Below are 239675 nucleotides of genomic sequence, written 5' to 3'. Positions count from 1 at the left end.
GTGTCACCGCTTCAATGACACCTGGTAACGTATTAACAAAGCATACGTTGTGTACTTCTAACAGATCTGTCAAATTTAGACGAAATATTAAATTAATAATAAAATAAAATTAAGTATCATTTGATAGTAAATTTAATTATTGGATAAACTAAATAAGATATTTAAAAATAATAATTGTATTTATATGAAATTATTTTAAAACCAGAAATGTCATAAAAATTTAAACAAATGATTCAATATTGTTAGTAATTGGATGACATTTCTGACGTTTAAATTTTGACAATCGTTATGAATCGAATATTTTATTAGCAGATTTTCTTTTAATTTTTTACTTTTTATTTAATATCTGTATTTTGTTATTTTTTATGCAGTTTTTAATTTTAATAATTTTTAATAAACCTACTTAGAATAAATATATGATGACTAGAAACGAATTGATCGAGAGTAGTGAATCGATGTGTAGAACTATTATTTTGTGACGCTACCCGTGACGACGTCATCTTGTGACGCTAGTTCTGTAACGCTCACCTAAGCATTTTACTATAGAAAAAAAAGTAATACAACACCAGTATAGAAGTTTCACTTCAATAATCAAAATTCTGAGAACAACTGTAATTGACGAATAAGACTTGCGAATTATCTCATAATTATATTGGCACCAAACGGCAAAAATTGAAATATAGCATTAAAAATTCTAATACATACAAATCCGACGAGCAGTACGACAGGGTTGCGTCTTATCACCGCTATTATTTAATCTGTATTCGGAGTCTATGTTCAGAAAAGCATTAGGCGAGATCCAAGGTGGAATCAAGATTAACGGAATCATCATAGACAACATCAGGTACGCTGATGATACCGTCCTAATAGCAAGCAATGCACAAGAATTATAAAATATAATAAATGCGGCAGTTCGTCATAGCGAAATGTTCGATTTAATCTCAACGTTTCCAAAACTAAAATTTTAATATTTTCAAAAACACCAATAAATATACATTTGTATGCCAAAGGACAAATAATAGAACAGGTAATTTCCATAAAATATTTGGGAGCAAATATCAATAGCTAGTGTAACCTAAAAAAGAAATCCTATCAAGAATAGAACAGTCGAGGAAAAGATCAGGCCTTAGTCTGGAGCTCAGAATCCGAATGATCAGATTTTATGTTTTTTCTGTCTTGCTGTATGACTGTGAAAGTTGGACAATGGACTCTGAAACAGAAATAAGAATAGATGCCTTTGAGATGTATATATACAGACGGATGCTAAGAATTCCTAAAAAGCTACCAACGATGAGATACCTCGGCGAATGAGTAAACAAAAAGAATTACTAAGAATAATCAATGAGAACAAAATACAGAACTTGGGCCATGTGTTAAGAAGTGAAAGATATTCTTCTTCTTTGAGTGCCTCTCCTATCGGAGATTGGATATCATTAGGGCGATTCTAATTTTATTTACTGCTGGTTTGAATAATTCGTTAGTGGTACAGCCAAACCACTCTCTTAAATTTCTCATCCAAGACATTCTTCTACGGCCTGGATTTCTGCCTCCTTGGATTTTTCCTTGCATTATATTTTGTAGGAATGTGTCCTCTCATCAGGTGGTTTAAGTATTCAAGTTTTCTCTTTTTTATATTCAGTATAACTTCTGGATCGTTATTTATTCTGCGTATTACCTCTTCATTTGTAATTTTATCCACCCAACTTATTTTCAACCTAGTTCGTAGCTGAATACTAATATCACGATTACAAAATAATTTTTTCATTTTTATAAAGGTAGACCTGGCAATTTCAATACGTCTTTTTATCTCGTGATTTTGGTCACCTGTTTCATTGATAAGGGTTCCCAAGTATTTGTATTCGCTTACTTTTTCGAGTTGGGTACCGTTTATTGCGATACTAGTGTCATGTATTGGATTGTTACCGAAGGTCGTATATTTGGTTTTTTTGACGTTCATCCTTATGCCGTAGTTATTACATATATCATTCATACTTTCAACTAGATGTTGTAGATCTTCCGCTGTTCTTGCCATTATCACAGTATCGTCAGCATATCGAATGTTATTGATAACTTCTCCATTGACTTTTATCCCTTCGTTTGCATGTGGCAGAGCTTCTTGGCATATTTGTTCGCTGTAGACATTAAACAAGAGCGGTGACAACATACAACCCTGTCGTACTCCTCTGCGTATTTCTACTTGGTCCGATGTTTGGTCTTCTATTTTTATATTAGCTCGCTGATTCCAGTACAGATTTAATATTATTTGTATGTCTCTGGTGTCGATGTTCTTACCCTCCAGGATTTCTTTTAGTTTATTGTGGCGTACTTTGTCAAAGGCCTTTTCAAAGTCTATAAAGCAGGCGTGTACCTCTTGGTTAACATCGAGACATCTCTGTGTTAGGACGTTTAAGGCAAAGAGAGCTTCTCTTGTACCCAATCCTTTTCTGAATCCCTTCTGTGTAACGTTAATACCGATATCTAACTTTTGATAGATTCGGTTGTGGATGACTCTAAGAAATATTTTAAGCAGATGACCCATCAAGAAGATTGTTTGATGAACTGAACATTGCATTGCCTTAGTTTTCTTCGGTATGGTGACAAACGTAGACAGCAACCATTCTTGAGGTATTATACCAGTACTGTATATTGTATTGAATAGATGTAATATTATGGTTACGGATTTATCATTCAAAAGCTTCAACAGTTCTGTAGGAATTTCATCAGGTCCATTTGCTTTTCCATTTTTAGCGTTTCTTATTGCGTATTCTACTTCTTCTTTCAATATGTCTGGCCCAGTTGCATTGATTATCTGAGTTAAGTTGTTTCTATCGTCTTCAAATAATTCATTCAGGTTTTCTGTCCATCTTTTTATTTTATTCTCTAGATCTATAATAAGATTTCCATCTTTGTCTTTAAGTTTACCTATTTGGCATTTCTTTATGCTTTCTGTTATCTCTTTTACTTTTTTGTGCATATTGAACGCATCGTACTTTTTCTCATAGGTTTCTTTAATCCACTCCACTTTGGCTTCTTTTATTCTCTTTTTTATGTGTTTGTTTATTTCTTTGTATTTGTCTAGGTAATTCTTCATCTTTCTTCTTTGTTCCATCAAGTCTAGTATATCTTGTGTCATCCACCCCTTATTCTTTTTTGTTGTTTTTGTAAGTTGTTTTTTTCCTGCTGTTTGTATAGCTGTATTTATGTACTTTAATTTTTGGTTAACGTTATTTGTATCGTTAATTTGTTGCTGCACTGAACGGAGGTTTTCATTTATTTCTTCTCCTGTTTCTCGTCCAATGTGAAAGACATGCATTACTCCAAATCATATTGGAAGGTAAAGTACAGGGCAAAAGATCGGTAGAAAGACGCCAGAACTGTTTGCTAAAAGATCTGAGGAGATGATTTGACTAGAAATTGACAGAAATTATTCGTGCAGCAGTTTCCAAAGCTACAGTTGCCATTTGGATCGCCAACCTTCGAAAGGAGACAGCGCAATAAGAAGAAGAATGCACATTACTCCTGTTCTAATTTTCCATATCTAAACCATTTAACCTTCTAGAGAAGGTCTACCATCTTTCTCATCTGGAGGCCAAACTATAATAAATATTAAAAAATTGACATGAAATTAATTTTTATATCACCCAAAATGCCCTAATTAAAAATTTTCAGATATTTCAAACCATCTAAAAAAATGGTTAGAGGGATAAAATAGTTGTTGTCAGTGCATAATGTTAATAGCTCCATTATAGCTGAAACAACCAGAGTTTTGTTTTAGTTGTCAATGTATCCTCCTTCTCTAGTTTGCTTCTTTTTATTTTTAAGGTTGTCTCCAAAGGACATTGCTGAATAGGCTGGTAATGTCGAAACTGACTAGATTTATTTCTGCTAGTTTCAGCAGAAAATGAAAAAAAAATGAAATGGTAGGTTTTTTTGTATGAGAATCGTCTAAATGTGCTTATGTGACTTTCGTTTTTGATTACACCCACTCTGTTAATTCAAGGTCTAGTCTTTTATTTTTAAAAGACATCTCCAAACACATTTGTCCCGAATCATTTGCTAATTAAAATATTTCTTCTAAGGAGCCAAAAGTGTGTCAATGATAATTAAAACCAAATTTTTAGGGGCACGGGTTCTGGGTATTGTTGAAAGAAATTTGATATTTTAGTTATTTCTTAATTTGGTGGTCATAATTAGGGATGCAGGCAGAAGCCGCTATGATAGGTATTAGATTTCGTCATATAACATGAAGTTGATATTGTTTAGGCTTGGTGAAAAAATTTCAGAGCTGTGATTAAGAGAGAAAGAAAAAGTTAAGGATTAAATATCTAAACATATATCGAGACATTTTTTGACATACAGGGTGAGTTTTTAGTACGACATTGGTCGATAATTTCTATATGGTACAGAATATCAAAAAAAGATATTTAGAAAAAAATGTAGGCAATAATATTTTCCAGTCTTGGATAATATACCGAATTCTACAGAGTGATTTTTTATTTTAAAATCGCAATGAAATTATTACACTGTATATAAAGAAAAAAAAAAATAAATAAGTATTCATTTTACATTATAATGTAAACAATATAGGTATATCTGGTTTAGGAAACTACGTTTAAAATATGACAAACAAAAAATTCTTTCGGAAGAAACCAATTTGCATAAAAATTTGGGGTTAAGTTGAATTTACCCTCTACTTCATAATCTATATTGTGCCGACGGGCACTTTTTATTTTTTAAGTGTGAAAACTACCCCTTATTGCCAAAAAAGTAAAAAAGCTTAAAAAGAGTGAAATTTGGTTCAAATTAATTAAATAATGATTGTCTGATACTCTAACTATAATCGTTGACTACGTCAATCCTTTAAAAATTCATTTTTAAGGGTGAGAGCTACCCCTAATTTCTCAAATTTATAAAAAAAGCTTAAAAAGAATAAAATTTGGATCGGATGATTTAGGTAATAAGACTTTGATTTTCTTCCCTTCCAAATTTACGTTTTAAGGGTGAAAACTACTCATTATTCCGACCTCTACAAAAAAGTTTATAAACAGTGAAATTTTGTTAAGACGAATTAAATAATGATTTTTTTTGGTGCTCGAAATATATTTTTAAATATTTCAACCCTTTTAAAATTCATTTTTAAGGGTTAAAAGTAGCTGCTCATTGCCAAAATGTATAAAAAATCTTAAGATATCAAAATTTGTTGTGAGTTAAGTAACAATAATCGAAACATAAAATTTATACAATCCTTATATATTTACAATTATAATAATAAAATTACACGTACAAATATTTGTAATTCATATAATATTTTTTAATGAGAGATAAGTGGTCTTGCTGGATACTGTATTTAGTTTTCAGAATGTTTAGAGTTTCTTTTGTAGAGATTGAAATGATATTGAAACTTACTAGATTGTCTGACGGTGAGATAGGGTATTGTTTAAGAAGTTCGATGAAATGAAAAGAGTTTTTGACGAAGGATAAAGCATTTTCGGCGAGAAGTTGTAGAGTTTTTTGCCAAGTACTTGACCACAGTGGCGGCTTTTGGGGGTAGGCAGGATAGGCCGGGCCAATAATTTTAAGAGCTTTAAAATTGAAAAACATATATTTAAAAATTATGTTAATACATGTAAATAACTTTTAAATGTACTAAATCACTCAATACATTAGCGTCCGTTAAAACAACTAAGTTATTATATTACCACAGAAAGCATCGAATCGTATTCAGGCATTTTAAATATAATTAATAGGCCTGATCGGAACTGGCCGACCCAGCTCACATAAGATCCCCGTACAAAAAGCGTTTGAAGTCGGAGCAGCTTGCCGGACAACGATTTATATTGTCGTGTTTATGCTTGCTGTTTAGGTACCAGACGATCGGGCCTACGATGACCATCGTTGTCACTTGTAACGTAATTATCGAATTGTAATATAAATTTTCTTTTAAATTATGATAAAAAAATATGTAACATAATCTATAATTGTAACATATTTGCAATTGTAACAAACAACACAATTGCAAGCAAGTGCACGGTTGCTCAAATAAATTTGAAAAAATTCGTAAAATTCGAAGAAAAAAAATCACATTTGCGTGATTTCTATATCGCCTGATTGTATGCAACTTATATATGTGAGATTGTTTTATAACTGATACACAAAAATGAGTTTTTATGACGCTTTACCAGGTTGCAGTAATAGTAATGTTGATAGTGAGTGTTTGGACATTGTTGTTTCACTATTGGAATCGCCATTATCTAGAAGAACTGAAATTGATAGAAAAAAAAAAAATATGAATAAAAGGCCTACTCCAACATTGCGAATTGACCAAAAAAGATGGGAAAAACGTGCGTACTTTCAATTGCTCTTGGTATGATATCTACAAATGGTTGTCTGGAAGTATTACGAAAAACAGACTATATTGATGGCCGTGTTTGTTATTTTCTAATAAGAAATATGTATAGAATTGTGAAGGATACTTTGATTTAAAAAATATGTCTGCCTCCTTAAAAAAACATTCCAGTTGCAAGGAACATTTAGGTAATTTGCTGTCCGTTAAGGATGTACAGAAGAGGGCGTTTTCTGTTCGCGGTTTGCTAGATGAAAAATCAAAAATCGCAAAAATTAGATACAACGCAGAAGTTTGAACAGAGAAATCATTAAAAAATTAGTTGGGGGGGGGGGGGAGGGAGAGTCATGACCCCGTGACCATAGCTATGTAATTTGCTGGCTTGGCCTACCCAAAATTTTACCACAACAGCCGCCACTGCTTGACCAATGATTGTGTAGGGCAGCTATATGGGTTTGTGAATTTTGGGTGGGCGATATATTCGAGGTCTTCTGAAAGACTTTTCACGAGGAATTAGAGATTGTTTTATGTCAACAGACAGATAGGTTTTATTGATAACGGCTTTTGTTATTTTCTCCAGATAGGTTGTTGGATTATTAGGAATTGGTCTGTAGTCTGCAGTATTAATGAGAGTTGAGAGTTTATAAACAAAAGAAGAAGTGTTTAGGATGAGGGTGGCATTGCCTTTATTGGCGGGAAGAATGACTAGATTTGGATTTGACTGAAGTGCTTTCAGAGTTTTTTTCTCGGATTGGTTAATGTTCGGAGTAGGAGGCTTTGATTTTTTAAGAACTCTAGTGATGTCTTGTCTAATTATTTCAGCTGCTTCGAAAGGTAAAAAGATGGCTTCTTCAGTTTGACAGATGATTGTCTCAATGGGAATGTGACTTGGGGTAACAGAGTAATTGAAACCATTTGCTAAAGCTTAAGTGGTAATGGTCGAAATACTGGTATCAGAAAAGTTAAGAAACACTGTAGTGGGTTTCAACGTTGTGATTTTAGAAATTTGTTTGGCAATTAGATGCGCTAATTTGCACTTCTGAGTTTCAGTCATAGATTCGAACGTGTTTAGGGCTGTCTGTGTGTTTATACTGTCGAAACTGTCCCATAAGATAGGATGTACATTGAAAGAATGAATAAATGACCAGAAAATTATTGATATTTGTGACATCTTGTTTTCGTCTACTGGAATGAATGGCTTTGCGGAGAAGGGCAAAACTGGTCTTTCTAAGAATTTGGAAAATAGAAAAAGAAGAAGTATAGTGTTTGAGTTTTAGAAATTTGGTAAAAACTTTATGGTCTCGGCAGGCTTTAAGGAATGTTAAATCACAACGAAGAAGATTCTTACGTAGCAGCAGGTTGCTATGTAATTTAGTGAACTGGTAAAATTCCTTCCCGTAGAGGCGAATAAAATGTTCCGAAAGATTTTCGCGGTTAGTACAATTAAACCTAGAGTTACGATTAATACTATTTCTAGAATTAATATTAAACTCAACAGTCTTCCGGGTTAAACCGCGTCGATTATCATTGCGCAAAGCTTTCGACATTCTCTTCGATGTCTTCTTCAGGGCTTTCGACGTCTCAGTCTTCCGACACCCCAGACGCTACTGCACTGATCACTAACCAATGCATCACTGGTACTGAGAACAGAGAATGGTTCATTTATACTGTCGATGATGACGTAGTTTGGGTGGAGGTTGGCGTGGGGGTTAGCGTGGGGATTGGCGCGGGTAATGGCGCGAGGGTTGCGCGAACGTTTCTGACCTTAGATTTTTGATTGGTGGATGGACCGGACGATATTTTCTATGTGAGAGGTCTCCATGTCGAAGATAACCGTATGCCGTCATCTCTTTTATTTAGACAATTTGGTCTTTTTTAATTTCTATGACTTCTCGGATAATTCTTGGTTTATAGAAGCGGACGGGAGCTACGATTCTGGAGTTTTCAAAATCAATTTTGTGACCTGTATGAACATGGTGTTGACCTAGAGCTGAAATTCATTTGGTATTGCGAACAGAAAGGAAATGTTCATAAATCCTAATTTGGATTTTACGATTTGTTTGGCCTATATAGGATCGAGGATAGTTTGCATAAGGAATTTCATAAACTCTGTGTTGTTCATTTGGAATCTTGTCTTTGATTGATCGGACAAGAGATGAAAGTTTTTGTTGGGGAGTAAATATTGCCTTAATTATCTTGTCCGATCAATCAAAGACAACATTCCAAACACGGAGTTTATGAAATTCCTTGTGCAGACTGCCCTCGATCCTATACAGACCCTTCGAAAATCCATTTCAAAATACAAAATATTAATAAATTAAACAAATTTTGTTTTTTGTTACTTGGTGCAAAATTTTAATTTAATGTGACTGATTCATATTGACAATTCAGACATTTATTATATATTTTAAAGTAGATGACTTTAAAATGATAATGCCAATATTGCTGAATCGCGTTTATGGGACGTCTTTATTGTAAGATAGTTCATTAGAATACATGAAATTAACTTTAACTTAAGAATATCCGTCACAAAAATCATAAATTTTTCTTTAAAAAGAAAAGTGATCTCCTGTTAGTGATCCCATAGTAAATATTAAATATTAAAAAGCGTTCGAGACATACTACAGCCTTTATGACATTATATTGGACACTACCAGCTGTGTCATAAAAATTGTATACAGGGTGCGCTAAACTTGATGTTTTCTTTTGTCATGGCTAAACTACGTACAACAAATATAATTGTCTATAACAAAAAAAAAAATTAAATAAATAATTAAAAAAAAGAAGGGCTATAATATTTTCTACAAAATACAATACTAATATACAGGGAGTTATTATAAAATACAATACTAATATTTAGGGAAAAAAAAATTAAAAAATTTGTATTTGAAAAAAGTGATTGTATATTTTACAATGCACATTGTATATTGTATGGATAAATGTCAAAGATATTTCATTATTTAAAAGTGACACTACACTAGAAAAACATGCAATGTCATTTACATTTTTAATACCTTGGAAACCTAATCCACAGCCCTTTAAATATTTCCATTCTCTCAATAAAAGTGTAAATATTTCGAATATTAATAACTGTAGACCTATAAAACCTATTAAAAACACTTCATACCTCTAAAAAATATGTTCAAAAATTGTTTAATAAACAGGGTGTTACTTTTAAGAAATCAAAACTTTGGTTCATTCCGCTGTTCTGACTGGCCCTGTATAATCGAAAATAATTTTAAATTATAAAAGACTTTTATATACATAAGTTTTGTTATAAATATTTTGTTATAGTTCATAGTTTAGCTGTAACAAAAAAAATCTGAGATTTGGCGCACACTGTATAAATACTTGTCAAACGAAATATAAAGTATTTTCCACCTAAGAAGACCGCTTTGCAATTAAATGCTGGTAACTTTGCGATATGTTTTGCACTACCTTTATGAATAACATTTTACTGCTCTATTGTTTCAATCAGCACTGCTCAACAAGTTATCTTTTATTGGTTTTAATATTTTATTTGCAATAGTACGAGTACGGAATATTTATTTAAACAGTGAATTTATTACATGTTAATTTTTTTCTAATTAACGTATTTATTAAATCCACACAATCATTGAAAAATTATTCATGCTATTTAAAAATATCTTTCTGTTAACGACACTGTTATCGACAAAGTAGATCAAATTGAAACTTGTCATCATATTACACTTCTGTTTATCGTTAAAAATTAATTGATGGTCGTGGGTTGTATTGGTGTTATTTAATAATTTAGCAACATGCGAACGGTTTTTGCAATCACAATCAATGCAGTGTTTATGCTTGTTTAGCATTGGCTGTTAAATAATTTGTGTTCGATTGTTTCGTCTATTGTACAACCCTCGTCCTTTTTAGGGTGTGTAGTAGTTGTATATAAGTAGCTATTTTTTTATAGTAGTGTAGTGAAGCGGTACTTTAAAGTAAAATGAGTAATTTGGAAGAAAATAAAATACAGTCGAAACGTAGAGTGTTATCTCCAGAAGAACGACGTGTAGTTCTGAAAGTCGAAAGCTATTTTTATTTGGAAAAAAATAATATGGGTTCATTGACATCTGTTATGGCAGTTCAGAAACGCACATGCGATGCTTGCGGTATCTCATAGAGGACATTCCGAAGAATTAATAACATGAGTAAGGATGAAATAAATAAAGTAAGCAAGAAAAATCGTCGACTTCCAAAAACTTTAGATTTGCAGCAGTCGATTAAACTTGCAATTAAAAATATGTATTATATATAATATGTATAAAGCCAAAGATCATGTAACAATTAGTGCTGTGTTACAAAAAATAATAGATAAGTATTGTGTGAACTCTCTAATGTTGTTTCAAAACGGTGGCATTTTTTAAGAAAATACATGAACAATAAAACGTCTGATAGTTCGAGGCAAGTTATATTTTTAGATGAAACTTGAATTTTCGCAAAAGGAAATATGTCAAAATCATTCTGGCAAGATGGCACCACGAAATGTTATTCTTCTAGTCGTTCCGGTAATGTTAAACGCTACATTATACTTCATGCTGGAAATGCTGAGGGTTTTATTCCTGACGATAGATTAATTTTTTCGTCCACAAAGAATATAGATGATTACCATGGAAATATGGATGCAAATATTTTTGAAGAATGGTTTGAAGAAAATTTGTTAAAAAAATTGGAGCGACCATTCATAATATGTGTTGGATAATGCATCCTACCACTCAAGAGTAGAAGAGAGATTTCCTTCAAGCAGCTGGACAAAAGAAGAAATAAAGTTGTGGTCGACAGAAAAGAAAATTTATCACAGTGACATATTTTCAAAAGTCGATTTACTTCAAAGGTGTGGAGAGCACAAAATTCAAAAGAAATTTGTTACTGAACAAATGGCTCTTAAATATGGCCATAAAGTTCTTCGACTTCCACCGTACCATTGCCACTATATTGCAATTGAGTTAGTTTGGGGTATAGCCAAAAATTTTTATGATAAACATGCATCCAAAACAACAGATGACGCTAGCATTCTTAGTTTATGGAAAGAATCGCTAGAACAAATAAAGGCAGAACAATGGCAAAATTGTATTAGACATACGGAAGACATAATCGTTCAGTCTTTTCAAACCGAGTAAGTTATAGATGAGGTCCAGCCTCTAATTATTCGGATAGACAATTCAGATAGGTACGACTCTGATAGTGACATATCAGACAGTGAATAGGACAAATCGTTTTCTAAAAAGAAGTAACAAAAAAGTGTTTCGGGAATTCAATTCGGACTTTGTGGTGTGTTTTAGGTAAACGATAAAGTACCTTCGGTCTAATTACTGGACTGCATACTATCAATAACTTTGGTATTAGTTACTGGACTACACGTGTTTAAACCTTTTGTTTTGCTGAAAACTCGGAAGTGAATTAGTGCCAATTTGTTTCAAGGTTGTATCTATTACAGTGTCTGCAGAAAATAAAGTCTTGGATGTATTTTATTCAAATTTGAACATACCAGCAACTTGGCAAGTACCTATTTTCCAATTTTACTGCATGCAAAACCATTGGTATAATTTTCACTCTACGCAAAATAGAGACTTATAGAGACCTTGATGAACATTTGATGTCGACAAATAATTTCGAGTATTCGAAACATTCCGTCCCACTTCTTTTAACACGCCCTGTATATACATATTATATTCATTTTATTTGCCTTTGATACAGTAAAATCCAATATTATTACTGAACATAAAATACAGGAAATGAAATATTTTTAATTTTCAAGCGATCGGAATTAAATATTAACGCCCCACTGTTTGAGGCCCACTGATCATATCTTAATTGCATATCGATAGGGTAAAAGGACTTTAGCAAAGTTACCATAGTTATGATATATCCAACCCTTTAAAAATAAGAATTTTACGTTTACAATAATTTTAAAGTCAGTAAAATTTTATTTGTTAATTATTTCTTAAACTATTTCATGTGGATATACATTTCCAAACCAAGTAACATCGCTCGTAGATAAATTACGAATGTTATAACATACTAAGTAATTTTATGACATAAGTGAAACGTTCCAAACCTTGTGCTCGAATGGGCATAAAATTCTCTTCATGGGAGGTATAAAAAACGTACAAGTGCGCTATTAAAAAAACACTCGACTACCGTTTAGATCATTTTAATGTGGCTTATCGAACATTATATAAACACAGTTAAGGTAATCAGTCATCAAATTTTATTGATAATTAAAGTAGAACTTTAATTACTAAATAAAAAATTCTTTTAAATGTACTACTAAAATTGAGTAGTTTGAGTTCTATATAAGATTTTGGAGGCTACAAAAAATGGAATGAACGTTAAAAACACATGTTGGATTTTATTTTCGGCTACGGAGATTTTTAAAAAAGGTGGTACGGACTTTTTTATTCGAATAAACAATAGGCTAGAGTATATTACGAGTAGTACATTTCAAGCGGTAGTAAATACGGGTCTACCAATAGTCGCAACAGATGAAACACTTAAAAAATAACGTAAAAGATACAAAAGCACCTAAAGGAGGATGTCGAAATAGAATCTGCAACGAAGCTAAAAAACAACATATGTCAGGTACAAATGAAGGATTATGGCGAAAAAAATGAGGTAATGAAAGAAAAAAGCAAACTCAGATTTCTTACTGGAGAACATATCTTCATCAACGATGAGCTGACCGAAAATGAAAGACACATAAGACAGGAAATTGTAAATAAAGGCAAGGAATTAAGACCTGAAGGTAAAAACGTGAAGATAGAGTACAAAAATATAACTGTGGATGGCACAAAATGGGAATGGGCTGGAAATGGTACTTTCAAACGAGAAAATTCTAGAAATATGGCATATAGTAGTGGAAAAAGGAAAAGACGACCCATTATGCCGACGGACCATAGCGATGAACAGGAAAATGAGTTTGAACATAAATAGCAAAACAAAAAATAATAATTAACCTAATAGAAGAACTTAAAAAGTCTAAAATACACATCATAGCAATACAAGAAACACATTTGACCAAAAACAACACTGAAAAGATTAGTCCATACCCGTTTTATACAAGTGGAGGCGATAATAGGAACTTTGGAGTGGGTTTTCTGATACATGAAGACTAGGAGCAGCTAAATCGATTCGTAGCAAAATCTGACAGAATGTGTGCAATTAGAATTAAAGAAAAAGAGAACCTGATATCGTTGATAAATATACATGCTCTAACAGAAGAAAAAGAAGAAGAAGTGAAAGATGAATTTTATGAAGAATTAGAGTCATTGTCTGAAGAAATGCCCAGACAAGATATTAAAATTATTATAGGCGACGCCAATGCCAAGGACGGAAGAGAAGATATATACATACCAGGGGCCAAAGTAACCACATGAACACAGATGATAATGGGCAAAGATCTATTACATTCGCAATTGAAAACAGGCTGAAAATAATGAATACGTATTTCAGGAGAAAAAAAATATATAAAGGAACGTGAAAAATTCTGGGATCAGATAAAACTAATCAAATAGACCAAATCTTAATACAAGAGAAATTCGCCAATTTAATAACAAATGTGAAAACGTGCAGAGGGGCTGACGTGGACTCTGATCATTTTTTGGTTAGAAATATGAGAGAAGCAATAATTAAAAAGCATAAACGGAAAAAGAAAATGCAACGTAAATTTAATTTAAAAAAACTGCGAAAATTTGAGGTAGTGCAGGATTATCAAAATAATATAAACACAACCTACGCCAAACAAGATAGTGCTACTGTGAGTAAAATACAACAAAAGTTCTTGAAAATTACAAACACTATAAAGGAAGCAACGTCGAAGAACATACCAAGTACAAAAAGATTTAGAAAAAAACCCTGGTTTGATGACGAATATAGAACAGAGTTAAAAAAAGATCAGATTTGAGATTAAAAAGTTTCATCATCATAAGTGGCTCGACAATCCGTTGTGGATCTTGGCCTGCTCACAAAGAAGTCGCCACTCCTGTCGATTCCTGGCAACTTCCCTCCATCTTCTAACCCCTAGAATCTGTAGGTCTTCTTCCACATCATCAATCCATCTCATTCGTGGTCGTCCTCTGCTTCTTGTGCCCTCTGGTTGTGAAAATGTTAATCTCTTCGTGTATTCGTGATCTGACATCCTAGCAATGTGTCCAGCCCATCTAAGTCTCTGCACTTTAACGAATTTCACAATATCTGGATCGGTGTATAACTGATACAGTTCAAAGTTGTATCTTCGACGCCATAGCCCATTTTCATTTACGGCCCCAAAAATCTTTCTAAGAATTTTTCTCTCAAAAATACCAAGAAGTCTTTTACCATTTTGAGATAAGATCCACGTTTCAGCCCCATATATCAAAACTGGTCTTATTAAGGTCCTGTATATATTAAGCTTTAGTGCACGTTTTATATTTTTATTTTTTAAATGTCTCTGGAGGCCGTGAACAGTTCTGTTTGCTATTGCTATGCGTCTTTTTATTTCGTCGCTTGTCGTGTTTGTTGCGTTTACTAGCGATCCAAGATATGTAAATTCTTTGACTTGCTCAAAGGTATGGTTGTTAATTTGAATTCTTTGTTGGATATTTCGAGGGTTTTTAGAAACCAACATATATTTGGTTTTTTCCTCGTTTACCACAAGTCCTAATTCACTTGCTGCGTCCGCAAGCCTTGTAAAACACTGCACCATGTCTCTCATACTTCTGCCCACTATAACTATATCGTCAGCGAATGCGAGAATTTGCGTCGATCTATTAAAAATAGTTCCATTCATTCTAATATTTAATTGTCTGATTGCCTTTTCCAAGGCAATATTAAAGAGCAGACACGCCAACGCGTCTCCCTGTCTTAGACCATTATTAATGTCAAAGAACGTAGAGTTTTCTCCTTCAATTCTAACGCATGAGCTTACGTTTTGCATTGTTAGGTGGGTCAACTTAACTAACTTAGGTGGGATCCCAAAGTCTATCATTGCATTATATAATGCAGTTCTTTTCACACTGTCATAGGCTGCTTTGAAGTCAATGAAGAGATGGTGTGTTTCTATGTTATATTCTAGGGACTTTTCTAGAATCTGCCTATGTGCTTGAATTTGATGTGTAGTTGACTTTCCAGCAGTAAATCCGCATTGATATTGACCAACAATATCCTTTGTAAAATGTTTAAGTCTTTCAGATAATACATTGCCGAAGATCTTATACGCAGATGCTAAGAGAGTAATGCCTCTATAGTTCTTACACTCCAGTTGATCCCCCTTTTTATGCAATGGACATATTATTCCCTTCAGCCACTCTTCTGGTACCCATTCATTCTGCCATATAAGTACTATTAGTTTATGGATTGCTGCAAAAAGTTGATCACCACCTTTTTTATACATTTCCGAACAGATGTCATCGATTCCTGGGGCTTTATTGTCTTTGAGTTTTAGGATTGCATCTGACACTTCTCTTCTTGTTGGGTCTTCACTGTGTAGTTTATTAATCATATCATTAAAAAGTTTGCCATCGCAAAAAAAAGACGACCTAGAAGGATATGTCGAACAACGAAAAGAAGTTAAGAAAATCCTAAAGGCGCGGAAAAGAAAGTATATGGACGATAAAGTAAAGCGTATTAAAGAAAATTACAAGAAAAATGAAATAAAAAATTTTTACAAAAGAAGTAAAATACATTAAAACTGGTGAAATGTTATAAACGTCGCATCTTTAGTAATTTATATTTAAATAATTATTTTATTTTAATTTTTTTATTAACTGATTAATTCCTTAACCTTCAGTTTATTTTTTACTATTTTTTTTTCAAAAAATAGTTTGCGCCCTCTCTATTTCTGACCGGTAGACTAAATATTCGTATTACGTAGGATACTGGAACCAATAAGTGAAAACAACAACTGGCGAATTAGGTATAATAGAGAAATATACGAGCAATATAGCGAACCAACTCTAGCACAATACACTAAACTGCAGAGATTACGGTGGGCAGGGCACGTGGTCCGCATGCATGAGAATAGAATCCCCAGAAATTACTAAATGCAGGAATGCAGGAAAAAAGACCTGTTGGAAGACCTGGAAGAGATGGGAAGACGAAGTCGATGAGGATGCCAGGAACTGCCTGGGAACGCGTTCATGGAAAAGAACAGCGGTAAATCGAAATGATTGGAGAAGCCTGTTGAAGGAGGCCAAGACCCGATTTGGGCTGTAGTGCCATATATTCGCCCTTTCTCTTTCTGTTCGGTAGACTAAATATTCGGTTCTATGTTGACAAAAGAGCTAATTCCATCATAGGCATACGTTCTATGTCTTCTGTGCTATACTTCATTGTAGTCACTCCCCACTAATTTCAGTCAGTCAGCTTTCAAACGTGGTGGGATATATTTTTTTGTCTGTATTTGAAGTTTATAAAAGAAGGAAATATGGAATAAGGTTCATTTTATGGTCTGCAGAAATCTCTTAGGGTGAGTACTTTCATTGTACCCTATATTTTATAATGATTTTGTAAAATAATTGGCAAGGAAGTTAACCCTCTTTAATGTCTTTTTAATACAGTCTGTGCTATATTCTAGTTTCTGGAATATTTTATGGAATAATTTATAAAATAATTGATGGAATAATTTATGGGATAATTTATTAAATTAAATGATGGATTAACCACATATCCAATCAACTAAGACTGCAGCTGTCTTTAAGACCATCCAACCACCATCAGGAGCCATCGACGACTTAGCCTGTCAACCACATGAAGCCATAAATTTGTTAATTGTATAGCTTTAGGCAGGGTTTGTTTGTGCAAACTAAATATAATTTTGTTTTATGCTGAATAAATACGATTAGTTAATTCATTGTTTTATTTATTACCAACTGAATTTTCATTGTTTAATTCATAGTTTAAGATCAGACGGATTCACACTTGAGAGACTGAGCTAGGTGAAGCATAGACGATAAGCTCCCATAGTTGATTGAGGTATTATTTTATAATAGTATTTCAATTATCTTTGGTAGTCTTATCGTTACACTGGGTATCAGGGAAGAACGATGAATGTAAAAGATAAGCAAGGAAACCTGATAGTGGTCGAAGACCAAATATGTGAAAGGTGGAAAGAATATTTCGAAGAGATGCTAAATGACGGAGTGACTACTGAAGAAAATTATAATGTTCCTAAACCTCAAGTAGTAATAGAAGAAATACCAAAGCCCACAAGAGAAGAAATTCAATAAATAATAGAAGTTATGAAAAATCAAAAAGGGTGCGGGGAGAGCGGCGTTGTGACAGATAACTTAAGATATGGACGAGAGGCTTTAATAAATTAACTTAGCGAGCTAATACTACAAGTGTGGGATGGCGAAGAAATGCCTCAAGAATGAAACAAGTCCATTATAATTCCAATACACAAAAAGGGAGATGGAACTGAATGCGCAAACTATAGAGGAATATCCTTGTTCGAGATAATATAAAGTTCTCACCATACTAACTAAAAAACGATTAGAAATATATGTAGAGAAGAATCTAGGAGAATACCAGAGAGGATTTCGCAAGGGAAGATTAACAACCGATCAAATTTTTATGCTAAAACAAATCCTGATCAATTGCTATGAATACAACATTTCAGCTCAGGTACTTTTCATTGATTATAAAGCCGCCTACGATACAATAAACAGAAACAAATTAATAGAAACGCTAAAAGAATTCCAAGTGCCAGAAAAAATAGAAGTATTGGTAAAAATGACAATTAGATAAACCATTTGTGTTGTGAAATGCAACGGTACAGTCTCAGAAAAATTCCAAGTAAAAAAAGGTGTTCGCCAAGGAGACCCGTTGTCTACATTGCTATTTATTATAGTATAAAAAGTATATTGCTATTTATTATAGTAATATTATAGTTATAAAAAAATTGAAAGGGTTAGTGGGATAAATAGGTTCGGCACTATTTTATACAAAGAGCACAAATGCTTAACAAACGCTGATGATGTTGTTCTCATTGCAATAAATGGAAAATAACTGGCAAGTATCGAAAAATACTGATTGAAAGCTCTAAAATGGGACTGAAAGTTAATATTAATGAATCTAAGTACATGTAAATCTCGAGCAAAAAAGGAATACACACCAGGGGCTCCTTTAAATTGTAGGTGGAGGATGGATCAGTTGTAGAATTCGGGAAGGTGGATGGATATATGTACTTAGGTACTCTTATTGATCAGACATGTAAGGAAGAAACTGAAATTAAGCTGAGACTGACCAAAAGCAACAGGTGTGCTAGAGCCATGAGCAAAATTGGTAAGGCCAAAGATATATCTTGTAATATATAAATAAGAGTATCATTATCATCATCATCCAGCCTTCATTTATCACGTCCACTGCTAGACATAGAAGTTTAAGGGAGGAGGAGTTTAAAAATAAGATTATACAAAACTATAATTAGACCCACAATGCTATACGCTGCCGAGACATGGACTATGATCAAAATCATACAGAACATATTGGAAGCATGGGAAAGGAAGATACTTCGCAGAATGTTTGGTGGAAAAGTAGTAGAGGGAGAATGGAGAAGACGAACTAATGCTGAAGTGTACCAATTGTATGCTAACTATACAATAACAAAAGTGGTTAAAAAACGTAGACTAGAATGGCTCGAAATCATTTCAAACGTATTCAAAAGTCCATCAACTTCATGGAAATGGTAAAAATGTTCATAAAACTTTGAAAGAACATTTATTTCAATTGTGTGTTACCCTCGTATACACTGTATTTTTTGGAATTCTACGTATCTATTTCAAAAACCTATTTCAGAATAAAGAAGGTGCAAGATGCAACGCAGACCCGTCCCGATATCGATACATTTGCGGGATCACTTTTGCATTAAGCTTAAAATTTTAGGAGTATGACAGTTTGATGCCAGTGATTGACACTTTCGAACTACCCTCTTCTGTTATTGAAGCGAGCCAGGATCGTTGGAAGTTGATGCTAACAAGACGAGAGTTGGCATTAAACATGTGGTGAGAGTTAAAAATATGTTATGCGGTCTTTTTAAGGGTAGTTTAACTTGTAGTGGGATGATTTAATCCAACTAGTGGATGATAACCAAAAATAGATATAACAAATTCTTAGCGTAACAGAACTTCCATACAGAAAAACGAGCACGACTTTGTTAAAGATTAATACGATTAAAAATTATCAATATAAATAAAATTTATTACTACTACTATTCAGAATTTAGACAGTATTCGCTGTATGTATTTATTTTCTAAACAGTTCTCTGCAGCCTCTTTTCGATATATCATAATTCGCTCCCATTTTCCCGAACTGGGGATTTCGAAATAAAAATTTAATATCTAATATGTAAAGAGGAATTCGACAAGATTGTGTTTTGTTACCCTTATTGTTCAATATTTACTCTGAATGTCTGAACTAGATATTTGGAGAGGCGATGGCAAACACCGAAGACGGACTTTTGGTAAATGGGATACCTACTTATTATAGATTGATTCTCCAATGCAACTTTTTTTTTGTTGTCCAATCCAAGTTGCGATTTATATATATATATATATATATATATATATATATATATATAAACACTGTGTGTTTTCTGTAGTATTATAATATTAAATGTCAAAATATTGCCTAATTATTTCGAATTACTAAGAGGAAATTGACTCATAAATCATTCAAATAAAAAGTGTCATGGACTAGATAAATCACTGGGAATAGTTCGCTTACTATATAGTACAGTCATATAAAGTGAAAAAGGCGCCAACTTTAAAACGAAGGATAATAATAAGGGTATATATATATATATATATATATATATATATATATATATATATATATATATATATATATTGTCATACTTCTTCTTTCCCAACCAAAGAAAAAAATAAATAAAAAGATCCATCGGAATAAAATTTTAAGATATTATTATAAACAAAATGTATACAGTAATTTAAGATAAGATTTAGTGTAGATAAGAATAGAAATTTATTTGGCAAACGACCTTTCCGTTTCCAACAAAATTATCAAGAAACCCCTTTGTGTAGAATTAGAAGACATTTTACCTGTAAGTTAATCTTGTCATTGTTTGTGTATTAAATGACCATATTCTAATCTTTGGAAACAGGTATAGATTGTGTATTAACAGACTGAGGATAGAAAAATCAATTTTTATTTATTCTTTCTCTGAAACAGTAATTTGGTCTTCCCAAATGATACACAGAATTTTTAGAACAAACATTAACAGTAGTAAACAAGATTTGAGCTTTTGATTGGATAGTCGTTTTTGAATGGTAATGGGGTTAGCCTGATTAGGAGACGGGGAGAGGCAGTTGTAATTTGGCCATCGAAGGAAACAGTCGTTTGTGAGAAGATAATGTGTGGTTCGTGAGTTTGGATACCGGCATTGTGAAAAGAAGTGAATAGTTTTGCAGAAGGAGATAACAAGTAGGTTAAAAGAGGTCCTTGTATCTACCGTGGGCATTTTGTGAAGTATATGTGAAAGTAGTTTTACGGCATCAAGTTGACAAAAGGAGGTCCTTGTGTCATAAATAAGTAGCTGAGTTTTTGGAGAAGTGAATCAGGTGTTTTTGTGTAGTCTGCAGGAGGTTTGCAGAGACGTTAGGAAGGAGCCGAGGTGCCAAAGAGGAGAGATCACATCGTTGAGGAAACTAGACTTTTCTGGGTATGTGCCAACATACAATTCAATAAGAAAAAAAAAAGCTGTAAGTGTTTTGTACAATTGAAATTGGTATCTGTGAAGGATCTGTGTTGACATCATGGTCATTATCATTCAAATTTAAAGAATTGAGTTTTGTTTGACTAATCAAAAGTTACAGTTTTGTTGTTTTTTGTTTCAAGTAAAGGAAAGTTTAAGTAAAATTGGTTTTCACTTATTATAAATTTATGTAGATTTAAAATCTTATTATTATAAAAATTTCATTTATTTTCTTGTATGCTGATTGATAAGATAACGGCAGAAGTTGAAAAATTGTTTTATTCTTTTTTTTATATAAAATAAAGAATACTTAATTTTTGTAATATACTATTTTCTCTTATTATTATCCTTCTTCTCTATCTCGATAAAGGACAACTATAATAGAAAATCTTTGAATCCATCGAACACAGGTAATATAAGGAGTCTTATTTTACATTTGATAACAATTAAATTATAATTTTTTTATTGGCTCAATAAATTAAAATCAAAGTCAAAATAAACAATCATAACAATATATATATATATATATATATATATATATATATATATATATATATATATATATATATATATATGTATATATATATAATATGAATATGAAAGTAAAGTTTTCTCTACGTAAAGAGTGAAAAGATAATGTTTATCAAGGATGAACTGTAATTGGTACACAATATTTTTCGTTAATTTGTTTTTTGCTAATATAAATAAATTTGATGGTTTACCAACAAGTGAGCGTGCAACATATTTTATAATTGACCATGTTTGAAACATGGATTTTCTAATTCCATGCCGTAAACGGACATTGTCTACCCTTGAGACTGGTTAATGGTAATCGGGAATGCTAGTCGAACAGGGAAATTTGAAGCCTTTTGAATGATATTGAGGTATATGAGGGTATCAATGGATACGTGGCAACAGGACGATTTCTCCTTCAAATCGTCCAGTCAAATCGGTTGTTTCAGTAATATTTCCGGTGATACTTTTAATGACCAAACGTGTGCCGTTGCATATTGTGGGTGGTTTCAAATTGCGTAGCAGAATAATTGGTGAACCAATTTTCAACTGAAGATTGTATGATGGCAAGTACCCATAGTTTGCCGTTACCGTTTTGCCTCCATTTGCTACCGTTTATGGGTAATTTGTAATTAATCTATTTCTTTGTTTTGTTTTAATTAAGTTAACTTTACTAATGATGCTTGTGATCTGTGAGATTTTATCATTTGTTTATGTTTGAATTATTTTCATGAAGTTTTAATACCTGAATCTCCCCGATTTTAGTGAACTAGAACAAACTTTACACTCCAATTAAATATGTATACTCCATTTTATTTTCACTTAATCTGTATATTATATATATATATATATATATATATATATATATATATATATATATATATATATATATATATATATATATATATATATATATATATATATATATATATATATATATATATAGATATGAAAGCGTACGATTTGGAGTTCCTTTAAATTCGAATTCCGCCATTATTCTACACATATTTTAAGTTATTCAACTCTCATTAGGAACACTTGTGGTAGTTGAAAATTGAAATGCAATCTGCAATCTGCTTGGCCGTTATAATAACCTAACATGTCTGAGTACGCTAGCAGCGACCTCTATACGAAGCAAACAAGAAGTTCGGAGACTTCTCTTTGATAGCGAATTAGGTGAACCGCAAATCCAAGCTTACTGAACGCTATTGGACGATGTTAGGAATATCCTTTTATTCCATCAATGTATCTACAGTTAGCCCTATCTTTTGCACTTTTTATGTAGAGAAAAGGCGTTAAAATAAAAGGAGACATTTGTATTTGCAGACAACAGAGTAGTAATAATAACCTGGGATGTTGTCAATTGGAAGAAGAAGCACAGGTCGTCCACGGAAAAGATGGTCCACTAGGGTAGGAGGTGAAGTCGAAGAAAACATGCAATTTGCCTATATGTAAGTAGAAGAAGAAGAAGAAGACTTTCTTATGATTCAATTTTTTTTTAGTTTTGTTTAGCTTGTCTGCATTTTAATCGTTATATTTGTATTTATGTACATATTATTGATATCTCTAAAAAGATGATTTGGATTATCCCCTTTTTTCCATAATTTTAAACAGTTTGTTTCTGTCAAGCACGCTGAAGGCTCTTTCAAAATTTATAAATGTACGTTTGTACATTAAATACTTTGTTTTTTAATAATTTGTTTTATAATGACATTTTTGCTAATAGATCTGCCTTTTTTGACTGTACTATGGTATTACTGCGCATAACTTACGCAGTGGTGGCAAAAGCAGTTTACAAATCAACGCAAGGCAATTAGCTTTTAGTGAGTTATCTTCAAAGAAGTGCAATTTGTACAGAACATTGGTCGAAAACAAGTGGCTTTTGTAGGAAAGCGGACGGACGCTGATACAGACGCTTGCCAATGGTTTATGCCCGTTTTCACGTTTTTTACTTGTTTTTCCCTTCTTTTTGTTTTATTCACTATTCGGCTTGGTTCGAGGAATGCGTTTGTAATATCCTGAATGTATGTCAATTATAATTTGAAAAAGCAACAATCTGATTTCGATATCTACAGGGTAGAACAATATGTATTTTTGAGTGTTTTATTTGTGATTATATATATAACAAAACAACATAACAATGTCGGTTCTTGTCGAGTGTAGCTGCATTGCAATAACTTAAAATTAATTACAATAAAATTAATTCGGGTAAACTGTAAAAATGGAAAGGAACCTTGACAGATATTACACCAAAAATGTGTCTCTTCTTTAGTTTATGCTAGTACGGTAACTAATTTTTGATGTGACCACTTGTCAAGAGCTTTGTCAATTTTGTCAAAATTTGACTCACATGCTTAAATTTTAAACTTAATGCTTTGGATTAGAACTTGTATATATATAGAACCATGACATTTTGGCATAAAAAATATCTAAAACAAACGAATAGTCAGGGCCGCCGTTAAGGTATCGGCCGCCCACGTGCAGCTTAATATTTGCCGCCCTCCTTCCAACACTTTAGACATACATACTATTATTTAAAGAAATGTGCAGAAAATGCATAATATAACAAAAATAATTTGTAAATAGATAAATACTTACTTGAACATTTAGACTAATCTCCATGATCCAACGTCCATACATTATCCTAATATATATTCTAATATCCTAATATCCCATCCTAATATCCTTATTTAAACGTCCATTATCTTAATTTAATAACCATGATCCAACGTCCAGAATATGTATATCCTAATATCCTAATTTAAACGTCCATTTAATTAAAATAAACCGTGAATAGAAACATAAACACATAAAAAAACTAAAATCGCACTTTTCGGGCTTTCGTCTCGGAAAACTTTTTGACAATATCTTTAATGTCCAATGTCGCACACACCTAATGTTCTATAGATAACATTGCAGAAAGCAGAAACACATCTTACTACAATTGTTATTTGTTCTACGTGCGCCTCAATGTTTTTTTCTACATTTCATATAATTTTTTATGAGCAGAGTCAACTGTTAATCCTTTTTTTAATGTTATAGATAGTTAAAACAGTTTTTGAGAATATTTTATATGAGCTGCACCAGATTCATGTCTTTTTAAAATAATAGCTAAATGTTGCCAGTCACTTACCCCATTAATTCCACTAAGTAATTGTCGGCTGCTTTCATCACAACAAAACAGTTTACAAGGTGCACAAAAAACACTATTTAGTGATAATGAGTAAAGTAACCACGGGCGATGAATTTGATCTTGATTAGGTAATGTGCGATAATAATAAGTTTCTGAAAATTTCCTATTATTTGTATCTTTGTGGAAGTTAATTTTTGTAATTTGCTGAGGAAAATTTTCAACAAGAAATTGAACTTCACTTGGATTCATATTTGCAGGCCATTTTCCAGGATCATCTGAAACCAGGTATATGCTGGAGCTTCCTACACTGCAATCCAGATAAACTGGAACATTAATTGTTCTGTCTTGGTTGGTGGTTTCAGGTTCAGGTGTTTCAGCATCAGCACTCGCATTATTGCTATTATTGTCATCAAATCATCCGTCTCTATCCGCAGAAATATTCAATTGTTTCGTACTTTTTTGTATGGTTTGGATTTTGCTTGAATTTGAAGGTCCTAAATTTATATCCGAGTCTTCTATATTTTCATGTATGTTTTTCATCAAAAATGATTCCAGTGCACCGCTAAGTTTTTTTTCTCCTCAGTTTTTGCCTCTTTTATTTTTCTATATTAAAAACCTGAAAGTCGTTTTCTTTTTGTTTCGGACATTTTGAAATTATCACTTAAGAACGAAGCCGGGCGAATTTAACAAAATAAATCCAAAAACACTGCAAATAAGTTTGCAAATAAAAATTGCTCTGATCTCGACTTTACTTCGAAATACAGTACCTACTGTGCAAAAGAAATGAGTACACTACTATATTTTACAAACAAAATCGTTTATCAAAAGCGTGTCTAAATTCATAGAATTCTCAACTCAGACTGAACATAAGACATAATAACCCATCTATAAAAATAACCATAGGAACAATATTATACCAGAAACTTTACAACCACTTGCCTAAATTCTTGTAAAGTATCTACGTGTGAAATCCCACATAACTGAAGTCCAAAAGCCGAATTAAAAAGTATTCCCGAAACTGCTTTATGACTGTACCTACAAAAGGGCGGCAGTTCATACAATAAATAATATTTTCTGAATTTTTTTTAGATTAGGATGAAAAAATTGGTGATCCTTTCCCAAGTTAATATGCTCCTTTTCTAACTTGGCTGCACCGTACTGAAGACGACCAATAGTCAGAAATACGTATATACGGTTGCCTTCCATCGATATACCATTTTTGGTTTTCTGTTTTGCGAACATGCCATTACTTTTTACTACAAAAGTGGATTGTTTATATATATATATATATATATATATATATATATATATATATATATATATATATATATAAACTAAGGTACACTCGAAGAGTGGTGGATTTTTCGGTCAAAGTGGAGAAATATTTATTTTATTTATTTTATATTTATTTATTTCTCCACTTTGACCGAAAAACCCACCACTCTTCGAGTGTACCTTAGTTTATTTTGGATTGACGGTCGTACTCCTATTCTCGATATATATATATATATATATATATATATATATATATATATATATATATATATTATATATATAATCTATTATACATAACATATTCACACCTCTTAAATATGGCCCAAATGCAACTTACAAAAGCTTGGTACTAATATTGATATATTTTTAAAAACTCTGATACATACAATGTATTATTAAAATTTTTTTGTTTATGGGTCACGGATAAAAACCGCAACTGCAGACAAATGTTTTGCATTTGCATTACTCGATGCAGCGTTAATGGGTGGGTTGGTCAGCAACAATTTTCTGTTTGTGGCCGGAAGTGCATCAGATAAGAGATTCTCTGAACTCGAGCCGCACTCACTTTATTTAGATACGCAAATCGTACTTTGCCAGTGGTCGATTTAACTTTCAATTATCACGTAATTGAAGACGAGCCCTATGGATTTTATAATTTTTGATGAAATGCAACTGGGAAAAGAGAAAAGAGAAAAAATATTAAGCAAATTTTAAATGGTTCTTATCCATGATCTGTTTACAGGATGTACATACTTTATCAATTAAAATATTATTTTTGTTAATTGATGGTAAATGAATCTGAATCTAAAATGAAATTTTAGACCTACTGTACTTCGATATTAAAGGCATCAGCCATGACATTGACATTCTGATATTTTTATCCCCATTGTTATTTGTGATATATTCTTAATCATAACTGATGGGACACTGATTATCATTTGATATTATTAACCCGAAAGACAAAGAAAGTAATATATCAACAAACAAATATGGAATATTAGACATAACAAAAATTTTCTATGAAGACCTAGGTATATAAAAACCAGTTAACAGAAGATGATAAATCACGTATTAGAGAACGAAAAGTAATAAACCTATGATTCTAACTTCCGCCTAAGATAACGATAGTGGAAGTAAAATGAAACCTAAATGAAATGAACAACACGGCTCCGTGAAACGGCCAAATAGTAATAGAAGCTGTTAAAATATGAACGAGAAATTACTAAAACTAGTAATTATACTATTTTTTAAAGTTTTTCACATTTTTTAAGTGGTACTTTACCGTATGGATAACAAATTATTGTGAGAAATTCAATTGATTGATTGTTGACTTAAAAGTTTATAGGTTTGTTCCATGAACCAATAAAAAAAAAGACCTACAAACAATCACACCTTTAGCTGTTCCATAAGTAATGTGCATGAAGGAACTTATTCCAAAAGATATCTTATTCTTATCAGGAACACTTTTTCCTCTTGTTTCCTCAGAAATGCAGGTAATTTTATAGTAGGTTGGCCACCAATGTTGGAAATCTAATATATCTCCTGTGCTAACTTCTTCGACTGTAAACTTGTCTATCATATTACTAGAAGTAATAATAATTTTGGTTATCTCGTTTAAGGTGTACACACTATCATGTCTTTTTAGTTTTCTCTTAATGATTGAAAAATCGCTGTCACAAGGTAGGTAGGAGTGTACTCTAATGTGGAATACTGCTCAATTCGATTAAACCGATCACTGTCAGTAAGGACTAAAAATACTCTGTTTAATGTATGGTTCTTATTTTGACCTCCGCAGTTATCCGAATAAACGTGGACTTCCTTAAACTGAGGAAGACCAGAGTTTAAATAATTATATATAAAGGAACAAACCTCATCAGGACTTTTCCTGGCGGTCCCTTCGTGGTATAGATAAATATTGGACTTATTGCTTATAACATCATGACAAAATTCACCGTTAGTTGCCTCAAATAAAAGGTTTCCTGTACTGGAATCATGGGCGGTGGAATATGTTGCACGTGGAGCTCTTTTGCTTTTGATTCTTGGTAATTCTCTCTTTTTAATTTATTTTAGAATTGTTTTGATCTACGCTTCTGAATCATTAATTCAACAGCAACATTTCTTTGTGCTGCATCACTAAGATGAGGACTTCTTAATTTTAAATTTAGTTCTCCACAAGTGCAGCATGAATCAATCTGGGGGCGACCAAATCGTAAATTGAAGTTGAAAAACTTAAAAAACTTTAAGAAAAACTCATAGCTACATTTTGACTCTGGGTATAAAATTGTAACATATTTACTTTCTTTTAATGGATAACATGTCATATTAATAATCTGGCATGACCACTGATTGAGTAATGAGCGAAGCCTTCTAATACGCCTTATTTTAATGCCATAGAGAGATTTAAATGCTTTTAAACATACCTTTCCTCTAATTTCACCCACAATTACCTCATATGTAAAATGAACATTATGAATAGCCCTCGCTTTTGCACCTCCCTTTCTGGGTCTATGGGTTTTTACATTGTTGCAGGTAATCAATTATTAAAAAAATATATCCTGCTCGTTCTTAGTGTGCATTCATAACGAGGCGCCGACCCTCGATCGGACCATAGGATGGTATTATATTATCATCGCCACGTAATATAAATGCATTATTTTAAATGCGAGCGTTCAATGAAGGTAGTGCTTCGGAAGGGGACACTGGTCTTACATCGACCATTCCGCTTCCGGATAGCTGGATGACAGAGGAGGGTCTGATTTAGCCGGTAGGCGTTCGGCGTAGACTCAGCGACAAGAGGGCAGTTTAAACTACCATGGGAACTATCGCCGGGAGTACGAAGAATGAATCCTGCACTAAGGTCAGTCAGGCGGCGTCCTGGACTGAGATGTATTTTGAAGATTCCAGACCCCCCTCTATAAAGAAGAAAAAAAAGGTAGTAAAAAAACTTAGTAACTTCTATACTATACTTCTATACTGGCGTTGTATTACTTTTTCTCTATAGTAAAATGCCGAGGCGAGCTTCATGGAACTTGCGCCACAAAAGGCATCTCGGGTAGCGTCACGAAATAGCTGTTCTTCAAACCCTGTATAATGTCAACGGAAACATAATAACAGAACTAGAAGAACAGTTGAAGACATGGAAAAACTGTATTGAAGAACTCTTTGCAGATGATAGACAACAATCTGAGCTAAGTAACATACAAGGAGACGAAGGTCCAGAAATAACGGAAGAAGAAGTAATGTACGCACTAAAAAGAATGAAAAATGGTAAAGCCCCAGGTCCAGATGAAATACCAATGGAAATCCTTAAACTAATAGAAAAACACTCGATTCACATTTTAGTTGAACTTTTCAATAGCTTTTATACATCAGGAAAAATACCACAAGAATGGCTTTCATCCACCTTTGTTTTGTTATTATACCAAAAAAGATAAATGCCAAACAATGTAGTGATTACCGTACAATCAGTCTGATGAGCCATGTACTGAAAATATTCCTGAAAATTATACACTCTAGAGTACACAGAAAACTGGAAATAGACATCAATAATACCCAGTTTGGATTCCGAAATGGACTTGGAACAAGAGAGGCGTTGTTTGCACTGAACGTTATGTCTCAAAGATGTCTTGACATAAATCAAGATGTATTCATGTGTTTCATAGATTACAACAAGGCCTTTGATAAAGTGCGGCATGATCACCTAATCAGACTCCTGACAGAAAAGAATTAAGATAAACGAGACATCCGACTAATAGCAAATATGTACTACAATCAGAAAGCAGTAGTGAGAGTAGAGAATAATACCACTGAAGAAATTGAAATAAAGCGAGGTGTGAGACAAGGGTGTATACTGTCACCAACCCTGTTTAATCTCTATTCCGAAGACGTAATGAATAGAACACTATCTGAGCAATCCGTAGGTATTAAAATAAATGGTGTTAGATTAAACAATCTGAGATTTGCCGACGACACCGTTCTGATCGCAGAAACACTTGAAGAGCTACAGACATTGGTGAATAAGATAGCAGACTGCAGCGAAGAATATGGACTATCTTTGAACATAAAGAAAACTAAATTTATGGTAATATCGAAATCAACACAAAATGTCCAAAATTTATATTTACACAATGAAATTATCGATCAAGTTAGCAAATACGAATATTTAGGCACTTTTACAAATGAAGACAACGATAGCTAAGCAGAAATCAAAATAAGAATAGAAAAAGCCAGATCCATATTCACTAAAATGAAAAGAGTGTTCTGCGGAAGAGATTTGAGCCTTGAAATGAAACTTCGCCTGATGAGATGTTACGTACTTTCTGTGTTGTTCTACGGAATGGAGTCATGGACGTTGAAAAATATTGATACCAAAAAATTAGAGGCATTTGAACTGTGGATGTATCGCAGAATCCTGAGAATATCATGGACCGAGAGAGTCACAAATGTCGAGGTCTTAAAAAAAATGAATAAAGAAAAGGAAATCATATTTACGATCAAAAAACAAAAACTGCAATACTTGGGACACATTACAAGAGGCGAAAGATATGAACTGCTTCGAATAATTATGCAAGGGAAAATAGCAGGAAAAAGGTCCATAGGAAGAAGACGAAACTCCCGGCCAAAGAATCTACGGGAATGGTATAATAGCTGTAACAGCAACGAATTGTTTCGGTCAGGAGTTTCGAAAATACGTATAGCCCTGATGATCGCCAACCTTCGGAACGAAGATGGCACTTGAAGAAGAAGAAGAAATCGATTCATTACTCTAGATCAATTCGTTTCTAGTCATCATATATATATATATATATATATATATATATATATATATATATATATATATATATATACTAAGAGGTTTAAATTAAATTAAAAACTGCATGAAAAAGAACTGCATTAAAAGAATAGTTGTCAATAAAAGATTCGATTGGTAATGATTGTAAAATGTTAAAGTTATAAATGCCATCCAATTAATAACAATATTGAATCATCTGTTTCAATTTTTATGACACTTCTCGTTTTAAAATCATTTTACATAAATATAATTATTATTTTTAACAATCTTATTTAGTTTATATGATAATTAAATTGACTGAGTAATTGATCATTTATTTATATTTTATTACCTATTAATTTATTATTTCGTTTGAATTTGACAGGTGTGTCAGAAGTAAACAACGTATGCTTTGTTAATACGTTAGCAGGTGGCGTTAGGAGCAAACACAATAATTTATTAAATTATTTTAATATAATACAATTTGTTTAAAATATAAATAATAAAATTACTTTGTTCAATTTTAACATGATTATTTAAATTCTATAAATAGAGAAAACAGTATGAAGCTTCTCGCTAGTCTACTGTACCGCCTACTGTATTTTTTTAAATTTCTCTCTGTATTTTCTTTCATGTTAGCCTTTTGTTCATTTGTGTTCTCTCGTTTTCCTTGTTCTTGCCAGGCCTTTATCTTCGCTTCGTTCAATTTGTTATTTAGTTTTTTCGGTATATCCGTCGCGTATATTGTCCGACTCGCCGAGGAATTAATACGTCCCTCTCCTTGCTCATCTGCATTCCGTATGGTTATTATGGGTTTCTGGAACGTTACTTTTATACGATTTCCATTGTCTCTTTCTACTTGAGCTTTTTATTTAATTTTTCCCTGTAAGTATGTCTCTTTTTTTTATGTTGATTTATAATTTTTCCCTTTTATTACTGTTTAATTTGCTTTTCATTTTCATAATTTCATTACATTGTATGTTTCCGCTTCATTACTTAATTTTGAGCAAAATAAGGAAACAAATACTTGTTTATAAAGCTATGTTATAAAGCTTGTAATAAATCTAAATTGAGAAAATTTTTTTGAATAGTTCAAGAGCCTAAGGGGGTTATCGAGCCAATGATTACTATATACGTACAATAAAATTTAGCCAAAACATCTTGAGTAAAAGAGGTGTGGTCTTCAATTAGTTCCTCTAAACATCCGAAGAATTCGGCGTTGGCACCCCAATCAGTGCAATCGATGATTAAGTATTCAACACTTTTTAAGCCAAAGAATGATTCGAGATTTGATGAAGTGACATGAATATGGAGGGTCAAGTGTGTGGGTTAAATTTCTATACCTTCGACTTTTCTGGATTGTTTACACGGCGGTATTTTGACTGAAGCGATGCCGTAAGTTCGTCGCGATGACTTTCATATTTTAAGTTTTATTTCTACTTGAGATTTAATACCATCTCGCAGCTTTGACAGATACTATATAGCCTCTAATCAGTGGCGTAGGCGATAGTGTATTGAATGTAATTCTTTAAACAGAATTGACATATGCAAATGAGTAATTATTATTACAGCCATAAGTACATATTATAAATAATATAAATATTGTAATACTGATTATAATAAATATTGTAATACCCTGTACACTTCTCAAAACATATGTGCTGGCAACACTGTATAGTCGACATTATTAAGGTTCATACGAAAGTGCACGATTTTGGGCGTTACAGTTTAGTTTAACTAGTTTTTACTGCACTATGAGTATTACCTACATATGTTTTTTATATGATGGTATTTGCATGCCTACAAAACACCTAATTTTAAAAATTTCCTCCAGCTTCACATTGTTGCCGCTGTGTTAATTATGTAATTCACTAAAACCGATCGTTCGATGAGTTTGTTCAGTGTCTTAACTATCCAAATTTAATTAATGTTTTCTACAATTAGTAGACCTTTACGGGGAAGATATTTTTATCACCAAAAGTATGCGCCTGTTCTGATAACTAAGAAACTAGAAAAACGAAATTTAGCCTTTTAAGCAAGAATTTACTCCACAAGCAGGTCGTCCGAAATAAATAAACATATGAAAATGCAAAAAATCTGCGAAATTAAAGGTATGGGTAAGGAACAGCAAAAGGTATGGGTTACTGCAATTAATTCTTCGAGAAAAAGTAGAAGGAAAACGCGGACCAGGAAGGCGAAGAATTTCCTGGCTGAAAAATCTGCGTACGGGGTTTAACACAACAACCACAAATCTTTTCAGAGCCGCAGTTTGCAAAATACAGATTGCCATGAAGGTCGCCAAACATCCGAAACGGATAGGCACTACAAGAAAAAGAAGGGAGCCAACAAAGAATGTGAATTATATCTCAGAGCACATACACATCAGAGAATAACTTTTTAACAAAGCCTATCTAAAAGTTGATACAATGAAGAAAAGAATTGCTGGCTTTAGATCTACTCATATCTATCCTTTACCCAAATAAATTTGATGAATTTTTTGCCTGCTCAACAGTTTCTACCAGTCGTAGAAAATGAAGTAGAACATGAAGCATCTGATACCAAGCAACTGGAAGATCAGGTTATTAATGAAAATGGCAACATTACTTCAGAGGTAGTCCCACAAGTAAATTCTGAAATAGATCCAGTTCCTGGAACATCAAAAGCAGTTTTTTTTTCGAATTTATTATCACTACCAAAAGTCCACACATTCTCAAAAAGAACTAGGACGTGTACAAAGAAATGATCTGAAATTCTGACATCCACACCGATGAAGAATATTCTCGAAGAAGCTGACTTCTTCGAGCGAGAAAGCGAGAAACGAGATGAAGGTAACTGCTACAAAAAGAAAAAAATGTTTGGTAAAAAGGCCAATAATCAACCCATGTTTAGAAGATTAAATTTCAAGAGAGTGAGACAGAGGAATCTAAATGTGACGAGAAAGACATTGTCGCCAAGGTAACCGATCACGACAAAGATTGTTACTTTGGCCGGCCAACCACAGTGCCCGTTATTAACTGCGCTGTCATTGGCCTCTCGGCGGAAGTGTGCTGAAATTTCTCAAACACGATGTGTATAAAAGAACAGCACATCTTCCGATCGGGAGCCAGTGGTCATACACTACTAGCCCCGTAAGACCTTGTTGGTTCGGTGCGCTACCAAGCTACCTTTGAGTTTTATTAATCACCGCTATCCTATTATCATCGAAGACGTCCTGAGTTGAAGAATACTTAATAATGGTTATCCAATTTAGAAGTTAAATCATCAAGTGTACGAGAACCGGCGTGTCGACTGCAAAACGCTTCCTGACAGTAGAACACGACTTACTGAGATAGAAAAGACATTGGTCTTAGAACTACCTTACATCGTGTCGAACTGACCACAGCGTTATTTGGGCCTGTCACGGTAAAGAGCGAATAAAAGCCCCGACGGGGACTTGTAATTGCTTTTCCGATCAGGTTGAGCTGCAATAACACTTCGTCTCCGAAACCTTACGTAAATAGTAACTATATCAAATACTGTTAGCGAAAAGGTAGCTATACGAAGCGACTGGCAGCAGGAAGAGTCGACACGGCCGGCATTCTTGTACCTCTCTCGAGGAGAGGGAACGCGGCTACACGACGTGAGAAGGCCGACATCTCTGTGGAACTTGAGGTATACACCACGCATCAGAATTCTAACATATATAAAGTCAGTGTAAGAATATTTTGTCTGTAAGAAAGCTCGAACTGTTAGAGAATTCTGATTGCCGGTGTCCCCTCACCTACCACAAAGGCTCGGCGGATCTTCTTACCCGTAACGGCCGGTATCTCAATAAACTCCTTAAATACGAAGATGGACTCTCGAAACTTGAGATCCTCTTCAAGAGCGGCGGTCGTAGATCGTCCAGAAACTCCTGAAAACCAGGAGGACGCTACGGCCGTACGACAACATATGTGACGATGATAAACTAGACGATGTGGATTCGACCAACCCAGAGAACATCTGCCTGATTTGTGGAGAATTCGGCAAGGACAGAGAATTGTGGTATCAATGTGCATCTTGTTTGGGTTGGACCCGTGCCCCTTGCACTGCGAGATATATTTGTTGACTTATGTGTTGAATAAATACTTAACTTAAATTATAAAATGTTTTGTAATAATTTGCGTACAATTTTCCGATACACTGCATAAAATTACCACGTAGATGGGTAATTTTGCGAACCAACCAAAACAGTTGAATTGATAATTTCAGAATGTATATTTACCATTTTATTCTATGTGTCTTATACATGTCTAGGATTAACTTTCGTGAGTTAGCTATATTAATTTGAATAGTTGTATTAACTTAATAAAGAACAATATAGTCGGTTTTATATAAAGTACGTAGAATTCCCCCAGATTCCCTGACGGAGATTCAAGAAAAAAGGAACATAAAATCAACAATCGATTACATTGTAACAAAATAAAAAACCGGATTAAGAGTACAAGAGTTCAGAGAAGCGCGACATGCGGTAGCGATTACTATTTCTTTCGTTTAGAAATACACTTCTTAATCCGAATGCAAGAGAGCAACACGTATAGACATAAACAAGAAAGAAAAGCTAACTGAACGAAAATACAATATCAAAAGCCTAGATAAAGAAATTACCCAAGAATTATTCAAAAAGAAGCTACAAATTCCCGTCCCCCCTTGATCAATTGTATACGAACATCTAAAAAACTGTTTACACAAATCATCATTTGAAGCACTGGGATATTAGTAGACCCCAAAATAAACAAACTGCAGTGGTGGAATAGCTATAAATGGAGGCAGACATCAAATGTAAAAGGCAATTACACCAACAATATGTTAGTTCCAAATTAATACAAGACAAAGTAGAATATACGAAAAACAGACGTATGAAGAAAAAATTGTAAGAAGAAGAAGGAGTCTTGGGAAAGAAACTGCCAACAAATAAATATTTATCTAGGAGGAGCCAGAAACACAGAAAGCTGGAGATTGACAAAAATAAATAGAAGAGACAAGAATTAAAGCCTTAAAGACTGGGAAGAGTATTTCAAAGAACTTTTAGTAGAGAATAAAGTAGAATTTCAAGAAAGTGGAAACCAAAACCAAGATGGAATTGTAATATTAGGTTCACCAATAAGACTAACAACAAAAGAAATTAAAAATCTTCTATTCTTCTTCTTCCTCTTTATAAGCAATTCTGCTTGTCCATTGGAGGATTAATACCTCTATGTTTGTCACTCCATCTTTTGCGCGGTCGTCCGATACTTCTTTTGCCGATTAGTGACTTATCTCTTGCTATTTTGATGACACGGGTCTCCTCCATTCTGCTTATGTGGTTATTCCATTCTTTTTTTCTATTTTATGTCCATTCATTTATACACTGTATGTTACATTTTCTTCTAATGATTTCACTTCTCTTTCGATCTCTCAGCGTATTTCCTGTCATTCTTCTCAGTACTCTCATCTCTGCAGTTTCCAGTAGCCTTTGCGCTGTGACTGTGTGAGGTCTTGTTTCTGAGGCATATGTCATTATTGGTCTTAAAGTGGCTTTATAAATTCTTGACTTCATCTCAGTGTCAATGTGTCTGTTTCGTCATATAGTGTTATTAAGGGATCCTGCCAGTCTATTTGCTTTTTGTACTTGATCTCTCATTTCTTTGTCCAGGTCTCCATAGCTAGACAGTGTAATTCCCAGGTATTTTATTTCCATTATTTGTTCAATACTGATGCCATCAAATTTCTATTTTACATCTGGTTGGTTCTTTGTTGACTACTATTATTTTAGTTTTCTAAGATAAGATTGTCATATTAAATTCTTTTGCTCTTATGTTAAATCTGTGAACCAGTCTTTGCAGACTATCTTCATCTTGGGCTATCAATATTGCGTCGTCTGCGTAACAGAGTATTTTAATTTCTTTGTTTCCCATTCTGTATCCTCTTCCTTTGTTAACGGTTTTGATGATTTCATCCATGATTAAATTGAAGAGCATGGGGCTCAATAAATCCCATTATTCCGCTGCCTATTTCTATAGGTCATGTAAGTTGTCCATCTATTCTAACTTTTATTTTGTTGTTTTGGTATAAATAAATATGATTCAAGTAATTATTCAGTATAACCGGAAAGACACTTATAATTAATTCATGTTTGGTGTCAATAAAATTGCAAAAATTATCTAGAAGTTTGATGCATTGTGTATTTGAATGCAGTTTTATTTTACCCTTTCCAATATTTAGCATATTTCGAGATGTGGTGTTACAGACTTATTTTAAGAATTTCATGGGTGGATCGTGTGACTAATGTTGAGGTCCTACGTAGAATAGGCAAGGAATGCGAGATTATTAACACCATCAAAGAGCGCAAACTAGAATATCTTGGCAATGTTATGAGGAATGAACAGAGATACGGCTTGTTGCAACTCATTCTTCAAGGCAAGGTATTTGGAAAGAGAGGACCAGGGAGAAGAAGAATATCTTGGCTTCAAAACCTGAGAAAGTGGTTTAATACATCGACAACCGGACTATTCAGAATAGCAGCAAGCAAAGTTAGGATAGCCATGTTGATCGCCAACATCCGGAACGGATAGGCATCGTAAGAAGAAGAAGAATATTTAGCAAATTTCGGCATTTCGCCACAAAAACGATTGTGTTAAACATGCATTAATCTCATCCGCATATGTAACGGGAAAAATAACCGCTAATGTCTGTCTACCTGTAAACTAATAATTATTTACTACTAACACATACAAAATAAAACTGTGCGAAACAATAAATCAAAGGTTTAATGTTTATATTTTTGAAATTGTATAATAATTAATGGAATGGAATAAATGGAATCGAATCGAATGGAACGGAACTGAACAGAATTTAATATAATTGAATCTAATTAAATAGAATTGAATTCATATTGTTCTGAAGCTGTTCCCTTGTGGCATTTTAAAGTAATTACTATTTTAATGGGAATAAGCCACAATTGAAGGTTAAAATAGGTATATTGACGTTTCAATTTCTACTTCGGAAATCGTTTTCAAAATACAAACATTAATAGGTACATATAAAATTTGTTTAATTAAAACAAATTTTGTTTTTTGTTACTGGGTGAAAAATTCTTCTAAGAATTGAATTTTATCTGACTTATTTATATTAACAATTCAAACATATATTATACATTTTAAAGTAGACGACTTTAAAATAATATTGCCAATATTGCTGAGTTGCGTTCCTGGGACGACTTTATTGTAAGATAGTTCATTCGATTACATGAAATCAACTTAAACTTGAGAATATATGTCAGAAAAAAATCATACCATGTAATTAGTCTTTAAAATGACAACCACATGCCATGATAACAGTAAAATTCTCCCGTTAGTAATTCCATACTAAATCATGAGGAAAAAACCTCATAATACTATCCCGACAGTGTAAGTATTTGGTTTTAGTTTACTCTCAATAAACACCAAATTTTGATTTTATATGTTTGTTATTTAAAAAACATAAATAATGTATCCTTGATTTGTTACTGACTTACTAATAGTGGTATTTTCTTTTTATTAACTTCCTTTTTTAATATGGTTAACCAGATCCTACTGCATTCTGCCGAGGAATTTGCGACACAAATAATCTCATTTAGCATAACTAGAGCAGCTTCTTTGCTTTTTCTCTTTTTACCACCTGTTTCTTTTAGGACTATGCTTAAATCATTCCATTGAACCCTATGTTCATTTTCCCATGCGGGTTTACATATTTGAGATCTATCAAATTCTCTACTTTAATATAAGATATATATTATATACTTCACTTACTCTAACATTTACTGGCCTTGATGTTTCACCTAAATAAAAGTGATCGCATTCACAAGATATTTTATAAATACAATTCTTTGTTCTTTCTTGTTCATTCCCTCTAGGTTTAGTTTTAGATAAAATAGATCTCAATGTTTTTGTTGTTTTGAATGTTGTTAAAATATTGCATTTATTTCTAATCTTTTTTTCTGATGGTTTTTCTTTTTGGTATGGTATTGTTATTTTCCTCGTATTATTCCTTGTGTACGCTGCAGGATCTCGTTCTAAGTTGTTCTGTTCTATTCGGTCGTCTGTTGAAAATTTCTTATTTATAAACTATAAAGGCTAACCATTTTTTAATAAAAGATATGCTAACCAATGTTTTTCCTCTAAGAACAAATTTTGGTTAACAAGTAATTTTGGCTCCATCGTATAAGGATTTAATGATTTCTTTTTTAATATTGATATTGTGATTTGATTTGTAATTTAAATATCTGTTGGGGTGTGTCGGTTTTCTTAAAAAAATTAAAATGTAATTAAATTAAAAACCATCGCTCCGTGCGTAGAATAAGAAAGTATGTTTCCCCTACACGGTCATTCCAGGAGTACCATACCAAGTTTTTTATGATATCCAATGATATTTGTCGTATAGCAGGTGTATCGCATCCGATATCCTCACTGTGTTAAAGACCTTTTTTAAGTATACTAAAACATAAGTAGGCTAGTTTATTGCATTCTATAGATTTCTCTGCTATTTACTTGACGAGAGAAGACAGCATCGTTACATAATCTTCCGCTACAGAAATACTAAACATTTTCGTTAGCGTATTTGTTAATACGAATAATAATAAAGACAAAAGCAATATGTTGACTGCCTTTTAATGATAAAAATCATAAAAAAATATGCGTCTGTTTCAGAGGTGGTGTATGGTGGTGTCAATTGAAGACTTGCCCGGAAAATCGTTGTAAGCCACAAATTTTGATGTTACAGTGAAAAAACGTTCTTTATGCGATAACCAAACTACTGACACCATCTATTAGAATTAATTTCAATTCAATGCCCTCCTTACAGAACTACAAAATACGGAGCGAGAGGAAAAACGTTACTTGTGCAATAAACATGGCGGAGAGTGGAGAATTATCGTCTACAACACGTGTCTTAAATCATCCAAATGATGGTAAAAAACGACAAATACGTTTTGAAAATTGGGTGAAAGAAAACCGTAAGCGCTTAAAAAACAGTGGACAACCTTACAACATATAAAAATGTTTCTGTTCCAGAAAATTGCCTCCTAATGTGGTAAGTGGAAAAACAGTACATGTGTTAAAAATCTGTAAACTCATATTTTCGTTTTAGGCTAGATCTTGTGCTTGTTCGTACAACGCATGAAACTTAATTACCCTTGAAATGAGACACAACTTATTTAATGATTTCTATAAGAAACCATACAATGAATAATCACAATATTTCGGGTTATGTATGGAACGATGTAGAGTAGCCAAAGAGAAGGAGGGTAGATGAAGCCTCATCAAAACGTCAGTATACTGTAGAATAATTTTTGTTGATTACTGGATAAAGACAACAGGTATGCCAAAAAATGTGTTGTGAAACTTATTCTATAACTAAACTCAGAGTTCAAATTTTATTTAAAAAAATTAAGTCAAATCAAAAGTTGCTTGACTGTCGTGGAAAATACGTAAATCGTCCAACAAAAACCAAAGAGTCTGTAAAAGACCTATCAGACAACATATTTCGTCTTTTTCATCTCAACAAAGCCAGTATTCTCGAAACTCCAACAAAAAATAGTGCCTTTACCCTGACCTAAACATTAACAAAATGTTTGAGCTGTTTAAAATATTGTATCCAGAAGTTGAAGTAAAATAATTCCATACTTACGAGAAATATTCAAAGAAGATATTAATTTGTGTCTTGGTGTTCCTCGCTCCCATACTTTCAAAGTATATGATAAAAATTTTATAAAACTGAGTGCTGCAGAAAACGAGGAAGAATGAAAAAAGATTTAAACTGAATCCGAGCTACATCACCAAAAAACAGAAAGTGCATATTCATCTTTGAAAGCTGATATAGAAGCAGCTAAGTTGAATTCTAACGTGATAGTTTTATGTGTGGATTTGCAAAAAGTCATTTTTATACCTAACTTATCACATTCCGATATTTATTACCAACGTCAGTACGCAAATTACAATTTTGCTATCCACAATATGATAACCTCTGATGAGAGGTACATAATGGATGAAGTTCTGGTCCATAACCCACTTCACCCAAATCAACATGCATATACCGATTACGGAAGATCTACCGATTCTGCACTGCATCATGTAGTGGGAAGAATTGAAAGAATTGAAAGATCGCTGGATAATAAAGAATCCACCCTAGGTATATTCATAGACATTGAGGGAGCGTTTGATAAACCACATTCCCAACTATGACCCAATAGATCAACGTCAGGAATGTTCCCCTGGCCATAAGCGAATGGATATTCAGTATGCTCTCTAATAGAGTAATAAGCATAAATGTAGAAGACGCTTCTGTTAGAGGCACGGTTACGAGGGGATGTCCACAGGGAGGAGTGCTATCACCACTACTCTGGAACATAGTTCTAGATACCCTGGTTGACCAACTCAGCAGCAACGGTTTCTACACAATAGCCTATGCAGACGATATTGCTGTCCTACAAAGCGGTAAGTTTGAGAACACACTATGTGAGAGATCACAAGTTGCTCTCCGACTAATAGAAACATGGTGCAAGGAACACTCACTATCTATAAATCCTAAGAAAACATGATGGTCCTCTTTACCAGGAAAAGAAGAATGATGGGCTTAATACCCCCAAGGGTTATAAACTACAGTCTAAATTTTTCTGACGAGGTGAAGTACCTTGGTATTATCCTTGACGGGAAGTTAACATGGAACTCACACTTAGATGGTAGAGCTAAAAGAGCATATATTGCCTATGAGCAGTATCGACGAAGGGTCGGACGCACCTGGGGCTTCACGCCCAGGGTGATCGCCTGGGTCTACATCGCTGTCATTAGGCCAATGCTAACTTACGGAGCTATTGCTTGGGTACCAAAAGTGCTACAGGCAACAGCGATTAACAAACTAAACCATATTCAGTGGATGGCTTGCATAAATATAACAGGTGCCATGAAAACACAACACCAACTGCTGCAATGGAGTTGATTATTGCTGGTGCAAACCTTGATGTAGGAATGGGACAATTGCGAACTCGTTTCTGGCGGGGAGAGCTGGATGCGTTACCACTGCTACAGGCAGGCTGCGACTCAATTGAACCAAAGTTTGTCTTTAACAAACAATACAAAATTGAAACAAGACAGTATATGGAGACAAACGTGGCAAATGCCTATTGCATATACACCGATGGCTCCCAAATGAAAGAAGGCTCAGAATGCGGGATACTCCAGATCACTGAACCTAAAAATAAAGTGGGGTATGGGCAAAAATACCAGCGTAGTTCAGACAGAACTAACTGGTATCTCCATAGCCGCAAAAGAGATAACCCAAAAAGGTATAGCAGGGAACACTATAATGACCTGCACAGATAGCAGACAAGCGCTACTAACCTTGAATAGACCACGTGTCACATCAGGTTTAGTAATGGAGTGTCACGAGTCACTAACTCAAGCTTCGGATGGTAATACCATCATCCTGAGGTGGGTTAAAGGACACAATAGGAATAAAGGCAACCGCATTGCTGACCAATTATCTAGGAATGCGGCAGGCCTAAGACTCTTAGGACCGGGGGATATTTTTGGTTGATCAACTACAACAATCGCGGAAATTGTCAAATGTCACTCCCATACGCAAGCCGTAAAAAGATGGGAAGAAAGGAAAGGATGTAAACTTGCCAGGGTAACACTAAGTAACCTTAAAGAGTTAACATCAAAAAAGTACTTGGGAATGACCAGGAAAAACCTACGTTTGGCAGTTGGTTTTTTAACTGGTCATTGTTAACTAAGCAAACACCTCCACACACTGGGGCTAACAGGCACACCTCTATGTAGGAAGTGTGAACGAGAAGACGAAACTGTAGAGCATGTCCTATGTGAATGCCCAGAGTTATCGTTAATACGAGAGTACGCGTTCGGCGAGTCCTGGCCCACGCCTGCCCATATAAGAGAGATGTCTCCTGGTGACTTGTCCACCTTCCTAGAAATAAAAGGATGGACAATGAGCTAAGGGTGACAGCTCCCTGGGAGGATGCACAATGGGTCAATTGTGGCCTAAGTGCTGTGAAACCTAACTCGCCCTCCCTACTCTTCAGATACAGATACAGATGATAACCTCTGAAGCTACCATATGTTAGCATGAAACTGTAGTCAAGAGGGGCAGTCCTGAAATATCTTCTTGCATTTTAAGGTATATTTTTGAGAATTTTAAGAAACTAGAGGTTGAAGCACAACGAAAACTTATACTATGGTCTGATCGATGTGTCGGAGATGATATCATTGTGTCACTGTCTAATGTCAGCAAAGTTCTTTACTGAAGTAAATCAAAAATTTTTAGTATCCGGAAATCCAGAGCTTTTTACCTTGTGATAGAGATTTTGCGCTCATCGAAAAGAGCAGTCAGCTATAAGACAACCTATTCAAGTAGTTGAAATGAAACAGGAAAATTTTGTTGACTTGACCTTAGTTGACAGTCAAATAAAGAACGAGAATATTAAAATAACAGAAGCACGTTGGGTACAGGTCACAGCCAACGAACCGACTGTTCTGCTGATAAGACAAACGCATAATATCCTGCAACCATGGCAAACATTACCTTTACTAAAGAGACCAAGAGGACGAGCTGCAGTATGAAATATAGTTTACAATCTTACTGAACCAGAAGCCTTGCCTCCAATGTACAGGGAACCTTTAACTATTTCTGTTTTATTTTATTTTATTGTGAATTACTTGAACATCCAACTTAATCTGATTTTGTTTATCTACTATGTAAGTTTTAATGACAATAATCTATTTTACTTTTCAGTTTTTCGTATTTTCAATTAACTGTAATTTTGGGACATTTTAATAATGCTCATATTTTTCTAGGTTAAAAACGTTGGAAGGAATATCGTTTATAAGTACAACCTGTTAGCGAAAAACGTTGTATGTGCGTTAACACTAGGTACACATGCAACTTTTTTCTTCTGCTAAAAATTACTTTTTGGTTTTCGGCGCCCATTAGTCTTTTGTTCTATGTTATTTATATTCAATGTTATTACTTTATTAGTAATACACATAAGCAACACTTAAATTCATAAAATTTGGTAAATAATATTATAAAAATATGTTATTATCTGACAAATTTCATTTTGTCGTTTGCAACGTTTTTCCGGGCCGGTCTTCAATTATAGCATGTATAAAGACAGTTGTAATATTCCGCAATCAAAATTGTGCTCTCATACATTTCCAAATCGAGTCAATTAATCAATTTAGTAAGATCGACTTTTGTTGAAAAAAAAAACAAAAAAGTTAGCTTAAATAGTATTTATTTAGTTCATTTTATAAAAATACTTTCTAAAAATATAACGTTTATTGAATATAAAGCAGATTAGGCGTTTTAATGTCGAAAAAAATACATTTTAAACAATGCCTAACAGACTGCTTAAATCTAATCTTAAACACTAATTAATAACAGTTTTTCGAACGAAAAAATATTTTTAAATACATACAAAATCTTTTTAATAATCACCTCTGTATTATATCAGAGTGGATCAAATAGAAAGAGGCCTTTTAACTTGAATATCATCAACATCGCGAATCAAACGCTTTGGATAGTAGAATAACAGTAAAAAGCAATAAAATTGTCGGTATAGCTCCAGTTAGGAAGAAGCTTTGCAGATTTTTATTTTCGTACTCCTCCAACCTGATGGTCCTAACACAGTGCTTTGTTAGGAATATTACCGTAAACAGTTTTATAGTACCATTCGGAAATGCAAAATGTACGTGTTCATGGATGTTTCTTCCTATTTTTACGATTACTAAGCTTGTGACTTTAAGCCATATATCAACAAAGACCGCTGAATGAAATGATCTCTGAATATGCCTGTAAAAATCAGGATGAATATTTTAGATATCTTTAGAAATTATTCTCTCCGTTGAAACCGCTTTAGACATTATTAGAAGTGTTTTGCATGTAAGTCAGTGTAATTCCTTTACTACAGAAGCCTAGACGAAAATCTTATAAAAGCTCCATATTAATCATTTCAGGAAATGTATAATATAGTCAAAATTATCGATGAGGAATCTGAAGAAATTTTGGGTACAAAAGATAAACAAAAAGGTAAAAACAAATGGTAAACAGACAAATAACAACGAATAGTCGAAGAAAAGGAATGTGTACCTAACATGGCTCAGCTCAAAACACAAGAAGAAATATATGGAAAAGAAGAACTGTGCCAAAAGGACAGCTCCAATAAAGAAAACTAACGTCTGAGATGAGAAATGTCGGGAAATCAATTTGTACACTTATTTTTACTATTTGTACAATAATAGCACGAAGAAACACAAAAATTTGGAATTTTATGACAACAACGATAAAATGGAAAGAGAAAATACTGATTCAATTAATAACAGGCAAAGAATGTATGCAGTATTATATAACAATTGACTATCAGAATATCTAAGGAACACATGGACGTTTAAGAAGAAGCAGAATATATGCAGACCCTCGCAAATGCAGCACCAAAAAATAATATCTATTGATCACCAAAATCAAAAGTTATAGCTTACTTAGTGTACACCCACGGAAGAAAAGGAAAACGATGAAAAAGATAAATTCTACGACACCTTAGACAAAGAATATGTTCGGAAATATAGGGGAAAACCAAACCAGTTGGACAAAACGAATGGTTTATTGAGGAGTGCCAAGACGACAAATCAAGCTAAATGCATAAAAAGAGCAAATGAAAAATACTGGACCCTAAGAAGGGAAGAAAAAAGATTATCTAGTAGAAAAAAGGCAATTTGAAGAAAAAATTTGAGAAGGAAATATCCTAAGAAAATATCCTCAACCTTGAACCGATGCCTTCAAAAGAATGGTGGCCATCCTCTGCTACAAGCACTACATAAACTTTTACTTCTTGTCTGGCAAAATGAGACCATGCCCTGTTAATGGTCTCAAGGCGTGATATGCCCGTTACACAAAAAAGGCGATCAGCTCCAGTGTGACAACTACACAGGTATAACCCTGTTAACAACTGCTTCCAAAATACTAGCAAATATTCTCTACGAAACGCTACAAGTTTACACAGTTACCATAGTTGGGAAATACCAGGCCGGATTTACTCCAGAAAAATCAACAATTGACCAAATTTATTCAGTAAGACAGATCCTCGAGAAAACATTAGAATTTAAGATTGAAACCCATCACCTGTTCGTCGACTTCAAGGCCGCGTACGACAGTGCCAAGATAACAGTACCAGATCAATCAATACGTGAGTTTGGTATACCAGAAAAACTTATCCGATTAACTAGAATAACAATGTCTAACTTAAAAGCCAGCGTTAGTATACAGGGAGAAAATTCTCGATCTTTTGAGATAAAGGATAGACTCAGACAAGGGGCTTGCCTTCTATTTAATATTGCCTTGGAAAAGTCAGTACGAGACACACGAATTAGAGACGGCGGTACTATTTACAATAGATCGATACAATACTTAGCATACGCTTATGACATTGACATAATAGGGCGTAGCAATGGAGATGTTGAGCAATATTTTCTAGAATTGGAAACGGCGGCGAAACAGGTCGGAAGACAAAACCCAGTACATGTTGGTTACTAATGATCCTCTAGTAAATGAGGAACGAGAAACAGCATTTGGAAGTCATATCTTTGAACGTGTTGACTGCTTCACATACCTTGGCTCGCTAGTGACTACTGCCAATAAAACAAGCGAAGAAATTAAAAGACGAATAAACCTTACAAATAGTTCATACTATAGACTCCAAACACAATTCCACTTAAGAAATATCCAAAGAAAAACTAAAATTATTATATACAAAACACTGATGAGGGCGGTCCTCACATACGGGGAGGAAACATGGACAGAGAACAGACGAACACAGAGTTCGTCTGTTCTCCGACATGGACTCTAACGCAGAAGGATGAAAGATACTTCGCAAAATATTTGGACCTATAAACCCTATAAACGATCAAGGGCAGTGGCGCAAAAGATTTAATTTAAAATTATACTAATTCTTTAAATCAAACACGTGTCCTAACGTTCATTAAAAGATAACGACTTAAATGGGCCAGGCACATAATACGAATGGCTGACAACATGATTGCTAAAAAGCTAACGACAGGAACACTTATAGGAAGAAGAAGCAGTGACCTACCGTAAATTAGGTGGTTAGATAGAATTAAGACCGACCGACTTAGAGATACTAGAGATCAGAAGATAGCAACACGTTGCCAAAAATCGAACAGAATGATTGAACAGATTGTCGAACCAAGAATGATGATGAGGATGATCATTAAAATTGGGAATAAGCTATGGATTCTCTTTAAATATTTTAAAACTCTGATCAAAAGCATGCTATTATATGGCTGTAGAACATAGACAAACAGACAGAAACAGAAGAAAAATAAAAGCAATAGAAATAGCTGTAATAACGAGAATACCGAGTAGGGAGAAAATCAGAAATAAAAAACTCAGGGAGAGCATTGAAATAAAGACACAATAATCCACGAATTACTACTAAAGCAGGTTATATGCTAGAGATACGTTCAATGAATGAAAAACCATAGACTTCTAAACAAATACTCGAATGGACACTTACAGTAGGTCTAAGAGAGAAAAAACAAAAGAAGAGGACAATAGAAATAACGGGCAAGAATAAAGGACTTTAAGACCGATTTTTGTCCACTTTTTTAAGCCAGTTTGCAATCAAATAAAATATCAGACCATACTCCAATTTCATTTTAGCAAGATGTACCACAAACTATCATTATTTTTGACAGTATTTTTTTAGATGAATAATGACTTACTCTTCTTGAGTGCTTTCCTTATCTTTCAATATCTGTGCTGTATTACCTCTAAGGGATATATTAACCAATTTTTGACTTAGGACAAATAAATGCATTTATTATTTTTTCTGACATTTTCAAAATAAAACTGGCTTTTAGGCACTTTGATTTAATAAATTAAACAGCCTATAGGCCAGACCACTATACAATTGAGCATTACAAAGCAATCACTGCTTGACAGACATTCACTGCTAAACAGATGTCTTATGGTTTTACGATTAAAAAATGCAGTGTTTTATACAGGTTTTTCTAAAAAACTTCTTTATATTTGATTCACCTTGTTACACCATTAGTACGAAGACTTATCTTAAAGTATTTGGATTTCCCTCGTACACTTTAATGTGGATTTTAAAATATTGTAGGTTGTTAACTAAAAGATGATTTTAAGATTTTAAAACTAATTTTTAGCAAGGCACTTTGCAAATAAAATGAAGCCTTTGAGTAGAAAGATATGATCGTAGATAAATTAAAAATATTATAGTCAATGCTATAGACAAGCCAAATAAAATGTTACAAATAATATGTTACATTGTAAAATGCATCAAAAACGTATCATTTATTTTATTTGATTTAAATTAGTATACAGGAACGAAAACAACAATAAAATAACATGATCTAACTTTAATACACCCACAAGAAGATCATATTAAGCAAAGCAGTCCCGAAAAATATATTATTGGGCAGGTTAACCAAAAGAATTAACTTGTGGTCAAATTACATGTCATAATTAATCATAATTAAGCGACTTAAAAAGGGAAGGTCTAGTTATAACTCAAAAATTTGTACAGCTCTTTGCACCGGTCGAAGTTTTATGTTAAAAATGACAATGCACAATGCCAATATCGTGTAAAAATAAGACTGGAACAAAAAATTTATTGAAAGCCAAAAAATACTAGGGACAAAAACAAAGCCCCATAGGCAATGACAAATCCTATCGAATATAAAATTTGTTTGTTTTTACTGATAAATGTCAAACGTATTCAGTAATTAAGTTCAAGATATACAAATTATGAAAATATGAAATTGTAACTAAAGATCACAATTTTAGCCAGCCGACGATTTCCTGGAAACGAGAAATACAAAGAGGATAACTGTTGAAGTAATTTTACCAAAAAATAGAAGACCTCATATTTTAACACATATCAGGATTAACAACAGACTTACATAAAGGGCTCAAGGCAGAATTCCATTTCTAGTCGAAAACTACTAAGTCGGTATTATTGGAGTGTCTGTTAAGACTATGACTATCCAAAAATATTTTGTTTATAATGTAAAAAAAAGAAGGAAGTGTTCGAAATACAGCTAGACAAAGCTCGAAAGGATTCCCGCATGTTGCTGATCTTTGAGACGAAGCCTCTTTATGCAAATCCATGTCGTTGTATAAATAGTAGAGAAGTATTTTCGCCCCCCATGTTCTGAAATGAACAGATTTTACATATATAAGATTGAAAACTGTCCAAATGAATTAACTTTAGTCCAAAGGAAGATGAAGCAAATCTATAAAAGTATTAAACAATTTGCAGTAGCACACAATAAGACAAAGAAGAGTTCGAGTTTGCTATTGTGATATTCTGGTGTGTGACAAAGCTTTTTGCTCCATTCATGGGATTACAAAAAATAAAATAAATTTTATAAAGGAAAAAGACTCAAACGAAGTGGTGCAGCCCCTAAGGACAGACGTGGAAAGCATAGTGCAACATATAGTAAGCTGGACGACGTAACAAAAGGTTTGGTATGTGATCACATCAAAAGTTTTAAGGGTCGTCAGAGCCACTATAGTCTTAAAGATACAAAAAAGACTTATTTACCCGAAGAGCTTATAATAAAAAAAAATGGTTAACTTCTTTAAGAAAAATGCTAAATGCTAAAGCCTCATATGAAATGCACAGAACAATTTTTAATAAGGAATTTAATATTGCTTTTGGATACCCCATGCGCAACGTGTGATGAATTTCAAATTAGGCTTAAAAGTTTGACTGATACTAATGAACTTAGACAATTAACTGTTATGAACGATTTGCATAAAAGAAAGGCTGAAGCGTTCTATTCAAGGAAAAGGCAAGCAAAAAAATCTGCAAATAGCAACTTTTTCAGATTTTTCAAAAAATCTTTAAATGCCGAAAATTGCCACTAATAATGTGTACTATAAACTCCAATTGTCTATGTATTCCTTTAATGTATATATCTTCTCTTCTGGTCAGTCTATTTTTTATAACTATCATGAAGGAATGGCTAAAAAAAGGATCAAACGAAGTTGCATCTTTTCTTCTCCATTTTATCAATAAATACTTACAATACCATATTGAAGAACTACAAATCTTCTGTGACTCTGCCGGAGGACAAAATAAAAACTTTACTATTTTTCGATTGATTAATTTTGTAATGAACAACAAAATTCATAATCTAAACGAAATAAATATCACATTTCCTGTAAGAGGACATTCATATTTGAAGTGTGATAAAAATGTAGGAATGTGGGATTTAGAGCCCCTTTAAGGTCCCGGAAGAGTTTGAAACCAACCAGTTCCAAACCATCGCCGTTTGTTATAGTAAGTGTGTTACAAAATATGGTACTGGATTGGAAATCATTTTTAGACACAATATATTTGCAAAATGCCCATTTAAAACTCAGGGTGTGAAGGAAATAGCCGCCCTATCTATTACCGTTCAACATACAATGGATCAGTACTATCTGGATTAAATACGAAAACGCTTTGACCAAAACTCAGCTTTAAGATGTGGAGAATTTTTGCTGCCTGTTCCGGTATACGATGGTAAGTTATAAGAGACTATTAAATAAAAATGAGACGTATTCATTTTTTTAAATTTTTGCTACCGGTACTTTACCAATTCCAAAGACTAAGTTTACCGAATCTTATGCGATTTTGCAGTCCAAAAGCAGTGATATTTTTCCAGAACCTGGCTCGTTTCTAACAGTAAGTTTAAATTATTTATATGTTGATAAATAAATAAACATTTCAAACTTTTTTATTTTTTTAGTTCAAAAATAAAAACGGCTGATTTTTGTCTGTAGGTGACATTGCATTGTTCCTGCAAAACCGTGAGTGATGCAAATTTTTTTGCAATAAAGCCGACTTTAGTTTTTGTAAACCAAAAAACTGTAGTTTTTAATACTTTCTAATAATGTTAATTTCTGTTAATGTATTGTATTCTGTAATAATGTAAACTACTGTTTATAATCCCTGTTTGAAATAAAAATAATTGGTTTTAAACAATAAAATTCAATTTACTCAGTTGTGAAAAGAAATGACTGGTTTTTCCCTGTACCCTTCAAATGTGGTACACATCACTTGTCTTCTACATAGCATAAACAGAGGAGCGGAAGTTCCTAGAAGTGAATTTAATTTAGCCAATAAATTAATTTCAAATGTTAAAAAAGTATTAATATTAGGCTTATGACAAAAGTAGACAGAACGAGTCTGTTGCCAGTAGCATGCGCCTACAGGACTGTATCTGCGGCGGCCTTGTGGACTATTACGGGTTGTGTTCCTCTGCATGTGTTAGCAGTAGAAAAGAGACATCTCTATGAGAGAAGGGAGCATTTGACAACAGCTATAAAAAAAGAAGAAAGGGAAAGATCAATGGAAAGATGGCAAGAAGAGTAGAACAACCAGGAAAATGTTGCCCAGTAGACCACGATGCTGATCCCGAGCCTAAGGGACTGGGTAGATTGTCTGTTTTAGGGCTTATCTTCATAGGTTCAGAAAGCCAGATACAGATAAATGCCTATACTGTTGTTAAACAATGCTGGAGTGTAATATATGTACAGTGGAGAGAAACAGAATGTATAAAGAAATATGTATGAATCCTGTGACTGTAAGAGAGATGATCGTGAAGATGACGGGAAGTACGGAGGGATGGAATAGTGTTCACAATTACATCCAAGCAGTCATTAAAAAGAAAGAAGAAGAGAAACACCAACTGGGCCAATGAAAGAGATAAGATCTAATTACTATTTTAATGGGTATAAGCCGCAATTGAAGGTTAAAATAAGTTTAATGACGTTTGAATCTTTGATCTTTGATCTTACACTGATAACTTGTTTATACTCCAACAGTTAATAGAAAAAAGAATAGCGGTTGGTACCGAAGTATATCTAGCCTTCATCGACCTAGAAAAGGCGTATGATATAGTTCCAAGACTTAAATTGTGGCAAGCTTTAATGTCAACAATATGGCAACAGCTCGACATTAGTCCATACCTTTTAGGAATAATCACAGAAGTATACAAGGATAACACTACTTACCTAAAAATCGAAAATAGACTATCAGAGCCACTAAAAGTAACTAAAATACTAAAACAAGGATACAGTATGGCACCCTTAGAGCTCTTGTTAACGACAACGGTCAACGGGTCGGTTTTGACACCGTCCCGTCGGCCGTTGCTCAGTGTCTTTCAGGTTCTTATGAGTGTCTGTTCACGCAACGGCAACCAACCCGTTGGTTAACTTTTCACCGTCTACGTATCCAGTCCCCCTCGGCAAGACGTTCGACGGGACGGTACCGTGAACCCTCAGTCAACCTTTTTAGTTTATGGAAGTGTGTTAACGGCGTTGGGCGAGCATCCGTTGTTTCAATAAATTTCTTTCTTTTTTGCCGCTAAAATATGGATTTTGATATGAAAATTTTAATAAGTGCGGTAGAAAATCGACCTGTGTTGTGGGATAAAACCACGGAAAGCTATAAAAATAAACAGCTCATGTATTAATTTAATTTAATCAGCGTTTTAATTTATCATGTACTATTCCTAACAATTTGCGGAAAGTTTCTTGACCCATTCGGAAGTAATTGAAGAATTTTGTTTCGTCTTTTTTCAATTCTTCGTAAAGTGTATGGAAAGCACCATACTTTTCTCTTTCTAACAAAATAGGATGTATCCATATTTTTCTTTTACGCTTCTCCCGTTTCTTCTGCATTTTTTATACAAATAATACGCTAGTATAACTTTTTGCTTTGACGACAACATGATATAACATATATTGCGTGCACTTGTTACTTTAAAACTGACGATATTTCGGAGATTTCATACTGTCAACGGACGCATATCCCTTGAAATTTATGAACCGTCGACACGGGTACCCGTTTAGCATCGGCCCGTTACCCGTTGAAAAAAACGTTCGTTAACAAGAGCCCACTGTTTAATTTATATATTGAGGCAGTCCTCCTAGCTCAAGATTCTTATGATCTAGAATTTATGATAAAGCGTCTTTACAGAGAATATGTAAAATGTGGGTTACAAGTCAGCATGAAGAAAACAAAAGATTTAGTTATCAATTCAGATGCAAGGTTTGAAGTGTTGATAGACGAGGACGTGGAAATCAAACAAGTGGAAAAATTTAAATATTTATGTGCATTCATTGCTAAGAACGGCTTGGGAGAAACCGAAATGAAACACCGAATTAATCAGGGACGTAAAATTGTAGGATGTCTGAACTCCTTAATGTGGGATGGCAACATTTCCAAAAGGAACAAAAAAGAATAGGGCAAACCACGGTTGAATCAGTTCTTTGTTATGGCTCTGAAGTATGGACAAGTAATGCAGACCTAGAGAGAAGATTGTTGGCAGTTGAAATGGATTATTTGAGAAGAAGTGCTAGAACATCACGGCAGCAAAGGAAGTTCAACGAATCTATAAGAAATAACATGAATGCTACAGAAACAGTCATTGACAGAATAGAAAAAAGAGGTTCAAAATGGTTTGGGCACCTATTGAGAATGCCTGACGAACTCTGGCCCCAAAAGCTTGACAAATGGAAGTTCTCTGGAAGAAGAAAAAGAGGTAGACCTCAACGCTCATGGAATAAAGGAATTAGAAGAGCGATGGAATCGAGAGGTTTGGAGGAGGAGCATGCCTTGGACTGGGAGGACTGGCAGAGGAGAACGGGAATACGGCGATAGCCGTCTCCAAAATGTATTGTATTTACAAGTAAGAGAGGGTGGTTTTAGTTGGTAGGCAGGATAATAAATACCTGAATCTTTGGCACTGCTATCTTTAGTACTTTAAATTAAACTAAAACCCAAATATTAGGGACTCAAAATAGGAGTAGCATAAAAAAAATTCAAAACCACCCTTCAGACAAATTCTGGGTGTGCCACTGAATCTATAAAATAAAATTACCAGGTGTAAGCTTGCCTCTGGAGTCCGTAAGCACAAGACGAGGAACATGGATTAAAGCAGCAATTTTCTACGCAAATCATTTTGATGCTATAAAACATTGTGTTAGTTATTCAAAACTTTTCAAAATTCAAAAGTTAAGTACAAATTGCGAAAGAACTTATCTTCACAACTCAGTTAATTTTAGTTTTTTACCAGATCTAATAAATTCATCACAACAAAGGAATTTACAATTGAGTGATTCGGTTAATATTGTTAACATTTTTCTGCTCATTGTCAAAAAATTCCCGGAAATACAGGAAATAAAATTAGAAAATTTATTAAAAAATAAGTTATACGTATTTTTGAAGGCAACCTTTCTGAAGATCTTACGACTTGGCAAATTAGTTTACTGCCTAAATTAAAATATTGTATAAAACATTTTTTTAGCAATAGAAGGCAAAAGTTTTCAGTTAAAATTTTTGAAAAATGTTAATTATAAATTCATAGTTTATTTTAGATTCTTAATTATAACATCAGTTTTTGTGTCATTTCATTTGTATTGTGTGGAAAATAAATATTTATGTATTAAACATAAATGTTTATGATTTATATTTTCTTTTATTTTTGAGTATTTTTAATATACATTTGTATAATTGGACAAATTTAGAAAAAAAAAGTAGCTGCATATATTTAGTAAAAGTAATTTATGCACATATTTTGGTAATGTTGTGTTGCATAATATTCCGCGCTCTAGTGATGAAAAACTTGAATCGTTTTTTTAAGTATATACTCTCAGAAACTTCACTTCATTTACCAAATTTATCTTGCTATAACTTTCTATTATCCAATAGTAAGAAATTGTAAACTGGAAAATGCTTCAAATAAAATAAAACGATGATCGATAATAATGGCAAATTTATATTCGGAGTTTCATTTCGCAGACAAAGTCCAATTATTGCAGAAACACAATTAAAAATAAATGCATTTTTTAAACAAAAAACATTTTTGTATTTAGCCGAGAATTTTTCATTTGGCCCTTGTATTTTGATCCACACTGTGTATTTACACTCTCGGTGGGAAAATGTTGAAAAAAGAGATTTACAAAAAGAGATTCTGTGTTTATAAATCTAGGTATCACTTTATATACACAAACACGTCACACACTGTAAGGTCCCCAAGCTTCGCTGGGCCCCTCGTTGGAAAAACCTGCAACCGTAGACGAACCGCCAAACATAGGCCTTTGTGGCAAATATTGATAAGAAGGTAAATACTGAGCGTTATTTGTATAGTAACCGGCAGAGGGTGATGGATAAGGATACATGGCGGAGGTACTTGACTCCAAGTATTTTTCTGTTTTCACTACTGTAGTCGGCTGCAATTCATGGTACCTGTTAAAGGCGTCGTTGGGGTTATTTAAGCTCTCTGTGCACAATCTTTTGTTTTTGTAATTATTGTTCGAGTCATCTTTGTGAAACTGCTGGTAAGTCTCGCTGGGGAGATACTGATCAAAGTCGCTACTGTCAAAGCCTTCATCAGGCCCATAACTGTTGTCTATTTCTGGAATTCTTGGGTAGCTATCTAGATCAAAACTGTGCGGCTCACACGACTTAAGTAACTGGGAAGATATCAGCGGACTATTGGGTTGAGACGAACAAGTAGACGGAGAAGTGGAACTGCGGCTTCTTGGACTACAAGGCGAGTCTTCTTGTTTCATCGGACGATGATGGTAGGAAATGCTTTGTTGGTGGGATATATGAATTGATTCCGGAGAAGCTTTGTTCTGTTTTCGTCTGCGTGGTTGGTATTTGTAATCGGGATGTTCGCGTTTGTGTATTACTCGAAGTCGGTCTGCTTCTTCAATGAACGGTTTCTTATCGCTATCACTAAGTAATCTGAAACAAAAAAAAATATATTACATATATGTTAAGACTTTATTTCATGTACATTCACATTAATACAATATAAGAATACAGTGTTACCAATTTAAATGGGATACCATGTATATTTTTGCAGATTTTAAAAGAACGTCACTTACAACTAACTTAAATTGTAATATAATATACAATATACAGTAATACAATAACTTGTAACTAACTTCATATGTTCGAAACGTTTGCCGTCTAAAGTATAATTTCACTATTTGAGAGAGTGAGTCATCGTTTAAAGGCCCAGAAATGCGGAAAGCCGTTTGGAAATCCAGTGACGTACACTTACTTTTATTTTAACGTTAATTATATTTTATTTTTCAAATATTAATGTTCGAAATAGGCCACAATATATTTATTCACAAGTTTTTACTGACGTTTCGATCTCTATATCCAAAGACCGCTTTCAAAGATATAAATGATAGTTATATTTATTTTATTTTTTTATTATTATATATTTTTATAATCTTATATTGTTTATTTTCTTTTTTTTTTCTATCTTTAAAAACAAAATAGAGATCGAAACGTCGAAATAAATATATCTGTCATTTGTATGTTTGAAAACGGTCTCTTTATAGAGATCGAAACGTCCGTAAATTAAACATTTGAATAAACATATTGTGGCTTATTCCCAACATTATTTCTAAAAATACAGAACGACAAGCGAAAAGCCATAGAAAATAAATAGTACTATCATTTGTATAATTGAAAACGGTCTCTGGATATAGAGATCGAAACGTCAATAAATATATATATGAATAAATATTTTGTGGCTCATTCCCTACATTCCCCTAAAAATACAGAATGCCACAAACAAAAAGCTATAAAAAAGAAGTAATTTTGCAGAAAGTTTACTGATACCAACCGGCTGTCGCGGAAGTTACGCTAAAACGTCTTTTGACGTGACCCGTCCTTAAAGAGTTACACAATGAAATTTTTTTAAAACAAATTTTAAGACAGTTTCCACACCACTCCAGAGGTATGTCTTGGGGCGCGATACTTTTTTTAAATGGGTGTTCGCCAAGAGCCATATTGTCTTATTAAATAAAATGAACAAAACACTTAAACAGTATAAAACAAAACAAAATAAAATCCTATAAAACAAAATAAAATTCTATAAAAACAAAATAAAAGTAATGTTTGATGTGTTTAAACACAAACACTATACACACTTACTATGTTCTTCTCGTTTTTTTTTTGTTTTTGGTTTTTTTTAGGCTGATGTTCTTATTAAACTATTAGAAAATATTATTCGCTGTCTAAACCTGAAGATGCAGTGCTGCTATCGCTGTCATTATCTTCACCACCTGGTGTAATTATAATTGGCTCTAGTAAAACTTTGATATGAGTGTCAAGTTCCCACATACGATGTTCTTCTTTAATTATGTGGCATATACATTTAGCCCATTTCTCTGGAGTTACATGGAAGATTGCTTGAATCAAAAGTTTCTTAATTTCGTTTAATTTGAACGTTTTGTTATTGCGTGCTACTTCTCCTTTCACTTGCTCCCAGATAAGTTCAATGGGATTAAGTTCGCAATGATAAGGTGGTAGATGCAGAACTTTGACACCATAATCTTTTGCAGTTTCATCTACAGCATATTTAAGATATTCAATTTTCCTTAACCGTGCAATGTCAAGTAGCTAAATTTTGAGCATTGATTCTTCGTATGCAATCCCCTTTTCTGTAAGCCATTGTTGAATCCTCCCTTTCAATTTCTTTAATAATCACCTGTTTTTTTCGACTCAAATTGAAGAAAACCATCATCAAGAAACCCTGTATCACTTCCTATATGGGTGACGATTAAACGCCGTCCCTTTCCTGATGGAGCTTTTAATCCTGTATATCAGCCTTCTATAAATGCTTCGCGTTTACTTTTGACATTTAAATCTTGCCAAACTTTTCCAACTGTATGACCTTTTCCAACCTTGGCTAATCCAGGTTTCATCCAAATAACATATTTTGCGTCCAGTGCTGCGAATTTTGCGTATTTCTTCTAAATATTTTCTTCTCTGCACAATAATTTTATTTTTTTTTCTAATAGCATACTTTTTCTGTTGAGTTTTACTTATCGAAAGTTCATTTCACGCATGGTCCTGGTTAAGACTCTACGAGATATCTTGGGTAAGGAGTCATCGTTTTCGAGCTCTTGAGAAATATTTTTCAGTGTTGGAATTTCACTCCGAAAATAAAGTGAATGAATTTTTCGACGTATAATATTCCTTGTCTCGTCATCCAAAACAATGCTTTTCCTACCTCTAGTTTTACCTTTTTCTTGCTTTTTATTTTCCGATGTATTTTTAAGTACACGATAAATATAGTTAACGGATACTTTTGTTAAACTGCTACAAATGTAGACCGCTTGGCTAACATTTAATTCCATTTTTCTGCCGACAATTCCTTCATAAACGTTTCGTATTATTACCTTCTCTTCGGACGTTAACATTTTCCGTCTCTTTTGCGGCATTTCATTTTTGGACTCAACATCAGAATTTTGCAGTCTTCTCTTGGAACAACTCGGTTTTTCGTCCAACTCCAATAAAACTCAAACCAAATAATCACAGAATATAACTAAAAATTTACTATAAAACGACAAACTATAACACTCGTATTATCAATAACACGTTTTAGCAATAACACAAACTTATTGCCTAAAATACCCTACCCTCAGAAACGCCAATGTAATGAACTATTGTTGATGGGCACTCGCTCGACAAAAACTAGTTTTACGGGTTTCTGTGGATCTGAATTGAAACGGGGTTCCGTCGCTAATTCCAAAGTTGCCAAACGATTGAAAAATATTGTTTTAAAATATCGATTTTTATTTTATAAATTTAAATATGTAACAAAACGGAACATATAAATAAAATTTATTTCATTACAATTTTGTGCTTAATTTTTACTATTGAAAAAATCAGGTTTTTTTGTATTTTTATGACAGTAATAATCGCTGCGTGGAAGAATACAGGTTTTGTATGACCATAATTACTACTTGTGAACAAGAATTGGCTACACTGTTCGACAACTTCTGGTCAAGTCTACTTGAGAAGCACAAATAAATATACTACTTTATATATTCTGTAATTTCTTATGAGGAAACGCAAATTGCAATCGAGAAAACAGGCAGTTTTCGAGGGCCGCTGTGTACATTTAAATTTGAGGATATTCGGCGTTGACTATGATATCACTCTTCTAAATTGAGGGTTTCTACTATACCTTCTGACAATGTGCAAACCTAATATTAAATTTATGAGTCCACTCTTTCCAAGACTTTTTTTTAATTGATTGCAAGATATTTTTAGTTACAAAATTTGATTAAGTAATCTATATTAATACAGAATGGTTTTTTTTCCATTGATTCAAAATACATAATAAGTAGTTATCAAAAAGTAACTGTTTTAGTTCAAATTTAAATCTTCCTATGTAGTTGACTTTCCGTCATAAAACTGGACAGATTATTATACAAGATTAGGCCATTTGAGTATACGTTGCATTCGTCCTGTACGAAAAGTACCGCATTGCCTAGTATGATAGTCGTGTACGGCTGGTTCCTAAAAAAACTGATATGACTCTTAGTGAGATTTGATCATTTTGAGCACTATATTTGATTGGTCTGACATTATATTATATTTATTATGTCAAAGTATAAAATAAACAAAAAACAAAAAACAATTGATTACATATGTTAATTCATAAATTGTAATAATTCTCTCTCTCCAATGGCGCTACAGCCCAAATCGAGCCTTGGCCTCCTCCAAACTATGCCTCCAACCTTGTCGGTCCCGCGCCGATCTTCTCCAGCTTCTCAAGTCTAGCAAATTTTGCGCGTCCGCTGCCACTTCATCCTTACATCTTTTCCGTGGTCTTTCTTTTGGTCTTGCGCCCTGCATTTTACTATCTAGTGCTCTTTTTGGCAATCTTTCTGTCTCCATTCTTACTACATGACCAGCCCAGTGAAGTCTCTGAAGTTTAACGAATTCTGAGATCGGTGTCTCTTTGAACAGTTGGTAGAGTTCATGGTTATACCTGGATCTCCATATTCCGTTTTCGTTAATAGGTCAAAATATCTTTCTTAGGACTTTTCTTTTGAAGACTTCCAGTTTTCTTTTTGTCTCTTCTGTCATCATTCATGTCTCGCATGAATAACATACTATTGGTCTGATAATAGTTTTGTAGACCCTGATTTTCGATGTCCAGTGTGTGTTTTGGGAGCGAAACACATGATCGAGTGAAAAATAAGCTTTGTTTCCCTTTACTATTCTTCTTTGGATTTCTGGTTCTTCTGTTCCATCCGTGTTTAATGTAACTCCTAAATATGTGAAACTTTCTACCGTTTCAATATCGTCCTCTAATTCAACTGTGCGTCTGTTTCCCCTAGCTCTTGCCTGTGTTAACTTTTTTGTCTTTTGAATATTTATTTCTAGTCCGGTCTCTTTTGCCTTTGATTTTAATTGTGAATATATTTCTGCTGCCTCTTCTGTTCTGCGAGACATGATGCTAATATCATCGGAATAGGCGGCAATCTGTATTGAATTATTTGTTAGGAGATTACCTCTTCCTATATTCAGCTGTCTTATCATATATTCCAAGGCCAGGTTGAATAGTGTCGGTGCCAGCCCGTCTCCCTGCTTTAATCCTTGAGCTATCGTAAAGTTTTCAGTGAGCTCATTTTGGACTCTGACAGTTGCTATTGACGAATCCATTGCTGTTTTTACCAGTCGGATGTATTTTTGGGGGATATTAAAGCTCTGCAATATTTGACACTTGTTCCTATTAATTGAGTCGTAGGCTTGTTTGAAATCTATGAATATGTTGTGGACGTCAATGTCGTATTCCCACGATTTGTTTAAGATTTGTTTCACTGTGAATAGTTGGTCAGTTGTAGATCTTCCTTGTCGGAAACCGATTTGATATTCCCCGACAATATTTTCAGTTAGTTGTTGGAGTCGTTTGTTTAGTATGTAAGTAAAAATTTTGTACGCCGTGCACAAGAGGGTTATGCCGCGATAATTTTCGCATTTCAGTTTATCCCTTTTTTTATAGATTGGGCATATAATCCCGGTTTTCCAATCATTAGGGATCTTTTCATCATTCCAAAACTTGTTCATGAGCACATGCATTTGTCCTACTAGGTGATCGCCACCTAATTTATATAGCTCAGGGGGGACGTTGTCAATACCTGGAGCCTTATTGTTCTTTTGTGCTCGTATTGCCTGTTTTACCTCTTCAATCGTTGGGGGTTCTATATTTTCTGTGTCTCCCTCATTGTGATGCATGTCCATATGCTCTTCATTTTCTTGTGTCCCTAGAAGAGTTTGGAAATAGGTTTTCCAGACTGATTTTATTTCTTTTGGATCACTGGTTATTTGCCCTTCTTGATTTCTGCATAGATTTGTTCGGGGTTTGTATCCTTCTCTTAAATTGCGTAGATATCTGTACGCCTGTCTTATATTGTTGCTTTGAAGATTTTATTTCATTTTCTGTATATTGCCGTTTTCGTATTTTCTTTTCTCTCTTCGGCATATTTTATCTGCCCTCCGTCTTGCATCTTGGTAACTTGCCCTTCTTTCTCTGGTTCTTCTTTCCATATACTTCTTGTGTTCTTCATTTCTTTTCTGTATGGCTTTATTACACTCGTCATTGAACCATTCCCTTTTTGTATTTTTCTTTTTCTTGCCTATGATTTTTCTTGCTGCGTCAATAACTTTTGTTTTGATTTCTTCCCAATGTTCTTCGGTGCCTAGACTGCCTGTGTCTGTCAGTGTTTGTGTTATTTCTCTTTCATAGTTCTGTTTGACATCTTGTTGTTTCAATTTTTGTATATCTAGCTGTTCTGCTCTTTGTTCCTGTCTTTCCCTCCTGTTTCTCTGAATTCTGCATCTGTATTTTATCTAAATTGTAATAATTATTTATACAATATTAATGTAAGGTCGAAATTTTAATATTATTTTGAATTCCTGCATTTTATAAAGAGTATATAAATGATAGTTTTTACATAAAATAGGAAAAGATAACTGGGCACTGTGGACACTATCAGAGGCAGCAAAACATTTTAACATAAGCAGAACCACAATTTTTTTATTAATAAAAAATGGTGGAAACAAATGGTGGTGGTATAAAATTAACTAGCGTCTAGAGTCTGATCCACTACTCGGTGCAAACTTGCGCAGTTCATTGCTTTACATTTCTGAATGTGTCAATGGGGTTTATGTGTATTGTTGGTTGCGAACATTTTTTTTTATAAACTAATAATAATATATTTAGTTCAATCTATCTATTTAACCCGTTTGATAAATTTAATATTGTTTAAATTAAAAGAATAACTCTAAAATTAATAGTAAATAATAGCAGATCAAAATTAAAGGTCGTCATTATCATGCACTGAACTAAATACTTTTTGCGCATTTTTCCAATAAAAATTTGTTATTTTATGTACAGGATGTTGACTGATGTTATATTAGTAACTATGATACCAACTTTCTTATTTTAAATGAAACATTGGTTATATTATAAAATTTTTGGATTCTGCACATAATTCCCAGAACTTTTATATATTGCATGTTATAGTTTTAATTAACTTATTTTAGGATACAGGGTGGTTAATAAATAGATCACTCTCCTGTGTGTCTCCTTATGACTTTAAAAGGTTCTAAAAATAAATTCAATAATGAAGAGTGAGTTCAATTTCGTATCTTAACTTGTTTTTAATAATGTATATATGTACTCTAAGATATGTACCTATATTCTTTTAAAATACATATGTCAAATAAATGAAACCTGCAAATATTTTCATCAGGTGTCATATGGAATGTACATATGTAAGTATCTTAAAGGTTAAATAGTTAAAAGTTAATATATATATATATATATATATATATATATATATATATATATATATATATATATATATATATATATATAGGAGGGATTGTGCTTTTAATACATTGTACGAGTATATTAATTTATCAATAATTAAATAATATACCTGGTGTTCCATCTAAAATAATAAAGTTTGCATAAGTATTTACATGACATCACACTCTGTATAATACATTTTTATTGGAAACATATGCGCAATAAAAAATATTAATTGACGAGCAAGAGCTTTTTGAGGAACGATCCATCATTTAATAAATAAACTTTATATACAAATGTATTTCGAAACAGGCAAATTATTAATTTATAGATATTACAAAGAAAAGGTCTCTAAAATGTTTTTGAGCAAGCCAAAAAAATTCACTTTATAAGGCATGAATAAATCAAATAAATAAATGTTAAAAAAGAAAACACAGAACTGAAAAGACTAATTTGTCACGTCACTAAGGACTGTAAGTAATTTCCCCGATTCAAATTCATAATAGGCAACTTACATTACGCGGCTCAGAGTAGGGGGTCAGGCTCTAGACATTAGTATAAAATTACGCCGATACAACCGTTTTATAATCACCCCCCACAGATTCTCGATTGGGTTTAAATCTGGACTGTAACTGGGCCATGGTATGGTTTTGATGTTGCTATTCTGGAGCCACTGGTTTATTATATTTGTAGTGTGAACAGGATAATTATCGTGTTGAAGGATAAAATTATTTTCTGGATACAACTTTTCTATACTGGGAAATATCAGTGTCAGACTCTAGAATGAAATCCATCCCCATATATTAGCGCTAAAATGACCAGCTGCTCGATATCTATCAACATATAGAGGATCAAATCTATTATTATCTGGTCTATGCACCACAATTTTGCCCTTTTTAGAAGATTGAAAAATTTTCTCATCTGTAAATATTACCCTGTCATTTGTGAGTGACCCAAAAGTGGGTTCATCTCACTTTTGGGTCACTCACAAATGACACGGTCCAAACCCGGAAGACGAATAAACTATAATTCTGACTCTGGCCGTGGAAGCCTACGATTTTAAATATTACCCTGTCCCAAAAATCTTGATTTTGTAACTGATGGTTTAAAGCAAATATAAGTCTTGATTGCTTCTGTTGTGATGTAAGAGCTTATTTTTTTGATGCAGTTCGGTACCTAAAATGCGATGCTTTAATTCTGCGCCAAGTTGTTGTCTTTCTTGTTGTTCTGCTTACGTTAGAATGGTTCGCTACGTCAGATAGTGACCAACCATCTTCTAATTTCGTTACAATTCTTGCTTTTAGTTATTTTCTAGTATGAGTAGCCATTTTTTGAGGTTGAACAGAATAAGTTATCTGACAAATTTTAAGATTTGGCAGTGACAGTGAGAGTATGTAAATAATAAGTATTTATCCTTCAAAGTACACTGCTCAATTTTCTACAAAATAAGCTTTAATATTCGTATCAGTTTTTTAGGAACGAGCTGTACATCTTCGTTCAGTGTTAGAGCAATATTTGTAAGTAATCGAGAAAGCGTACATTTATGAATTAATATACAAACTTGCATAGTCTACATTGATTCAATATTGAGTATTCTTCTTAAACAGTACAGATCTTCTGTTGGATGAAGACGTGGCAGTTGAAAAATATATGTACTAGCCCTGTTATGTAATACCGTAAGAGAATGAAGCTGTTTGTGATTGGTATCCTCGTATGATGGTCAGATAAGAGAGATATGAGTTTAGTAGAGAATAGTACACCATTTTATGATGAAGGAGAATTATAAACTTAGCAATTCTTCCTGGCATGCCCACTGATGGGGCTATTTTATGACGTAACTAATATAAGTTGTTCCCAAGGAAGTCGTTTATCTATATATAATCAAAGATACTTGATCATCTACTTTTTGTTAAATTTGAATTTTCCAAAATTCAACTGCATCATATGAAGTAAGAGTTTGTGATACTTAAGGCACTCATATATTTCTATTAAGTCCTTTTCTACATCAGTTTTTAATTTCCTGGGATCTTTTTTGGCATAAATAAGACCAGTGTTATTAGCATATAGATATAAAACGCAGTCGTAAATTGGATAATGAATTTATATAAATTAGAAAAGTGTTGGTACCAATATAGGTCCTTTAGGAACTCTATGTGGAATATCTTCTGAAGCTATTAGATCCGTCAAAATAATTAGGCTGCTATGACTAGGCTACATAAAGAGAATGAACGAGTTAAAGTCTCTAAAATGCATTTACCATAGACTTTTTGGAGGACGAAAGACCTTAAATCTTTAAGAGTATTGAGAGTACGGAACTGGAAAACCAAGATGAAGAATAGACAGAAATGGAGACTGATCCTGGAACAGGCCAATGCCAGCAATAGATTGTAGAGTCGAGGGTTATTGATTGATTAAATAAGAAAAACACCGTACCTTATTGGAAAATAGATATAGCACAGTTCGAAAATACTTGATTCCCATGAAGATTGAACATCTTACACTAACCACAGATAAAAAATTTCACGCACTAGTTTATATTGATTGTCTCGATTGAGAGGTTTAACAATTTCTCGGTAACCTGCACACATTTGTTATTATCAATGTCATAACAAGCAGTTACTGTACATCATCTAAAGATAAGTACATCGACAGATTAATAAATAAATGGGATGAAAAAACTCATTAATACTTCATGATTCTTGACCCGAAACCATTTTTGATGCTTAATAGAAACACTAATTTGCAATCGATAATATATACGATTCTATATCTAATTGACAATTAAAAGTGTATTTCTTTAATACAAAATTCAATAAAACACAAAATATATTACTACTTGGAATTTCCAAGTTCTTAAAGTGACCTGACTTAAATTTTTACTATACGGCGTGTGTCACGATGCGCTTACACTATGTATATATCGGAAACTACTTAAACGATATTTATGAAAATTAGTTTCAAGAGATTTTAAGTTATGACCAACTTAAAGAAAATATTTTGACAGACATGCCACTTCCGTTTATACCGAAAGTAAATAGCAAGTTTGTTATTTTAAATGGAATACCCTGTATATTATTGCATTTTTAGATTTTGCATAAAATTCTAGATAAAAAGGCATTATGTTTGTAAATGCATGAGCTATTAACTTTGGAAAGTTTGTTTCTATCTGTCAAATTAAAAAAAAAAGATAAATAACTCGAGAAACATGAAATTTTGACCTATGGTACCTTAAACAAATTTTATCAAGAATATTATGCAAAATCTAAAAATGCAATAATATACAGTGTGTTCTATTTCAAATAACAAAGTTGCTGTTCACTTCCGGTATAACCAGAAGTGGCATGTCTGTCAAAATACTTTCTTTCGTCATAACTTGTAATCTTCATAAACCAGTTTATTTTCGGGGAACATAGCACAGCCCGTTCCATTTGGTCTAAAGATGCAAATGGAACGGGCTGTGCTATGTTCCACGAAAATAAAAATTACCATCACCAGTATAGCTTACCCAGTGAACGCTCAATATACACAGCAGAAATGATGGCAATATTGTTTGCTCTTCAGTATGTAGTACTGAATCCGACTAGCAACTATGTTATATTTACTGACAGTAAAAGCGTGGTCGACAGATTTAACAACATTCAAAAAGTCAAACACATAAACCACATTGAACTGAAAATTCTTCAAATTATTTATGAAACTATACAATTAGGATTAAATATAATAATTACATGGATCAAGGGCCATTCGGGAATAAAAGGCAATAAGGTCGTTGACAATTTGGCTAAATCAGCATATATGCTTGGAGAAAAAGTAAACAGAAATTTAATTCCAGCGACAGATATTGACACCGTTAGTAGACAAAAACTTAAAAATAATTGGCATTTACATTACAGAGAATGTAAGACTGGCTTAAACTTTTATCATTGTAACACTAGGATACCCTCAATAAGATGGTTCTACACAGAATCTAATCGACATTTTATAAAGACCATTAATCGGCTGAGAGCAAATCATGCTCTTACGCCATCCTATATGCATGGAATCGGCTTATCAAATACTCCCAATTGTACCTGTGGCAAAATAGGCGATCTAACACATATTATATTAGAATGTGATTTACAAATTATTAATATAAACGAATTTTATAAGGAATTAATAAATTCTAAGTGTTGTTTTCCAACAAACCTTAATCTTTTAATATTTTCAAATAATATGGAAATTCTTCATTGCATTTACAAACATGTTAAAATAATGTAAATATAAGTTGTAAATAGTATATAGGCATAATCTGTTAATATGATTTGAAAAAAAACAAAAAAAGTATACCACAAATTAAAAAAAAAACAAAAGAGTTAAGAAAATAGAAATAGAACAAAAAACAAAAAAATAAATCCAAAAAAGAACAAAAAAAAAGCAAAAAACAAAAAAAAAACAAAAAAGCACCAAAACAAAAAAAAAAAAACAAAAAAAAAGAAAACAAAAAAAAAACAAGAAAATAATAAAAGAATAAAAAAACAAAATAAAAATATATCCATAAAAATATTAGGTATATAACTAGTAGTACTAACATTGATAACTGATAACAAGAAAATTTTGACTATGAATCTGCAATCAATAATAATTAAAATTCAGTCGATTTTAACAATAAACACAAACAAGTCTGGCTAATTGGCTCTGCCAAAAAAACCAATTTTCATAAATATCGTGTAAGTAGTTTCCGATAGCTCTATTTGATGATAGCAGCAGCCCTGGGTCTTCAAGAAACCAAATAGATTATATACTTGTAAGTGAGCGCTTCTGAAATGCCGTCAAAAATGTCACTATATTTCCAGAAGCAGATATGGGATCGGATCACCAACCCTTTGTGGCAGATATTAAACTAAGGTTAAAACGAATCCAACGACAAAAATTAAAAACCAATATCATTAATTTTGAACTAGAGAAACTATGGAATGAATTTAAAAACCAAGTTAACAAAATCTCCGCAAACAATGATTATAGAAGTAACTTGGCCAAGAAAAATCAATGGATGACAGAAGACATTTTGAAATTGATCGAACAACGTCGACTTATAACGTCGAATGAAACAGAATATAGACATCTACAGATGAAAGAAAGGTGCGAGGAAATTGAGGATGTGATATCTAGACACGGCTTTTTTAATGTGCACAAAAAAGTAAAAGAAATAAGCAATTTATTTAAAAAACGAGTTCCCTCTGTTGACAATAACAACAAAATGATTGTAAATAGGAACGAAATAAGAAGAGAATGGCAACTGTATATATTAGAGTTGTTTGAAGATGACGATACAGTAATTCTGTCAAAAAATATTGAAAGTCTGCAAATTCTGCTTGATCGTATGAAGTAGGAGGGGAAATGATCATTCAAATAAACTCAAATAAAACCAAAATTTTAGTCTTTAGTCATATCCAGATACAGAGCTTAATTAAATGGAGTCCAAGTTAAAAAAGTTCACAAAATTGCATATTTGAGAACTGCCATAACGGACCAACTAGATCCAGACATAGAAATAAAACTAATAATAGCAATTACTAAAACTACGTTTATGAAAATAAAGACATTTCTTTGCAATAATCATCTCAGTTTAGAACTAAGACAAAGAATGGTTAAGTGCTATATTTGGTCTGTAATTTTGTATGGAGCAGAAATGTGGACACTAAAAGATTGGAAGCATTGGAAATGTAGATTCATAGACGAATGCTGAAGATACCTTGGAAAGCGAGAAAAACTAATGAGGAAGTGGACAGCGAGAAAAACTAATGAGGAAGTACTAGCGAGGGTCAACAAAGATAGAGAATTGCTAAAGACTGTTTTGCGAAATACCGAAAAAGTCTTATCTGGGACATACAGTGAGGGAAAATATATAGAATATTACAACTGATCACTAAAAGTAATGTTACGTAAAAATATGAGTCATATTAAAAACCTGAAAACATCTTGTTTATTCACTTATATGTTTTAGATTTTACGAGACCCTTCGATTAGCTGGCAGAAATTTACCTGAACGGAAGCTTCCAGAAACCGGTCGAAACGATGACCCGGATTTACCTTCTAGTATAATCAGAGGAATTCTCGACCGGCTGTATTTTTATATAATAACGGAGCTTTCATTGAAGGGAACAGTTAATTTTGAAGATCGCGCGCCGCGTTTTAATTGTTACGCTCGTCAAATAAATTGTACAGTAGTTTAATAAACTGATATAAATTACCGTGTGTTTTAATAAATTAAAATAAGAACAATATAATAAATTGGTAAAGAATTAATAAATAAAATGGAACAAATTATAAGTTAATTAATAAATTCATAACAGTAAAATAGAACGCTGTAGAGGTGTAGAAAGAAAACAAGTTTCTTGGTGAAAAAACCATTGTTGAATGGACTCAGATATCAAATGCAGGACAATTACTACACGTGGCAGAAGATCAAGAAGCCTTCGCAATGGTGATCGCCAACGACGGATAACTCAGATATGGTACGTGAAGAAGAAGATTGGAGAAGCTTCCGATATATAGATAGAGTAAGCTCGTCGTGAAACATCCTGTATACATTTTTTCAAATCATGGAATCTATATTACTTTATCGTCATCTTTTCATCCACAATGACCTAAACGATGTTTTATCTTAATATATTTAAGGCATCTTAATATTAATCTTGCAACTAGAATGAGAATACTTATGAATTGAATGCTTTTGAATACTAAGTTAGATGTTTATATTTATATATTATAAAAATGCATTCAGAAGGAAACATGAACGTATTACTTATTATTCTTTCGTTGCTAAAGGTGAATAGAAAAATGAAAAAACCACAGCAGAAAAAGTGATACACCAAAAACTACTTGTATCAGAAAACTGAAGAATAAAAAATCACCTGGAGACTACGGGTAAATATAGCAACAAGGCTTTAGACCTGGAAGAGCATGTCATCATTATAGTTTTCTCGACAGTAATTTGTGGATCTTGGACTACTCGCAAAAAAGTCACCACTCCCGTCTATTCCTAGCAACTAGGGCGGCTAGACAAAACAGTGGAGATGGTCGTGCGGTCCACAAAACAAAAAAAATCCGAAGTTATATCAGGGGTAGGGGTAGAGGTAAATTGGCCCACAGCCTTCCCTACATTACTATTCAATAAACCACCAACTTACCAATAGGTTTACTACTAAAATATTAAGTACAGTATATATATAATATAATATAAACCTGAATAATACAACCTGAATAAATAAAAAAATAAATGAAATTGTCTGAGATTAGGATTTAGTCAATTTTAATAAATAGATTCCCAAGATAGTTGAAAACAAATACATATTACAATATTATTTAACTTTACCATAGGCTCAATAAAAAGAATATAAAAATGCGGCTTCTACTTGACTAACAAAAATTCATAAGTTATTTCTATTTAACAGTACAAAATAAAAGGTAAGATGTATTAAAAGTACCGGACGCTAAGAGGTGTGCGGTTCAATACCAACCAAAAAAAAAATAATTAACCTAAATAGGACACCACGAGAGCTCAAGTGCGTGCGCAGAAAATAATATAAAAAAAAATAAATCTCAAATATTTAACCCCCCCTTAGACGCAGTTTACAAAATTATAATAGGTATGTGTAAATATTTAATTAATAAAATAAACCGCAAATAATCTTTAAAAACTGTAAAGTATTTGTAAATATTAAAATAAAAACAAACCACAAATAATCTATAAAATAATAATAATAATAATAATAATAATCTTAAAAAAACTACTGTATTCCGTAAACAAATTAGACGGCGCTTAAATCTTCCGTCGAAAATTAATTATCGATCCATACCTCGAATTTTCAATCACATTCATATACTTCACCACGTGGAATCCTAGTTAAAGTTCAGCGTGTCTTCAATCCAAAAATCCCATACGATTGCCGATGTACATAGAATTGTGTGACAGTGTTGAGAAGTTGAAAATTACAGCCAGACAGAAAAAGACGAAGAAGAAGAAGGAAAAAACCCCTTCTTAGCCAGATTAGGGGTTTGAAATATCCCAAATTGGACCGAAACGTAGTCGGCTATTTGGACTGGTGTTGAGAAGTTGAAAATTACAGCCAGACAGAAAAAGACGAAGAAGAAGAAGGAAAAAACCCCTTCTTAGCCAGATTAGGGGTTTGAAATATCCCAAATTGGACCGAAACGTAGTCGGCTATTTGGACTCGTGATTAAGGGTAATGTCTTGATCTAACTGCGACTCCGGTATTCACGTGTACTGTAGATCCGCTTTTTTAGCGAAATTGTGGATATTCCCAAAAAAAAACCCTTCCACGAAGGCAGCAAATCCCTTCGAATATCCACTCGGTTCGTACTAGTATAGATCCCACATGGAACAGCAGCAAAAAAAAACAAAATGCCGTTTTTAATCTAGCCCGACCTTCTCAGTACCACAGTCAAACCTAGAATCACCTAGAATCACTCCCTTTCCGTCGTCTTTCCGAACACTTGACAACTTGACACACGGAGGTCACCGAATAATACCGAGATTCAAACATTTAAATTTTATGATCCCAATTCTTCCAAGATGACTCTAGAAAGAACGATCTAAATTAGTTTCTTCACAAAAAGAGGACGTTTTCCCTTAACTTCAGCACAATTTGCCAGACATAACCCCTATTTGAAAACTATTAATTTTATTTTCGCTACCTTGCCTACAATATATAATAGGCAACCGCTCTTACACGTCTAGAATTATTTAAATGTTAATAAAATAGAGGTGGGACTTTCTACTTTAAATTTGGAACGTAACATTCGCTTCATCTTTTGACCCTTAGAGTTGTAAGGTCTTCTTTATATAAAGTCGAACCCCATAAAGAAACTAAACTAAAACTATGACTAAGAAGACTATTAAACACTAAACTAGAAATATAATAAACTAAATAAATATTAAATGAAAAATACGACACAATAGTACAGATAAGTTAATAGGCTAAATATCAAAGCAACAAACAATAAATAAATGAATGATAGATTAAGGAAATTGTCTCTGGGGAAGGGAATTTTACTGAATTGACACAAGAATAAGGCGCGATATTTAAATATGTTGGTGTTACCGGTACTACAGGAAGAGATATTACCGAGAATCATATGGTTTTATCATGCGGAATAGGTACCGTCCTATTCTCCTGTGACGAGCTATGATGAGCCGCATGACAATCATATGACAAATCACAATGATAAATCATGTAGTGTAAAGTCGACTTTATTCTATTGATAGCTTATTAAACAACTTCCATTAAATATTATATGTCTTCGGGACTTCGGCGGATCTGCTATATTGTTAATTGGAGCCATTAATAACTAACTATTTGGAACAAAATCAGAGCTGCTATGGGTGCTCGTTCCCTTTATAATTATATTTGTAGGTTTCGAAAAGTCAATCTTCTATGTCCATTTTATTGTCACAAGTTGGGAAGCAATTGTGTTAGAACAACAGTGTCTTCATAGCGTACTAAGCTTTTCTTTTGGTACCATGCAAAGCCTGTACACGATAATGTTACATCCCTGATTGAGGAATCATAGCAGTAATCATAGCATAAGCTCACCGTATGATAATTCAGTTATAGTGTTGCTGACTGATGATTTGTCGATTAAATATGGCATTTGTGAGCATGTGCTTATGTGTATTTTGTGTTTACACGAATGTGTTTTTTTGTCTGACAAGTTCGATCAACAAATCGACAATTAATGATAAAACTGCAGCATCTCATGTTCCCAGTTGTTTCGCGGGTATTTATTTAGTTATACCGTTGATTGAATATGCGACTTCAGATATTCACTCAACCGTTATACTCCGCCTTGCTGACTTAATTAAACTTATTAGTCTACACTGATATAAAAACAAGTATAGTCCTAACAACTGCTTTTGATAAATTTGGTGATAACAATATGTAATAAACAAAATATGTATTAAACGTCATTCTTCACTAATAAACAATATATAAACAATGTAAGATCGCTATTTGATTTCAAATAATAATTTTTTAAAGGAAATCATCTAGGGCAAATAAGTAAAATTAGCGTCGCTGCATTCAAGAAGTCTAAACCAACTAAGATGTATGCAAAGTTTTCGATGACTTCAGATGCTCAATAGGAGATCATACAAACCAGCGGTAAAGTAAAGAATCCACCAAATTGCAACTTCTATCCAACTAGTGTTGCCCAAATGCAAAAACAAGACCAGACTTAGACAGTCTCGGTCTTGGTCTTGCGCCAATACACCTGGTCTTGGTCTTGGTATTGCGCTACCGGTCTTGGTTTTGTTCTTGCAACAAGAGTCTTGCAAGTCTCGCAGTTACCCGTTAGCTTATTGCTATTTATTAAACGTTACTTTAGATTTTAGAACAACGTAACAGAGTAGGTACATTTTAAGCTTGAATTAACATAGCCATAATAAAGATCAACCAAATTAATAAATGTCTAAACAACTGACACCTGGAGGGGTTTATACCCACGATCTAAGCGATCCGTGCCTATGCTCTAACTAACTAAGCTATCTACCATGTCCCACGGGAGTCAGTCTGTTTCTTAATAAACGTTTGCATTTATTAAGGTTACATGTGCCAAAACGTGGTTAAAACACAAAAACACCAAATTAATTACATGAACTTTACTGTATTTTAAAGTACATTATCTGTATAGAAAGGGATTGATGGATCCTTGCCTTATATGAAATGGAATTTGCCATTTATTCAAATAAAAAATAAAATGCAATACAAATTAAATTACAGAACAGTATGCAATAGCTTTGACATTACTGTTACTTTATATTATTTTTTTTTTTGACCAAGAATTAATACAAATAACAGTTTACTGAACATACCATTTATATAAATAAAAATACAACACAAATTAAATTACATAACAGTACACAATACCCATTGACATTACTATTACTTTATATTAATTCCTTTGACCAAGAATTAATAGAAAGTAACCATCTGACTAACTCACCACTTATTCTATTTCTATGTTTTCTAATTACGAATGATGCTTTAGAAAATAATCTCTTAGCAGGTACTGAAGTTGCAGGTATTGAAAGAAAATCACGGGGCATCTTCGATAAAGTTGGATATTCTCATACTCATATTCATACATATTCTAAAATGTTTTTCGAGCTGGAGGCTTTGGGTTTACTTAGGTATTCCTCCACAACTCGTCAATAACTAAGCCTGGATCAAAAGATCCAGATGAAGTCGAGGGGCATGCATACAGTTTCTCAAAGTCTATTAAGTCTTCATATTCATCATTCTTGGTGATTTTGGAGATTTATTCACTGAGTGTATATATTTGAGTGAGTTTTATATTTTTTACAGTTTTTTTAAAGTAAATTTGCGCAGGCTTTCTGTTTTAATTTGCTTCCCCCATAATGTCATGTCAAAAGTCAGAGCCTCAGGTCTTGGGTCTAAAATTAAAGAGATACAATAAATCCAGTTGCTCTTCTTATAATGTTTAAGCATTTTGTCTCGAGCTGCTTGAAAATCCAGAATGAGCATTTTATTTACTTCAGATTGATTAGGTTTCTCATCTAATTGTTTTACGATGGATTCAATTTGATCGAGCAAGAGATTAAATGATACAATGACTAGTGGTAATGTAACATATTTTTCTCTACCAAGTTCTGTTGACAAAAGTTTAAAGTTTATTAGAAACATGTATTTTCTCTAGTACCTATTTGCGATTTGCTATCTGTAATTTGACAATCACTCAATTCAGTGACAGATGTGCACAATTATGTTAATGCCAGTTCTCACTTTTAAACCAAATCCAATCATATCATGTGTGGAATTCCATCTCGTTGGGCAGTCGAGTATGGGTTTCAGATTTGACGGCAAGTCATCTGCTCCACAAGAAGACCTGCTTCATAAGAAGACTGAAACTTCCTCTTCAATATCTCACTTCTTTTTATTTTACTGGAAATACTACGTAATTTTGTTATAGCTGTACATGAGTCAGCAATTTGGCGCATATTCTTCATCCCATTCACTTTCGTCTTCATAGGCTTCATATTGCTGTTCTTGTCCGTTATTGTCAGTTTCACTGTATAATGTTAAGGTCTTTAATAGATCTTGTACACCAAAGTTCAAAATGGGATTTTTATTTCAACCTTTCTATGTTGGCACAATTTACACAAAGCAATCTGGGATGCATGATTTATTTCGAAAAACTCGTTCGTAATGCGCGTAAGTCCAATTTTCCAAATTTTTGTTACATATTTTTATATTTTTTTGCATCTCGTATGAGTCTCGTGTGATTTGTAAAAACGTTTATTTATTCCATATTGCTATACAGAGTGGAAACATGGACTCTCGGAATTACAAGTACGAGGCGTATAGAAGCCTTCGAGATGTGGGTTTTTCGAAGGATGCTAAAGATCTCTTGGACAGAGCACGTGACCAACAACGAGGTGCTAAGAAGAATAGCTACTGAGAGAGAACTCCTAAATATTGTAAAAAACAGAAAAACGAGTTATCTAGGACATATTTACAGAGGAGAAAAATACAACTTCCTACGACTTATAATGGAAGGGAAAGTGGAAGGAAGAAGAGGTCCAGAAAGAAGAAAATGCTTCTGGTTGAAAAATGTAAGAGACTGGACAGACATAGACACACATTCGATACTAAGAACAGCTCAAGATAGAGAGCAATTTGCTGTAATTATAGCCAACCTTCAGTAATGGAGAAGGCACCTTAAGAAGATGAGTCTCTAAGCATATACCTGAACTACTACACTCTCTAAAACAACACTTAGTCCTAACTGCAAGACGCAAGAGTCTCGCAGGCTTAGTCTTGTTCTTGCTCAAATCTTGTATGGTCAGTCTTGGGCTTGGTCTTGCGAAAACGCAAGAACTAGACCAAGACTGCAAGACCAAGACCGATTTTGGACAACACAATATCCAACCCCTTTGTCAATTTCTAAACAAAAATATAACGATCTAAATAAAATATGCAATTCGAATGTAATACCCTTGCAATATCATAATGAATATTCAAATCTACTAGAGGTAATAGTATAATAAGTGATGTCCTTTCAGAAACTAAGAAAGAAGATAGAGCTCAACTTTAATATCGCTGTTTTTTTTATTGATTTTGTCATAAAGCTCACTTTTTTCCTAGAAATAAAGTATTTTCCAGTACCCTGAACTGTTTCTCATTGTCTTTTGATGTAAAATGTCTTGAATATCTAATAATGATGCAATAAATATAATAAAATAATATTAGAATTTAAACCAAGAATGACTTATATTTTTATAATTTTCACAAAAGACACTTTTAATAGCATGAAGCTCATAAGACAAATACATTATAAAACATTTCACCTTCTTATAAAATTACTCATATTTGGTAAATTAGCTGTTTTCAGTTACCTGGTTATATAATGCATTATGCTTATAATACATTTCTCCTGTTTGCATTCAAGAATCACTTTGTATAATGCGCCATTAATTTTAAAACTAGATAGTATTTCTTTTAGACAAGTATAGCAGAGAATAACCGAACACATTATAGCATGAAAGGATTTTACTTTATAACATTTATATTCCTAAGATTTGTCAAGATGGTGCTTACAACACAAATTATGATTTTTTGTTAATTTCAAACTTTAAACGGTTCCCCTGTAAAATTCACAATTGGCGTATTAGCTGTTTTACCTTTCAAGCGTCGATATATTGTTGTTAGATACCTGTATCTAAGAGTGTCGCGAAAAAGGGTTTTTATTTTTTAATTTTTCTGGTGTATATAAAAACCATCAAAGATAAGAAATCATTACCAACCAAGAAATGGTCCGATTTTTAAGAATTCGTGTAGACAAAATACGGTGGTCCTAAAGCTTAAAGTATGAAAACATTGTTATCAACAAATTACTTATATTTTTCAGCTGATTATGCTGATTCATTAATTCTTCCCTGCCCTTTAAAACGCAACTGCCGATAAGTGAGTTTTTCTCTTTCGGTTAGATCAATAACAAAACATCATTATCGTCCATAAATAATCAATATTATTTTTAGTTATTATTAAGAAACATGTATCACATATTACGGGGTCAAGAAAGGGTTATTTCCAACAGATGCGCGGCGCACCATTCACGGTCAATGATCGGTTTGTAATAGTGACTTTTCGTCAGAGTTGCCAACACACATCGACATACTATTTATGAATGAAATTTATGAGTAACAGAGTCTATTACAACTTTTACGATTGAAAATATTCGACAAAATGATCGTTTCTGTTTAATATGCCGAAGAAATATGAAATTTTGTGAAGGGATACAGTAAACAAACGATGATGGCAGACACGGAGAGAAGTGCATTGAACTTAAAGATAACAACAAAATTTATTCTAAACAAAAGTATCATCCTTATTATCTGGTTATTTATTTTTTCTATAATTGCTTCTAGTAATTTTATTGAATTAATTTTCGAGAGCTTTTTCAATATTATCTTTTTAATCCCCGTTTAATGGAACTTTTGTCGAAATTTAACAAATAAACAATTTTAAAAACATTTGATAAAACATGTCTAGAAAGTGAGAGAAACGGGAGAAACTTTTGAAGAATTTATACAGTAAAGTAAAAAATATATTCGCTGGAATACAACAAACCAGCATATATGTGTCTGATAGATTTGAAGAAAGCGTTTGATAGAGTGAGAATTCGGGACGCGATACATTTATTATATATGAAAAGGGCATATCACTGGATTTAGTAAAAACCATTGAGAATATATATAAAGATAACATAGCTATGGTAAGATGTAAAGGAAAACTATCGCAACCTATCAAATATGAAACTGGCATTAGGCAAGGAGATTCGCTGAGCCCATTAATATTTAATCTGATAATGGATGAAATCATAAAGAAAGTTAAAAAAAGAAGGGGATATAGAATGAAAGAAAAGGAAATAAGGATAATATGCTACGCTGACGACGCCATATTAACAGCCGAAAATGAAGATGACCTACAAAGATTAATTAAAGAATTCGAAGATACGGCGCTCATATACAACATGGAGATCTCAACAGAGAAAACTAAAGCGATAGTGATATTAGCGGAACGGAGACGATGTAAACTAGTCGTAAATAACAAAATAATATAACAAGTGATGGAAACTGAATACTTGGGAATAAAACTGTCAAGCTACGGGAAAGTAGTAGAAGAAGTACAAAAACAAGTGAACATGGCAAACAGAGCAGCAGGATGTCTCAACAACACAATCTGGAGAAACAAATACCTCACAACGGAAACGAAAACCAGGATATATAAATCAACAATAAGACCGATAATGACGTACACAGCGGAAACAAGAGCAGATACTGCGAAAACACAAAGACTACTGGAAACAACAGAAATGAAAGTCTTACGAAAAATAACAAACCAAACTCTAAGAGACAGAGTAAGAAGTGAGGAAATACGAGCGAGATGTGGTATAGAGGAAATAAACGTGTGGACCAAAAGAAGAAAAGTGGAATGGAATCAACACATCGAAAGAATGATAGAAAATAGAATAGTACGAATAGCAAGAGACAAATCGCCAAATGGAAGAAGATCATTGGGACGACCGAGGAAAAGATGGTCAGACAACGTCAATTGAGGCTAAAAACCGAAGTAAAACAGGCATTAAGCCTATTTATAAAGTAGGAAGAAGAAGAAGAAGAAGTAAAAAAATCGAAAAAAGCTATATAAAACTATATAAACTATATATACATATGAGTCTGTGTCTCCAAAGATAAAATAAAATCTGAATCACCAAACTAAGAAAAGGTAAAGAATTACAAAGTACGGAACATCCTACTGCATCTCATTAGTTTAGATGTTACGTTTTTTCAAATTAAAATTTAAATTTTTCATTAAGTTAAAAGTTGAAGTGGTTCTTTAACTTTTGTTACAAAGTCCAAAGGTTATTGTAAACTAGGTATAATACGTGGTTCAACACAACAAATCTTTTCAGAGCAGCAGTTTGCAAAATACAGATTGACATGATGGTCGCCAACATCCGAAACGGATAGGCACTACAAGAAAAAGAAGATCTCGAAGACTACAGAAACCCTCCTTGCTTTTGGGAAGCTGACTTTTACCAAAAAGACGTCCGTGTTGAAACTTCTCGAATATCTCGGAACTGTTCTTCTTCTTCAGGTACCATCTCCACTACGGAGGTTGGCAATCATCATAGCTATTTTAATTTTTGAGGCAGTAGCTCTAAATAGTTGTTTTGAGCTGCATCCAAATCATTCTCTCAAGTTCTTAAGCCATGAAATTCGTCTTCTTCCGATGCTTTTTCTGCCATCTATCTTTCCTTGCATTATGAGTCGCAGGATGCCATACTTCTCGCCCCGCATCACATGTCCGATATACTGTAGCTTTCTTTCTTTAATTGTATGTTCAACTTCCTTCTCTTTAATCATACTTCTCAGTACTTTATTGTTTGTAACTCTATCTAGTCAGGAAACCCTCATAATTCTTCTATAGGTCCACATTTCAAAGGCGTTAAGTCGTCTCATTGTGTCTAGATTTAACGTCCATGATTCCACTCCATAGTATAGTACACTGTATACGTAACATTTTGTTAGGCGTACTTTAAGAGCTAATGTTAAATCTTTGTCACATATGACCTTTTTCATTTTCATAAAATTAGAACGTGTTTTTTCTATTCTGACTTTGATTTCTGCAATGTAGTCAATATTTTCTGTTATAAGTGTTCCTAGGTAAGTGTACTTTTTACTCTTTCGATCTGCTCGCCCTCTCGTTAGAGAGGCTAGGTCATTTCGTTAGTATGATGGTTGTTTTTACAAATTTTCATAAACTTTTGAATTGAGTGTCTTTTGGATATTGAGGGAGAGTCCGTACTCCCTGCTACACATTACTATTTTACTTATGAGTCTTTCCAGGTCTTGTAAACTATCTGCTATTATTACCGTATCATCTGCATATCTGATGTTGTTAACTAAGATTCCATTTACTCTTATGCCGACTGTTTCATCTTTCAGAGTTTCTCGAATTACCTCTTCAGATAAGCGTTAAATAATAGAGGTGATAGTATGCAGCCTTGCCTGACTCCTCTCTTTATTTCCATTTCTTTAGATGTCTCTTTTTCAATTCGTACTACTGCCCGCTGATTGTAATAGAGGTTTGTTATTAGCCTTAAATCTCTTTCATCTAGGTTTTTATTTTTTAGAATTTCCATGAGTCGGTCATATTTTACTTTATCAAACGCTTTATTATAGTCTATAAAACAGACGTAAAGAGGACGGTTAACATCCAAACATCTCTGCGTCAGCACGTCGAAGAAGAATACTGCCTCTCTGGTACCCATACCATTGCGGAACTGGAAAAATCTCGTTGTTGCTTCTGCACCTTTTGTTGTGATGAGCTCTGATGAGTTATTTAAGTAAATTAGAAAAGGAGAATACAGAATGGGACACAAAGAAATAAAAATACTGTGTTACGCAGACGCAATATTGATAGCCCTAGATAAAGATAATCTGCAAGGACTGGTCCACAGATTTAACATAAGAGCAAAAGAATTTAATATGACCATCTCATCTCAGAAAACTAAAATAATAGTAGTCAGCAAAGACTCAACCAGATATAAAGTAGCAATTAATGGAATAATTATTGAACAAGTAATGGAAATAAAATACCTGGGAATTACACTGTTTAGCTATGGAGACCTGGACAAAGAAGTGAGAAATCAAGTACAAAAAGCATAAGCCAGACAGACCAATAATTACATATGCCTCAGAAACAAGACCCGACACAGCCACAACGCAAAGACTACTGGTAACGGCAGCAAAATAGAAAGAAAAATGGAATAACCACATAAGCAGAATGAAGGAGACCCGTGTCATCAAAATAGCAAGAGATAAGTCACCAATCGGCAAAAGAAGTATCGCGCGACCGCGCAAAAGATGGAGTGACAACCTTCCATAGAGGTATCAATCCGCCAATGAACAAGCAGAATTGCTTATAAAGAGGAAGAAGAAGAAGAAAAAATAGAAGAAGATGGTGGATGGTATCATTAAATAAAAGTCGAGAAGTATCTGTATTTAAAATTAACTAAAACAGCATTGTAGATCCAGAAACTGAAAAAAATATATAAATAACTTTTTTTTGTAGATACAACGCCATCCATATGTTGCAGGATCTTAAACGAAAACCTTCAGGCCATGTGGCTATTAGCGAATCTTTTTTGTTTCCATTTTTACCGGCAATATATGAAAAACCAACGAGTGGTAACGAGTGACAAATTGTACGAGTAACTTACTCACACAACATGGCAAGTATACACAAGTGACGATTATTTGCCAAGTACTCGAGTCGTTTGAGTCCGGCTTAACAATCTCGACTTGGATTAAAAATTTAATTTGTTATAGATTTTTGGTAAGTTTTGTTAGACTAATGCCGGGTATACATGGGTAACATAGTTATCGGACGTCCTCGTATGGCAAATTGCTTGTTAAATTTCTTGCGTTATAGATTATCAAATAAATTCTAATTTAATGACATAATCAAACGACTAGTAAACGTTATTACAATAAAAGAATAACCCATTAAGTTACGCCTTATCGTCGTGTATAAAATTGACAATTCAAACTTTCCTGCAGCATCAACTCGCTCGACTCTCTCAAAGGTTATCGGAAAAATTTCGGATCTTCAGATAAACCCATATATCGAGTTGAACTCTTCAACTATCCATAATCCCTCTTCAAAGAATTAATTGGTAATCAAATCGATTTAATGACTGTATCACTAATTTATTAAATTGAGATTAATTATTTCAGATTGAAATATTATGTTCGGAGATAAACCATATTTTATTTTATTTATTATTGAACAATTTCCTGTTAGTTTAAATATTTACACATCCGGTTAATTTTTTTTTTCACAAAATGATAAGGGTTAAGTTCGTTGCTGCAAATCCGTATGGGACTTATTTACAATCTTTTAAGGACAGAGCAGGCTTCAGGTAGTGCCCATATTTAGTATCTTCGTATTTTTGACAAGGTTCAAGAGAAAATTTTTCACCTGTTCTATTTTCGCAAATTATTTCTTGGTCTGACTTTTCTTTTTTGCCCATTATTTTAGCTTTTATCACTTCCAGATATTCCAAAAAGAAGTTTTACATTGTTTTCCATCTAATCTGTCTTAAAAATTCAATTTCTGTTGTTGTTAAATGACTTTCATCTTTTTTGTTTGCTGCAGCCATTTTGTATTTTTTTGACGTTTATTTCCATTTTAATTTTAGTTAATTTCACTATCCAGACTATAAGCAACTTATAAAAATTGTCATATTTACAAAAGTAATTTATAAAGGCAGTTCTTTGATCATTGTTTAATTTTGAATATAATATTGAGTTTATTAATAAACACTAACAACAAGAAGTACATGAAAATAAGCACACGATCACAAATCCTAAGACCAATTGTTACAGACAATGGCGTTATCTAAGCAGTTAACCAATTTGTAGCTAGAAGTGCTCATAAATATGCTTTTTTGTACTTAATCTCCTTCTTAAAATCTCAATTATATCGAGAAATATAAGGGTAAAACACTACAAAACACTAATATGCCCAGTCAGTCCTAAAGGTGCGTATAGCTGCGCGCCACACTTCGCGCATTGAGTGTACCGCGCGTTCGTGGCGCGTTAAAGGTTCATTGAAATTTTTTATTTTGACGAAACTTCCGCGATCCAAAGAAAACTTTTGAACATTTAGTAATTGTAGATAATCATGTCTCTATCGCGCGATAAAACTTGCGCCATTTCTACGATGAGTGGTGCTTTCTTGGTAATGACAAGTTTGTACAAAAAGCAACGAAGTTGGTGGCACACTATCTATCCTGTTTTAAACAGGAAATGGTTCCTAGCTTATGACGGAGTTCATGGTCTTTATGTTGAGGATCCCACAACAGGGTTTTCCCACGGTAAGCATCAATAACTTTTATATTATTTTCTTCCAACCACTCTATTACTACCAAATATTTATATACTCAAACGTGCTAGAACCAACAAACCTTTCGCGATCCTGTCCAAATATCTAATGCGAACCATCAAAGCGTTCGTTGAAAAACCGAAAGAAGGCCGTTTTTTGCGCGACTTATCACACGTACTAATCGACTAACACGTACTAAACACGTACGAACATGATACAAACGCGCGGCGCGCTCGCCGAGCGGCGTGACTATGTATATGCACCTTAACGTATGGTTTAGAGACCTAGACTCTAACAAAAAGTAATAAAAATATGTTAAAATGTTTCAAAAGAAAAGTGCTAAGGCAAATCTATGGACTGGTGAATGACAATAGAGTCTAGAGAAAACGATATAACTTCGAACTTTATAGAATGTACCTGGAACCAGATATCGCAAAATACATTAAGATAGCACATATGACCCAGTTCGACAAATGCTCCTTGATGGACCTATTAGTAAGAGAAGAAGAGAAAGACCCACAACAAGGTTCCTTAATAACATCAGTGAAGACATGAGAAATTGAGATTTATTTTCTTCTTTAACATGTATAATAACATATAAAAAAAAAATATTTATGTACACAACATGATTTAATCTTAAATAGCACTTTTAAGCTTATAAACATTTACAATAACTCCGTAGCGTTTAGTTTAAAATAAAATGGCTAAAAAATATTTGGAAAGCTGGTTAAAAAACACAACCTAAAAAAAGGCTTACAACTATTAGGAGCCAAGATAGCTCTTTTTTTTAATCACTGCTACTTTAATTAAGTACGAATAAATAAATATCACAGTTTAGTTATTATATAATATAGTGTTTATCACCATCATCTGAATCTGAAATTGTGTTGTTTGGTTCAATGATAATTGGTTTAATAAACATTCGTCATCTAAGAGATCTAAGTTCCTTAGATTTCATTCAAATCATTTTTATTTTTTTTTATTGCATGCTATACACATCGTTTCCAATTTTCTGTGACTTTCGATAAAGCTTGCTGTAAAAATCTTTTCACATCTCCTTATTTAAATGTACTGTTGTTTCTCGCTACGTCACCCTTTATCTGTGCCCAAACGAAGTATAGTTATTCCGCGATCTTTAGCTTTTACATCGATTACATATTTTTTATATTTTTGTTTGTGTTATGAACGATATTCATGAGTTATTTTTTAACCAACCGTATTATCAAATGTGATCTTCTTTTTATTTAACCAATTAAATATCTTATACTTCTTCCACGATAAAGTTGTAGTTTTTCAATTAAACGAGAATGGTAACTGCATCCATTAATATGACAGAGTTTTGTGGTATGTTATTGAAACCATCTAAAAGAAATATTCTTCAAATACGTGTGCAGTCATTTCCTCATGATAATCTTTAGTGGTTCTTGAAGTAAATTCTAATAAACTACCATTTACAAAGCCAGTTTAATTATTAGTTTACAAAATTTTCCAATAGTTGAGTTCAAACTAGAGGCATAACATAATAAAAGCCTGTCGCAAATTGGTAATATTTTTATCAACGCAACATTTTGAAACAGTGTGCCCTTCATCTAAGCAGGTTTCATCTAATTAATAAATTGTTTTTGCTTCTGTTCGAAAACTTTTAATTGTTCTTAGATATTCCCTTAACCAACAGACAATATAATCTTTGTCAAGAATTAAAGCTATTTTGTTACATTTTTCCCACGAAAAAGCTATTTCCTTAAGACACTTCCACAATTTCGTTCGCCCAAAAACTGGTAGTTCGTTGTCTTCTGTAATACTATTCCAAATCTTGTGGATGGTAGGTATTTCTTGTCTTTATGTAAATAAAAAGAATGAACCAGCTTTGCTTTCTTTTATAAATCAATAAATTGGTGCTTCTTCTATTTGGTTTTTTTTTCTAATAAGACTTTTATGTAGGGCATTATTGTTCTCTTCGAATGCCTTCTCGTAAATATTTCAGCATCTTGTCTAATGTTATTTAATATCTTATATCTTATAAAATTCCTAACTTAAGGTGATAATGTATAATCATTATATATTATAACAGATTTAAAAAAATCTGTTATATCTGATTTGTGTCTATCAAAAAGGCATCTTGGCTGGAGCAGATATTATGGGCTCTGTTATACTCGTATAATGGTTCTAGTTATGAACACATATGGACAGCCTCACCATCTACACATCTCCACCATATTGTAGTTTTTAAATCTTGTCTGTACACATTATTTGTTTCAAATTCTTCCCTTATATCTGCTAATAATAAAAATCCCCATGGAGAAGGTAGAAAAAATGTTCAAATTAAAAGCAAATATTTCCATATTTAGTGCGGAAGCAATTGCCATATATCAAGCCCTACTTTTTGTTTCTAACAGGGAATCCTCCGTTATTATTGTTTCAGATTCCATGTCAGTTCTCACAGCCATTAACCAACCTTTTTTTCCAACCACATACTCCAATCCCTCATCAATCAGCCCTGAGTTGTCCATTGTTGAACATAGGCCTCCTCTAGACTTTTCCATCTGCTTCTGTTCTGCGCCTCTGCTATCCAATTGGTCACGATTCTTTTGAGGTCGTCGGTCCATCGCGTTGGGGGTCTTCTTCGGCTTCGCTTGTCAGCCCGTGGTCTCCACTCAAGCAATTTTTTTGTCCAACTGTCGTCTTTCATTCTTGCAACATGTCCTGCCCATCTCCATTTTTGCCTTGTAATATGTTCGATAATGTCTTCCACTCCGGTTCGTCTACGAACTTCCTCGTTTCTTATTCTATTTCTTAAGCTTATTCCAAGCATTGATCTCTCCATCTTTCGTTGTGTCCTTACATAATAATCCATAATCCATAATCCTCCAATCCCTACATAATATTAATTAAAAAATTAGTGAAACACTTTAAAGAAAATAAAAATGTGATATTTATATGGACCAAAGCACACAGTGGAATTAAACATAATGAACATGTGGACCAACTAGCCAAATTAAGTATTTATTCAGTGGATACCACAGAATATCTACCCAGTATTTGCTATTTGGTTGCTTCACGCAAGGCAGTCTTGAAATATAATCTATCGATCTATGGTCTGAGTTTTGTTTTACCAACCCAAATAGATACACTTCTTTACACACAACTGTCCCTGTTTCACATTGGCATAGAACTTATAATGTCCCTAGGCGTTATATAACAACCATATCTAGGCTAAAATTTGGACATGCTTGTTTTCCTGCTCATCTTGCGAGAATTCATATGATTGAGAGTAAAAACTGTGTGGAGTGTGGAGTAGAAGGCGACCTGGATCATGTAATTTTTGGTTGTACCAAATATAATTTGGAATCCACCTTATTATATAATAATATAGTTCATATTAGCGGTACATCTCCGTTTAACGTTTTGTCTGCCCTAGCGACTCAAAATAGATTAATTTACGATTGCATAATCGATTTTTTGACCAAATGTAATATTTTTCTTTAGTTAAAAAAAAAAAATTTGTTTTTACTTTTTACCTTTGTTTTCTCTCCTTTATATGTTTAATCCTATTTACCGTGGCTTAGTTTTCCTGTTTATGTTATATATTATAATGTCCTGATGGGCCCCTGGACGTGAAGCGAGTGACCCATGTTAATTGTAGGTGTTTATGAATATATATGTGTATGTATATATATATATATATATATATATATATATATATATATATATATATATATATATATATATATATATATATATATATATATATATATATATATATATATATATTTCTACTTTTCATTAATTGTTGCACCGATTTCCCAACTTTTATCTATTTTATTCTATTCGATTGCAAATAATTCAAAAACTTTTTACTGCGCCTAATGAGATTAAAAGATCATGTAACTGGCTGTATGGCAAATTGCCGAAGCCATATTAAAAAAAAATAATGAAAATAAAAATAAACCCCTAGCTAGCTCGAAATTTCGGCTGTAGATATAATTGTTTAAATGAAAATAAGTATTTTAGTGTTAATGTAGTACATAGTGTTAATAGATCCATTAGTTGTTCTCCATTAGTGTGTTTCTTTAACTAAAATGGTGTGATAGAAATCCATTTCTGATGTTTCCCAGTTTTGCAGATTGTTGTGGTTTTTACAAAGGTATTAGTAATACCATCTTGTGCAGGTAATATGTCTTGGACATTTTCTGGAACACGGACTATTTTTTTTTGCATATTTCTTGTATTTATTGTGCATCTGAATTATTTAACAAGCAACTAATCTTCTTTAAGTTTCCGTTCATATTCAGTTTCACTTAAGTCAAAACATTTTTTAAAGTTATATTCCACCTTGGCTTTCCTTCCAACTTCCTCTTAGTCATCTTCTTCATCTTCATCAAAATGCTTTGCGACTTTTCTTTCTCTCCTCGATAATTTTACCACTTCAAAATCTCCACGTTGTTGTGCTCCTTTCTCAGAGCGTAATTTTTAAATAGCATCACTATCTGCTGTAGGTCTTGGTGCGTTAACATCTTCCGTTAATATTGATCTTCAAGTTAGAGGTTTCCTTTCTTCTTTTGGTGGAATTTTAGTGACCAACGGCTCAACCAGCAAATAAGTGTCCCCCAATTTCTTATTAATTCTTCGTTTTATTCTTTTTATCATAAGTGGCTTCTAAGGATTTACGAGGCTCTCCTTTAGGATCAGTACAACTGACACAAACACATGTTGATTTGCCGTAAGTGTCTATAGAAAGTCAACACTGGTTCAGTAAACAATTACCTACAACTCCTATGTCGACGAAACTCAAGATCTAGTGAAAACATTGCTGCTGTCCGTGAAAGTGTGCAGCAGAATCTTGGAGAATGTTGTGCCGTGACTTGAGCCTGTATCCCTATTAAATTTAATTGTCCCAGAAGCTGAAGGTAAACGACCAGAGATAACGACTTGTGTTTTGAATGGGCTCTGGAACAGTTAAAAACTGATCTTAATTTTCAGCAGAATACCATTTTCAGCGATGAGGTCCATTTTTTAACAGAATTGTCGAATTTGGGACGATACGATCCAGATCAGATCCAAAAGCTTTCGATGTATCCCGAAAAAGTCACTGTTTGGTGCGGATTTTGGTTTCAACCGGACTGCGCTATGTGCCACACAGCGATTTAAGCGAATGGTTGTCTTACGTGGAGTTAATGTGAGCTGGCCACCAAGATCGTGCGATTTGACACTGTTAGACTCTTTCTTGTGGACTTGAAATTGGACATTTCGTATGCGCACCACCCGACGAAGCTGTGGGGACATAATAACCTGCATATTTTGTATTTTAAACCTAATAGTAATTGCTTTATTTTTAATTAGTTAACTCGTTTCACTCTGATTTGGCCATGTTTTTCATATATTTTATTTATTTTTCGTTTGTTCTACACAGTATTACCTTTCTGGGATTTAACATTATATTAACATTATTGTAAAAAATACTCTGCTTATCTTAGGTATGTCTAAATTTTATTAAAATATTTTCTAATCGACTTTTGTCAACTCAACTAACTATAGAAAACAACAAATTGTCAAGGACAAGGAGTGTATGGAATTGCAACATTGAATAAAAATCTATTAAAAAATGCAAATAAGCTGTGTACATTACGACTGACTTCATGAACTTCCAAGAATTGAAACCCACGACGAGGAGATGAAATGATGAAACGCATCAGATACTAATTAAACTCATTTCGATCGAATGTTGATAACGTAATAAATCTCGTAGACAGTCTGGGCTAATGTCTGTTTAAATTAAAGCAGGATTTGCAGGGAGTAATTACAGGACGTTTTTAATTTTTTAATACGTCTGGATGTATGATGAAATACTGTTACTTTAAATTTAAATAAACTTGCCAAGATAGGGGCAGAATTTGATCACATTAGGACCCTTTTTAAATCAAATATTGTTTTGTAATATTGGAGAGTTCATATAGAAATGGTAAATCTACTATCGGTATTGCAAAAGTTTAAATTTTTTTATGATAAACGTGTTCATAAAAATTTTTCATACGATTTACGAAAAATTATATTGTTTACAGTGGGTTGAAAATTCATGTCCCGTTCTTTCAATTGAGCAAACAGAGTTGATAGAACTTTGCACAAATTATTGAAAATATAAAACATGTTTAGGGGAAAATTTACTTTGCGAAATACTAAACTTGATGAACAAAAGAAGAGTATATAAGGACAAAAATAAATCATTGTACCAGCAAATACAAACGAAATACGGCGACAAATTAGAATAGCAAAAGAAAATTGGTTATAAGAAACATGTGACAAAATAGAAATGCTAAAAATTAAACATGACAGGTTTAATTTACACAGGAAAATAAAAGAATTAACTAGAAGACCAGAATACAAACAAAATATACTAGTTGATGAAAAGGGAGACACATTAAAGGATACAGAAAACAAATTGATGGTATGGGCAAACAATATAGAACAGCTGTTTAACGACAAACGAGACAAAATAGATAACGAATATTTCGTTGAAGAACAGAAAGTGAAATAAAACACACAATTAAAGAAATGAAAACTGGGAAAGCAGTAGGACCAGACGAAATACCGACAGAAATATTGTAACTTATCGCCGACCGCAATATATATGTTATTGTCGAATTATTTAATATCATATACAGAACAAGTATATTAGGTACCTAAAGAATGGCTTCTGACACCAAAAAATCCATTGCCAGACAATGTTGCGATCACCGTACTATCAGTCTAATGTGCCACATACTAAAAGTATTCCTAAAGACTATTTATCGTAGAATATATAAAAAGTTAAAACATTGGACAAACTCAGTTCGGATTTAGAAATGCTCAAGGACACAGAAGAGCATTATATGCAGTAAATGTGCTAATACAGAGATGTTTAGATGTAAACCAGGACATCTATGTCTGCTTCCTAGATTATAACAAGGCATTCGATACAGTGAAACATAATCCGTTAATAAAACTACTGAGAACAAAGAACATTGGCACACGGGATATAAGAATAATAAATAATCTGTATTATGAACAAGAAGCTGTCATAAGAATAAAAAATATAAAAACTATTAAAATAAAAATCAAAAGAGGTGTTAGACTGGGCTGTGTCTTGTCGCCATCTCTGTTTAATGCATACTCGGAGGAATATTCAAAAAAGCATTAGAAGATGAAGTAGCAGGCATAAAAATAAATGGCCTACCCATACGTGAAATTAGATATGCTGATGATGCAAAACTAATAGCAGAAAATATTACAGATTTACAAAGAATTTTAGATAAGGTTGTTGCAGCGAGTAAAAAATTTGGTATGTAACATAACATAAAGAAAACAAAATTCATGGTTATATTAAAGAAAAATATTAGATACACCAATCTACACGTAAATAATAAGACGATAAAACGAGTTCAGAATTATCACTATTTAGGGACAAACAATAATAAAACAAACGATTATACCAAAGAAATTAGAGTTAGAACAGAAAAGGCTAGAAGTACATTCAATAATATGAAACAAATATTATGTTGTACAGACCTCATCCTAAATCTTAGAAAACGAGTACCTACTAAAGTGTATTTTCTGTTCTTTTGTATGGCGTGAAGTCATGGACTTTAAATAAACAATATCTCAATAAATTGGAAACATTTGAAATGTGGACATATCGAAGAATGCTGAGAATCTTCTTAACAGACAGAATAACCAATAAAGAAGTACTAAGAAGAATAGAGAACAGCAGGGAGATACTGGATTCCATCAAAATAAGGAAACTATAATATCTGGGTCATATAACACGTAGTGACAGATATGAATTCCTTAAACTAATAATGCAGGGAAAGATTAAAGGAAACCGCAGTATAGGTAGAAGAAGAATGTCCTGGCTGAGAAACCTCAGAGAATGGTTTGGATGCAGTTCAACTGAACTCTTTCGGGCTGTAGTGTCAAAAGTTAGAATAGTCCACGGACCTTCATGACAGTAATAGTTGGTGTAGTACAATAAGAGACAATGAGTAAAGAAAGCTAAGAAAGTAAAATATAATAGTACTACCACGAAAAAATACTTCTTCGATAGGGAAATGACCTAGCTTAGGACTGTGGTACATATCAAAAGCATGGAGGCTAATAACGGTGGCTATATACTTATATATACTAAAGAAGCTTTAGATGAAGATGCTGGCATTAAAATCAACGGGATTAATATCAACAATCTCAGATACTCAAACGACACGGTACTGATTGCAGCCAATGAAAAAGAATTGCAAATACTCATAAACAATGTGACGGACAATACTTATGGTTGTTAGCAAAACAGAATTACAACCAATGAACATCAGAGCGTATGGAATAAAGTTAGAAATAATCCACAATATCATCTATTTGGGGGCCAATGTTAACGATAACTGGGACAGGTACAGATAAGAATACGAATAAAAAGCCAGAGCAGCCTTCAATAAACTAAAGAAAATTCTCATTAATAGAGATATTACATTAAACCTTAAAATCAGATTATTACGCTGATACATTTGCTCCACATTGCTGTATAGCATGGAGAGCTGGACTCTTAACACCAATAAAAAAAACTTAAGGACGAATATTGCGAATAAGTTGGGTTAATCGAATAACAAAGGAAATCGTTTTACACCGAATGAAAAAGAGCACAGAAATAACAAAAACAAAAAAAATTCGAAAGTCATGCCAATATTTCGGCAATGTAATGAGACATCCAGAGAGGTATAACCTTCTACACCTCATAATACAAGGCAAGATTGCCGGAAGAAGAGGCAAAGGCTGAAGAAAAACATCTTGGCTCCGAAATTTCCGAGAGTGGTATCAAGAGACATCCACTAATCTGTTTCAAGTAGCCGCAAACAAAGATATTATTGCCAATATGATTGCCAACATTCGATAATCGGACAGGGTACTAAAAGAAGAAGAAGATATACTTATATATAGAAAAGATTTTTAAGATTTTCATTTTTTAATGTTTAAGAAAGAATTTCAAACCCCTAAAAGATTACCTGCAGTTTCTTAACAGCTTTCCTTTACAGATAAAACAAAAATTATCTTATCTTTCCTCTAATTAAATAAAAGAAGATTGCCGATTAACATCTGGTTCCGGTTAAGTCACATTTAGGGAAAATGATATATTTATGTCACACTAATTTCCGATTATTAAGGTATAAAGCGTATTCTCACGTGAGTAAATAGTGTACAGGGACGTCTAGAGTATACTACGATTAACTATACGTCAAGGTTTCGCGATTTTGATACTAGTAGAACGATCGGAAAAAAATGGTAATTAGGATAGGTCTTCCTTCTTTTGAATGATTAGTCATACAGACATATTAGTTAAAATAAACAAGGAAAAATGTAATAAAATTCATAAATACAATCGTTCAAAAGCAAACCTTATTTGACTGTATGTGCAATTATAAATGATAAGGAAGAAGAGACAGCAGAAACTTTGTTTTTTTAAAATGTTAATGAACCACATATGTGGAAGAGAAAATACCATATAGGGATGCAGGAATAACTTAAATAGAAAAAGAGTAGAATTATGACAAAGTAAGTAACATGACAAACGCAAAGATGAAAAAATAATAGTCAATGTACACAGAGGGGATACGATAGAAACAAAGACAGACACAGTATTAACATATTTCGTGGGACACATACTACAAGCAAACAGAGTAATAGAATTAAAAATTTTTTGTGGCTCAACGAATAATAGTAAATAATTTTGTAAAAAGCAGCTTGAAATATATTAACGACGATTATAAAGAAAACAAAGAAAATTATTAGTAGATTCAGCAGCATCAATTAGTGCAATATTCAGAAATTAGTTAGGTAAGAGCGTAAAAATAAATAGATACAACAGAATAAAACTTGATAAAATTTCAGGAAGTACACAAGACGAACTCGATTCTGGGGTTTACCGAAAGTTCAAGCTGATTATAGCCGCAAATGTCAAACGTCGAACAAAAAATTTCGGTTTAGCAGTGTTGGCAGGATTTTCTAATGTATATGCTGTATGTTTCAAATATAAAGAGATAGAGCTTTAGAAAAGTACATTTTGATTATATTATGTTATGAATTCTGCAATTTTTTATTTATATAAAACAAGAATGAGTAAATATTTGTTTCTTTGGAGATTAATTGCAGTTACTTATTAGAAATATTTTTGGCAATTGCCCTTTGATAGATTAGGGGATAGATTTGGCAATCGTCAAATCACCAGTTGCCAGATTGCAACAGATGTTTGCAATTAATCTCGAAAGAGACAAATATTTACTAGTTATTGTTTCTAAAAAATTGCAGAATTCATAAAATAGTATAATCAAAATGTACTTTTTAAAATCTTTCTGTCTTTATATTTGAAGCATACAACATATGCATTATAAAACATCCCAACACCGCCAAACCGAAATATTTTATTTCATGGTTGACATTTGCGGCTATATTCAGCTTGTACTTTTGGTAAACTCAACCCGATTCTGGTAAAGTACATTAAAGCTAAGCGTCCATAGGTCCGCAAAGTTGTTAGGATAGAAAAATTACTAAGGTGGACGTTAAAATTGGTTGTTTATTTAATTTAATAATTGATTTATACATATTAACTACATTTATTAGTACATAGTAAAATATTTTTGTAACATAATTTAAAGTTATTAAATTCAATTAAGTTGTACTATTCGCTCCGTGCGTGACCATGGTAGGGGTACTTTGAAACGATGCCAGCGTGCGTAGCGGCGAAATATGACACAATTGGACCTACCTTTTTACGCATAAATTTTATCAAAAATGTAGGCAAATACATATTGCGTATTTAATTGTGCTAATAATATCAAAAATAGTAAGTGTAGTTTTAATAGGTTCCCAAAGATTACATATAAATTAGAGAAAAGAAAAAGATGGATCCGTGCTATTAATATGAAAAAGTAAATATCACATAACTTCATTTTTATGCAATTGAAATAATTTACCTTAAATGATATTTTATAAGGCTTCAAGGCTGCAGAGTGCCTGATGACTTTAGCTTTTATATCGTAACTTTTACTATAACTGTTTTTAAATATATGCTCTTTCACGTGAAAAACTTGATTTGCCAGTACTAGATTTTTTCCTTTCTTTTCCGTTTGTGGTTGAAAAGATATATTATGATGAATTTTGGGAAACCCAGTCTTTAATACTACATTTATTTTGTACATAAACTGAAAAAATATAATTAAAAAGTTAATTATTAATAATTGTCAATTTCGCATGAATGTCATATGTTTAACCTGAAAATTGGTAGGTCCAAAACTGTCAGATGAAGGCGGTAGGTGTCGCGTCAGTCACGCACGGAGCGAATAAAAATTTTTATTGTCATCTTTGATATCGTAATGTATCTGTTTAGTAATAAAAAAAACCGCAAAAACGTAAAATATATTGTTCTTTTTTAAATATCCACAAAACGAAACATGCTAGGTACAAACAACCTGATATCAAAAGAAAGCTTGTAATATTTACTACAAAACGCAATACTCATATACAGGGTGTACCAGTTAAAAAAATGAAAAAAAAATATTTGCAAATAGTGATCACATTGTATATTTAATATACTTATGTCAAAGATATTTAATTATTTAAAAACGATACTATGCTAGTAAAACCTTGTAGTAGACCTTGCGACCATGCGAAACGGCGAACAGAGCACGAGGAGTGCGTCCACTGATCGGCACTGATCGGAATTCCGTATGACGTCATCGGCTCGCATCGCAAAAGTTGCCCCTGGAAGCAACGCTTCGGCATTGCCGATGATGCGATCCGTACGATGCTGAACAGTGGACGCAGTTACATAAGTTTTTATACAAGGCAAACTAAAATCCGATGCGTACGATGCGTCCGATGCGGACACTTACCTTTAAAGAATGTTTTATATGACGTGATATTATTTATTTAAGACATCCTCGAACAACGTCTGCACTAGGAGCGTCGTTGAGAGACTCGACATATCAAGACCTTTGATTGTTATCGTCTGCAATACGAGTATTGTTGAGAGACTTAATGTTTATGTGTACAAAAAAGAATATTAATAAAGTAAAAATAAAGTATGGAAAATAATAAAATTTGCCAATTCTTAATGAATTAATTGTTATTTTTTATTAATTCATATTTTATAACGAATCAGCCTTTAAGCATTACGTCAATTTACCAACAATGCATTGGATACAATATTTATAGACTTGAAAAGTCTACTAGAGACTGGAGAGGAAAGGAAATAAATATGAATTGACGCCGCAATGCAAATTGAGCAAATATTGAAGGATATGTAATATGAAATAAAGAAGCTGAAACAGTAGCCAAACCATTGGTAGAATATTGGTAAAAGTTCATTTTTATTAATGTATCATAAAAAGTATTAAAAAAAATTAATTTGTTTAAAAAAACAGATACCTACTGTTTACAATGTGATCCAACGAAAATTTGACTCCTGCAGAAACTCAGAAACCAAGAGTTTTTTCAAAATTTATAAAAACACGTCAATTTGTATTTGTATTGGGAGGGGGACGAATTTTCATGCAAATTTCATGCAATCAAATGTAATTCCCTACTACCCCGCATCGACCACCAGTTTTTTTTTAAATAGCAAGTGTGATCAAGTCGCACATCATTTGAAAGGTTTTTTTTCTCTAGACGACACTCTATTATTTTTTTAATTTACGGAATAACGTAGAAGATAATTTTGGATTTAACTAATTTATTGGTTGAACATTTGTAATGACAAAAATCATAAAATTTCATCAAATTACCCAATTAAATATTCGAAATGAACTCCTGTGACCTCCATACAATATAATAGTCTATTTTCAAAGTATATTTGTAAATATCTCCGGTGTCAATAATCAGCATTCTATCTCAACTCTTTGTAGCAACTCTGCAAGATCTGCAGGCGAAGTGGGGTATATTTTTGATTTTAGGTATCCCCACAAAAAAATTCAAAAGGAGAAAGATCCGGTGATCTGGCAGGCCACTCTGGACCCTCTCTGCTAATCCAACGCCCTGGAAAACGTTGATTCAAAAATTGTCTTACGCGTATATCATAATGTGAGAGCTCCGTCCTGTCAGAAAGTCAGTTCATCCTCTAAAAAATTATTATCATATTCCAATGTGTCAGTAATCAGTGGATCAATAAAGTCTTCTAACAAATTTAAATACCTAGATTGTTCCGTTGAAATTTTCTTTAAGAAATAATGGTCCAATATATATTGTAGACATATTGTCCAATAATGACAATTATGTCTATTACCTTCGCCATTTAACATAAAAGTACACTCGTCGGAAAAACATGTGTTGTACAATCGATGTTGGTTGTTATGTATGATTTTACTAAATTCTTCACAAAATTGAAGCCGACGATTAGGATCATCTTCGTTTAATTGATGAAGTAATCGTATTTTATAAGGGTGAAATTTATGGGATTTTATAATTCGATAAACACTAGATGCTGATACACCAGATGCTCGAGATAGTTGTCTGATAGACTGTCGATTATCCATGTGTAATAACCCAATACCGCCACTTAAACTGCTTCTTTTCGCACTCGACGGTCTACTACGTGCTTTGTGTTGTTGTGGCTTACGTTTTGTTTCTGGATGGTTTGTATTAAAGATGCCCTTTCTTCCCATATCCCATTTTTGTAAACCAATCAGTCAGTGCCAAATCTCAAATCAAAGGTAATGTGGTAAGCACTAAAGAAGATAATTAGGATTCATCATCTTAAAAAAAAATTCATATAAAAAAATAATATTTTTACAAAAAGAACAAAATTATCTTCAATACAGTGGCGTGTTGATATCGATTTGCAGGTTGATTGAATTATTGTATTGGAGGTCACTAAGAACATTTTATTGGTTAATTTGGTGAAATTTTATATTTTTGTTATTATTACTTGTATTCAACCAATAACTTAGTTAAATTCAAAATTATCTTCGAAGTTATAATATAATTAAAAATAAATAAAGTGTCGTGTAGAGAAAAAAATTACCTTTCAAATGATGTGCCACTCGACACTCGACTACACCTGAAATTAAAAAAAAAACTGGGAGTTACTGCGGGGCAGTAGAGGGTTTAATTTGAAGGCATGAATTTTGCATAAAAATTCGTTCCCCTTCTAATACAGATTGACGTGTTTTCTTAAATTTTGAAGAAACTCTAGGTTTCTAAGTTTTGAGGGGTGGGTCAAATTTTCGTTGGAGCACACTGTATATGAAATAAATAATAGAATTATATTGTGAAGTTTATTTTTATTAATTTATCATAAAAAAATTATTAAAAAAGTTATTTGTTTAAACAAAAATTGTTTAAATACTTAATTATGTAGCTTTCAAATGAGAATATTTATATTTAGAGCAATAAGAGATAAACGTTTGGTAAGTTTTTCTAAAAAAAAAAAAGTCTACAACATAGGAAAAAATATTTAGTTTTATTTTTTATAAATAAATAAATTTATTTATAACAAAACTAAAACATTTTTGGGATTTGGTAATGCCTTATTTAGGTATCTCTATACGAGTTACATCAGATTAAAAAAAATGAAGAAAATTGCTCCATTGGAAGCCGAGAGAAACCTCAATTTTCTTTTCCGATTTTGCACTTTGAAATTCAATGTTCTTGAACCTGGTTTGTCGGTATTTTTCACGCGCAATGCCGATTAATTTTTGTCGATAAAGAGTTCCGAAAGAAAAAGGTAATGTTTCAAAGACTATCATCCTATTGTTTATAACTTCATCGCAAATGCCGGTCAACTTTCACCAGTTGTATCTCAAGAACCACTGCCCGTGATTAAACTTTTTTCATTTAAAAGAAGCGTCTTGCTAAGTCTTTTCCAACGCCGTTTCCTGAATTTAATTTAGTCTAATAGTTACCGAGATATTATATTTGTTTATAAGCCTAAAAATTGTTTATAATTTTAAATCATTCCGGAGGCCGCTCAAATAATCCTGAAGTTACAACACAACTTTTTCTGCAAAAATCAGAATGCCACCTCTCACATCCACTTCAAAACTGATCCGTCCTGGTCTATACGTCTTGGGTTCCTTTCTCCTTCTATTTGAAGTCATGAAGTGAAGTCCTCACATTAAGTGGCCCAAATATTTGAATTTTCTTCGCTTTAGAGTTAATATAACCTTCGGCTCTTTTCCTATACGACGTAACATTTCCACGTTTGTGACTTTATCAATCCAAGTTATCTTATCTCGGTGTTTTTAACTTTTTGTAAACGTTGTAATTCTTATGACCAATATAAATACATACTCCCCATAATTTTATTTCGTGGAGTTCGCGGTACGTCAAAAGAATATCCATTTAATATCAAATATCATCATATATACAGTTCGTTTTCCCATAGTAATTTGGGAATCTTATACAAGTAAAAGACAGAGCGTTATTATATTAAATTCATTCATCGTTAAAAGTGCAAGATACTGAAATGAGTATCATCGCATAGACGGCATATTTGCACATACTTATCAATTAACATCTTCCTCTGTTTATGATTATAACATTGTTGCAAGAGTTGTTGATAAATCAGCAGATCCAACTGACACTTCAGCGATTTTATTTGATCGTCTGACCGGTACCTTCTGGATAATTTGCTAATAAAATTTGCTTTTGTAAACAGAACTGGTTGTGCAATAATCATAAATATATTTAAATATTTGAATTTGATTCATTTATTATTGGGACTGTTTATATTGTAGATTTCAAATGTGTCGTTTGCGAAAGATCTCAAGTTCTACGAAGAGATTAAGGCAATTACGGCAACATGGTTTTAAACTTATAGAAAAAAAAGTATTTTTTCCTCTAGGAGGAACGTCTTCATCTAGAAGGAAGTGAAAAGATGATGACAAGTTCAAAAAAATAGAATGACATCTTATTTAACCTATGACAAGCACACTATACGACATCTACGCAGCGAATATTTTTTCAACAAGTTAATTTGTTCTAAAAGACTTTCTTTCTTATATTCATTATTTCCGTTATTTCTATTTTAGATGTCTACAGTATCTACCATTTTCATTTTGGATATCCACTTTTGAATATCTACAGTATGGTAGTGTATATCCCACAGTACCTTAGACTGTCTAGAAAGAGATAACTGTTTCACTCATCAATGCCTTAAGCTACCAAATTTTGCCTTATGTAGGACGCCCAAAAACATACTAACCAAATTTAAAGCAGACTTAAAAAGAAAGCTCTTTAGGAAAGAAATGTGTCTCCATTATGCCAAGATCAACAACATTAGCACTGAACTAAAATATTGTATAATCAGATTGCAGGGGACAACTCTTCTTTTTTAGCCTTGCAGCAAGAATATCCAAATGATCTAGAATTGCGTAAATCCTTAAATACGAAAAACTTTACATACAAAATATTAAATAAACTAAAATCAGAATTTTATTTTTCACGTTAAGAACGGCTATGAATAACTATTCTGATGAGCTTTATTAAAGCGAAATACGTATCAATAGATACATAGACGCTTTTAACGTGAAATATGAATTTGTTTCGAAACTATCTTACCGATTTTTCTATCAGATGTCGCTATTGCGTCCATAACGAAGTCATGTTATTGTTACTTCTAATAAGACAGAGAATTTTATTTTTCACGTTAAGAACGGCTATGAATAACTATTCTGATGAGCTTTATTAAAGCGAAATACGTATCAATAGATACATAGACGCTTTTAACGTGAAATAAAATCTTTTCTGTCTTTTTCATTTTCTTCGGATCTACTCTGTATGAGTACGAGAAACAAATTCGTTAGGATTTCTGCCTAGATGAATAGACATGTCGTGGAATGCAAATTTTAGATTCCCCATGTCTTCTTTAACATCTTTTATCATCGTCTGGTCATGTCTTGCAATTTTTAGAAGGCTCCAGATTAAAGCAGAAATCTGAATTTGTTTCGAAACTATCTTACCGATTTTTCTATCAGATGTCGCTATTGCGTCCATAACGAAGTCATGTTATTGTTACTTCTAATAAGACAGAGAATTTTATTTTTCACGTTAAGAACGGCTATGAATAACTATTCTGATGAGCTTTATTAAAGCGAAATACGTATCAATAGATACATAGACGCTTTTAACGTGAAATAAAATCTTTTCTGTCTTTTTCATTTTCTTCGGATCTACTCTGTATGAGTACGAGAAACAAATTCGTTAGGATTTCTGCCTAGATGAATAGACATGTCGTGGAATGCAAATTTTAGATTCCCCATGTCTTCTTTAACATCTTTTATCATCGTCTGGTCATGTCTTGCAATTTTTAGAAGGCTCCAGATTAAAGCAGAAATCTGAATTTGTTTCGAAACTATCTTACCGATTTTTCTATCAGATGTCGCTATTGCGTCCATAACGAAGTCATGTTATTGTTACTTCTAATAAGACAGAGAATTTTATTTTTCACGTTAAGAACGGCTATGAATAACTATTCTGATGAGCTTTATTAAAGCGAAATACGTATCAATAGATACATAGACGCTTTTAACGTGAAATAAAATCTTTTCTGTCTTTTTCATTTTCTTCGGATCTACTCTGTATGAGTACGAGAAACAAATTCGTTAGGATTTCTGCCTAGATGAATAGACATGTCGTGGAATGCAAATTTTAGATTCCCCATGTCTTCTTTAACATCTTTTATCATCGTCTGGTCATGTCTTGCAATTTTTAGAAGGCTCCAGATTAAAGCAGAAATCTGAATTTGTTTCGAAACTATCTTACCGATTTTTCTATCAGATGTCGCTATTGCGTCCATAACGAAGTCATGTTATTGTTACTTCTAATAAGACAGAGAATTTTATTTTTCACGTTAAGAACGGCTATGAATAACTATTCTGATGAGCTTTATTAAAGCGAAATACGTATCAATAGATACATAGACGCTTTTAACGTGAAATAAAATCTTTTCTGTCTTTTTCATTTTCTTCGGATCTACTCTGTATGAGTACGAGAAACAAATTCGTTAGGATTTCTGCCTAGATGAATAGACATGTCGTGGAATGCAAATTTTAGATTCCCCATGTCTTCTTTAACATCTTTTATCATCGTCTGGTCATGTCTTGCAATTTTTAGAAGGCTCCAGATTAAAGCAGAAATCTGAATTTGTTTCGAAACTATCTTACCGATTTTTCTATCAGATGTCGCTATTGCGTCCATAACGAAGTCATGTTATTGTTACTTCTAATAAGACAGAGAATTTTATTTTTCACGTTAAGAACGGCTATGAATAACTATTCTGATGAGCTTTATTAAAGCGAAATACGTATCAATAGATACATAGACGCTTTTAACGTGAAATAAAATCTTTTCTGTCTTTTTCATTTTCTTCGGATCTACTCTGTATGAGTACGAGAAACAAATTCGTTAGGATTTCTGCCTAGATGAATAGACATGTCGTGGAATGCAAATTTTAGATTCCCCATGTCTTCTTTAACATCTTTTATCATCGTCTGGTCATGTCTTGCAATTTTTAGAAGGCTCCAGATTAAAGCAGAAATCTGAATTTGTTTCGAAACTATCTTACCGATTTTTCTATCAGATGTCGCTATTGCGTCCATAACGAAGTCATGTTATTGTTACTTCTAATAAGACAGAGAATTTTATTTTTCACGTTAAGAACGGCTATGAATAACTATTCTGATGAGCTTTATTAAAGCGAAATACGTATCAATAGATACATAGACGCTTTTAACGTGAAATAAAATCTTTTCTGTCTTTTTCATTTTCTTCGGATCTACTCTGTATGAGTACGAGAAACAAATTCGTTAGGATTTCTGCCTAGATGAATAGACATGTCGTGGAATGCAAATTTTAGATTCCCCATGTCTTCTTTAACATCTTTTATCATCGTCTGGTCATGTCTTGCAATTTTTAGAAGGCTCCAGATTAAAGCAGAAATCTGAATTTGTTTCGAAACTATCTTACCGATTTTTCTATCAGATGTCGCTATTGCGTCCATAACGAAGTCATGTTATTGTTACTTCTAATAAGACAGAGAATTTTATTTTTCACGTTAAGAACGGCTATGAATAACTATTCTGATGAGCTTTATTAAAGCGAAATACGTATCAATAGATACATAGACGCTTTTAACGTGAAATAAAATCTTTTCTGTCTTTTTCATTTTCTTCGGATCTACTCTGTATGAGTACGAGAAACAAATTCGTTAGGATTTCTGCCTAGATGAATAGACATGTCGTGGAATGCAAATTTTAGATTCCCCATGTCTTCTTTAACATCTTTAACATCTTTTATCATCGTCTGGTCATGTCTTGCAATTTTTAGAAGGCTCCAGATTAAAGCAGAAATCTGAATTTGTTTCGAAACTATCTTACCGATTTTTCTATCAGATGTCGCTATTGCGTCCATAACGAAGTCATGTTATTGTTACTTCTAATAAGACAGAGAATTTTATTTTTCACGTTAAGAACGGCTATGAATAACTATTCTGATGAGCTTTATTAAAGCGAAATACGTATCAATAGATACATAGACGCTTTTAACGTGAAATAAAATCTTTTCTGTCTTTTTCATTTTCTTCGGATCTACTCTGTATGAGTACGAGAAACAAATTCGTTAGGATTTCTGCCTAGATGAATAGACATGTCGTGGAATGCAAATTTTAGATTCCCCATGTCTTCTTTAACATCTTTTATCATCGTCTGGTCATGTCTTGCAATTTTTAGAAGGCTCCAGATTAAAGCAGAAATCTGAATTTGTTTCGAAACTATCTTACCGATTTTTCTATCAGATGTCGCTATTGCGTCCATAACGAAGTCATGTTATTGTTACTTCTAATAAGACAGAGAATTTTATTTTTCACGTTAAGAACGGCTATGAATAACTATTCTGATGAGCTTTATTAAAGCGAAATACGTATCAATAGATACATAGACGCTTTTAACGTGAAATAAAATCTTTTCTGTCTTTTTCATTTTCTTCGGATCTACTCTGTATGAGTACGAGAAACAAATTCGTTAGGATTTCTGCCTAGATGAATAGACATGTCGTGGAATGCAAATTTTAGATTCCCCATGTCTTCTTTAACATCTTTTATCATCGTCTGGTCATGTCTTGCAATTTTTAGAAGGCTCCAGATTAAAGCAGAAATCTGAATTTGTTTCGAAACTATCTTACCGATTTTAAAATCAGAATGTTCAGGTAAAAATTAATAATAAATTTGTAGAAATAACAGCTGGAATCAGGTGAGTCAACATCTTCATCTCATCATATATTTTGTATTAAAATTAAACCGAATTTATAACATTGAGTTACTTTGTGTAGAAATTAATAGTAATATAGATAGTTGGCATACCACAAACACTGTTAAAACCAACTTAAAAATGTCATGTATTCTTACATTAAATCAGTCTTATCAAAAATACTCTTCTTTATCTAACAATAAAGTTATCGCAATTGTTAAGTCTATTTTTTAATAAAATCAAAGCTCACAAACTTATAATAACAGAAGATGATAAAGGTAATTGGACTCTAATCATTTACAATACAGATTATGTCAACAAAGTAGAATAATTTCTACCCAACATTTCTAATGCTAACAAATTTTTTCCAAGAACTTGAAATTAACTCCAAAATATTTATTTCTAGCAATCCTTCAATGCCATGGCTTTACGGTCTTCGGTTACAGTTAATGTTCCAATAAGATCAGTGGTTAGCTTTATCAATACTCCATTAGCTTCAGTAACAAAATTTATTAACACTTTTCTTCAAGATCTAATTAATTACACTTCCAAATATACTGTCAACAACACTTTAGATTTAATCTCCATACTTTCTTCAACTACTCCACCAAACAACTTACTATGGTCGTTTTCGATGTGACAAATCTTTTCACTAATGTTCCCAGACTAGACACCATTCCAATCAGCAATACCCATTTACTTGCAGAAACCATTGACCCAAGCCAATTACTTCTCTAGTACAATTTTGCCTGTTCCAAAATTTCTTTATCTTTAATGATAAAATTTATAGACAACCTGAAGGTCTATCAATGGGTAGTCCTCTATCTCTCCTACTTGCCGATCTTTTTCCTAATTCTCTTTGTTCACAAGGAAAATGAAATTCCTGTAGTTGGCTGTATACCATCAATCACAAAAACCCTTTCTGGTTACATCACAGAAGGTTTTCGGACTAAAAGGCCCATCATTTTAATTTCTTAACGTTGTTGGCTAGTGTCACATTACGACATATATTATGTTACATTGACTGCTTTGTTCCCCCTAGTGGGAGTCTTACGTTGCCATGTAGGTTATCTGAGAAATACTCAAACTTCACAACATATTTTTAAATAAAATGTAAGACATATTAAATGTTGTACCATCTAAAGGGTTTTTACCCAGGTATTTAATGGCTTAACTCATGTACACCCAGTAAGTATTTAATCACATTGCTTTTTCAACCAAGTCAAAATTTTACCTTTACGTTAGCTTTAAATTAAGTGGAAATACTTATTCCACGTAAAAAAAACACTGATGATGGGCTTTTTAATCCGAAAACGTTCTCGGATGTAACCCGAAAGGGACTTTAAATAAACGATTCTCTTTGTTTATTCCCAATAACAGATAATCTTGTGGTACAGATATTTTGATATTTTAGCCTTCATAGAAGGTCCAGACACATAATCACACCATATTCTATCGTTGATTAACTCAGCAATTAAGTTTACTTTATACTCCAGTAGTCAGAGACAAAAATGCAAACTGAACCTCTAAAAATTATACAAACAAGCTGAATTTTGTTAAGAATGTCAATTTTGGGACCCCAAAAAAGATGAAGAAAATTTTGGCACTCCTATCCTTGGGCTTCCCCCTAAAAACCCCGTCGTGGAGAGGGAACGAAAAACATCGATTTACCAAGAGTCTGTACGCCACAGAAAAAATGTTTCAAACAAGCAGTGTAGTTAAGATAATTTAAATGAAAATCTTTATTAGCACTTTTTGTGTAGAATGAATCGTTCTTTCAAAAATAACGCTTATAGTGACCGGCGATTTTAAATGTCAGTTACGCGCGCGAAATTAATTTAAAAAAAATTGTATCAACTCGATTTCGATACCTTGTGATCAAAGTGTCGTATTGACAAAAATCAAAATACGTTTTAAAGGTGAAGAGTGCAGCTTTAGTATGTAGTTTCTATAAAGTTAATGAAAAAATAAACGTTGCGCGATTTTTATCATTTTTACGATTCGCACGAGATCAATAAAATTTATCACTTCTATTAACCGGTCACTATGGAATTTGCATTATTAGGGCCTAGTCTTCAAAACATATAGCATGAAATTGCACCAACAAATATTTGACATATGCCTAAAAAACGCTGAATTTAAACTTCCACATTACAAACGATCTACAACGTTTAAAATTGCTTTTTTCGATTGCACAACTACGTTTTTTAAAACTACATAACGTCAGCTACAAATTCCACCCAATGCCTTCTACGTGAGAGCATTTCCCCTCACGTGAAGTCGTTTGTAATAGTTTTGTAATAATGTGAAAGTATAAATTTAGCGTTTTTAGGCATATTTCAAATGCCTCATATTTGTTGCCAAAACTCAAAATCGAAATTTCATGCTATAGGTTTGAAGACTAGGCTCTAAAAATGAAAATTCCATAGATAGCGGTAAATGGAAGTAATACATTTTATTGGTCTCATAAAAATCATAAAAAATGGCAGAAATTGTGAAACGTTTATTTATTTAATAGCTTTATAGAAACTGACTCCATTTGATGCAAAATTCAAAAATTGCATAATCTGAAAGCTGCACACTTTACTTTTAAAGCGCATTTTGATTGTTGTCGTTAGAAAACTCTGATCAAAAGATATCGAATTTTTACCGACGAGTTGATACAAATTGTATTAAAAAAAAACGACATTCAAAATCGCCGACCGCTTTAAGCGTTATTTCTAAGAGAACGGTTCATTTTACACAAAAAGTACCAGTAAACATTTTTATTCAAAATTATCCCAGCTATATTCTTGGTAAATTGAAGTTTTCCGTTCTTCCTCCCGGGGGTAGAAGCGGCAAATATTTTTGCGCCTTTTTTGAGGTCCCAAAATTAACATTCTTATCAAAATTAAACTTGTTCGTCTCGTTTTTAGATACCAAATCTATGACGACTGGACCGAGTTAGAAAACAACATTACTTTAGACTTAAATATTAAAAAGAATTCTTCTACACTAGAATTTTTAGTTTTTAGAAAACCTACTCAAACGGATCATATGATACCTATATCATCTAATTATCCCTTTCAACATAAGATGGTAGCTATTCAATGATATGTTTACAGGCTTCTTAATATCTCTTTGTCTTAGGACCATTATAATCAAGAAATTTCAATTATTCAACAAATAGCAGTCAACAATGGTTTCCCTCCTACTACTGTAGATAAGGTCCTTCAACAGTCAATACTCAAAAAGAGACTCAACTATGCCTTTAACTTAAACATCTCGTTCAAAACCAAAAATAATATTAAATCGATATTTAGCAAAACTAAAGAAGAAATTGACAAATTAAATAAAAGTGGTATTTACAAACAGTCCTGTGGGGACTGTAACATGGCTTTTGTGTGTAGAACAATGAGAACCTTTTCTCAGAAAATCAAAGAACATCTTAATAACACAGACAAATTAAACTTTTGCCATCACATCACATTAAATAATCATTCCTTTTCTCGTCCAGGAAATATTAAAATTTTAGACAAATGAACCTTTTAGAAAATCTTGGAATATCGAAAGAAATGAAATTAAATCCTGATGGTAGCTTAAACACACAAGTAAATCTCAATTGTAACTATAGAAGCAGCATAGTGACTTCATGCACTCTAAATTAATTTATTTAAAGATAAACTCAGCAGTAACTTTTGAAAAAGACTTTTGAACTTTTAAAAAGTATTGTTCGTCGTGAATTCCCCTGTAATTAGTGATTTTCGTAAGAAAGAACTTTCAGTAAAACAGTTGCGTGAGCAACTAGAACAACGCGATGAAGACTGCAGCGGGTCCAAGAAGATCCTTCAAGAACGACTGAAGGATGTTCTCAACAAGAATGGAGATGACCCAGAGACATTCTAGTTTCAGTCAGCAGAAGAAGCAGTTTTAACGAAAGTAAAAAATGTTTGTCAAATGATCGAAGAAACTTCTAGAAAAAATGATAATAAATTCGAGAATGTTTCCAAAAGATTCGATGAAACGTCTCAAATTATTAAAGAAGCAGCTAGACAAAACGACGAGAAATTCGAAGATGTTTCTGAAAGATTCGACGAAGTATGTAGTTAAAACAATCAGAAATTTAAAGAAGTTTCTAGAACAATCGGTAAGATAGAAGAGAAGATCAAACAGTTAGAGAGCATAATAACCAATACGAAAGTGCTATCACCAGTTTATGTAGTAGCTTTAGATCCTGTAGTAAAAGAAGAATCGCCGAGAGACGAAACGACACATATGAAATTCAACTTGCCACCATTTGATGGGATTTCTTCCTGGTCCATATACTTTGGAAAATTTGAAGGTTTTGCGACAGAAAATCATTGGGCAGAACAAGAAGGCTGTTTCCTTGACTGCTGCATTACGAGGCGATGCTGCAGATATCGTAAAATCGATTCCTAAGGGCCAAGAAAGAGGTTATCAGGCCTTGTTCACTCGACTAGACAAACGTAGCCCATCTACAACAAGTCTACAAAGTACAAATAAGAAGTAGAATTCAACGAGCAAATGAGAATTTGCAAGAATTTGAAGCAGATGTTGCTCGCATTGCTCTTTTGGTCGCATTGCTCTTTTGGTTTATCCGGAGACACCAAACAAAATATCGAAACAAGTTGCTGTAGAGTGTGCAAAGTTTTAGATTTATATATATATATATATATATATATATATATATATATATATATATATATATATATATATATATATATATATATATATTAGACCAGAGCTAAGAGAGCAGCTAAGGAAAAGAAGTACAATGTTTGGGCCGATTTCTCGATAGGACTGTAATTTATAATTTATAAATTTTATTTCAAGCCGTTCTTTCATATAAAAACATTTTACTTCCCTGTATAATAGGCCAAAAAATGTCGTGACCCGTGTTCTTAATTTAACTCCGACAATCATTATTTAAGTATTTAAAAATGTGTCTCAGAACGCTCGAGGCGCATTATTGCGAAAGGTACCGCCCCAGTCATGGTTCCTAATGACCCACAGAACCATAGACACCGCTGGTATGGGCATGCGACTCTCCGGGTCTATCGTGAACGAATCTAGAGGGCCAAATTAATATCCGCGCCACATTACGAAGCATTGGCGGGCGGCGGCTTTGACCTGACCTCCTGCTGAGAACCCAGTCGGTTCTTGGTTCTTAGAGTATTTTGAAATGATTATGCATATTGTATTTCGTTAGTTCTATAAACATTTAACGCATTTGCTTTAAAATATACTGTGACCGATAATCAATACGATCGTACCGTATGTTTTGGGAGAAAATATGTGTGAAGGTTTTTTATTAGTGAACTTTTTCTGTCCAATTTAGGACGTACATTAATATACAAACAATACTTGATTAATGGCCCCTATTCATACATGATTTTTTTATAAACCATTGAATTTTGTGTGAAACTTGTAACTTTCTGGTTTAATATTAATGTATACCGGTTCAAAACAAAAAAATTGGCTATCAGTGACAAGTTATCATTCGAAACGGCGAATTCGGCGAAAATAATAGCCTGGCTTTTAGACGTAGTAGAGAAGCGAATACGCAACGTCTGATCCAGAGAGGACGGCTGCAAACAGCTTCTGTCCTCATTTTATAGGCGGCTAAACAGTAAAAGCAACGGGAAACCAGTTGCTGAGAATCCTCCGGCTCAAATTAACAAAATCCACTGTGAGGTCCTTTATGCTTCCGGAAATTTTGAAAATCTTCTTTAGGAGGCTAAACGATTAAAATTGTAAATTTTGGGCATAAGCGATTATGATGGCCAGGTTCAGGTCTGGAATTTTCGTAACAGTGGAAATCAAGAAATATGTCCTTATTTTTGGCCCCTCTACATGTAGTATTAATCTAGTACAGCTATATGCCTCTATTGCAAAAAGGAAATATTACAACGAACACGACATTCTCTATAATAACTCAGTGTAACATAAAGTCCAATGAAATTACATAACTACATAATGGGTGATTTTAATGCAAAATCTTATATTTTAAACATACTGCAAAATCTTCAACAAAAACCTCGAATTGAAAACAGAAGATGTTTTAATTGCGGGAGAATAGGACATTTTCAAAACAATTGCAGAAGCCGATCCCAAACAAGGAGAGAACATCCAAAGAATGAGGCTAGAAGGTCGCCTAGATCGACATCCAGAAGCCCATCACATAGTCCTTATAGAAATACTAGTAGAGATAGGTCTCTAAGAAATCGATCTCCCACAACTGACCACAGATACGCAAACAATAGCCAGGAAAACGAAGAAGTAAGTCTCCAGGTAACCACAGTTATACAGGAAGAAGATAATGATCAGACTTCCCTGGAAAACATTAAAAAGAGTCAAAAGAAAGATAATGACTTAAAAGTCATACGAGAATGGCTTAAAAATGGAGTAAGACCTATTTGGCAGGAAATAACCAAATACAGTGGAACTATAAAAGCGTACTGGGCTCAATTGGAATCTCTGTATCTTTCCAATGGTATATTATATCGGAAGTGGGAAAGTCCTGATGGAGTACGTATAGTTCAACAAGTGGTACTGCCGAAATCACACATTAAAAGTGTGTTGCAAGAACTTTATAGCAGCCTTTCTGGAGGACATTTTGGAGTCAGACACTGGCCAGAGTTCGAGACAGATTTTACTGATTGATATAGAAGATTGGTGTAGGAAATGCGATTTATGTAATGGTAAAAAAGGCCCTAGAACAAGAAGTAGTGGTAAAATGGCACAATATCTTTCCGGAGAGCTTTTTGAACGACTTGCAGTGGATATTCTTGGTCCACTTCCGATGACAGAGAGAGGGAACAAGTACTTAATAGTCGCAATGGATTATTTTTCAAAATGGCCTGAAATTGTACCCCTTCCTAATCAAGAAGCGACTACAGTAGCAGAAGCATTTATAACACAAGTCGTATTAAGACATGGAGTTCCTTTAGAGTTACATTCTGATCAAGGACGAAATTTTGAATCAGAATTATGGCAAGAATTAATGAAAATCATGGGTATTAAGAAAACTCGCACTACGCCTCTCCATCCTCAATCAGACGGAATGGTGGAAAGACATAATAGAACTGTTTGTCAATACCTTTCAATGTTTGTCTTTGATAATCAAAAATATTGGAATAGTTTAATTCCTCTATTCCTGTTAGCCTATAGAAGTTCCGAACATGAAGCAACTGGTTATTCTCCGTCAATAACGATCACCGGAAGAGAAATGAAGCTTCCTCAAGATCTTATTTTCGGAAGATTACCTCCCTGTGAAGAAAAACGTTCATCCCCGACCTACATTGAATATTTGAAAGAAAAATTAGAAAAAGTCTACGAATTTGCTCGTAAAAGTTTGAAGCTTCAAAGTGATAAAGCCAAGGCCAGGCTCGACATGCATGCTACTCGTACAACTTTTGCAAGAGGTGATCCAGTATGGTTATACAATCCCACACGTAAGAAAGGACCTTGTCCGAAACTTCAACGAAACTGGGAAGGCCCGTATACCGTCCTGCAGAAAATAAATGATCTAATCTATCGCATCCAGTTTTCAGCTAGAAGTAAACCCAAGGTAGTTCATACCATGGAACTGATCCACCCCGTTGGCTTTAATGGATCCCGATAGTCCAGTTATTCGAGACGAATAACTATAAAGGAGGAAGCAGTGTTACGAAAGATTTATCCCACATAGGAAAAGTCCATTGACGAAAAAGAAGAAGTAGTTTGAGAACATTCAAGATGACATCGAAAAAAATTAAAAAATGTCTAGTGAAGTTTGAAACGTCAGAAAATATAGACTTATATAGTTGTCAGTTAGTTAGAAAGTATTGTAATATTGTTGGGGTTGAATAAAGTTAATTTTCAAGAAGTGTAACAGTAGCATAGCTCAGCTCTGAGGATGGTTTTGTAAGCCGAAAGCGCTCAGCTAGGCAATAAATGTTTACACACTTCAAAAATAATTTTCTTTTCCATTCTTTGACTTACTATAATGACAAACCCTGTATATTAATATTGAATACCAATATTATAAATTTTACATTGTTTAGATATTTAGATTAACGAATATCGTGTATTTAAACGGAACGTCCCAGGTGTGTGTACATTCCTCATAGGGAATAAGATCATGTAGATAAATAAAGGGTTGCCCCTTCGTACTTGGCGTTATCAAATATTAGATATTTTATAAAAAGGGGAGATAATTATATATAGATCTCCGTAAACTGTTTCTCACAAACGCTTAGTAAACAATAGAAGTTGCGACTCGAAGAATAATTTAAACGAAATTGAGATTCGTTACGTTGACTTCAATTCAAAATATAAAGTATATTTACAATCACAAGGAACTATTCTTAAATTTTCAACAACTATATAGATCTTTGCACTGAATATTTTGTGTTTACTGTTTTTACGAATTTCCTTTAAAAATATTTATTACAGAACAAAATGGAAACAATATATAAACCGAACAGATAAAAATCAACTATCTTAACTAATACTAAATCGCAAACCGAAAGAAAGAAGAAGTGTAGAATGCCCCTTGAAAAGCTGGAGTGAACTTTGATGCAGGAAGAAGCTACAAAGGCCTAATCTTTTGAATAAGAAAACAGAAGAAGATTGTGGCAAAAATTTTATATTAAAGACACATATATACAAATTCTACAGTGGATTACAAAGATTATAAAGATTAAAGCTTGTAGAATTATGGTGGGTGCTAGAAAAATGATAGCAGACATGGAGGACAGATGGAAAAGTGTAAGTCTTACGTGGATACCAAGCCCCACAAGTTAGCAATAAAATATTTGTAGTTGGCCTCACATCAAAGACAGTAAAATGACAGACTACTTGCCCAATAAAGAAAGAAAAACCAGACAAATGGATTTATTTAAACTCCAATATACAACCCAAATAAAAAAGTTAAAAGATCCTATGGAGGTGTTGGGAACATCAGTACAAGAAAGAAGGACAACAGAAGGGAAAAAATTAAACAGAAATTCAGGAAAGTTCATTACAAAAACAATTTGCAGATAAAAAGTCATCACTTCAGTAAAAGTGACACAAGTTACTGAAAAAGAATTTTAAAATAAAGGTTCATAAAGCTATTTTTGTTAATTTGTTGCTTATTTATTGGAAAAATAGTTTTAAAAGTCGATTTTTTGAAAATTCTTAATAGTTTTTGTAAAAATGTACAATAAACTTTAATTTTGTGTGATAATAGGGACAATATCATGTATTTAGCTAAAAAAATTTCAAGAAGTTTCACTTTATAGTTATTGAAAATGGAAATTGTTTATCCCAGAAAGCTTTTATCTACAAAGTTATTATGCGTAAATTATTAGGTATACATAAATTCTAAAAGCACAAAAATTAAGGAGAAAGCCTTATGTTATTAAATTTAATCATTTAATGATTAAATAATTTATGTCAAATATTGTAGAATAGGTTTAAAAAAGTACTGTGATTTTAAGCTTATAAATATTTAAAAAAAACTCAGACGCATCAACATATAGGAAGTTCATGTTTTTTATTCAGAATTTCGACAATTTTACACGAATTATAAAACAAAATTCAATATTCTACGATCACTAGAACCCGAGTTTTTTTTTATTTCTGGATTTGACTACAGTAAAACCTCCCTTAACCAAAACCTTTTTAACCGAAACCTCGTTTAACCGAAACGGCTGAGTTTCAATAATTTCGTCAATAAAAAGTAAATTTTTATCGCAAAACGTAAACAGTTCTATTAATTTCACTCACCGATTGGTGCCTATGTGTGTTGGGAAATCAAAAAAACCAAGAGCTCTAAAAGATATTTCCGAAAAAGCACTTCCAGCTTTTTATAGAGGCCAAAAAAGCTCATGGATGTCGACCACTTTATTTTCAGAATGGTTCGAACATGAATTCGTCCCAAGTGTAAAATCCTTTTTCAAAATCAAAAAACCTTCCCATCAAAGCATCGTTGCTTGTTGAAAATGCGCCAACTCACCCTCAAAATCTGAAAAATGGTCAGATTTTTGTCACCGAATGTCACGAGCTTAATTCAGCCGTTAGAACAGGGAGTAATAGAGACATTCAACAGATATCATAGAGGAACATTCTTAAGACATCTGTTATTACAGAAGACAAATGAATCCAAAAGTGTTGATTCTCAATCTTTAACAATGAATCATGTTGTTTATTGGTGTGCTGAGTCGTGGGCCAAGATCAAATCCTCAAATGCTGGAACAACCTTTTTGATGGGATTTTGATTGACGATCCTGAAGAAGGAAATGTTAAAGAAACGACAGAAAAAATTAAAACTTTAATAAAAAATTTTGCCGGGATGTGAAGAAATTAACCAAGAAGAGATACGTGAGTGGTTAGCAGCCGATGACTTAGAAAGTGAATTCATCGACCAGGAAATCATTGATATGGTTCTTCATTCAGACAACCTGAGCGTATCAGATGACGAAGATGACGACCCAACAGACAACAGGTAGCATGAGACCGCCGACTCGCGCTGCCTTCAATGATTTTCAATGCCGTAGAGGTAAGAACTTTAATTAGTTAGCGACACGATTAGGTTCTTAATTTTTGTTGTCTTTGCATAAAGTTTTGTCCTTTTCAGATTGCTTTACGTTTCGTCGAACAATCGAATGAGGCAAACTCATGACGTTCTGCAAATGGACGATGAAGAGATATAGCTGCAAAACATCGTTGTCAAACAAAAACGCAAAAGAAAATAGAAGATTTCTTTAAAAAAGCATGTTAAACTTGTTCATTTTCCTTAATTTTATCAATTCTATCACTATTTACTTATTAGAAAACATTACGAAATCACCTCATAGTATTTTTTAATAATAATACTTTGACTAAGAATACTATAAAAAACAATTTTATTTTTAACCGAAATTCTTGTTATCCGAAACGGCCTCCCCTCCAAATATTTCGGTTAACGGAGGTTTTATTGTATTTCAAAAACTTACTCATAAATTCAAAATAAAAGTCAATCAATATCTCTGCTTCTAATAAACGAAAATTGATGTTTTTTTTTAATTTGAGGTTCCTTGTTGCATAGATTATAGAAATTCAATTAGTTAAATTGTGAATTGTTTATTTATCAGGGTAATTTGTTTAAACAATTTAAATTAAATATTTATTTTGCAAAATTTTATTTTTTTCTTATTATTAGCAGTAGAAAAAGTTATGAAAAGATAGCTAACTTAAATATTTATGTATTATAGTTTAAATAAATAGCATAGTATAAATATATATAGGATAGTATAAATAATATCCTTACAAAATACATTTTACAAAAAAATAAAGTTTTTATTTGAAAATCAAATCTGCACGTCTTAGTTTTTCTTGAATTATGGTAATAATTTTTCAATTACTTTTTTTGACTGAAAAATATCACAAAATAATTTTAAACAAATTAATTGTTATAAACTTTGTATAATTATAAATAAAAATAGTAAAAGTAAGTATGTTAATTGTTATATATGTGTATATATTGATATATTCAGATTAATTATTTATTTTTATATTATAAATAAATAATAATTTTTATTTATAATTTCTAACAACCAAGTTTCTAACAATTAATTTGTATAAAATATATTTGTAAAGTTTTTGAGAAAAAATAATTGTAAAAATAATAGGCATTATTCAAGAAAAATTAACACGTATAGATTTAATTTTTAAATAAAAAATTAATTTTTGTAAAATCTGTTGCTAACAGGTATTATTTATAACTATACTTAATACATAAATATTTAAGTTGCTTATTATTTCATAACATTTTCTGCTTATATTAATAAAAAAAAGTAAAATTTTGCAAAATAAATATTTCTTTTAAAATTTTTAAACCAATTACTCGGTTAAATAAACAATTCACAAATTAACTAAATGGATTTTTATGATCTATGTCACGAGGTACCAAATAAAAAAAAAACATTAATATTTGTTAATTAGAACCGGATATATTGTGACTTTCATAAATTTTAATTTATGAATTCAGTTTTTGAAATTATAAAATCGCTTCGCTTTTCAACCCTTTATCTTTGGCGCATGATGGACGGCTCACTTTTAAAGGAATCGTTTTTAGTTTATTTTTTACAGTACTTTTAAAAACCTATTTTACGTATTGGATATAAATTTTTAATTCATGAAATGATTTACTTTGATAGAATAAGCCCTTTTCTTCAATTCTGTGCTTTCAGAATTTATGTAGGCATAATAGTTTACGCATAATACCGTTGTAGATAAATGTTTTCTGTGATAAACAATATAAATTAATTGTTTAAACTACAAATTGTCCTTATTCTCTAATAAAATCAAAGTTTGTTGTGAATTTTTAGAAAAGGTATTAATTACTTTTAAAAAATCAACTTTTAAAACTATTTTTGCAATAATTAAGCAACAAATTAACAAACATAACTAAACAAACCCTCATTTAAAGGATTTTCTATGCTTGTTCGGTAAAATTGTGTCACTTTTCTATATAATTTATCGGTCTTTATCTTTAGTATTTAAAATCAAATCATCATCATCATCATCAATCAGCCCTGAATTGTCCATTGTTGAACATAGGCCTCCTCTAGACTTTTCCATCTGCTTCTCTTCTGCGCCTCTGCTATCCAATTGGTCACGATTCTTTTGAGGTCGTCGGTCCATCACGTTGGGGGTCTTCCTCGGCTTCGCTTGTCAGCCCGTGGTCTCCACTCAAGCAATTTTTTTGTCCAACTGTCGTCTTTCATTCTTGCAACATGTCCTGCCCATCTCCATTTTTGCCTTGTAATATGTTCTATAATGTCTTCCACTCCGGTTCGTCTACGAACTTCCTCGTTTCTTATTCTATTTCTTAAGCTTATTCCAAGCATTGATCTCTCCATCTTTCGTTGTGTCCTTCTCAATTTTTCGGCTGATGTTTTTGTGAGAGTTAAGGTTTCTGCTCCGTATGTGAGGACTGGTAGAACGCACTGGTTAAAAGCTTTTCTTTTTTAATGGATCGGTATATTTGTTTTAAATACGTCTCTCATTTTTCCGAATGCAGCCCAACCCAGACTTATTCTTCTGAGTAGCTCGCATGTTTGGTTATCTCGCGTTAACTTTATTTCATGACCCAAATACACATATTTTTCGATTTCTATTAGCTCATTGGGGACGAGATTGGTCATCATTTTTGTTTTTCCATAGTTTATTTTTAAACCGACTTTCTGGGTTACTTGCTGTAGTTGTTGTAGCATAACTCTGGCTTCTCCTAAGTTGTCTGTTATGAGAACAATATCATCGGCATATCTGAGATGATTGAATATCTTTCCATCGATGCTAATACCCTTTGATTCCCACTCGAGCCGTTTAAATGCGTACTCCATAACTGTTATAAATAGTTTTGGCAACAAGGTATCTCCCTGTCGCACCCCTCTGCCAATTTTTATCTTCTCAGTCATGCAATGGAGGTTAACGGTTGTTGTCGCATTTTCGTATATATTTCGAATAATATTTGCATACCTGTGATCTATTCTGCATTCTGATAATGCTTTTAAGATAGCAACTATTTCGACTGTGTCAAATGCTTTGTGGAAGTCGACAAAGATAAGAGCAAGGGGTCTGTTATATTCGATAGACTTTTCAACTAGAGTTTTAAGGCATTGCAAATGGTCGTTTGTTCCGTGTCCCGCTCGAAATCCTGCCTGTTCTTCTGATTGATAGAAATCAAATAACGATCTTATATTGTTTATATATTGTTTATAAGTAAAAAAGTAAGGTTAATATTTGCATATTTTGTTTGTTACATATTGTTATCACCAAATTTATCAAAAGCAGTTGTTAGATACCTGTATCAACGAATGTCACGGGAAAATCTTTAGTTCTCTGATCTAATGCTGCATCACACTAAAACACCTGAATAGATACGAAATAAAAGAGAACCCAAAATGTGATTGAGAAGAAATTGGCGACCTAAATCATATCCTTCTTCACCTTAAAACTTAATCAAAATAGTAACAGAAATTTATACGAATCAGTAGCACAAACAACAACTAATAAACATACACATCATACCAAAAGAACCCACAAGTAAAGCCGCTCAATGAACGAACACGTTTTTACCTTGATGGCTCTTCAAGGATGGGGTTTGTGACTTAAGATACGTCCATCTGTGTATAGCCGCTCTCCTCGGGCATATATGGTGGCTATACAGCAGTAGTTGCCACTTAAAACAGATAAGGGGATTCAAACTGATTTTGAAAATTTGATGCCGTACAAAGATACAAACTATTCTTTAAGATAACGAGAAAATTAAAAGATTCACAAGATGTCATACTTCCTGTAAAAAATGCCGAACATAAATTGACAAGAAAAAGACCTAAATAAATAGACACAGAGAAAGCCGAGACATTTGTAAAATATCTTTCCATAGTATTTAGACCATTCTCCAGAGTAGTGCCTTAAGGATAAGTAGAACTAATTCACTATTTGAGGTGAACAAGCAGTGGCGGATCCAGAAATTTTTTTTAGGGGGGGGTCATGGGTCCTAAGGGTGATTTTGATTTAGGATTTAGATTTTTGCACCTTTACGATTGATATGATTTGTGCCTCATTTAAGGGAATCATTTCCTCAATTTTAGGCGATATATTAAACCAATGAGAAGTTATTAAAACACAAATACTTTACGGGTGCAAAGAAGGGTACAACATTAAGGGGTCTTAAACTTAAACAAAAAAAATAGTTTAAACCCACATACTCTATGACAGTAAAATCAAGTGTACAAGACTATTAAACTAAAGGAAAGTTATTAAAATATAAATACTGAAAAATCAAGGACTGTCAATTTAAACTAAGTATTTTAAAGACAATTAATTTAAACCCACCTATCCTATAGCTACAAAATCAAGAACAAACCAAGGATAAATAAGTATAAACTAAAGTTAAGTAATTTAAATGCAATAACTCAATGTAAGTTTAAACATTAATGAATGTATTTAACATTCCTAATAAACTCTATCTTATCGTTGGATATCCCATATCAATTTGTAAAAACATTCATTTATTCCTTATTGCTATACGAAGTGGAAACATGGACTCTCGGAATTACAAGTATAAGGCGTATAGAAGCCTTTGAAATGTGTGTTTTTCAAAGAATGCTGAAGATTTCGTGGACATATCAATAACGAGGTGCTGAGAAGAATGAGGACTGAAAGAGAACTCCTAAATATTGTAAACAACAGAAAAACGAGTTATCTAGGACATATTTATAGAGAAGAAAAATATAACTTTCTACGACTCATAATGGAAGGGAAAGTAGAAGGAAGAGGTCCAGGAAGAAAAAAATGCTCCTGGCTGAAGAATGTAAGAGACTGGATAGGCATGGACACACATTCGACACTAAGAACAGCTCAAGATAGAGAGCAATTTGCTGTAGTTATAGCCACTCTTCCGCAAGATGAAGAAACCTTAAGAATAAGTGTAAACAGCATTTTATTTAAATTAATTTATTCAACAAAAAATGAAATTCAACTGAAAGCGACGGAAAAGGATTTCTGGAGAAGAGCTGCAGGAAGATCTAGAAGAGAAAGGATTACCAACGAACGCATTAGAGAAATAATGGGAATCAAACGAACAATCACAGATGACCTAACAACAAAACAACTTATCTGGTTCGGACAAATACAAAGAATGGGTGAACAACGAATACCAAAGGAAATATTAAAATGGCAACCAAAAGGAAAGAGAAAGCGAGGTAGACCGAGAAAAAGTTGGCAAAGTAGACAATCAATAAAGAACTGAGAGAGAGGTCTATAGAAGAAGACCTATAGAACAACCGGACTAAGTGTCGATTGGAAGTCGGAAAACGGCGGAGAACGTTATAAACCGACAAGTAGTAATAGTATTCAACAAAAAACATAATATAATTAAGGAATAGTTATTTCTATACTTAGGCATATTAGGCTATAAGTGAGTAAAATATTTTTTTACTCGGTATTTGACATTTTTCTCAAGAATTGTCAGCAACAGCCAGCAACGAGTGGTAAATAAAAGTTCAGTGATTAAAAATACTAAAAGAATAAGATAAGTAAATATTATATAATTTTATAAAAATGTATTCTTTTCGCCTATCCGATTTAGCAAATCGCTCTATGATTGCATCAACATCTAGAGAAATTTCAGGATGGGATGCACATTGATGAGCGCTAAACCAGTCAACCTTTCTATTTCTAAGCCAAGTCTTTAGACGCTTAAGCGTAGAACGCTCTGTTGTTGCTGCACTGACTGGCAGTGTAATTAATATTTGCAGAAATATTCCGATATTTGGATTCATATGAATATCGCAGTTTTCTAATACTTCTAAAAACAATCTGGAAGTTTTCCATTATTTTGCACGATTCTTTTCCACTTTTGAATCCACAGTGAAAACTCTTGTTCTACTGTGGAATATGCAGTAAGTAGTTGGTTCAATAATATTCTGGTGTCAACAATTTTTTTAATGCAACTTTATCTTCTGGTGTGTTATCAGTTTTAGGTAAAACGACTTAAAGATTAAATAGATTCATAACTTTCGGTGAAAGTCGTTCTTATAAATCAGTTAAGATATTCTCTAAAAGGGGTAAATAAATGGATCTTCGGAAATATTCTTCGCAAGAGTTAGCAGATTGGTTTTGACGACAGGTTTGACGAGAAACTATACGAGCCTCTGGCACTCAAACGACGAATTGACAAAATTTAAAAATCGCGTAACTCTGAATTCGTGGAAGTCTTAGTCGACTATTAGAATTGTTGATTTTTTTAAAGAGCAATTTAAAAAGGCTTCTGTATAATTCTACACTTACCCCTAGAATAAATGAGTTTGAATCATTTCAACTCTTGACTTCCTAATCATAGGGTTGATGGGTTTTAAATTATTTTTTTTAGGATTATTTGATTGATATGTATTTATTTTGTTTGGGGGTGGTCATGACCCCCGTGACCCCCCCCCTTGGATCCGCCACTGTGAACAAGAAGGGACTGAATAAAGTTCAGACGGTTCTTCGCCAATAGTATAGATCTGTAGAATAAAACATCTTCAGTATTATAAACTTTGCGAGCCATTTTTGTATTCCAAATTCCAAATATAAGTACGTAATTTAAAAATATGTTTTCGTTTATATACGAATTGCAATACAAACTAACTAATAGCACTAAGTTGCATAAATATATTTTTATCTCGTTTTGATCGAAAGATTACATAGATTTACTACGCCAACGTTATTAATATACGTTGCTGACACGATAAAGTTTTGAAAATAAATGGACAGCTTCCCAGAAAGAGACCTTGTTTCAATGAGATTTGTGCCAAAATTTAATATAAATATTAGTAAATAATCTTGCTAGGAATTCATGTACTACAGTAAGTGAGCAGATTGTTAAAGCCACTTAGTCTATAGGCACTTTTTGTTTAAAAAGGGTTCAAATATCTTATTCCCCCATATTCTTTATTTCATCTTTCACAGTTATAAATGAATTATTTGTTAGTTATAGCGGTTCGCTATATTTACGCGGGTTTCGGATTAAAAATTTTATTGTAAGTACCCAGTTTTAATTACCTGCTCTTTGGGGAAATATCAACTGGTCAAATGAAATGAAAAATAATCAATAACTTTTTTTAATTAAATAATAATGGAAAATCTTTTATATAATTGACAGTATAATAAGGAGAATTACTTCATTAATGGAGTCTAATGTGGCTAATATAAACCTAATAATAATTTTATATTACACTTCACACAGAAAATATGGTCTATGTATATTTGTTCCATGGAGAGAATTTCTAATGAAAAATAAAAAAATTTAACTTGCCAACAAAAATGAAAATCAGTCATTATCATCAAAAATATCATAATCGTCATCATGATCACTGTCATCACCATTAATTGTTATTATGATTGGACTTATTTCGTTTATTTTATTTTCACGAGTCCACCAATCTTCTATTAGTTTCTCGCACTTGAATATACAGTTGCACCACACTTCTGGAGTTACAATTGAAAGTGCCTTTCGCCAAGTTTCCCGAACTGCGTCTTCGCTATAACCGTTAGGCCCAATATGGTTGTCATAATATTATTTTGCTATTCCCCATATATATTCGATGGGATTAAACTGGCAATGATACGGTGGCAGACGTAAAACTTGATGACCGTAACTTTCAATAATCTGATCCACAACAAAGGTTTTTGGTTTTGCGTGGATATTTGCCAAGCGTAATAATTCTGATTTTAAAATATGTTGTGTAAATGGTATATGTTCCTTTGTCAACCATTCTTTAATTTTATTAACAGTGCAAGAATTCGTTGGACTTTTGTTTAATACTTCAGAATGGTAAGGTGCATTGTCTAAAATAATTACGCTGGGCTCACTTAAACCTGGGAGAAGTTTTTCATGTAACCATTTTACAAACATTTCTGTGTTCATATTATCGTGATAGTCACTTGATTTTGATTTAGATGAAAATAATAAATCAGCACCTTCTATAAAACCCGATTTCCCTCCTGCATGTAAAATTATGTGTCGCTTCCCTTCTCCATCAGTATGTGTGATAGACTTTACGTTATCATCTTGCCATATTCTCTTGGTTGCACCCCTAGAAAATATTAATGTTTCGTCTAAATATATAAAATTTGCCCTTTCTTCTTTTAATTTAGAATATTTTCTTAGAAAGTTAATTCTTTTATGCAAAACAGAACTTCTTTCACAAAGGGCTTTTCTGTTATCCTCCCTTTGAAATTTGAAACCCAAATTATGTATCACTTGCCATAGACTTGTTCTGCCAATTTCGTCAAATTTTCTATCTTTTAATTCCGAGAGAATTGTATTTAAGGTCACATGTTCCTTGTTGGCTCGCATTCGATAAATGGTATCACGAATTTCAAATTTTTTTCCATCTGGAATATCTTTCGTTTTCAATGATAGGCGAGTTTTTCGGTGATCTTCTTTCGACCGTTCATTATTGCGATTTTGTAATACTCCTCTTAGTTTGGTTTCACTAATTCCTAGAGTATCACATACGCGTTGTTGAACAGACATTACCGATTTTAAAGGACCGCCATTTTCTTTTCATCCGTAAAATACTTATGTACACTACAAATTAGACTATCTACATCTAACACACGTCTAGGCATTTTTAAATATTTCCACCAAACATACAATGTCAATACTGGCAAAGAATCAATTCAACTGCAATATTGTAACAAATTTATACCTACCCTAATGTTATTTTAATGTATTTTAAAATATGACCATTAATGCAGTTTTTACCTAATTTTCTGGGAAGTCGTTTACTGCAACTGGTTATCAATGAGTCATTAGCATAATTTTGTTAATCCGAAACCCGCGTAAATATAGCGAACCGACTATATTGGAAACGTTTATATAATATACATAAAAAGTTCAAATCGATTTTTCTCGAAAATTACGCGTCTTATGGACTTCAGATACAAGCACAATTTTTTATAACAAAATCTAAATTGATACATGTTATGTCAAAATGATGATAGTTTAAAAGGCAAAAAATTATGAATAAAAATGTCCTTAACCCTCTTAAACGAGTCGCTTATGGCTGCAATTAAAAGAAAGTTTTCACGTCAAACAATTGGGTACAATCACTTAATAAACATATAGAATATTATCACCTAAAAGACAACCGTTTTAAACATATTTGAGTTAAACCGATGTTCGGACGCCATCTTTAAAGAACTCCAGCTCAATTGCAAAGCATTTTTCGATAAGATGCGTGATTACAAGTGTTTAATTTATTTTGAGTTAAGGGTGATACCCCTTAACTAGGGTTTGGGGGGATTTAGACCCCCTTTAAAATTTTTCTGTGAGCTTAGATTTTGTTGTTTCTTTTTTATGAAAAATGCTTTCAGAACAAGATAGTAACATGTCCATTTTTATTACAAAATGTCAAGTAGTTTAGGAGATAATGCAAAAAACAATTTTTATTTTGTAACTTCAAAGGGCTGTAACTTTTTTTGTGTAACACTTTTGTATTAAGGTAAGTTGGATTCAATCAATTTATTTTTGTCCCCGGAATGCGTGATTTAATTTATGACATACATTTTTGAAACACCCCGTATAACAAACACAAATAAACCTCATTATCATCATTATCTTTGTCACTATCCCCATGCGGGGTCCAAGTCTTGTTTGTCCAGCACAAACAATTTATGGTTTGGACTTACAGGCTCAGTAATAGAATAGTCATAGTCAAGAAATATAAACAAAAAGAAATGTGAAAACAAAGAATTAAATCTAAACTGTCAAAATATTTTGGTGTAAACCAGATGTTTATGTTATAAAAATGTTTCTTACCTCCAAAGTTTGCCCAAAGTTTTCGATAATTCAGCATTGTGGAGCTGTGGATACTGGTCGGCAAGTTTTCGCCTTGCCGCTTGAGCCCATACCATAAAAGCATTCATGGGTCTCTTGACATGGAGTTTTCTTTTATCAGAAGCGGCTCTAGAAAGCAAAGAAAATAAACGTGTTAAAAATTAAGCAATATCAATAGTAAATTTTAGTTTCATTAGACATTGAAATAACTGTGCAGTTAAATTAGTGGTACCATTATCTAAAATGGATTTATTGTTTTTTGAAATACTCTCCCTGACGATCAATACGGTTTTATATGCAGTTATTACAATTTTTAAAATACTTTTTCCTCATTCATTGCCAGTTTTCAACGTCGAGCCCATTATTTATTAATTTGTAGAAAAACTAAGAAGTCACTTGGTACCAAATCGGGGCCTAAAAGATTACTTTTTTTAGTCAAATGGGCTCACTGAGTCTCCATTTAATTTGATTATAGAAGTAATTATAAAGATAGGTACAACCAAAAAGGTATATAAAATGAGACCAAAGAATCCCAAAATTATTGGCTATATAAAACAGATGGGAACACCTAAAAGAAAACATAGAAAAATCAACCGACTTAATATTACAAGGAATAATAACTGGTATGATAAAGATTGAAGTTCCCTTGTTTTGTTGTAGAGTCGGATATGGTGCAGGTGCACCACATTTTCTTTAAGGAGTTGTAAGGATGTTGTGATTTTGTATATCTGATCTGCATTCGATTTTTTTTCTTTGTTTGAACGCAGCTTTTTAAATTTGTCTACATCTTCCATTTCTTTTTATTTTAGTTTTCTGAATGTTGTTTTGAAAGTTGAGTTTTCTTTGTATTTTTTTAAAGCTCATTATATCGAAATATTCCGTAAGTTTGTCAATATTTTTTGCATTTAGCTGTTATGCTCAACAGATGTCGCTTGCGAATTCTTGCCAATTATACTAACCATTAACATTCTTTAAAATAAATAATAGAATTTTAAAAATATTTTAAAATAAATAAAAAATCTATAAATATACTAACACGATAACAGCTTTACCACTGACTCACTATTATTTACTTTAACTGTACACACACAAATATTTTCAATATTTTTCTGCGGTTAGAACTATTTTGGACCACAAGAGTGTTCAAAGGGTTACCGAATATTTTACGCAAATATTGGAAAGTATCTATACACATTTAATAAGTCTAACTAATTGCTACAGTAAACCAAAGACACTCAGAACCAATTAACTAGAACTGTTGTCTAATTAGAACCTAGCAACATTAAGACTCGTTTGCGACACGGTGCAGCGCCATGATATAATAGGCGGAAACTGCTTCTAAAACGCTATTAGTAAGCAATTAAAAGGAATATTGAATGTTAATATATAGGGTAGTACAATGGGTGAACCAAAAAAATTAATCACTTAACATTAATCTTAAAATTATCAGTTCTCTCAATCATATGAAAGAAAGTACCTACCGTTTTTTTATTAAAAAAATAATAAACTATTATTGAACTTTTTAATATAGGTATTATATTCCTGGATTATCCGCATGATTTCTGCAAAATCCAGTAGTTACTGGATTTGTAACTAATTTGTAATAAATATGGTTTCTAAGCTTACTAATTATTGTAATAGGAAATAAAATAAATACTAAACTCTTTGGAAACCAGAAATATTTTAATACATATATATATATATATATATATATATATATATATATATATATATATATATATATATATATATATATTGTTGTACTTTTGAATGTCCATAAGCAATAAAAAACCGATATACAAATTTTATTACTTAAATAAAAATTAAAATTATTGATATTTCATAAAGACACGGGCATATGAATTTTCAAACATCCTGTATAAGACAAAATATGTATTTTAAGTTGTTCGAAGAATTGTTCATTAGGCCTCAGAGACAAGACTTTCAAATATTATCGATAAGAAATTTAAATAAGTCGGTTATTGTGAAATGGTTTTACCCGGAATAAAAGTGTATATAGAAAGTGTTGAACAATGGACCGGGATTTGCGGTGGTTTTCTCCCCGAAAGATTATATCGGTAAAAGTTTATTAACAAAAGACATTGAATTGAGAAACAGGTATCGTTTGTAGCTATTAGTAAGAAATATTTGTAAAGTAGATAGATTTAGTTAGAATAATTAAAGAAGATTTGTTTCTGGAATTACCCGAATGACGTTTTATAGAGAGAGTTGGGTGGTAACGATATACTCACAAGAGGTGGATGATTTTTATTGGTCAAATTTTGAATGCAAGGAGGTTTGGTTTTGGCTATGAGATAGGAGAGAGAAAAAAAAGGTTAGTTAGTCAGTTTTCGTCGTCCAAGAAGGAAGGAGCTTTGTGATTTGTGTTTGTTTGAAGTCCCGAAGACGTAATTTACCGGGTGTGTTTATTTGCGGTGGAAAAGCTGACCAGTGTGAGGAACGGGGTACAGAGAGATAGAAAACCAAAGGGCCTAAGAATATTAATAGCAGACGAAGCCGGAAACATTTGGAGATACAAGGACAGATAGGAGAAAGGTGTACGTCATCTGGACCACAATAGGAGCAGAAGCAGAGAAAGGATTTTTTTGTTGTGGCGTGGCCATAGAATTGCAACGGCAGAGAAGGAAAGGTCAGTCAAATTTCATTAGAGCCGGAGTGTGATTTTCATTTATTAATTAAGTAAATTGAATAAATAATAGAGACAGTTAATTTTGCGATCACTAAAAAAAAAAGGAATTATAAAAAGAGCTTAGTTATAACACATATTAAAAATCAATGTAAAATAACATTTGGGTCCATGATAGAAAACAACTTCTCATATATTTAAAGTTAGTATATTGCAAATATTACAGGATTGATTGTTGTATAAAATTTCATTAAAATAAAGGACATCTCACATATAGTTCAGTTGAAATTCTATGTATTTTATTCAGGTCATATTACCTATCCCGATTAGGACGCCAATTGGAAAATATTTTGAATCCACGATCAAAGGTAAATCGTACAATTTAAATAGCCTGAGATTGTAATTAATTAATGCTGATTTATTGTGATTAATTGGAGATTAGTTCATTTAATAAATATAGACAGGATTTTTCCTAAGTAAGCAATATAATACAATTTAAATAGCATAACAAAATGGCCCCCAACGTGTAAAGCTTTGAAAAATATTTCTAGTTGGCAAATTTGAAAGGATAGGAGTAGACGAGCAGATATTTGAAAGTTTATATGCCGGGGATAAAGTGAAATATTATGTAAAAATTGAGGACATAAAGATTATATATTTTTTTTAAGATACAATTTACCATAATTGATTTATTCGTGATATTGACAATTTATAGGTTACCATAATTGATTTATTTGTGTGATATTTAAATTTGATAATTTTACCATACTTGAATGATTTGATTGATTTTGACATTTGATATTTTACCATTTGATTTATTTGTGGGATATTGAAATTTGATACTCGTACTCAAGAGTTATTACATTTGAACAGGAAAAGTCCCGTTTGTTGCAACAGACCAGTAGAATTTTATATTTGGCGGGGAAATTATTGCACAAATTTCAAAGTTTCATATTTGGCGGGGATAAATAATCTAACGAACATGTCGGCCACAAGGAGTCAAAGCAAAACGCAAGAAAGGAAAGAGGATAAGATAGAAGAGGAAACAATTATTGATGAAGGATCGGATAATGAAGGAAATGCTACAATAATGGAGGAAAGAAAAGAAACAGGGATGTTAGAAAAATTATTAGCTATGATGCAAATACAGACACAACAAATACAAGAATCGTCACAAAAAATGGATAAAAATCAACTGGAAACAAAACACATAATGGATGAATCACAACAAAGAACGGAACAAAAATTGGACAATTTGGAAGAAAACCAAAGAAAAATGGAACAAAAAATGGAAACGCGTATGGACAAATATGAAAACGAAATAAAAGTCTGTTTAGAAAGAAGTAGGGAAGAAACAGAGAGGAAAATAGAATTGCAGAGAGAAGAAATCGAAACTAAAATGAAGGATATTCAGAGTATGCAAAAAAGGGAATTAGAACAGATAGAAATAAAATTTGAAAATGCGCTACAAGAAGACCGGAAAGAAACGGAAAGGAGATTTAAACAAATTGCAGAGATGGAGATAAGAGGAGTAGAAAGAAAGGAAGTCATCGTACATAGCACAGAAGACGTAAAAGTACGATTTGGCGGGGATATAAGGAAAATACACCCAGTGCCTTTTATAAATAACCTAAAGGAAAAAGTCAAATACATAGGACCGTTTGCAACAGCAAAGTAAACCATCAGAAACCATCTCACAGAAGAGGCAAATCTTTGGTTTGTCAGCAAGGAAGAAGAATTGGACAATTGGCAAGATTTTGAGAGAAGATTCTTAAATTATTTCTGGGGAAAAATCCAGCAACTACAAGTAAATAAAGAGTTACAAAATGGAAAATACCATGAGAGGATGGGCGTATCAGAAAAGATGTACGCATTACAACTCTATAATAATGCAAAACATTTGCAATATAATTATTCATCAGAACAATTGGTAGAGTTGATATCGCGACATTTTGAAGATACCTTGGAAGACCACATAAATCTCCAAAATTACAAGGACATTGACAGCTTATGTCAATTTTTGCAAATGAGAGAATCACATAGGCATGAAAGAAGAGAAAGAAGACCGCAAGAAAATTATAGACAAAGAGAAAACCAAGAATATAGAGATAGAGGTCAAAATTTTAGAAGAGATTATACAAGACGAGAATTCATACCTAGACGGGGATATGAAAATAGACCGAACGGAAGAGAGAATTATGAACCCAGAACCCAGAGATGGAATGAAAACAGGGATCGGGAAAATCAGAGTAGAAATAACCGCCCATACCAAGGAAACAGATACAATAACCCACGGAATGAACAGGAATCTCGCGGTAATCGATACGGGAATGATAGACCAAAAGAGAACAGAAGAGAAATAAATAATATGCAAAGAGAAGAAAATGAATATGAGAGAGAAGATGACGGGAGAGAAAACACAGAAGAACAACAGGCGTGTTTTCAAGAAGGCGCTCACTAAAAACGAAGAAACAAACAGGAATTTTTTGTCACCCCAAGGAATTTATTAAACTGGCAGGAAACAATGAAAAGAGAAATGGAGTTAATTTAAAATTTGTGGATGGATTTATAAATGAGAAACCAATTAAAATTATGATAGACACAGGCTCTGAAATAACACTGGTCAACAGAAAATTAATCGAAGAAGTAAATTTAACAAGTCTAATTTATAAAATACCTAGGGTGAATTTAGTGGGCGCAAATAAACGGACATTGGCAACAATAAATGAAGGTATACGAGTAATGGTACGATTAAAAAAAAATATGTATGCACTTCAATGTGTAATAATGCCGAATATGTCACATGACATGATTGTAGGCGTTGATGAATTAACGGAAAAACATGTAGTGATCGACTTCAAAACCAATACGATGAAAATAGCCAAGGAAAAAGAAGAAGAACAGGATAAGGAACAAGAGAAACAAATTACGGACGAATCAGAGAAAGAACAAACGGTGGAAATGAACCTGGCGACGAAGAAAGGAAAAGGAAGAAAGAGGGGAAAAGGTCTGAAAAAGATCAAAGAAAAAAAAACCTGGGATTCCTCAAAAGATGAGACGAGCTCAGGAGAAGAAGATGGAAAAATTTTGACAAGAAATAAAAGCAAAACTTGGGATTCCTCAAAAGAAGAGACGAGCCCAACAAAAAAAAACACAAAGGAAAATGAAGAGGACACAATGGAGACAGTGGTGTTTGAAGAAGACACGGAGTACACGGTGAATATGTGCGAAAAATTTGATGGGAGAGAAAAAAAATTGATATGTGGAGAAGGCAAAGAAAATGATTTGCGTATAATTTTAAGAGACTATGAAACGCTGATAAATGAGGAAAACCGAGTGGCCACAAAATACGAGCACTCATTTGAGGTGAAAAACTTGAGAAATTTTCGATCGAAGACTTATCCAATTCCTTATAAGTATCGGCAAGAAGTAAAGCAAGAAATCAAAAAAATGTTGGAAGATCAAATCATTGAGAGATGTGACTCACCCTATATTAACCCAATTGTGATAGTGAAGAAGAGCAGTGGAGAGTTAAGACTCTGTTTAGATGCCCGAAATATCAACCAACACACAGTATCACAATATGAATCACCGTTAAATATCGAGGCCATTTTTGGAAGGATCACGGGATCACATATTTTCTCAAAAATTGATCTAAAGCATAGTTTTTGGTTAATACCTTTGGCTGAAAAGTGTAGAAACTACACTGCCTTTTCAATTGATGGTATAGTATACCGATTTAAGGTAGTTCCGTTTGGATTACAAAGCGCCTGTGCAGCACTTGTACGAGCTTTGCATACCATTTTGAATCACCATGAAGAGTTCATCGTCCATTACATCGACGATTTATTAATTTTTTCACAAGATATGCAGAGTCATGTGGAACATATCAAAATAATTTTGAAAGAATTGGACACAGCGGGATTAAAACTAAACATTGAAAAATGTCAATTTTTTCAAAAGGAAGTGATTTATTTGGGTTTCAAACTTGACACCGAAACTGTAAGTCTAGCCGAGGACAGAGTAAAGCTCATCGACGAATACCCAAGACCAACAAATCTAAAAACATTGCGAGGGTTTCTCGGTACGATAAATTATTTCAAGAAATTAATTCCCGATTTAAGCCAAAAAGAAATTCCTTTAATAAAATTGTTAAAGAAAGGGACAAAATGGAATTGGAAAGAAGAACAGGAGGAAGCTTTCAAAATATTGAAACAAGAATTTGCTAAAGGAACAAAAATATATCACCCTATTTACAATTTGCCGTTTATACTCCGTACGGATGCGTCGATACAGAAATTTGCAGGAGTGTTGTCGCAAATACAAAACGGCCAAGAGGTTCCGATATGTTTTATATCTCGAGTGACTAAAACACATGAGAGAAAATACAGTGTCACCGAGTTGGAATTCGCCAGTGTACTATTTTGCGTAAACAAATTAAGGTTTTACTTATTGGGAGCTAAATTCACCATCGAAACGGATCATGCAGCATTGATACACATCATGAAGAATCGATTGGTAAATAACAGAATACACAGAGGCATTCTGCTCTTACAAGAGTATGATTTCCAATTTCGATACATCAAAGGGAAAGACAACATAATAGCTGACGCTTTAACACGGGACGAAGATACAGGAAAAAAGGAGACAATTACATTACATGTGGGATTGAATATACTGACACAAGACGAAGGGATATTTTCGTTAAATGAGATAAGGACCGACCAGGAAGGCCTAGAAGAAAGAGAAAAGAGAAGAGCAGAGCTAGAAAACGAGATATTTTTTAAGAGAATAGACGGAAAGGAATTATATTTAGTGACACCGACATTGGCAGAAAGAATCATCAAGAAACTACACGAGGAAAATGGACATATTGGCAGTAGAAAGGTATGGCTTGTATTTAGGGAAAACTACATCAGTCGACAAGATTACCGCATTGCAAAAGAGATCACACAGAAATGCGAAGTATGCCAGAAATACAAGAGCAGGAATTTTAGAAACGAAAATATTGCAAAGAGCATTGTTTCCCGGAACAACCTGGACATTATAGCCATCGACATGTTAAGCGATCTAATTGTGACCACGCAAAGGAACAAGCATATTCTGGTGATGGTGGATGTGTTCTCAAAATACGTAAAATTATATAGTTGCCGCACCACAAAAGGGGAAGAAATATTGAGAAAAATAGACAATTTCATCGCTACGGTAGGAACCCCAAGAAAAATTTTACTAGACAATGCAACGTACTTCCGAAATGATCGTTTCAAGGGACAGCTTAGAGAACGGGGAATCGAGACGAACTTTGTAAGCATCAGGCATCCCCAAAGTAATCCTTCTGAGCGATTTATACAAGAGGTAACGAAATTTCTTCGTATTGCAACGGATGGTCAACATCGGCGATGGGACAGAAAATTGGGAGAAATAGAGATGTACCTAAATTCCATGCCAAGTACAGTAACGAAAGAAACACCAGAATACATCATGAAAGGCGTCATGCCGATAAGACCGTGGGAAGATCCAGAACAAAGAGAGTATCGACAGGTTATAGAAACCGTTCAGAGGAGATTAAGAAGAAGCAATGAGAAATACATCCAGAGACAGGGTCATAATAGGAAACGAAGACCAGTAACTTTCCAAAAGGGTGACAAAGTAATGGTAAGAGCATTAAGAGTGTCAAATCTTCAGACCGGTATTTGCGCAAAATTGATGCCTGTTTTCGAAGGGCCATACATAGTAAACAACGAAGATGGAGTAAACAGCTATGAGTTGAAACATATGGATTCTGAAAAGATCAGAGGTATTTATAATATCCATGATGTATATAAATATCACGAATGAAGATTTAAATTTGTATAAAGTAGATAGTAGGATAGGATAATACGTAGCATAAGTACAGATAGCATACAGGAAGTGCGTTTATTTTGCCTCGAGAAAATTTAGTTGCATAAATTGATAAATTTTATCGATTACAAAGGCGGGGATTTGTTGTACTTTTGAATGTCCATAAGCAATAAAAAACCGATATACAAATTTTATTACTTAAATAAAAATTAAAATTATTGATATTTCATAAAGACACGGGCATATGAATTTTCAAACATCCTGTATAAGACAAAATATGTATTTTAAGTTGTTCGAAGAATTGTTCATTAGGCCTCAGAGACAAGACTTTCAAATATTATCGATAAGAAATTTAAATAAGTCGGTTATTGTGAAATGGTTTTACCCGGAATAAAAGTGTATATAGAAAGTGTTGAACAATGGACCGGGATTTGCGGTGGTTTTCTCCCCGAAAGATTATATCGGTAAAAGTTTATTAACAAAAGACATTGAATTGAGAAACAGGTATCGTTTGTAGCTATTAGTAAGAAATATTTGTAAAGTAGATAGATTTAGTTAGAATAATTAAAGAAGATTTGTTTCTGGAATTACCCGAATGACGTTTTATAGAGAGAGTTGGGTGGTAACGATATACTCACAAGAGGTGGATGATTTTTATTGGTCAAATTTTGAATGCAAGGAGGTTTGGTTTTGGCTATGAGATAGGAGAGAGAAAAAAAAGGTTAGTTAGTCAGTTTTCGTCGTCCAAGAAGGAAGGAGCTTTGTGATTTGTGTTTGTTTGAAGTCCCGAAGACGTAATTTACCGGGTGTGTTTATTTGCGGTGGAAAAGCTGACCAGTGTGAGGAACGGGGTACAGAGAGATAGAAAACCAAAGGGCCTAAGAATATTAATAGCAGACGAAGCCGGAAACATTTGGAGATACAAGGACAGATAGGAGAAAGGTGTACGTCATCTGGACCACAATAGGAGCAGAAGCAGAGAAAGGATTTTTTTGTTGTGGCGTGGCCATAGAATTGCAACGGCAGAGAAGGAAAGGTCAGTCAAATTTCATTAGAGCCGGAGTGTGATTTTCATTTATTAATTAAGTAAATTGAATAAATAATAGAGACAGTTAATTTTGCGATCACTAAAAAAAAAAGGAATTATAAAAAGAGCTTAGTTATAACACATATTAAAAATCAATGTAAAATAACATTTGGGTCCATGATAGAAAACAACTTCTCATATATTTAAAGTTAGTATATTGCAAATATTACAGGATTGATTGTTGTATAAAATTTCATTAAAATAAAGGACATCTCACATATAGTTCAGTTGAAATTCTATGTATTTTATTCAGGTCATATTACCTATCCCGATTAGGACGCCAATTGGAAAATATTTTGAATCCACGATCAAAGGTAAATCGTACAATTTAAATAGCCTGAGATTGTAATTAATTAATGCTGATTTATTGTGATTAATTGGAGATTAGTTCATTTAATAAATATAGACAGGATTTTTCCTAAGTAAGCAATATAATACAATTTAAATAGCATAACAATATATATATATATATATATATATATATATATATATATATATATATATATATATATATATATATATATATATATACACTCGCGATCATAAAATCCGGGTCACCTTGAAAATCACCGAAATTTCATTTTTAACGAGCTTTATCGTAAATAATAATAACACAAATACAAACTAATGCATGTTTCTGGGAATTGTTGTCGGCTTAGTGGTTTCCTTTGCAACAAAGAATTTCAATAGTGCCGATTTCGCGGGAAAGCGCACACTTCCCAAAATGAACGGTACCTGTAACTGCCGCTTGTTTTAAATGTCTCATTTGTGCTTCGACTTTCTGTTCAAACGCAACGAACAAACGTTTATTATTGTCACCATTAGTGTTTATTAGTGCCATTATTAGTGTTTATTATTGTTTATTTTTTGCCAAAAATACCCTTGACTGTTGTTAAAACGGCACAAATTGTTGCGCTTGTGAAAGACGGTCACACTCAACGGCAAGTCGCAAGAACTGTTGGCGTAAGCCTTTCTACGGTTCAACGAGTGCTTCAACGCTTTCAGGAGAAGGGTTTGCTATCCAGACGACCTGGCTCTGGACGAAGAAGAATGACCACGGTACGAGATGACCGTTTTCTTGTGTTTCAGGCTTTACGAAACCGGACCTAAACTGCGATTATGCATCGAAATCGTCTACAGGAAGTACGAAATCGCAATGTTAGCGTTGCAACAGTCAGGAGAAGATTTCGTTCTTTTGGAGTATCTTCTCCGGTAATGGCTACAGGGCCGCCACTTCGCCTGGCGCATCGAGTTGCACGACTAGCTTTTGCTCCACAATACGCGCATTGGGGAATTAACGATTGGAACAAAGAGTTATTCTCAGATGAATCCCGTTTCTGCCTAACTGGATCCGATGGACGTGTAAGAGTTTGGAGGAGAACCGGTGAATGATTTTCACAAGCTTGCATTGCTCCAAGAATGCCATTTGGTGGAGGTTCGGTCATGGCTTGGTGAGGTGTATCTTTCGACTTCCGCACAGAATTACCCTTCATCGAAAATGGGTCCTTAACTGCACGAAGAGACATTACGGAGATTCTGGAAGAACATGTTATGCATACCATGGCAAGGCTTGGAGAAAACGTCGTTTTTATGCAGAACAACGCGCGAACGCACGTTGCCACGATCAGTATGCAATACTTGCACTAGGTTGGAATTACGAGGTTACCCTGGCCAGCTGGGTCTCCGGACCTAAATCCCATCGAACATATCTGGGACGATTTGAAAAAACGTATTCAACCCCTAACATCTCCTCCTAACAACGGAGAAAAATTGAGAGTATGCCCCGTCGTCTGCAAGAGGTCATTAGAGCAAGTGGAGGCAATACACGATATTAATCATTGAAATTCACTGACATTTTACCACGTTCTGTATTTTCCATTTTTTTCGTACGCCTGTTTTATCAACAATTTGGTTAGTTTTCTGCTTTTTCAATAAAAACAATAAAAAACCGTTTTTTTTTTCTTTCAAAATAAACATTGATGACAAATAAAAAATACGTTAGCCTAAAAAAAAGGTTATTACTGCACCAGTGGCAAAAATATTCCAGAAACTTGAAATTTTCAAGGTGACCCGGATTTTATGATCGCGAGTGTATATATATATATACAGGGTGGTCCTTAAGTAATTGTACAAACAGAGACAGTAGATTATACACTTTAAAATATTACGATTTAAGCCAAATTGCTTTAATAAAATGTTGATATTAAGAAAGATACAGGGTGTTAAAGTGCAAAATTAAAATTTTATTTTTCACTATAACTTTCATGTTTGTAAACATTTATATATAAAAATTCACAACTGGGTACTTTTAAATATGAGAAATTAAAATTTGCTACATACTTTGATGTAACTGATAGAGGGCGCCACTTATGCCACATATGCGGTATAAATTTGCACTTAACTTTTTTGCTCTTTAAGTTATCTATATTTGGGATAAAAAATATTAAAGACATATTATTTTAACAAAAAAATGGTATACTTGTTAATAACTTCAAAACTCAACAGTTTTCGAGATAATCGTATTTTAAAAATCAGCTGCATAATTCTGATCTAAGGCAATTACTCCAGAAAAAATAGGCAAAAACATTAATACTTCTAACTATTTTGGTATAAAATACCTTTAACTAAAGTTAATATTTAACGAAATAATAAATAAAATAAATATATCAGCAGGATACTTAATAATAGGATTTGACAAAATAACAAAATAATAGGATTTTACATCAAACATTTTACGTTTTATGTTAAATTAAAGTCATAATCAAAACATTTTGTTTACAAACAAAATTAAGAAATAGTTAAACTAAATAACATAACTTTTTGTCAAAGTAAGTGTTCGATATGTCCACCATTTTCTTTAATTCATTTGTCAATATATTTCATAAAAGATCGTCTCATATTAAATAGCATCATTGGTTCTAAAGAAACTGCTGCAGTATTTATTTCTTCCCATAGTTGGTTACGAATGTTTATATGATTCTCTTAGACACGTTGTTTTAATACGCCTTATACCCCAAAATCAAGCGAATTAAATTCGGGGCTACGTGGTGGATATAATGTATAATGGATAAATATATTATTTTGGATACATATCCAAATCTTATGGTATATTATGGAACTACATCTTATTTGCCCCAGAAGTTAAATAATGTATTAAACTGTGGTGTATCTTGTTCATTGGTTACTTATATACACAAGGAATAACCTATCGATGACATTATATGATTATGTTACAGCTTACGAGTAACTATAATTACATCTCGAACAAATGGACTATTATGATTTACTAACGAACTAATATTATGCTGAACTAAATTGCCTGTGTCTTTACTATATTTATAACAATATCGGTTTTTAAGACAACGATGATGTTTTTGTAAAAATGCTGAGTCTTTCAGGTTAGATTTGTAGAAAAAGTATGAAACAGGACACATATCTGTTATTTAATACCTGTGCTCCAATTTCTATTTGTCCTAAAAAAATGGGTAAACAATTTACGTAATGAACAATAAGTATTCTTTTCGGATTTTTTAGGAATTAAATAATTATATCAATATCTCACCACATTGCCAAGGAATATGACTAGCACGACCAATCCAACGTTCAGAAAAGTTGTATTTAAGTATGTTCTAACTGCCTTCTTTCTAGAATGTGGTGGTGTACCATCTTGCATAAACCACATATTTTGGGTTTTTAGCATTTTACAGTAGAAAAAAAAGTAATACCACGCCATTATAGAAACTTAAGAAGCGATAGCGAAGGGAAATTGTAAACATAATGACGGCCAACGTCTGAATACGTACATGGCACCTAAAGAAGAAGATGAAATATCATTTCTCCAATAAGACATTTAGTACCCATAACAAAGCATTTTTTAATGTAACATTATCATCTTTCAGTTGTTTTAATAAGAATAAACTATGAATTATGCTTATCTACAGGTATTCAGTGCTTTACCGCACAAATATCAAACTAAGAATTATTGTGCAGCTGACTTATAAAATGCATTTATCTCGAAAACGGTTGAATTTTCTGATTACTAACAAGTATACCTTTTCTTTGTAAAAATAACGTATCTTTAATATTTTTTAACACAACTAGAGCTAACTTAAAGAGCAAAAAAGTGAAGCGCAAATTTATGCCACACATGTGGCATATGTGGCGCCCTCTATTGGTTACATTAAATTAAGTATAAAATTATAATTTATCCTACTCAAAAGCATCCAACTGTAAATTTTTGTCCAAAAATATTTACAAACGTAAAAGTTATAGAGAAAAATAAAATTTTAAATTTCCACTTTAACACCCTGTATCTTTCTTAATATCAACATTTTATTAAAGCAAGTTGGCTTGAATCGTAATATTTTAAAGTGCAGAATCTACGGTTTCTGTTTGTACAATTACTTAAGGACCACCCTGTATATATATATATATATATATATATATATATATATATATATATATATATATATATATATATATATATATATATATATATATATTTATATATATATATATATTTATATATATATATATATATATATATATATATATATATATATATATATTAATATATTTAAAGTGGATATGTAAGAAACTAAAAACATTATTTTTAAAATTCACTTAATTATTTATGGGGGAGTTGTGAAAAATACTCTGAGGATGAAGAACTACAATAGACATTCTGACTCTGTATATTCTTGTACAAACAGTAAAAAGTAGATGATTGTGTAGAAATCAATAATATTATACCATCGTATGCCTGCTCCGGTAATATAAATTTTTCAAGTTGTAGTTTCGGCATCGGTTGTCTCTTGGCTTTTGGTTGGAACGAAATAATGAGAGGCGAAAAAAGGCTTATTTTTCTTCCTTTCATTGTCGGAATTTCTTTATTATACAAGAGATTTATTAAATCTTTAAGCCTTACCCTGTCAAATGCCTTTTTTAAGTCGATCAAACATAGGAATTCGGGTCTATTGTAATTTAACGCTTTCTCTGAAATCAGTTTTATGACGAACATTGCATCTGTACACGACTTTCCCGTAAGGAAACCATGTTGATCATCTGCTAAGTTTATGATCTGATTTTTTCATTCATGTAAAATTTTAGTTAATTTTAAGTTTCAAGGTAGTATTTAGCAAATTTTTACTTCTATATTTGCTACTTGTTAATTATCGCCCATTTTGAATAATAAGATCAGCTCACTTTTTCTACATTCTTCTGGTAAAAAAAGGATACAATTAATAATTAAGGGAATTAGGAAAAGTCTGGGGGTGGCATTAATTTAAAGACGAGGCGCTATTCGTTCAATACGAAGAATCGCTGATTTGCTAGTTCCTGGAACAAGTAGGAAACGAAGACCAAAGTAGGCCTGGGGAGAGATGCTTAGGCGGGACATTTCGTAAAGTAAATTTATATTGATATAACCCAAGATATAAACGTATGAATAAATGAAAATAGGTACGCTGTATAGGGATAAAAGCAATGAGAATGATGATGATGAGTCAAAGGTGCAAAAGGCAAATTTTGAATGTAACTTCAGATTCTCTCATTTACCACAGCAATTAAACCAAAACAAATGTTGAATCTTAAACGTTATAAAAGTCTACAAAATTATGCATATACAATAAAGTAGTAATTGGTTTTTATCTAGGAAATGTTAGAAATTTTCGTTAAGATGTATCACTGGTGTCAGGAAATTAAATCTTCTTGAAAACACGTACCTATGTACCTAAGTTTTTTGCATGTAATCGCCCTTTAACCATTTGGTAACTATATTTTAGAATGTCGTTATAAACAATCAAAAATAAAGTTGTATCTCGTTGACTTTGGGAGATTCCATTCTTTTGTAACCTTTTGGAAGAAGACAAGGATCATTGAATATATTCCCACTGATTAAAAATTTATGTAATAAATAAAACAGCAGTAAAATAAAAAGCAAAAATAGCAGGTTTCTTGAAATTACAAATTAGGTTAGACTTAGAAATTCATTTGAAGCTCTTTATCTTTCTCTTCAATGGCGCTACAGCCCAAAACTAGCCTTGGCCTCTTTCAAATTATGCCTCCAACATTGCCAGTTCCAAGCCGATCTCCTCCAGGTTCACACGTCTAGCAAATTTTGCGCGTTCGCTGCCACTGCATCCTCCCACCTTTTCCGTGGCCTTTATTTTGGTCTTGCGCCCTGCATTTTACAGTCTACATTTTAAGCTCATTAATATTTAACATAATATTGGACAAAATGGGCAAAAATATGAAGAAAAAAAACTAGACTAACCTAGAAACAATGAGATAAGGATATATAACAAGGATGTACATTAGTTCAGAACTAAAGCTAAGAAATTTAATATGATGCAAATATAGTCACCGAAACCAAACGTTTAGTAGTATGATTAAGTAGTTGAATAATCATATTAAGTTTCATCATTATTAACCTGTATGCATCCACTGCTGGAGATAGGTCTCCCTCAGCTCTTGTTTAGGTCGTTAGTCCTTCTGGTTAGTGGACGTCCTCGACTCCGTAGTGCTTCTTGTCTTGGTCTCCACTCAATATTTTGTCCATCGGCTGTCTAAAAAATCTGGCGACGTGTTCTGCCCAATTCTACTTTCGCGACACGATTTTTGTGACGTATTTCTTCGTTTGGGATTCGGTCTCTCAGAAAGATATCCAACATCTGGTGCTCCATAGTCCTCTGAGTTACGTGAATCTTATTCACTAACTTTTTTGTGAGTGTTAATGTTTTCGCTCCATAAGTGAGTACAGGTAACACACATTGGTCAAAGATTTTCCTTTCCTATTAAAATGCATATGGGTAGGTCCGAATTAAATACATAGTTTAATTTATCAAACGCTGCCCAGGCTAATCCTATGCGACGTGGGAGCTCACATGTCTGGTTATCTTTGCCCAACCGAATTTCATGTCCTAAGTACTTATCCGATGCAGTCTGCTCAATATACCTTCCATCAACAGCAATATTTCGATTTAGCACCAGATTAGTTATTACTTGCGTCTTGTTCATATTAATCTTTAGTCTGACCTTCAAGCAAGCGTGATAGAATTTTTCAAGCATTATTATTGCATCATCCATACGATCGACTATAAGGACGATATCTGCAAATCTCAAATGACTCTTTATTCATGTTGATACTCAATTGACACTCAATCATGCTCATTTAGATCTGCCTTCTTACAAGTATGATCTAAAAGCGTCATGAATAACTTTGGAGAGACGGTGACTCCTTGCTGTACTCATCGCTGTATCTTCTTCTTAACGTGCCCTATCAAGTCCCCTTGACGTTGGCGATTAACATGGCGAAACTGTCTCTGCCTTGAGCTATTCTAAAGAGTTGCTCAGCTTTTCTCATTCCTGTCCACTCCCTGATATTCTTCAACCAAGAGGCCTGCTTTCTACTAATTCCTCTGCGTCCTTCGATTTTACCCATCATAATAAGTTGAAGAATATTATATCGGTCTCCCCTTACTACGTGTCCAAAATAGGCCATCTTTCTACATTTGATGTTATCAAGCAGCTCGCGAGCAGCATTTGCTCTCTCAAGGACTGCTACATTTGTCAGCATAGCCGTCCATGGAATTTTTAGTATACGTCTGTGCAGCCACATTTCAAAGGCCTCCAGACGATTAATGGTGGATATTTTTAATGTCCATGCTTCGACACCGTATAAGAGGACTGACCAAATGTAGCATTTAACCATGCGCTTTCGAAGTTGAAGTTGCAAGTTATCATTACAGAAGAATGACTTCATTTTTAAAAATGTCGTACGGGCTATCTCGATTCTACGTTTTATCTCTTGATCTGGATCTAGTTGTTCAGTAATATGGCAACCAAGATAATTAAAACTGGAAACTCTTTGTATTATATGACCATCAACATATAATCGTGCATCTTGATGTGCTGCTAAACGGCTAAACGCCATGTGTTTTGTTTTTGAACAGTTTATGTTTAGGCCAAACTCTCTTCCCACTGTATCAATGGCATTTAAAAGGCCTTGTAATCCATTTATGTCATCACTTAAAATAACTGTATCGTCTGCATATCTGATTGTATTTATCAGAATTCCATTAACTTTCACGCCCCATTCCAAATTATGCAGCGCTTCTTTAAATATTCTATCTGAATATAAATTCAATAACAGTGGGGATAGTATACAACCCTGTCTGACACATCTTTGTATTTTACATATTTCTGTTGATTTTCCGTTTATGCGAGCTGTCGCTGTTTGACGCCAGTATAACTTTTCTATGAATCGTATGTCTTGACTATCAATTCCTTTATCTTTTAATATTGTAATTAATTTGTGATGCTGTACTTGATCAAAGGCCTTTTCATAGTCAATAAATACAGCAAAGACGTCTCTCCTTTGATCTCGACATTTCTGCAGTAATACATTTAGTGCAAAGAGGGCGTCCCGAGTTCCCAGTCCATTTCTGAAGCCAAATTGTGTTGTATATAGAATTATGCCTCGCTGTATACAGAATTTATTTGTTTCTTATTCAGATACTCTTACGCTAGCTGGTGCATTTTAGTAGATATATTTGATTATGTTAGTGTAGCGATGGTCTATTCGGCATTCTATCAATGCTTTTAACAATTTCTGATGCCGTATGCTATCAAGTGCTTTCTCGTAGTCTACGAATATCAGTGCCAATGATTTGTTGTATTCTGCAGACTTCTCTATCAGGTTCGTTATCACTACTATACGACGGTAGTTTTTTAGATCTGTTATGTATCCTTGCTTGTGTAATAAAATAATGACTGCATTGTTCCATTGAGAAAGAGTTTTTTCTTGGTAGATGCATTCATTGCAAAACTTGGCCAAAGCCTGGACAATTTTATTTCTACCTAGTTTGATCGCTTCGATCACTACTCCGTCAGGGGATTTATTATTTTTCATTTCTAAAAGTGCTGTTTTGATTTCGTATGGAGTTATTTCGGCATTAATTTTGATCCCTGGTTTGTGATTTTGGACAGGGAATTTTGCGATAAAAAAATTCGACCACCTCAATGATTTTGGTTCTATACGTAGTAATGTTTTCATCTTTGTTTCTTATTTTGTACATATTTTTGTTGCGTATGCTGTTCGTATTTCGACTCAAAACTTTCAAACTGTCGTTTCTTAAATTATTTTAGTTATTTCTCTTGTATTGTTTTTTTCTACTTTTTTTCGGATTGAGCGGTGGATATCTTTATTTAATTTCTTTATTGTTGCGTAGTTGGAGCCGTATTTTTCTACCAGCTGTCTTCTTTTACCTATTAGCTGTTTAGTATTTTGAGTTAGTTTTTCTTTATGTGTCAAAATGGTCGGGTAGCACTCCCTTTCCGTTTCTTTTAGTGCCTTATTTATGCCATCTTTTGCTTGATCTACATCCTTTATTTCGTCTTGCAAGTGTTGTATATGTCTGATTAGTATCTTCATATAGGTCGTTATTTTCTGGGGGAATCTATTTCCAATTTGACATTTATTAGTATTTTAGCTCGGATTAATCTGTGGTCGCTTCATATTGAAAATTTGTTAAGTACTTCGATGTCTGTGATTGCTTCTTTTCTGTTTGTTACGATATAATCTCTTTCATTTTTGACAGGGCCCTCTGGGCTGATCCATGTTCATTTACTGAGGCTTTTTATTGAAAAGAGTTCAGCATGAATACATTTTGCTGGTTTAATAAGTTCAGCAATCTTTGCCATCGTTTATTTCTTTTGCCATATCCATACTTACCCATTGCTACTTCTGGATCATCATGTTTAAACCATATTTCCGCATTAAAGTCGCCCATACTTATTGTGTAATATGCTGTAGTGGTATGTAGCGCTATTTCTAGATCCTAATAAAATTCTTCAATTTCTTCATCCGAGTGAGTAGTCGTTGGAGCATATGTATGGGTTACCTTAAGGGTATATCTTGTATTTCGTTTGAAGATGAGGTATACAATCCTCGGGCTTTTGTCGATAATTTCAACTATATTTTGTGTGTGCAATATTAAGTTTATTAGTACATTAATAAAATGAACTTTAAATACCTGGAATAAAGTTATTAAGTGACAAAAATATTAGAGAAGAATTGAGAGAGAAACACGTGAAGGCTAGACAACATAAATGAGTTGGTGCAAGAAGGAAAGAAAGAATGAACAGATACATGAACAGAATAACAGAAAATAGAAGAATTACACAATCAATTGGAAGAAAAAGCACAGACCGACCTGTGAGATGAAACAATGGTATATAACAAAAGAAGCAACGTTGAAGAAAATCAAGTAAAATGCCAAAATAAAAGCAAATGAAAAGAATTGGTGCAACTTGCTTATTTATTATAAAATTAGTAATATATTGTATATGCTTGTTGGTAAATATAGCTTTCTGTATAGATATATTTTCTTTTCTTGACTAAAATCCTGATGAATATAATCTTAAACCTATTTAATTTGTTACATATTGATACACATTTTCCCATTGTTATACAATTACATTTACATTAACACAAACATTTCCGAATCTCAAACTGTTCTTGTGAAACTTTCTGTTAGCACCTTCTCTTTTCTTCGTTGTAGCGATGTTTATGTTCCCAATTTTCTATATTTAAACCCGTTTGAATTTTGCCGCTAACAAAAAGTCTCAAAAGTGTCTAATTGCGCGTGTTAATTAAATTACACCTAAAACTGTTAATTAGTCTTCTTTTTATCTTTGTTATCTGTGGGCTGAATATTTGTTACACTTTATACAGTAATTATCATTTAACATCAAAATGTTCAAGTGATCAAGATAGATTTCTAAGAACAAAAACATTTTTATGGCGTTTAAGAAAGTTTTAGTCAACTGTTTAGCTGAATGTTTATTACACTTTATACGGTGATTATCAGATAACATTAAAACGATTACATCAAAATGAAACAGATGATCAAGATAAATAAAAAATGTCTAAGAAACAGAAAGATTTTTCCGGCATTTAAGGAAGTTTTAGTCCAAGGAACCGGAAGCGATGGAAGGTTCTTTATATTTTAGATTAATTGGGCATATCTAAAAACCTTTCATCCTAAATTTTTAGATATTACCTAATTATGTCAAATTTCTCTAAAACATCTAATTGGAACTACCAAAAAATCACTCTGTATATATATTTAATGATAAGTGTAATCGGACTTCATCGCAATCAGTGGTTAAGAAGTTGTTTTCTGACTTTAAAAAAAATATGTTAACCGTTCTGGTCTTCCAAATTAAGTTATCTGGGAGGACATAACAAAAGTTCACAAAATCATTTTGGCTGATCGTTAATTGAAGTTGGAAAAGATGGCAGAAAACTTAAATATAGAGAAAGATGGTAGATATATTGAATATTTTTTATAAAAATTTACCATTTTCCGTAAATAGCCGATTTTGGATAGAGTAACAGGAAACTACGGACCACGGACCATGTAACAAACATTGAAATTCAAAATAAGTTTGTAGTAAATAATGGCTTCTTCTTTTTGTTCCTTTGAATTGTGCTTGTTTATTGATGGATTATTGCCTCTGTGAAAGATTGCTACTTCATCTTTTGCGCGACCGGACGATACTTCTTCTACCAATTGGTGATCTGTCCCGTGCTATTTTCATGACTCTTGTGTCTGCCATTCCACTGATGTGATTGTACCATTCTTTTTTCTATTTATTGTCAGTGTCCATTCATTTATACACTGTAAATTACATTTTGATTTGATCTCCTTATTCGGTTTCTCAGCGTGTTTCCTGTAATTCTTTTGAGTATTCTCATTTCTGCTGTTTCCAGCACTTTCTGTTTTTGGGCTGTCGGGTTTTGTTTCTGATGTGTACGTCAGTATTAGCCTTTTACTGGCCTTATGGATTCTTGACGCTTGACACAGTTAATATGTTGGTTAAGTCATGTAGGGTATTAAGACATCCCACTAATCTATTTGCAATTTAAATGAAAAGAATGCATAAAGACTGATATGTTTTTGTACACACTTATGACGAATCAAAAGGAAACGGGGAAGTATTTTTGAAATGTGTCAAAGATTTTAATTCCTAGCTGAGTGCCTTCGTCTTACAAAGCCATCTTCAGAGCTATAGTTAAGCAAAGAAAAAGGATAAAATTAATGTTCTAAAAACATATTGAAAAATATGCACAGAAAAAAATAAGGAACTTAAAAGAGTAGAACATGAACAAAAAGAAAAAAATAATGTCAAACATCAAGAATAATGTTTGACTGATTTAGCGTACAAGGATTCGTAAGTTGAAGTTAATTTAACCCTTAACTGGAGACGTGTCGTCTGATAGACTACAGCATAAAGAATTTTTAACACCCTGTCCAAATAACTCCCCCTATTGGCACATCACTTCATCTATTCTTTTTATTATTCGTTGACTATTAGTGACCCGACTTAGGTAAAGAAATACGCATATTTGAAAAGGTTATAACCGCAAAAGCACGAAGTCTTGGAGAGGAAGCTGATCATCTTAAGGTATGGCAGTTATTGTTTGACGAAAATATGTTATTATGTGTTATTCAATGGACAAATCATAAATTGAATTTAATGAAAATAAAGTATAATGATCCAAATAAACATGACCTCAAGGATATTGACATAACGGAGATAAAGGCTTTCATAGGACTCCTCGTATATTCTGCGGTATTCAAATCAAACCATGAGAATATAAAAACGCTTTTTGCAACAGATGGAACTGGCAGGGAAATTTTTAGAACTGTTATGAATCAAAAGCGTTTTGCAGTTATTTTATCAGCTCTTCGTTTTGATAATCCAGATGATCGAGAAGAAAGAAAAAACATGATCCAGTAGCAGCAGTTTCTTATATTTTCAATTCTTTTATTGAAAATTGTCAAATGCATATGGTCTAGGTCAATCGACAACTGTTGATGAAATGCTTGTCAGTTTTAGAGGAAGGTGCCATTTTAAAATGTATATGACTAATAAGCAATGTAAGTATGGCATCAAAACAATGGCTCTTACTGATGCAAGAACTAGTTATTTCTATAAAGGGTATATATACTGTGGCAAAGACTCGGACGGTTTGTCTTTTACCCGAAGAAAAAAAATACTCAAAATCAACACAAGCAGTCTTGCGGTTAACTAAACCTTTAATTGGCAGCAACAGAAACATAACTGCGGACAACTGGTTTTCGTCATTAGAGCTAATAGATGTTTTGCAGAAAAATAATCTTACGTATGTAGGAACTTTGAAAAAGAACAAACGTGAAATACCTCCGTCATTTTTGGCCAATAAAACCAGAGAACCTGGTTCTAGTGTTTATGGATTTACAGAAGAGTGTACAATGGTATCTTATGTAGCCAGAGAAAATAAAGCTACAATTTTAATATCATCAATGCATGATAGAGCTTGTAATGATTCTTCAATAGAAAAACCAGAAATAATTTCATATTGTAATGCCAACAAAGGAGGTGTAGACTGCATGGACGAAAAATGTGCTAAAAGTTCGTGTAGTCGAAGAACTCGTAGATGGACTCTTACTGTTTTCTTTCGTATAACAGATATTGCTATTGTAAATGCATACATACTGCACCAAAGTTACAAAAACAATTCTAAAATTCAAGAAAAATCTGGTTTTGCTAAAATATTAGCAAAACAATTAGTAGAAGATCATATGAAGCGAAGAATGGGTAACTTTCATGTACCGCGGCTAATATAGCCGGAAAACATAACATGTCACAAGAAAACAGTTTCAGAACAATATTAATTCTCATCAAATTATCATTCTCATATTTACGTGCGAAAATCAAATATAATCAGTTCTTCCTCAACTGAAAAATAAATCTGAGGTTCTGATATATACCTGCATTATCTGACGGGGCGCTTTTTCAGAAAAGAGCCTCCTAGACATACTATTTGTCTGGTTTATGGTGTGCGACAAAAATATTCATTCACAAATATTTGATATCACAGGTGAATATAAATAAACAAAGACTGTTACGGATCATGGGAATAAATTTCCTCTTGTTGTTTCTTCGAAATCATATTTTTCTTAGCTGTAATTTTATTACGATCGATTAAACAGTTATAGCAGGTAACTTAGATGATTTAAAATATCAGAATTCACTTTTAAAAGTGAAAAATAATGCACTGTAATGATAGAGTGGATTCTATGGAAAATAGCAGCTCTAAGACAGAAGACGACCGTGTAAAATATTAACTTCAATCTCGTCTTTTGGGGTACGTAATAGAAGTATAAAAAAATAGAGAAGTATAAAATAACAACGAGGATAAACTCACCCACGCTACGAAAGATCTTATATACAAAAGAAGACAATTAAAAGACAAATACATTGTAAAACTTAGACAGTTAAACAGAAATATCTCAAAATCAATTCGAAAATATGTCAGAAATTACAATACTAAGAATCAGAGGTCTAAACTGTAGGCTCAGAAGACATCCCAGTTATCACAACAAAGCAAATGAAAAGAGAGGAAAACCAATAAATCATTGTTTAACAAGAGACGTTACCCCCTCCAAATAGCAAAAGGACATTCTCTCTACAAAGAGAAGAGAAGAAAAGAGGATACACAAAAGAAAAAAAAACGAAACCCCTTAAATAAGGAACTTAAATATATAGAAAACCTCAACAGAGAGAAAGAATTCAGAGCATTCTATAAGAAAGTTAACATCAACAGAAAAGAACTCAAGGTAGCCACAATCAATGCAGAAGTCTGTATAGCGACCTATTTGTATTAAATAGATGGGTGGAATTATTTAACTAGGCACTTAATATAGAGAAAGAAGAAGAAAATCTGAAAGACGAAAGAGATGAAGTAAGCGGAACGGACGAGAGGAAAGAGGAGCCACCAACGTTTCTTGAAGTTACAGATGCAGTTAAAAAACTAGCCAGAAACTAATCACCCTGAATAGCTAATCTCCCAGCTGAACTATATACACAAGGTGGCTATGTTACCATAATGGCATTACAGCAGCTTATAAAAGAAACATGGACACAGAAATCCCTATCCAATGGTTGAAATATTGGAATACTTTGCACCATACACAAAAAGGAGATGTCTTTGAATGCTCTAACCACAGAGAAATTACGCTTCTAAATAGAGGGTATAAAATATTTTCCACAGTACTATGCCACCGTATGGCACCATATGCAGAACGAATAGTAGGAACATACCAGGCTGGTTTTAGAGGTGGTAAATTGACGATTCATTAGATTGCAACCCTGAGACAAATTTAGAAAAAACACTGGAATATGGCATAGATAATCATCATATATTTATAGACTTCAAAGCAGCCTACGACTCTGTAAAAAGAAGAGAAATGCTTAAAGCTATGAAAGAGCTAGGAACACCAAATCAGTTGGTAAAGTTGAAAAAGTTGAATGTAAAGTACGAATTCAGAGGAAACTGTCTGAACGTTTTAAAACAAATAACGGGCTACGCGAGCGAGACCCTCTCTCATGTATACTGTTCAATCTAGCTCTAGAAAAATAATACGTATGTCACAAATCACAACCATTGGTTTAATAACATAATAAATCAGTGCAAATACTTGCCTATGCTGATAATATCAATATTGTTGGGAAAACGGAAAAGGCTGTACGAGAGGCGTATGTAGCATTAAAAGAATCAGCTACAAAAAGGGTTTAATAATAAACTTACTTACAACAACTTACTACAACCACAAATCCTACGACCACTTGTTGTAGAAAACGACGTCATTGAAGCAGTGAACGAATTTGTATACCTGGGAGCGCTCCTTAACTCTGAAAATAATACTACCACAGAATTTGCACGGCCAACAGATGCTATTTTGGGCTCAATCCCCTTCTTAAATCCACAATTATATCGAGAAATACAAAAATAAAACTCTACAAAACAATAATACGCCCAGTCCTAACCAATAGTTCAGAGACCTGCACTCTTAACAAAAAGTAATGAAAAATGTTAGAATGTTTCGAAAGAAAAGTGCTAAGGCGAATCTATGGAGCAGTGAATGACAATGGAGTGTAGAGGAGAGAATACAACTTCGAACTTAAAAATATACCAGGAACCAGATATTGTAGAACATATTAAGATAGGACGTCTGAGATGGATAGGGCACGTAATGCGGATGGAACAAAATGACCCAGCTAGAAAAACGCTCCTTGATAGACCCATTGATCATAGAAGTAGAGGAAGATCCAGAATAAGGTTCTTTGATAACATCCATGAAGACATAAGAAATATGATAATGCGTGCTTGATAGAGAAAGGCGATGGTTAAGGACGACTGGGGAGAAATTCAAGAGGTCAGGACCAACGCAGGGTTGTAAAGCCATAATGATGATGATGATAAAGTAGAAAAATCAAATACATTAGTAGTATGGCACTATAATGGCGTAACCGACATATTAGCTGTGAGATGGAATGAATGGTCTATAAGGCCAGTATAAGACCAATAAAGGCGTGTGGATTAGAAACTAGACCCGACGCATCCAAGACATAGAGACTGCTGGAAACAGCAGAACTGAGAGTACTCAGAAGAATTACAGGAACTAAACTCAGCGAGCGGATAAGCAGTGACGAGATTATAACAAAATGTAATGTACAAGTTATAGACGAGTAAACACTAAATAGAAAAAAGAATAGAACAATCACATCAGTAGAATAGCGGACACAAGAGTCGTTAAAATACCAAGGGACAAGTTACCAAGTGATTGAAGAATTATCGGCCGACGGCGCAAGAGATGGAGGGACAATCTTCCATAGAGGTAACCCGTCAATAAATAAGCAAAATGAACAAGAAAAATATGTGTTTAATATGTCATTGCACATATATTACAATTCTAAAACGTTATGAGACAAAAAACATTTATTTTGGTTTATGATGTTCTTTACCAATTATCTTTGACCAAAGTACACAAATGATCAAGAACAATTTTATTTAACAGATTGAGAAGTTTTGTACCTATATAGAAGAATAGGGAGATTGTTATACATTTTATTTTAGTATGTATTCATGGTCTCAGTATTAGGTTTCAAAAGATGAATTGTTTAGGCGCCTGCAGACGTTAAAATAGATAATGAAACCTTAATTTATTTAAAAATGTAATCGGATATCGCAAACATATGGTGGGTTAAATTCCGTTAAACGTCAAATGAAGACAATTACTTATTAGATAGCTTTAACACATTCATCTTTGTCGGCATTCGCAAATGCTTCGATGACATCGCGCGTACCTGATAACATTCGGTTCGTGCCTTTGTTTTGACTAGAAAATTGCTCATAAAACCCAATTTATTTTAAGATAAACAGACGACTCTGTAGACAATCTTATCATTATTTTTGGTAATTTGCAATGTATATTCATTGGTAAATAACCGATGTACCAAAACTGTTTATCATAATTTTTCTTTGTCCTTAGAGTTCTAGAGAGAGCTTTAAACAACTAATTGATAAATTATAATTTTAGTTTCTAAATAATATTACCGTATCCAATATATATATATATATATATATATATATATATATATATATATATATATATATATATATATATATAAAGTGCACTCGTAAGTGAATGGGATGTTTTCGGTCAATTTGGAGATAAAAAAGACAAGAGTTGTGCTACTTTATCTATTTATTGAAGACGTTTCGCCCACTGTTCAATGAGCATCATCAGTTCATCTAAAAGAGTGTTATTAGCGATACATCTAATATGAAAAACAATTAAGTAAATGATCTTACTTTTAAAAGATCTGTAGCATTAAAATGCTATTATTGTGAAGAAACATCAAAAATTAATCTACTAAACACATCAGCAAAAACACAGAAACACAGAACGCCGGAAGATTCCCAATTTAATTTAACTTTTGAAAACATTAATTGATTTTATATCTTTTTTATCTCCAAATTGACCGAAAACATCCCATTCACTTACGAGTGCACTTATTTTATATTAAATTAAACGGTCATACTCCTTAAAGATATATATATATATATATATATATATATATATATATATATATATATATATATATATATATATATATATATGTATATATCTTTATATTAATAAAGCTACGGGTCCCAGAATCGCATACTTCTGTCGAAGTTAAGAGGCACGCTAGTGACGAAGTTTGGGAAAATAAAAAATTGCCGTAAGGTAGGAAAATTGAATCCATATGACCGATCCACAAAAAGGGAGATAACACCCTATGCCAAAATTCTATTAGATGTAGCATTTAAGATACTCTTATTAATAAGAAACCGACTAACAAATCTACAATCGATCAGATTTTTACGATGAAACAAATATTGCACAACAGCTACGAACAAAATTTAGGTTGCACATTCTGTTTATAGACTTTAAGCAGGCATATGACTCAATCGACAAAGAAAAACTATACGAAGTGATGAATGTGTTAAAAATACCTACCAAACTTATTAAGTTAGTGGAAATGGCCTTAAAAGAAACAATAAATAAAGTGATGCTGGAAGGAATTTTATCAGTCCTTTACGGTAAAGAAGGGATTAAGACCAGGAGATCCACAGTCCACAACTTTATTTAACCTTACCATAAAGTGGTTAGATATAGATGGTATAATATACTACAAGGGAAAACAAGTTATTAATTTTGCAGACGATATAGCATTAATTATGAGATCAAAATCAGAACTAATCAAAATATTTCAAAAAAATGGAAGCGATATTGAACAAGTTTGGACTATGTATAAACGAAAACAAAACAAAATGCTTACTTTAAAATGAGAGAACGGAAAATGGAGCCCGAAGATAATCTAAAAATAAGTAGCGGAAAGAGAGAATATTGTTTTGGAAAAGTGGATTAATTTGAATATCTCAGACTAACGATTACAAATAGAGCCGAAGAAGATGCTGAAATAAAATAAAGAATTACTAAAGGAAGTACAAAGTTAATATCCAGGAATACAAAAATTAGGATTTAGAAAATGATTATGTAACCTTCTGTTATGTATGGCAGCACAACTTGGGTGTTAAGCCAGAAAAGTACACAGAAATTGAAATCATGGGAAAGAAAGATATTACGTAAGATATTTGGAGGAGCAAAGGCAATGACGGCATATGGAAAAGTAGAACAAATAAGAAAGTAATGGAGCTCTACAATCAACCAAGCATAATACAAAAAGTAAAAGCACAAAGAGCACGTTGAATGGGTCTTGTTTATAGGATGTCCACATAACAGGAGGAAAGTGCAGAGGAGGAAGAACAAAAAAGAAGTGGTTAGAAGAGGTTAAAACCGATATAAGAACTAAAAGTACTGGACTGGGAGAAAAATACGAAAAACAGAAATGAATGGAAAAAAATAGTAAATAAAATAGAAGCCTTGAAGCCTGAAGAGATATTATATATATATATATATATATATATATATATATATATATATATATATATATATATATATATATATATATTTATATATATATATATGGACAAATAAAGAAGTGACGATAGACGGTGAAAACCTGAATCGCTAGACCTAAATACAAAATCAAAAGAAAGAGGACTAAAAATAAATCTAACAAAAGAATCTCTAAATATAACTGAGGATATAACTCTGGACAATAATATTATAAAAAAGGTTGAGTCATATATGTACTAAGGACAAAAAGTCGAATTAACAAAGCTTAACTTAAAGGCTGATTTAAGCCGGTATTGACATATGAAACAATGGCTTTTAGCAACAACATAGTCCACAAACTCCTAGTGACTCTGAGAGCTATGGAACGGAGAATTCTCAACATTAAGCTCAGCGATCACAAGTCCGATAAAGAAATAAGAAGAAACAAAAGTTGCAGATGGAATCCAAGAGATTGCCATGTTAAAATGGAAGTGGACAGGACACATAGGAACAATGGAAGACAACCGTTAGACGAAGCCAATTATTGAATGACGACCAAGAGCAAACAAGAGAAGTAGAGGCAGATCTCAAACCAGACGGACTGATGACATCAAGCGAATCGCTGGTTACGAATGGATACAAAAAACAACAAACAGAAATGAATGGGCACACCTAAGGGAGGCTTACGTTTCGAAATACGAAGGATGGATCAGCTGTTGATGATGATGATATATTATATAATATATTCTTTCTACTTCTATCCATACATAGATAGAAGCTATACTTTTAGACCATAAAGTAAAACACTAAAGGCATAGGATGTTAACATTCTTATTCGTAGGAGGATATCACGATTACGAAACAATTTCCTCATTGTTATAAAAGTTAACATTGCAATTTTAATATGTTTTTCGATAAAATCATAAAGAAAGTTCAAACCGAAAAGAGTGAGAACAAACTCACAGTTTCCTGGTTATGCAGATGGTGCCATAATCATAACAGATCAAGCCGACTTTAGTCCAGTAACTCGGGCAGAAAAGAGGACCTTACCTCCCAATTCTGTCGGACTGAATGGATTTGATCGGAGCTCCGAAGCACGGTAAACGGCTCATATCATGTTTAGAAATAAAAATGTCGTTGCTGATGCCGGAATATTCATATACAAAACGATTATGAGTACTTTAGATATGTGAGAGCTTCAAAATACGTATATTTCTCACGTTCAAAAATATTATTGGTTTTTCTTCAATAAGTCAGTTAATTTTTAAGCTTTGATACGTGTATACATAGTCATTTAAAAGGTAATTTCAAAGGCTATAAGACTAGGTTCATTAGAAAGCGAAACTACCCTTTAGTTTTAAAAAATTAAGGTTGGAACACCCGAAACAGGGGGTGTTCACATCAAGACATACATTTTAATCGGTGATATCTCCATTGTTTTTTACGATACAGAAGTTTTATTTTTGTACTATGTTATATTTTACGTATATATTATATTTATTAAGTTGTTAAAAAAAAAACAACTTAAAATAATCTGCTATGCAGACGACGAAATACTACTCTCTCAAAGTGAAGATGATTTACAACGTATGCCGCACCAATTTAATATAACCACCAGAAAATTTAACTGTTAATTTCCCCAACAAAGACAAAATGCATGGTTACTTCAGCAAATTTACTAAGATGTAAATTGGAGCTTGAAGGTCAGATAATACAACAAGTGATGGAGTTTAAATATCTAGGCATCACATTATCTAGCTACGGAAAGCTCGAAACCGAAGTGGAAGATCAAGTGAATAGAGCAAACAGAGCCGCAGGCTGCCTAAACGAAACAATATGGAGAAATAAAAATATCGGGAAAGAAACGAAAGGCAGAATTTACAAAACAGTCATCAGACCATTAATGACATACGCTGCAGAAACAAGACCTGACACAGAGAGAACAAAAAGGATGTTAGAAACAGCAGAGATGAAAACACTTAGAAAAATTGATGGTAAGACACTATGGGACAGAGCTAGAAGTACAGATATACGACATGCAAGGTGGAGAACATCAAAAAAACTAATGTTTGTATTTTGAGAACGATTTCCGAAGTGGAAATTGAAACGTCAATAAACGTACTTTAACCTTTAATTGTGGCTTATTCCCATTTAAATAGTAATTAGATAAGGAATAATTTTGATTCTGGTGGATATTAGGTTAATTATACTGCCCTTTTTTCCCTAAAATATTCGAAGACTCACTTTGCATTTTATTTAGAATATTTTCTAAAAAATTAATTTCATTCTTCTTTTATAAGCTTCATTTTTATTTTCACACTTTTTAGATCAAAGGCATATCTTTTGAGTTATTCATGAAAAATCATTAAAAAACGTGCCTTTTTTGAATGAAAATTTGCTGTTTTCAACCATAAATAGCTCAACAGAATTGTCTTCAGGGGCGGCTCGACGGGGTAGGTAAGGTAGGCGCCGCCTAACCTCTTCAAATGTACAATAATAAATTATTTATTATTATACATTACTTATTTCAAAATTGTGATTTATAAATTTTGACAAAATACCTATTTAAAATGAAAGTAATTTTTTTGCGCTTCTTGTAGTAGTTGAGAGGCGCTTCAAAATTTTGCCTTAAAAGAGAAGAAAACGTCTATCCGTCTCTCTGTCTTACGCTTACCCAGGAGCAACACGGCTTCAGGGCTAGTCAGTGATTTTATGGTTTTCATAGACGATGAATTCGGTCGCTTCCGGCGAGCTATGATTATTTTAAACGATTAATCTGCAGTTTGATTAAAACGCTTTTTTCAAGGCGCCAAAATCAAGAAAGAATAAAAATTATTGTAATGGGCCTTCGTTTGCTAAATTTACAAATAGATAATAAGGATAATCGACCATTTTGATTTTGAAAACCATAAATGGTTATGCGGTAGTAATTTTAAAAATTCACTTTTTCACAGATTTGAAAAATTTATCAGTGTCAAAAAAAAAAAAAAAATCTTCGAAAGAACATTATTTAAACAATTGTTTAGATTTGAGAAGGTTAGAAAAAAATACGCAAACTATTGTCAGTGCTTTAGCGGGACATATTACTTAATCCAATAAGTTATATAATGAAGAAGTTAGAAAAAATAGAATTTTACTTTCATATTTTAATTGATGTTACGATTATATTATATTCAAATATGGGTAATTTTGAAGAAATTTTTAATTTTGCAGTTAAAGACAATCAGGAAATCCAGAGTCATATTAAAAAATAGAAGAGGTGTTCACGGGTTTGTCAAAAACAATACAAAACGATTTAATAGATTGTCTTGCTGATTAAGTACATAAAAAATGATTTTTTTTTTCAAAATTGATCTGCAGATGCTCTATATAGTTTAATTACAAACGTTCTTGAGTCATATGATTACAAAAATAAATTGATTGATCAATGTTAAACTTCTTTATAAGTATATGTGTCGCCTGTCGCCTACCCGCATACTGAGGTCACGAGCCGCCACTGATTGACTTTCTGAAAAAACTCTATACAACAAAAGTTGCTTAGATTTTAATCCTTTATCGATTCCCGTAAAGACCCCTGAGGCAGAAGCACACATCGGCGTCGTATAACTTTAGTTATTTGAGCACTTTCTCATCAACTCACCAAAATTCAAGTGAATCGGTTTAGTCCAAAAAAATTGAAAGGTGAATAGCCCGAGTGACTGGAGAACTTCAAAAATATGCTGCCCCAATTTTACACTGCTGTACAGTATAAAATGATAGCTAAATCGAAATATAAAATTAATATGTTACATAATATGTCGAACAATGTGTTAAACATTAAAAGTAACAAAACAAATATAGATTTTGAAAAATGTTTTTACGTCTAAATATATCAACATGATTCATAAACTTTTTAAACGCGATATAAGCTGTTACAACATTTTTTCCACGACGTTAAAAAACAATAATTACTTTATCGAAGCCAGTGCTTTTCTACATTAAAAAATGTAGTGCTGAATTTAGCAACAGCCTGGAAGTGTTATCAAGGAAACAGATGGAACATGATTCGTAAAATTTTCAGATGGTGCACGAGATGGTTAAAATGGTATAATTATAAAACGTGTTCATTATTGTACGGAAAAATTCATATTTAGTTAAGTGCAATCGGCATTTTTTGTTTTAAAATTAACAACTCATTAAATTAAAGTATGACAATTTGTCTTGCGTACAGGGGCTCTCTGATAAGTTTGTTTACATTCATACGCAAGATTTTACATATTAGATATGTCGACGATAGGGTTATTTTGGATAATAGTATACACCGTCTAAAAATATAACTGAAATATTAACCAAAATAATCAAAACAGGATTCTCAAAATACATTATATAAACTTCTGGACAAAATTATCGCTTGATATATATATATATATATATATATATATATATATATATATATATATATATATATACATCTGTTGCTCTGAGCATTTTCTCTGTTCTGTCTTTTAGGGGCCACACTTATCATCCATATGTTGTGATACTTTATGGTGTTGTATATTCTTCTTTTATTTTCTTTAGAGATGTTTTTATCCCACAGTACGCTGTTTAGTAAGGCTATGCCTTTCCTTCCCTGTGTATTTCGTTCCTTAATGGCTGCATCCAATTTTCCATCCTGAGTGATATTTACTCCTAGGTATTTGTAGTCATCACATAGTTTAATCTCTTGATTTTCCTCTACGAGAAGGTTATGTTGATCTCCTCCGATACTCATGTACTCAGTTTTTTCCATATTCACTTCCAAACCCCACTCTGTAAACTCTTCTAATAGTTTTCGCATTATGTAACTAAGGTCTTCAGAGTCCTGTGCGATGATGACCTGGTCATCCGCAAAGCACAGAGTGTACAAAGTTAAGTCTGTTAGTGGTATGCCCATATTCGTACATTTTTTCTTCCATTTGTTGAGTGCTGCTTCGAGGTATATTTTAAATAATGTTGGGGATATACAGCATCCTTGTCTTAGTCCTTTAGTCACTTTGAATCCCGGTGTTATCAGATTTGCTGTTTTAATTCTTGTTGTTTGTTAGTAGTACAACGTTTTTACTGCTTCAATCAATTCTATATTTATATTTGTTTTCCCCAGTGCCTCCCATAATTTATCAAGCGGGATACGAACGTCAGATGGACTTCTTGGCCACGAGCAACTTTCTTTTCAATTATCTGGGTAATAGAGAAGACATGGTCTATTGTAGATCGACCTGCACGAAAACCAGCCTGTTCTTCGGCTTCCATATCTTGGTATTCTTCTTCTATTCGATTTTTTATTATTTTCCCATATATTCTGCTAATACTACTAGTAACTGCAATTCCTCTATAGTTTTCAGGTTTCGATTTATCTCTCTTTTTATGGATGGTGCTCATATGCGATTCTTTCCATTCCTCAGGTATTTCATGTTTATTTATGCATTGCTGGAAAAGTTGTCGTAGTCGTTGCATAGTATTTTGGGTTCATGTTTAATAAGTTCCGGAACTACATTTCCTGGGCCAGGTGATTTGCCATTCTTTAGATGTCTGCATACGGTTTCGACTTCTCTCTCATTTATTCTGATTGATGATCCTATCAGCCTGACGTCTTGTAAACCATAGTTCTCTATCTGTTTGAAGGGCTCTCTTGGCTCTCTTGAATTATCGCTTGTTACAATTGTTAAAATATTGATATCAACTAAATAAAATTTAAATATTAGCGCCATATGTCATTTACAGGAAGTTAAGGTTGGTACAATGTAAATTGTATTCACTTTAGAACAAAATAAAGTTAGTCTAACTGGTTCGTAAGTTTTAACAGGTTATGGTGGCTCAGAACATTTTTCCCGTAGGTAAATAGATAAACGTTGTAGGTTCCTATATAGACTAAGTGTTAAGTGTAAACCTGTAGTAAGTGTTAAGGTAGTGAATTACATGTCTATGGTGCCAAAATTGTTAGGCCGCGAAAATTACTATAATTGGGTTTTCGCAGTGCAAAATTATGTTGTTCTAGAAAGTTTGTCAACATGTTTAGGAGGAACTAAAACCGAAGGAGACAGACAAGAAAAATCTAAAGCCAAGTTAGTCCTTTTGCTTGATCCACTGTTATATATACATATAAGGCAAGCAAAATCCGCGAAAGAAATTTGGGACGCTTTAACAAAGTTATTTGATGACAGGGTACGTGATAAAAATCAGTTTATTGAGAAGACAGACTGCAGTTCAATGGCAAGTTATGTGAACCAAATAGTTAAAATAGGACAAAAATTGAGTGGAACTGGTTTTAAAATTGACGAGGAGTGGATAGGTTCGCTACTTTTGGCGGTATCACCTGATCGTTTTTCACCAATGATAATTGCGATCTAACATTTGAAAATTGTTATTTCTACCGATTCGATCAAAATAAAACTGTTGGACATGGAAAGTGGTGTTGGTAACACTCGTAATGCGTTTGCAAGTGGTTTTAGTAACATAATCAATCACAACAGACGATTTAAAAATCATAGAAGTGATGATGGTATAAATAACAAGAGAGACAGAGATCTGTCGAAAATCAGATGTTATTATTGTAAACAAACCAGTCACTATAAAAATAAATTTCCGAAGTTGAAAATGCGGAAAATGTGGTTGAAAAGGATGTGGTAGATGTGCCAGAAAATGCTAGTGTAATTGATAATAAGTGGGTGTTTAAGTTAAAGTGTAATAGCGAAAATAAACTTACATATCGTACAAGACTAATAGCTAGGGGTTTGAATCAAAGGGAATAATATACTCTACAGAAACTTTGGCGCCAGTAATAAGACATTCTTCTTTAAGGTTGCTTTTTCATGTTCTATAAAATTAGGTTGGAATATTACTCATTTAGATCAGAGCTTCCCAAACTGTGCATCGCGACGCCCTGGGGCGTCGCTGCGTTGTTCCAGGGGCGTCGCGTGTCAGCGCGGACTTTGAATACAGAAAATATATTTATTTGACTTTAAATGAGTATAAAATCTATGTATTAATAAATAAATTAAATAAAAAATATAACATAAAGTCGATAGACCTTTGAATTATCCAAAATTATTTTAAAAATTGTTCAATTCGAAAGTAATCCGTTTGGCTCCCCTTCACCCGTGTTCCTTACTGTCCCGCGTTTTATGTCACTTAGCCAAGCTTTTTTTTGTTTTATTACGCGCGGAGATTTTTTGCTATCAACAATGAATACTTATATTCAAAAGAATAGAAAATCAAAACCAAGACTTCAATTGTAAAATGGACACATTGCGTCATACATAGAGAAGCCTAAGCAGCAAATAACGTTACACCTGAATTAAGTGTTGTGATGTATAGCATTATTAAAGTGGTGAACTACACTAAATCACGCTCCGTGAAATTAAGACTTTTCCATAAAGTTTGTGAAGAAATGAGGGCCGAAGATACCTCTTTATTTTATTATTTGCAACTCTCGTTGGCTGTCCAAACGCAACGTACTCGCACGTGTATACGAATTAAGAAACGGATTTCACATGTATCTACATACAGAATCACATGATGATGCGCAAAACTTTATTAATTCAGAGATTATAATAAAATTAGCATACCTCTGTGACATATTTAAGAAATTTAATGATCTTAATAAGTCTTTGCATGTAAACAATACTTATATCCTGCAATTGACAGATAAAATTACTGGGTTTCAGAAGAAGTTGCTCTTATAGAAGAGAAAATAAGAAGATCAAGAAATTAACTGTTTCGCTGCTTTACAAGGTATTCTACAAGAAAAATCAATGGAAATCCTTGATCCCTCTTTAAAAAATATGTTAACGCAACACATGTTATCACCGAGCGAACACTTTGAGAAATATTTTCCCGAAGATATGGAGCAATATGACTGGGTCAGAAACCCTTTCCTGTCATCCACACCAACGACACTTTCAACAGAGGAAGAAGAACAACTGACAGAATTGTTCTGTGATTTTGCAAAGCTGTTTTCATTTTGGAGCTCACTTTCTCATGAATATCATGCCATCAGCACTGCTGCATTAAAGGTTTTATTACCATTTGCACTTGTACGAAACGGGCTTTTCTGCAATTGCAGTAATTAAAAACAAGTACAGGTTAAACATAAACTTGAAAAGGGATGAGAGTGGCAATTTCTAAACTGGAGCCCCGGTTTCATAAGCTGTGCTCAAAAAAGCAAGCACATCCCTCACATTAACCAACCAGTAACATAAATAAATATCCCTTTTCATTTTTGTGCCTATGTTTTGATTTCGTTCTTAACTTTTAATAAAAAATATAAATGTTCAAATAGTGTTTTTGTTATATTATTGAGGGTTGGGTTGAGGGGGCGTCGTAAAAAAATACCAAAGTCCCAAGGGCGTCACAGTACGAATAAGTTTGGGAAACCCTGATTTAGATGTTAAAACAGCATTTCTTAATGGTAATTTAAAAGTGAAAATATACATGCAATTATAATACCAGAGAGTTTTGGTTTAGCAGGTAACAAATGTTTAAAATTAAATAAAGCTATTTATGGACTTAAACAGTTTTCTAGAGCCTGGAATTATGAAGTAAAGAATAACGTATTGGAAAATATTAATTATAAGAAATCAAAACATGAATCTTGTATCAATATAAAAAGAGGTCGTAAATAAAATGACGGTCGTAGCAGCATATATAGATGTTTTTTTTTGTATTTTCAAATGATGAAAGTCAAAGTAGACTAAAAAATGAGCTAAAAAGTAAATTTGTTATTAAAGATTTGGGTAGAATTAAAAAATGTTTAGGTATGCAAATATATTTTGATCCAAATAAAGGTTATATTGCTTTAAATCAGAAAAACTATATTATTCATTTGTTAAAGAGATTTAATATGAGTGATGCCAAAGGAGTTATAACTTCAATTGAACCAAAGTTATCTTTTAACAATTGATGATATTAACAATTGTATTAGAGATAAATTTCCTTATCAAAGGCTAATTGGTAGTTTGATGTATTTATGTGTTTTAACCAGACCAGATATATCATTTACAGTCAGCTTCTTGAGCCAACTTAACAATGTATATAATGAGTCTCATTGGAAATGTGCAAAATACTAATGAGGTATTTAAAAGACATTATTAATTATTCTCTGATTTAAACCAGACCTCTAAAATAATGGTTAGAGAAGACACATACACAACAACACATACACGAAGATATGCATATAATGAACATCAATATTTGGAAAGACAAGCATTAAACGGAATAAAATTGAAAGAAGTGGTAAAAATATATGAAAAAATTTAAAATAAACTCAGAAGTACCTTCAAGTACATGTTATTAGATATTATGGACACTATGGACATATATTATGGACACTACAAGGGAAAATTGGATGGGTAAAGAGGGCCCGAAGGACGAACAATTTCGTGGCTGAAAAATCTCCGTACTTGAATTAAATATAAAAATTGTTGTAATGATCGTCAATATCCAAAACGAATAGGCACTAATGGAAGAAGACCATAAAAGACTTTTGAACTTTAAAATAAGTAATAAATGAATAATAGTATACGAGGTATACAAGTATAAATTCTATTTAATAAATTCATTTCAATTAGTTTAGTTATAACTTCACAGACATATCGCCCGTAGACGGCCAATAAAGCTATCACTAAAATAAAGATTATTTAACGAACTAATGGTTCAGATATAATGGTGCAAAATAATGTAATAAGAGTTTGATTTCAATAACGAACTCTTCTATAGATTCCGACTGAATGATAAAATTAGTCATTTGCAATGATTAGATAATGGTCAATCGACTGCCCTTATCATGAGCTATCGAATGGCAATAGCATGAGAGCTATCGAATGTATGTATTTTGCTGAATATAATTTTAAAAGAACAACATCAAACCTAATTTGTAATAATTAATAAGTAAAAAATTAATATTATAAAGTTGATCATTCAAAGAATTCAGTAACCAGAACGTTGATAGATATTAAGTCCATGGACTGGTCCATAGAGAAGTCACTGAAAAATATTTAAAACCTATGTTTGCTGATTATATACTACTAATAACAGCAATTAAGAAGAATGCAATGATACCAGACCTAGAAAAAAATCCCTAATAAAAGGACTAAAAGGGAGGTAAAGAAGAAAAGCCTTCAAGTACATAAATATTGAAACATTAAATAAATATTAAATAAACAAAGTCAGAAAAGGCCAAGAAGCTTGGTGATGCGCTCGAAGTAAAACTAGAAGACCGAATGAATGATATCGAAGATGTTCAGAACTGTTTAAGAAAGTGTATAATTATATTAGAGAGGCGCTAACAGAAGCTACTGAAACACAAGAACTCTAGAAAATAAAGTCAGGTTGGCACGATAAAGGTCCATATAAAGTCTACAAATATATATATATATATATATATATATATATATATATATATATACTACTAGTACTACTACTACTACTACTATCGGTTCACAGCATTCTCCGGCGCCTTCCGACTCCTAACCGCCATTCTTCTCTATTTAACCATAGGCCTGGAGGGATTTCTCTTTCCTCTAGTTCTTTTTCAATTCCCTCTCTCCAGCTTCTTCTCGGCCTTCCTCTTTTTCTTCTTCCTTGTGGTATCCACGTCAAAATCTGTTTCGGAATCCTGTCATCTGGCATTCTCTGTACATGGCCGTACCATATTAACTGTTTTGTTTTTATGTCATCAACTATTGTATGCTTGACTCCCATCATTTCCCGTATTCTCTCATTTGGTATCCGACCTCCTCTTGATTTGCCTGCTACTCTTCTCCAGAAGTCCATTTCTGTTGCTAGTAAGTTTCTCTGTTCTTTGTTTCATTGGCCAAACTTCAGTCTCGTCGTTGTGAGGGATTCCCATGCCATTACATTTTCTTTTCCACAGCTTGAGTACTTGTTCCAGATAAATTTTGAAAAGGGTAGGCGAAATACAGCAACCCTGCTTTAGTCCTTTCGTAACCTTAAATCCTTCAGATATCCTTGATCCAGTTTTAATTATATATATATATATATATATATATATATATATATATATATATATATATATATATATATTCTGTATCTTATCTATAGATTTTATATAAACAATCCGTACGGCCCAGAAATAACAAACGAAGAAGTTACTATGGCCATTAAGCGGATTAAAGATGAGAAATGACCAGATGAGGTGCATGGTGAAATTTTAAAGCTATTAGAGGCACACCGAGACTGGTTACTTTCCAAAAGACTGGCTACTATTAATATTCATTCCACTTCCTAAAAAAGCCAACGCTGGAAAATGTGAGGAACATAGATTAATGGCTTTGATGAGTGATGTACTTAAAGTACTCCTTACCACAGAATAATAAACAATCAGAATGCCCACTCTGATTGAAAAAATAAGTACGTGCATCTCATTCGCGCAGACGGAATCAGCCATGTTTTAGTCGGAACCAGTGCTGTTCAGTGATATTTTATCTGGTGTGCATAGACAAATTAACCCGGTTTAATTTATTTACAGCAACTACAGACATAATATGCACTATTTTATTCGTACTTTTAGTTGAAGAATAGATTAAATTATTCCAAATTTACTAAATTATGAATCTCTAAAAATTTAAATTACAGTTCTGTCGTAGCTTGTCACAAATTTCTCAATTCGAGTCTATGTTTCCGTCTAAAACATGGCGTTCGCGTGCTGACAAACTTCAAAGGCGGCATCTAAGAGTGAGCATTCTGATTGTTTTTTATTCTGTGTCCTTACTATCATTCACTTGCGCATATACACCAAATTAGCAAAACACCTGAGTGAAGATCAATTTGGATTCAGACCAGGACTTTGAACGAGGGAAGCACTTTTTAGTTTGCAAGTTCTAATACAGAGAGCCAGGGATATCAACTGCGATGTGTATACATGTTTCATTGATTTGACAAATATGAGGTATTTCAACAAATATGAGGTATTTGAAATATGAATAAAAACGCAGAATTTAATGTTTTAATTTTAATGTAGCAGAAGTTTGTTTTATTGGAAAAACGTTTTAGTGTAATTAAAAAAAAAAGTTTTAAACGTTTTAGACCGTTTGTTATGTGAAAGTTTATGAATCCAGCGTTTTTAGGCCTCACAATTGTTGCCAAAACTCAAATTTCATGCTATAGTTTTAATGGTTAGGCTCTAGTAATCGAAACCTCATATCGACCAGTCAATGAAAGGAATAGATTGAATTGATCTCATGAGAATCATAAAAATGGTGGCATCAAGCGCTGTTTGTGAGAGAACGGTTCATTCTACACAAAAAGTTCCAATAATCATTTGTGTTTAAAATTATCTCAGCTACATTTTTTATTTAAAACATTTTTTTGTGCGGCGTACAGATTCCTCCCTACGACGGGGGTTTTAGGGGAAAGCTCGGGGGTAAAAGTGGTAAACTTTTTTGCATCTTTTTTGGGGTCCCAAAATCAATATTCTCGGCAAAATTCAGCTTGTTTGTATGAGTTTTAGAGGGTTAGTGGCATTTTTGTCTCTGACAACTGGAGTACCTATAATAGTAGAAAAAAGTGCTAAGAAGCTTCAACTAGAACAAAACAAATGAAGTAAATACCACGGCTCAGTTTTCTCACCATATTTGGCTACCCTAACTTAGTTTAGGCTGCAGGTGGATGCAGTCAGTTACTAGTGTGTAACACACGAAGTCATGAAAAGTGTTTATTGGTAGATTGGGTATTTTATATATTTCGAAAAGCCTTTCGTTACCGTCCAATACGACAAAGTTATCACAATACTAAGAAAACAAATTCTAGATTAATGAAAGATAAAAAAATAGTGCATCTTTAGTGACATCAGAAAGCAAATGTGACAATAAGCAGAGAGTTGTCAGAAGAGATATTAATCATGCATAGAGTCTGATAAAGCTGCGTACTGTCACCTCTATTATTTAAATGATGGTTAAAGTAAAGAAGTTTGATCAATTTTTCTGACACAAGAATGCTCAGAAGACTATTATAAGTCAAGATAATAAGCGAAAAAGATTATCGAATGAATGTAAAGCTTAGCAATAAAAGATTAGCATGAACATGAAACGAGCATGAAAAATATTTGGCAGGTGACCACTCTATCTTTCTCTGTAGCTTCACAGTTCTTTGTGGACCCATCTACTTCGGTGAAACGTACAAATACTTAGGCATGAAACTAACAGATAATGGGACCCTGGATAAAGCAATAAAAGACAGAAATGTCTAAGGAAGAAAAGCCATAAAAATGATAAAGGAGGTTCTGTGGGACAAAAATATCTCAAAAGAAAACAAAAGGATATACCAGATCGTTATACAAAGTATTGTTACATATGGTTCCGAAGTTTGGCCACTAAACATCAAAACAGAAAAAACACTTCTAGACATGGAAATGGACTAGGAAATGGGGAAAAGAACTCTTGGATTGAGAAATAAGCAAACAAATACCATTGAGTAATGATCATTTGAATTTTATGTTGTACCTAATGTATTTGGGGTGGTATTATTTTCTTGTACAATTCTTGTACAAAACTGATGCAAGGAGAGCTGTCTTCTTTCATAAGAACTGTGCTATCTGTTATGTTCATGAAAAACTCTATCTACCCTTTGATTTAATGGAGCAAATGTTACAAGGAATAGATGGCATTTTGATATTTCAGGATGTTTTAAGAATTACAGCTCCAAATAATACCTTACATTTACAAAGACTTGAACAAGCTTTAAAGAAATTATCTGAAGATAATTTACATACAAAGTTCGATAAAAGTGAATTTTTCAAAGACGAGATTGACTATTGTGAGTATAAAATGAGTAAAGCGGGGGTGTCTACTAGTGCAGATAAAGTAACTGCACTTGCAAATACTTTAATACCCACAAATAGAACTCAAGTTCGGAGTTTCTGTGGTCTAATTAATTATTACAGGCGTTTTCTTAAAGACACTTCTACAATATTACAACCATTAAATAACTTATTTAAACACAATGTCAATTGTATATGGTAAATACTTGTCAAACTGCGTTTGGCAAAGCAAAAAACTCATTTGTTCTAGAAATGTTTTATGTCACTATGACCCAAACTTACCAGTGGTCCTAGCAACTGATGCATTACCCTATGGTGTAGGTGCAGTACTTTCACATATTTTTTCAGACGGTACAGAGAGACCTTTACAGTTTGCTTCTCAAACTCTTACTGCTACACAGCAAAATACTCACAAATAAACAAAGAAGCATACAGCATAATCTTAGGAATAAAAAAATTTTACAATTTTTTATGTGCTAGAAAATTTACTTTGCTCACTGACCATAAACCTTTAGTTCAAATCTTTGCACCTGATAAAAGCCTTCTTACAAGGTTTGAATTATGATATTTGTTACAAAAATACAGATTCTCATCTCAATGCTGATGCACTTTCACGTCTACCTACAAAGCCAGAACAAAATTTCACACATGATGAACCAGATATTTTCAACATAAATTAAATTGAAAATTTGCCTACAAACATTAGAGATCTAGATTTTCATACAAAAAATGATCATACTCTACAAAAATCACTTTTTGGGCTAAAAACGGGAAAATCTGTTAATAAACGATTTAGGTTCAAGATAAATCAAGGTGAATTTTCATTACAATCTAACGTTATTATGAGAGGACAAAGAGTAGTTATACCTACTAAATTGAGAAATAAAATTTTGACAGAATTACATAATATACTGCACATTTTGCCAGAATGAAATCTTTAGCTCGTAGTTATTGCTGGTGGCCTCACATAGACCAGGATATTGAGTCACTTTGTAAAAATTGTTTAGAATACAAGCACAAGAACAACCCAACTAAAGATAACTCTCATATATGGGACCCACCAAAATTTTGCTTTGAAAGAGTGCATGCTGATTACGCTGGACCTTTTAATGGAGGGTATTATTTTATAATAGTAGATTCCTTCAGCAAATGGCCCGAAATTCATTTTACAAAAAATACTACTACAAAAACTACTTTTGAAATTTGCCGAAAAATTTTTGCAACTTTTGGTATTCCTAAAGTTTTTGTTACTGACAATCCTAGACAATTCGACTCTCATGCATTTGTAAGTTTCATGAAAGATAATGGAATTTTACTGGACCCTACCATCCAGTAACCAATGGACAGGGGGAGAGATATGTCCAAACACTAAAAAATTGTTTAAGGACTATGAGAAGTGAGGGAAATGACAGGGAGTTCGAATTATGTAAGCTTCTTATGCAGTACTGCAGAAGTTCACATACAGTTACAGGCAAAAGTACCTCTGAACTTAGGTTAGGAAGACAAATAAGGAATAAATGAGATTTACTTAAACCTTCGTGTAGTGATAGAGTTACCTATACTGACAAAAGTCTAAGAAAGAGTGAGAGATTATTTTCATTCTAAATGGCAATTTGTACTCAGATTAGGGTTATTACATTATTTAATTCGGGTAGATGATGGTAGAACCTGGAAACGTCATCTAGACCAAATACGACAAATTGGGGAATATATACCATCTCAAAAGAATCAGACATGTTACATTCCGGATACCATTACTTACAATTTGGTTGCAAGGGAGGCATCCATTCCAGAGCACAGTGTCTCACCACCACCTACCGAAGTGACTACCGAGGAATCGAAAATTTCAAATAATATGGAAAGTTCCAATATTGTACCTGGAGCTCTAATTGAAACTGAGGAACCCGTTTTAAGGCGTTCCACTAGAGTAAGAAAACCTGTTATGAGATTGAATTTATAAGTACTTTACTTTTAGATATCTTTTGTAAATTATGGTCAAGGAAGGAGGTGGTATGTTCATGAAAAACTCCCTAAAGAAATGTAAGTTGGTATGACGCTGAAGGACACAACGAAAGACACAACACTATCAAACATTTACAAATCGAGTGTAATACAGACATATTAAGCAGAATGTTATATATTAAATAGTAAAACAATCTAAAAATAAGACTAAAGTTGTGGCTTTTCAGGCAGATCAATCATAACACTTTAGACTAATAATTGTCTATATTCAATTTCAATTCTAATCTCATAGGACTAGAATTGAATATAGACAATTCTTAGAAACAGGTATAGGCATCCAAAATAATTACAAAAATAGGTATATTAGAATAAAAGTACTTGAAAATAAGACGATGAACAAGGATGGTCTTGAAGGAATAAATTAAGAAAATTATAAAGACGAAACTGGAAATACGGAAAGATGCTGAAATATAAATGTATATACAATAAATACCTATACGAAAATTTCATAGCAATCTTCAGTACCTGGTCTAGGGCACACCTATACACAACGTACGGTACTGGAATCTATAGAAATAAGACAGTTCAATGCGAAATAACTAAAGAGGTGTTTAAGCGAAAGAAAATGTAGAGAAGGTAAAGGTAGGCATTGCAAGAATACTTAAATTCCTACGGAACCGAGAAATAACATTGGTATAAGTATACAAGCAAGAAATAGGAAGCATAGGCATACCTACATTAAAAAACGACAGAAAGCTTGTTAAAAGACAAAACAAAACACTAATTCAAATTCCAAATTACCTCTAAAAATTCTACACGGAATATTATAAGGTATACATTAAGACCTCAGATGTTCGTATTGAAGATATGAAGATTGTCAACTAAAATGGTTCAACTATAAATGCAAAATAAAACGACTAGATACAAGAAACATATATTTCAGTAAGTAAAAAACCAAAATTCTAGATAAATGCACTGTATACAATATTAAAATAATATTCAATATAATAAAAAAAGAAAAAATGCTTATTTATTATGTAAAAAATGCTTCAACAGGAATTTAAAATTCTAGTCTTATTTTTTATCAAATAGATATTCAAAAATAGGGAAATAGTTGTACATACTTGGAAGCAATAGGCACCAGGGTCCAGTCGTAGCCTTGCAACACTTTGGTAACGGCATCGTTAATTTCACTTTTGTCCAATTCTTTGCCATTTGTGCTCGAAGCAACACTTTGCAAAATGTGCGAAGCAGCCGTTGTCACTAACGAAGGCGTCGCGATGCCGACTGTCGACGTCGTCGTAGCTATATTCACTGACGTAGACCGAGAAATCGAACTAGACATCATTTAGAAAAGATAAATAAAGTACTCAGTAACTGAACAATGACGTTGTCCTACCGCGAATGACTTACATCAAAGAATGCTTTGAAATCCTTGTAGTAGTCTGTTAGCGAGTAGGCTGTGATCGTAGATTCTCCGATACCGTCTTAAGGATCTTCTGTCTCTGTCGTTCGAGTTGGAGAACGTGAGGGTGGGAAAGAGAGTGGTGCAACCAATGGAGGTTGACGGTAGTGGGTTAAGTCCGCCTTGCAGTCGCATTGGCTGAGAGGAAGTGAGATTTTTAATTAAATGATTTTGAGTTTGGAATTGGATTTGACACATCGTAAGAGAGTTTCAATATTTAAATATTTTGATAGTTTTTTGGGCTGTTAAATAATGATTTTGTAAATGTTATAACTAATTAGTTTATACCAGGTGTGTTGAATATGTTCTGTAAAAAATTAAAAACGAATAAAAATGTTTGTATTTGTCGTATCTTTGGTTTGTTTTCTTACTAGGGTTAATAAATTAGGTAATTTTCTTATTTATCGCAGAAAGTATCAAAAATTTTATATTTTTGATCACAGATATCTTTTAGGGGAAAAATAATAGAAAAAGAAGTTTGAGAATAAAGACACCTGATGATGGTAAAGTTCAAAAAAAAAATAAAGGAGATAAGAAAACTACACAAACAGTGGCAAGAATTTAGGTTGGATTCTTGGATACAGATCTTCGAAAATATACGGTCACCAAAAAGAAAATAAATTAGCAGTAGCTAGCAAAAGCTAAATCAGAAACGATTATATATGCGATTAACTTAAAGCCAGAAAGCGCGAACGGAATATTCTTCAAGCTATCAATATGTCAGCCGGAAGTCTATAAAGAGGTTATGTATGCGTGTGATAAATTTCGTTTCATTCTCTAAAAGTGGTATCAGTATCATCATCTTTCTCTTTGCCTTTATCACTATGCGTGGTCGGTTTCCACAATTACATGTCTCCTTAAGTTTCTATCTTGGGTCATACCAATATCAATCCCATTATCGACATATCCTGCCTAAGCGTCTTTCCTCAGGTCTTCTTTTCTCTTCCTCTCCTACTCCTCCCAGGAAGCCGTAGATCAGAAATTTTTTGTATTGGGTGATTAACGTCTCGACGTTGAACATAACCAAACTATATTAACCTATGCTCTCTCATTTTGGCATCAATTGGTGCCACTCCTACATAGACTTGCCCTAATATACTCATTCTTAATGTTATCCTTTTTTCACTCAACTCATCCATCTAAGCATTTTCATTTCCGCTACATGTATTCGTTGTTCCTCTTTCTTTTTAACTACTCAATATTCAGTTCCGTACATCATAGCTGGTTTTATGACTGTTTTATAGAATTTTCCCTTCAGTTTCATTGGAATCTTTCTTTGTTGTGTCACACAACACATCTATCTCTTCCTTTCTGTTCATTAATCCAACCCTAATTCTACTGCACGTATCTCCATCTATTTTCGCATTACCAGGTATTTAAAACTAATACTTTCCACGATCATTTCACAATCCAAACTTATCCTTATATTTGTTTTAAAATACAATCTATTAAATACAAACAAGTAACGCTAAGCATTTTTGTTAAACGAACATATATAAATAAGAGTTTTAGTCAAATGACTATTAGCTTATACTGAGTTTATTAATAATAACTAAAACTAAGTCTAGAAATCTATTTTCCAAATGGTAAGTCCAGAGGAGTAATGGTTAATCTATTTAGTTGTGTGGAGTTGTCCAATAAATTTACTGCTAACTCATTGGGGTGTTTTTCCAGTCATTTACAATATTTATCACTGATTTTAATGATGATCTGATTCACAGTTTTGATCTTTAAGTCGCTGTTAAGGTTTGCATTTTAAATAAACCACGGCGCAGTGTTGGCACGAAGAACCTTCGATTGAAATCAGTCTAGTATTGCTATGTTGCTATCTGCTGCAGTTCCCCACAGTTCAATCCCGTATGTCCAGATGGGCCGGCTGGTTGCTTTATACACTAATATTTTGTTACATAATGATAAGGCGGAATTACAGCCATGTAACCAGTAGTATTTTTTGAATTTTATTTCTTATTGTTTCCTCTTCATCTAGATGTGTGTCTCCCATGTTAGCCTCTTGTCAAGGTGTAATCCAAGATATTTTACTGTATCATTTTTGAGAAGGTTCTTGTTATGAATTAGGATATTTGGTGTTTCTTTGTGACAATTAGTAAATACCACGTTAACTGATTTTACTTTGTTAATCTTTATCTCCCAGAATTGCAGTGTCATCTGCAAATGTTGCGATTATAGATTCTTTTCCAGTTGGAAAATCAGCTGTAAAGATTGTGTAGAGAATTGGTCATAAGAGGCTGCCTTGCGGGACCCCTACATTTATGTGGGTGGATGTTAAATACACTTTCTTCGTATCTTGCATAAAATAGTCTTTCTTAGATATGATTTTAGTATCGTGTATAGCGGCTGAGATATTGCTTTCTTCAGTTTGAATAGTAATCCTGGATACCAGACCTTGTCAAATGCTTAACTAACATTTACGAAAATGACATTGCAAAGCTCTTTTCCTGGAAGGCTGATTGTATCTTTTCTATCACCCTATGCACTTGTTCAGTTATGCCGTGTGTTTGGCGAAAACCGAACTCATGATTAGGTATAATATTGTTGTTCTGTATATCCATAATCAGTCCACTTGCAATGACTGTCTCTGCGACTTTGGACATACCTGGTAATAGTGATAATAGGATGATGGGTCGGTAGGATGTAATCTCATTTGAAGGTTTTGCTGGTTTTGGAATCCCAATAATTTCTGCTAACGTTCATTGTGCAGAAAAGTAGCCTGTTTTTAGTATCGAGTTTATCATTTGTGTTAGACTTACTATTCCTGTTCGGGGTAGATTATTTAATATGTTGGCCCTTATCAGATCATGTCCAGGCGACTCTTTTTATTGAGTTTTTTTATTAAACTTTTTACTTCGCTAGGAGTTGCCCATTTGGATGGATGGTTCATTTGATTAGGACTGTCTAAATATTCATAGACTTCGTCATCTTCATCTGCCCTGTTTGTTAGCGACTGAAATACCTTTTCTAAGTGTTTTGAGAAAGCGTCTGCTCTTTCCTGTTTTGTCTTTAACCATTTTCAATCTTCTGTTCTTATAGGTGGAATTTGGTTTAGTGGTCGCTTAAGCTTATTTGTAGCCTTCCATAATGAGAAATTACTATCTGGATTGGGTGTCAGATTTTTTAGGTAATGTTGGACATTGGCGTTGCTATATTGTTTTAGTAGTCCTTTTATTTCTCTGCACATTCTGTTCAATTTGGGTTTGTCTTGAGGTGAACGAGTTTGATGCCATTTTTTACGTTTTTCTAATATTTTTCTTCTTATTATTGTTGAACCATTTTCGTTTAAAGTTATGTTTTATAGATTCCCATATAGCTTTATGTATTATTTTATTTTTGTTTTGTTTTTTTTTTTTTAGAGCAGCCGTCTCAAAAGTTCGAATAGCTATGATGATTGCCGACCTCCGCCGCGGAGATGGCACTTGAAGAAGAAGATTATTTTATTAATGTTTTTATTGTTATTTCTATTTCTTGTGGTTTTTTAGTGGGATTTTTAGGTCTATTTTTTCTTATAGGATTTCTTTGAAAATATTCCTGTCTGTTGTTTTATTCGTTAGTCTTGGAGGTAGAGGTGGACAAATTTTTGTTGCGTAACACACCATACCAATTCTTTTGTTGTCCATTCTGTATCCGAGATTGAGAGATGTTACTTTGTTTATAATTTTGCCCATGACTAGGTTAAACAAGAAGGGGCTTAAACTGTCGCCTTGTCTAATTCCTCCCGGTATTGGAATATTTTCAGTGAATTGGTCTCCTGCTCTAACTTTGATTACATTGTTTTTATTTAGGTTATGGACTATCTTTGTTATGTTGGTCGGTGTTTTATTTTCTATTAATATATTTAGAATGTCTCCCATGCGAACCCTGTCAAACGCCTTCGTCAGATCAATGAAGCAAATATACGCTGGCATGCCAAACTCTATAGTTTTTTCTTTTATTTGTTTTATTATGAATACTGCATCTGTTATAGACAACAGATGTAAAATCTTGTTGTTCTTCAGCATTAGTGATTTGCCTTTCCAATTTGTCCTTAAGAATACTCGTGAAAAGTTTCATCGTTGTATTTAAGAGGGTTATTCATCTGTAGTTTTGAGGGCAAGTTTTTTGCCCTTTTTTAAATATGGGGATTGTGATGCTCTTATGCCATTCCTCTGGTGTTTCTGTGTCGTTTAAGATTTTGTTAAAGAGTTGTGACAGTTTACTTGCAAGTTCAGGGCCTCCATATTTTAAGGGTTCATTGGGTATATCATCTGTTCTAGGTGATTTTCTGTTTTTTAGCTTCTTGATCTTTGCTTTTACCTCTCCGTCATTGATTGTGCTACAATCAATGACGAAGATAGCAATCAATGACAAAGAGTTCTTTTACCTCTTGACAAAACCACGGTTGGTTTGGTGTGGTTTATCGCGCTTGTGTTAATTTTCCGCTTTCCAATTGCTTCTTCTGCTGCTTGGTTGATGCATTTCCTGATTTTTTGCCAAGTACTCTCCATTCTGGTTGTAACTCGATCTCTTTTAGTTTGCTGGTAATCCTGTTCTCATAAAGGATGTGTTCTCTGTTGCTAACGACTGTATATTGTGTTCTTCGATAAGCATTGGGGGTTTTCTGTTTAGTTGCGGACGTTCTAGTAGCATCTTGCATAAAACAAGGTTGTGATCGGTCCCCAGGTTAGCAGAGGTTAGGGCTCCGACATCAAGTACTTATGACGGTGTTATCACTCGATTTGTGATTATAAAATCTATCATTGATCGCTGGCCTCGATTATTGTTAAAAGTGTATTTATGTTGGTCTTTATGAGGAAAGTATGTGTTGTTGATTCTCATTTCATCTCTAGTGCAAAAGCTATTAGTGCTTTGCTGTTTTCATTAATTATTTCTTGGTTGTACTTCTGTTTTATACCTGGTATGACATTGTTTTCGATCCGTGCATTAAGATCCCCGAATACGATCATTTTGTGTTTAGCATTTGTGTTATCTACGGTGTTTTGTAGTTGCTAAATGAAATTTTCAGTTTCTGCTGTGGGCTTAGATATGTCTGGGGCATATGTGCTTATCAGGTGTATTGTGATTTTACGCATTTGTATAGAGATTTTTAATAACCTATCGTTGATGTATTCGATATCTTCAATGCTTTGCGTGTATTTATCGTGCAGCAAAATGCCGACTTCTAAATTTGCTCTTTCTTGTTTAGCTTTTCCGCTGTATATGAGTTTAAACTCTCCGTATTTTGATGTTCCTTGGCCTTTTTTCTTTGTTTCGCAGATTGCGCAGATGTCAATATTGTGTCTCTTCAGTTCTATTATGATCCAAAGTACCAAAGAAACACTTATTAATATAAAATAACAACTAACTACAGAATAACAAGACACAAATTAAGGTAAGAAGCAAGTTATTGAAAAACTTCACAAGTGCATCCGTCAAAACTGTAAAAACATAACTTTACTTTCAACTATAAGTAATACCTAAAATGTTTAGGGAGATCGCAAAACGTATCCAAGAGCTTAGGCGTAAAATTTCGGGCCAATGCTTTTTAAATGCATTCATTTATTTCGAATCCTGAATAAGTATTTTTAAAAAATTTAAATGCAGAATGAAAGAATGAACATTAATAATGAGGGCCGAAAGTCCCTGAAAACTTCTATAATGTTTATTTTAATAAGTTACAGGGGTGAAAAAGAAGAGAAAATTTAGTGTAATTTCGGATATCTTATTAAAAAAACTTTTTGTTTATTCTAAGGGACTTTCGGCTCTCGGTAATAATGTAATCTTTCATTCTGCGTTTAAATTTTTCAAAAATATTTGTTGGTTTTCTCAGGATTCGAAAAAATAAATGCATTTAAAAAGCATTGGCCCGAAATTTCGCGCCTACGCTCTTGGTTTAGGCAATTCTTAGCGTATGGTGAAATCCGTTTTAGAGTTAGGAAGTATCCAGATAAACTTAGGTATCGTTGGTGAAATCGGGCATTAGAGTCTTGCTAGCATGTACATTTTTTCTGAAAAAATTAATTATTTGATTGGTAATATTTTAATAACTTAATTTAAAAAATTCAATTTTCTGCTAGCTACTAGTTCAAATAGTGTCGAAAACCAGTACCTATATAGACACTATTTAAAATAATAGTTTAAGAGGCATTACTTCCTCATCGATGTGTGTCTTCACAATAATCTTCAGAAAACTCAACATATTTGTTAAATTTAAAATAAAATTGTCCAATTTAATATTTTTCATGTATTTATTGAATTTAAAAAACCATCAATTTTTGATCATATTTCGCCTTCGGATCATATTTCGGATCCCAAAGACTTCTTTAATTCCCACAAATCTGGCCCTATAACCTCTAGGGATGACTGGTGGGAAAGAATCTGCGTAGGATAGGATATTAGAAAGGATACGTGGACAAATATAAACGTTTTTATTATACTTATTATTCAGCAGTTGTGTTCCAAAGTTTTTATTTTCCATTACAATAATACAATTGCATATATTGTGCAGATAGACTTGTAGACAGACCACGTTAAACTGGTGGGAGTATTTCGAGTCAAACTCAAAACAGTGCAGAAAACGAAAGCACAATCATACGACCTACTTATGCTGAAAGTCCTTGATACGAGGATGAGAGTCCAACCCACGTTAAACGAGCAAGTGACGTGCAATTACAGACGAATCGAACGAAGAACAAACGATCAAACATATTACAGAAATAGTGCAAAATGTAAAGGATAAACACTTAAAGATAGATAGATTAATGAACAAAAAATTATGGATGAGAGATGAGATCCTGAAACTAATGGACGAGAGAAGAGAAGCAAAAAATGACCCAGACAAATATAAATCCATAAATATAATAATAAGAGCGAAAATCAGAGAAGCGAAAGAAAAAGAAGCAAGGGAAAGATGCGAAGAAATTAAGACTCTGCAGTCAAAGGACAATAGTCACAATGTGCATAGGAAAGAACTCACAGGGGGACTAAGACGAAGGCAGAAAGGAAATATAACTGATTCTGACGGAAAAATCGTCTTGGACAAACAGAGTAAAATACGAACGTGGAAAGAATATCTAGAAAAACTATTTGAAGACCAAAGAGATAACACCTTTGAGCTAGAAGAAGAAGTAAATAATGGACCAAGAATATTACAGCAGGAAATTTATTCCGCAATAACACAGTTAAAGGATAGCAAAGCGGTAGGCCCTGATAATACACAAGCAGAACTACTCAAACTAATGGACAACGAATCAATAGCAATAATCGCAAAGATATTCAACAACATATACAACTTTGGAGTTTGGAGAAATACCAACAGAGTGGCTGAGATCTGAGTTTATTGCACTTCCAAAAAATCAGGAGCCAAAAATTTATGAGTCATTTCTTAAAATTGTTCCTAAAGATAATTCATAAGAGAATCTACAAGCTGTGTGAAAGTCAAATTTCCTCCAACCAGTTCGGATTCACAAATGCTGTTGGTACTAGAGAGGCTTTCTTCTCATTACAAGTCTTATTCCAGATATGCAGAGACGTCAACTGCGACGTATAGGCATGTCTGGTTGATTACGAGAAAGCGTTTGATCGAGTACAGCACGCCAAGATGATGCAAATAATAAAAGAAGCAGGAATTAACAACCAAGATCTGAAAATAATTAGAAATCTTTACTGGAATCAGATAGCAAATCTAAGAGTTGAAGGTGAACACACTGACTATGTGAAAATCATATGGAGTGAGGCAAGGCTATATTTTGTCTCCTCTAATGTTCAATCTGTACTCTGAAAGAATATTTATCAAAGCGTTGCACGAAACTGAAAGGGATATTCTACTAAATGCTTACTGGTTAAGCAACATCAGATATGCAGATGAAACGATAGTATTTGCGGACAACTTAGAACCTACAAGTTCTTATGAATAAAATCACGTATTACAGTCAACAATATGGACACGATATAAACGTTAAGAAGACAAAGCTTATGATAATTAACAAGAAAAGGATAACAGAAGGTCAACTCTACGTCAACCAGTCCCCTGTAGAAAGAGTGACGCACTACAACTACCTTGGCACCATAATAAATGAAGAATGGACCAAAAACCAGGAGATTAGAGCACGCATCGGAAAAGCTAGATCCACCTTCAATCGGATGGGGGCCTTCTTCAAGAGTCACAACCTCTCTCTTGATACAAAAGTAACAATGCTGCGATGTCTGTCTTCTCGTCCTTTTTTATGGTGTTAAATCGGGGACCTTGAACGAAGATATGTGCAGAAAACTAGAAGTATTTGAGATGTGGCTATATCGGAGAAACTTAAGATCCCGTTGACTAACCGAGTCACAAATGAGGAGGTAATCAGAAGAATGAATAAGAACCGAGAGGTACCGACCACCATCAAATCTCGAAAGTTACAATTCTTCGGACATATTATGCGAAATGAATCCAGATATGCTCTCCTTCAAGCCACCCTGCAAGGAAAAATATTTGGAAAACTAGATCCAGGAAGAAGAAGAATATCTTGGTTAAAGAACCTCAGAATCTGGTTCAATACAACATATATGTGCAGATTTTCCGCGCTGCTGCAGATAAGATAAAGATTGCCATGATGATCGCCACCATTCGTAACGGATAGGCACATCAAGAAGAAGAAGAAAATATTGTGAATACTATGTTTAACAGAGACCCTATGTAGACTAGGTCATTAAAGTTGGCACAAAGTATTCGCATATTTAGGTGATAAATAGCAAAGATGGGATCGATGGATCTTTTGATATTTTATTTGTTATGGTGTACCAAATATCAGCAGTGTTATTGACTACTATTTTTCTAGTGATCTTGACTAGATAATCATGGCGCACCCAATATCTTTGTTTTTTTCGTTAACATTCCCCATTATAATTCTATATTTTTCAAAGACAATTTATATCGCACAATAAAATCACAGATAAAATAAAGAATCTTCCATAAATGTAAAAATGGAGAAGAAAAAACTATTTCAAATTTATATTTTGACTAAAATGTATGTAGGAGCTGGCTCCAACGTTTAAAAATCGATATTGTCCTGAAAAACTGCGACAACAGTCTATTTTGATCGTGTAGTAAATCAAAAAAAGATCTCTCACATTTAATGAGTCGCGAACGATAAATAGGTAGCAAATTATTTCGACGAGTTAATAGTAATTAAGTCAGAGCTAGTGCCAACAAAGTGAACCCCTACTCACTACATGGTACGTCACATTAATCAACAAACCCAAAAAAGTGTTATAGTTTCTCAATCTTTTTTCCGCCAGGGACGTAGTTAAAATATATGAATTATTGTCTATTCCATTTTCTTAATGGTGCGATAAAAAATATAATATACAAGTTAAAGAAAGAAGTATTCCAGACAAAAATTTCATAAAACAGATTAGAATAAATATATTTATATAAAATTATATATATAGAGATGCTTTACCTAAGACAAAAAAAGAATTTTATGATCAGTTAGAATCTGCATACCATCATATCCAAAAAATGATATAAAAATTATACATGCAGACCTAAACTCAAAAGTTGAAAGATAACAACAATTTCAACTTCCTGAAAGAAGAGGAAAAAAGTTTCAAAAGTTGAAAGATAACAAACTTCTTCACCAAAAGAGGAGTAAATACAGATTCACATACTACCTTGCCGAAAATAGGGTAAGGACCAGAATTTCAAACGTCAAAAAGGAAAGAAATTCTAAATATCAAAGATACAATGCAAAAGAAATCAAAATATACGAACAAAATTGGCTAGACACGTTTCATGCAACCCTTGTATAATTGTTCCTATCATTCGCTCATCATCTTGAATTCTCTGCTTTTCAACTGGGATGTTTATTCTAACTCTACTCGAGGAACAATAATTAAACAACTATCACAATACAAGAATACAACATTCAAGGGGTAAAAAAAACGGGTGTGGCAGTGCAGTGGGACTGCCGGTAGAAGTTACACTTCTATACACGTATTCGCCGTTACAAATTTATTTGGGAGTCAATCTGCATAATCATTACATATGTAATTCTATAGGTAAGACATAGCAGAAAGAGAAACAAAATTAATAACAACTTACTAACAATTAATAAACAACATTTGACCTGTAATAGGAGTCTAGTAAATGAGGGATTGAATCAATATTTTAATGAAAATGTATATTTTTATTTTCATGTATGTATGAAAGGTGTTGAATGCAAACATTTTTTTACACATACTCTGCAGTAAAATTCATTGTTTATTTTGTTATTAATATAAAAATACAACACAATACACAGCAACATAATTCAATTTAATAATACAATACAAATTAAAATGCAATATTCCTAAGTATTTAAAAATGACAATAATATACATAAAAAAATACACTACAATACAGTGCAATATAATTCAATACAATAATACAATACAAATTAAAATGCAATATTCATAAGTATTTAAAAATGACAATAATATACATAACTTTTCTACTTACGTATATGTTTAATTTACCATGTAATAATATTAATAAAAAAGTCCTCTCCGACTGGGAATCGAACCCCGGTCTCCCGCGTGGCAGGCTGGGATACTGACTACTATACTACCGAGGACATGACACAAACATATTTCAAAATTGACAGTTCTGGGTCATACAGTGATTTATTGAGATTATTATTTTGAAATACAAAAGACTAATATAATTATAAACATTTAATAAATAATACAAAACATATCACATAAATAATAATATTAATAAATATTTTATTATATATATATATATATATATATATATATATATATATATATTATATATATATATATATATATATATATATATATATATATATATATATATATATATAATTAAATGTAGGTATATACAAAAGTAACATTTTTATATTCGAGAGAGGACGAGAGAGAAAATATATCTTCTGTCTCTCTCTTACTCGTTATCTTACATATGTAATGATTTCACAGATTCACTCCCATACAAATTTCCAACGTGGAGCGCGCGTATAGAAGTATAACTTCAAAAATTGTACAAACTTAGGATACCTAGTTTGTAGAGCGCCGCAAGGAAATCAAAATGCCAAATATACATAAACTTAATAGATCACTACGCATATATGGTTCAGAAACCTGGCACTAAAAGTATATTTGAAAGAAAAATCTTCCGACCCATATTCAAAAGAAAATGAAATTTGGCCACGAATATATAACTTTGAACTATACAAAATATACCAGGATTCGGATATCGTAGCATTCAATAAAATAGGACGGCTGCATTGGTTGTGAAATGTGAAAAGAATGGAAGAAAGCGAAATACTAAACAAAGTAAATAGGAAAAAGACTAAAATGAAGACCTAAGCTGAGATACATCAAACAAATAAAAAATTAAGGACAAGATCCAAAAAGTATTGTCATGATGATGATGGTTTGGTCACGTCAGACATAGAAATGAGAACTATGTGGAACGAAGGACAGAGCTGTTAGAAGTTAAAGGAAACAGAGGTAAAAAAAAACTGAGGAGCAGATGGAAGAACTGTGTGGCATATGAAATGAGAGAGAAAGGTTTAAATATGAAAAGTTCGGAAAGAATAAGACGAAGAAGGAGATGGGGTAAATTGAGAATATCTACTACGATGAGCAAGGAAAGATATAGTTTGAAATTGAAGATAAGTTAAAAAAATTGGCAAAATTATATTCAAAATACATTCCAAGATAATTAACGTCCTAAAATACCCAATATAGAAATCTTAGAGGGACGGAAATAACATCCAAGTTAAAACGGGCTATTAACTTTGCTAAAAATCAAAAAGATGAGGTCCAATAGCAATATTGAAACTTCTGGATAATAATAATATAGCATTAAATCCGTAAAATAGTTTCGAAACACAATTCAGATTTCTGCTTTAATCTGAACCTTCTATAAATGCAAGGTATAACAGACGTTGATAAAGATGTTAATAGAGACATGGGGAATCTAAAATTTGCATTCCACGACATGTCTCCTCAACTAAGCAGAAATCGTTAGCGAATTGGTTTCTTGTACTCATACAGAGTAGATCCGAATAAAATGAAAAAGACAGTAAAGATCCCATTTCACATACAAATCGTCTATGTATCTGTTTATACGTATTTCGCTTTAATAAAGCTCATCAGAACAATTATTCATAGGCGTTCTCAACGTGAAAAATAGATCTTTTCTGTCTTTGGGAAGCAACGATAAAATGGCTTCGAAACGGACGCAATAGCGACATCTGATATTAAATCCGTAAAATAGTTTCGAAACACAATTCAGATTTCTGCTTTAATCTGAACCTTCTATAAATGCAAGGTATAACAGACGTTGATAAAGATGTTAATAGAGACATGGGGAATCTAAAATTTGCATTCCACGACATTGTGTTTCGAAACTATTTTACGGATTTAATATCAGATGTCGCTATTGCGTCCGTTTCGAAGCCATTTTATAGTTGCTTCCCAAAGACAGAAAAGATCTATTTTTCACGTTGAGAACGCCTATGAATAACTGTTCTGATGAGCTTTATTAAAGCGAAATACGTATAAACAGATACATAGACGATTTGTACGTGAAATGGAATCTTTACTGTCTTTTTCATAATATAGCATTACTTACGAAATTTTTACCAGCTTGTAAAAACCAGTGTCTTGGAGCACGGGAAGCTCTGCTGGCAACGCGGTTGGTGAAGTGGATATTTGTTTTCTGGACTACGCAAAAGCTTTCGATATGTGCAGTCGGGAAAAGATGGTTCACGCTCTAAAAACCGCAAAAGTTGATAAAAAGGATATTGAGAATATTCATTTTATATTGGGGGAAAAAGCAAAAGTACGAGTGGATGGACAGTATACCAGTTTCAAATCTAGAAAGGGGTCTATTAGGGTTACGTGCTCTCGTTATTGCTGTACTCAGAAAATATTTTTAGAGAGGCGCTAGAAGATCTGACAAAGAGAATCAAAGTGAATGGTGAAGCTATTAACAATCTCTGATAAACAGATAACTTTATATAGCAGATAGTCTGTAAGGTTTACAATCCCTAATCATAGCATAGTCATAACAATGAGTGAAGAATATGGAATGAAATTGAACATTAAGAAGACGAAATATATAATCATAAGTAAGTCAAAGAACCAACGCACGATACTATTCGCAAATAATCAGGTACTACAAGTGTCAAAGCTCAGATATTTGGAATGTACATTGAACGAAGAATGGAAGAAAGCCGCATTTGTTCAAATGAAGAAATTCGTATGTAGCAAATATCTAAGTTTACAACTCAAAAGACGCCTAATTCCATGTTATACTTACTCTGTTGTATTATACAGACTCTAGGTATGGACTGTTTCGGAAGAAATCGAATACAAGCACTAGAAATATGGATACCTATGAATCCTCAAGATTGTATAGACCACAAGAGTTACCACCAAAGAAGTACTCAGAAAAATGAATTTTTAACCAAAAACTACAATATTTCGCACACACACACAATATTTCCAGGTTACACTCTAAGAAAATATTGAGGGCAATAAGTCCCAGGAAGAAGAAGAGCTTCCTGGCTGGCAAAACTTCCTACATGATTTGGAGCAACATCAACCAAGCTATTCCGCAGTGCAGTAAATAAAGTTTGCATTGCCATGATGGTGGCTAAATGCCGGAATATATTGAGCACCTTAAGAAGACAACATTTGAGACCTGTCCTAACATTAGTTGTAAATCCATTTTTCAAGCTGGAACTCAAATCTTTATTCTGATATTACGCTCAATAAAATCTTGGAGACTGAATAGAAACAAACGGAATCGAACTCACCGAAAAAAAAAAAAAAACAATGAATATAGGATGTTGGAATGTAGAGTATAAACAATAAATACCAAGGAACTTTTACGGAACTAACAAATTCGGTAATTAACATAGCGGTACTTATTGAAATAAAGAAAAAATTAAAAAATAAAACGAAATAATAAAAGAATATGCTTATAACAGCAGCGAGGTAAATAAAGAAAAAAAAGCAAAAAGGAAAGTAAAGAAATAAACACTCCACATTCTGTGCAGTTTTCATCCTTTACTTTTCCCACTCTTTCTAGGTAGGCTCTGAAGAAGCCGTGCCCTCTTAGGAACTGGTTAAAAAAGGAGTTAGTGTCTCTGTCGCCGCATTTCATTCAGTCTGGAATATTTAAAATTAATACCCTCATCCAGGCCGCCCTATGCTCGTTTGTCCATTCTTCTTGCCACTCCGTTATGCTGCTATTCCTAGCTACTACTTTCTGCACTGAAATATACCTAGCAGCGAAATAAGCCATTAGAAGGGAAAATGACCAAATACATTATAAAAGCAATACGTCAGTCTCTAGCAGCTATTAGGAGCACAAGAATATACACAAGGTACAAGATAACAACGAGTTAGATTGATCACATCTTAGTAGATTCATGGCATTAAACAGACGTAATAAACTGCAGAAGATATAGTGGCGCAAACATAAACTGAGATCATTGCCAAGTGATCTCAATATTGATGGCTAGAATTTTAAACACCAGTCTTCTTCTTTGTCAACCATTTTCCATCCACTCCTGAATGTAGGTCTCTCCCAATTGCTTCCATCTTTCTCTTCATTGCGCCAATCTAATCCACTGTTTGCCTGCCACTGCTCTTATGTCATCTACCCATCTTTTTTGAGGTCTTCCCATGCTTCTTGTTGTCGTCCTTTGTCTCCATTCTAGAATTCTCCGTGTCCACCTGTTGTCATTATATCGGGCTACGTGACCTGCCCAGCGCTATTTCATTTTTGTAATTTCTTCCACAATATCCCTAATCTACGTCTTATCTCGGTGTTTCTAATCTTGTCTCTTAGTGATATTCCAAGCATGATTCGTTCCATTGCTCTATGCGTTGTTTCTAATTTTTTAGCAGATTTTTTGGTAAGGGCTACTGTCTCCAAGCCGTAGGTACAAACTGGTAGTATGCATGTGTTATACACCTTTTTCTTTAAGTTTACAGGAATGGAGATGTTTTACAAGATATATGCTAGTTTGCCGAAAGCGCCCCATGCCAGTGGTGTTCTTCTTTTAATTTCAGCATCTTGATTTGGTTTTGCTATTTTGATGACATGACCTAGATATACATAATGTTCAACATTTTCTGTGGTATGATTTTGTATTGTTATATTTGTCTGGTCTCGGCTCAATATTTTTGTTTTACTGTAGTTCATTTTTAAGCCTACCGCTCCTGAAACTGCATTTAATTGTTGTAACATATCATTTAGTTCTTGGATATTATCGGCTATTAAAACTATGCCATCTGCGAATCTCAAATGGTTTAAGTATGATCCGTCGACGTTGATACCCTTGTTCCATTCTAGTTTCTTAAAAATGTCTTCTAGAGCAAGGGTAAATAGTTTGGGAGAGATGGTGTCTCCTTGTCTTACTCCCCGTTGTAGTCTTATGGGATTAGTTTTTCGTGCTTTCGTCCAGCTTTATCTGCATGGTGGCATTTTCATATATGTTTTTAATTATGTTAGTGTATCTTGAATCTATACTTGCATTTTCTAGAAATTCAAGCACTGCTCATAATTCGATGGAATCGAATGCTTTATGGAAATCCACAAACGTCATATGAATTGGAACATTATACTCGGTGCATTTTTCTATCAGTGTTCTTACGGTGTGCAAGTGGTCTATGGTACTAAAATGTTTTCTGAATCCAGCCTGCTCGATAGGTTGATAGAAATTGAGCTTATGTGTTAGACCTAAATACCAGTAAGGAAAATAAAATGGATACAAAAAAATGGAATGTGCAAAAGCTGAGAGATGCGACAATTGCAGAACGGTACTCGGAAAACATCCCCGACAGGCTAAGGAAACAAAATGTAAATAAAGAAAGCCAGACCGATATATACTCCTACTGGACCAGAATAAAGGAAGACATTGAAGCAGCAGCGAAAGATAAAATAGAAACAGAAATTTGTGCCCATAAAAATCATTGGTTTGACGATGAATGTAAGAATACAACAAAAGAAAAAAAATGAAGCCACAAAAAGATGTTTACTCGACGAACTAGAACAACTGTAGAGAATTACCTGACAAAGAGCAGAGAAGAAAAGAGGATACACAAAAGAGAAAAACGAAACCATCTAAATAAGGAAATTAAATATATAAAAACCTCAACACAGAGAAAGAATTGAGACCATTATATAAGAAAGTTAGCGTCAACAGTAAAGAATTCAAGATAATGCAGAAGTCAGAATAGCGATCTACTAACAACAAGGAAAGATGTATTAAATAGATGGGTGGAATACTTTACCCAGGCACTTAATACGGAAGAAGAAGAAGAAAACCTGGAAAACAAAAGAGATGAGGTAAGGGGAGCAGACGAAATTGAAGACGAACTACCAACGATTCTTGAAGTTAAAGATGCAGTTAAAAAACTAGCCAGAAACAAATCACCCGGAATAGATAATCTCCCAGCAGAACTATATAAAGAATATGGCCATGATATAGTATATTTGAAGAATAAGCTGGAGTAAATTCTCAGAATACTAATCTTCGCACCTCGAAATACATAGGCGTGCACATCTTCTAACTAAAACGTAATCTTAAAAGAAAAGTTTGCCTTAAATTTATTTGGATATTTAGAACAAAGTAATCCAATCCAATACTGGTTTAAAATAAAAAGATATACATAAAAAGAATAAAAATTCTATTATTTGTGAAACATACAGTTAATATAAAATAATAAAATACAATAAATTATACTGAAACGTAAAATACATACAGAAAAACTGTAAATTTTTATATATTCCTATTAATAAATAATAATATTCTTAATACTAATAATATTGGAAATAAGAATGAAAATTATATTAGCAATAAAAAATAAATAAAAAATAAACAATGAAGTTGTCGGCAATTAGTTCAAATGTAAAATAAACTTCTGAGCTACAGTTTAAAGTTAAGCTTCCTCATATTCTGTTTCAGACGAAGTGTTATCCGATCCGGGATGAATTATTATAGGTTCTATACTGCTATCTATTATATGATCAAGCTTCCACATATTTTTCTCAATATCCATAACGTGATTAATACATTTTTGCCAATGTTCAGTCGTTACTTCGGATATTGATTTATGAAAAAGAATAGTAACATCTGACAATTTAAAAGTTGTATTATTTCGAGCAACATTACTTTTAACTTCGGCCCATACTAATTCAATCGGATTTAGCTCGCAATGATACGGTGGTAGGCGAAGTATTTCAATTCCTCGTTTTTTGGCTATTTCCTCAATGACATATTTTTTATAATTTTGTTTATTAATTTTAGCAAGCTCTAATAATTCTGCTTTTGTCATTGTATCGTCAAAGATTAAATTCTTAGAAGTTAACCACATTGCAATTTCATCTTTCCTCCATTGAGTAGTTGGTAAACGTTCAACTAATCTAGAGTGGTAACTTGCATTGTCCATCACAATAACTGAATTTTTAGGTATGAATTCAATCATCTGTTCGAAATATTCTTCAAACACGTCTCCGTTCATCTCTTCGTGATAATCACAGGTCTTTTTTGATTCAAACAAAAGTAAACCCTCCTTAAGAAATCCATTCATACTACCTATATGGGTAACAATTAATCGTCGACCTTTACCTGTTGGTTCCTTGAAACCAGGTGAATATCCTTCCAGAAATGCTTGTCGACATGTTTTTATAGTTTTGTCTTTCCAAACTCTCCCTACAGTATGACCTTCATTAACCCACGTTTCATCTAAATAATAAATGTTCTTATTTTCTGTCCTCATTTTTTTTATTTTTCTGAGGTAGTCTCGTCTCCAACACACAATTTCTTCGGAATCGATAAGCATTGACTGTCTGCCCACTTTTTCATACTTAAAGTTTAACTCATGCAAAACTTTCCAAAGTTGGTCTCTACTTATTGTGGGTAAATCGGGATCGTCGGTAATGGCTTGTAAAACTTTATCTAAAGTTGGTATTTGTTTGTTAAAAAAAAATGAGTGGACCATTCTACGAATTGCATTTTTGAAGAATTCATCCACATTCACTTTCGACAATTTTGGTCTTCCTGGTCTCGGTTTGGGTGGCGTTATACCAGCTGATTTTTCCTCTTTTAAAATGTTATATACAGTTGATTTTGAATATCCCATTACTTTAGACGAAATTTCAACTATACTATCAACAGTATTGGAAGGATTGTGTTGCTTAAAATAATTGTAGACGTTAAGGATAACACTCTTTTCGTTAAGTGATAAATGATTCAACTTTAATTTTTTAACTGGTGTATAATCACACGTTAATTCCATATTCTATAAACTCACTATTCACTCTTGCAAAAAACAACTGTGTCAGATCTCTTCACTCGCTTATAATCGACTAAACAAAAATTTTCTGATATTAATGAATGACTATTTAAAGACCATTAACCATTTTATTAATCATTGGTTTTCCAAACAAAATCGAAATTTATACTATTTAAGATAGCGTTCACATTTATCAGAAACCATCTTTCGCTAATCGACTTTTTCTATCTAATCTATCAAAAGACCATTAACTAAATACCTGTGTATTTTAAGAGTTTCTTTATTTCTTGTTATTTAATGGGTCATTATCATAACGACAAAAATAACCATAAATAACGTTACTAAAATAAACAGATTTATATAAATATAATATGCTTTGAAAATGGTTTAAATATCTAACAAACCGAAACAAATAATGTAATACCCTTAAAGTACGTCTGTGACCAGCTGAAAAAACCCTAGCCTACACAGTTCTAACAATAGCAGGTATTTAAATTTTACGATAGTCCATGTGACATGGAAAAATTTCTATCTAAATAGTCAAACCCAACGTAAAATAAGCTAAAATATTGACGTTGTACGAAAAGCACACGTACTAAAATATGCTTAACAATTTAGTTTTTTTTCTGAGAATTTACTCCAGCTTATTCTTCAAATATACTATACCACAATGGCATTACAGCAGCTTATAAAAGAAATATGAACACAGAAATCCCTCCCCAATGATTGGAATATTGGAATACTTGGCACCATACACAAAGGAGATATCTTTGAGTGCTCTAACCACAAAGGAATTACGCTTCTAAATGCAGCGTATAAAATATTTTCCACAGTACTATGTCACCGTATGGCACCATATGCCGAACGGATAGTAGGAAAATACCAGGCTGGTTTCAGAGGTGGTAAATCGACAATTCATCAGATTGCAATCCTGAAACAAATTTTGGAAAAAACACTGGAATATGGCATTGATACTCATCACATATTTATAGACTACAAAGCAAGCCTACGACTCTGTCCAGAGAAGAGAAATGTTCAAAGCAATGAAAGAGCTAAGAATACGAAATCAGTTGGTAAATTTAACAAAACTAACTCTTGAAAAAGTTGAATGTAAAGTACCAATTCAGGAAGAACTGTCTGAACCTTTTAAAACAAATAACGGGCTGCGCCAGGGAGACACTCTCTCCTGTATACTGTTCAATCTGGCTCCGGAAAAAGTAATACGTATGTCACAAATCACAACCACTGGTTCAATATATAATAAATCAGTGCAAATCCTGACCTATGCTGATGATATCAATATTGTTGGGAGAACGGAAAACGTTGTACAAGAGACGTATATAGCATTAAAAGAATCAGCTACAAAAATGGGTTTAATAATAAACACCAACAAAACGAAATACATATATGAAAATAAGTACTCAACCACAAAACCTACGACCACTTGTTATAGAAAACGACCTCATCGAAGCAGTCAACGAATTTGTATACCTGGGAACACTCCTTAACACTGAAAATAATACTAACGCAGAGATAAACCACAGAATTTTCACGGCCAACAGATGCAATTTTGGGCTCAATCTTCTCATTAAATCTACAATTATATCGAGAAATACAAAAATAAAACTCAACAAAACAATAATGAAGTCAGTCCTAACATATGATTCAGAGACCTGGACTCTTACAAAAAATAATGAAGACATGTTAGGATGTTTCGAAAAAAAAAGTACTAAGGCGAATCTATGGAGCAGTGAATGACAATGGAGTGTGGAGAAGAGATACAACTTTGAACTTTATAGAATATACTAGGAACCTGATATCGTCAAACATATTAAGATAGGACGTCTGAGGTCGATAGGTCATGTAATGCGTATGGAACAAAATGACCCAGCTAGAAAAACGCTCCTTGATAGACCCATTAGTTAAAGAAGAAGAGGAAGACCCAGAACAAGATTCCCTGATAACATCAATGAAGACATGAGAATACGTGCTTGGCGGAGAAAGGCGATGGATAGGGACGACTTGCGAGAAGTTCTTGAGGAGGCTAGGACTCACGCAGGGTTTTAAAGCCAGAATGATGAGACTCTGTTGGTGGACAATAAAGATCTGAAACCAAGTGGCTGACCATAGGAGATCAAGAAGACAGAAGAGAATACAGAAGGCAAACTTATGAAACAAATAAGAAAAAAAAACAGAAAAAACCAAATTTGGCAAAAAACTTTAAAGTTATAGCTTAATAGAAGCTCAAAAGCAATGAAGGCATGGAAAATGTTGAGAAATGTCCAACAAAATGATAGGGTAAAGATAGAACCAATACAAAGGATGAATGAGTAAAATGTTACTCAGAGTTATTACAAGAAAAGTGATATCTATATATTCCTCCAACTTTGAAAAATCAGATCAACTTGCAAAAAGAGGATCGAAAGTATCAAACAAATCGGGTGTAACCCTGGGAATACCTAAGGCTGCAGTTAGTAGGTCTGTAGAGTACTGGATCAAAGAGAGTCATGAGAGATATTGGAAGAGAATCCCAAAACAAACACATGGAAAAATCTTCATTGGTGGACCATGTAGAAAAAGAACATAGGAGCTGCTTTACATGGGTAGGAACAAACTGAGAACAGTAACAGGAATGTTGACCGGGCATGCAACAGTAAGGGAATTCCTGAATAAAATAGGCGTTTACAATGGAGATCTTAACTGTATTATGCGACTGCGAGGCGCTGGACGTAAAAGACAAAAACTTTATTGGCAACCAAGAGTATATCCTGGTATATTTAGGACACACCAGGCAGAAGCACCAATGGGCAGCAAACATAATAAGCTTTAGCTTCAGTGATAACGGAGATTTTTTGATCAGACGGACCCAGAAAAAAAAAGACTCCCATAACTTACGGAATAAGATAAAGACAAACAAAAGTTAAAGATATATCTGAAAACGAAATAAATGCGCTAAAAGGAATAAAAAGTAAGAAAGTAACCAGCCTTTCAGATATATCTGCAGAACTGCTAAAACACGCCTCTTCGGTCTTCCCTCAAGACACTTGCCTTCCAACAAGAATTAAAACAAATATGGAATGGAAAATAAGCTACTTAAGCTCCATACATAAAAACAGAAACAAAAAACAGCCCCATAATTATAAGGCAATATGTGTTACACCTTCTGTGGGTAGGTTAGGTAAATGGGAAAATCATGAAAGAAACGAAGGAGGAACAGCTACGAACTTCAGAAAAATAAAGTGGTTTTTGTTAACAACGCTTATGTACTTATACGTTTTCTATAAAACAGTCTATAGACAAAATAATAGCATTTAACGCTGAATTTCACTGAAGCGTTTATTTGAAAAACAACACTTGTCCAAAAATTAAAATTTTGGCAAATAAAGAAAAACTGTCTAGCTTTATTTCAAATCTTAATTTTACTAAGATATTCATTGGAAGGAATGTGGATATCAAAATAATTGTATAAGTTGATTTAATATTTTTATTGATATTTTAAGCAAAAATAGGTACAAACTTAGCAAAAAATATTGAAAAATAAACATATATCCACATAGAAATAACAAAAAATTCTATCGTGTCTATTCGTCAGCACTGCTATTATCATCGCTAAATAGTTCTACGACTGAAGTATGGTTCTTGGTTTTCCTGGATTCTGGTTCAAGATTAAGATAAAATTCAATATTTTATCTTTGGTTCTACCGAGTATATGATCTTTAAAATAATAAAATATCATGGAAGTCACTTCACTTTGACCCCATTTAGCCATTTCTTCGTGATAGGTATACATATGGACATTATTGCCTCCGTTATCGTGTACTCCAAATGTCCAAATACATAGTACCAAAGTTGTGTGCTGTAGAAAATTTTATTTGTAGTCAAATTGGGTAGCGGAAGATTTTGCATAAAGTCGAAGGCTATTGCAGAACATTATTACTATGCTTAGTTTCATCACACAATGTATAAGTGTCACATATGGGGTATGAAAATAACATGTTAAATCGAGTTTGAAATAGGTTATAATAAACGAAGTAAGAAATCTTGGAATGTGGATGAAATTCTTTAAAGCCTCTGCACATATTTTTTACATTTAACTCTGATGGTAGATCAATTTTATTTTTGTCCAGTCTCCGTATATAATGACTTTGGCGGCCTTTAAACGAAGAAATGTCTATTATGTTTTCTATATCAGCAGGGTGTGTCTTATTAGGCCTATTTGTATGCTTACCCCGAGTATCTTTTAGAAAACATCCAGCCATTGCTAAGCAATTTCTAATTCGACGGATCTGCATTTCAGTAACACCGAAAATACTACGAAGAGCTTACTTCTTTTTAAATAAACGCTTCCATTGTATTCTCGGACCTCTAAAGGACCTATAATAGTTTCTCAGTCGACATCTTGTGAAGAGCAATGGAAAATAACGAAGTAGATAACACCTACATAAATGCCGTAAAATCACTTGACGAAGACAATTTATGTAGAATGACAGTCAGACAAAACTACTCATAGATTATAAATAAGTATATTCTTCTTCTTAACTTTAAGATTTAGGCTTTCAGTCTATTCCAGTGTCAATCTGGATATCTTCTCCCCGCCTCTTCTTCTGCGAGGTTTATATTTTACAACCAGTCTTACCACTCTATCTTGGTTCATTCTTTTATTATGTTCTCACCAATAAATAAATACTTGAATAATATTTGAATATTAATTCAAATACAATTGGCAGAATATAAAAAACAGAACGTATACAAAATGTACGAAAAGAGCCTTATGGACGAAGTAAACCAAAATAAAGTACAGTAAATAAACTTTTTTTGTATCTTCTCTGTATTTTTTATTCCTCTTTTAGAAAATAATTTAACTCCTACACCAATGTCGAACAATTAAGAAACTCCTTTGCACCCTTCCGCATTTCCCGAACTCTTCGACCAAATGGTACAAGAAATTAATGACGGGGACATGTATCTATGGAACCGCCGCTGTCGAGCCGGTGCCTGTATTGCCGGTGCATATGTGGCATTTATGGGGCGTATCGCACGCCGTGACGCATATCGTCCTCAGTCGTTCGTCGCTATCCTTACCTGCATCTCTCTACCACTAATGACTGTTTAAATAGAACTCTGCACTATCTGCGATACCATCGACGGCATCAATCTTCACATTTTTTGGATTTTCTTTGCCAAACTGGCACCTTCGCCAATAAATTAAAATTTGTGTTAATTAGTAACGTTTGAAACGAATCGTGGAAGAAAAACATTAGGTTGGTGTTAAAAAAATATGAATTACTATCCTCTACGTCTATTGAAGTAATTAAAAATAGATTTGCAGTCAGATAAAATATGTTACAAAACTAAGATAAGTGAATCAAAGTTTCACGTATACGCGATATATGCTGCTCAAAATAAAAGTATTGTATTGTAAATATACACAAATTACCATACAAAAGACTATATATTAGAGATCAATACTAGTATTAGATTTAGGATAAGATTGTATTCGAAACAATGACTAATGAATAAATGAGTAAAATATGTAAGATTGGCTAATGGATTCAGTGTCAGCAGTCATACAAACCGAAACAAACACTAACAATATATATTATATGTACAATATATATATATATATATATATATATATATATATATATATATATATATATATATATATATATATATATATATATATATATATATATATATATATATATATATATATATATATATATCTGGGGATCGGGATACTGAGACCTCGGAAGCTCTGAAGAACACATCAAAGAGGATGTGGAAAGCTCGGCACAATAATAATCGACGCGGTTCCACCCGGAAGACTGTTGAATTTAATATTAATTCTTGTAATACTGTTAATCCTAGCTCTAGGTTTAATTGTATCTTTCGGAACATATATATATATATATATATATATATATATATATAAGTTGTCACTATGAACTTGTGGAATCGCGTAAGCGTCAGTTACTGGTATGGAAATGTTCAAAACATAAACAAATTCCTTTGCAAATCCCCAAATATATAATAAATCTTTGACAAGAAGATAGCAAAAAATATGTGAACAAGAAATCTACTACCCCTCTGAAAATTATACTCATAAAACATGCCACAAGAGTGGAATTTTAAGTTACATATTGCATGATGTCCACTCTAGTGGACATGACTTCAAGGTGATATTTTCAGTGAGTTTTTCAATTATTTTGAAATTATAACAAAGGCTAATTGTGTAAAATACATAATTCTATAAGAAAAATATTGTCTTAACTTTTTTTTGCTTTTTCATAGAAATTACGGGCACTTATTTCTGACAATTCACAGGTGGTCAACGCGGTCAGGAGATTTATAGATACTAACATAAACAAACTTTGACTTTTAAATTAAATATTGTAGATGGCGGTAGTAATTACTTGATTAAAGTTCACTGAAAGGGATTTCATACATTTTGCACAAGTTTCATAGAATTAAAATATATTTTTTGGAGTTAAAAAAATCTGTTCACTGGAATGGACTCAATGCATGAGACGGTTAAGTATAACAATAAGGTGATACAATTCATTGAAGCGAGGAGTATTAACTTGTGTAATCAGAAATCACTTTTTTTAGTTTATATTTTTTTGCCATGATCTCGTGTTTTTCCTCTTCATTTCTTAGTTCTATTACGCATGTATTCTCGCCTATTTTTTTTACTGTTGTGGGTTTTAAACTATCTTTGAGTATTAAAGTTATAATATGATTAACTATTAATTGATTACAGAGTATTTTCTGAAATTGATAATTTTTAAATTCTTTAAATTTTCTTAACAAATATTACATCAGCATTTAGCAATACGTTAGCTCGAGTTCAATAATATACTCATCCATACCCCTTCTACCACCTGTTATGGCTTGAGTCACTCCTTCGCCAACATCCATTGGTAAGAGCAGGTGAAGTCGCTTCATTAGTCTCATTGTTATCCAAATACGAAATCACGCCGTTCCTTTCTACACCACGTCACATTAAATCGTAATTATCGGTGATATCTGACAAATTATATTTTGAGATCGTATAAGAATATTAATGTGTATTGGACGTGAATGTTGATGAAACTATTAGACTTTATATAACTGTTTCTTTTTTTTTTATTATGATATGTTTTCATTTTATTAGATTATTTTTGTCTATAAATATTTTAAATAGACAAATCAAATGTATAATAATCGTAAACATTACATTAAAAACATTTAATTATCAGCAAACCGCAAAGTTTAAAGAATCTTGTTTTTCTTGTAGTTCCTTTGAAAGTGCTACAGTAAAACCTCCCTTAACCGAAACCTTTTTAACCGAAACATCTTTTAACCGAAACGGTTGACAGTTTCAATAATTTCGTCAATAAAAAGTAAATGTTTGTCGCAAAACGTAACCAATTCCGTTAATTTCACTCACCGATTGATGTCTATGTGTGTTGGGAAAACAAAAAACCAAGAGCTCTAAAAGATATTTCCGAAAAAGGACTTTCAGTTATAGAAGCCTAAAAAGTTCATGGATGTCGACCACTTTATTTTTAGAATGGTTCGAAAATGAATTCGTCTCACGTGTAAAATCCTTTTTAAAATCAAAAAACCTTCCCATCAAAGCATTGTTGCTTGTTGACAATGCGCCAACTCACCCCCAAAATCTACAAAATGGTGACAATTGTCAGATTTTTGCCACCGAATGTCACAAGCTTAATTCAGCCGTTAGACCAGGGAGTCATAGAGACATTCAAGAGACATTATATAGGAGCATTCTTAAGACATCTGTTATTACAGGAGACGAATTAATCCAAAAGTGTTCCCGAAATTCTCAAATCTTTAACAATGAAACATGTTTATTGGTGAGCTGAGTCGTGGGCCAAGATCAAATCTTCAACTTTGGAAAAAAGCTGGAACAAACTTTTTAATGGGATTTGGATGGGATGTCCCCGAACTGTGATTTTGATTGACGATCCTGAAGACGAAAATTGTAAGGAAACGACGAAAAATTAAACCTTTCATAAAAAATTTGCCGGATGTGATGAAATTAACCAAGAAGAGATACGTGAGTGGTTAGCAGCCGATGACTCAGGAAGTGAATTCATTGACCAGGACATCATTGATATGGTTCTTTATCCATACAACCTGAGCATATCAGACGACGAAGATAACGACCCAAGAGGCAACAGGCAGCACGAGACCGCCGACGAGATTTTCAATGCCTTAGAGGTAAGAATTTTATACAGTAGGCCTAATTAGTTAGGGACGCGACTAGGTTCTTAATTTTTTTTGTCATTGCATAAAGTTTTGTCCTTTTCAGATTACTTTACGTTTCGTCGAACAATCGAATGAGGCAAACTCATGACGTTCTGCAAATGAACGATGGAGAGAGAGAAAAACCTCGTTGACAAACGAAAACGCAAAAGAAAATAGAAGATTTCTTCAAAAAAGCATGTTAAACTTGTTCATTTTCCTTAATTTTTAGTGAACGTGGAAATCCTGTATAAATAGTAGAATCTCAGAAATGTAAAAAGACATAAAGAGTTAAAAAGTGGTGAAATGTGTTGGAGATGTGCGATTTGCTCCTGTAAAGCTAAAATTTGTACTGTGGGTGCGAAAAGCTTGATAATGCGTAGTGAACTAGAACATGCCCATGAAAAAAATTAAAAAAGAAAACTAAATAGGCAGCTAGAGAGTGTTGGTGGTAAACGTAAAGCAACCGATGATATTTGTGAAAAGCCTTACAAGGTAATACATTAGATATGTTTTAAGGGAAAATCCTGCCTGGTTTAAACACATACAGTCAAAGACATTCACTATATTCGTAACACTATTTATAAGAACAGAAGAAAAACTCTACCGGCTTTACCAAAAAGTAGAACAGACGCTATTGCGTCTACAAAAACAATGACTATTTAGACAATAAAATATGAAAATTAGTTTTCATTACCGACGATATTTAAGAAATTATTATTATCGTATTTTCGTGCCTTACAAAAATATTACCCTTCTTTGCAAAACTCAAAATTTTTGGAAATACAACCCGAAAATAAACGTCTAAGAACATACAACTGTCTACTGACTATTTGGTGGACAATTATATTTCCGAAGATGCTGTATTCCTCCCTTGTTTATGGGCTGAACTGGCAATAGTATAGAAACGAGCACAAATGAATGTGAATCATTCTGTGCTAAATTAATACCAGTTTCTATTCGGCATATCCATCAATTTTACATTTTCTGGAAGTTTTAAAACAATTTTAAACATACACTTATATAAAAATACAAAGTTATTTGTATAAAAATTCAAGAATACCAAGAAAAAAGACTGCGTGAGTCTTTACCAATGAAAAAGAGGCTCTTTTATCGGATTATCTACTCCGTGCTTCGCAAATGCACCATGGTTTAACAATCCTATGTACACGTCAACTTGAATTTCAATTTGCGAAGGCCAACCATAAAAAAATCTTCTAAAACATGGGATATTAAATCTATTGCTGGCTATGGTTGGTCTCGCGGTTTTATCCACCCTGAATTATCGCTTAGGACTTCACAGTTAACCAGTTTGTCACGATGTACCAGTTTCAACCTCACAAATGTTACCACGTTTTCAATAAGTTTCGAAAAGTTTGAACCTCATCAGACCTGGAATCATTGATGAGACAGGGCTCACAAGGGTACATAAACCACCCAAAGTACTGGCAGCGAAAAGTGTTAAATAAGTTGAGAACGTCACGTCTGCTGAACGAGACACATTAGTAACTGCCTGTTGTAGTATTTGTGCTGGAAGGAGATTTATTTCACCATTTTTCATCTTCCAAGAGTAAATTTTAAGGACCATATATAAGCAGTAAAATAAAGTATTACTGCTAATAGATAACCACGAGAGCCATATTTCCGTTGGAGTCCTTAAAGAAAGCAAAAGAAAATGGAATTGTGATGCTTACGTTTCCACCACACATCAACCATAAACTGCAGCCCTTGGACGTATCCGTTTACTTCCCCTTTAAGAATTATTATAATTCTCAGTGTGCATCATGGACGGTTTCAAATCCAGGTCAAACCTTGACCATTTACAACATGGCTGCTTCAGCTAGTCAAGCGTTCGAATTAGCTTTCACACCCAAGAATATTGTATCCGGTTTTTCGGCGATCGTCATTTACCCTTTCAATCGTGATATTATGTTTACTAAAATTGATTTTATGTCTAGCGCAGTGACGGATCGACCACTGGAAACATCAACATCAAGTATAATTCTAGAAGATGCATCATCTTTACCGAGAACTGGCTTGCAAGAGAAAATTTCGAACCCTATAAACATTCTAGAGTGTAAAGCCTTAACGTCAAAAGCCCACATACAAGAAAAAATGTCAACACTAAACAAAATTTTGTTCGTCCAGAAATTTTGCGATCGCTTCTGAAGGCAGGTCCACGAAAGCGTATTACAAAGCGAAAACGGAGTTCTTCAAGGATTCTTACTGACACGCCAGAAAAAGACGCTATAGGGCTGAAGCAAATGCTCTAAAGATAAAAAAGGTTGTTCCATTGAAGCATGACAACCGTTTTTCAAACAAATAGAAATCTTAACAAAAACTTGCAAGTCCACCAGAATCTTCTTCGAGTGATGAAGAGAAACAAACAAGTTAGATAGAAGATATTTCAGATGTTAAAAGTTACGAGGGATTGATTGATTGGCGGTCAGACTAGTAGGACGTGTGTAGTGTCGCTCCGAAATTAAATTCCAATTTTGGGTGGTTTCGAGTGTAATCTGCATGCAAGTTAGTGTAAAGTGTGTTTGAAAGGGACCTTTATGTAAGTAAATAATCAGTTATCTGATTTTGAACTGTAATAAATTGATAGTTAGTTTTAATTGCCCTACGGATAAAAGTGAAACTTCTGAGTGGTCGAAACGAGTTGAGCTTTTACGCTGGACGGGTGATTAAGAACGATAAACAATAATAATTATCAACAAAAACAATAGGTCTGTTATTCAGGTTTCGGTAAAACTATACAGAATTATAAAGGCTGAATTTATTTGCTGTTTTGATATTGATTGTATTTTTGTATTTACAAGTGGTAGAAGTCGAAACTGATTAGGATCGAGAATAATTGATAAGATTTAACTGTAGAGGTAGGCGCGGCGCTTGTCGAGATCCGTAACCGTTATTTATAATATTTATATTTATAAATACTTTAATTACTTGAATAAGAAGAAAAATGGCGGATGGTAAGATTGATGAAGATGGTAAAAGAAAAAGCAAAGAGGAGATAGATATATTTAGCAAGAGCAGAAAAGTGAGCCGAGCGCCAGACAGGTCGAAACCAACAACGAATGAAACCAGCAGCCAGAACGAAATGATGGAACTAATGAGACAAATAGCAAGCGATAATAAAAAGAAAAACAATGACCTGGAAGAGATAAAAAATACAATGGGTAATATGATTGAGGAACTAAAAGAAATTAGGAAGGAAAATAGTGAATACAAATTGCAAATGAAAGAAATAATAAGAGAAAATGAAAATCTAAAGAAAGAAATGACAGCGATGAAACAAAAAATAGATAAAATAGAAATAGCATTGGAAGCATGTCAGAAAGAAAAGAAGAAAAATAACCTAATTATGAGAGGCTTACCAATAGACACAATAGAAGCAGAGCAACTGGAGAACTTCATAGAAACAAAAATGGGAGTAAAATCAGAAATAAATAGGGTACAAAAGATAAATGAAACAATGTGTGTTATCGAATGTAAAAAATTCGAAGATAAAATGAAAATACTGAAAGCCAAGGGTAAACTAATAAACTATAAGCAACATAGAGTATATATAGAATGTGACCTAACATTAAAAGAGATAGAGATACAAAGAAATCTTAGGAAGATAGCAGCAGATGAAAAGACTAATGGAAAAAGGACAAAAATTGGATATGGTTTCATAATTATTGAAGGCATTAAGTGGAAATGGAATCAAAAAACAAGCCAGATAGAAAAAATAACATACAATACAGAACCAACTAGTTCAAAAAACTAGCTGAAGAAAACACAATAACGGACCGAGAAACAAAACAGGCACAGAACAGGGACATGAGCAGATCTAAAGATAATAACACAAACGGGGGTAAAAACAAATTGAAGTACAACTTAAACACAGAAAAGAACAAAACAATTTGGAAAATGGCATCATGGAATGTGAGAGGTATAAATGGGAAGGACATAGAACTGGGGGAAGAAATTAGAGATAAGAACATTGAAATAGTAGCTATAACAGAGACAAAGAAAAAAGAAAAAGGATCAATAATATTAGAAAACGGAATGTTACTAATATACAGTGGAGTGGAAGAAACGAAGAGAGCTCAGGCAGGAGTAGCGTGCATGATAAAGAAGGAGAGTATCAACAAAATAAAAAATTGGATATATTACAACGAACGTATACTAAGAGTAGACATAGATATGGATACAGAGGAAACCAATACAAACCTAATCATATGTTATGGACCAGATGAAGACGCAACAAAAAACGAAAAGAATGAATTCTGGGACAAATTACAAGAAGTGATAAATGATTCTACAGAGAAAATTGTGATCACAGGAGACATGAACAGTAGAGTTGGGAAAGAAACAGAAAAATGGAACAATGTCATCGGACCTTATGGGGAGGACAAACTAAACAAAAATGGAAAATTACTACTCGAATTCTGTCTAGACAATAACCTGGTGATTATGAACACACATTTCCAACATAAAAGGATACACAAGATCACAAGAGAAGTCAAATCAAGAGACGAACAATCAATTATAGACTATACTATAGTGCAAAAAACAGAGAAGAACTGGATAAGAGACGTAAGGGTAAAAAGAAGTTATGAAATTGGTAGTGACCACTATCTACTAGAAACCACATTCAAAAGCAAAAGAAATGAAATAAAAAGAAATGAGAACATAAACAGAAAACACAAAGAAATAATAAAAATTTATAAACTAAGGGAAGAAACAACGAGAATAAGATACTCAGAAGGACTAGAGAAAGAGATGGATAATGAACATGAAATAACAGAAACAATAGAAGAAGAATGGGGAAAATTTAAAAATGCGATGATAAAAACAGCTAAATCAATATGTGGAACCACAAGAAATAACAACAGAGGAAAACGAACATCTTGGTGGAACGATGAAGTGAAAAGAGAAATAAAAGAAAAGAAGAAATTATGGAAAGAATACATCCAAGACAAAACACAACAAAAATATGAAAATTATAAGAGACAAAGAACAAAAGTTAAAGAGATAGTTAAGAAAGAGAAAAAGAAAAGTTGGGAAAAATTCGGGGAAAAAATGGAAGAAAACAGCACAGAAAACGTAAAATTATTTTACAGAACACTGAAAAACCTAAGAAGCAACAAAGAAACGAAACTGAAACAAATAATGAACAAGGAAGGAACAATAATAAACGACGATAAGACAATAATGGAAAGATGGAGGGAACATTTTCAGCTGATACTGAATGGAAATCAAGTGAATACAATGGAGAAGGAAAGCCAAAACAGGAGAGTATCCATGAAAAACACGGAAAATACAGAAACTATAGAAAAAGAAGAACTGGAAGAAGCAATAAGAAAGATAAAGATTGGAAAAGCACCAGGAATCGATGAAGTAGCACCAGAAATGATGAAATATATAGGAGTAAAAGCAAAAGAAAAATTGTTATACATATATAACCTAATATGGAAGAGAAAAGTAATACCCAGAGAATGGACAAATGCAGTAATTATACCTATATACAAGAAAGGAAACACAAGAGACTGTAGGAACTATAGAGGTATATCACTACTATGTGTAGCAGCAAAAGTATACGAAACCATAATAGAAAGGAAAATTAGAAAAGAAATAGAACATGAATTAGAGGATGTACAAAGTGGATTCAGGAAAGGACACAACACACAAGACCATATATTCACCATGCAACAAGTAATAGAAAAAGCCTTAAAGAAAAATAAAGAAATACATCTGAGTTTTATAGACATGGAAAAAGCATTCGACTCAGTCAAAAGAAAAGATGTATGGGAAAGTCTAAAGAAGAAACAAGTAAGTGAAGAACTGATAGAAGCAACAAAGAGTATATACATGAAAACAACAAATACAGTAAGAATGTTAAATATACAGTCAGAACCATTTGAAACAACCCAAGGAGTTAGACAAGGGGGAAGTCTCAGCCCAGTACTATTCATAAATGTAATAGATGAGATAGTGAAAGAATGTAAGAAAACATTCAAGAAATACTGCATCGGTTGGAACAAAATGCAAATGATAAATGCTGAGATGTGTATATTTGCAGACGACATAGTATTAATTGCGGAAACTGCAGAAAAACTGAAATACAACTTAGAGAAATGGAACCTAGAAGCAAGCAAATACAACTTAAACGTAAACAAAGAGAAGACTCAAATAATGAAAATATCAAGGAAACAAGGGACGGAAAATCAAATAGAAGTAATGATAGACCAACAAAAAATAATACAGACAAATTCATACAAATACTTAGGAACAGTAATCAACAACAAAGGAGACATCGAGGATGACCTTAACAACAGAATGGAAAACACAGGAAAACTATTCCAAGCACTAAATAGAGGATTCCTTAATAACAAAGAAATATCAACAAAGACCAAGATGACAATATACAAAACAATATATAGACCCACAGTGACATATGGAGCAGAAAATTGGATATTAAACAAAAGACATCAGAGCAGAATTCAGGCAGCAGAGATGAAATACCTCAGAAGAACGATAGGAGTAAAAAGAACTGATAGAATCAGAAATGAAGAAATAAGAAAAAGACTCAAAATCAAACCGATACTCGAGTCAATCAAAGAGAAAAAATTGGCATGGTTCGGACATCTAACCCGGATGGACAATAATAGACAAGTTAAAAGAGTGTGGGACGCCAAACCAATAGGGAAGAACAGAAGAGGAAGACCCATTAAAGAATGGAACAGTGACATCTCGCAGATACTACAGTTTAAGGGTAAGACTTGGCAGGAAGCAACACAGATGGCATCCAATAGGAAGGAATGGAGAAAGTTCGTTAAGAGCTAGGACACCTCAGAAGACCGTCAAATAGTGTAATGTAATGAATTGTATTTTAAACGGCCCAACACCGAAAGGTACAAATGGATCTACTGATTAAGTAAGTAAAAGTTACGAAAGAAAAATGCTTCAAATTAAAGCTCTTGAGGATGTCAAGACCCTCTAAGTGGGAGACTTCGTTTTAGTTAAATTTGACACAAAGACTTCAACTGTGCATTATGTGGGTCTGGTACGAACAAAGACAGATGACGAATGTGAAATTAAATTTTTTTAAATTACCGTATCCAAACAATGTAGGTGGAGTTAACAAACAGAAAGAGTTAAATTTACACTGACATTTTGCTAGCACTTTCGTGATTATTAAAATGTTCCTTCATTTTTGCATTTTTTTATTAATTAATATACAATTTCCGTTTTTGATTAATAATTAATAAACATTTTGCGTTGTAAACTTTCTTTGTTTTTATTTTTTCAATAAATAATAAACATTTTCCAAAAGCTTACAATGTCTCAATGCTCCCTTACCTATAGAGCTGTGAGACACTTTACACCATTTCATTTAAATACATCTAAACATTTTAAGTAATATTTTGGAAGCATGAAAAAGTATGGCAAGATTAGCTAAATGACACACAATTCATCTGCACTACAAATTATCTTTAAATTGCAAATTGTATAATTTATAAAAAATAAAATTCATTTTTTGTCTTAAGTCTCCCAGGTCTCCCGTACCTATAAAAAAATATAGACATATACACATTTTAATTCATATAACCAAAAGAACTCGAACCAATACCACATAGGAGAAAGAATATTTTAATTTTATTTCTGTATTAAAAATCCCAACGGTGACATGATACTTTAATACGGATTCATAATTTTACGACGACGAGTTCATGAATCTATTTTTATTTACCTGCTATCCTAGGGGACGAATTGATGTAGATTCTATGTTTCTTCAGGTATGAGATAACCAAATTGGTAATTTTAATCCCGGGGACGAGTTAATGCACGTCCGCTTCAACATAGATTTTAAACAGTATCGGCAATGTATAACCATGTTGCAAACCTTTATTCACTAAAAAATCATCCATGACATACTTTTATATTTCTACTTTTGATTTTGTTTCAGTGTATAGATTTTGTACAGGTGTTTGTAGTGAAAGTGTGATTTATGCTTTTAAGAGTTCCTAGTAATTAACTGTATCATATGCTTTGTGTAAGTCTACATATAATATTTTTCTTTTAGTTACCATCTTTTTCTCAATGATTTATTAACTTACTTACTTACTCCATGACGTTAAACCCTGCGTAGATTTTAGCCGGCTTGGCAACATGCCTCCATATCTTTCTGTCTTTTGTAATCTTCCTCCAATTCCCCACGCCCATAGCTGTAAGGTTCCCTACTATATTATTTCGTCACTGAAGTCAAGGTCGTCCGAGTGGTCTTCTTTCAGTCGGGACTTCTTTTCATAACAGTTTTACTATTCTGTCATAGGAATGTCTTCTGAAGTGTCCTGCCCACTGGAGTCTTCTAAACTTTATTTATTTTATTAAGTTGGCATCTACATATAATTCTTCCTCCTCCTCCTCAGTCCTAATCCCTTTTGGGATGTGGTCGATTTACTTCCATCCTTCCCTGTCCTGGGCTAGTTGTTCGGCTTGATGTAACCTTTGGTTAATCAATATTTTTGTTTGATCTATCCAATTTTGTTTGATCTATCCAACGGCTTGGAGATCTTCCCCTAGGTCTGTTTCCTTCAACTCTACCCTCGACTATCAGTTTTTCCATCGTACTTATTCTTCTAGCAATGTGTCCAAAATACTGCAAATATCTCTGTTGTATTTGTTTAAGCAATCTATCCTTTACTTTAAGTTGTTCTAATATCGATACGTTAGTGCGATGATCAATCATCGATGATATTCTTAACATGCGGCGGTATACCTGCATTTCAAAAGCGTCTAATTTATTTTTATCCGCTTTCTTTAAGGTCCACGTTTCGGATGCATATGTGGCTATGAGAAAAATGAGTGCCCTTACCAGCCTTAGTATTGTTATGCTAGAATTTTTCCAAATTTTTAACAGTTTTATCATAGCTGTTCTAGCAATAGTCAACCTTTTTTCAATTCTTCCAGCTCTTTGTTAATTGTTATCCTATATTGCGACACCTGATATGAATAACATTGTAACTCTACTCTACAATGTTTTTCAACTATGGATTAAATAACATTTTTAAAGGATCAGCTTTATTTTGATCTAATAACTTTTGAATAAAATCCTTTATAAAAAGGTATATAAAAAACCCAGTTGGGCTATGTTAAATTGGCAAAACGTTTTCGGAATAAGTATTCCATCATCAGTACCAAGTTAATACATGGATGTAGCCACTAAATATGGGGTGACGGTAGACGATACCGTCTCAGGACTTGCAACTTATTGCAGAGTCATATGTCACCATGTTACCAATCCAACGGTAACTTTACCATCTAAATTGTAAAACAGACATAATGTAAACTAAATTTCAATTAGCAATTTTTAAAGGGTTTGTAACCCCATATTTAGTGGCTACATCCATGTATTAACTTGGTACTGATGATGGAATACTTATTCCGAAAACGTTTTGCCAATTTAACATAGCCCAACTGGGTTTTTTATATACCTTTTTATAAAGGATTTTATTCAAAATTTTTAATATATGGTATACAGCCAAACACAGGAACTTAGTTTCCTTGTGGATAATAACTTTTATCCTATCTTATGTAAATATAAAGTAATGTAACAAAATAACCTCATTGCAAGTGTAAATTTTTAATCATTTGGTGGAAAAAACGTTGTAACCAATGTTACAATATTGAAAATTTTTATTATTGATGAATATTTTTTATAAAAACATTTTAACATTGTATACAATGTTTTCTCGAAACATTTATTAAGTAAGTTTTTAAAACTTCATTGTTTGTGATACAAGAAAGCAAGGTAGTGGAATATTACTATAAATAAGATTCAAGTCAATTTACCAGGGTATTCAAATCAGGAAGATGATAGACAAGAAGTAAATTCTTTATTAATAACTGCTAAAAATAGTGAGCATGACTTAAATCTTCGTGAAAATACTAGTTTATAGTTTCAAACAAAAATAATAACACTCAAGATACATCGACAGCGGAAACTTCTACATGCACCAAAGGTACAAGTTCATAATTAAATACATCTGTTAAAAAAAACAATACCCTAAGAAAAAAAATCTAGGAAGGGAGAGACAAAGGGCTTCAAGCGTTTGGAAAATGAATGTCTTGAAGAAACTGTGTAACTCTAATCAAGAGCTTACTAGTAAAACTGTAAAATTAACGAAAATGAGAGAATTGGGACCTGTAAGTTTGTAAAAAGACATTTTTGGACACTTTTAACATAATAGGTATATGGTTAACTAAGCTATTCAAAAAATTTGATAGTCAGGAAGGTGGAGGCTTTATACCTGGAGATATGTTCGTGATAAGAACGGAGCAAATGCTGTAGATAAAAATATTAAAAATTCCATTCGTGCGCATATAAACTCTATTCCAGCAAAAGAATTCCACTACGCAAGAAAAGAACAACTAAGATGTATTTTGATGAGTCTTAAATGTTTCCCAAATTGTATTCACTATATAATGAATGGATGTTAGGGAATCACCCATGCGATAAGCCAGTCACCAAGATTCAGTACAGACACACATTGAACACTGAGTTTAATATTGGCTTTTTGCACCGAAAAAAAATCAGTGTCTCACTTAGTAATCTACATAACAATAAAGCAGAGAAAGACCAAATAGAAAAGGAATATGCTTTACATATTGCATTAACTTTACAAATAAAAAAATAGAAAATTTCCCAGTTAGACTAAACGATACCCAAATTCCTTATGCAACATCAGCAAAATACTTGGACATCACCCTAGACGAGAAGCTGCGCTGGAAAGTCCATGTCAAAAAGAGAAAAGGGGAGCTTGATATTAGATATAAGAAATTGTATTAGCTGATTGAAAAAAATTCAACATTATCAATTCATAATAAATTATCCATCTACAAGCAAGTACTGAGGCTAGTAGGGGTATATGGGTGCCAACTCTGGGGCTGTACCAAAGCTAGTAATCTACATATTATCCAGAGAGTTCAAAACAAAGTACTGAGAAATATTGTTGGTGCTCCTTGGTATATCCGTAACAGCAACCTCCACCAGGACCTGGGTATGAAAACTGTGATCGAAATAATCAAGACAACAGCAGCAACTCACGAGCAGAGGCTGCATAGTCATGTGAATGTCAAGGCAATCCAGCTTCTTGACAACACTGAACTAAAGAGAAGACTCATAAGGACAAAACCATTTGAGTTAGTGTAAATGTGTAACAGTTTAGTGTAAAAAGCAGAGTATAGTGCTGTGAAGTTATTACATGTTAGTTGTAGTGTATTAGTTAAATAGATAAAATAAGAGTAAGCCATAGGGCAAGCCCTTAGATTTAAGTATTTGCTGTTTATTAAGTTAGGTCAGAAAATAACTGATAATTGGTCATTTGTGACCAGATAGCAGTATACAAACACCACACAGGTGTTAAAAAACATATTGCAAACATACGGATATGAATCTTGGATCCTACGAATCCTTGGACCGACCACAGGACAAATATTTCAATTTTAAATGAGCTTAAATTAAAAAAATAAAATAAAATAGCCATTTAGATAAATATCTTTTATTAATTATTATTTATTTATAATTTTTTATAAAATGATATATGCAATTCCGGTCTCTAATTAGAAGGTATTCTACAATAAAAATCGATTGTTATCATTAAGCGAACACTTTTAAAAAGTACACGAAACTCGAAAAAATATTTTCTCAATAATCTGGAACAATATGACTTGGGTTAAAAACTCTTTCCAGTCGTCAACACCATCGACACTTTTAACAGAGGAAGAAGAACAACTAATAAATGTAATATCCTGTGATTCCAGCCTAAAGCTCTAATACGATAAGAACAAACAGTTTGAATGTGCGAAACACGTTTTTCTGTAGTGGCAGTAATAAAAAACAAGTACAAACAAAAATAGACGTAGAAAAAGAAATTGTGAGTGGCAATTTTCTAACTGAAGCTCCGGTTTCAGAAGCTATGCTCAGAAAAGCAAGCCTGATTAGCCAGCCATTTAGATAAATATCTCTTTATTTTTATGCTTATGTTTTGATTTTGTTCTTATTTTCTACTAAAAATTAAAAATTTTCAAATAGTGTTTTCTGATAACCTCTTACTAGGCTGGTACTAAAATTGGTAAGTATTTTTGGAGGCTAGGTTGAGGGGCGTCGTAAAAAAATGGCAAAATCCCAAGGCCGTCACAATACAAATAACTTTGGGAAGCCCTGTACTAACGAATATTTTCGTCTCGCTATTACATCTTCGCATAAATAAACTTTTAAAAAAGCTTTTTAAGATTTGAGATACAGATTTAAACTCAAACATCTTGACATAATGATAAAAACTATAAACTTATTACAGTAGCCAGAAACTTCTTTTGTTGTAACAGCCCAGTTGATTACTTGAGCGATGTTTTTGTTGCAATATCGTGTTTCACGTAATTGCTTTTAGTGGTAACCGAATATTTTGAAGTGGACATAAAAAGCCTACCCACGTCGGCATCTTCTGCTGTCGTTTAAAAAACCGACGTCCAGAGATGAAGAGTCAGATTGAGATTTTTGATATGACGTACGTCAACAAGCAACTGGACTTTGTGCTTATAATGATTCCGATTTCAAGAGACAAAATATATAATTGAAGAAATGGTTTACAAAGTTTTTACTTACTCTAGTTTAGATACTTTATATAGTATTAATAACACTTTTTTAAATTGCAAAATGCTTTATTGGATCCGTAAGAGCTTGTTGTATGTCTTAATTAAGATTAGTTTAACACTACAAGTGTAAGAATACAAGTAGTAGTCTTAAGTAAGATTTTAAATTCACTTCATTTAGTAAGTAGCGATTGTTTTAAAAGTATAGTTTATTTCAGGAAAAATGGTTGAGTGCTTAATGATTGCAGTAAAACCCGACCGCAAGTACCCAAGCTTAGTCAACATTAGTTGAGCAGGTAAGTATTCAGGTAAAATTGAAGCTACTGTGGAGTGTCGTTATCTTGTTTTTATAATAAATTCCTGGTAATATAAAAACGATTAGAATACATTTTATTTCATAAAGTTGTAAACATTTTAACAGTGAGTTTCACTATAAATGGTTGATCTTTTAATGACCACAATCAATTTGTTAATCGTTAAGTATTTTCTGGAATAATTATACAGGTTCCCTCTATTCACATGAACATTGATGGTGCTTCTTCCAGTGTTCCAGCAAAGAAAAAGCATTTATCTGCTGACGCTAGAGAAATCGTAAAAACAATATATAGTTCTTTACTTACAAGAGGACTTACTGCTAATACTGCTGCCAGTGAAATATCTGATTTAACGAAAATACCTCTAACCACAGTGAAAAGAATTACATCAAATCCCATTAAGTCAAGAAGGAAGCGTAAGGATGCCGGTTTTACCAAATGTATTGACGAAAGTGATAAGGACTTAATAAGACGAAAAATTTACACAATGTACGAAGAGCAACGGATACCTACAGTAGATGCTTTAAAACAATGGCTTACTAATGATGATACACAAATAAACTGTAGCCGCATTAGTCTTTGGAGGATTTTGTCTAAAATGGGCTTCAGATATCTTACAATTGACAAAATACAAGTGCTTATGGAGTTCCATCGTTTACAAAAGTAGCGTACTGAATATGTAACTTCCATAAGAAAGTACCGTACAGAAGATCGACCAATAATTTATCTGGACGAGACATGGTTTGACACTCATGAAACACCATCCAAAGGATGGTCCGATTCTTCCAACAGGTGTCAAACAAAAGCTCCATCAAACAAGGGGAAAAGAATAACAATTTTACATGCAGGATCAGAAAATGGTTGGGTCCCAAATGCCTTATGGCTTTCTGCAAAGAACATTAAAGACTCCTGCGTGGACTACCATGAGGATACAACTGCAGAGCTTTTTGAGCAATGGTTTAAGAATTTTCTTATACCTAACCTTCCTCAAAATAGTGTAATAGTAATGGACAATGCAAGTTACCACAGTCGTCAATTACATAAGTCTCCAAGTGCAAATAACACGAAAATTAAAATTCAAAACTACCTGTTAGAAAACGATATATATTTTGAAGAAAGTTATTTAAAAAATGAACTGTTAGAAGTGTTAAAATCATTTTCTATTAAAAAAGTGTATGTTTGTGACGCATTAGCCGAGGACATGGGACATACAGTGTTACGGCTTCCACCCTACTATTGTTTATTTAATCCCATAGAGCATATGTGGCACCAACTAAAGTCAAATGTTAGGTCACAAAATGTTTCTCCGACTTTAAGTGGTAGTGTAGTCGAATTAATAAGGAAATGTGTTGATGATATCTCCCCAGAAAGTTGGAAAAATTCAGAAAGCCATGTAATGAACGTAGAAAATTCATATGTTACTTTGAATCACATAATTAAACCAATTGTTATTAATCTTAAAGAGGATAGCGACAGCGAAACAGAATTAGGTATTTAGGAATTCATAAATATATTTTGGTTATTTTGGGTATTTTTTTTTGTAAATATTAACTTATATATATAGTTTTGTATATTTTTTTTTTCAATTCATCTATTTTTTGTACATTATGTATTCGTTTGTATATATATATATATATATATATATATATATATATATACTGTAAATAGAACTATTATTACGTACTTCGTTAGTTTATTGAGAGACTCTTGTATACACAATAGGATCAACTCATGTAATTATTAAGCACTTAACCATTTTTCGTGAAACAAATTAAATTAGATATCACCGTAAATAGAAACTAATATTTCGACGTGTCCTTTAAAATACCCCTGAAGTTAGGCTCTAGAATTGTGCCCCCCTCGAAGTCGCACCTTATGGTATATTCAATTTAAAATTACTTAGCACTTTGTCCAGTACTCCATCTTCGACTCTTCGTAATTTTTTCCTAACTATTATATATTTAGTTTTACGTAAAGTTGAGTTTTAGTTCATACTTATCACAGTCTGGCTTAATATTATTTACGATTTTTATTGAAAATGAACCATAATTTCAGTTGAAAATACGTTTATCCTGACATTTCAATTTCCATTTCGAAAATAGTTCTCAAAATACAAATTAAACATTTTTTTGTTTGGTTACTTGGTAATACAAAAAAATTCTTCCGATAATTTTTTCTCCTTCATTTGTATTGACAATACAGACATATATTATACATTTTAAAGTAGATGATTTTAAATGATATTGGCAATATTTTTTAGTTGCGTTCCTGGGACGACTTTATTCGAAGATAGTTCATTCGATTATATGAAATTAACTTTAACTTAAGAATACCTATAGCATGTTATTCGCCTTTAAAAATATATCTGTATCTGTTTAGTGTTGATAGTTATTCCAGTAATTCATTATGAAAAAGCTTTTGATACAGTACATCATGAAAAGCTTGTGGAAATAAAGCAAAAACTAAAAATCCGTTTTCTACTTAAAGTAAGAAGGCGATGAATGGACCGACATGGGGAATTGAAAATTGCATTCCACATCATATGGTTTCATATAAGCAAGAACCTTTCATGAACTAGCTTCTAATACTCGACATACGAGTAAATAAAGAAAGAGTAAAATCAAAACGAATATTAAACAGCTTAACTAGAAACTTGAAATATAACAATCGAAAAAAGCAACAGTGGATGAACGATGAGATTGTGAATCTAATGCACAAAAGACGCAAATTTAAGAATTAAATAATCGAAATATATAAACGAATTAATAGAGAGATAAGGACTAAAATCATCATCATCATCAGTGGCATTACAGCTCGTTCTGAGCCAAAGCCTTCTTCAGAACAATCTTCCATTCGCCCCTGTCTCTGCTAACTCTTTTCCATGCTTTTACTCCGATGGATTTTAAATCATCCTCTATGTTATCTTGATACCTAAGTTTTGGTCTTCCTCTGGCTCGTCTTCCCACTGGTCCTCTTCGGTCGAAAATTTTTCTGATCGTTGGATCTTCATCTCGCCTAATTACATGTCCTACCCATCGAAGGCGTGCTAATTTATTATATTTTACATCAGGTTCCCCAAAACTTCTATATAACTCAAAGTTGTAGCGCCTACGCCACAAACCTTGTTCTTGGATTCCTCCATATATAATATAATATATAAGGACTAAAATACGAGCTGCAAAAAAAACATATTTAGAAAATAAATGTTTGGAAATTGAAGAGTTACAGTAAAAACATGATGCATTTAATATGTACAACAAAAAAATAGAAGAAGTAACGGGTCAGTACAAAAAACAAGCAAATACCATCGTTGGTAGAGACGGCAAACTGATTCTCACTGATTTGGATAAAATAGACAGATGGAAAGAATACATTGAGGAACTGGTTAATGATGGAAGGCCCGATCTTGAAATTAAACAAGTGGGTGGCGACAGGAACTGACATGTTTATGGACGAAATTGAAAGAGCAATAAGATAAGCATAGACCAAAAATGCGAAGGACACGGATAAAATACCTAGTAAAATAATAAAGCTCTTCGAAAGTTCAGGTAAAAGATCTGTCCTTCATCTTTTTAATAAAATTTATGAAACTGGCTATATACCAACGGATTGGCTGCTGTCGACGTTTGTGACGATACCTAAAAAAGCAAATGTAAAAAGATGTAGTGACTACCAAACCATCAGCTTGATGAGCCATGTTTTAAAAATATTTCTGAATTTTGCACTCAAAGATGGACCAAAAAATAGAAGAACAACTTAGTGACACGCAGTGTGGGTTCCACAATTACCTTGCAACCAGAGAAGCACTATTTAGTATTCAAGTTAAGGTACAGAGATGCAGAGATGTAGGCCATCCAGTTTATATATGTTTTATTTACTTTGAGAAGGCCTGTGATTGAGTTAAACATACTGAAATGATAGCCATTTTTCAGCAGGTAGGTACTGATGATCAAGACCTATGTATCATTAAAAATCTTTACTGGCATCAACGTGCAGACATCATGATTGGTCAGGATAATTCTAAAGAGCTTTAAATACGAAGAGGAGTAAGACAGGACTGCATTTTGCCTCCACTAATATATACCATCTATTCAGAATTCGTTTTCAATAAATAATTGGATGGTGTTGAATGTGGTATCAAAATTAATGGCATCAATATTGATAATTTGAGATAGGCGGATGAAACTGAAATATTGAACATCTATCAACAAACTTGAAGCATTTGAAATGTGGTCATTGAGAAGAATGATGCGCATACCTTGGGTGGATAGAGTTCGAAACGATGACGTCCTTAAGAGAGCCGGCGTGGAAAGAGAACTCTTTGAATTAATTAAAAAACGCAAGATTGGTTACCTTGGGCACATATTGAGAGGAGCAAAATACCACAGTTAATCCTACAAGGGAAGATCGAAGGTAGGAGAGGAGCCGGCCGCAAACAATTATCCTGGTTAAGGAATATTAAAGAATGGACAGGAATACACAATACAGGCGAGCTGTGTCACGCCGCCAAGAACAGAATTCTAGTAATGAGATAGTCGCCTACGCACTTTGGTGTATGGCATGTTAAGAAGAAGAAGGATGAAACGGTATTAATTGCAAATAGTTACGAAGAATTTCCACATGGGATTAATAGGATAACCACCATGTGTGATGAATATGGACTGAAGCTAAACACCACAAAAAAAAGGTAATGGTTGTCAGTAAAATGCAAATACAACCAGAAGTGGTAACAGCTTATGGAAAACAACTGGAGAGAACCAACAGTATCACTTATCTTGGTTGTAATTTAAATGAGAACTGGAACATAAGCAAAGATATTAGAATAAGAATAGAGAAGTTTGGAGCTGTATTTTTTAAGTTAAAGACTTCATGTGGAAACAATATTACTTTGAAAATTAGATTAGTAAGATGTTATGTATGCTATATTATTTTGTATCGTTCGAAGTTTGGACTTTAACAGATACACTTCTAAGAAGACTTGAAGCCTTTAAAATCTAGATGTATCGGAAAATTATGCAAATAAGCTAGGTAGATAGAGTTCGTAACGAGGTTGTTTTGCAGCGGTGGTGGGAAAAGTTACGGAAGTGGTCGGAACAGTCAAAAATCGCAAACTGAAATATTTTGGCCACGTTATGCGTCACGCATAGAGATATAATATACTTCATTTAATATTACAAGGCAAGATAAATGGAAGAAGAAGGCCAGGTCGAAGACGTACATCAACGCTTAACAACCTGAGAGAACCAGATTCTCTGCATCCCTTTTCCGAACTGCCGTCAACAAATTTAGTATCTCCAATTTGATAGCCTATATACGATAATTGAGCAGGGCTCAAGAAGAATGCAGTTTTTGTCTTTATCATAAAAAATATTAACTTCTTCATCGGTGTGATCTGTTGTATCTGAGCTGCTTGGTCTCCAGAGTGGTATAGTTCACGTTCAGATTTTAATGTTCTCCAGCCTTCACTTTTTGCCTTACCTCGCTTAACCATATGATGTCCTAGCCGATGTTCTTTAGTCCCTCCTCTATTTTAAGTATCTTATTTTCTGACAACAATTTCCTGGCGTCGTAGGTTGCAATTTTTAATGTGTAATTCTTGTACTTCTTTCTAATGCGGTAATTTAGTAAAATGTTGTTTGGGTATTGACGAATTTAAGCGCCCCACCCTCCGACATAGTGGGGTCAGACCTACTAATGGATATGAGGTTTTGGGTATCTTACCCTACTTACCTGGTGTATAAGTACTGTTTTAGAACTCGTCAGTTGAAGGGTTTTGACCATTAAAATGCCACGCTTGGCTAATGGGTGTTGGCGAATTGGTTTGGAATTGAAGGGACGGGGGGTTTCAGATGGGAATGCTTTGCGTTTGGACATGGTTTCCTCAGTAACGGGTGGTTGTAGAAATCCATGAGCCCGCGTGGGCAGCTGTGCCCACAAAATATAGTCCCTCATAAATACATGTTCAGATTCGTGAAAAAATTATCCAATACTATTTCATTAAAAAATAGCTTTTTATTATTAAAATTGGTAGAATGCTGCAATAAATGTAGTAAATGTGTGAGTAATGAAGATAAAACTTACGTTTTAACGTATTTAAATTATTTCCATAACTTTTTCTAAATTCGGTACCCATTACAATGAATACCGAACGATATTTGTGGATTTATGTACCAAATGACTCAAAAACTCCCTACCCAAGTTAGTTAAAACTGTAAAATATAAATTACCCACTAAAAATTCCACAATTTGGCGGAATTCCCGACACCCAGTAATGACGGAACTCACACGTAGAGTCGTTTCAATCTCAGACGAGTCCCTTTGTCGGCTCATTCTCCAGGTGTCACCATTCAGGCACGGGTCATCATCAAAAGAAAAACGTAAATTCTTTTCTCTTCCTGCCTTCCACTTCATTAACAACAACGTGCGTGGTTACTGGACAATTTTCAATAGTGCCGAGTCATGTTTCACTCCGCAAACTCGACGTCGAGATGATTTTCTTACTTGTCATTTTAAAACAGAGAATATAAGCGATATGGATGATGATCTTTCGATATAGGTAAAATACGGGACTTTTACAATAAACCAGTCAATATAGTAGAAAACTATTGCTGGTTTGCTGTTTTATTCATTACATGAAATAAACTTTACAATAGAGGAATTTCTATTGGCAAGTACTTATCGAATGTAAGTTAGATCTTTTTTTTTATTTACCTATTTACGCTGCAACCACAAGGATTATTAGCGACCTAAAAAATATAATACAGGTAAAGGTAGAAAAAATTACAATAATTGATACAGTTCTGAGTCTTTAAGATAACTTATTGTGTTTTTTAATATTCATGTTTTTTCCTAAGACTTGTGATGGAACAGACATGAAGTCAACAGTGATATTATTATTCTTTAGAGGAATTATTTACCGATGAGTCGGAATCTTCTTCCCATAATGAAGTTTTCACTGTAGAGAGTAAACCTACGTGTTTCCCAAGTTTTCGTATTAATTTGGTGCTTATAGTTTTCATTCTTCTGTCGATGTAGTATGAATGTAATTCCGTTAGAAACTTTATAAGTACATAAGAGTCTTCTGAGTACAATTTTGTTACGCTGATTATGTCTTTTGATCCTTGTATATTTTCGAATAGATCCACTACTTGATCGAAGCTTAACAATTGCTTTTCCCTTTCTACATATTCTCTAACTGGTTCCAATAATGTTTGGAGATTTGGTATATCATTTCTTAAGTTTTTGTCATCAGTTTTGGTTTTTTCTTTAATTGAAGCTTAGGTTTTTCAAAGTTTTCTTCGGAGAGTGGCGTGATTGCATCTTCTAGGGTTCTTTTTCCGGTTGCTTTGTTCGAAGTTACTTGGGGTTCGTAAGAATTCAAATGTGTATTTTTATTTGGAGGTAAGTGTTGACTTGTTTCGGGTAAGGTTGATTTATGTTTTTGGGTATTAGAGGATGACTCAGACGATGTAGGTGTTGCGATTGTAGTGTTAACTGAAGAAGTGGTCAAATGTATGGATGTATTTTGTAGTGAGCACTGTTGGGTTTGGTTTATTGATAAATTTGGGATTGCTACTCTTTGTAATGTGGTTTGAGAAGACGTAGTAAGTGTGGAGGGAGTGGTATTTGAGATTGCGGGAGTATTTTGTAGATTATCTTGTTGAGTATGATTTATTGATGAATTTTGTCTTATTTCTGTTTGCATTGCACTATCATTGTGAGGATGGTTAGAAGGTGAAATATTTGGACAATTAGCTGCGTGGTGTCCAGTTAATTTGCATTTGAAACAATTTTCGTTTTGGGCTATAAATATGCGGTATGATGTTTGTTCCAACTCGATAATAAAAGATTCAGGTAGTACAAAGTTGTCTGGAAAAGGTGAAACGAAAATTTGTCTTCGGAAGCTTAGAATATGACTAAAGGCAGGATTGGTTGCTCCTATCCGTAGATATGATATGTCTGAGAGAGGATTTAAACCTAGTTTTATTAATTCGTCCATTATTATGTTAGAAGGTATGCTTGGACATACATTGGACAGAATTAAGCGGACTGATGGAGTTATTAATCTTCTCGCTTCTAGTATATTTCCATTTACTATTATTTTCTTTGTTTCTGCTATGAATTTATCTACTAGGTTTTTGGATGATAGATATATGCATATTCTACCGTTTGATATACGGGATGCGAAAATTATATTTTTCGGTTCTATATGCTGACTCAATCCTTCAAGATAGTCATTAATTGTACAATTCTCTAGAGTGTTAAACAAAATAGCTTGATCTCTGCTTGGGATTAATATACTACGTGGTACTGACTAACTGCTTTTGAGTATGATGCATTTTGTGGTAGCTGATTGGAAGATGACATATTTTAAATGGATTTTAAAATTCGACTAAAACCGGTGCTGTTTTACAGCTTTCGTTGTGATACCAGTTCATGTAAATTGGATAATACTTATAACTGATTGCAGTTGTTTACTTAAATATATAAATCCAAATAGATGAAAAAAGTATATTTTATCTACCTACTCACGATTCCAATATTCAGTATACAAATCACTTTCACTTTTATACTTAATTACTTTTCTTAAGTTATTAAACCACTATAAAATTTACTTCTTTGCGAGCTATTTTAGATTAGACTCGAACATGATTTTGATTTTAATATAATTCACTATTTACATGTTCAGAACTGAAGAAATAATCGTTTAAATATTTAAATTTTTAAGAGAAACTTTGAAATGCGTCTAAACACTTTGACCTAAGTTAGATCTTTAATAATATAAAATTTATCGTATTTGTCATCTACGTCATTTAATTAATTTGTGTATTATACCTATCATTTAATTTTGATGTTTAATGTCATACATAAATAAAAAAACATTTCAATTTACATCTTACAATATAGTTTAGGGATATTGTCTAGAAGCCTCGTATTAGTAGAGTATTTCTGTTAAAAAATATCCGCAATAATAAATAAAAAATATTTTCTTTCTAAAAGCTGAGCAAAGTTTCCGAGAGATTATCTTGTGTATTTACTCACCACGACACACTGCACACGTGCTGTTTAAACCAAGATTTTATTTAATACCCACCTGCCTGTATTACGAAAACACTTTTCAGAGATCTCTAGACGGTTAGTGGTTCAGATTTCGTCGTAAAACTCCGTAGTGACTGTTTGGAAGAAATTATAGCAGAACTATTAACGTCGATGCAATTTGGAGTCAGGTTATAAATTTTAATGACGTTATTATAAACATTGGTAGACTAATAATGTACATTGAACGCCTTTTTCGTACCCCAAGAGTGGTGGTCTACTGAAAAAAGAAAAATAAAAACAGTTGAAAGGATTTTTATGGCACAACTATTAAAACATTCACACGAAATATGTGGCACGTCCAATTTGCCGGATGATTAATTTAATAATCTGGAGAGTTTTTTAATTTTTGTTTGTACGCTCATAAAATAAATATTTCTCATAATGTTATGCTACCCAGTTGCTTAAAAAAATAATAAAAAGGTCATGTCGTCAGTGCTCGCCATACTTTTCTCTCTTGAACTTACTTACTATCAGTTGCCTAATGGTAAGTATGGGCGAGTTTCTTCTTTTCATAAAAATTAACTTTACTGCTGAAAAAGTTAAACATCATCTATAAAACCTAAAAAATAATTCGTCTTCTGGCGTAGACTTATTTTTCCTTTATTTTTAAAGCGATATTTAAATGCTTTAGCTTATCTACTATCTGTCTTTCATGTAGAAAACTGTATCTGTAATAGCCGCTTTACACCAAAAATAAATTCATAAAGTCGCTTCAAAGTCAAATTTGACGTTTGTAAAGCACAATTTGACATCCAATTTTGCCGTTAATAAATTCATGAATAAATTCGTGAAGAAATTGACGAAATAGAACATGTCCTATTTTTCTCATTTATTGAACATGAATTCAGTGTCACCAACCTGTGTAGATTTGGCGCGAAGTAGGGATAATAATTATTTTGTTTTTGATTATTGAACTTTCCATCTCGTGTCGTGTGTCAAGTAAGAGTCTTTAACAATTTTTTTATTTGGGAATTAAAAAAAAATAGTTATGGAAAAGAGGTAAGTTTGTTATCTTATAATAAAAAACAGAAAATAAGATTATGTATTTTTTTTTTAGGAAAAACATACAATTTCGAGGCAGAAAACTCTAGTTTATCAAAAAATTGTTTGCTTTTCCCTTTCTTACATATTTTTATTCAAATATTATTTATTTAATGCTTTTTGAATATATAGTAAATATTTATTAATAAAAGATTATAAAAGTCAATCTTTTTCTTCACTCCTATCTTTTACTTATAGCCCAGTCTGGTTATACAAAAATCATCGATTTCACGGCAAAATGTTTCGCAGATATCTGAAGCTTTTAAGACATAGGTGGGGGTTACTAGATGACGAATAGATAAAAAGATACTCCTATTTTTACCTTGCGTTTTTTTAATCATTAATTTATGGTCAGAATTTGATTTTTTATCTATAAGTTTTTTCCCTTATAATTTAAATAAACAATATTTATACCATTTTTTTATATCAAGAATATCTTTATTTTCCCGTTTTTTCAATTAAAAATGATAAATAATTTACGGAGATATTTGCAAAAAAGCAGTTTTTTTACACTAATTTATAAAATTAATTAATTTTTTTATTAACAAAATAAAATGTTACTAATACATTTCAACATTGAGGAATTACCATCCTTTAAATTTGTGCGAAATTTCACTCCGATCGGTCAAATAGTTTAAAAGTTATTCAATTTGTTTATCCCTGAGACTAATTATTTAAACCATTGAACTTGCCCTACAAATGATGCTAGACACATTTAACAAATTTCATAGGATTCTTTAAGACTTATACTATCTCAGAAGTTAAATGAATATTGAGTTTTCATCGAAATTATTTACAAAATAAACGTTTGAAAAAGGGGTATATTTTTTACTTACAAACAATTGTAATAATTTCTATATTTTTCAACCTACAGACTTATACGTACAACCATTAGATAGCTGGTAAAAAAACTCACATTTAACAAAAAAAATAAACCTTCTATGAACAATAGGAACGAAGTTAGCTACAATTTTTTATTAATTATATCTCCATTGTTTATAAACATTAAGAAGTAAAATTTGCACAAATTTTGAATGAAAATCTAAACTTTATATTGAATTTTATAGCTATAAAATTCATCCAATTTTTTGAAACTTAAAACCTTTCGAAACGAAGTTACTTTCGAAAGATCGACATAGGAAAGTGGAGGGGAAACTGTTTTAGCTCCTCGCTGCAAAATTTAATATTATGGTTACGGATTTATCATTCAAAAGCTTCAACAGTTCTGTAGGAATTTCATCAGGTCCATTTGCTTTTCCATTTTTAGCGTTTCTTATTGCGTATTCTACTTCTTCTTTCAATATGTCTGGCCCAGTTGCATTGATTATCTGAGTTAAGTTGTTTCTATCGTCTTCAAATAATTCATTCAGGTATTCTGTCCATCTTTTTATTTTATTCTCTAGATCTACAATAAGATTTCTATCTTTGTCTTTAAGTTTACCTATTTGGCATTTCTTTATGCATCCTGTTATCTCTTTTACTTTTTTGTGCATATTGAACGCATCGTACTTTTTCTCATAGGTTTCCATTTCTTCACATTGTTCTTTAATCCACTCCTCTTTGGCTTCTTTTATTCTCCTTTTTATGTGTTTATTTATTTCTTTGTATTTGTCTGGGTAATTCTTCATCTTTCTTCTTTGTTCCATCAAGTCTAGTATATTTTGTGTCATCCACCCCTTATTCTTTGTTGTTGTTTTTGTAAGATGTTTCTTTCCTGCTGTTTGTATAGCTGTATTTATGTACTTTAATTTTTGGTTAACGTTGTTTGTATCGTTAATTTGTTGCTGCACTAAACGGAGGTTTTTATTTATTTCTTCTCCTGTTTCTTGTCGTATATTTTTGTTTCTAAGTTTATTTAAATCTAGTGCCTTTCTGTGTGGTTTTCTAATCTTTTTTGGTCTCGCCTCTATCACAGTAACTACCGGGTTATGATCTGAGCCTATATCAGCTCCTGGGTACGTCTTAGTACATTTAACAGCATTACGATACCTCCTTGCTATCATAATGTAGTCCATTTGATTTTTCACTATTTTTTCTTTGGTATGTTGTGGAGATGTCCATGTATATAACCGTCGAGGAGGTAATTTGAAAAAGGTATTTGTTATTACGAAGTCTTTACTTTGGCAAAATTTAATCAATTGATCTCCTCTGTCATTTCTGTTTCCAAGCCCATATTTTCCTACTTGTTCTCCTACCTTACCTTGACCCACCTTGGCATTAAGATCGCCCATTAATATGTTAATGTATGGAAAGACTGACTTAATAAGTGAAGACAAACAACCTGCAACAAAAAGGTTCAGACCTGACAGTGAAGTCGAATAAATGAACCAAATTTTAACTTTTAAACCAATGTATGTAAAGAAAATAAAAAAAGTAAAGTTCAATAAACATTGCAAAATTTAATAAGGCAAGTGATGAAAAAATCGACTTATTTTATCAAAGCAGTAAGGCAGATTAGATTAATATTGTATATCATATTTGTAAGAAAAATAGAATAAAAATCAATATTGTTACTTATAAAAATACAAACAATTATAATTAATATAAGGAATATAATAATATAATGTGCAAAAAATTACCTGAAATTTAATTTATAAAATATATAAGTATTATTACATCATTGATATAAAATGAAAAAACATATGTTGATTTTCCGGGATTTTCCGAGATTTATGAGAGGTGAAAATTATGTCATCATTATTAATACTGCGACAGACTATTCGAGCAAATTAAAAAAAAGTAAGTATTTAGGGTGAATTTCAAATGGACTCAATTTTTCCGAGTTTTCCCATATTTTCCGGCCAGTGAAAACTATGTAGTTATTCATATTTCGACGAGCTACCCCAGAATAAAAAAAAGAGGCTTGTAGCTGCAAAGGAAGCCGAGATAATGTAAATTTTTCCTACGTGTTGCAATTTGAAGTTCCGATGCCGAAAAAAAAAACGGAGCTGAAACAGATATCCTCTCCACTTTCCTATGTCGATCTTTCGAAAGTACCGTCGTTTCGAAAAATTAGATAAATTTTATAGCTATAAGTTTCAATATAAAGTTTAGATTTCATGTTTATAAACAATGGAGATTTGATTTTTTTAAAAATAGTCACTAACTTCGTTCCTATTGGTTATGAAGGTTTTTTATTTTTTAATGTGAGCTTTTTTACCAGCTGTAGCTTGAAAAATATAGAAACTATTACAATTGTTTATAAGTAAAAAACATACCCCTTTTTCAAACGTTTATTTTGTAAATAATTTCGATGAAAACTCAATATGCATTTAACTTCTGAGATAGTCTAAGTCTTAAAGAATCCTATCAAATTTGCTGTCTTTCATCATGCATAGGGCAAGCTCAATAGTTTAAATAATTAGCCTCAGGGATAAACAAATTAAATAACTTATAAAATATTTGACTGATCGGGGGGAAATTTCGCACAAATCTATAAGATGGTAATTCCTTGATGTTTAAATGTATTAATACCATTTTATTTTGTTAATAAAAAAATTAATAAAATTTATAAATTAGTGCAAAAAAACTGCTTTTTTGCAAATATCTCTGTAAATTATTAATCAATTTTAATTAAAAAAACGGGAAAATAAAGATATTCTTGACATAAAAAAATGACATAAATATTGTTTATTTAAAATATAAGGGAAAAAATTTATAGACAAAAAATCAAATTGTGACCATAAATTATTGCTTAAAAAAACATAAGGTAAAACTAGGAGTATCTTTTCATCTATTTATCATCTAGTATCCCCCACCTATGTCTTAAAAGCTTCAGATATCTGCGAAACATTTTTACACCTTTTTTTAACCAGACTGAGCTATTAGTCTAGTCATTAGATTTAAGTAAATGTTTTTATCATCTTGAAAGTTTAAAAATTGATTAATCAACGTTTTACAAAAGAGATATGGGTGCTATTGATTAAAGAAGATTTCTAAAACAAGAAAAGATGTTTTCTTTGAATTGTCAAGTATTATAAGGTTGCAAAATGAAAAGTATGGGGTGGTATGGGATACAGTACTTAGGTTGTCAGGTTCCGCTCATGATTCTCAAAAACAGCAACTTATTAAGTATCCAAATTACATCAAGGGTGTATCATGAAATTCTCAAAATTTACAATAAATGCTCTAAATACATCAAAGATTGATTTTCAATTCTGATAATTTTGTGATACTCCCTGGATATTTATTTTTTTATTTACTTTAGATCAGGTCCATTCGTCTATTTTTTTTAACCAGGCATGGAAAATGCTCTATTATTGATAAGATTTTAAATTCACATTCACATCAAGTCCACTCAAACAATTTACCAAGACATCCTGAAAATTTGTACCTATAATGAATTCCAGATATGTAACAGAATATGTATGGAAGAGAAAGTTTCCCGTTTTAGCCAATGGAAGTGGCTGTACAGTTGAAATGATTCAATTGAAAAATCAAAGTGGAGACAATGTTGAAGATGAATTGATAAATAAAGACATTTTTGAACTTAAGTTAAAGATGTTTGAGAGCCCTATAAAATATTTTTGTGTTATGGAAAAACCTCAGAAGGATCATTAATATACATATAATTTTTTTAAAATTCTTTATTAAATTTTTCTTTGCATAATTTAATTTTTACATCTTATAAATCTATTTCTTTTCAATGCATGCCTTCTGCCAATTCCATTTCTCTGACATATTTCTCTTGTGCTCTTTTCTCCTCTTTTTCTACATGAAGCCGTTGGCCTGCTACTAATTTTGTTCTTTCTTCAAATAGGCTCTCTGCCATCGATATATACAGTGTGTTAATTTTAAAACTTACAATGGGCTATATCTCATGTACAAAAGCTGATATCGAAAAATTCTTAAAATCGTTTTTAGGATAGTAAGGGAGAACTAGAATGACATGAAAGAGAACTCACCCCCATCAACCCCCTAGGCTCCACCCACCACAACCAAAAAAGTTTAAATTGCAAACCCCTACTTGTAATATATGCTATCCAATGGTATAAATAATAATTATACAGAGTGAAGCCATAATTGTGAAACTTTGGCTTAAATGAAAAATTGAATGAGGTTTTTGTTGATTCTGTTGATGACCCTGTATAATTTTGGTTTAATAATTATACAGGGTGTTAGTATCAGCCGGCTTACTATGACTTTTGTATTTGTAATGCTATCTCCCGGACTATTATTTTTAATGATTCCCGGACTACTATTTTTAATGATAAGTGCCCATCGGAATTTTTTTTGTTAAATAGAAACCTAATTTGCCGTTTTTGCAAAACAAATTGAAAACAATTTTTTTTTTTTAGTTTTGTTAGAATGAATAATTTTTGATTTATTTGAAAATTTTAAATGTCATTAGTTTTCATTATTTGTACGATCGGTACTGTCATTCAGCTGTAGTTGTCACGATGGTTTACAGTATACCTAAACGCGCGGAGATCATTTTCATATTTGCCTTCCAGAACCAGTGTTTTTACGAACAGCTCAAATATTTCATGAAAGGCATCCAGACAAAAATGTAAGTCGCGTGTACCTCCGCGATTTAGTTAAAAAAATTTTAAAGAAACTGGATCAGTGCAAAATAAAAAAAAGAAATGCCCCAAGATTACTGAATGAAGCATCCCAAATTAAGGTCCGTGGAAATTTTGCAATAGAGCCTACTGCATCAACACGTCAGGTATCTGCAATGACAGGACTTTCACATGAGTCGGTTAGAGTTTCGTACGAAAGTTTCACCCGTACGAAACACAAATTCTTCAAGAACTAGACGATGATGATCCAGACCGACGAATTGAGTTTTGTGAACTCATGACTGAAAGAATTCGCGTTCATCCGAGAATGTTTAAAAAATATTTGTTTCACTGATGTATGTACTTTTATGCTGAATTGTAATGTAAATAAACAAAACTGTCGATTCAGAGAAGGTCACACTCAATATCCTGAAAAACTGAATGTTTAGGCAGGAATAGTAGGCGATGCTATAATTGGCCCCTTGTTCATACCAGGCAATTTAGGTGGCGACATTTATCCCGATATGCTGAAAAACACCATCGAACCTTTAATTGTGCATGAATTAAAGAACCAAAAAGACGATCAAGGCAACCTAGCTCTAGACGAAGATTTGCTGCACTTCCAACAAGATGGAGCACCTCCTCACTATGCAGCTCCAGTTAGGCACTGGTTGGATACTAATTATCCGAACAAATGGATTGGAAGGAGAGGTCTTATTGAGTGGCCACCGAGGTCACCAGACTTACTGCCACCTGACTTTTTTCTATGGGGTTGCCTCAAGTCAGTTGTTTATAAAACTCAACCTGTGTCACTTGGGGAATTTCGAGTACACAAGCCTGTAGTGCTATTACTAGAACAACATTTGCCAAAGTTCATGCAGAATTAAAAAATAGGCTGTATTTTTTGTTTACAAAACAACGGAACCCACTTTGAACATTTACTTAATTGACATTTTTAACAAATTTGTACCTAGTTCAACAAAAACCCCATTATATTTTCCATTTAAGACAGAGTTTCACAATTACTGCTTCACCCTGTATAATTATTATTTATACCATTGGACAGCATTTTTTATAGTCTTTTTAATGATATATCACAAGTAGGGGTTTGCAGTTTAAGCTTTTTTGGTTGTGGTGGGTGGTGCCTAGGGGGTTGATGGGGGTGAATTTTCTTTCATGTCATTTTAGTTCCCCTTTACTATCCTAGAAACGGTTTCAAGCTTTTTTCGATATCAGCTTTTGTTCGTGAGATATAACTCTTTGTAAGTTTTAAAATTGACACACTGTATTACAGTATATCGATGCTTACTACTTTATTATTCATAGTTTCCTTTCTAAATTGAATATTTTTCTTTAAAAATGCGGGATTCCATACCCTACGATAAAATCTGTAAATATGATATTTTATTTAGAATAAAATCATAGTTGTTTGTGTATAACAAATATTAAAATTAGTTTTTATTCCTGTTATTATGATTCTTCATTTAAATTATATAATATTTAAAAATTATTGTATTTTTATATATCTAGTTTAGTCCTACCCCACCATACTATTCAATATAGCAAATTGTAATAAATGTTAAAGACCAATCGTTAAAATTGTAAAGAATCAGCTCAAAAACTATTGACTACTAACTATTGGTTAGTAATTACTAACTAATTATTGGTTATTTCCATTTTTATTTATTTTTAAGTATTCGTTTCTTTAAAAGTTCTCTGTTTAATTAGAATTCTCCACATCTCAATATTCTTACAATAAACATATTTATTTATATTAGGTATTTCTTGAGAATATATTATGAATAGTGGTTAAAAGATTATAAAAAGTATTGTACCTTTCTTTCTTTCTTTTACTTCAACTTGGTTCAGGCAGGTATTGTATTTAAATAAATGCTTTCATCGTTCTAAAAGTCACAATGAATTGACTAACATTTCTACTAATTAGAGTTAATTTTTAGTGTGTAATGAATGCCAGATTTTCTTGTTCTATTAAATAAAAAAAATAAAATTACCACTTGTTCTGTTTCTTTAGCTATGTTGTCCTTTTTTAAATTATTTGAAATTATCTTCTGTCTAAAAATCAACAGTTTTCACTAATTACATGTAATTTCCACTAATTTTTACCTCTTCTAATTCAAGCTCTTACTCGTTACCAAATTCAGCATAATTTTTTGTACAATCTTAATCACTATTTTCTTTTTAAAACAATATCATTGTTTTCTGATTATATTTCCAAATATATCTTTATTCAAACAAACAACAATAAATAACATCCAATAATAAAACCATTCATCATCATCCAGCCCCATTTTCACATCCATTGTTGGATATAGGCCTCCTCCAAACGTCCCCAGTTCTCTCTATCTCTAGCTGCTGCAATCCAGTTTCTTTCTATTCTCTTTAGGTCGTCGGCCCATGGGGTGGGTGGTCTGCCTCGACTTCGCTTGTCGGCTCTTGGTCTCCACTCCAATAATCTCTTCGTCCATCTTCCGTCCTCCATTCTAGCAACATGTCCAGCCCACCTCCACTTTTATTTATTGGTTCGCAGTATAATATCGTCTAAGCCAGTTCGTCGGCGTATCTCCTCATTTCTCACGCGATCTTTCAAGGTCAGGCCCAGCATTGATCTCTCCATTCGCCTTTGTGTTACCCTCAGTTTTTCGGCAGTAGCTTTCGTTAAAGTTAGGGTCTCTGCTCCGTAGGTCAAGACTGGTAAGATGCATTGGTTAAATGCCTTCCTTTTCAGGTGAATTGGGGTATTTGTTTTAAAAATGTCTCTAATCCTTCCATATGCCGCACATCTAAACGTGATTCGTCTATTTAGCTCGCAGGTTTAGTTGTCTCTGGTTATTCTAATTTCATGACCCAAGTATGTGTATTTTTCGATTAATTCTACCTTGTTGTTATTGATCTGTATCTCTTCGCTGGGAACCATATTGGTCATCATTTTGGTCTTCTCGAAATTTATCTCCAGCCCCGTTTCTTGTAGTATGTCATTCAGTTCTTGGAGCATGTCTTTGATCAAAGACAAGACAAGACAATAAAACCATTGGTACTAGTGAAATAATGACACTGGATGTACAAATGTATTTGAAGTCAAAGAAACTTTTACGTCCAAGATATTCACGAATTTATTGACACAGAAATTGATGAATAAATTCATGAATTTCTTTGTGAATTTATTGTTAGTGTAAAGTCCGCATAAAACCGATTTTTAAAAACGGGAACAAAGTAGATCCTTCTAACTACCGCACTATTAGCCTAACACTTATAATATACTAGCTGACCCGACAAACGTTTCGTCCAAATTATTTTTCCTTAAAATTTATATTTTCCTTTATATACAATTTGTTTTTTTCAATGCCTAACATAAGCGTTGTCGTTGAGAAACAACCTACAAAAATAATTTCAAGAAAGGGTGCTCGTCTTTTTTTTCTCTTAAATAACACATAACACACCAGGCGGTTTAACATATCCAATTCATCCACCGAATGGTTATTGTTTACCATCACTAATCCAACAAAGAATACCCAACAACTGATTAAAAATCACTTGAAACAAAAACAAAATACATTCCGGAGGCGTTTTTGGTACTTAAGATTCTTATACCGCACTTGAATCTTCAAATTTCTTTTTATTGCATGACATGGGACCAGTATGTCGACACTTCTCGTTCTCATAATATTAATATCTGGATATACTTGATGCAGGTACTTTAGATTTGAGCGAAGCCGATACGATGGAACGGAGTATGTCAATTATTAATTAAAATAATAGAAGATAAATGAACTTGTTCAGATAATTTAATATAAAAACTTACTAATGATAAGTACACATTATGGCAAGATTGGAGTATACTGTAGCGAATGAAAAATAGAAGTTAAACTGAGGAAATTCTGAACAAAATTCATATTATGTAGTGTCGTAATTTATATATTTACACAAGCATTATAACATTAAACGACTCAATTAAATTCGCATATTGTTTAGCCGGTTATTCTCCTTACGAGCTCCTTCCTATATCAGTTGGCCAACCTATGGAATTTGCAGTTTAGTCAATTACCATAAATAAATTATACTCTGCATGTTTTTATAAGTTCCCATATTAATTAATATGGCATTTTTATTAATATTTATTAAAAACATTACCCCTATGGTTTTTATTTATTTTTAACAATAAAAAAAATTGCACTAAACCCTGGCTATGCAGTCGCTTAAGTCAACATACGTTGATTTTTTCCATCGAGTTAGAATCTATGGAGAGGGCATCACGTGACTAAAAACGACCTCACTTCGGCCATATAGTTAAGATTGTTTTGACACTTTTGACAGATCGTATATGTTTGTTTACGTTTACTGTTTTTCGAATATTTTTAGTTTTATAGTACTTTTATAGAAACTGTAATAATATATTGTGATAGTGCATAATAATGGTTTCTCGTTCTCAACGTAGTTGCAGTAGCAGAAGCAATGTTAATAAAAAATCTTCAGGAATAACGTTCTACAGGTTAGTATACAAATATGTAAACAAAGTAATGGCCCGTACTTCAGAGAATAAATTAATAGTATTTGATATCTTTATGTATAATATATCGTGTTTTTAGTGTTTACCGCGGGATAAATAAATCATAGTTTATTAAAAATGTATTGCACTTTTTTAGATCATGATTAAATCTTCTGAATAACTAGTCATATTTTTATAGTAGTTTTAATATTAGGTATTGAGTCCGGCCATGATCCCACCGCCATATTGGTATCATCGTTAGCCACGCCTACCTACACCGTTTTTAATACACACGTTAATATGCTCATAGCTTCTCCATAGATTCTAACTCGATGATTTTTGCATAATTACGTTAAATCTTATGGAAAAATGACATCAAAACAATAATATTATCAGTTAATGTCAAATGTATTTTGTAGTATTGTAAAGCTTTTTTGCCGTTTGTGGATTGAACAATGGGTCGAGGTAAAGTTATCGATGAGAAAATTTGTTCAATCATTATTAGATTTTTTAATTCTGGAAAATTCAATTCGGAAATCGTGAATATGTTGCAATTGTCACGCTATATTGTAAGAAATATAGGTAGAAGATACAAAACTACAGGTTCAGTAGTCACAAAACCTAGAAATGTACAAAAAAGTATAATAAGCAAAGGAGATCGACGAGCAAAAATCAACGACCAAATTATATTGATTTAAGCGTTTTATGGAGTGACGTAATTGGAAGACACGTTTCTAGATCAACATGTCACCGAGATGCCCACAAATTAGGATTTGGTACTTACAAAGTAAGTTTTATAGTTGAAACAATTAGTACGAATTGTTTTTAATAAATTTCATTTTATTTTAGGCTAAGGAAAAGCCACTTTGAACATTACAACAAAAGAAAAATAGACTAAGATGATCAAAAGACCATGAAGATTGAATTTTGTTGCATTAATGGGATTCAATACAATGGAGTGATGAGTCCAGATTTAAAGTGTGTGTTGGATACAGTAGGAGTCGCGTCATTCGCAGAAAAAACGAATCTTTCCATCCCGACTGTGTAAAGAGAAAAGTCAAATTTCCTGCATATGTCATCTGATCTGGGGCAGCATGTCGTCTAAAGGTGTGGGAAAGTTAGATTTTATCGAAGGGATTAAAAACACGGATAAATATTTGAATATTTTAGAATATTACAGATACTATTATAAACTTAATATCTTCTTCTTTAGTGCCTTATCCGGTTCGGATGTTGGCGATCATCAAGGCTATCATGGTTTTGTTGACTGCTCTGCGAAACAGCTCCGCTGAGGTCATCCCAAACCATTGTCGGAGATTTTTCAACCACGAGATACGACGGCGTCCCGGTCCTCTTCTGTCAAATACTTTACCCTGCATAACGAGTTGAAGAATTCGATATTTTTCTTCGTTCCGCATCACGTGGCCGAGGTACTCAAGCTTACGTTGTTTAATTAAATTAAGTTTAATTAAGTTTAATTTAATTAAACTTGATATCATCACAACTAATATCGAGGTTATATTGATTGTTTATGTTTTTGTTGTAGGAATTTTTAGTGTGTTAATTAATTTAAAAGGCTCATTTTATTGTGTAAACAGTCTTAATTGGTTCCTTGTCGTGTTTCCTATCCATACAATTGAAGTCAATTATGTGATTACAATAATATTATTTCTTAATTTTGTACAGTTTTAAAATTCTAACTTATGTCAGGTACATGTGATAGATGCAATAAATTATGCATTTTAAGGAACCAAAATCTTCCATCGATGTCTTTGGTTTTTCTTGTGATTATTGCAAGTTGGTAGTATGTAGAAATTGTTCCAATGTAAGTGCTACAGAAATCAGAGCAATAGTGATGCCAAGTAGAATAATACCATATCTTTGAAAGGATTGTACTCCCAAATTTAGGGCTCTTAGCACGAGTAGATGTTTTGGAGAGCGAAGTTCCGTGCATAAAGGACACTACTAAACAGGCCATGGACATGATAGAAGAAATAAAGTTCTTTCGTAGGGAGCTGGACTCTTTGAATGGTTCTTTTTAGGTAAGATTTAATGAAATGAAATCTGAAATTCGATCTGAAATATCCAGTCTGAAAGATATAAGAATGCCTCAAACAACTAGTCCCATGGAACATAATACAACAGATCAATCAATGATTAGCGAAATGATCAAAAGACAGAAAAGATCCAACAACATTATGATTTTTAATATGCCGGACTATGGTGAGGATGATTTAAACAAAGCCAGATCCCTCTTATCTGGATTAATGAACTCAGCTATTGATATTGTTGAGGCTGCGCGAATTGGAAAACAGAACAAAAATGGATACGGTTCATACAGAATTGTCCTTCGTAACCATCATGACTGTCTGTCAATACTCAGAAATAGACGAAATATTGACAGATCATTAAAGATTTTTATCGATTCAGATCTCACCCCACACCAGAGAACTGCTATAAAACACTATCAAGAGTGAACTTAAGGAAAGAGAGAGAAAAGGTGAACAAAAATTATTTATCAAGTACTTAAATGGCACTCCTAGAATAATGGCAAAAAACTAATACAGTCTTCACCTGGGGTGTGGGTTTATTTTCAAAATGTAGGAGGTCTAAGAACTAAGCTCGAAGAACTTCAACAGTAGATCTTTAACAGTCATTCAGACAATCGAACAACTTTTTGTCTTGATGACTAAAGGTGCAAATCAGTTTATTATAGGAACACCATATTTTCCACCAAAGTCTACATTTGAGACATATTCCATAATTTGTGAAACCTTAGAACAAATAGGTGAAGTTTATCCATCTGCACACTATTATCTGGCTGCTGACTTCAATTTACCAAACTGTGAATGATTTTCAAATGACATGTGCTCTACAACAATTCCTCTACCAGCTGACACAGCATCTGAAGTTGAAGTCCTGCAGGTTGTGTCTGGTATGTGTGCATACCACAATTTGTTTCAGTCCAACACCATTGTGAATTCCACTGGTAATATTTTCGATTTGGTGCTGGTTGATTATGCTGATGTAACTGTGTCCCTCTTTTGAGGGAGGATATGCACCACCCACCACTGGAATTTGGGATAAAGATTTTATTCTTAAATTTGTTTCCTGTGGTGATTGCAAGTATTTCAAGGAGTCAATGGAACAATATACTGGCTGACAGGACAGTCGTTACGATAGAGGTCCTGGATCTACAATAACCATTTCATATTTTTCAGTGTGTCTCATGATGTGTAAAGTATTGCAGCTTGGTATTACGTTTTTAGGAATTCTTTTCAATACGAAACTTACATGGAAAAATATATATTACATATTAAAAGAACATACCAAAATGGAATCAATCTTCGGAAAACTATCTCCATTAAGAATTATGCAGCGGACTGTAACTGCTTAATCCATGTTTATAAAACCCTAATTAGATCTAAAATAGATTACTGTTCCATAGTATGTGCATCTTTCAAAGAATCTTTATTACATCATCTTGTTTTTCAAACTACATTATTAATAATAGCTACAGGAGCATTCCGAACCATCCCAATACAAAGTGTACGAGCAAAAACTGGAGAGCCACCTCTTAAATATAAAAGGATAAACTTAGCTCTTACATATACATTTGTCGCTAATTTTAATCCAAACAATTCAAATAGAAATAACATATTCACTGATCGTTTTAAAAACTTACATACTGAAAATAGGAACGTGAAACCACCATTCCATGAAAGAGTTAGGCAATTGTTATGACTTCACAAATTCTGATACCAAATACCTATTTCAACTTCATAAGAATTCCTCCTCCTTGGACAATAAGCATGCCTCGATCCGACACATCCTTAAATAAAAATTTTTGTGATTAAGGTATACAGCCAACTGCAGGAATCACGTATATACAGACTCCTCCAAAACAACTACTATAGTTGGGACAGCTGTTGTTACTCCAAATATTACCCTTGAATATAAACTACCATCCTTAAGCTGTATACATTCTGGCAAGCTATAGTGAAGGTCTCGCTCAAATTAACTCCAATAATATATCCAATACTTTTATAATTACCGATTTCCTTAGTTTCAATACCATTAACCATCTTTACACAACACATCCAATTGCTCTCCTAATTAAAAAAGAACTAGCTACCATACAAAACAGCAACCATAATGTACAATTTCTATGGGTTTCTTCACATATTGTCCTTCAAGTAAATGAAGAAGCGGATCGCATGGCCCAACAAGCAATAAACAGTGAAACCACGAGTGAAGTGAGAAATGTAGTGCTTAATGATTTAAAATCATTTGATAAAGTGAAGGTCGAAAATTTTTGACAAAACTAGTGGGACAGTTCAACTTTAAAACTTCACGAAATGAAGACATTTGTAAAATCATAGAAATATCAACTTCCCAACAGGCCATATCAAGCTGTTGATATTCGACCTCGTCTATGTCATACCCGACTTACCCACGGGCATATAATTGGTCACACTGATCCCACTTTATGTGACAACTGTAATGTTCCACTCAGTATTAAGCATGTTCTTGTAGAGTATCGAAGACACCAGTTGCAGAGACAGACCAACCACATCATCAGATCAAGTAAAATCTTAGGAGAAAATTGCGAAAGCAAACGGTATCTTTTAAGTTCAAATTCTGTTCAAATGTCCGGGTGAGGCACATTAGTATTTCACGGGGAACACCAATTCAGGCCACCAAAATACGGCCTGGGAATCTTGGAAGTATTACAGAGATAAGAGAATGAATGTGCTTAAAAGGAGGAGATTACAAATTGAATGTGCATCCAGGATGTGAAAAGGATAAAGAACAAAAAAAATATATGAGGTTTACAAATTGTAATAGCAGGAAAAAGTAACACTAAAAATAAAGTTGGTATAGTGGCTGAGAAAATTAAAAAAAAAAGTACTAAAATTTGTGAAGATGATCGATAGAATAAGGTCATTGAACGTTGTACTTAGTACAGTGAACACCTGAGGAGTAGGCTTTATAATATGTTGGAATTAGCAGTGGGACTAACATATTATTTCGAAAGGGGGAAAGCCATAAATTAGAAACAAAAATGGACAAAATATTTCTCGAAGACGCTATATTTTGACAGAATATAAACGGTAAACGTGAATGTAAGAATCAGAGAGAATCACAAAAAAACCAAATGGTAGAGGATAGAAAGGTAAAAACGAAGGCTTAAAACAAAAATAATAGAAAAAATAAGCTGTAAGATCGAAGCAAGTCCTAATACAATTTGTATAAATATTTTTAGATATTATACTGCAATTCAACTATAATCAGAATTCAACGTACAGATAATTGTTTCACTATATTTTATATTCAGACACGTAAAAAACAGTAAAATCTTCTAAAGTTGATGTAATACAAGAAATGATAAAACTCGGAAAGTCTACTACACTCTTCAGCAATTTAACGACCCGAGTAAAGACTTTTCAAAATAAATAATTAGTTAACAAATCTTGACGGCCCGGCGGGCAAGCCGAACCTATAAAATTTTTACTGTTTCCCTTTCAATCATCGAAAACGGGATCGGGAGGCATTAAAACTATTAAATGCCAGGCGACACTTGTCAACTAAATGATTTTATGACTGAAGGTTTATGCCCACTTGACTTCCTCCGGTTACCAACTGAATCATTAGTATAGACCTAACCCTATTTATACAGGAATGCTCACTTAAGAGCGTAGGCGCAAAATTTCGGGCCAATGCTTTTTGAAGGCATTCATTTTTTTCGAATCCTGAGAAAATTAATAAATACTTTTGAAAATTTTAAACGCAGAATGAAAGATTATATTATTACCGAGCGCCGAAAGTCCCTGAGAATTAACAAAAAGTTTTTTTAAATAAGATATTTGAAATTATAAATCACACTAAATTTTCTCTTCTTTTTCACCCCTGTAACTTATTAAAATAAACATTATAGAAGTTTTCAGGGACTTTCGGCTCTCAGTAATAATGTAATAATGTACTCTCTTTCATTCTGTTTAATTTTTAAAAAATACTTTCTAGTTTTCTCAGGATTTGAAAAAAATGAATGCATTTAAGCATTGGGCCGAAATTTTGCGTCTACACTCACGAAGATTCAAGCGTGAAGGCCACTGTAGAAGCCAAAAATAAAACGTTTTTAAGGAAGGCAAAATGAGGTTTACATTAAAGAATTAATTTTTTTGATGTTCTAAAAAATTTTGTTAAAAAATAACATATAAAAAGTTAAAATAATACCAACTAGGCAAGTGGCAAGATATTAAAAAGAATGGAAACAAGGTCAAAAGTGAACGCAGAAAGAGAACGAGAAAATATACGAAAATGAAAATCAAGGACGTTGAACGGAAGTTTGTTGCAAAGGTCTTAAACATTTCTGCAAGGAAGCCGATATAAATACTGAAGATATACAAACTATGCTTGTTTTTATTAGAGATAAAGTATTGTCTTCTTTTAAAGACGTAAATTGAACGAGCTGGTAGCATAGCGTCACATAACTGGGGAGCGAGTCCATGGAGAATTTTGACAAAACCAAAGAAATAGATGCAATTATATTGAAAGGGAATAGGAAGATAGGACTATTCTTCATCTTTATATGCCTTGTCCGCTGCGAACGTTGGCTACTAACATGGCAATTTTAATGTTGCCTACGGCACTTTTGTATATTTCTGTGTCAACTGTATCAAATGATTTGAACGAAAACAAGTTTCCTGGAATAGTATTCAGAATGGTCGCTTTCAGATCATCGACATCTGTATTTTTTTCGCCAATATTGCTAATTAAATTATGGCTTTTAAACTGGTAAGTAATACCCGGAAAAACACGCTGAATAAACTCGGTCCAAAAAATTAATAATAAATTGATTTAAGATATACACTGAGAAGGTAAACTCATAATTGTAAACGTCGCTACTATGCTCGATGCATAAACAATAAGAATGGCCTAAAACTATATAGAGTTTTCGAAGTGAGAGAGAGAGAGACAGGAGACCGGTTTTGTTACCATCCCTACTCCGTGCTGTTTACTGGGTGAGAAGTGATACTGTTGGACACTTGGCGAGGATAACTGATCTAGTGATAATGAATCAGTTATCGACCAAGGTTACAATGATAATACGGCTATTTAAACATAGGAGTTAGTAATAGAAAGCAAACATCAAGAGTTTTTCCCAAAAATTAAAAAAAATTGAGGTGGATCATTCTTATCACTTAGAGGTATGAAAACTACATTACGATCGATTCTCAGACCTACTTTTAAAGGAATCCCGTGAATGGCAAACATAGACTTCAGAGGCATCAGAACAATTTCAATCCACTTTGTCAGAAAATCCATTACTATTAAATAAGATGCTCCTCCAATATCAGTCTCTCCTTTCTTCTGTTGTATATAATTTATACACCATTTCCATTACAAAAGCATCCTTCTTTATTTTTCTTTCAAAAAATTTCGAAGCAAGAAATCAGCTATTAGCATTTCCTTGCCTGACTTATATTCTACAGTTAAGTCATATTTTAATAATGATTTTACCTTCATACGTTGTAATCTAGAAGAGTCTACTTGCTCTATGACGTTTTTCATTATCTAAATCAACGGTTTATGATCTGTGAAAACCTTAACCATAAATATAATCATAAAATATAGTGCAAAAAAAGGATTGGACACAGAACCCATAGAAATAGGCAGAGGGGTTAAACAGGGGGACTCATTGAACCCTGTGCTCTTTAATTTAATCATGGATGACCAATCACCAAGAGCGTTAACAAAAAAAGTGGATACAGAATGGGAAACAGAGAAATGAAAATACTCTGTTACGCAGACGACACAATATTAATAGCCCAAGATGAAGTAAGTCTGCAAGGACTAGTCCAACAATTGAACATAATGGCAAAAGAATTTAATATGACAATCTCATCTCAGAAAACTAAAACAATAGTAATCAGCAAAGAACCAACTAGATGTAAAATAGGCAGGGTCTTAATAACACCATACGTCGAAATAGACACATTAACACAGATGAAGTCAAGAATTTATAAAGCCAGTGTAAGACCAATAATGACATATTCCTCAGAAACAAGACTCGACACAGCCACAACGCAAAGGCTACTAGAAACGGCAGAGATGAGAGTACTGAGAAGAATTACAGGAAATGCGCTAAGAGATCGAAAGAGAAGTGAAGACATTAGAAGAAAATGTAACGTACAGCGTTAAATAAATGGACACTAAATAGAAAAAAAGAATAAAATAACCACATAAGCAGAATGGGAGAGACCCTTGTCGTCAAAATAGCAAAAGATAATTCACCAATCGGCAGAAGAAGTATTGGACGACCGCACAAAATATAGACAACCTTCCATATAGGTATTAATCCGCCAATGAACAAGCAGAATTGCTTATAAAGAGGAAGAAGAAGAATAAATGAAAAAGGATTGCATTTAGTTCCTTTTTAATCTGGCTAAATCTGGTTTTACAATCGATTAAAGACCTAGAAGCAAAATATATAGATTTATGATATTGTAGTAATACCCATCCAACGCCATTTTGACTTGAATATGTTTGAATTATTATTGGCTTATTTTCATCAGAATTTGCAAGAATCGATGGTGAGCCAATTAACTTTTTTATTGAATAAAATGAGTGTGCGACTTTTAATTCACACCCAAACTGTTCTCTTTTTTAACAATTCTCCTAATGGGGCAGATCATCATCATCATCAGTTGGCGCTACAGCCCTTCGTGAGTCCTGGCCTGCCTCAAAACATTCTTCCATTCTTTATTCATCAACATTCTTCTGTTTTGGGATCTGGTTTTTCCTACGAGGATCCGTCTTGGTTACCTTCTGCTCAAAAATTACAGATGATGTAGTTTTTCAAGATGAAACAGGTAATACATCTTGTGGTTACACTGTTTTGCAAAATGTAAATGGATCAAATATTTCCTACTTCATCTCCAAAAATTCGAGAATTATCAAATGTATTATTAACGAATAATATTGAAATAAGTTGTCCAACTTCATCTGACAGAATCAGATTTCTGACAAACCAGTGGTAGCTGAAGTCAACAGTTTAAGAAGATGGAGAGCAAGTAATCCCAGTAAATAGAGAATAAATATCGCTAAAAGACGTCATTTCAGAGTGTTTGGCCTATATTACTAAAAATGGTTTACGTGATGGCAAAAGCCCTAAACCAGTTAATTGTAAAAAATGTATCTATAAATGTACTAATTTTTCAATGGAATTGCGACAGTACTTTATTCTGGAATGGACCTAATCAACAAAAATAAAATAACCGGGGACTACTAAGAATAATCCAAAAACTACCAAACTCACTTCCAAAATGACGTCCAGTAGACTAAGTGAGAGTCACCATTCCGTACATCATCGAGACAGAAACCGGCTCAAGAGGATTATTTCCGTATTATTACAGAAAATTATGACCCTTAAGCTAGCGGGGACACACAAGAGGAATCCAATTTAACCATCGCCATATTTTTTCACCAATTTTTCACTTATTTATTACCACTCTAATAATGTTTCACCCTTGTACCACCCTTAATGGAAACGGTTATGCTGACTAAAAGTTGAAGATAGCAGAATTAAAAAAAAAAGGCTTTTTGCCTATGGAATATTTTTCACCCATTTTTCACTAATTTATTAGCAACCCAATAATTTTTCACCCTCAAACCTAACCCTAATTTGAGCGATTCCGCTCTCTATTAATATTTAAGCTAGCAGAATTCAAATACAAATTATTTATGATATACCACAGTGTTCTGCTAGGATTTTACGAATTTATTACCACCCTAGTAATTTTTCACTCCTCACCTACCCATTGTGGGAAATCAACAATTGTGTAGATTAAAATTTAAGGGGAAAAAATCTTTTTTTTACAATTTCAATGTACTCTAGTTATAACTAAAATAAGAAAGTGTTCTGGTTAGTTTTTACTAAACTTTCACCGCCCTGATAATTTTGCACCCCTAAACCAGTCTTGTTTGGAAACGTTCCAGATAGCTTAATATTTGAGACAGCAGAATTCAACAAATTAATTTAGAAATACCGCAGTTTTCTCCTAGGTTTTGACTAATTTATTACCACCCTCTAGTAATATTTCACCCCTCAACTAACCCTTATTACGTTATGTTAAAGGCTGCAAAATAAAAAAAAGTAATTTTTAAGAACCATTGTGTCCTGCAACGTTTTTGCTATTCGTTTACCACCCATTGTTTTTCAATCTCAACTACCTATTACTTAGGAGAAGCCAATAATTCTGTTGAGTTGAATTTTGCTACATGTTGAATTTTGAACTGACGATAAAAATTTAAAAAATGTATTTTTAATAATTTTTTTACTATCTCCATATTTTTCACCTTACCACACCAGCGTTCAAATTTTGGGTGCGTATAATCATACTTTTTTCATATGAATTGAAAATTAACTCAAGACGTGATCGTGGCTAGATCAATGTGACACACACATGTTTTTTAAAAAAACGCGTATTAGTCAAGAAAACACAACATAAAAAAGATCTAATGCAAAACATTATTTCTTTGAAAATGGAAATGACAAAATTCGAGTATGATGAAATTTTTTCTGCAAAACGTTAAGTAAATCAATGGACGTAGTTAAACATGCTGTGATTAATAAAGATTGTATAGGAACAGTCTTAGGTGATGACAAACGCGGAAGACATGCGCCTATTAATAAAACCAGTCCGGAATTAATTCAAGTTGAATCCCATATCGAGTCATTTCCATCAATGGAGACACATTATAGAAGAAAGAGCACGAAACGTCAGTATTTAGATAGAAATCTAAATCCGAAAAATGTATAGCTTATATCTACCCCTATGCAAGG

General features: G+C 33.0%; 1 protein-coding gene across 1 annotated transcript; it reads right to left on the bottom strand.

Moving 5' to 3' along the window:
• Positions 1-44020: 44020 nt before the first annotated feature.
• On the bottom strand, positions 44021-169189 carry LOC140445270 (uncharacterized). The gene is made up of 3 exons (XM_072537195.1): positions 168829-169189; positions 123018-123164; positions 44021-55577 (listed from the first exon to the last, which is right to left on the bottom strand). Exons 1-3 carry the CDS (start codon positions 169050-169052, stop codon positions 54842-54844), a joined length of 1107 nt encoding a protein of 368 aa, XP_072393296.1. The 5' UTR covers positions 169053-169189; the 3' UTR covers positions 44021-54841.
• Between the last annotated feature and the right edge of the window lie 70486 nt (positions 169190-239675).

This window comes from Diabrotica undecimpunctata, chromosome 7 (assembly GCF_040954645.1).
Source record: "Diabrotica undecimpunctata isolate CICGRU chromosome 7, icDiaUnde3, whole genome shotgun sequence".
Classification (NCBI taxonomy): Eukaryota; Metazoa; Arthropoda; class Insecta; order Coleoptera; family Chrysomelidae; genus Diabrotica; species Diabrotica undecimpunctata.
This window is presented reverse-complemented; position numbering and strand designations above follow the sequence as displayed.

Coding starts and splice junctions, on each gene's coding strand:
- LOC140445270 (XM_072537195.1), bottom strand. CDS start 169,052: ATGATGTCTAGTTCGATTTCTCGGTCTACGTCAGTGAATATAGCTACG. Junction 123,165..168,828: donor CTGGTGCCTATTGCTTCCAA/GTATGTACAACT, acceptor TTTGCTTTCTAG/AGCCGCTTCTGATAAAAGAA. Junction 55,578..123,017: donor ACTTTGGGCAAACTTTGGAG/GTAAGAAACATT, acceptor TTTTTGTTTCAG/ATTACTTAGTGATAGCGATA.